General features: G+C 43.1%; 1 protein-coding gene, 3 long non-coding RNA genes and 1 pseudogene across 9 annotated transcripts; all 5 read left to right on the top strand.

The window, feature by feature from the left end:
* The first annotated feature begins 71,589 nt into the window (after positions 1-71,589).
* On the top strand, positions 71,590-72,279 carry LOC125401203 (dynein light chain 1, cytoplasmic pseudogene; annotated as a pseudogene).
* A 22,278-nt stretch (positions 72,280-94,557) lies between these two features.
* On the top strand, positions 94,558-235,188 carry Meis1 (Meis homeobox 1). Of its 5 annotated transcripts, none has more exons than XM_085692241.2 (13): positions 94,575-96,736; positions 98,629-98,855; positions 100,653-100,794; positions 101,345-101,395; positions 102,172-102,222; positions 103,534-103,680; positions 127,912-128,023; positions 175,444-175,589; positions 210,268-210,344; positions 229,940-230,079; positions 231,095-231,184; positions 231,500-231,594; positions 233,686-233,826. In XM_085692241.2, the coding sequence occupies exons 1-12, from the start codon at positions 96,725-96,727 to the stop codon at positions 231,556-231,558; spliced, it is 1,254 nt and encodes a 417-aa protein (XP_085548367.2). In that variant the 5' UTR covers positions 94,575-96,724; the 3' UTR covers positions 231,559-231,594; positions 233,686-233,826. The 5 variants fall into 5 exon arrangements, with proteins under 5 accessions (XP_085548368.2, XP_085548365.2, XP_085548367.2 ...); XM_048435482.3 differs by having other exon boundaries at positions 94,586-96,736; positions 229,940-229,998; XM_085692239.2 differs by lacking the exon at positions 231,500-231,594 and having other exon boundaries at positions 94,573-96,736; positions 233,686-235,188.
* On the top strand, positions 210,355-223,059 carry LOC146893936 (uncharacterized). Its single transcript, XR_015738610.1, has 3 exons — positions 210,355-214,662; positions 216,174-216,351; positions 216,733-223,059. It is a non-coding gene; the product is annotated as an uncharacterized LOC146893936 (long non-coding RNA).
* A 2,192-nt stretch (positions 235,189-237,380) lies between the features above and the next one.
* LOC146893935 (uncharacterized) lies at positions 237,381-273,494 on the top strand. 2 transcript variants are annotated; one of them, XR_015002813.2, is made up of 2 exons: positions 237,381-237,798; positions 271,555-273,494. It is a non-coding gene; the product is annotated as an uncharacterized LOC146893935 (long non-coding RNA). The 2 variants fall into 2 exon arrangements; XR_015002812.2 differs by lacking the exon at positions 237,381-237,798 and adding an exon at positions 243,171-243,241.
* Positions 273,495-274,733: 1,239 nt separating this feature from the next.
* On the top strand, positions 274,734-280,883 carry LOC146893934 (uncharacterized). Its single transcript, XR_015002815.2, has 2 exons — positions 274,734-275,668; positions 280,689-280,883. It is a non-coding gene; the product is annotated as an uncharacterized LOC146893934 (long non-coding RNA).
* Positions 280,884-288,358: the final 7,475 nt, after the last annotated feature.

Here is a 288,358-nt window from a genome sequence, read left to right as displayed (position 1 = left end):
TTCTCCACTGGAGGAAACCGCTGTCAGGGGAAGGGAAGGGCATGGCACAGTGAGTCACTCTCTGAATGGCTTCCCTTTGAAGCCAGCTCTGTCACCCCCAAGATGTACCAGCAAATCTGAAAGAAAAGCAACAGAACATTAAATGACAGCCTGCCTCTACGGAGCACATTTGGTTGCACTTGGGCACTCAGGCCTAATTGTTTCGGGGGGTACAATTTGTAAGAGAAAATAAAAAGGACAAGGCATGCCCGTCGCCATCTGTTTTAAGCAAGAAATTCTTTCAGCCTGATGCAATCAATTACGACAACTTGGGTTGTACTTCTTTTAAATTGTGGGTAACAGTAAGAACTCTGGCTGTCATTTCCAACCTCGTCTGACTTTCTGTTTACACACATACAAGGAGACCTTATCATGACTAACCTGAAGGACCCACGCCGGGTACCAGTCTGGGCTTACCGTCACTCTTCCTCGGCCAAGCCTGTCAGAGCCACAGCGACTCCATCGGCTCTTCCCCACTGGTCTCGCTCCTCCATGCAGACGCAGGCATACTCTGAAAACTGTGGTCTCAGTCCGTGCAACACTTGAACCAGTCCTTTCACGAGACCATCTTACTTAACAGGAACCAATGAGCCGACGTCATCCCCACAAGCTCAGACTTTAAGACTTATCTCAGCAAACTCAGCGTATCCCTGCCGAGTAGAACGTGTACGCCTTGAACTTGCGGTGAAATCCCCTCCACTTCACTGTGTACTAAAATCACCAGGAAGAACTCCCTAAGAATCCATTTCCCTTAGAAGTTCACTCTCAGGACTTCACCTCCTTCCTCTTTACTTTCTTCTTTAACCCCAAGTTAGTATGAGCATCTTGGCTTTTTTAATTAGAATTATTATCTCGTCATTTCATGGCGTTAAGTAAGGTGACCTACATCTAAATATTATGTAACCAGTATTTTCTAGCAGAATATTACTTTTGACTACTCAGTTAAAGTGCATGCCTTCTGATTCCTGCTTGTCTGAGTAAGGTCACAGTAAACACCTCCACACTAACTCAGTACACTGCGGATTGCGGAGCCATGCCTACTGAGGGCCCAAGAACCTGCGCTGCTCACCTGAAGGCGACTGCAACAAGGTTAGATGGTAATCTCTGCAGTTAATCAGCCTGAATAAAGATTCTGGCTGGTCCGTGGCAGCGCCTTTGATCCCTGCACTTGGGACCTAGGGGCAGGAGGATCTCTGCGAGTTCAAGGCCAATCTGATCTACAAGGACAGTCAGACCTGTCACACAGAGAAACCGTGGATTACGGGAAAATAATCTGGACCTGCCTCCTCCGACTTGTGACTTCAGGTCAATTATTTAACATGGCTAAGCCTCAGCTTTCTGATTTCTAAATGAAAATAACATGACTACTTCATGGGACATTAAAAAGATTTAAGGAAAAAGTAACTGTCAGCGTGGGAAATCTTTGAGGCGCAGATGAGCCAGCCTGTGTAACCACATGGACCCAAGACTAAGAGGGTTAAGTGAATGTGAGGTCCCACCTCAAACCAAGAAGCTATTTGCAATTGACACCAGCTGGAAAGGGGGAAATCCGTATTCTCCAGCGAAGTGCTATTGAGTATATCAACTCCAGAGAAGACCCACGCCAACACAAAACACACTCCATGGTATTTGCTTGGGGGCATTTTGTTTTGTTTGTTTGATTCGTTGGGGTTTTATTTTGATTTTCATTTTTGTGCATTTTTTTTAAAAAAAAAAGTGAGCATACAGTTGGATGGGTCGGGAAGTGGGGAGAATCTAGGAGGAATGGGGGTGGGGAGAAACACGGTCACAATGCATGAAAAAAAATTAAGAAAAGCAAAATCTTTACAAAATACTAATTAGCTGTGTGATCAGTAGAAGACATGGTACAACACGGTGGGCACTCAGGCGAAGTCCTGATTTCCACTGTCATCAGAGATGGACGTCATAGTGTCAGCTGCCCTCACGCCTCTTCTTGGTGTTTTCATTTCACCAGCCACGATGATTGCCCTGGCTGACCATGGCACTGCCAGCTCTGAGCAAACAGGTCATGCCTTCAGTTATGGGCATTGGAGACCGGAGGTGTCTGGTCCCACCACCAAGAAGAAGCCCTTACTGTCTGCTTTTTGTATCACTCAATGCATGTCCAAACACCTGGCCAGTGAGGAATGCCTGCTGGCAGCAGGAATACATACCACACCCTCCCCTGATTCCTGGAAACTCTCACGCTGTGGGGAACACCCTCAACTGTGGGAGCTTCAAAAACTGAACAGACCAGGGAGTGACAAGGGTTTCCACACTTCAAGTACACTTTTTAGACTTTCGTATGGTCTTTATAATGTGTATATATACATACATAAACACATATATGTTATTTTATGATCCATATCATAACAAATGTCTATTGTTTTCAATTGCAATCGCTACTTTAAGGCATTCTTTTTAAGTCTTCATAATCATCATTCAAAAATCGATGGAATCTTCAAGGAGTGAAAAAAAATAGGTTAAGGGGCCACTGGGACCAAGGAGCACGGGACATATGTATATTTGGATTTTAAGATGTAGCGAGAAAGAAATGATCAAGAGACAAATTGAAAAGCTATGTTTGACACCTTTTTTCCTTCCCTGGAGCTGAGAGCAGGGGGTATCTAATTGCTCCTGTTTCCTCCAATAGTAATCTCATAAATAACACAAAGGCCTAGTGTGACTCTCTTCCCTCAGTATCAGATAACCATCTCTGCTGTGTATGCAACCCATGCATTAATTTTAGTGCCGGGCTGGCTTTTTACATCTTTGAAAGGAGCCTTGGACAACTCCTCTTGGAGCTTTGCAGTGAGCTTGGCTTTGCAGCCAAAATAAATGAGCGAAGTCTAGAACTTTGTTTTCAGAGTTTGTCAAGTTCTTTCCAGCGAAAGATTTCCTCCTGTTCCAGATGTTGTGGTTTTCATGACTTCAGCCCCTCCTCGCCTACCATGTGGAAATGCCTCATTTGGGAGATTTCATGGGGCTACAGAGGGCCCGGGTACAGCTCATCTGCGCGGGGATGGCCTCGAGGGGTGATTTCGCTAGGGCTGCTTTGACTCCTTAAGATGAATCATTAAGTAGACACATTAACTTTTCTTTCTTATCCCCCCCCCCTTTTTGGTAATGGCACTTATGTAAATTCGATTTATTTTATGTTCTGCATGGACAGAGTGAGGTGAAAAGTGGAATAAACGAGAAATTATTGTCCCCATCAAAATATTCAGATTATTGGGCAAATGTTCATTTGAAACTGCAGCTCTTCGGGGAATTGTTTTAATTTTCTACTTCTCTGTGTTAGTCGAACAGTCAAAAGCATGAACACAGCCTTGAGACCGCAAGCCAGCCACCCAGGGCGATACAGCTTAGCCCTGGGAGATGGGTAGATAGCGAGGACACACGTTTAGAACAGCCAGGTGTGACCACTGTATTCGTATCTTGCAAGATGGTCAGAGTTGGCAAGGTTACTCGGGCTTCACTGAAGTCCCTTTAAAGTTCCAGAGGTCCTGGATTCCACACAAATTTAACACGAGAAGGAGAAATGCGCTGAAGAAGGATTTGTTGCATTGGTTCAAGGAGCACATTTTCTTTTCTGGAGCCTGGCTTTTCGTGGTTTAACATTTCATAGCTTTTCAATATAATTTACAGTGCATGTATTTTACAAACGCATATTTATGGCCTGGAAAAGCCCTGTTGAGTGAAGACTCTTGCGACTGAGCCTGAGGACCCGAGTTCAATCCTAGCGATGCACATGGTGCAAGAACTGACTCCAGGGGCTGGAGAGATGGCTCAGCGGTTAAGAGCATTGCCTCCTCTTCCAAAGGTCCTGAGTTCAATTCCCAGCAGCCACATGGTGGCTCACAACCATCTGTAATGAGGTCGGGTGCCCTCTTCTGGCCGGCAGACATACACACAGACAGAATATTGTATACATAATAAATAAATAAATATTTTAAAAAAAAACAACTGACTCCAGCAAGTGGCCCTCTGACACACACTCACAAACTAAGTAAAATGTTTCCAGTGTGCACCTGTGTACACGTCGGCTTTGGCTTCCTAGATCTCACAGTGAACGGTCTCTGTATATGGCCGTGGGTGAACTCAGCTCTGCCATCCTCGTCATCAGACTGAAAACGCAGCATTCTTCCAGGAGTCTCTGGAAGATCACCTGCAAGCCTTTTGGGAAGTGTCGCCTCTGCTCATGCTGACGTCTTAATACATATGGAAATAAGGGCTACCCACCAAAGCGTCTACTGCGAGCACTTAATGTGGTATAAAATGAGTCCATTTCTCTAGACTTTAAATGGCCTGCTCAGTACAGATGCTTTTCCCAGTACCAATGCCCCTGACTGCTCACCAGGCCTTAGTCTCAGGACTCTAGACCACTCAGCTCCCTGTCTGCTGTCTGAGGAGTGTGGGCAGGAACATTTGAGCTAACTCGTGGAGGGATTCTCAAATGCTGGGAGGATGGACGGGCCCTGATGGTAGTACTGAGCTTTCTAAATTAAATGGGAGAGGTTTGTGTCTTCAAGAAAGAACCAAACAGCCCGGGGAAGCAGGAGGAGCCAGGCTTCATTTACATCTGTCCTCTGCCCTCAACGCATTTCTGTAAACGCCAGTCAACACTCAATTATTGCACATGAGGATTACCCATGTCAGAATTGTCTCCTACTAATTTTTAATCCCCAAATGAATTTCTCCTGTTGCCCAGGGTGTCCTTTCCTGCCAGCCGTGAGTATCTGTTTAGAAAGCCAAGCTAATATTGACAATAATATGCATAGGATCTAATTAAAGGAATCTGTTGCCAAAGGAGGGGAAAGAAAGAAAAGAACGCACGATACCTCCTGAGGCCAAACAGCAGTGATTTGGGGATTATCTGTTGCTGGGGACTCTCTGCGCCGCCACGCCCTCCCCCTGGCATGGACAACTGAGAGCTGGCTGCCTAACGTGTTTTTCCTCCGTGACTGCTTCAGGAGTGACGCTGTCGATCAGCAGAGGACTGCTGTCCTAGCACATGTCCGACTCGGTAATTATAGTATTTTCTTACAACATGCTCTACAGCTGCCGGTCTAGGGTCCATTTGTCTCTAAAACTTAGGAAATAATTGCTTCCAGTGAAGAGTTTATAAGGAAAAAAAAAAAAAGCCAAGCTATTCCAGTCCAAGCTGTTAGACACTGTCTTGTTTCCAGACAAAAATCTGATCATGACCCAAAGGGGCATTTAGAGCTCCCGAAACTGTACCCAACTGCTTTTTTATGAACACATTACTTAACTGAGGAAACCAGAACCTTCAACGTCAAATTACCCCAACCATCCATACAGCGGCATTCCGGTGACAGCTCAGAGACTCCCAGCACCACGACAACTGGGAAGCCTCTGACTTGGGTCCTTGAGTTTTCTGGGTGCCAGAGCAATGAGCTCTGCAAGCTAACGGAGGGAATCGTGGGTGCCAACACGAGAAGCCCAGTAGTTCCACCAGCGAAGACAGCGCGCACCTTGCAGAAGTGCCAGGCCTTCCCAACTCATCAAGCGAGGCTTGGGGCCTCGTAAAAAGACCAAACAGCCACGGGCAACCAGAAGGTGCCAGGCTTCATTTATATCTCTTGTACAATCTTTAGAACCCATGCACGGTTCATGTTCCATTCTGTAGTGCTTCTGCTAACTTGAAATTGCTTTCCGCCTCTTAAAATCTTGAGTTAAATGGGTGCCCCGAGGTGATAAACAGCATCTATGCCACGGCTCCCCACACCACCTGGTGCTCGACTTCATCGACCACCTAAGGGTCTGAGGACAAGCAGTCATGAAGCAGAGCTCTTAAAACATCCTCCTGCAATGGTGCAGCTTCAGGTAGCAATTGGGGAGGCTAGGGAAACATCACCGGGCCTCAAGATGCACGCAGGCACAATGCCAGCATCACGATTTCCTGGCTTTAGCTGTTGCCCCTTTTGCTGGAGACGGCCCGGGGAACGTGGGAGTCCTGCGTGCAGCTGCACCTGGGCTAAGCCTATGCAGCATCCTTGAGCTCTTCCTGTCTGCTCCGAGCCCACAGTCTCCTTTCTCTTCGTCTAGCTGACAACCAGCTCAGCGATCATGAAGCTGAGCTGAGGTTTCAACACTCAGATTCTGGACAGGGACCTTCCATATCATAGTCATAGTATCCCTTCCATTTCTTTAAATCCTACCTACGGAAGTTGTTTTAAGACTTTAAAGACTTTAAGGTCATCTCATAAAGATTTTTTGAGGGTTTTTTTTTATACCCTTTCTTTGGCATATAAGAAAATCACGTCCTTAAAAATAAAATAAAATAAATAAAATAAAATAAAATGACTAGGCTGATGGTTCAGTCTGGCATCTCCAGACAGATGTCTCCTAACGATAGGTCCAGCTGCAGTTCCCAGTCCTCTGGCAGAATCACTGCTGCAATTGACAGCGGTGCCTCCTTCACAGCTATCCCAGAAGGCCTGGCTCTTCTGCCTAAAAAGCTCTATCTAGACTCTTTCCCTCTGCTACCAGGGGAAAGGACATGGGCTTTGGGGGCATAACCAGAAGCAGCACAATGCCTGATGCACAGTAAGTTCCCGGCAACTATTAACTGAATGAATGCATATATTTTTGTGCGTATATATGTATATGTGTGTGTGTGTGTCCTTATCAAGGTTAATGATAAGATATAAAGATGTAGGAGTAAAAGCTGCTTTAAAAGATTAAACTAGCCAGGTGATCGTGGCCCACACCTTAAATCCCAGCACTCAGGAAGCAGAGGCAGCTGGATCTCCGAGTTCGAGGTCAGCGGGGTCTACAGAGTGAGTTCGAGGATAGCCAGGGCCACACAAACAAACCCTGTCTAAATAAACACAAACAAAAAAACGTTTTACCTAACGACGAATCTGTGGACTTAGTTGACCACTTACTACTCTCAGGGGAGCACCTCCTGGGCTCCCAGGACCTACCGTGGCCCCAGAAAGCAGAAACCAGGTAAGACGTGATGTCCTACTGAGGACAGAAAACTATGCATTCGACGCACATATGGTCTGTATAACCCATGACACCACAAAGGGCTAAACCTAAGCACAGGTCAGGAGCTTCAGAAATGGATTCGGGAAGCACGATGCTTCATGGCTCTCATAAAAATCTGAAGAATGGCAATACGAGAAGCCCCAGAAGGAGCGGGAGAACATTACTCTCCAAGAGAAGCTGTGGAGGACAACAGAACTCAGCGTGCAGACAGGAGCATAGGCGTGGGCATGGTGTGTGGCGGGAGCTGGCACGACGGAAAGGACCAGCTTAACAAGTCCACGTCTTCACTGGATCGCGAGATCAACCTCCTTGGAAAAGACGACAGACCAGCCAGCTTGGAGGACAATCACAAAAATCTCCATAACAAGTAGATAGAACATAATCATTTAATTTTTTTTTAAAGACAAAAAGAAGACCCTAACTAAACTTTTATCACGGTCTCTCTTTATAAAATCTAAGATGTACCTGTAGAGAGGAAGCACTCATCGCGGACTTTCCAATTCCTTGACTGAGAGCGGGAATTATTTTGATTCTTTAAGGTGTACAATACATCTTACTTGAAAACCACAGTGCAGTGGTGCAGAAGTTAACTCAGTTCGGGAAATAACCAGGCTAGCTAAAAGATAAAACAATTATATTTCTATGTACAAGGGGGAAACTCACAAAACAGGAATGAGAAGTCCAAGCTCAGCTGTGCAGCGAGGGAACCACACAGAGAAAGCGCACCTGGGTCGCGTATTGTTTTTCTCTGGGTCCCAGAAAATCACACCTGAACTTGGTCTCACCTCTTAAAGATAATTGGTTAACAAGGCTTCCCCATCACAGTGAGTCAAAGGATTTCATGATTACCCAAATATCCAACATCAAAGAGAAATTTTTCCACTCAAAATTAAACCAATATAATTTTGAACACAAAAAAACATAAGGCAGAGAGAGTAGATACTGATTCTCCATCAAATCAAGGAGAATCACGCAGACTATGGTGTTCTTGGTTGGTGCACAGCTGGAGTCTACCTACCCTGGTTGGTGCACAGCTGGAGTCTACCTACCCTTGGAAGCACACAGCATGGAGACCAGCCGAATGAATGGCTTATTTCCGTGGGAAGGGCTATGATGCTGTATGCTCAGCTGCATGCCCCTTCTTGCGTGTATTTCTCCATATCGCATTTGCCTGACCTATAATTTGGTATTAGAAACTACTCTTCCCAAGTTTCTGTTTGTCCTTTTGAAATGTTTTCTGTCTTTTCCAGCCTCTTCCCCTTTCAGTCAGCTACCCTGACTTCCGCTCAGTTGTTTAAATTCAGAACAAAGCCCCCACCCAGCACCCCAGTGGACTGGCTCCCTGACACACAGGTAACAGCGGAACTAGCCCCAGTATTTGAGTTCTGAAGTAGACTTTAGTGACTTAGGCAATAGAGAAGTTTTGCTCACTCTCATGCTGCAGGACAAACAATCCAGGTAGGGTTGTCATTAGCACCCTGTAGAGCTCTAGGGTACCCTCTGATGGAGCATTGTCATCCATTCCTTCATTGGGTAACGTGATAGGATGGGGGAGTATGGGATGGTAGCGTATGTTTAAGTACCATTTAGAAGCATAAACCTTAGGCTATCTTCATCTCTCTACTCAACTTAAAGCCTATTGAGATAGATGTAGGGGAAGAAGCAAAGCCATGCGCCTTCTTCCTGATGATATGATATGATTGAGAAATGATTCATAGCAAATCTGTTCTTATCCAACTTGTCAGGGTCTTCCATCTAGCTGCAAGAGACTCTGGAAAATATAGGGCTTGAGAGAGGACTTCTGGGCCACATGGCTGAGGATACCAGCTGGCTGAGAAGAACTAGTGGAGAGCCAGCTCCTATGAAGGGCATGCCTAGTGGGTTTAGGGAATCTGAGATCTGGATGGCTTATTCCAATATTTAGATTAGTCATGAGTCTGGTATCCAAGTGGTTTATTTTTTCCCTGTTTTTTTTTAACCCCTTTGCATCATTTTCGACTTGTCATTCATACTAAAGAAATGAAGAGTTGGGAAGGATAATATTTATTGAGTGAAAAGGGCAAATAATTATTACTGGGACAAAAGAGCAAGGACAAGCCTAAGGTGTTGGCTCTGAAGAAGCGATCGCAGCAAAGGCCAGGAGAATGGGACACTCTTTGAAATTTTAGAAGAGACCTTATTTCAATTTATGGAGGATGGAAGACCAGGATTTTATTACTTATTCAAAAATGGACTTAGGGGCTTGAGAGGCGGCTCAGTGGCTAAGAGCACTATTGCTCTTGCAGAGGACCTGAGTTTAGTCCCAGCACCCCAGCTGGGTGGCTCATGGCTGCTTATAACTCCAACTCCAAGGGATCAAACGGACACCCTCTTTTGGCCTCTGAAAGAACCTACACTCGTGTGCTCATACCCACACACAAATACCCATACATATGCGTAATTTAAAAATTAGGACTGTTTTTAATTTGATGGAATATAGGGTAAGGAACTGTCATACTCCACAGAATAGAGGGAGAAAATGCATCTGTGTGCTTTCTAAAAATGTGCACACTCAGCATGCCTGGAAAACAGAGCTGGGTGCTTTTTTTTTCCCCCTCTTTTTCTCCACGTCCTATATTCTAATCATTTTGTGCTTTGTTGTGAGCGGCTGTGGCTGACCTAAAGTCTGGAAAGTAGTTTTCCTGAGGGTTCCATATATAGCAGGTGCCAGGAGGTTCCTGGTGGTCCTCCTCCAGAAGAGACATTATCTCCAGTTCACTGGGACAGAGTCCTCCCCTCAGCCAGGAATCATTGTATGGTTAGCACAGAGGTGCAAAAACATTAGGCCCGGTTGTAGAGTTGTTCGTGGGACCAGACTGAAGCAAGTCCCTAGCAGACCCTCTGCCCTTGCTGATCTCAGTTCCTCCAGCTGCCCGTCTTTTCTCTTATCCTCCAGATACTTGCCCCCTAGAATCACACACCCGAGAAACCTATCTCAAACTCTGCTGCTGAAAACCCATGTTAAGATACTATACAACCAGGGCGATTCTGGGTAGCTTCTGAAAGAGGAGGAGGGAGGGCAGGGTATGTGGGGAAGTCAGAAAGCGGATCGAGTTGGCTGTAGTTCGGGGTCAGGGCTCTTAGGCAGAAGACCCCCGCCCGGGATGTCAGCGGTAACTGAAGCAGCACCTCAGCAAAGCTGTGTCCCCCGTGACCCAGCCTCCACGGGGACACACCCTGCCTCTTGCCTGGCAGCGCTGAGCTCTTAGCTTCCAGCAGAACCAGAGCTTTTCTTTTGAGGACTCTTCCTGCTTCAACACGTCTGTCCTTTCACAGTGAGAAGAGGTCTCCCGGAGATCCATTTGTTAATCCCCCGGATTAGGCTCGCATAAAGAGCGAAAGCACCACTGGGGGAGAATTCCTACAGCTTCCTGCACTGCAAACAAGATTTGCCTGCAGCTAATGGGCATGCCTAGCTCTGACCTAGTGGAGTTAGGGAAACAAGAAGAGAAGAAGAGAAAGGGAGACTCGGAGAGGGAGTGGAGCGAGGTGAGAAGCAGGGGCAGGATGCGTCTCCTGGTCTCCTGGCCGCGTCAGGATCGCTTTCCTTGTGCTGCAGGCGGAGCGAGTTTCAGTCTTTGTCTTTTAGCGCCTCTGACGAGAAGATGATGCATTTAGCAAAAGGAGTTCGAGAAACAGCAGGGCGTCTTCTTGCCATTTGAGAAAGATGTAGGAGCATGGGTGTATGGAAACATAATGGAACTCTTTAGTTTACAGGCAGTGTTTTGATATTCAAACGAGACGGGGAGATAAAGCTTTAACCCAGGTTAACACTCTATGAAACTCGTTTTTGCTTTAAATTAATGCATGACTTCCTTTGAGAAGGGACTGAGTGTCTATACTGACACTCACACTCACTTCAGTGTGAGTGGAGTTTCTGCCTGAAGCTCCTTCACTTTCTGCAGGAAGGGGTTAGGCCTAGAATGTCACCGAATTTCAGAGACTGCTGGGGTTAAGTAAGTCTCTCTCTCTCTCTCTCTCTCTCTCTCTCTCTCTCTCTCTCTCTTCCTTTCTTTCTCTTTCTTTCTTCCTTCCATCCTTCCTTCCTTCCCTCCCTTCCTCTCCTTCCTCCTCCTCCTCCTCCTCCTCTTCCTCCTCCTCCTCCTTCTTCTTCTTCTTCCTCTCTCTCTCTCTCTCTCTAACAAATTCAGACCAGGTGAAATAATTTTTGCAGCTAATACAGGTTCAAGTACCTGACAGGCATCTATTAGGAGCATCCATAGGGGAGGGTGTCCAGTTCTCAGCTTCCAAGAACACAGGCAAGAGATTGCACGGGGCTCTTCTCAAGCCTCTGTAGTGCCGTCAAACCTGTCTACACGCTTGGAAGCACGGGAGAGGGCATAGTCGGCAAGTGTGTGAGAAAGAAGCACACCTGCGATGGCCCAAGGGGCTGTGACTCTAAGTTGCTCTGTGAGGACCTGACTCACCTCACCCTGAGTTTCTACTCCCCAGGGAAGTATTGCCACAGTAGGGTTTAACCAAAAGAGGCCACAGTCGGACTAGAGAACCCAGTTTGTCTGCCTCTTCCTTAAAGGCCTCAAATAGATTCCTAACTCCTTCTGTAGAAACCGATCTTCTCAGTCAGCTCCAGCCCTCCTGTGTTCTCTTTCTCTTGCCCTTCACCCCTTGATCGTGGGTCTGACTTTCTCTTTATGTGTCTGTGCATATGTCATTTCATGTTAAATGTTGTAAAAGATATTCTGTAGGGTATCTGAGATATACCATCTTCCTTTGTCGTGGAATGGGTTTGTCCGGTCAAATAATTAGTCACTGGTGGCTTGGGTTTTTTTTTTTAACTTTCTTATTTTGGGGCTTTATTTTGAACAGAGCAGACTGTTGTCTTGTTTTTTTATTCTGCTCTTAAGGTAAGGGTCTGAGTAGTTTTTTTCCTATTGCTGTGATAAACACCATAACTAAAAAACAACTTTGGAAGGAAACCCCCCCCCCCAATCTCACATCTTACAGTTCATCATGGAGGAAAGCATAAGCTGAAGCAAGGACCATGGCAGGACATGACTTACTCGAGGTGCCACTCAAAGCTTGCTCGGCTTGCCTTTTGAAACCACCCAGGACCACCTGTGCAGAGGTGGCACCACCCACGATGGGCCAGGCCCGCCCACATCAATCATTAATCAAGAAAATACTTTCACAGACTTATTTACAGACCGATCTGATGGAGGCGTTTTGCTCAGTTTTAGTTCCTTCTTCCCAGATAACCCTAGCTTTTGTTTAGCTCACAAGCCCTACCCAGTACAGTCGTACACATAGCCTAAACAGGTGGTTCTCAACCTTGCTAATGCTGTGACCCTTTAATACAGTTCATCGCGTTGTGATATCCTCCCAAACACAAGATTACTTTGTTACAACTTCATAGCTGTCGTTTTGCTGCTGTTATGAATGGAGCTGTAAATAACTGATATTTGACCCCCAAAGGGTCGTGATCCATAGGTTGAGGAACCACTGTTCTAGGGTTCTTCATAGATGCAAAAGTTTGGATGAAAATGGCCCAACTGGTCCATAGGGACTAGCGCTTTTGGGAATTGTGGCCTTGTTGGAGTACGTGTGTCCCTGGGGCAGGGCTTTGAGGTCTCAGAAGCTCAAGGTGTCTGAGTCTCTTCCTACTGCCTACAGATCTGGATGTAGAACGTTTGGCACCTTCATCAGTGCCATGTCCGCCTACGTGCTGCCATGCTACCTGCCGTGATGGTAATAGACTGAACTGCTGAACCGTAAGCCGTCCCAATTAACCGTCCTCCTTTCTAAGAGCTGCCATGGTCATGGTGTCTCTTCAAGCAATAGAACACTGACTAAGGTAAGAAAGATGCCCCTTTTTGGATTTTACCTGAATTCCCAGACTCTATCTTTCACCTCTGAGGCAGAGTCCCCACAGCCCTAGACTGTATAGCTTCTGTTAATAATGAACCCATGGGTGATGTTAGCCCAAAGGTGACTCAGAAAGACGCAGTACTCCTTGATTAAGTCCAGCTCTGGCACCACCGTCACTGTGACTTTGGGAAGTCATAGTTTATATGTAATAACCTCTTTGTTTAGAGAATTCCGATTTTGTTCTACACTTATGATTTCTTATTATGGAGCAAAGAGTCATGGGGCTATTTTAGAAAAAAAACATGCCATCATGATCTTTCTCGGCCATGTTTTTTGGAGGCTGAACCCTCATCTTTACAATCTATCCCCCAATCAAGAAGGTTTCCTAAGTTCACATTCAGACTCTGGGGCTCCCAAGTGCAACCCCTTCTTAACTAATGCCCTATTCAGGACATTCTAACTACTCTGGAGCCTGGAAGGCTCTTCTCTGCTTCCCCAAGTCAGCAATACTATTTCCTGTTTGGGCTCCACTTCTTTGTGCTGCAGCAAGAAAGTTCCATCAGGGGATTGGAACAGTGTCTCCATGGTTCACATCCTGCTCTTACAGAGGACCAGAGTTCAGTTCCCAGCACCCACATGGAGTGACTCACAGTGGCCATAGCTCCAACTCCGAGGGCATCCTTTTCTGGCTTTCAACAGTACTATATTCACACTTACAAAGTCATATACAGACTATCACATATGCATGTATTTTAAATAAATAAAATCTTTTTTCAAGTGTCTTGCTCTGGGGGAAAAAGCATAGCTTATTTATTGTGCTTCCCGTCTCTCGGGGAGCTGAGGGACCTTATGTCTCTTAACCAGTGCTTAAATGCCTTATGTGTCTGTTCAGGTTTTCACCTAATCTCAAAAAGAGGGCACATTGCAGTTATTTGTCTACATTGGTTAAAGTCAGAAATTCCCATTTGTGGCAGGCTGAGTGACTTATAAATGTGAATACTTGGTCCTTAGTTGGTAGAGCTGTTTGTGAAGGGTTATGTGTGGCTTTTTCAGAAGATGTCTGTCAGTGGGAGTTGCCTTGAGATTTCAAAAGATTTGCACTATTCCCAGTCTCCTCTCTCTCTCTCTCTCTCTCTCTCTCTCTCTCTCTCTCTCTCATTCTCACTCTGCTTTTCTCTCTGTGTGTGTCTCCTTATCTGTCTGTCTGCCCCCAGTTGATGGGTTAAGAAGTAAGTTCTCAGATGTTCTTGCCAATATACCTTGCTCTACCATAGTGGACTGTAACCCTCTGAAACTGTAACTCCCAAATAAACTCTTTTTGCTATAAGTTGCCTTGGTCATGGTTTCTTATCACAGTGATAGAAAATAATTAAGACATCATGCTTACCTTAAAATATCATTGATGTTATTTTCTGCAAACCTTGATAAGAACTATGTCAGCTCATTGTTGAGGAGGTAACAACAAGCTTATACCCCAACCAACCAAAACAAGTAAAAGGATTCAGCTCCGATGAACTGATCAACCCTATAACAATTCACCTCCCACCTTATTCTACATAAAATCGCTCCCATTGCTTTCAACTGGCTTCTTAGCTATTTGCAGCCATTGAAACCTGTGCTGATATGAGTGACCATGACAGAGTATTCCTTTCTCAATCCTGAACAACCACAGCATCGTTCCTCATCTTCTGTTGTGTGGATTCAAGTCCTCTTGGCTTTATCTCAGTGATGACAGTATGCTATAAGCTAAGGAATGGGAAGTATAATTAAACTAAACAATTGTGTGTGTGTGTGTGTGTGTGTGTGTGTGTGTGTGTGTGTGTATGTTCAGGGTTGTGGCGATTAAAGCAAATTGGCCCTGTCAGGAATCATCCCTAGTTTTATTTAGAGGCACTAATCTGGGAAATAACATAATTCTGAGTTCTCATTTTGCCATACAATTGACATCTCAGGATGAGCGTGGGATGAAATGGGATGAATCATGTGTGCGTGGATGTTTTAAGGAGATCTAAAGTTTTGAGGGATTTCCTTCTGGAACGCCTCCATGATTGTATCCAGAATAATGAGAAACAATAACTGTAGACCAAACTTTGAATTTTTCTCTACAGAAAATTTACCCACATAAACCAGAGCTTACCCAAAATCATAGTGCCAGAGGCAGAGCAGAAATGAATTAAGACAACTTGCCTCTTCTGAATTACATTCAGACTAATGCCACTTACGGGTTCAGCCTTCTCTGCATGTATGAAGGGTGGAAGATGAGCCTGGGCTTTCGAGCCAGCTGATTCCTTATGGTTTTTGTTTGACCTTGTGCAATGTATTTGTTTCTTTTATACTGACTTTTCAAATCTATAAAGCAAATGAAAGGTGATAGCTCCACTTGTAAGGGTTCTTTGTTTCAAGTAATGTAAACTAACTCTAGTTAGACAGTATAGTATTAGTAAGATATGAGGAAGCTTATATCCCGTTAAGGCTGAAGATCCTGTTTGGTCCAGCTTCAAAAACAGTGCATCCTATGGCTGGAATGGCAGAAGGAATGGGTCAACCCAACAGCCAAAGGCACTGTCAGAGCCACAGCTAAATGATAGCCAAAGCTGGGCCAGAAGATGCTCTGTCATTATGATGTTCTGAACAATGAGGTTTATTCACCAGTACTACTGGTCTTTGATATTTGATACCATGCCCAATATTTAATTCCCTTGGGACCCTTTCCAGAGTGGGAACTAAGGTTTGGAGGTAACCCGGCTTACCTGGTGAATAAATATTCTCTCTCTCTCTCTCTCTCTCTCTCTCTCTCTCTCATAGAGGGTTTCTCTCTGTTTCCCTGACTGTCCTGAAATTTACTCTGTAGCTCAGGATGTCCTCTAACTCTGAGATCTGCCTGCCTCTGCCTCCCAAATCCTGGGATTAAAGGTGGTAATAAATTCTTAACTTCCCTGTTATATCTCTTTCTTGTTAGCAACTAAAAGTTTAGGCAGATACCACTGTTTGGCTAACTATCAATCATGTATCTACATCTTAGTTGCAATGGAGTCTACAAGAAGCATTTAAATAATTTTGGGTCCTATTCTGGGAATTTTCACCAAAGCTCACATTATAATACATTCCTCAAATGTTGGAAACCAATTCAAAGGATGATCAACTCTCCAAAGAAAAGAGACGTAGTTCTGAGTCCACTCCATAGAGTTTGTGTCAGGCTCAAACAGTATATGCATGTGTCTAGAAAATAATAAGAATGAAGTTCTTGTTTACATTTTCGTGGTCATAGTACTATAAGAATCAAGTTATCTCTTCACAGAAAGCCCAGTCTTGACTGTATGACTAAGAAGAATAAAGTAATGACTGCAAGTGTTCTCAGTTCAAAGAATGAGAAAATATAGTTAATGTGTAGCTGGGTCACATCATGACTGCCAAGGATTTGTAAAGCCATGAATTTACTCCCCAGCACCAGAAAAGACAGAGGCAGAGGAAAGGCAGGAGGAGGAGGAAAATATAGGCAATTCAGGAAACGAAAGACAATGACAGAAAAGATGAAGGTGAAAAGAAAGGAGAAACACACATACACAGAACGGGGGAGAGTGAACAACAGAAATCAGTAGTACAAGTTTGAAGTTCTGGTGCTTGGGAGGCTGAGGCAGGAGGATAGCCAGTTCAAGGTCAAAGTGGGCTATAGGGGAGAGCTTGAAGAAACAAGTGGTCAAAAGCTGGTCTTGATTGCATAACTGCTGGGTCCCGTATGGAAAGGAATTATTTGCAAAAGGAAAAGGTGGTAATTAAACAGGTGAGCCATAGTCTGAAGGTGGCTCTCCTCACCTCTGGTGCCCAGGCCAAAGCTGCAATAATTAAAGACGGGGAAACTTAGCAATGTCCCCGAGCTTTGGGGAGTTAAGTTCTTGTAGCATGTGCCTGTTTGGTGATGGGCTTGCTGCGTACGGTTATGAGTTAGTTGATTCAGTTCTGTTTCAAGTGTGCAAAGAAAATGTAAAGTTTGTTTTTTAATTTTCCTCCCGGCAGATCTCTCTCTGACAGTCACTCTTCTTAATCGTGCACAGACATTAAAAACCACAATTATGGGTGGCTGCAGAGATAATGTCTCTGAGATATGCTCAATGATTTCGCTTGAGCTCACCTGACTTTGACTGGTAAGGGATCCCAATTAAAACACGAGAAATAAAAATACGGCTTTCAGAACAGTGTTCTCAAGACATCCAAATATGACATAAATATGAGGACACCCCCTCTTTCTGCGGAAAGGCACCCACTATTCATCCTTTTATTTGGGAGTTGTCTTGCTCTCCTTCTTGAAACTGTAATATTGTAACCAAGAGCTCCACTTATCTTCCTCTCCCAGGCTTTCCTGTGTAGCTTACACTGACCAGTCAGGCAGTGTTCTTTGACATGGGGTTTTGTGGTTAGTCCAGACTGTGAAATGGGGTGGACTTTGCATGACTCTGCTCTGTAGCTCCATGTAGGCATTTAAGTCTCTCTTGGGTCCACAGTCCTTCAGCAGCATATTGCAATGTAGCAAAGACCTTCTGGTCACCCATGGGTCAAACCTGCCTGCCAGCGAAGCCAAGCAAAACCACACAGCTCAGAGGAACTGCCAGGGTGAATCGTTTACCTTTAAAAAAAAAAACTAGTATAAATTGATTCCCTGATTTCAAAGTTCATAGAGTTCTACCCAAAGTCCTAACCCCCCTCCAGAGAAAAGTTACAGACCCCTGCTGATGAGAGCTGAACTTTTAACACAGCTTGAGAAAACCTACAATGACAAAAGAATTTTTGACTCTAGAAAGCAATACAAGTGATTAGTAGATATGGAGCAATGAAGCCTTCCGGCCCCTCCATGTAAGGCTGGGAATCAGTATTTTCAAGTTCACACAATACTGAGGAAAAAGAAAAAAAGTTTATGAGTATAGATATGTCTGTGTACCATGCGCCTGCCCGTGCCCTGAGAGAGTAGAAGAGGGCATTGGTTCTGCTGGAACTGGAGTTACAGAGGACTGTGAGGCAACATAGGTGCTGGGAATTGAGCCTGGGTCCTCTGGAAGAGCCGCCAGTGTTCTTAACTGCTGAACCATTCCTCAAGCCCCTCTTGATGTATTTTAAAGAACCACAAATCCATCATCTTCCACAGAAGAAGACACCATCAAATGAGTCTTCGGATTAATGTTCATATCCAAAGAAGTGGAGCCGCACAGTTTGGAACTTGCTAGAGAGCCGTGTCCTCAGACAGTCACTGGTAGCCATGAAAGTGGGCGATGCCTGCAGGTCACACATTCGAGACACAGATTCTTGCTCAGTTTTGACTGGGAAGCCAAAGTTGTTACTAATATAGTGACATTCTACCAGAAAATGCCACCACAGCTCCCCTTATCTCTAAGAGCAACTTAGGAATAGTGATGAAAATCCCCACAGTTAAAGTGACCTCTTCGGACTGGGGAGATGGCTCAGTGAGTGGAGTGCTTCTGTGCTAGCGACGGGACCTGAGCTTGGATCCCTAGAACCCACAGAAAAGCCAGGCTCCCACGGTTCACCCTCTCTTACTCCAACAGTGGAAGGAGAGAGACAAACAGATCCCCGAGGATGGCTGGCAAGGCAGTCTCGCCATAACTGTGAGCTCCAGGTTCAAGAGTAGCCCTTTCTTTAAAATGTAACCTGGAGAGGGACAGCCGATATCAATCTCATGGCTCCGCATAACCAGATGAACCCACTCACACAGACACACACACGCACACAAACACAAACACACATGTATGCATGCACACACATGGCCACACGCACACACACACATGCATGCATGCACACATTTGGAAACACGCACGCACACAATAATTTGTGAGGAAGACCGGCTGCGGTACCCCCAGGAAGCTGCCTGGATGATATAAAACTCACGAGCTATTCACATTCCCCTTTGATCTGTTTTTAAGGTTGGGACAATTTTCAGAGCTTTCATATGCCTGAGAAATGTCTATAAAAGTTTTTATACCTAAGGTACAGACTACTAGACCACATTGGAGTCAGGGGTACCCACGGAGGTGAAGAAGTCTTTCTTTGATTTCACCACAAGGCAGGGGGCCCTAAACACAGGTCCAAACCCTGAAGCTACCTGATCAAATGGGAGCTGAGCCTTGGGATCTGAGGGCTTTAACAGAGCTCAGATGGTTACAAATGGTTCCCTGTTCTCTCACTGAATTCTGGGCTCGGCTCCCTGTTAGTCTAGTTCCTGATGTCTCTGACTGGCTTGCAGCGCTCTACTCTTCCTGTTGTGGGATCAAATCCTAGGACTTTAAAAGCTGCAGTTTGATGTAGACGAACAACTGCCTATAAAACGCATTACATTCGTTCCCTGTCATGTATTTAATTTCACACTGACTGCTGGTGTTGCCTGAATGGATTACGGCAGGGGTCTGCCCCTTGTCCCACTAAACCACACCGGTTAACTAATACCTCGGTGTCGAGAACTGCACCAGGACCATTTCGTACAACTAATACATGAAATGAATACTCAGCTTTTCTGCAAGTAATTTAGTTTGGGTGAAAATAGGGACACGCTGAGCTGCCTTAAAGCGGGCTCATTTGCAGTGCCGTTTGTCCTGTGGGCTGCGCAGTAACTCGCACCTGCTCTTGGCTTGCGGCGGCGGCAGTGGAATCACGCTCGGCATTTGGTGCTCTGAGGCTATTGACTTAGCAACCCCCACGAAGACTACTCCACCCCGGGGTCAGCCACTTACATTTGGCTCGTGTTTAGATAATGATACTGTATTCTTGTCCAAGCAGGGGGAATGCTAGAGATAAACTCCCCGCTACTCCCAAGTTGACTTGACTCCTTTTCAAGAGCACTTTCAAACCTGAAGCACCTTCGTCTCCCAGCAGTCAGGATAATCGCCTCTTTAGTGAAGCACTCTTGGCTGGGATCTGTGAGCCCAGCCAGGTGGGGCCAGGCGGAGAGTTCGAGGAACCTCTCTGGCCCCGCCTGTTGCACCTGTGATCTAAACAGCCCGGAAGAGGAAAGCGCTTTTCCCACAGCCTTGGTAAACCACATCTGGGTGTGACTTCCTGATGCTGGGAAGCCGAGAGGCGTCTGCACAGGCTTGGAGCTCTGGACAAGCTCATGGTGGCTAAGGAGACAGCGAGAGACGCTTGAAGAGAGGGAGAGCTAGGGAAGAGAGTTCTTTTATTTCCTCTTTATTTTTGTTGGAAATAAGTTAGGAAAGTATTCCAGCTTTGCTCATCCCTCCCTCCCGGCCCCCCTTGGCTTTTGAGTGTGAAAAGAGAGCTGGAAGTCATCGGAGGCCTGGTTGGAACAGAGAGTGTTAATTCTTCCATATCTAAGCCTCTTTGTGGAAATTCCTTTGTCTCCTGCCCCAAGTCATTAAACACTAATCCCATCACTCTTCCTAATCCGCCCACTGGAGCTGGAGCTCAGTTTCCGAAACAGTCTTTGTGGCACTTCTAATAGACAGGTCCTCTAGATCTCCAACGGTTCAGGCACATTTAGAGTCTCCCATTTCAGCCCCTTAATGAAGTACCCTTAATGAATCTCTTCCTCCTTCACGCGGTGAACACAGACACCAATTGCTTCGGTGTTAAGTAGGGGAAGGTGCCCAGTCATCTCAGGGGCCTCTGCAAAATATGACTGTCAAAGGCAAAACCTAGGAAACAGACCATTGAAGGCTACAGTCACCGAAGTGCTCATTTAATTACTACGGATTTACAGAAGAAAATCTGGTCTTTGTAGCTAACAAAGGACAGGGGACTAAGAAGAGATAGTAAAAGGGCTTGCCGATAAATGTGAAAAGGGGACACAAGGCCCAGGAAAGGCAGGGTTCAGGGAGACCCCTTCCAGTCTGTGCGCTGCGTTTTTTCCTTCACATTAGGTGTGCACAGAGATATCCAGCGATGGTGGCTGAGAAACTCTTCCCCGGTGGGAAGTCACCACCAGGACGACGATTCATTCTGCTGAATTTAAAGGGGTGTACTGTACTGTCAGGGATGTGCTGGTACTCTGAGAATCCAGACAGGGAGAGGGCAAAATAATGGGGGAAAAATGTTTTCCGGGGAGATCCTGTTTCTTTTCCTCTCTTCTTGTGTTATTTACTCAAAATCCTTCCAACCTCAGCAGTTAACCTCAGCTTGGGTTTTAAGGCCTCTCTATTGGGCTGAATGTCCCTTCAACATACCAGACATAATGGATGGGAATGAAAATACTGGATGGGACTGGTTTATTTTGTTCTCAAAATAGGTGGGGTTAATTCATAGAGAGTTGACTGCTGGTTTTGTTTTGTTGCTGTCTTGGTTTTTGTTGTGGTTTGTTTTGGTTTTTGTTTATTTTATTTTGCTTAGTGAGGTTAATATCATATATTAAAATGTATAGTGTATGACATCATATATCTATGTATCATACAGTGGAACTATGTGATTAAAAACTAGAATCAATAGGTGGTTTTGACTTGCAGATATATTCATTGTCACACGGTACTGCCTTAAATTAAAGAAAGGGAAGAAAATAAGTTAATAGAGGAAATGCTACTGTCTTGATCATAATTTATTTGCTACCAAAGACTGAGAAAAATAATTGACCACGGTTAATACTACTGTGGCTGAAGTTTATCCTCCTGGTGTCTATGTACCATTTAAAGTCATAGTACCAGCCAACCACCAAAAGCACCTGCAGACAGCAGGCATTCACTTACCCCATCTCATCAAACGGACGGCATATCTGATGGACCAGCGATCTACCACTGAAGAACAGAAGTAGACAAACTTGGATTCGGTTAGTGGGTAAGTGTCCCCAGACCTTGGCACAAAATCACTCAAAACACTGGACAAAATGAAGAACACATAGCACAAAGGGCTTAATACTGCTGATTTGGCAACTCAGACCAGCCTTGTAGGATGCTTTTGACAAATCACTGCACGTCCTGGGCTTCTTAAATTCTAAGCTTCCCTCTTAATGCCTAGAGCCCAGTGCCTCTTTTTTGTAGATAATGTGTTGGCTTTATCTTCATCAAGTCTTTCAATAAAATTTCGTTTTGCATTTTGCCACATTCATACTAGACCTGATAGTTTTCTTCCCTAGAAAAATACTCCCCTACATCTTACACACACACACACACACACACACACACACACACACACACACACACTCACACACTTTCTCCTCCCTAATGAAAACAAATCAGATACATTTACTAGCGGAATAAATAGAAACAAAGTTACTCATCTCAGAAAGAAGCTACAGTGTTCTGTTCACAGATAAAAACAACTGCCGTTACCATCGGGCTGTGTTTCAAATTCCAGTGCAGCTCTACTGTTGGCAATAAAAGTTACACTTGGATATTGTTAAAATGCGCTCATGTGTTCCGGCTTCTACTTCCCTCGTAACTGCCTTGCCAAGTCTTTCTCTTTGGGGAATCAAACAACTCTTACACGCATTGAGGAAAAATTTCCTGTGCTATGAGTTAAAAGAGAGAGAGAGAGAGAGAGAGACCCGAAAAGCAGCAGTTGAGTTTATGAGAGACACTGAGGCAGTGTGCAGTTAGTAACAGAACCAGCTGAGTGCCAGCTGTGCCTGGGAGCTTCAGCCCTTGAAACCCTGCACGCCCAAGCTTGGCTGCCAACGGTGCATTAGATCAGGATGGTTACATCCTAGCAGAACGCTGTGGCTAATCCTTCTCTTCCTTTCCAGACGCTATTTTTTTTTTTAATTCTCATTTCACATGAGCAAGTTACATGAATGTCGTTACAAATGAAAAGAAAAAAACAAATAAAAAATGGAACAAGAACGGTAAACTGGCAAGATTTCAGAAGGTTCTAGGTTGAGGGTTTTTCACATACCCTTAAACTTCATTCTTTCAAGTACAAAACGGGAAAGGGGTGGATTTGATTATAGGGTTTTTTCATTTCCTTTTGAGAACATATAGTGTGGAAACCTTAGGAAAATTGAAGCTTTCTTTTCTTTTTCCCTTTCTTTCTTTTCTTTTTTATTTTTTAAATTCTTGCTGTTTTTTGAAACAGGGTTTCTCTGTGTAGCCCTGCAACTCACTCTGGAGACCAGTCTAACCTCGAACTCTCAGAGATCTGTCTGCCTCTGCCTCCTGAGTGCTGGGATTAAAAGCCTGTGCCACCATCACCACCAGGCAGAGTTTTCTTTTTAGGGAAAACTGCTTCTCTTGGGCTTTGACGTCATGAGCACCAGGAACAGTAAATGTGTCCTTTTTACTCAGGTTGTCATTAGCAGTTCGCAGCTCATACTTTCTAGGGACACTGCAAATTCAGCTAGGAAAAGGGAGAGTATTTAACAAGGAATGGGTTGTCTGTTGTTACATTGATGTTTGCTCTTCTAAAAAAAATGCCCCACACCCCCACAACATCTCCCAGAGGGCATGGAGCATGCCCATTAACATCCCTAGCAGCTGATAGGATGCCTGAAACAAAGTCCAGTCGTGGAGGATATGCTGGATCATAGAAAGCCTGTAACAGTTTCTAAAAAGAAGTTGAAGGTGAATGTTGTAAGAAGCTAAATTGTGCTTTTATGCTTCCTAAGGGAATTTCCATATGACCTATGAGGAAACTGAACCTAGTTTTTTGCCTTCGAAACATGTGTAGACAGTTTATGGAAGGGGCAACTCAAATGCCTACATCGTTACTTAAGAGATGGTTTCCATTATTAATTAGAAATACATGAAACACAGTGAATTTTATTCATCATCTTCCAGAGTGGGAAAAATTGAAAACGACGCCAAAGCTAGTTAGTGAGGAGACTGGGGTACCATGAGAGCCTCCTACCCTGAGTGTGCACAGGTGAACTTTGACCCCACTCTTCTCCCGGCATAATCCTCACACAGTCTCATAAACGGGCATGCACCATCCACCCGACACTGTTCGAGTAATGAACTGTAGGCAATCTGGAAGTCAATTGAAAGGAGGAGATAGGATGAGATTTGGTATAGTGGGTGTAGGTATAGCATTAACAAATTGGAGCAAAGAATGGTGTATAGACTAATACTGGGATTAGTTGCTGTTTTTTATTTGAAAACAGAAGTGGAATGAGATCTACAACAAAACTACAACATATCAGTAAATTGAGGATATATAAGCCAATAAATGCTATGCAAATAAATGTAAATCAAAGTGAATATGCTGGATATTTCAGAATGTGTATCTACTAGAAAGAAGGCAATAGGAGTATCAGATACACAAGAAAAATATAGCAAGAATAAAAGAAAGCTAAATTCACCTTCCCACCCTTGACATGCCAAATAAAAGAATACAATGAATGAATGAACAAAGAGGCAAACATTTTCCTTTTACTCTTGCACAAGAAAATGGCATTTTGCCCAGCAAGCATTGTACCTACAGTGCTGATTTAAATGCACATCAATAAAGGGCACCAGACTTGAATTATTTTCAAACTGTGTAAAGCAGAAGACTTCTTAGTGGTTAGGACAACGTCAGCTACTATAACAAGTAAGCCTCAAACCTAGCAGCGGGTAGGCACTACCTAGTCTTATTTCTCACGTATATCCTGGTGTAACTAACTCATATGTTCTCTGTTATTCACAAAGGGAAAAAAGTTGGAGAAGAGACAAGCCCTGTGGTTCGGGGAACACAGAGGAAGGCAGCAAGTGTGCTCTAGCACTTTAGAACAGTCCCTGTACACAAGACTGCAGCGTCTTCGGACTTTCAATGAAGACTCAGACCACGACACTTCGTCTCCAACTGGAGTTGCATCCTTGGTTCCCTTGTTCTGAGGCTTCCAGTTTCTTAAACTGCAAAGATTTCCTAGTTCTTGGCTCTCAGTGTATAGATGGCCGTTGTTGGAGCATGCCATTTCTGGCCATATAATCTAATCTAATGAAACAGCTTTTATAATTACATTTGCATCTTTCTGATGGCTCTACTCCTCTAGGGAGCACCAAAGAATACTGATTTGGGTGCTGTGGAATGGGTGCTTGCTGTGACAGTTCCTGACCCTGGGATTTAGAAGCCTCTAGAACTATTCTGTCTGAGGCATTTGTAAGAATTTGGAGGTGTAGGCTAGAGAAAGTCATGACTGCCATAAGCAAAGCTTAATGGGTGACACTGATACAGCTCAGAAGAACAAAATGCTGATAGGAACATGAACCATAACGATTGCTTATGATACTTCTGATGATAGAAGACATCTACTGGGAACTGACAATGCATGCTAATCTAATGGCCCAGTGAAGGGAAGGCAGTAAGAATTAAAAGCAAAAGACAGAAAAGAAAGCTTTGAAAGACTGGCTATTTGCTCAGAAAGTCCAAGCAAATTTGAGACTATAAAATCCTTGGTGTCCAAGAGATTAGAACCCCTAAGAAACAGCCAAGTCATAAAAACAGACAGGAGGATCAATGGAACTAAATCAAAGACTCGGATAGCAATCCACACACCTATGGACATCTGATTTTTGACAAAGAAGCAAAAAATATAAAATGGAAAAAAGAAAGCATATTCAACAAATGGTGCTGGCATAACTGGATACCAACATGTAGAAGAATGAAAACAGATCCATATCTATCACCATGCACAAAACTCAAGTTCAAATGGATCAAAGACCTCAACATAAAGCCAATCACACTGAACCTCATAGAAGAGAAAGTGGGAAGTACACTTGAACACATTGGCACAGGAGACCACTTCCTAAATATAACCACAGCAGCAAAGATACTGAGAGAAACAATTAATAAATAGAACCTCCTGAAACTAAATACCTTCTGTAAAGCAAGGGACACAGTCAACAAGACAGAACAACAACCTACAGAATGGGAAAGATCTTCACTAACTCCACATTGGACAGAGGGCTGATTTCCAAAATATACAAAGACCTTAAGAAATTGGTCATCAAAAGAACAACTAATCCAATTTTAAAAAATGGGGCACAGACCTAAACACAGAATTCTCAAAAGACGAATCTCAAATGGCTGAAAGACACCTATGAAAAAGTTCAATGTCCTTAGCCATCAGAGAAATGTAAATTAAAACAACTCTGAGATTTTATCTAACACCTGGCCAAGATCAAAAACACTGATGACAGCTTATGTTGGAGAGGATGTTGAGTAAGGGGAACACTCCTCCATTGCTAGTGGGAGCGCAAACTTGTCCAGCTACTTTGGAAATCAGTATGGAGGTTTCTTGGAAAATTAGGAATCAACCTACCTCAATGGTGTGGGAGAATTGTCCATATTCTGTCACTCATGTTTTAAATAAATGCTGATTGGCCAGGTAAGACATATACGTGGGACAACCAGACAGGAAGCAAAAGTGGGGCAATGAGAACAGGAGAATGCTGGGAAAGAGGAAGCCCATCCCTCCCGAGTCTTGCCCAGATCACAGAAGAAGCAGAATGTGATCTGCCCCACTGAAAAAGGTACTGAGCCATGTAGCTAACGTAGATAAGAATAATGGGATAATGTAAGTGATAAGAACTAATAAGAAGCCTGAGCTAATGGGCCAATCAGTTTGAACCTAATGTAGACTCTCTGTGTGATTTTCTTTGGGGGCTCACTGGCTGTGGGAACTGGGCAGGGCAGGAACCCCAACAAACAGGCCCTGCATGCTACAGAATGGCACTCAACGTGGGGTTCAAACTCATGACCCTGAGATTAAAAGTCTCATGCTCTACCGACTGAGCTATCCGGGCCCTCACGCTACACCTCAAGGTCCAGCAATACCACTTTTGTGTATATACCCAAAGGAAGCTCATCCATACCACAAGGACATATGTTCAACTATATTCATAACAGCATTATTTGTAATAACTATAACTTGGAAACAATCTATATGCCCTCATCTGAAGAGTGGTTAAAGAAAACGTGGTACATTTACACAATGGAGATGCTGAGTAGTACTCAGCAGTAAAAAATAATGACATCTTGAATTTTGCAGGCAAATGGATGAATCTAGAAAAAACAAATTGAGTGAGGTAACCCAGACCCATAAAGACAAATATAATATGTATTCACTCATAAATGGCTTTTAGATAGCAAAGAAAAACAACCTACAGTCCACAACTCCAGAGAACCTAAACAACAAAGAGGACCCTAAGAGTGGCATACATGGATCTAAATAGCAAAGAAACAAAAAGCAAAAAACAAGATCTCCTGCATAAACTGGGAGCAGGGGGATCCACAGGAGAGGATAAAAGGGGAGAGGGGAGGGAGGGAGGGTAGTGGAGAAAACTGTATAGCGCAATAAAAACAATTTTAAAAATATTGTTAAAAAAACAGCCAAGTATTTTGCACTTGAAATCTGGGCTATCTCTCATCATGTTGCCTTACAGATAGTTGGAGAACTTTTCTTCTTAAGCTTTTACAAATTGATTAATGAATAAATTGAGAGAAAGACACAGAAAAAGAGAGAGTCATAGCGTGCTTGTGGCGGTCAGAGGAAGAGCTTATTGAGGTCTGTCTTCTTATTCTAGCATCTGGATCCAAATCAGATCACCAGGCTTTCGCATAGTGACACAGTCTGATAACCTGGCTCTTCAGCAAAGATAAGCCTCGTAGGTTTCCCAGATTCCCAAGCTCTTCTCTTCTGCGTGCTTGCAAAATCAGTATCACATGGACAACAATGGGGCCTCTGCCAGTTGGAGCACTCGCCGGGCTCATTAGGACCAGGACTGTAGTGGCCACTGGTTGCTTGCATGACTGAGCATGGGACAATGAATCTCGAGAAAACTCTTTCCTAGGCAGCTCTGTGAGAGTGGGCGCCGGAGAGGCGCTTTTCCTAAAGGGGGGTATTTCAAATGAGTATAGACTTTGCAGTCTTGAGCTAGCCTGTGGTTTGCAGATTGAGGAAATGATCACCGATCCCAGTGTCTTCATTGTTTCAGCAGGGGAACTTGGTGTCTTCAGAATCTCAAACTGTGAATGGACCTTAAGACTTAAGTCTAGATGCTTGCTTCTCAGCCTTGTTTTCAGCTAGAAAAGCGCATGGTCCTCTTGGGCTAGGAGATAAAATAACATGTGAAAAGCCCTTCCTGGCTTCAAGGCCTCTCATGAAAAAAAAAAAAAAAAAAAAGAGTCTGTAAGCCTCTGAGGAAATAACAATATTAAGTCTCAAACAAAGAACAATTTTTGATGCTAATGGATCAAACCTAGCACAAATTTTGATGCTAGCAGATCTTCAATTAAATCTTTAACTCAAATTTTTAAGGCTCAAACTTAACAGGAAAAGAACTGGAAAAAAATCCTAATCTTATAAAAACCTATTCACTTATAAACTGCTACATAATTCATTTACAGAGAGAAGCTTAGCTTCCTGTGTGTGTTTTCAAGGTTAATCCTAAAACAAGTAACTAAAAAACAAGTACAGTTTATTTAACTCAGATATGTTTAACAGACATGGTCCTTAAACTCTCCAGAGGTATGCTGAGTATGGTATTTAGCACACTTAATGAAAAAAAGCTAGGCTGGAGAGATGACTCACTGGAGAGATGACTCACTGGTTAAGAGCACTGCCTGCTCTTTCAAAGAACTGGAGTGCAATTCCCAGCACCCACATGGCAGTTCACAACTGACTATAACTCCAGCTCCAGGGGATCTGACACCCTCATGCAGACATTCATGCAAGCAAAAAAAGATCATGAACATTAAATGAATAAATATATAAATACATGCATATGTATTTTAAATAAGGAAGAAAAGAAAGGAAAACGTTTCCCATGAGAAACAAGAATGCAAGCTCCTAGCAGCATCCCTAAGGTCTCCAAAGAAGACAGAGGGGCACTGACAACTCCACCTGCAATATGATAACACTGACATGGGCCAGAACTGTTCCATGCCTCACCAGCCGAAAGGGTTCTGGACACTTTTGTGTTGACTGCCCTACCCTGCCTGGCCAAAGTAGATAAATTTTCCCAAGTTCCTTCTCCATAAGAAAATCTCTCAGATCTTCTAGGTCTGGCAGTTGAAGGCTGATGCCGTCCTGTGCAGCAGTTGAAGATTTAATGCTGTCCTGTGTGACAGCAAAGACCAACCACTGCCCCCAACAAAGCCATGGAGACCATGGGAGCCTAGGGTAACTGCCCAGGTAGTGGCAAGTTTCTGTCATTTTAGTTGTTACATAGGCCATTTGGATTTTTCTTCCTGTTGTAATGCATCCTTCTCAGATCTCTGGTGGTACTGACGGCTAACTGTAGCTTTGTCAGACTAACAACAAACGTACCAGCTCCTTCCCCAAGACGATAGTTGCCTTCTCAGTTCATTTCATAAGTAAAATTAAGTCTTGCTTTTTCTAGATCTACTAGGTCTCCAGTTGAGAAAGACAGACGCAGTTTACATGACTGACAGACTTCATTCTGAAAGAGGAAAACTCACAAAACAGATTTAAAAGTGTTTCTGACTTCATTCCATCTTTATGCTATTATACTAAGGCTTCAAAAGTTAGAGTTTTAGCATTAGTCAACGGAGTTCTGACTAAAGCATTGGGTGCTATGAGCAGTCTCAAAGCTCAAGATTTTAAATTTCCTTTGGTCGCCTTCTAGGTACAGATTCAAAAGAGTTTCTCAATCATGCTAAAAATAACTATATCCAATCTATGTGCCCAGCCCTCTGGAAAGAAGATTAATGATTTTAATCTAGAATTATTTTGGGTTCCCAAGCTTTTACGATGACTCAAAGGCATGGATCTACTACTTTGCCTACACAGTGGATTTCAGTACAGATTGCAAAAAGTGGTAATGCTAATATATCTAAAACTTCAATCTCTTTTTATAAACTTTAAAAAAAATCTTGTAAACTTCAGGGAGTTGTGAGACTTGGGTTTATCTGGCATTGGGCGACAGGACTCCAGACCAGTACTCCGGTCAACCAGCAGCCTGTTTCCCCACCTGTCGATTCCTGAGGGTGGGATTTCTTCCCCTTTCCCTGGTCTTGGGACTCCCCTCCTCCAACTACCAGAACCATGGGCCTGGATATTTCAAGTGTGCACCCAAGATGAAGATTTTCCCCTAAGCTCTTCAGCCTTACCTTCTCTCCCCAGTCTACCTGTCAGCAGATGTGCATCACCTGTGGGCCTCTCTGAAACTGCCTGCAGAGCAGCAGGGGCTCCAAAGTGGCCTGTACCTCCCTAGTCCCATGTGATCCCATAGAACCTGGGCAACAAGCAAAACAGAGGCTCCCCAGTCTGCTGGCCTCTCCAGCAGCATCCTTTGACCACCATTCCAGCCTTTCTTACCCCTCCCGCCCAGTGATGCACCGATTTCGACAGGAAATAGTTAGAGAAGAGATTATTTGACCCCTATCATCAACAAAAGGTAGGGATGTTAGGTCTGAAAGCCAGGACACCTCTCACTCAGCACTACCCTAAACCTCTGCCTCCCAAGGGCTAGGTGGCTGCTTTCCTTACCCCAACCTGATCCCTATATAATAGCCATTTTGATTATGTCTTCTTTCTTGCTCTCACTCCTCTTTCCTCTCCTGGTCCAGTTTAGTCTGTCAGTCATGTTCAGCCTGGACCCTTCTCTCTGCCTGCTTTCTCCCTTCTATCTACAATAAAAATCTTCTCCATACTTACGGAGTAGTCATGTCCTCTTCCTCTTATTTCATTTTTTATTCAAGTAATACAGATGCATGTAGTTTATACCTGAAGACTCCTCCCAAGGGATTTGTCACTAATCAATACATGTTGGGGAAAATCTTCCAGGGTCCTAAACTGGAAGATTGGTTCAACAAATAATGACAAATCAATATTTATCTCTGAGAATTTATAAAAATACTGATAATAGAGCATACTATTTATTATATGTAAAGTTATAAAAAATGATCACAAAATGACCTGTACTGTGTGTTCAACATTTACAACTAAATCTTTGAATGTATATACAGGACACTGATTAAAAGAACAGATACCCAAAACATTGATTTTTCCCCCCCCTGGCAGGAAAGAAAGAACAGACTATTTGCTTTCTTTAAAAGCCCAGAGCCTGCCAGATTTTCATCAATGAATAAATATGTTTTAGTTTAGAAGGGAATTTTCAAAATTCAGAACGTGTTGCCACATTGATATGCTTCCTTTTTGTAAAAGGTCTCACTAGCTCCACTGGTAGAAAAAAAAAATTTACAAAACCATCTTTCCCCATGGACTATGCATAAAAGCTATTTGCATTTTGCCAATTTGTTCTCTCTTTTTCTGAAAGCTTTTATCAGTAAATTGTTTCTTTTAGCTGTGCGTGACTCTGCACACCTTGCACTCCTGAGAGTCCCAAGTGGGCATCTGTGCGCTCCTCTTTTACACAGGACCTCTTTCCTCTGAAGAAGGGACTTTCACTGAGCCTGAAAAATTGCTGCAGCCCACAAGCCCCAATCATCCTCCTGTCTCCACCCCCTCTCAGTGCTAGGATTACAGGAATGCACAGGCCCTTGCCTGGCATCTAAAAATCCGGTCCACATGCTTGAACAGCTAGCACTGAAACCGCAGAGGCATCTTTCCAGTCCCCAACAGTATTTGGATATACATTTTTATCAAAAAATTTCATGTATATAGATACTCACCAAAAGTCTAAAAGAAGATATTCTCTCATTTGAATATAGCAAATGATGCTTTTATTTTAAGATTTGTAGATATGACTGGATACATTTTTGATAAATACAACTTACCTTTATAAATAAATTCTACCATCCTATATTATGGCTGAGGCAGGAGACAGAAAGTCAACCTGAAGACTAGACTGTATGTTGATTTACCATTAAAGAAACTGAGGCCAGGTCATGGTGGCCCAAATCTTTAATCCCAGTATTTGGGAGGCATAGGCGGGTGGATCTCTGTGAGTTCGAGGGCAGCCTGGACAGCCAGGGTCACCCAGAGAAACCTGTTTCCAAAAACCATAAATATAAAAAGCAAATTAAGTACAGAAATTAGGTAAAATTACACTCATTTTTTTTAAAAAAAAAAATAGGTTTTCTTTGGGGACAAGAAACAAGTAGATTCTCAAAATTAAAGAAATTTTAGAATGAAAAAACCACCCATTGTGAACTATCTGAGTCACTGAAAATAAAGAAAAGCTGAAATCAGATCATTTAAGATGGAGATATTGAATGTTTTTTCTAATTTACCCAATAAATAAACATGCATATGACTTCTCGTTTTACTAAAGTAAACCGACCGGATTTGTTTATTTGGTTTAAAGTAAATCTTGTTCATTTCCCAGAGACAAATTTCTCCAAGTCCCCTTGACGGTTGCATCCTTGTGACCGCTTTTATCTTGTAGGCTCTAGGTAGACCACGGCAAGAAACTATTCAGAGACCCCTCTGACGGCACAAAAGGAGGGCCTCCACCTCCTCATCTACATAATAAAGCCCAGCATTCCACTGGCCTTTTTTTCCTTTGAGAGGCGCCTTGGGAAAAGTGGATTCATACCCCGCAAGGGAAGCAGCTTCCAGTCCCGGGCTCTGTGTACTAACTCCACGCTAACTCTGCTGGGCACAGGCGATGGTCGCTCATTGTTCAGGTTCCATTCTTATTGGAGTCCCTGTTTAGACACCGAAGTCTCTGCTCCAGCGTGACTCCCGATGGTGACAGACTCACAGAAGACGTTTTACCCCTCTGCTCACCCACCTGGACTCCCGACACCTCAGGAGAGAAACTGCTCCTAGATCCCAAGGAGAGAAGGACCACCGATTTTCACCGCTCTGCTAGGACCAGACTTCCTGCTGTGAGCATGCCTCCTAACGTGCCCGGAACTCCAGGGAGTGCCTCGTTTGCAAAATGGACTTGCAGGACCTGGTTGCCCCAGAGACGCCTTTGAAACAGTCCATTTAAGTTTTTTAAATGTATTGTTTTCCTTTTCTTGGGAAGATGATATTCCATGAGGCTTTTGAAGAGTCGGGTATTTTGTTGCTGTAGCTTTTTTGGTTTTGTTTGTTTTAAGGATAAACAGAGAGTGGCCATTCCCCAGCTGCCCTACACTACTTCCTTTAGGGATTCTTTGTATTTCCGAATATCACCTATCCAAAGTAAAGGCAAAGCAAATAAATAAAGCCCACGTGTTCAAGACCTCATGCCTGAATCTGTGATTGGACTTCGAAGAACTAATCCTGTTTCAGTGGCCTTGGAGGCCATTGAGTGTGGGGGTGGATATCAGGGCTCTGTTGAGGTTGGAACCTCCTCTGGCCCTGAATGGAAGCATGTCATTCTGATCGATTATAAAGATTAGAACATTGCCTTTATCATTGTCCATTTGCTTAGGAGTAACTCCAGCTGGGTCTGCTAACGCCTGGTTAAGAGACCATCCTTGGAAGGCTGATTCTCCTAAAGTGAGGCTAAGGGGGTGGGGGGAAATAATTATACCCTTAAGGACACCTTGTACTTCCCATCAGAAACCCCATCCCCACACACCCTGTGACACTGCAGCTTGCCCACTCTTCTGAGTTACTCAGAAAAACGTGACTTTCAGACACAGTCGCAAATCTAGCCCTGCTTTCCTTTCTCCTTCATTCCCTCTCTCTGTGTTTGAGGTAGGGTCTTCCTATGTATGTCTGGCTGACCTGAAACTCCCTATGTAGACCAGAATAGCCTCGAACTTACAGATATTCACAGAGGCATCTGTCTCCAAAGTGATGGGACTAAAAGACATGGGCCGTCACATCTGCCTTCCCTCTTAAACCATGACTTTCTCCCCTTCCTCCACCCCCTTACCCTGACATGCTTTAAAAGTCACTGCTTCCGTGCACTGTTACTTTTCCCTCTCAAATTCTAATAAAAATGTTCTCTTTTATAGTCTCACAAAGGAATCTAATTGGAGTTATCTTATACATGAAATTATGCTCCTTTTAGAGACCTTAAGTTGCCAAATAAGAAGCCCAGGAGTAGGATGCCACTCCTTGAGTTGGAAGTTTCCTGGAGACCCCCCTAAACATGACAGCCACTGTTATCACTCTTGGCCACCCACAAGAATTTAGTGGTAAGAGCCCGTTCCTGAATTCACTACATGCCTTGATCATAGAACATAGAGAAATCAGATTGGTAATGACCAGGACACATTCTCCCTGTTGGTTAGAGTTCATCGTCCTGGGAGGCATTGTGTGGGCTGCTGGGGTAGGAAAGACCATCAGCGGTCTTTACACTTGTGCGGCCCTTGTGACCTGCAGTAACGACTGGTGTGGCAAGGTGTGCCCATGAGTGACTTGAGTGTTAAGGGATGACTAACTGCTTCCTGAGTAGACAGAAGATCAACTTCACAGTAGGGACCACGTGCCTGGTACTGTCACTGTGACCAAGAGCTGTGACTGTGGAGTTCAGAAGTCCTGGAGCTAAACCAACTATCAGCTGTATGGGAACGGTGTCAAACTGCCCTCTACCTGTGTATTTCTCTACACAGACAGCTCACCACCTCATTGGCAGTTAACACAGAAACTCCCAATGGATCAGGATGCAGAGAATAGGCATCAGTGAAATGCTTGGTCATGAATGGGACATCTCTTACCCCCTCCAGACCTCAGGGACCATCACAGAAGAGGGGGCAGAAGGGTTGCAGAAAACAGAGGTTGTACCATGATGGGGCTTCTATCATCACCTCCAGCACTTGGGGACCATCAATGAAGAGGGGGCAGAAAGATTGCAAGAACCAGAGCTTGGGCAGGATTGGAGCAAACCTCTGGACAGGACAGGACTGCTGCAGCCAGAAACTAACAACACCTGTGGTTGTCTGAACAAGATCTGACCAAGATCAAACCAGTCAACATTCTAACACGAAGGGCAAAGGGCGAAGGGAGTAAGGAACTGTGGAGAGTAAATGAATCCTGGGGGAGTCAGTTCTCTTTAGTGACTACTGGCAGGTCCCTGATATCCAAAAGTTTGTGGGTAGCATAAACTGGACTTGGTAGGTTATAAAACACATGTGTGCACATGCATGCATATGTGTGAGCATATGCACATGTGCGCCCCCCCCCACACACACACTTGAGAAGTAGGGATATAGGGACAGATATGGAAGGAGTTAAGAGGAGAAGGTGGGCGAGTGTGAGCAAAATACACGGTATAGAATTCCCAAAGAATTTTTTAATTTAAAAAGATTAATTTAAAAAGGCTTGTTGCCCAGCCTGATGAGCTGAGTTTAATCCCCAGAACCCACAAGTTGTTCTCTGTCCTGCACACAAGCACACACAAATACAGAAATTTAATTTTTTTGAAGGAATGAGGTAGGTTTATGTGTTGGACCTGAACCACCTAGAAAGTTTTATGTCACAAACTCCAGGAAATCTGCTACAAACCAAGCTAAATAATAAAGATAGCTTCTGTGGTCACTAAGTAGAAAACCTTTAAGGTCTTGGTTTCTCGTCTCTCTAGACCAAATCCCTCATGGTCCTCAGAAACTCATAAGACCTTGTGTCTCTGCTCCATCATTCTAAACAGGGATTCCAGGTTCTCCTGGATGGTATGAGTTTAGATCACAGTCTGAAAGAAAAGTGTAACTTAGTTTTAACTAGGCAGCCCAGGATTGGGTGCATCTCAGAAGCTCTGTAGGAAAGCGAAAACATGCCAACAAAAGCCTGAGTATTTTACAGAGATGGGCAGAACGGCTCTAGGTAGCCAACCATTAAATGTCTACCGTATAGAAGTATGAAACTGCTTTGAAAATCCCATGATTAAGTGAAAAGGCAGGTAAGGATGCAGAAGTCACAGTATGCTGCTATTCACGTGAAAAGTGACTTCAATACGCATCGGGCACTGCTAACGATAATTTTAATCTCATACGCACTCATGTATGCATATGCATGAAAGTACCCATGAAAGGGAGGAGGCAAATTTCTTAGCTTCAGAGAGACACAAGTGTTTTCAAAGGTGTGTTGGGAATGGGAGTGGGGGCTGCCTAAGCAGCCTTAGTCTCTCTGCTGCTTTCTACTTCTGCTCTGAATGAGACTGTTCTTCAGGCTCTCGGGAAACGGAGAGCATTCAGCAGAAGAAAAATACCTCATCGTGCAAATGACAGGATAATAAATTACATATGTGTGAAAGTGTGTGTTTGCACAGATCATTCACAAACATCACTTATCCTGAAAGAGTTTCCAACCATGCCCGAGAGCTAATCTTTGGGAACGCTGCAGGTGATGCAAATCCAAGGATCTTTCTTTTCAGACCCAGTCATAGACATACCTAGGGCCACTCAGTCACTTGCTCCAAGCTGCAAGGCGTTTTGACAGTTTTTTGATGGTTTCCTGGATGCCTGCTTCTCGCTGGGTATTATATATTCATGAAGTTCGATCATTGGTATAAAACCGAGTCTTAGAAAACTGAGAAAGTGGAACAGCATCTGTGTTATAGGGATGCCCACCCCGAAGGACGACAGAAATTTACATAGCTACAGAGCTACTGAGCAGGAAGCCAGCAAGGATGAAAACGAATGTAAACCGCCAGCACTACGTTTGCAGAAATAAAATTAAAATGCGTGTGTGTGGCATAGAGCGCTGGATGAGAAGACGGACTTGTGCAACAGATTAAAGGGTTTCAAACATTTTATTAACTAGGAAGCATACCAGCGAGGGGAACAGAGTTTAGAAATATTAAGCAATCCGAACACAGGGTTCCTTGGGACATAAAGGAAAGAAGAAGGCTTTGTGTGGAACTAACCACTTCACCCTCCAACATCACAAAAAGTGATGACTGACCCTGTGCTCAACACTATGTTGAGAGCGCCAGGAATATGGTCTCAGTGACCACGGGGAGAACAGATTCTAAAAAGTACATGTGGAATGTGGGAAATTATGAAATTTAAAATTATGAAAATATGAATGAAGTGAGAGGGTCCACTGGTCAGTCGCATGAACTCAAGAGCCAGAGGCTTTGACGCAGTGTGCTAAGTATCAGTCATCAGGGCATTGGCTGGTAGGAACTTCCCTTCGAGTCCTCACTCTACGGAGGAGAGCGCAAGTCCTATTCGCCACATTACATTCGCGCTTTCTATAGGTCAAACATTGTTATTACCAATGTTAGAGTTTAGTTGAGCTTCCTTTTTCTCTGCTTTGCTTTTTATGTACTCTATAACAGGCTCACCAATATATTTTAAGAGAGAGAAAGTAGAAGAAAGATTACAGGTGAGCTACCTATTTACATTAACGCTGTGTTTAAATGGCTAGCGAGCCAGCAATTTTATCTCTCCAATATTGTCCTGGCCTGTTAACGGTGACTCTGTGGCATTTTAATGAGCTGTTTATTTGGCGAAATAGTCACTTATAATTTAGCTACTCATTTGGTTTGTTACTACTTTAATTTTGCTCCTCTGTGTTGGATGACTTTAATCTGCGTCTCCGATCTTTGCGTACAAACCTAATACCTTTTTAATGGCATTTGTTTTAAAGCAGAAAGGGCTTCTTCAGGTGGCCTTTTTGGTAGAAGCAAAAGAAAATGGGGGCAAAAGAAGCACTTTGAAAGCAACTACTCATAATTATCTGTAATAAAGTTTTGCTTTCTGGAAGGCTGAAAAATACTTTATTGTTAAACTTGTAAAAAGAAATCCCGTCGTATCTCTCAAAACAAAGTTTTACAATGGGGTGTAATTCTGTTCCAAAGCTCAAGGCTGCAAGATCATTTGGATGAGTTCTGTTCCCCGACAAAACGCTGATCTGCAGGAGAGATGCTATGAAAATCCAGGATCGGTCCTCAGTTCAACAATCAAAGGGCCAAGGAGAACAGAGCCTGAAACCAACCATTCGACACAGGGAATAAAGAGATTCATGACTTATCCTAGCGCCCTCCAAATGATGAAGTTAAAATTCTTTCAGTTAAAAAGACAACTTTTCTCTGTCAGCTTAAGACAACATGTTAAAAATAAATAAATAAAGCGATGAGGCACAGGACCATGTCTAACACTGATTTGGTATCCACACAAAGAAGGGTGTGGCGTTGTTACTTGCAGTGTGCACCGTTGAGGGGGAAGTTCTACATAACCAGGAGGGCCAGGATTGAATGGGAAGAAGGGACAAGCACAAATACGCATTGGCATTGTATCTCAGTACTGCTCATTGTTAAGGTATCTTTGCCTCATGGCTTCTCTGCGTGTGTTTGGCAGAGGGTTGGGGAGATCATCTGGATCAATTTAGGGCTGAATTTCCTAAGTGCCAGTGAGATAAACAGACCCAATAACATAGTTGTCACCTGAACAAACCAATGTTTGATCAATGGTCCATTTGCCTGGTGGAGTGTGAACCTTGCCCGAGAGCAGAAATGACAAATATTAGTAAATTATGATCACCAACTATCATCAGGCAGTTGGTTCATTGCCCTGTGTGCAGTGAATGACAAATTGGGAATCTATACTTCGCTATAAACGGTACCACAGCATGACCAGATCATTGGCTTATCGATTCAGCTGTTCCATGCCTTATGGACTGATCGAATCTCTCTTCTGGAACCCTGGAAGCCCCAGTGGCACCTCCCAGCTCCCAGCTCCCAAAGCTCTTAGCGCTGCAGCTGGCACCAGGGTTTCCAGTCAGTTTCAAATGGTCACGCACCGTTGGTAGATGTGTGTCTGTAAAGTAAGAATCACACTTTATAAAACAGAGTAAACATGACTATAAAAAAATGTTGTAAGCAACTTAAATTTTCTCTATTATACGTGGAACAAAAAGCCTTTCGCCCCCATTGAATATCATAAGTAGGGTTTGCTATTATATTATTAACATTGAAACTCTTGGTTTAATTTTGAAATTAAATAGTCTGTCAGGGGCAAAGAAGAAAGTTACTCAGCCAAGATGCACATCTATGACCAGGAGAGACACTTCCCACAGCATCAGATCTGTGTGCCCCTTCCTGTCATATTTTGCTGCTGTTACAGAGCTGGCTTTTTACATCCGATCCCAGCTCCCCATGCCTCCTCTCCTTCTGCTCCCCCTTCATCCCACCCCACCTCCCATCTGCTCCTCAGAGAGGTAAAGGCCTCCTCTGGGAAATCAACTATAACTGTCTCCTCCCCTCATTAAGGTAGGACCAAATTGCCCCACCACCACCACGGTGTCAAGGCTGAGCAAGGTATCCCTACATGAAGAATGGGCTCTACAAAGTCAGTTCATGCCTTAGAGTTAGATCCTGGTCTCAGTGCCAGAGGCCCCATAGACTGCTCAAGTCACACCGTTCACACCATTGTCCTGTATTCAGGGGGCCTAGTTCAGTCCCTATAAAGGTTCCCCAGTCTCCAGTCGGGAGTCAGTGATCTTCCACAAGTCAGCTGGTTATGTGGGTCTCCCCAACATGGTCTTGACCTCTTTGTTCATATTATCGCTCGTTCCTCTCTTCACCTGGAGCTCGGCCCAGTGGTTACTTGTGTATCTCTGCATCTGCTTCCATCTATTTCTGGAAGAGGGTCCTAGATTCTCTGGGACTATAGACTGGTTTATCCTTTGCTTGATGTGTGGTTTCCACTTATGAGTGAGTATATACTATATGTATCTTTTTGAGTCTGGGTGAACTCACTCAGGATGGTTTTTTCTAGTTCCGTCTATTTGCTTGCAAATTTAAAGATGTCATTCCTGCCCCCCCCCCACTGATTCAGTACTCCACTGTGTCACAGAGTTTGACTGACATTCTGCAAGTGTCTGTTTCCCCTGCTGACAAATGAATCCTAAGCTATGGGCATTTGGAATGTTTTCTGTTATTGAAGGTATTTTTTTAGAATGGATTCTAATTACTTCCCCCCACTCCCCACCGGTCTGGGTCCACACTTTCTCTGTCTCTCATTAGAGAAGAACGGGCAACTAAGGAACAATAATAAAAGACGAACTGGGATGGGACAAGACAACCAAACAAGTAAAAGAAGCCAAAGCGCAAGCAAGGCAAACGCGGATAGACGCAGAGACGCACATTCTCACATGCAGGAATGGCATAAAAGTCCCAGACTGGAAGCCATCCTGTGTAAGAAAAGAACTTGTAAGGTAGAGAAACAAATGTCCTGACTTACCATTATGAGACAGAGAACCTCTAAAGGGGCCATTGAGTTTGCTTTGTGTTCACGTCTACTCCCAGGCTTGCAGCCCACACTTAGAATGTCTTGTTACCCCAGTGAGACTCCATTGGAGGAAACTCATCGTTCATTTGAGAGCGGCTATCAAATGGGGATAGCTTCTAGGTTAGGGATGGGGCATTTGTCTTCTTCTCCTTTTGGCTCTAGGGCCTCATTTGGTGCAGACCTCTGCGGGCCCTGAGCCTGCTGCCTCAGGCTCTGTGAGTTCATGCGCATGCGCACCAACCCTGTTGCACTCAGAAGGCCTTGATTCCTTGGTGTGCTCCACTCAGGCTCACATAGTCTTCGACCTCCTCTTCCACAGTTCCCTGAGCCCTGAGGGGAGGGGGAGGGGTTTAATGGAGGCTGAGTGTTCCAAGATCTCTCGTTCTCCGCTAACTATCTGGCTGTGAGTTCCTATGTGTTGCCATCTGCTGTGGGAGAAAGCTTCTCTGACTGAGCAGACACTGATCTATGAGTACAGCAGAATGTCACTAGGAGTTAGTTTACTGCTACGCTCCTTTAGCAGAACAGTAATATTTGATGTTTTCCCCTAGGTCCATGGCCTGTCTTATCTTGGTTCTTGATCAGTCAAGTAGCATTGGGTCTATACTCACCCAATATTCCTCTTCATGGAGTGGGCCTTAAATCAAATATCGAAACAATTCCTTCTACAAGCTTTGTGCCACTATTGTACCAGCGAATCTTGCAGGCAGGTAGATGGAGGGGTTTATAGCTGCGCTGGTGTTTGCCCTTCTCCTTTGGTAGCGTGAAAATGTGTTCCAATACCACGGATACTACTAGTCCATTGGGGTGAAGGCTCTAGGTGGGCACCAGATTGACTTCCCCATGTTCAGTGAGTTGCATGGGTACTGTCTTCAACAATAGGGCTTTAACATAAGTTTGTGAAGATCGCCAATAGTCTTGGCCATAGCCCAGGTTCTCTGAAGGCAGGGGGGTCTCATGGGACCCCTTTGATCAACAATTCCATTAGATGTAACCCATTCCCTATAGTGGAAGCCTTATTAGGTGATAAGAGATATTCACTTGGCGTTGTCTCTCCCGTTGTTTGTTCATTTCCTTTAGATTGCCTTTGTGTGTGTGTGTGTGTGTGTGTGTGTGTGTATGTGTGTGTGTGTGTGTACTAATTATAGGAAGCTTATACTGTATTAGGTTTCCATGTGACCCTTCAACTGGTCACAGTTTTAGCTGTCCCTCCCTTATCTCCTCTTCCCTTTCCCTCCTTGTTTTATTCTCTTATTCTTGCCCCCCTACCTTGCCTGTTCAAAATTGTCTATTTTATTTCCCCTTCCTAGGGAGATCCATCACTCCCCCTGTTTCCTTACCATTTATTTATGGTCATACAGACTGTAGCTTGTTTACCAATGACATAAGAGTTAACACCCATATCTAAGCAAATATTTGTCTTTTTGGACCTGAGTTACCTCATTCAGGATGATATTTTTCTAGTTCCATCCATTTACCTGAGAATGTTGTGATTTTATCTTTTTAATGGAATAATATTCCATTGTGTAAGTGTACCATATTTTCCTTACCCATTCATCCGTTGACAGACAACCAGTTTGCCTCCAGTTCTGGCTATTATGAAGAGGACAGCAATGTATATTTCCGAACAAGTGTCTCTATGAAGTGTCCTCTGGGTAGATGCCCAAGACTTGGTAGAGCAGTGTAGTGAGGACTGCAGGCAGGCCTGCTTTTCGCCTCACCCGGCTCCCGCACGGCTAGCTTAGTCCCAGAAATAACAACACACAAATTGTATTCATTTAAGCACTGCCTGGCCCATTATCTCTAGAGAGTTAGTTACTGACTAACTCTCACATCTTGATATTAACCCATTTTTAATAATCTCGTGGTAGCACCACGAGGTGTGGCTTACCGGGAAAGATTCAGCATGTCTAACCTGGTGGCTGGCTCCATGGCGTCTGCCTCATTGCTCTCTTCCCAGCATTCTATTCTGTTTACTCCGCCTACCTAATTTTTTGTCCTATCAAGGGGCCAAGGCAGTCTCTTTACTGACCAATGAAAATAACACAATAGACAGATAACCCTCCTCCATCAGAGCAGGTCTTGAGGTAGATCAAGTTCCATCTCCCCGAGGAGCCACCACACTGATTTCTATGGTGGCTGTGTGAGTTTGCACTCCCACCAGCAGGGCAGGACTGTTTCCCTTACTCCATATCCTTCTTGGCTTGTTTTTTTAAGGTGTCAGTTCAAAGTCCACACAAACTTTCCATCTGGAGGTCATTAAATACATCATAATTTTTTTTTTTACTTTGCAAGTGAGGGTAGAAGTAAGTAAACTATAGGATAGAAGTAGGTAAATCAGAAAGAAAAAAATCATAATTTTAGTAAATAAAGATCACATGATACACACACACACATCTGAGCTGCTTTTCACAATGCTCCCTCCGGTGAGCCGCATCTATTTGTGAGGCAGAGTAGCAAAGGCTCATGGGGCTGAAGGGACGGTTCAGAGTGGATCACACACTTGTCTGATAGTCGTCCCATCCCTTTGCCTCTAGGTTTATCTAGGTCCAGGCTGCTGGTGTTCTGACCTTGTCAGGAAACTGGGAATCTGAAGGGGAGTCCTGTGCTGTCTTTGATCTGGAGTTTTCTGGAAGGACTGTTTTCAAGACTTTGTTCACTTAGTGAGAATGAGTATTCGCCAGCGTTGTGTTCCCCACAGAGAGGAACCTGCAATCTGAGTGAGCAAATAAAGAGCCATGGATGAGCCTTGGCTTCTTGCAGGACACTCACCCAACCAAAGAGACTGTGGTGAGAATAAATGCAGTTACCAGGGTTGAGTATTGGTCACGGTATTAGTTACATTTCCATTGCTGTGGTGAGGCACCCTGACCGAGGCAGTTTGGAGAAGGAAGTTTACTTGGTCCTTACAGTTTCAGAGGATGAGCCCATGGTGGTGAGCGAAAGTGGCAGGCAGCTGAACAGAGGCTAAGGGCTCACATCTCGAGGAGGCAGAGAGAACGGACTCAAAATGGCCTGAGTCTTTTGAAACCTCAAAGCCCACCGCTAGTGACATACTTCCTCCAGAAAGTTCACGCTTCTCAGTCCCCCTAAAACAGCCACCAAATGGGGACCATGATTTAAATCTGAATGGCAATAAGGTCCATTCTCATTCAGACCATCACAGACACTGAGGAAGTGATGAAGGCCTGTCTCTGTCTTTCTTTTTTTGATTATTGCTTTTGTTATGTTTGCTTACTTGTTTGTTTTTCTTTTTTCATTTGTTTTTGCTTTTTTCAAGATAGGGTGTCTCTGTGTAACAGCTTGAAGTGTCCTGGAACTCCCTTTGTAGATCAGGCTGGCCTCAAACTCACAGAGATCCCCCTGCCTCTGCCTCCCATGTGCTGGGATTAAAGCACTATCACATATTTGTTATGGAGATAGGGTCTTACTGTGTTTTCCTGACCGGCCGGAAACTTGCTATGCAGACCAGGCAATCTCACAGATCCACCTGCCTCTGCCTCTCGCAAGTACTGGGAACAACTCTCATGCCCAGCCTAATTCTTACTTTTATTAGAAATATTTTTATGGTTTTATTCTTACATCTGCCTCCTTGGATCATCTCACAAAGCCCACTTTGAAAACTACTATCCTACCTACTTTCGCTGATGTCAGAGCTTTTCTTGACCTACACTCCACACATGCGGGCGCATGCACACACACACACATGTGCGCGCGTGCACACACACACATACACACACACACTACTCAGTGATTTAATATTTGTCCAAATTATTTATCTGTCTGGTTTCGTCTGCAGTGTTGCTCCTTATGGAGTTCCCAGATTGCCCTACCGTCTTATATGAAGCCAGGTCTCTTTGAATAAGCCCTCAGAACCTTCTGGCTTGTCTCCAGAGTCCGTCCCAGGGCATAGCGACAGATACACTTGCCCCCTTGTGAACGGCCTGTCTGCTCTCTGTCAGCTTTGTGCAGGTTAGCATCCATGGGACTTATGTACAACAGATGGATGAGCGGCGCCCAGCCCCTAATCTGTGACTTATCTCTGACTCCCAGTGTTCACTTGGCTATGTTATTGATAAGAAGCCCTGATCAGCTGCACAGCCAGTTGAGAACGAGGTGGGGGTGCCAAAATATAGGAAAACTGATTTTTAAATAGCACAGTGAAGAACATGGGAGAATTTTTTTTAGCATCTATTTATTTTCATGTGTGTGAGTGTTTTGCCTGCACATATATATGTGCACCACATGTGTGCCTCGTGGCATTGAAGTGAGAAGAGAGTGTCAGATCTCCTGGAACTGGAGTTACGGATGATCGTGAGCCACCACGTGAGTTCTGGGAGCCAAAAGGAGGTTCTCAGTGCTGTAAATCCTGCACAGGGATGCAACAATAAGCACCACACAGACCCTAAGCAAGAGTTCCCATTTCGGAATAATGCCTGCTCAGAACTGACCACAAGTATAGCTGCTGTGGACTTTCTGTAGAGCTTGCCATGTTCTGTTCCCAATACTGTCTCAGGGAGGTCCCTGGATTTCTGGTGTTTTTCTGAACTCCAGTTCACTGAAATCCCAACAAGCCCTTCATGAAAACCTCCTTGATAGATCTACCACTGCCAGAGAAGCGCATACGTACAAGTCCACTGGCCCGGAAATCTTGGAACCAGTATCCACTGTGCAGCACGCGCACCGTGCCAGTGTCTACCGAGAAACGAACGCGGACCAGGCAATCCCCAGAAATAAACAAGCGGCTTATCCACGGGTGTCCATATGTGCCTTAAGCGCTAATTCAACAGCCCTGCTTGACCAGTTAGCACAGCCGCTGCAGTCTCAGGCAGTTGTGAGCCACCACACATGGATGCCGGGAACTGAACGTGGGTTCTTTTACAAGAGCAAGGAGTTCTTCCAACTGCCGAGCCTCCTCTCGAGCCTCTTGTCAGTGTATTTTACCATAGGAAAAGAAACCCTCAGAAAGCTTCTTTTAGAAACGGGAGGTGCTGCTAGGTGGCGGTGGCGCCTGTCTTTAATCCCAACACTCTGGAGGCAGAAGCAGGCGGATCTCTGTGAGTTTGAGGCCAGCCTCGTCTACAGAGTGAGTCCCAGGACAACCAAGGTTACTTGGAGAAACCCTGTCTCCGAAAACAAAACAAAAAGAAAGGAAGAAAGGAAGAAAGGAAGAAAGGAAGAAAGGAAGAAAGAAAAGAAAGAAAGAAAGAAAGAAAGAAAGAAAGAAAGAAAGAAAGAAAGAAGTGGAAGGTGTTAATAACTAGTCATGGATGCTAAGAATAAGTTGACCATTGCATGCTCATTCCCAAATGAGCCGTCTGTATTACCACCCACAATGCTCGGGGCAGGGACAGGAAGACTGTAAGAGCTGGGGGATGGGGAGGAACGCCGTGAAACTGGCGTGGTCATTGCACTCGTGATCTCAAGCAGCTGTGGTCACCTGCATCTGATGTGCACAAAATGCAGCTTGCGAACATTTCCTCATGGGTGGAGGAGGGGAAAACGAGGCCCCACCCCCAGCTGGGAAACTGTGGGCCATTAATGCCTACTACTAGGGGGAGTGGGAGTCGGTCTTCTTCAGGCTGTAACCCCTGGTGAGCTGCTCATGGTCTAGGAAATCAGCCCACAGCCTTGCACATTCAAGTACTCTCAGTGGAGTACAAAAGAAAAGAAGACGTCAAAGCAGAAGTACAAAGTCAGGAAGACAGGTTGTAGAAGGAATGGGAAAGGGGCAGGAGCAAGGGGTGGGGGCGGATATGATCAAAATGCATTATAGACCTGGGCAAAATTGTCAAAGAAGGCATTAAAAGCTATTTAAACACTCACAGTCACAGCTAAGAAGAGGAATATGAGTAAAGCCCGCGCTTCCACACAACTGCCCAACAACCCTCCACTCATGGCCAGTAACGATCATCAACTTGACAGTACCTAGACTGACCCCGAAAACACGCTTCCAGGCACACGCCTGAGGGGGACTACATAGATTAGGTTCACCACCAGGCCCATCTAGGAGAGCTTCTTTCGATTAGATTAAATGACGTAGGACGATCAATGTCAAGTGTGGGAGCCCGGTTCATGGACTGGATCTTGAACCGAAAAGAGGGGGAGGAGAGCTGAGCACCGGAGTTCATTTGTTTGCTTCCTGATTCCCAAATGCAGTGCCCCGTGGCCTCTAGCTACTGCCATCATGACCATGGAAATATGAGCCTAAATAAACCCTTCCTTAAATAGAAAAAAAAAACAAAAAACAAGACAAAAACACTTGATACACTGGGACATGCATACTTATGTTGGGCATTGCATGGGGAACTGGTTTCATCCCATCGAATACACCAAAACAGCCAACTACAGAGATTGTGCAAGCATTCCCATGTAACCAGATTCTACACACACACACACACACACACACACACACACACACACACCCCGATTAGGAGAGAAGCATCTGAGCGCCTAGACAAAGTTCACCTGCACTCTCACACACAGAAGATGGTGCACTTTTCCCATCAAAACGTGTGCAGAACCATGCTGACCCTCCCAAGCAACTTTCCAGTCACGCCCTCCTCCCAGCTAGTAGAATAGACCGAAGGGCGCTGTAGTTACAGGAAGCTTGTGCGAGCTTTGAGAGGCCCAGCGTGGTGGCAGATGAGGACAAGAAGATGAGCTGTATCTGTGCCTTCCAGGTTCAGCCCCTCTTCCTCTCCTCGTCCAGGAGACCCAGTGGCCACTCGGGTGCTCCTATATAGTTCAACTGCCTTTCAGACATCCCTGACAGCCTCAGCCTAGAGCATTCCCATCTCCACCGGGCCCCTTGTGCTTGTTCAGACACACAAAGAGGAAACCAGCCAGGACCATCCTTTTCCTCCTTTCTGCGTCTAAGTCATCACTTATGGCTTAATGTGAGCTGTGTCTTACTGTCCAGGTTGTGTGGAGACCTTGTGCAGCGTGGCTGCATCTGCAATTTTACAGGCGTCTAAAGAATACCGAAAATTTTGAAAAACTACAGACGAGAAAGGAAAAAAAAAAGGCTGCAAGTTCTATATTTTATTTGTGTGATTTATGTGTGCTGCTCTCATTCCTTCCAGGGTTCAATGTTTACTGCTCGTGAAAAAAAATCCAGCATTCAAAATTAATAATGAAATTCATAAATATTTCATGTTCACTTATAAGTCCAAGAAGAGTGAAAAATTCTAGGTAGCCAACAAGTCCAGGCTAACAAAAGAAGAAGAGGGAAGAAAGAGCTGGTTTTTGCTGTACGGTGATGCATCACATCTAATAAAACATCTTGAACAAATGAGGTGCAAACTCAGACAGATAATTAGACTGTCAAAGAGGAATAGGTGGGGTGTGTGCGTGGTTCAAATTAAAAAATGAAATTCAAGGCTCTTTTGCTTAATGAAGCCCAATTCTTTCATCTTTTAAAATGATTTAAACGAAAAACTGGAGTTTGAGGGGAAAGGAGATTTAAAACCTCCCTTCAGACATTAATAAACACTATCCCACATTCTAAAACTATTAGACATAATTTGGCATAATTGCCGATCTTTCCTGAGTGAAGGCATGCAACTCAGTTGTGTTAATGTCTGCATTCTTTGCACAAAGGGAAAGGCCGCCCCGGTTGGTGACTTGGGGCTCTTGCTTTCAGAGAGGCATCGTGACAAAATGCACGCTTGGCACCGTGTGTGAAGACAGAATTTTTATTTTTCTCAAATTCACCCTAAGAGTGGAAACATCTTTCTTGAGACTGGAAGATATTTTCTACAATGCCTTATTGAAGAAATTGATGTAGGGAAAATGAAGGCATTTGTTTTTATTTCCTCTCAGTCAAATTCCATCCTGTTTTTCAAATTCTAAAAACTGGATCGGCCTCAAAAATCTTTCTCTCTGCAGACATATGCCCTCTTGCAGAGACTTCCTGACCAGCGTGTCTCATTTGTCTAATTCAGATCCTAACCCCTCAAGGCAGATACCATGCACTTTACAGTGTTTTCTTTAGAGCAAACAGTGTGCCGACAAGCTCAGTAAATCTTAAGCAGAAATAGATTTTCCCATTGCCTTTATCTGCTAGCTCCTGTTTGTCTGTGCCGGCTCCTAATTTCAGGGCTTGTAGATTGCTGTCCTTTTGTGCACTTATTGGAATTTTCTAAGTCAAACTTTGTGTGTGTGTGTGTGTGTGTGTGTGTGTGTGTGTGTGTAGGAAACATTTCCCATCACACAATCAAAGGAAAGAAGAGACACAAAGGCAGAGAGGAAAGTCAGGGTTGCACTGAGTCCTGTTGACCATAGTTGCGATGACAGTTTGTCAAGATTCACCGATATTTGCAAGCAGCATGTGTAACACGTTATTCCTAACACCTCTCAAGACTATTCTTATCCCCTCGGCCGACTTGTCAAAATAACAATAATCAACTGAAAGGGCTCCAGTGTTAAATGACTCATTGAATTCACTCATGGAAATATCTGATCGCTTTCTGAAGCGGGTTCACCTGGACGCGTGTGGAGAAACACCAAAATTGTTAAGAAAAATTGCAGCGCAGTTTTTCCCGGTTAGTAGGAAGCTGTCCCTGGTCACACAAACCTGTTAGCAGATTTCTTCAGAATAACCTGACGCTACCACAGAAGACATCAGGCCACAGCTGACCCTAGGGCTCACAGTGGATCGTTGAATGAATGACTGGCATCCACCAACACAAACGCTGCCTCTGGGTAGCGACTTCCAACAGAGGAAGACCCTGGAATAATACTTGAGCTAGACCTCAGTAGACAACACGCTGGGGGTAAGTAGCTAAATCAGAATACTTTAAGTACTATCAGAGTTTTTATTTCCAATTATACATGCTTGTAAATTTCTGTCCAAAAAATCACATTGTGTAACGTCCCTTTTGAGAAAACTGAGATTTCATAACTTGGAAAAGGAATCACACAATACTTGAAATTTGCCACGAAAAAGACTGTGCGTTAGAATTTAGTATGTGTCCCTCAAAGCAAACGCAGAAAACTATGCCTAGCATTCCACTGGGTTTTCCCCTAGATTTGTTTGTGCTCTCACAAGAGACGTGGAACACCCTCTACGGTAACTAATTTGATTATATCTGTTTATTAACTAAGTCGATGATGTATTTCACGTGGGAAATTCAGTGCTCCACAGTTGAAATCAGGTGCTGTGGCCTCTCTGCCAATCTCTCCTTGTAGCTTCTAAAGATCTTTAGAAACTTAGCACAAGGCTGAAGGCAGCTGAGACCCCCATTCTCGCGGCCTGGGACTAAGACTCTAACCGAGTGTTTTGCAAGTTCATATTAAAAAAAAAATTATTATAACCACCTATCAGGCAACTTGAGTATCAGTTATCTCAATTGTTGTTTTACAACTATAGGAAAGAAAATCTAAGAAAGGGGGTTGAATATATTTATTTGCTCCAGACTTAAAAACAAACTGTAATTTTTTCTTTCTGGAGATATCTCCAAAAGAAACCTACATACAATTTAAGCAAGCGGTTCTTTCCCTTTCTCAGGCTTTCACAGAGTCCACAGGAAGGTGACCAGCTATGATTATGAAAGAAAAATGAATCTTCTAATCAGACCACTCCAGCACACAATCTGCGAGATGATTCGCATAAATCCTGGTTTATAAAAGAGGGTATCACAAAACATAAAGCAGAGGTAGCCCACAAAACACGCCACCAGAGTAACACTCCTCCCATAACAGCATCTCTCTCAAAGGCTAAAACACATATTTCAAAAATTAGAATCTTGCAACTTTTATTGGAGACAGGCATGTCTCCTACACCTGATGACTGAGCTTGGAATAAACAGGTAGGTTTCTTTTTCTTCTTCTTTTTTAATATCCTAGCCTTTCACTCTCCAAGACGCGTTTAAGATGAAGTGAACACAAGACATTACTACTGGCAAAGCATTAGCAAGGAAGGGGCCGCCATAAAATCACCAACGAGACACTGACTCATTTCTTCTGTTAGAGAGAGTCAGAGGCAAAAGTTCTAAAATTATACAATTGCAAAAATAAATCAAGTTAGCGTGTCATTTCTGCTTTTCTACATTAATAAATTAACCATGTAACATTGTTCAAAATTATGTCAGTTACGCATATAATAATCTTTTAAATTAATGAAGTGATGAAGCAGTTTGATGACACTCATGATTTACAGGGCTGCTTTTAGCTAATGTTAAAAGCCTCTCATTTAATAAATTACCCCCTTGAGAAATTACCAAAAATGAATATTTTCAATGCTAAATGTTTCAGGGTTTACACTTTTTCAATACATTAACAAATGGCAGGGGAGACATATTTTTCAAAATAGATCTTCTTTTACATATATTTAATTGAAATTAATTAGTATATTACTTTAGGAGAAAATGATCATACAAGATCATTTGTGGGGGATTTTTGTGAAGCAATAAAACTGATTTGAACAATGAAATCCATCATATCTTCACAAAATCTGTATGATGGATTAGGAATCATCTCGAGCTTGGTGATTAAATGGGAACAATTCCGCAGAATTCACATTCCTCAGATACAGCAAGAGTTAGTCACTTAAATTAATAAATGCCTTAATTCTTTGTTTGCATTATTAATCATGCTTAAAACTATATTGCTAATAAGCTCCATCATTTTTGTAATGATCTGTATATTGTTCAACTTTATCTTAAGCATTTCTCTGCGGATCTTCAGATATTATTTTAACTCCAGTGTAGTGCTCAGTACCACACTGAATAATAGCAATCATTCCCATTGTCTCCTGCCTTTACATAGTCACGGAGACACGTCTGAATATAAGAGAACTAATATCTTATAGAGACATGTTATGTAAGTTCACTAGGAAGGCAAAATAATCCCAGTCAAGTCAGAATGTGCTTATGTGTGAGAAGAAGAAAGGAAGGAGTTAAATGTAAGTAGCCAAGAAACACTGGCATGGATGTTCCCTGTACTTACAGATTTGCTTTCCTAATGTTGAGCCTGATTTCTGTCCCACCTCTGAGTCAGTAATGTGCCTAGGATGTTTGGCCAATTTTGCTGCTCCAGCCCTGAAAACAATAATAACTAATTGGTGCTTCTCGAGCCGATGGATATAATTTTCAGCAAGCAGACGGCAAGGAAACAAGTTTTGAAATTCTTGTAACTGATTGCTCTGCAGTGGTGGGTAGACCGTGGGCCTTTGAAATTATGTTAGGGAATTTTCAAGCTTCATCGATGAATTTTTAGTGCATACTAATAATGGACTGGTGGTTTGTAGACCATACACTGCGAGAGGGGACTTTTAGATATATTCTTGTCCTTTTAAAAATGACTTGAAGAAAGTACTGAGAACTGTGAGAAATTAAGACTTTCAGGAATTTGTTTATACAACGTGTAGCTACATCAAACTGGTAATGCCTACAGTTATTTGAGTTAACCACGTTTTCGAGAGCTAGTAATGAAAATTAGAGAGCGCGAGAGTATAAAATAACCACGTCCAACTGTGGAATGTTCGCAGAAGAGGATCCGCGTGCCTTTGTAGCTGCACTTTGATTTCTCGTTCTCCTGTCTCCAAACGTGGCTGTCCACAGGAGTACCCCTATGGTTTTGGAGAATTAGCACATGAGCTTTACTCTGGCAAACTTTGCAGAGCTACAAAGCTTAGAGCTTCAAATAACAGATATTGTTAGCAGTGTGATTATGTCCTGGAAGTAACTCCATTGAGTAAGAAATGATGTGGGCACTGAAGTTGATCAAACCCATGCTGGTTGGACTGCAATCACCAGAGTGGGGGGGGGGGGGTTAATAAGAGCTCTCAGAGGATCTGTGAAAGTCCACAGAAGAACAGCGGTCACCTCTTAGGGAGGGTCTTTCACGCTGCAATGGTAACTCCTGGCAGATCAACCCTCGTGATATAATCCGCGCTAACTCTGACTTTACATCTCTGGATCTCAGTTTTACGTATGTTTAAAATGGAATCGTAGATGGTACAGTTTGCAAGCCAATAAGTCTTTGACTTTTTACAACACAAAGAACAGCACTCGGCCACTGCTTTTCAAAATAGAGTACGGCATGCCTCGCAGACACGGAGCCAATAAAATGCTCTATTTATTGGCGAAGCATTAACAGCGTCTCTTATTTTACTCCTGTGACCCTCTTTGGCAGTTAGTCACACATTCCAATTGAGCAGATGCCACAAAAATATCCCTCATGTAAAAGGAAGGAGAAAAGGTCTAATTGGCCATCGACCTCTCCCTCCCAACTCCCCTGGAATCACAACCCAGCGGCTTCCAGTTCATCACCTAGGGGTTTGTCGGTCGACCTGGGCTCTGGAGGAAGTCTGGCTAGGGGAACTCTCAGGCTCGGGCCAACTCCCACTGCCCCCAGAACTGCCACTTCTATGAGCATTTGAGACCTAACAATGACCACCCCGTCACCCGAATCAATGCTCGTCAAAATGCGCTACCCTCAACACCTGGAACTATCAAGGCAGCATTTATTACTTTCTATTTATTTAATTTGCTTTTACTGCTTTCTATGTAGAAGAGCAATCCTGAAATTCCCACTTATGGTAACATAAGATGCCTTTTAAAGATAAATGTGTATCTTAAAGTTTTGTTGCTGATTTTTTTTTTAATCATTCAACCAAAACACTGAGAGGCAAACATGATGATAATACATGAAAATGATTGTGGCTAAACCAGAGAATTCTAAAGTTGTTGTCGGCTTTAAAATACTTCTAAAGAGTATCCATGATCCGTTCTCAGTGTCTTTTTTTTATGTGTTTTAAAAAACAAAATCAATGAACAAAAACATTAAAAAATGTAAGATTTAGGGTCAATTGCTTTATTTCCACTTGCTCTCCTCCTGGGAGTATGGCCATAGGTAAAGCGGGTTGTCACTGTTCTGCAGATGGAAACACTGAGAACCAGAAGGCTCAAGCATCTCACTAAAAGCCACACAAATGCCAGAGATGAAAGAGAGGTAGGAAGCTTCAAACTGCGGCTCTTTGTTCCCGGTTAGCAATCTGACTGTCCAATGGAAGAGGCCATACGGGGGTTGAGTATGCTTTTCTATGAAATTTGTATATTAAGTTTAAAAGTGGCACATTAGTGTATTTTCCAACTCTACAACAGCCACAATAGAAAAATTCCTCTTGAGTGACATGGCTATGAACTCAACTGAACTAATTAGTTCAGAATGGAACCAGGAAGTTAACTATCTGATAGTGATTAAAAAAAAAAAAAACATTTTAATGGTGAAAAATGCCATATTAATTGCAAAGATTACCATTACTGTATCATTGTTCAGCATTTATATTCAGTGAAATTGTAGGTTAAAAATGTGGACATCAAGCCATTACCACTCTTCTGACCCGCATTTGGACTTGCAGAGCTCAAGTTTAAACTGGTGTCATACTGGGGGCCATCCCAGCCTCCTCAGAAGCGACTGCCAGTTAAGAGTACCGAGATGTTCAGAGACAAGTATGCTCTGGACATGCTGCCAAGAATGAGATGTATAGAACAAACCTTGGCTTATCATGGGCTTGCTTAAGAAAGAAAGAGAGAGAGAGAGAGAGAGAGACAGAGACAGAGACAGAGACAGAGACAGAGACAGAAAGACAGAGACAGAGAAAAAGAGAGGGAAAAGAAAGGAAAGACGGAGGGAGGAAGGGAAGGAAGAATATTATACTTGCAATAAGCAGAATTTGTAGCTTCCATGTCATATTTAATCATTAGTCTGTCCAGCGAAACTACAAATTGTTCACACTCTTAAATGAAAATAATTCTTCAGAAACATAAATACAGTCAGCTCTGGACACCATGGATCAAAAGACCTGGGAAAAAGAATTGTGTCTCTATTGAATACACAGACATTTTTCTGTCCAGCCTTCCATAAGCAGTGTAGTTTAAGAAAATTTGGATGGTATTGCATCATATTTAGCGCTATAAATAAGCCAGGGGTTGTTTTGTGTAGATAATGTATATGGGATATATATGTACACATATATACATATATATTATATACTATACCATTTGATACAAGGCACGCATGCCCTGAGAACTTGGTATTCACCGGTATCCTAGAATCCATCCTTATTGATGTGGAGGAAACACCATATTTTCACACAGAATGGTCACATTTGACCCCAAGTCAAAGTCCCCAAAGTGTCCAGAATGCCAAAAGGACTCTGGTGTCATCAGCAGCCAGCATGTAGGGATCTCAGACCACATTCTAATCAGCAAAGGTACCTAGACAAAGAAGCCCTCTGTCCCCACAGCTTTCCAATCAAATAGCTGATTTGAAGGTTCTCTAATAGGAAGTGTAATTTTTTTTTAAAATAAGAATATTGTTTTTCCAAAGAATAAAAGCCCTGTAATAAATGTCTTTTACGTTTTTCTTTCGATACACAGGCAGTGACAACTTTGATCCGTGGCGAGCACGGATCTGAAATACAGCTCTCTGAACTGTAAAGACGCAGAACCCAAACTCAGTGTGAAGGGCCAGAGCCCATTTATGCGAGCGTAATTAGCTGAACCCCCGACCTTTCATTCTGAAATTAGCGAGCATTTTCATTTTCCATATGCAATCACTTACTGTCCTTTTTCTGCTATTAATGTTTCAAGAAGCAAGGACATTTAAATGAGAAAAGAATTCTTTTAAAGCCCTCTTTTCATTTGACGCTGAGCATCTGAGCCTGTGAAGCGGGCGCAGGAAAAGCCCTTGAAACTGCCACTTCCCGGCAGGAATCTTCTCAGAGCAAAGGCAGAGCAGGAAGGGGCCGTTCCTGGTGACGGTCCCAGCAGTAATCCTCTCAGAGTAAAGGCAAACCAGAGAAGGCCCTGGTCCCTGCAACTGTGACTCTGTCCTGAGTCTCCCTGTGACAGACAGGAATAGCTTTCACTGCCAAGATGTGGGTTTTGCTTTTTGTTTTTTCCTTTTTTTTTTTTTTGCTTCCTATCTTTTGAACGGGGCCCTCTCCTAGATAGCTATAATAAAAAAAAAAGATAGATTATAAATCTTTCTGTTGGAAGGCCGTCTACTGACTTCAGTACTAAGGTGGCAACTCGGGCATCGGAGAACTTGAGAAACTAGGACGGGAGTTGTTGGATGATGCACAGTTTGAAACCGCCTCGCTTTGAGAAACGTGGCAAGCGCTTGCCTGAGTTTGTGCCCTTGTTCTACATAATCAAGGAGCGATGTACAGGATTAAAAATTGGCTGCAAGGAGCCAGCAGGATGGCTCAGTGGGTAAAGACGCTTGCCAGGAAAACCTGAGAAACGGATTTTACCGAATTGCCATCTGACGTCATGCGTGCATGTCACACACAAGCATCAGGATAATAACTTTAAAATGGTTTTAATTGCCTACGCTTTATTTACTTAAGGTTTACCTTACTAAAGTGGGGGAACTCACCCCATTCATCAGCGCGGGCTTTTCATTCCCAAGTAGCCATAGCCCGTCTTTCCTGCCTTTCTCGGAGCGGTTGGCAAACACCTCAGAACGACTGCCGCTCCCAAAAGCCAGGCAAGCTGTTGTTAGCTGCTAAGCTGTCAAGTCCATCCGTCCACAGTGAAGGAAGTAACGATTGGCATAAAGCATGATTCTAGCCTCCACATCGCAGTGAAGCACCACGAAGTCAGCTCAGGTAGGGAGGTGCCCACAAGGCAGAGGCAAAGGGGACTCTCAACGCAAGGAAGGACAGAAATGGCCGAGCTCTGCCAAGCTTCATGTCTTGATACTCCAAGAGAGTCTTCTTGCATTGGCCTGGGCTTAGGCTGGGGGGACCTGCACACTTACGTGATTTAGACCGAAAACTCTTTCCAGACGACGCTGAGCATACATAATCTGTCCCCACGACCTTTCCTTTTTCTGTGCTGCCCGGTAGACCACACCAGCCCCTTTTCCTGTTCCGCTGTAGGTCCCCTAAGTTTCTTTTTGGAAGCTAGTAGCTAAAACGTGGGCAGACCTTTCCATTTCAGGCAGAATCTAAGCAATTCTAAGGCTTTGTGCCATTGTCTCCTCTTCTTCTTTCTGACAGTGTTCTCAACCTGCGGGTGGAGCGACCCTTTCACAGGGTGGCCTAAGACCATCTGCACATCAGATATTTACATTACAATTCTTACAGTATTAAAATTACAGTTATAAGGTGGCAATGATAATAATTTTACGGCTGGGGGGTTACCACAACATGAGGAACTGTATTAAAGGATCGCAGCATTAGGAAGGCTGAGAGTCGCTGCTCTAGCAGCCCGAATGCAAACCCATGGTCTTAAAAAGCAGACAGCAACATACAGAGAACGAGGAAAGGAAAAGCTTTAAGGTCCTTCAGCTCTGCCAGAGTGACTCGAAGCCGAAGAGGAGCCCCAGTCTCAGAAGTCGGTTTGCCGGCGCTCAATCCCAAAGGGAGAGGAAAACCAAACCTTCAGCTGGGAAGACAGGCATGTCCCCAACTCAAGCCCGTTCTCACTTTCTTTTCTCCCATAAGGGTGGAAACAAACCTCACACACACTTGGCGCAGGTCACAGCCCAGAGACAGGCAAATGCTGAGGTTATAGAGAGCTGTTTTCTCTCCCAAACGTGTGCCAAGAAGCAGCTATGCAAAGGGCTGTAAGACACACTTTTAAGGCAGAGTTCTTGGAGACATTCAAAGACAGCAATGGAGAAGAAAGCAAAAACAGCACCAGAAGGCAAAGCCTCTAGCGTCTGTGTCTCCAGGAAACGTTCAAATAGCCGGCTCCAAGCCGAACAAACCTGAGCGCTCACGTTTGAAATGGTGGCTGGTGAAGTTTGGGTGCCATCTTCTGTGTTGGTAGCTGACTCCTTTTTGCTGCATGGTTTCATGGTTTGGGCTTTGGCATTTTTTTGTTCTCCTCTCTTTCTACCCTCTTTGGTTAGTAAAATGGTTCAAGTCATTCCATTTTGTCACCTTGCCTAGGATAGCACATATCTAGCTCCTAAAATGTTTCCACCGTTCCCCTTGAAATATGCACTTTGTGGTGGCACAAATTGAAAGAAAGATCTAGTCAGACTAATTGTGGACAAAAAAAACTTTAGGGAATGAAAATGATTGGCCACGAGAAGAGTCGGCATCAGGCTAAGGGGTCAGTTTTCCAAGAAGCTTTAAGAATTGACTGTGTTTTACTAACAACAGAGTACATAAACCTAAACTTATGGAACTACAAGGAGGATTAGTTTGAGGTGGCAGCGCCCCTCATTTGCTGAGAGCAGGGCAGGCAGAAAACCAGGATGCCTATAGTTGCCTGGAACAGTCAATTTGCATAACTGACAACTATGGAATACTCCTCAGCAGCAGCGGGAACTCTTACACTGCCCGTACCAAAAAGACCACATTTGGGGTCTTAAACATACTTTAACAGTTTCAAAGTCTAAAAGTAATAAAAAGTATGTCCTCATGCCACACCGTGGTCAAACTAGAAATACTCGAAGACGCATGTTTGGAAAACCCTTAAATGCAGGGAGATGAAGCAACTTGTTTTCTAAGTGACAGAATTGTTCAAGAAAATGTCTCAGGGGAAATGCTAAGACGCTTTGAAATTCAGTCTGAATATACAGTTTCCCCAGACACCAAGAGCAATCCTGACCAAAAAGAGCCCCGCTGAAGGTTTCACCATACCCGATCCCGAGCTATTCTACAGAGCCATAGGAACCAGAACAGCCGGTTCCTGTCACAGAACTCGACAAGTAGTGAGGACACAGACGAGGGGACTAGAAATAAACAGCCAGCAACAGCCGCCTGGTCTTCTACAGAGGAGCCAAGCACGTCTATTGATGAAAAGTCCGCCTCTACCAAAAACAGCCCTGGCGAAACTGGATATTAGATGCCGAGTAAGCTAAGCCCTACTCGTTATCCTGGACAAAATCAACTCAAACTGCATGAAAGACCTTAATGGACTCGAAACGCTGAAATTTCTGGTGGGAAACAGAGAAAAGTCCTGTCAAGACCTAGGCAGAGTGTGGGTCTATCACGTTGCATGGAATTTGCTTCGGCTGTAAGGAACCAAGTTATGTCCTTCACAGAAAGGGATATGGCTCCAGCTGGATAATCATGTCAGGTGAATTAAATTGACTTCCAAAAGACAGCTAGCAGGATGTCTCCCGTTTGTATTGCAATATTCTGTCTGTGTGTATGTCTGCAGGCCAGAAGAGGGCACCAGACCTCATTACAGATGGTTGTGAGCCACCATGTGGTTGCTGGGAATTGAACTCAGGACCTTTGGAAGAACAGGCAATGCTCTTAACCACTGAGGCATCTCTCCAGCTCTGGTTTTACATAGATTGATAAAATCATATCTGTATATGTGATATGAGAGTCTAAACCGAACCCTAAAGGAAACAGACACAAAGGGGATTAGGGGGAGGGAGCAGTAACAAGGGGGAGAATGTTGAGGTATGGGGGAGAATATCCTCAAAGCACCTTCCACACTTACATGAAAACTTCCTTATGTAATCCAGTGCCATGTATGATGAAAAATTGAGAGCAGAATAATATAAAAGAGGAAAAATGAGTAATAAGCAAAGTGGTTCACCAAGATAATGTATACACATGCACACATAAGGCCTTTCTCAAAAAGACTAGCCACCCAGGAAGTCACATCAAGAGTTCAAAACTAGGATCGAATAAAATTAAAAAGTTCTCTACCAGCTGGGTGGAGGTGGCACATACCTTTAAGCCCAGCACTCTGAAGGCCGAGGCAGGCAGAACTTCAGGAGTTCAAGGCCAACCTGGTCTACAGAGTGAGTTCCAGGACAGCCAAGGGTACACAGAGAAGCCTTGTCTCAAAACAAATAAACAAATAAAGCTTCTCTATAACACATTAAACGATAAACTGAGTGAAGATACAGTCTATGGAACTAGAGAAAGTCTTTGCTAATTCTATGTCTGACAGAGGTTTATACCCAAAATATATAAATTCCAGAATATTCATACATACATAAATACATGTTACATTACTAACTCAGAGGTGGGACAGAAATCAGGCTCAACATTAGGAAAGCAAATCTGTAAGTACAGGGAACATCCATGCCAGTGATTCTTGGCTACTTACATTTAACTCCTTCCTTTCTTCTTCTCACACATAAGCACATTCTGACTTGACTGGGATTATTTTGCCTTCCTAGTGAACTTACATAACATGTCTCTATAAGATATTAGTTCTCTTATATTCAGACGTGTCTCCGTGACTATGTAAAGGCAGGAGACAATGGGAATGATTGCTATTATTCAGTATGGTACTGAGCACTACACTGGAGTTAAAATAATATCTGAAGATCCACAGAGAAATGCTTAAGATAAAGTTGAACAATATACAGATCATTACAAAAATGATGGAGCTTATTAGCAATATAGTTTTAAGCATGATTAGTAATGCAAAGAATTAAGGTATCTATTAATTTAAGTGAATAGTTCTTGCTGGGTCTTAGGAATGTGAATTCTGCAGAATTGTTCTTATTTAATCACATATATATGCATATAGCTATATAATTATATAAAATTTACATAAGTATATTTGTATACATATTTATATAAATATCTATACATTTATATAGTGAGGTTCCATCTCACTTCAGTCAGAATAATTAACACCAAGAAAAAAATCTTAGTGAGGATATGGGAAAAGGGAATATGGGGAAAGGGTCTAAGCTAAGTACAGCCACTGTGGAAATCAGTATGGAGATGAAAGAAAGAAAGAAAGAAAGAAAGAAAGAAGGAAGGGAGGGAGGGAGGGAGGGAGGGAGGGAGGGAGGGAGGGAGGGAGGGAGGGAGGGAGGGAGGGAGGGAGGGAAGAAGGAAGAGAAAGAAAGAAAAAGCTATGACATGACCCAATTAAGTCACTTCTATGGTGGGTACCAGAGGACTGTAAGTCAACATGCCCCAGAAACACTTGGACATCTATGCATCTGTGTTTACTGCTGCACTGCTCACAACAGACAAATTATGAACTTAGGTCTTCTCAACAGAAGAATGGACACAGAAAAAAATACTGTGGTAGGTCATGTGTGGTGACTAGTGTCTTTAATCCCAGCACCTGGGAGGAGAAGAGATAGTTCTGTGAGATCAAGGCCACCTTGAACTACATAACAAATTCCAGGCCATACAGTGCTTACCTATCTCAAAATGAGACAGAGAAAAGACAAGAAGAAAAGGAAGAAAGAGAAAAGGAGAGGAAGAAGTGAAACATTGTTGCTGTATGGTTTCACGTTGGAGCTTTAGTCAGTAAGAACGAACTTGACATTTGTCAGAAAACTGTTTCAACTAGAAGTCATTGTGTTAAGTGAAATAAACCAAACTCAAAAGCCCAATGTTAGATATTTTCTCTCGTTTATGGCTCAAAGACTGTTTTAAAGACCCATAAGACAGTTTTTTTTTGTATGACATGAAAGTAAAAGAAAAAGTGAGTAAGTGGAGAAAAAGGGTTAATGACAGCGAGAAAGGGAAGTCAAAGAAAGTAGGAGATGAATATAGTAAAATATATGATATGCTCAGAAGAGTCTTCGTGAAATCCCAAATGATGTACAATGAATATAACAATACAGGAATATTTAAAGGGTGCCTCCAAACCAGTGATTAAAGGGAAATTTATAGTATTAAATGAACATCTTTTTTTTAAAAAAAAAAAAGGAGCTAAAACTAATTATTTAAGATTTCACCCTAGGAAACTAGAGGGAGAATAAGTGTGATTTTAACCTAAAGATAGCAAGGGGAAAGAAATTATCAAAAAGAAAAAAAAGTCGATTCTTTTTAAGGTAAATAGAAGCGATAAACATCTAGGCAAGACAAAAAAGGAAGGACTCAAATATTTGGTGTCAGAAGCGTAAGCAGCTGTTACCACCGACTCAGGGACATTAAAATAAGGGAATGCCACACTCAAACCTGTGCCCCACATTTGGTAAAGCTCAGCGACCGGAATGCAAACTGTTAGTTCTTCTTCATATGATTTCCAAAGACACGCACAACCGTAAGTCACAGCACAGGAAATGCAATCTGAACATGCTTGTGTTCGTGATATATGTGCAATCAACAGTTGATGCCCCATGAAAAGAAAGCACCAAACCTAGATGATTTCTATTCACGTTTAAGGAGGAAAATTATATATTCTCCGTTCGCCAGTCTCATCTAGAACTAAAATCTGGAGGAAATTTTCAGAATTCAACTTGTAAGCCCAGAATTATATTGATATCAAATCATAAGAAATGGAAAAAGGTAGGCAGACATTTGTTAGGAGCCTAGCAACTTTACTGCAGGATGTGTGGTAAGAATTATGAACATGATCTTATAAGACTTAGGTCCGGGATGTAAGTCTGGTTGAACTCAATGGTCAAAAATAAATAATGCAATTCACTGTGTTAACAGAGTAAAGAAGAAGAGGCACCTGATCTTGTCAACCGGCTACAGTAACTCTCCATCTGCCAACCTGGGTTTATTATGAGACCTTGTCTCAAAAACAAAATGAAATAAAACAAAAGTTTAAACTATTTTTGAAATTAATTTATCTGGGGGCTAGAGAGACAGCTCAGCGGTTAAGAGCACTGGCTGCTCTTCCAAAGGACCCGGGTTCAATTCCCAGCACCCACATGGCAGCTCACACTGTCTGTAGCTCCAGTTCCAGGGGGTCAAAACCTTCACACCAATGCACATAAAAGAAAGCTAAATTTAAAAAAAAATCAGTGTTTTTAAAACACTTTAATTAATTAATTTTTGTGCTTCAGAATGAATAAATTTTTTGGATTCTTCCAAGAAAATGAAAAGACAACCACAGAACTCTTCATATTTCATGTACATCAAACCTTTGGATTTTATAGAAATTATGATTCTCAGGTTTTCGTTACCGTGAAAAGCAGACAAATTGGGATCTTGTTTGGGCTGTTGGCCTCGGAGGCTTCAGTCCTCATCACTTAGCTCTGTTGCTTTGGACACGTAAAGCAAGGAGGCAGGTGGGGAAGGCCACCTGCTCATGGCCAGGAAACAGAAGACAGGAAGAGGAAGGGACCGGGTGGGGCAAAATACATTCTGAATCCTGTGATTTTTGCATAGATTCTGGGATATATCTTAAAAACTTCATCAATAGAAGCCACATTCCTACATTTCCAGTTAATAGCAGCAATGACGGTAGAAACTAAAGTTTAATACGATTTGAATTGTCTTGAAATCCTAATTTTTCTGATTTTACTATTTCAAGTTTTCCTTAGACGTTTCCTATGGATGTGTGGAGCTCACGTTATCAAGGAGACAGATTTCAAAAGAGAAAATCAGCCCACATGCTCCCCCCCACCCCCCGCCTCGCCCCAGTTCAAAGTGATTTTATCTCATTTCTTTTTGGAAAATATAAGAAATTACATCTCACATCACACTTTTCTACTAAAATTTTATGTCAAGAACTATATTGTATAAACTTTAGATGTTTGTTGAGGCTCACAAAGGTATAGTAAGTACACTTAAGGGCCGGCCCTAGCAATAAATAGCTAACGCAAAATGAACTCAATGTTTTTGGAGACATTTCCCCATATTGCCTTGTCAGTCCTTTGCTTGTAATATTCTGGTTTTAAATTTTGTGTTTTTATGGGTTGTGTGTGTGTGTTTGTCTTCCATTCCTTTTTCCCATTCTATTTGTTTGTTTATTTAATTTGCTTGTTTGTTTTCTAAAAAGGAAGAAAGAAGACTTAGAGTTGGAAGGGTGGGGGGAGACTATCTGGGGGGAAATGAGGCAGAAGAAACCAGATCAGACTATATTGTAAAAAAAGTTAATTTTCAATTAAAATATTGGTTGAATAAATTGATAAACTATAAGGAAATTTCAAGATCACCTTTATACAAGAACGAATAAACAACAATTTAAGCATAGATATTTTTAATTTGAGGAATGTAGCTCTCTATTTTTTCTATGCAAAAAAAAAAAAAGGAGACTGACTCCTGTGGGAAATGATCCTTGAAGAAATGTAGTAGAAACTACTAAAGGAGGATAGAGTTAGATGGACTATATGCACAATGCAAATTAAAGTAGAAAATAAAATGTAAAAGTAAAATCAGAATTGATGTTATGCTTGTCAAAAATTAAGCAGAAAACTATCAGCATTATTTACAGCCCGAGAGTATAACGCTCTGTAGGTATTAATGGCAATCCGTTTAGAATATTTTCGGAAGGAAAAGTTGGTGCATGGTTTTCAAAGGAGGAATTGAAAACTCTGGAGCTGTGTGTAGAGCTTCCTAGATGCTTCTGGGAGTGCTCATGCGCAATTTGGTTTCTGTGAAATGACATGACGGTTGTGCAGCTTGGTGCTTTCATTTGAGACTGCAGAGTGGTTCTCTTTCACCTCATATGGATTTGCTGGATGCATTTCATGGTTGGCAACATGCTATCTGATGGGTGTACCACTATCGAGTGGAGGAAGTTCCAGCACAGCTGAGGCATTTAGCCTTGCTTTCCTTTATAGAACAATCCCTTCGTAGATACATCTCTGTCTTTTTGAAATGCTAAGCTCAAAGCTGTGGACCCTAAGAACTTCGTAGAGTGTTGTAGAAAACATTCTCCCGATCACTCGAAGGAAGTATGAAATCTGCTTCCTCCCCATAACGGATCTTAGTGTTTTCACCCTTAGTGTCCCCCCTCCCAGTATATGAAGTGACTCATTGTATTGTGTTTCTTGAATTTTGGATGAGCCTGTCGTTTCTCTTGCACTGTTTTATTTGGGACTTTTAAAGCACCTCTCCTCTGCTGTACCACCTTCACTGGATGGAAGATCTGTTTCTGTGTGATTTACAAACTGGGTTGTAGTTTGGAGAAATTAGTCTATGTAAAAGTGTGCTGCAATAAACCACGTTTGTCACCTTCCCATCAGCTATGGCTCTTTGTACAGTAAAGAATACTGATTCCTGTTCAAGTACCATTCACCCATTCATTTAACATGTATGTATCATGCATGACCTCTGTGCTTAAGATACAATGGTGATTAACACAAGATATGGGCCTCGTATAAACTTTAGGATATAATGGCTATAAATGAGTAGATTATTTCAAACGAAGGTGAAGTATTGGAGTAAACATGCTTGGCTTGCTGTATTCCTCTTGTACAATAATTATGTTTGGGGACCTTCATGGGTTATTGCTTATATATATAAAGAAATGTGAAACATACTTTGGGGTAGAAAAAGACATGAGAATTTTACTAATTTTTTTTCAAATATCAAGTGAATGGCATTTGCTACTGAATTTCATACTCCCTGGCAATAAAGCATAGTAGATCCTAATTTTGGCTTGGTTCTGCTTTTTCCTTCAGGGTATTGCTAGTTCACATCTATCCATTCTGGTGTCTGAACCTTACTGCTGTGCATACTTGTGTTGTACTTTCAGGTGCCTGGTGCGGGAGAATTGTCTGATTCTGTCAATCATGTTTTAAATAAACGCTGATTGGTCAGGCAGGAGGTGTAGGTGGGGAAACCAGACAGGAAGTGGAAATGATGAAAAGAGAGCAGGAGAATTCTGGGGAAGAGGAAGTTGATTCCTCCCACTCCTGCCCAGACCACCGAAGTAGCAGGATGTAAGCTGCCCCACTGAAAAAGGTACTGAGCCACATGGCTAAAATAGATCAGAAAAATGGGGTAATCAAGATGTGAGAGTTAGCTAGTAAGAAGTCTGACCTAATGGGCCAATCAGCTTTATAACTTACAGAGATCTGTGTGTGATTTTTCTCTGGGACTAAACAGCTAGGGGGCCGGGCAGGACAGAAAACCCCCCAACAAGCAGGCCCCCTCATGTTACAGGTGCTAGCTAGGCTGATTCCATTTTCATTTTCTCCTGGATTTCATTATGGGTTCTCAGGTTTATTCATTTATCTGTAGCTTGTTAATGGCCTGTTGGACATTTCATTGTTTATCAAGCAACTGGTAGTGATGAGATATTTTCCCGCTTTCTGTCTCCTTTTTATTTCTTCTTTAACTTTGCTTCAGGTTTCTCTTCTATGATATAAGCTAGCTGGTTTTCCTTTTTCTATTTTGCATGTAAGTCTATGAAGCTAAATGTTGAAGGCAACAAGAAATTTGAATAACACTGGTTTCAGTGCCTATGTGAGTTTTTATTTGTAGAAGCGGGAAACCCAAAGGAGAGCCTTCCATAAAAGTGGCAGCAGGAAGCTGGTTCCCAGGGAAGAAGCAAAGCTATTAACCACTATCTAGCTTTGGAAATCGTGATGCCTGACCTTTCTTGTATAGACCATTTTCAGCAAGAAAGAAGACATGACAGATACATTTGAATTCCACATTCCTCTCTTACCAGAAAACTAAACGTTAGTGTTCTGAAGGTGAAATCGTTGGGCTTTTTCCTTTTAGTGTGTTATGTTTATAACATACTAACTATGGTTTTTACATGACTTTGCTCTTTATATAAATGTCATGTATCCTTGCCAAGTCGTGGATTTTTTAAAACCCAACATTACTTCCTAATATGTATCTTTCTTGCCATCCGTCACTCCAGTTAACCGATAGTAGGAACTCTGGCTTCTTCTTGCTGCAGACAATTCCAGGTGTTTGCTATGGAAACAACATGATTTCTATACATATTACCTAATTATGATGACGCTATATTCTAAGAAAGGCGTTAGTGCCATGGTGGCTCCCATGAAGAAGTATACCTCAGAGCACATCACAGGCTGTGCTAAGGCTCTCTCCGAAGCTGCCCACTCACTTCAGGTGATCCAAGTGCTCAAGAGTTTGCTTTGGTTCCCATCTTCTCTACCACCTGCTACTCCCACTTCCCCCCACGTATCTCTTTATTTATCTATTATTGAAAATAGAGTCTTCTCTCACCCAGTATATTCTGACCACAGTTTCCACTCCCTCCAACCTTCCCACTTCCCCCCCCCCATCACCTTTTCACTCTCCCAGGATTCACTTCCTCTCTGTCTCTTTCCAGAAAACAGCAGGCCCATAAGACACAACAATCAAACACTACAAAAACAAAATGTAGTAAGACAAGGCAAAATTCTCACACCGATGCTGGGCAAGGCAACTTCACAGGAGAAAAGGAGTCCCCAGAGCAGACAAAAGAGCCAAAGACACACCTTCTCCTACTGTTAGGAGTCCCACAAAGACACCAAGTTAACAGCCAGAACATACAAGCAGAGGACCTGGTACAGACCCATGCAGCTTGCCGATTCGGTCTCTGTGAACCAAAATGTACCCTGCTTAGTTCATTCAGTGGACCTTGTCCTGGAGTCTTCCATCCCTCCTGACTCCTACAGTCTTTCCTCCCCTTCTTCTGCGGGATTCCCCAAGCTCCTAGGGAAGTCACCTGATGGAGACCTCTAATTTAGACTCTCTCCCTGCACAATGTTAGCTGTGGGTCTCTACTTCCGCTCTCTCCTGCTGCTGGAAGACGTCTCTCTGACGACAATTGGATAAGACACCAATCTATGAGTACAGCACACTACCATTAGAATGATGCCATTTATTTTTTTCCTTGTTTGTTTTGGTTTTGTGTTTAGACCAGTTGTGCTTGGTTTTATCCTAGGTTTCTGGGTTATCCAGTCTCTGGTCTGTGGCCAATTAACCAGTGTCCGGTACGGGCTCACTCTTGTGCAATGGTAATCAAATAAAGTCAAACATCGGTTGGCCACTCCTGAAAGTTCTGTATCACTTTTGCCCCAGCACATCTTGCAGGCAGGAAAGATTGTAGGTCAAATGTTTTGTGATTATGCTGGCGTCCAGGTTTCTCTTTTGGTAGCCTGCAGAGCACCTTCCAATATTAAAGTGATTGCGAAGCAGACGTGAAGACCCCATCTGGACACCAGCTCTTGGCCATGTTCAATGAGCTGTGTGGATGTTGTCTCCCACAGTGGGGCCCTACTCTTAGTTTGCAGAGAGAGTCCTCTGTCCTACCATCAACCTGCATTGTTTAGCATTTGCCACAGAACCCCATTTGGCTAGCAATTGGACTGAACACAACCCTGTCCCAACACTGGGAGTCTTGCCTGTCTACAAAAGACAGCCAGTTCAGACTCCGTATCCTCCATTATTAGGAGTTCTCATAAGTCACCCTCATAGACTTCAGGAAGTTTTTACTACACCAGGTTTCCACACAACCCCCCAGATGACCCCCAATCCAGCTGTCTTTCCCCGAACTCTCTTCTTTCACTTGATTCTCAATTCTCCTGTTCCCACCTGCTCCCAACCCATGCGCAGAATCCTTCTATTTTCCCTTCCCAGGGAGATCCATGTGTCCCTTCTACAGCACTATACTGAAGGGCTATGGAAAGAGTGGACAGGGGGCTGGAGAGATGGCTCAGAGGGTAAGGGCACTAGCTGCTCTTCCAGAGGTCCCGAGTTCAATTCCCAGCAACCACATGGTGGCTCACAACCTTCTGTAATGTAATGAGACCTGGTGCCTTCCTTGCCAGCAGTACATTGTATGCTTAATAAATAAATCTTTAAAAAAATAATAAAAAAAAAAGAAAGAAAGAGTGGACAATCTTATCTTGCTCCTGATTTTAGTGGAATTGCTTCGAGTTTCTCGTCATTTAGTTTGATGTTTGCTATAGCCTTGCTGTAAATTTCCTTTATTCTGTGGAGCAATGTTCTTTGTCTCCCTTATCTCTCCAGGATTTTTATCATGAATGGGTGTTGAATTTTGTCAAAAAGCCTTTTCTGCATCTATTGAGATGGTCATGTATTTTTTTTTTCAGTTTGTTTGTATGATGGATTACATTGACTGATTTTTGTATTTTGTACCATTCCTAAATCTCTGGGATGAAGTCTGTTTGATCATGGTAGATGATCATTTTGATGTGGTCTTGGGTTCAGTTTGCAAGTATTTTGTTGAGTATTTTTGCACCTAAAACCTTCTAGCCCTGGGATTTTTGTTTGTTTTGTTTTGTTGCTATTGAGAGACTTTTAATGACTTCTTCTATTTTGCTAGAGGGTTATAGATCTACTTAAACTGTTTATCTGGTCTTGATTTAGCTTTGGTAAGTAATATCTATGAAGAAAATTATCCGTTTCTTTTAGGTTTTCCAATTTGGTAGACTAGGTTTTTAAAGTATGTTCTTATGATTCTCTGAATTTCCACTGTGTCTGTTGCTATGTCCTCATTTTATTTCTGATTTTGTTACTTTGGATACCTTCTCTCCATCTTTTAGTTAGTTTGCACAAGGGTCTGTCTATTTTGTTGATTTTCTCAATGAATCAACTCTTTGTTTCGTTGATTATTTATATTGTTCTCTTGGTTGCTATTTTATTGAATTAAGCCCCCATTTGATTATTTCCTGCTATCTACCCCTCTTGGATATGCTTGTTCTTTTTGCTCTAGAGCTTTCAGGTGTGCTGTTAAGTTGCTAGGATGAGATCTCTCTGACTGTTTTATGTAGGCACTTAGTGCGATGAATTTTCCTCTTAGCACTGCTGTCATGGTGTCCCATAACTTCGAGTAGGTTGTGTATTCATTTTTATTGAATTCTGGAAAGTCTTTAATTTCTTCATTTCTCTCTTGACCATTTTTCATTCAGTGGAGAGTTGTTTGGGTTCCGCGAGTTTCTAACCTTTCTTTTGCTTCTACTGTTGTTGATATCCAGCTTTAAACCATGCTGGCCTGATAGGATACACGGAATTAGTTCAAGTTTCTTGTGTCTATTGAGATTGCTTTGTATTCCAGTATGCAGTCAATTTTGGAGGACTTTCCATGAGGTGCTGAGAGGAATCTTTTTTTTTCTTTTGTTTTTGGGTGAAATGTTCTGTAAATATCTGTTAGATTCATTTAGTTTACAACATCTCTTAACTCCAATATATCTCTCTTTAGTTTCTGTCTGGATGAGATTGGTGAGAATGAGATACTGAAGCCTCCCCCTATAGGTGTGTATGGGTCAATACGTGATTTAAGCTGAATAGTGTTTCTTTTATAAAAGTAGGTGCCCTTGTGTTTGGAGCATAAATGTAAAGACTTGAAATATCATGGCAAACTTTCCCTTTGATAAGTATGTAGTGTCCTTCCCACTCCTTTTATATTAGTTTTGGTTGGAAGTCTGTTTTGTTAGCTATTAAAATGGTTACTCCGGCTTGTTTTAGGTTCATTTGCTTGTAATTTTCTTTTCTCTTCTTTTTATCCTGAGGTAAGGGTGGCTGATGAGGGAGGTTGTCTTTGTTGGAGGCAGCAGAAGGATAGGTTCTATTTTCATATCCATCCTGTTAGTCTGCGTCTTTTTCTTAGGGAATCGAGACCAATGATATTGACAGATATCAGTGACCAATAATGGTTGATTACCACTATTTTGTTGTTGTTGTTGTTGGTGGTGGTGGTGGTGGTGGTGGTGGTGGTGTGTGTGTGTGTGTATCACATGTCGCATGGGCAAGCATGCAGGCATGCATGTACTTTCCAACTTTTGGTTTTACTTATGTAAAATTATTTTCTGTGTTTTCATGGGTATACGTAACCTCCTTAGGTTGGAGTTTTTCTTCTAGTTCTTCTAGGTCTGGACTTATAGATAGACATCAATTAAATTTGACTTTCTATGGAATATATTATTTTTTCCATCTACGGTGCTTGAAAGTTTTGCTGGGTATAGTAAGTAGTCTGGGCTTTCATCTGTGTTCTTTTAGCATCCATAGAATATCTGTCTAGGCCCTTCTAGCTTCTGGAATCTCCATTAAAAAGTCAGAGGTTATTATAATAGGTCTTTATACTTTTCTTAGTTTTTCCTTTGCAGCTTTTAATATTCTTTCTTTGTTCTGTATGTTTAGTGTTTTTTATTATTATGTGGCAAGAGGACCTTCTTTTCTGGTCTAATCTCTTTGGTGTTCTATAGCGTCTTGTACTTTTACAGGTATCTCCTTTTTTAGGTTAGAAAAATTTTCTTCTATGATTTTGTTGAAAATGTTTTCTGGACCTTTGAACTTGGTTTCTTCTTCCTCTCTTTTTATTGTTCTTAGGTTTGGTTTTTTTTTTCATAGTGTTACAGATTTCCTGCATGTTTTGTATCAGGAGTTTTTTAGATTTAACGTTTACTTTGACTAGTGTATCTATTTCTTGAAGATACTAATGTGTCTTCAATGTCTGAGATTCTCTCTTCCATCCCTTGTATTGGTGAAGCTTGTCTCTGTAGTTCCTGTTTGAATTCGTAAAATTTTCGTATTCAGAATTCCCTCAGTTTTTGGTTTTTTTTATTGCTTCTATTTCCACTTTTCTGTCTTGAACAGTTTTATTCATTTCCTTCAACTGTTTGTTTTTTCTTAACTTTCTTTAAGGGATTCATTCATTTTCTCCAATTGTTAGTTTGTTTTCCTAGATTTTCTTAAGGGATTCACTTCTTCTTTAAGGACATCTATGATCTTCACAACGTTGGTTTTAAAGTCTTTTTCATGTGCTTCAGCTATGTTGGAATAGTCAGAACCTTGTGTGATAGGATAGCTGTGTTCTAAAGAAAAAATATTGCCCCAAATGTTATTGATTATCTTCTTATGCTGGTGTCTAGGCATCTGGTGTAGACAGATTATTCTTTGGGTCGCCAGCTCACAAATAATGACATGGAGACTTATTATTAATTGTGAAAGCTAGGTCTTAGTTTAGGCTTGTTCCTAACTAGTTCTTCTAACTTAAATTAACTTATATTTTTTAATGTACATTCTTTTTTTTATTTCAAGAGTTTATTTATTTTTTTATTTATTTATTCTTTATATAGTGTTTTGCCTGCTTGTATGACTGCAAGCCAGAAGAGGGGCACCATATCTCATTATGGATGGTTGTGAGCCACCACTTTGTTGCTGGGAATTGAATTCAGGACCTCTGGAAGAGCAGTCAGTACTCTTGACCTCTGATCCATTTCTCTAGCCCCCTAATGTACATTCTTTTATGTGGCTTGGTTACCTATACTCTGTTACTGCCCATCTTTCTTCCTCCACAGCTAACTTGTGATTCTGCTTTACTTGTTTTCCAAGACCTCTCTGTCCTAAGAAGTCCTGCATAACCTCTTTCTGTCTAGCTATTGGCCATTCAGCTAATTAAACCAATTACATCAAACCAATCACAGCGACACATCTTCACACAGTGTAAAGAAATACTCTACAGCAATCCGGGTTTGAAGTGATTATAGGACTAGCCACTGACTTCTGGGTCTTTCTTTGTTTGGTGGGTATATTTGTTCCTTGGTTTCTCTTTCCCTTTCTGAAATTAGAGTGTGATGACTGTATGTTGTTTGTTTGGCTGGCCTGCTTGGCTACTGTGTTCACGGGGAAGCCTGCTGGTGTTGGGTCTGGGTCAGAGCAACAAGTGGGAGGAGGGAGAACAGAGGGGACAGGCTGCGGTATCCACAGGATGCACATGGAGGGTGGGTTTTCAGCTGGTGTTCTATTGCAGAGCTAGGGAAGAGGCTGAGGGACTGGGTCTGCTGTGGGAACGGAGCCTTGAGAAGGTCAGAGGGCAGGCTCCCTGGTCTTCTGTTATTGTCACTTTTTAAAACATTTTGCTAGTTTACAGGAAAGAAATAAAATACCCATTGTGTCTTACGTGTGTTTTATTGATTCCTGACAGGCTGGGCAATTCTTATTCCTACAGTTATCTTTATCAAGGTTTTCTTAATGTGAATGCCTTGTTTATTCAGTTTGGCCATCTTTTACTGACTTTCTTGTTTACATTTTAACGTGCTTTATACCCCCCAAATATCAATCCATTGTCAATGTCCTATTGCAGACAAGTCCAGCAGACACGACTTCCCCTGTCACATAGTTTATGATGCCTTTTGTTATATTTAAAAAAAAATCTTTCTTTTGCATCAAACATCAGTATGATTCCTTATAGTTTGTGCATTTAGTCTGTATAAGAGTGCTCATTTCAGATGCGCCACGGCTTCGGTAGCGACCAGCTCTCCTTGGCTGCCTGAGCGGTGCCAGCACCTTCCTCAGGAGCTCGCAGCAGCCGGCTGGCCCCAGCTCCGCGGCAACCATGTGCGACCAGAAGGCGGTGATCGAAAATGCAGACACGTCGGAAGAGATGCAACAGGACTTGGTGGAGGGCGCCACTCAGGCATTGGAGAAGTACAACATAGAAAAGGATATTGCGGCCCCTATCAAGAAGGAGTTTGACAAGAAGTGCAACCCCACCTGGCACTGCATTGTGGGGCGGAACTTCGGTAGTTATGGGACACATAAAACCAAACATTTCGTCTACTTCTACCTGGGTCGGGTGGCCATTCTTCTGTTCAAACCTGGTTAAAAGCATGGACTGTGCCAAACAACCAGTGATCCATCCAAAAACAAGGACTGCATCCTAAATTTCAAGCTAAAGACTGACTCTTTAGCTTTGCTAAGGGAACACCTCGTTTGAATCTGTTGTGTTTTGTGTGGAGCATCATCTTCTGTATGAGTTTGTGGTTATAAAATAATTAGTAAAATAGCTTACATTTGTATTTATTTTCTAGGCCATACTTCTATACCCCATTTTTTCCTCTCTTAGGCCTTTTCTTTAAAAATAGATCTGTTTGAGATGAAAAAAAAAGAATACCCATTTCTATCATATCAAAAATATATTCTCCTACCTTATCTGAAAATGTGATTTTGATTCTTTTTTTCTTTTTTGCTTTGAGTCATTTGAAATGGGGTCTCACTCTGTACCCTGGCTGACTTAGTACTTGCTATGCAGACTAGTCTTGACTGGTTGTGAACTCACAGAGATTCATTTACTTCTGTTGGGGTTAAAAACATACACTACCGTGTGCAGACCAAATATTTTAAAATTTTGTTTTAACCATGTTGTTTCTATGTCTTATATAAAGAAATATAGAGGTAGGTAGCCAAATGCTATTCTCTTTCTTGTCTATAACCAGCCATTCTCCTAATTCTATTTTTGTGAAGTGCATCCTTCGACCGGGTGGTGGTAATATATGCCTTTAATCCCAGCACTTGGGAGGTAAAGGCAAGTGGGTCTATGAGTTCAAGGCCAGCCTGGTCTACAGAGGAGTTCCAGGACAGGCTCCAGGGCTACATAGAGAAATGCTGTCTTAAACTCACTCCTCCCCACAAAGAAAAAGAATGAAAGAAAGGAAGGAAAAAAAGAAAAAAGAAAGGAGAAAAGAAAAAAGAAAGGAGAAAAGAAAAAAGCAAGGAGGAGAAATCCATCCTTCATAAGACATGTGTGATCTGCCTGGTGTGTCCCATCAACCTACCTATCATCCCATTACCATAGCACTAATTATAATAGATAAATCATGAATCATAACGTGAAAGCTCAAATCCCCTATCTTCTTCATTCTCTTGAAAACTGTCTTTTCTCCTTTTCTCTTCAGTGCAGACTGTCTCTTTTTTGTCTGAATCAAGTCTTTCAGTTGATGAGTATCTTCTAAATTCTCATTTAAAATTTATCTTTAGATTTAAAATTGTATCTTCTGTCGTAGTTTTACTCATATTTTGCATGTTTATGCCTAATTATATTATGGTTTTGTTGACACCACATGGCATATTCTTAATGTTCTCAGTTTATGGAACACAGCTGATTTTTAAATATTGACTATCTCAACCAATCTTGTTGAATTCTTATCGAGCTCCTCAGTCTTCTTAAACTGTCAACTAAAACAGACGGAGAGATTTAAATAGCAGCTTTTTCCTCAGAGTTCTCAATGCTTCAAGTCCCTGATCCGGTCTACCAGGGTTGACTTCAGAGGAGGGAACATTGACTTTCAGATGCTGGTCCTTATGCGGGGTCTGTGCACAGCCAGGAGGGAGAGAATGGCAATGGTGTGTCCCCATCTTACTGTTATTGACTGAGGCCACACCACACTCTCGTAATCTTGCTATAGCTGCCTCCCCACAACCAGGTGTGCTGGCTGATGCAGTCAGTCTGTGGGACAGGAAGAGTAATTCCGCTGTGGGATAGGATAACACAGCTCTTAGCCCATAGCAAGTCCCGGGATGCTGTTTATAGGATCTCTGTTTTTCTGTGGAAATAATTGTATAATCTTCTTTTTGCCGTGTTAAGACCGCAATACTTAGTAAGCCAACTGAAGCTCTGTTTTCCCAGCTGAGGAAGACTGTCTCATCATCAGATATAACATTTGCTTAGGTCTGGGTTTTTTGTTTGTTTGTCTTTAACTAGATAAGCTACATAAGTCTGATTTTCTTCCTCCATTGGCAGCATTTTCTTTCTTAATAAGGTGTGAGCATTTACTTATATCTACCATATTCTCTATGTTGAGACTTTAAATTTTACAAAGTGTCTCCTAGTGAACAGACACGTTTGTGAGTAAGGTTTTTGAAGTTAAACCACCCTTGAATTCCTTGGAACACAGAATTCCAATGGGAAAAACAGGAAACAAAATGGCTTTGAAAACGTGCCGTGATATCCCGCTGCAGTTGAAAGGCTAGAGAAAAACGGAACCAAGTAAGTGGTAGAGGATGGCAGGAGATGGAGCCACTGAGATAAAACATGAAGGGAACCAGGGGAGGGAGGGCCTGAAGCACGCATGTCTTTATTTACATTTTTAAAACACGTTCGACTTTCATATGGAGAAGTCATTACAGACAGACATGTGAAAACAAAGCCACCAGCATAAGCTTTCCCAAGTGGCCAAACAAACCAGAGTGAGCATGGCTTGAGATGGAGTGGCTTCAAGAGGGAAGAAGGGGGAGACATCTTGGAGGAAGAATCCATGGGTGCTGGTGGATGAGATGTTTGTCAAACAGAGACGAGAGGAATAAAGGTGACAAAGGGGATTCTCGCTGTGGCTTTGATCTCATTTCCAAATGTGCTTTTTCATGACTAGCTTTTAGCTGCTTTTCTAGATGTTTAATAATTTCAATTTTACTTAATGACATTCCAAAGAGCTGAGAGGAAAACTTGGAATTTCCCAGTCATTTTTGTTCTCCCCCTTTCCACTTCCGGTTTGTATGGACCTCTGATGCGGTTGCAGCTCTCACTGTCCAACACATAGCTGCTCTGTCCCCAACGACGTGTGAGGTGTTGTCCTACTGAGAGGCATGTGCTGATCATACAGGCAGGCTTCTTCAGCATCATAGTTACCTGGGGTTTGTAGATGATTTTATTACTCTTGGTGTTGCTCGTTGGTTCGGCTTCTTCTTATTCAGTTTTCCTTTTGTGCAGAGTAATGTATGTTTTCCTTTCTTGTTGATTTTTGTGGCTCAGAATCTGCAGTGTGACTCTAGTGATTATCTTTATAACTTGAAATAGCCTACGTATGTTTCAGCTTCGTGATTTCTTGACCCCAAATCCTGAGACACCCCGCCCGTCTGTCCCTCTTTGCCCCGGGTCTTCCCTTGGGAGCTCTCAGGAGCTGTGCCTTATTTTGTCGTCCTTAACTGATGGTTCCTGTGGCAACCTGGGTTTGGAGCACGTCATTTTGAGCTTGCCTACAGGTCTCCACATTTGTTTCTGTGTTTAAATAATTGTGATGCTGTCAATCTACCTTTCATGTCTAAATTCTTCATTTTGCTTGTCTGGTTTGTTTGTATTTCTTCACTGTAAGGTAATTTCTAAACATTTACTGTTACTGGATTCTCTGTACTCCAAAGACTTTCCCCGTGGCTTTTACTCAGCAACTAGAAGGCTCTGCAGGCCACACTTTGCTGCCCTCATAACTCGGTGGTACTGGGCCATCTTGGTACTGAAATGGTCTTAAATGAAGACACCTGAGGGGGCGATGACTTGCCACAAGCAACCTTCAATTGTATCGAATCTTCGGGTAACTTGGCATGAAAAGACTAGCTCTGGGGCTTATTGTTCAGAAACATTCCCTGCAGCATGGCCTGGCCCACTGAACGAAGAACAGCTTGTCCTCTGTTTCAAGACATTCTTCTTCTACTGTGGCCTTTCTCTAATATTTCATCAGCATCTAATTCCCTCAATCCACGACTTCGTTGGTCAGAAATCCTTTCCTGCCCCACTGGTTCTGCCCCTCTCTTTCTCCGGTCACGTGTTACGTGCAGAGAAGCCCTGGCTAGCCCTGGATCTAGCCCCTCCATGCACTTGGCCTATTGGTTCTATACTCTGATTCCTTATCTTAAAGTTTGTTTGTCTGAGCCACCACCTAGCACTTCCAAGCAAAAGGTCTCTTTCCATTGCCTGCCGTGTCTTCTTCCAGACTGAAATGTTCGTCTCCGGGCTACTGTGTTTCTCGCTCTCTTTCTTATATGGAGTGTGTTTACACCATTTTGCTTTGACGAAGACATATCTAAACATAGTTTCTGTTAGTCTGGAAACGGAGTGTTCAGGTCCTTGGTGTTCCCACGTCCTTGTCATTTAGGCACGATGTGTGGATCCGTTTGACTTGAAGGTCATGTGTTAAATGTGTCTTCCAGAAATCGTCTCTATTTCTGCCCTCTCATTGAGCTGCGGGGACTGAGCAGCCGTGACGCAGACCGGCCCTGCTGTCCTAGAATGCGCTTTTATGTATCGCCCTGCGAACTCACTGTCTTAAAATTTTACTTTGTTCTCAGGAGGCAAAGATCAGAACTGTGTTTTTTTTTTTTTTTTTTCTCACCTGATTCCGGAAACAGTAGACACCTGTGTTCATCTTTGGCCACCTTGTCTCAAGATAGTTTTTAGGTCCAGAGCTACAGGTCCAGAACTGAGCTGTAAAAGACTTACACCGCACATGCCAGCTCCCACCATACATGCACCCACATTCTCAGGGACAAAATTAAAATAAAGAGGACCAAGTGCCTACACCCTGAGAAATAATAAATTGAGGTTTTCTGTCGCGCTCTTTTGGCCTTTTCTGGTCTGCTCTGGGCACTTCAAGGGATTCTAAACTGTAATTCCTCCACAGCATTCGTGGAAATCCATCTTAACTGAGATGAAAGTTTGCCTTGCCAAGAGGTTGTTATGACTCTAATATTCCCTGACGTGAGTTTCAGCCCTGCCAGGCACGGTGTAGTATTAATGGGAGTGGGCGACATGGGCAACCAAACTCCTGTGGCCCGTCCTAGTCAGAGAGAAATTCACAATCATTTGGCCTTATTATTTCTTCTGCCAACAACGGATTTCTTGATAAGATGACAAAACATGGAAGTACTAAGGTTTCGTGTGTATAAAGGAGAAGTTTTAAATTAAGGACAGGCTTCTTAAAAATGCGTATCTAGCCATCTGCTGGTGTGTCCCCCTCGTCGGTGATGAGTTATCCATGGGAGCGTCAGGCAGAAGCGCTTGCTTACCAGATCTCAGCATGGAGGATAACCAGAGTAACTGAAAGGGTTGGTGAGTTCCATTCAGCCTCCAGATCCTGCCCAGAGACCCTTCGTCTCCTTAGAGCGAAGGCCAGCTGTCCTCTTTCCCAGGTCTCTTTTCTGTAATCTCCGGCTTCACAAAAGAACGAGCCCAGAGAAGATAACGTCTCACTGCCTCCCCCACCTCCAAACTTGAATCTCCCTGCATGTTTTAACAGAACTCCAGGCCTTGGAAGGTACAAGTGAAAATCTTGACTTAAGAAAAAATTCTGAAACTGTTTTTTGCAATTAAAAAAAAAAAGTCGGAAAAAAAGAAAACATAGTTTCATTTTAGAAATCTTCAAAATGCACAAAGGTAGAAAATGCAGACGTTGCACGTCATTTCATAAGCACAGTTCCAGTGTGTATATACTTTCATTTTCCCAGATATACTCAGATATACGCTTGATTATCAAAACTCTGATTTTCCACTTTTCTTCTCATTTTATGATCACTTTAAACTCTATTATTGCTTCTTCCAAAGCAACATAAAGCGCCAAAGGTACAGGATTCCTAATAAAGAAATTCACAAAGAAAACGGACAGCTCAAAAGAGGATGAAAAATAACTACCAATTAAGTATATGCTAGAGCTGGAATGTAATAAAATGCAATTTTGAATTTAAAGATTTGTTTTCCCCCTATAAACTTGGAGTAAGATGATCGTCAGACCTTTGGGCTCAGTGCTGACAGGTAATTCACCATAATATCCTTTAAAATTTTAATGTCTTGCAGAGGCTTCTAGCATGGCACAGTGTGGCGCCCAGGTGGAAGACAGCTTGCGAGAATAAGTTCTCCGCTGCCACTGTGTAATCCCAGCGATGGAGCTCAGGCTGCGAAGCCTTGAAGGAGGTGCCTGTCCCTTCTGAGGCATTTTGGTGGCCTGGAGTTGTTTTTTGTTTGTTGGTTTTATTTTTCAGCACAACCACGTAACTCTCTGGAAGTTTTCGGAGCACACACTGAACGGGGCAGAAAACTCACGTTCTCCTGGAAGTCTTCTTTATTCCTCATCTCAGCAAATGGACAGCAAATGAATCATTTTTGATAAGTGTTTTAGTTAATGAACTATCTAAATATGCATGCTAATTAATTAAAATCAAAGTCTATACTGTTGTGTTTCGATCGTAATAAGCACTTTCTAGTGCTAGCCAGGATAATTGAGCATCAATTCCAGGTTTGGGCTTTTGTTTGGAAAGGTCTGCTTCCTTTAAAGACTCTGTTTCTATCGACCAACTACAAGAGTCCAGTCTGTCGAAACTAGGGTAAATCTCATAGACCAACTTGACCTAAAAACTTAAAGGCTGCAGTGATCTCATTCAAATTAGTGGCACGCCACATCCAGTTTTTAATTATACAGCTGCTGTTCGAATGGCTAATGGCTTTGCCCAGGATGCATTGTCGGAGGGAGCTAGGTTCTTCCACCCCGCCCTTCGCCTTCTCACTAGAGCGGGTTGCCCTTTGCCGTAATGTCCCATCAAAGCCAATGTTGTGAACATTGTGATCCTTCTGATGAGCCTTCAGCTTCCGGTGAGGGAACCCGAGGAAGGCTAAGCACAGTACAAAGTCATTGGCAAAGTAATAACCGTGTTTCCTGCTCAGGTGATAGCTCAGGGGAGATTTAATTGGACAAAATTACCCCATTCCAAGAATAATACTTTACACTTTATGTCACAATAATCTCTGAAGGGTCTTGAAGAGATTTATGAACATTGATTAAACATCAGCACCGCACTTTGAAGGAGGTGATATTAATACTGCTTTACTGAGCCCGGAGAAGGGTGGCTGCCTATCCCAGAACAAAAGAGTCAAGAAACAATCCCAATCTGCCTGACTCCATCAGGACTATAATTCCACAAGACTATGAAGCTTTGAGGGGTCTCACTTCCATGATATATTATAATTAAAATGGCAAAAGAAGGGAAAACGTTTATTTCCCAGTATATCTTACAATGGCCACAAAAGAATGCTTGTTGGATTTCTGGAGTCAGAAAATATTTGAATTCTTTCTCTTGATCCCCTGAGATTTTAGCTGGACAAGTTCTGTTTATAATTAGTCTGCCCTCCATTTTCCAGCCATAAACATCGGCAGAATCAAATATGAAATCCAAAAGTCTCTGGAGCTGGGAGGAATATCAAGAAAGCAGAGTCAAGTCCTTCTGATTTCCAGATGAGAAACCTTTTTCTCAAGAGAGAATGAAAGATGAAAGACGTCTCATTCTAAACAGTGAAGAGGCTCTGCCACTGTTATAACGTCGCTGGTTATACAGCAAGCTGCCACATGGGGCTCTAAGGCCTGGATTCCTCAGTGTGTGAGACTGTGGAATAACTTAAGCTGAGGTGGTGTGAATTATTCTGTGAAAAGTGAAAGTGAAAAGAAATGGATAAAGTTTTCAGCTTACTCCAACATACACACACACACACTCACACACACACATAGACACACACGCACACAGACACACGCACACAGACACACGCACACAGACACTCACACACATATACACACTTAGACACACAGAGACACACACACGCACACACACATGCTCACACATATACACACACACTCACACACACGTAGACACACACGCACACAGACACATGCACACAGACACTCACACAATATACACACATAGACACACACACAGACACACATGAATGCACACATGCTCACACATATACACACACACACTCACACACACACGTAGACATACACACACACAGACACTCACACACATACACACACATAGACACACACACGCACACATGCTCACACATATACACACACACACTCACACACACATGTAGACATACACGCACACAGACACACACATAGACACACATAGACACACATAGACACACACACGCACACATGTTCACACATACACACACACACACACACACACACACACAACTCTAAAGTTCTAATCTGGTTACTGCAACCACCCTCAATAGACTCAGGTGCCGTAAAGCACAAAGTGTGTGGGAAAGCTTCCTCCCTAGAGTCAGCCCTTCGCAACTGCTTCTTTACCTCCAATCACTCCTAGTGAGATGAAGTTCAAACTATGCCCGTTTCTGGAAGCAAAAGGAGCTCTCTGCCGTTCTCCACAGAGCACCTGACAAGTGACAATCAGGACACATCTCAGGGTGTTTTAGCAGGTGGAGGGGAAGTTGACAGGCGTGTGTGTTTCAGGTGCACAGTCACTGTCTGAGTGATTGCAGCCCTCTGCCCAGCTCAGAGACTGAGATCTGAAATTACCTGACCCAGGTGCCTCTGTGTGCCGTAAGTACTACAAAGCAGATTCTGACTGTGTCTGCAGCAGCTTCACATAGCCTATCCGATACTTCTTTTTACAGCTAATAAACTCTTCTTCAGACTTAAACAAACAAACGCTAGTGTCAATACATGTGCTTTGAAGATTATGATCAATTAAGTACGCGTGAAGTTAGAGAAAGTTATATATGCACACATGAGTCATCTCAACCGCTTCCCGGTGCGCCTGTGTTTGGCAAAGAAGCTGGACGAACTCCGAAAGGTGCAGATCCTGGAGGACCTGTGCTCCCTGGCAGGCCGGCATCCCTGCTTTGGGAAAGTGAGCAAGACTTGTTCTCTTAATCAAAACGCAAGATCTGTTTGTTGTTGTTTGTTGCTGTGGCTTTTGTTATTATTTTACTGGGTGCTATGATTCCGGAGACAAAGCTGTTTCACAGTCGAGTTCTGATGCCCGGTGGCTGTTCTTGCAGCCTCCACAGTAACCGCCCCAGCACTTGCAGCTTCAGAGAGTAAGTAAAACAACAAAAAGAAGGAGATGCAGAAGAGTAGGCAGGGTGGCTTTGCTCGCCTAACTACATTTTTTAAAATAGAGACAAGAACAATACGGATTAATTTTGCTGTTCTCTTTGGAACACACCAGCTGCCTAATATTTAAGTCTTGGTTCCTCCTCCACTCTCTCCACCTCAGGCTGTTCTCAACACTTTGGATTCCTTCCTCAACCCACAATCAAAAATTTCAGTACATTGTAGAAGAAAAATATTTTGGAAATGAAAGTATATCTTTAACATTTCCAAGCAAATGAATTTATATTTCATAGACGCCCTAGTCATGGGTATGTCACAGGCAAACATGATACTATAGAATTAGAAGTGGATTTGGACGGAAAGACAGAGAGAGGCGCTGTAGAAGCTGATAATTAGTACACTGTTATAATTGGCAAATACTTCTCAATCCCATGGTAACTGAGTTCAGAAAAGGACTTCTGCCGGTTGACTAATTTTTCCTGAAGGCAGTCTTGTCCCTCTCTTTAAATGGAAAGTTTGAATAGCTGTCTTCTTGAAAATTGCATTATTATATTCATAAACCGCCTTATGTTTTAAAGTATTGCTGCATTTTAAAGTTTGAAAAGACATATCAACTCTAAGAACCAAATAAACACTAGGTTTATGAAAGAACTCCATTACACGTCATAACCATATTTCATATGTAAATTTGAGTGTGTTTTTTTTAGAAATAAACATTATTTGCTGAATGAAATCAACTTTAAAACAAAGGGAAGTAGACGGCTCTCAGTGAACGTGGATAATCAGTTCAAAATGCCTGGGCTGTGGAGGGAAGGCTTCGGCAACGCAGTCCAGAGGTCCGAATATTTCTAATTGCAAAGTAGACAGCAGGGAGAGAAGGAGAAAAGAATTTAAAATTTAAGCAAGAGGAATGTTTTTCCATGTTCCCTCCTCAAATATTTAGCAGAATGCAGTCATACACAGGGATTTTTTTTCCAGATTAATGCCAGAACTTAGTATATTGAGTTCCCAGACACAGCCTTGAGTCCTAGACTGTGTATGTCCTTAAATCTTCTCTTCTGTAATATAGAGGAGAATGTGTTGTCCCAGGGCTTGGGGATGTAAATGGCCGATCAGGGGTATGCTTTGAACATAATAATATTTTACTAAATTAATCATACAAAGAACATTTTCAGCTTTATTCCTGACTATTGTTTTTTTGGGATTGATAAGTCACTTCAACCAAAGATAATGTTCTGAATGGGGCAACATAAATCAGAGAACTGTACGAGATGCCGATTAGAAGGAACAAGATCCAAAAGTTGGTAAAACAGCAGCAAACTGAAATTGGATTGGACAGACGTCGTAAGGACGGCCTGACAGTGGGACAGATTTATGCAATCTACACCAGGTGTTGGGCAATAGGTTTGTCTTTTTGTCATGTTCAAAACCTGTCAGCAGCAATGAAAACAGCAAATATCCTCTGAGACAGTTCTTTGGGGCCCTTGTCCTCTTAAACAACTTCCTGGGTTCCAAGAAAACAGGGAGAGGGCTGGGAAGGTATGTGGCTCAACTGGAGTGTGTAAAGTGTATAAGTGGCCCTGAGCACTTCCTTGTGCCAATCTCTGATGACTGTGAAGAGTCTCTGATGGACAAGATAGTGATTGTGCAACCGATGGGTCTCCTAAGTGCAGGGAGGACACACCTGGCTCACAGGCTTCCAATGACCCCTCCTTTGTTTCTGGGTCATGGTTTGATGGAATTCTTTAAGAGTCTGAACTTGCTCTAACATCATAGATATGCTGGAGACTATGTTCTTCCATAGGAAGTAAGTTAGAGACAATGTGTCATGTTTAAAAACAAATAAACAAACAAAAAAAACTGGACAAGCTGCTATAACAATGCCCACTTAGAATGACCGTTATGGAAATGTTTTGATAAAACCCAAAGAAAACTGATGGGGAAAAAATGTTTATACCAGCAACAGAAATAGGCATTTTTCAAAAGTGTTTTTAATCATCTCCCAGGATGGGGTTAACCAACTGTGTCAGCAGAATGGAGTTACAGACTCATAGGAAATGAGAAATCAAAAAGAGCAAAGTTTTGAAACACATTCAAAATCTTGTCTTCCGGTATAAAAATCAGGCTTGTGGAGGAGGAGCATTGTTCGGCACCTTTAAGAAACATGCTCAAGGAAGCAGCAAGTGAAATCACCCCAAATCCAGAAGTCCCTAGTCTAAAAGACAGAAGTTTTAGAGGGCCCACCTGTCATAACAAAAGCACAAAACGAAAGAAATAAGAGTATTCAAGGGGAAAATAGAGAGGTGCATATCCATGAGACAGGGAGCGGTTTCGTGGTGGGCATTCGGTTCTCACCAGCTTGGGGCTGGAAGAGAGTAGTTTGTCCCATGGAACCAGTAACAATCGCTTTAGTACAGGCAATTTTAAAGCAGCATATTGGCCTTTGAATCAGTTGTTCTCAGAGCATGTAAGCTAAGTCACACTCTGAAATGTGTTTGGGTACCAACTGAGATCCACCATACAGTCCTGGGTATTAAAAGAGCCACAGTGTTCCCTGTTCTGCTTGTGAGTTCCCATTCCTCAACCACTCAGGTTGTCCCAAAGAATTCCTTTGGGTTTTAACTTCCTTAGTCTTTATTTATTTATTTGCTTGTTTTTTTTTTAAACATGGTCAAGTGTTTATATTGCTTCAATAAATTGTTATTTAATCTCAGTGCTATGTTTGAAAATAAACAAACGAATAAAACCTTCAAACAATTGGTCTTTGGCTTGCTGAGAATCGTGACCATTATTAGCCATAAATAAATGCAGTACAGGGTCAGTGCAATGGCTCAGCAGCTAAAGGTGCTTGCTACCAAGCTTGACAACCCAAGTTCAAGTCTGGGGATCTACATGGTGGAGGGAGACTCACATTGTCTGTCCTCTGACTCTCATACACATACACACATACACACACACACACACACACACACACAGAGAGAGAGAGAGAGAGAGAGAGAGAGAGAGAGAGAGAGAGAGAGAGAAGGAAGAATGAACAGGACAGGTTCCAAAGCTATAGAGAAACCCTGTCTGGAAAAAAATTTAAGAAATAGACTCTGTGTATAGATTTCTTATTTCACACACTGAGTTTGTGAAGCTGGAAAGACAGGTATGAAGTCAGGGGTGATAGATGTACCTCCAGCACTTGTCTGGCCAGTGGAGGAAGGTTTGGGTGTTTTAACTTCTGAAATACTAAGAGGTGCCCAGACAAATCTAATGGCAAACTACAGAGGATTGCTCTTATGACAGCTTTCAGGCTGCCTTTCAGCAAAGGCCTCAGCTGTCATCTTCAAATGTGCAGACCAATATATGGAGGTTACTGTGCCTGGAGGTATTGAGAAAGACTTCTGACACTTGCTTCTCCTGCCAGAAAAATTCCAGAAAAGGAGGTAACGGAGAGTGAACTAATTGAAAAAACAAAACAAAGGCAAAGTAGAAACATTTAAACTTTCTTCTTCTGGAATACAAAACACGTGGATTTCAGATTGCAATATGTTAAATGTTTTTAATGAGAAATTCTCATTTCTGTAGAACTATGTACATTTTCTAAAAAATAGACACTCATTGTTATCATAATCTAGTATTTAACAAATGTCTCAAATTGTAGTGGTTATATTTCAAAATAATGCCTTGTAAAATAGAAACTTCATAGAATTTACTCACATTAATAATTTTTGCAGATAGTGTTATGAGACACAGTTTCACTTTACATACCAAACATTTTCTTCCTCACACTGGAATTCATTTTTTCCTGATACTAACTGTTCATTTTTTTCTCTATGGAATGTTTTTTCAATGATCATTGTGTAATATTTGTTGAACAATACTTGGTGATGCTGATGTAGAAATAGAACCTGCTTAGAACCTGGATACTGCACAGAATAAGGGCTCTTTGAATGATCACTTCTCAGAGCAAGAACAAACAGACTTAGGGTGTCTATCTCAGAACAAACTGTTTAAGATGTGTTAGTTTAATCATTACTCTACCTAAGGAAAAATGTGGAAAAAAGACACGTTTTTATTATATGATATGATATGAAGTTTCACCTTCAAATAAATTTGTATATTTTGTTCTAGTTGAGATAATTTTATAAAGAATAAACAGAATGATGTATACAATTTTATATGTATATGTAAAATATATATAAATGGTTATATGTATATATATGACATATGATGGTGCAGACTTTTAATCCTAGCACTCAGGAAGCAGAAGCAGGAGAATCTTCATGAGTTAGAGACCAGCTTGATCTACAGAGTGAGTTGAGTTCCAGGACAGCCAGAGCTACACAGAGTGACCCTGTCTCAAAAACAAAACAAAAGCAAATAGATAGACAGATTTGATAGTAATTCAGACCTCAGATGTCTTTCAGGCAGGGCAAAAACAGTAAAGCTGATGTAAATGACCAAAGTCAAATCAGAGCAATACCCCTTTAGAATAGTATTTCTTCTAACCAAATTCTAAAGCATCATCCTTCTTAAAATTTCCTCCCAAGTAGATATCATTGTCATTTCGAGTAAGAAGCATTTTTGAATTTTGAAATGATATACTATCTGTGTAATTTTATAATAAATAATCCTTAAATGAAAAAATCAAAAACACACTTAGAAATCAAAATAACCCAGGCATGGTGGGGTGTAGCTTTAACCCTCGTAGTGGAGAGGCAGAGACGGGTGGATGGATCTTTATAAGTTGGTGCAAGCCTGGTTTGCATAGCGGAACTCTGTCTCAACAAAAATAATAATAAATCAAAATAATGTAATCAATGCATATCACACGTGGTTAACTCCTTCCAGTTCAGCCAGCCCACTTTGACCTCTGCCATGGTCAAACTTGAGCCAAACAGTCTCTCTCTGTCACACTTAGTGACTCTTGCCTGGAAATATCTGCCCAAGGCAGGAGCTTTTTCTAATTTCTGCAATTATTCTCCAGTTTCAGACTACAAAAATCACTAACTGATGGCAAATAAAACAGCTTACAGTACAGTGAGTGCCTCGAAAAGTTCTGGGTTCCTCAGGGGACTTTCAAGAAATTCGAATCAACTAATATCTAAGAAGGCAATAAACTCTCTTCAGGGCCGTTGGAGGACGCACAATAGTGTTGAAATTTATTCCCCAGAGTCTTCGACTATTTTTCGTTACTATTCCACAAGTAGAGAAGAAACAAAACAGTAAACTGTATAGGGTTTTAAGAAATGGCAAAATGCATGAGATATTCATACCTGCAAGTTTTCTCTACCAAACATCCAAGACAAAATCCTAGGCAACCAGAAACTTAGACCAAAATGCTAAAGGCAAGCAAGATGTCGAAAGAAAAAATGGAAATAAATAACTATTTTAGGAAGAAATTTCTAAGTTGAAATAAAGATTTTAGCAATAGCAATGCTAAACTCACTACGCATACAGGCTTCTCTTGCACAAGGTTAGGGTAACCCGGATGGTCAATGGGGTTCAGGGATGTAGAATTTAGACCTTAACATTGCAATGAAATGCTATGTCTGTTTGGAATTTATGATGTCCATTTTTGAGTTCTTAAAGACAAGCTGCTAGTGGGGGCAGGGCTGGCAGGCTTGTGGTTACCAGAGTAAATAATGTTTTGAGTTTTCCTGCTCTGGGACCCCAGACAGGGGACCCTAGAGTCGGTCTTCATGGGGAACTCACCCAAAACCTCCAGATCCTTTTTTTTTCCATCTCAAGGGAATTGATTAAGTGGGATCCCAGGAAGCCAGTGAAGAAGACTGAGGGTGGTTGTGTTTCCTATTGGTTGTTGTTGCTTAGGTGGTGGTTGTTGCCCTGGGAGAGTCCCATGTCACCGTCAAATGCAAGCTCTCCTTCATCTCTTCCTGTAATGACCTCTTTGCCCCAGGGTCCTCTGCAGTTTGGTTGGTTCCTGGCTCACAGAAACTAGCTCAGTGATGGAGTCACCAGCCGGCTACACAGGCTAGTACACCCACTCTGCACACACCCCGAACTCTGCTAGCAGACAAAGATACGCCCATCTCTAGCCTTCTTAGAAAGAATAGTAAAGATTTCTGGTGTAGTTGTTAATTTTTTTTCCCAGAAGAGTTAGGAGGAAAAGGTTTTGTTTTCTGTTTTTTTTTAAGAATATTGAGCACACAGAAAATTAAATAACTTCTCTGGGTCTCAGTTTGTGCGTCTGTGAAATGGGCAAGTAAGTGCCCTGAGTCTTGAGACTTGAAGGGCTCAGCATGGGGGAACAGGCTAGGAAGCGGGGGGGGGGGGGGGGGGGGGGGGGTGGGACGCTCAGGCATGTCTCCTCATCCAATTCACTAGGGCAGTGATTTTTTTTTCATTGCCTTGAGGAGGGCAATGCTTTCTCCCAGACGTGTTTACCTAGCCATCAGTATTAGTCGCCCCCTGCCCTTCCGACATACTTTGTTTTGTTTCCTCACCCCAAGGGAATGTCTGTCTGTAAATATGAACGTGGAAACGCAGGCAGCTTTGCCCAGCTATTTCCGAAGGTGGACCGTGCAAGTCTGACCCGGATCTTGCACTAAAGGAGACAAACTCATTTCCCGCCTTTGGCAGCGTCCAGGGACTAGCCCGGCCACGAACTGAACTCCAGCTTCCGTGAGGCTCCGAGTCCGAGTCCCTCTGGGTCTTCAGGTCCCGGGTCCTACGGTGCCTGTCCCCGCCCTTGCTCTCCTGGCTCCGCAGCTCCCTGCAATCCTTCCTCCCGCCCGCTCTGCTGCGCTCGGAGCTCGGTGGCTCGGGACTCCCGGGTACCGGCGGAGTCTCCGCGTTCATTTGCAGGAAGCCGGGACAAGGACACGCGCGTATCTCCACGACGCTCATCTGAGCACCTGAAACCCTAACTTCGGCCCATGCAGTTCCTCCCTGCGAGGGGGCCGAGCAAAAGGCACCGGGTCCCCACATCTACTGCGCTTCTGATCACCGAGCACCTGACCTAAGGGACCGACTACCCGCCCGAGTGATGCCTCGAAGGACGGACTGTCCAGGAACAGAGGCGAGAAGCTTCTAGAATCAGCCCTGGGCGGAGCGCTCAGGAGTCCTCCAGACCTGTTGGGAAGAAAGGCGCCCTTGGACATTCAGCCTGGAGCAGCGGATGACCGAGGCCGGAGTCGTGCACCCTGTCCCCGGGTCACTTGCACAGGGCGGGGCGGCTCTCAGCCTCTAGGCTTGATCCTCTCCCTTCGGCTGAGGCCTGGGGTAACCCCTCCCGGAGGGCAGGCAGCTACCTGCAAAGGGACTTTTGCACCTCTTCGGGCCATTCATCCTCTCTTTAAAGGACGCTTTATCTCAGAACTCCCTGCGCCCAGCCCAGTGTGAGCAGACTCCCAACCCTGTGGTTGCAAGCTCAAGGCCTGCGGCACCCCACTAGACCCAGGGAGCGCGCATCCCGGGGGTGAAAGCAGAGGACGACCACAAGCACCCGCACAGGCGGAGGGATACGCGATGACCGCCCTCACCCCACATACCCGGAAGTGGCCGAGGAAGTAGCAGCGAGTGAAACTATCCTTTGGGACCTGGAAGAAGGGGTGCCTGCAAGGTTGAAGACTTTGCCTCCTGTTTTCAAACTGACTCTACGTGGCAGAAGTTTCTTGGAAAAGTGCGATTTTCGGCAAGCATAACCGTAGTCTGAAGCTATTTTTTTTAAGACAAGGAAAGATGGTATTTATTTTCCTTTTTTAAATAAAGGCACAGGAAAAGTACGTTTCCAGATAGTTACAAATGAGTAACTGCTCAGCAGGCGCCCTTCAGTTTCTTATTCTTTTCTCTTAGTGTTGTTCTCACTGTTAGAATCCTCTCTGATCTGCAGGAAGCCTTCCATGTTTTTCTTATTCATTAGACAACTCAATGAAATGTTAAAATATTTATTTTTGAATAATCAGCAGGATTTTTTTTTTTGCCCGAAGGTTCGCACAAAATGTGTCCTTTTATTCTGTGTAACATGGATGCTAAGCATGAGTGGTCAGCCTTATCCAGTCGCTTCAAAGGTAAATGTTTGCAATTGCTGGTTGCTTAGCGGGCCTGCCAGACATCTCCCAGCACTCAGTAATTCCATTATTAGTGTAGAATACATCAGGCTTGAGCTCACTTGTGATTACTTCTAGGGGGAAAAAAAATTTGCTAGCTTTCCCAGCTATTGCAAGTAGGATTTTGTTAATTTTTAAAACACGAGTTAAATAGTTCATAAAATAATAACCATTTATGGTTGGCGGTTTTAAAAACCCCACCACCAACATCAAACTAAAACCGCCTCAGTTTTCAGATAACCATGCACACAGTCTCCATGCTTAAGGTGGTCCTCGTCAGTCCTGATAACCTTGATACTTAAAGTCACTCGGACACAGCGCCACATCAAAGCATACATTTGGAATGCATCGTTGAAATGCATTTATGCATCAATAAAAATGTCTTGCATTTCCTTTTCACTATTATGTTTTCCTTAAAAGTAAGTTTTTAGAGCCAGGCATGATGGTAAACACCTTTAATCGCCACACTCAGGAGGCAGAGGCAGCCGGATCTCTGGTGAGTTTGAGGCCAACCTGGTCTACAGAGCCAGTTCCAAGATAGCCAAGCCTACAAAGAGAATATCCCCCTCACCCCCAAAAGAGGTTTTTTGTTTGTTTGTTTGTTTGTAAGTTGTGTCTGCTTACTGATCTCATGCTCCTGGCTTGATTTCAGAGAGGCAGCTGAACAATTTGAAGAACCCTTGTACCAAAGGTTTGTGGCTCTTTGATTACAACCCACTTGACTTCTCTATTGACAGGAAGGGTACTGAGCTTTTTAAATCGTAAAAAGTGTGCTCATTGTGATTGCTTCAGAAACTAAGTCAGTGTTGGAAGTCAACGTTGGCTGCATATATGTTTCCCTACCTGCAAAGTGTCCACAATGCTAGGGTTCCCTGTCTACTTTTAAATCAAATAAAACATGTACAATGCGTTTAAGGTTTAAGAGCACAGAGACAGCTTCGGTTGCTTCATCCGCTGACCTTTCCCCCTGATCATACTAAACATTTGCTTCAGGAATCGCCAAAGGAACATGCACGAAAATGATCTCCTTACTGGTTTCGTCCTTACTCTTCTAAAAGTGACTTTTTTTTTTGATTCCCGAGTAACATTATATTCTGGATGCCAGCATTAATATGTCCATCCTGCCTTTTTCAGGTATCAGCTACCTTTTAACTCAACTGTCAAGGGAATCCACACTTGCTGCCAGGCGAACATCCACACTTCCTTCTCAGAGAGATGGAGTCCATCACATCTTTTATGGCTTTTCCCACACTGGCTGAGAAAGGGAGGTGGGATGGGGATGGGAATTAGATTCTGGCATTAATCAAGTCGTTTGGATGCATCTGCACTTGATGTCCTTTGGTCTGAAAAAGCTAATTCGACTATAACACCTTCCCAGGCAGTCCCAGGCCCTGTGATTCTCTCTGGTCAGTTCCTAGCATTAAATCTCACCCTACCTGCCCCCATAACCCTCTCCCCGCCCCCACCTTCACCAAATACTGGACAGTGAAAAGTTTAAAGTAAACAAGGCTGCAGTTTTTCTATTGTCCAGTAGACGGCACAAAAGATCAAGCCTTTAAACACTGAACAATCCAAGGTGCTTTGGTTACATTTGGAGTGGATGCCAGTGGCCTGTTCTTTGAGATAGCCACTCAGCCGGGACTGGATCTGCAAGGCAGAGAACCAGCTCAAAACTCAAATTAACTTTGCACAACACAGCAAGTGTATTTTCCTTTAGAAAATACGTTAATGTCAGAACAAAGAGAAAAAGATGGTACTGCAGATTTTGTTACCTAAAATCTAACCTTGAGAAAATTAAATTGAGAGATCAAAATTAAAAAAAAAAAACAAACGAGACACCTCAATCTTGCTTAACTTTTAATGGGTAATTATTTGCCCCGGGCATTCAGAAGTTATTATTAGAATATGTGTTATGTTCTTTATTATGCTCAAAACAAATCAGCCCCAAACATTGGGCATTGCATTTAAATGAGTTTGTATGAACATGCATATATAGCATGCTGCAAAGCAGGGACATTCTCTTGAAGTTCTGTGTGCAGTTCTGGGGAGGTGGGGCCTTAGAAACTAGGCCCATTAGAAATAATAGTTAAGGCCTGCTCTCTGGAGCAATGTATAGCTTTGGCTAACATTTATATTTTAAAAGACCTCTATTTCTTTCCATTCTGCAGAGCCTGTTGAAGTTTGGGGGAAGGCAAAGTGTAGGCTAATAACTCATTTCCCAGTTAATTTTATTAAGAATTTATGGCACTGTTTAGAAAGTTTTAAGACAACCATAAATTTTATTAGGAATATTTTATTAAGCCCTCTATTTAATTAATAAAAGACCTCTATAAGTTCTGAAAATGTCAGAGCTGGTAATTATGTTAACCAGTGTAGTTTCCCCCTCTCTAGAGACCAAAGCATTTTAATGACTTGAAATAGAGAGTAAGGCAAGCAACCAGACTCCCAACATTTATTTTTCCTGGACTTTTGTTAGGCAGTCCGAAGATAGTGAGTCAGGCATTTTCCCTGTGATGGTCAGAGTGCCGAGGCTGACCTCTCATTGACTTCTGAACTGGACCCAGACAGCCTTTGTTTTGTGAAGCAAAATGTAGTAAACAATTCTTCCAGCCCCTGTGGCCTGGATTGCTTTGGGACTCTTGATTAACGTCCTTCCTGATCCTCCCCTTTAAGCCCTCTTTCCTATCACTTAACCTGGTTTCTCCCTCTAAGAGCCATCTAAATAGTTTATTTCAGTTTCTCACAGTCAGCCATGAGCTTTAAATTCTTGGTCCTGTTCTCATCTCACATCCAGACTCTTATCTCCAGCATTCCTCTATTATCTCCTCTAGATTTCAAATCCATTTTCTTTAAACTATCCCCCACTTCTGTTTTCTTTTTGTTGTTGTTGTTGTTGAAAATGCAAATGCTAATGTAGGGGTGCTGTTTGGAGGGCAGAAAACTGATAGTGTTTTTTCTTGAAGTACAAATCCCAAGCTCCCACAGGCCAGGAGAACCTCAAGAGCAACCACACCATTTTAACAGGCATCTTCAAGCGAGGTGCCAGAAGATAAAGCCTTATCATTCTGTGAACACAGCTGCCAAACTCCATTGATTAACAGGACTTTATTTGTGTTGGGCTGGCAAATACACACACGTTTTTACCTTCAGAGGTGCCTCTTTAATTTGGAAGAGTTTGGGATCTGACTGCTCGGTGTGAACTTTTGAAACAAAAGCCCCAGTTGAGGAGATGAAGCTTGCAGAGTTCCTCGCAGGAGAACAGAAACTTGCAGGAAATGCTCCGAGACTACCAGCAGCCCAGGCGAACCCTGCCTGCTTTAGAGGTCCCCCCTCACAGGGTAGGGGATAAACAATAGGGACAGGGGCTCAGCTGGCCTCCTTCTCAGTCCCTGCACTCTAACTTTGGGAAGGCACTGGGAGCCGTGCAGGGAAAATAGAAGGTCTGCATCTTCAAAAGTAGGGCCCACAGTGAGAGCTGAACACCACACCACGAGCTGTTTGCCAAAATCAGAATGCTATTGTCTTTAAAAAAGGAAACTCATCTGAATTAAGCTTAGGGATATAGGTGCATCCCAGAACAGAACACATCTCGCAGTAATTTATGTCACGGTCACTTTCTGAGATATCTCGAACTGGCCTCTTCACCTTTCTTTTTAATAGATGATTAATTGCTGCCTCGCTAGAAGAGGTTTTTTTTTTTTTATGGCTACTATATTGCAACTCTATACGTATGCAGTTTCTCTCAGCAAGCCCCAACTGTAATAACTGTTTGCTAATTGTAAAATCCTTATCCAGAATGAGGTTTGGGCAAACAATTCATACTACTGTAATTACATTGTAAAAGCGTTTTAGCTGCTCAGTTGTTCAGAAGTCATCTACGGAGGCTTGGAAGTAGTACGAGGTTCAGGTTCACATTCATAAATGGGAAGTTTTCAAAACTAACAGGGCTTTATTTTAAGCTCAGAGGTCCAAACTCTCCTACTCTTTAAGGGAAAACCTGTGGGTAGGTCATTAAAGTATATTTTAAAGGTAACCTGACACATCACTGCTAAAACCCCATAGTCTTGTCCTTGCTTTGAAGATTGTGACTGCTTGAAAAGTTACCTGTTGGTTCCTTTGCACTTGGACTGGTTAAGTCAAAGAATTTACTGAAAAGCAAGAACCTCAAGTAACTCCTATTCTCAAAAATATGTAGTTTATTAAAAACTGACCTTGTCTCACTTGAAACCCTTCACGCTGGGTTAAGGAAGCTCTAAACCCATTACCTAAGTCGGTCTGAGACTCCTTTGGGCTCTCAAAGACTAGGTCATCTATGTGTATTTCACAGTATGATCACCCTTGCGATTCATTTAAGGATTGTAACTTAGACGTGCTCAAGGTGGTGTCTGGCTTGAACGTCCTTCCCAATTCCCTCCTGCCCCGCCCCCAGTTGTGTCGGCGCCCCTCAGGCCTCCTAGGGTGATGACACTCACACCCCACAGGACCCAGCAGCGGTGGACAGCCACTCAGGTGCCGGTCGCACCGGTCTGGGGTTGGGGAAGGGTTCTCAGGCTGTCTGCTCAACTCAGTCGGTTCTGTAATTCGCAGAGAAGTGTAGGGCCCAGCCAGCTCAGCTTTCCAAAACTTGGGGAAATCTGTTTCCCTAGACCGGGAGACAATTCACCTGACTTCTCCGTGTCTGGTTTTTGACGCACAAGCCTGCATTAACCTTCCAAATCGGGGCGTTTGGGCAAGGAACCAGTGCACAAGAATGTAATGAGAAAAGTAAAAGATCTTCAAACTTAAGCGCCAAACAGAAAAGGAGAGAATGGAAGCACAAAGAGGCACACGATAGGGTATCGTGGGGACCTTTTATTGTTTTAAACCGTTGGATCTCTTTCAAGGCAAAACCCATAGAAGGTTTGGGGTGAACATATGTCAGCCCTTCAGGTGTTCGTTGTTGGGGGCGGGGTGCTGTGCTGGAGGCCCGCAAGCCTGGTCTACTGTGCTTACCCCACACTCACGGCTGCTGGAGCGAAGCAGCCTGGCGCTGACTTGTGCAGAGTGTGAAAAGAACTGTGAATGTTGCCTAGGAAGCTCCTGCGCTCGGTGGAACCTGATTCCAGCTCGAGATTCTAGTGATCACCCTGTGTCTCCAGTTCCAGAGAAGCCCACTCAATAGAAACTTGAGTCCCGCCTGGAGAATGGAAACAAGTCTTTGACTTGGAGCCTAGGAGCTACGTTTCAGAGATGCTAACGTTTTCCAAACAATCTCCGCGTGAAGGGAGCCCCCTAATCTTTCTCAGAACTCTCCGCATAACCTTCCCCCGCCCCTGGAGTGAGGGTTCGGTACGCAGCTGGCGATGGGATGGGGGTGGGGGCGGTGGGAGCGCAGGCCGGCTGCTTTGAGGGAGTGAGCCTTTTGGCCACCTTCAGGGCGGGAATCCGGAATGGCAGTTTGCGTTCCCAGCAGATCGAAGCTCCCTGCTGATCGATTATTTGATAATTGATTTTCCCCGCAGCCAATGCGCGGCCGCCTGGGCGGGGACGCCTTCCGATTGGCGGAGCCCTCTCCACGGCTGCCTACCGAGATTTGGGTGAGCTCATTTTCCAGTCGACCGCAGGGGGAGTTTTCTGCGAGGTTTCATCTTGGGGGGGGGGGGGGATCCTCTCCGAGCCCAGCGAGCTGAGAGCCCTGCCTGGGATATGAGGTTTCCAGCTACTATCTAAGCCGATGAGAGCCGGGCGCAGAACCACAAAGAGTAAAATAACCCCACTAAATAGAATAACTGAGGACAAGCGCGGAGTCAGAATAAAAAGACTCAAAAAAAAAAAAAACACCCCAATTTTAAGTCCGGGGTGTGGTACTTCAAGGGAGAAAGTTAAAAACCAGTGGCTGGCTGGAGACTTCAAGTTGTGGGCAGGGTCAGCTTTTGTCTGAAATCTCAGCTACCGAAGTGGATTTCTTTTTCTCTGGACCTGGGAGTTTTCGCGGGGCCGGGTCGGAGGTAGAAAAGCAGAGGGATGGAGGTCTGGGAGTCCCGTGCCGTGTGTCGCCGCTGAAGGAGCTGGGGTGCGCAGCCTCTCCAGGCCAAGGCAAGGCCGAGGCTGGAGCCCCATCGGCATCGCCCAGACAAAGGCAGCCCCGGCCGCAGCTCAGCCGAGCTCTGCAGCCGCGCCGCGCCTCGGGCGCACAACTGCCTCGCCGACAGCGCGACCGAGGAGGAGCCTCGAGTCCCGCGGCTCCCAGGCCTCGGTCGTCCGCGAGGTTCGGCTGCTCGGTGCCCGGGTTGAGTTTCGCTCTCCGGCGGTCATAAATAGCTCGGTGTTTGTAAACAAGCGCTGGGGGCACAGTCCCCGCGTTCAGCTCATTGTTCCCTCCCTTCCTCCCTCACTTCGCGCTGGGGCTGAGGGCTGCCAGGCAGAGGAGGTGGGGGCGTCCGGACTCTGAGTGACAAAATGCAAGCATTTCCTTTCCTCCGGCCGAGAGTCCACTTCTGACAGCTGGGGGATAAATTCTCAAAACAAAACAAAAAAAAAAACCTCTAAGCTGGGTCTGCAGAACGCCCAGGCGACCGCCACCCCACGTTCTCGGGACTCCTAAACTGAACCTTTCCTAAGCCAGCTCCAGCTCCTCTTCTTGCTCTGGCTTGGGCTTTTCTCCTTGGGGAGTCTAGCAGAGAATCCAGTACTTTGGGCATCACCCCCACCCCGAAAAATACTGGCAGACCCCAATAATTTCGAGGAAAGTCTTGAAGTCTTTCATGAGCGGAGCTCTGAAAGAAATAAATCCGGCATCTGCCTGCCCTGCGCTTATTCCCAATTTATTTCAAGAGTCCGCTTTGGGAAGAGAGGCTGGAAGGCGAAGGAGTGAAAAGAAAACGGGACGTAAAGCCTGCGGTCCGGAGCTGCATCCTGCATCTGTGTGCATGTGCCCTGGGTGTGTGGTGTTAGTGCCTGGGCGTGCGAATTCATGGAGCGCCTTTCTGCCTCTCCAGTGCGGCCAGAGCTCGCTTCGCGCACCCACCCCTGCCGAGGAGCCTACTTGCTGCAGCCCAATGCATTGTGTAAGACGCGACCTGTTATGGCCACCACTACTTCCGGGTTCTAGCATTCTGGTCGGAATCCACCTCTCCGCCTGTGCAACACACACTTTACACACGCACGGCGACTGCAAGCGGGCAGCATCGATCGTGGCTCCTTTAAGACAAACTCAGACAGACATTTTTTTAACCCTCCTCTCTAATCTCCCTTCAGTGCAGCAGTTGCAAAGAGGGAGAGAGAAAGAGAAAGAGAGCGAGAGAAGAGAGAAACTGATTAGGAATTAGGACTGATTCAAGGGAAGCAGGCGCTAGGGCTTTGTGCATTTGAATATTAACATTTGAGGTGTTCTGACCAGAAGAAGACAGAGCGGATGATCATTCATTCACCACGTTGACAACCTCGCCTGTGATTGACAGCTGGAGTGGCAGAAAGCCATGAGATTTGGTAGTTGGGTCTGAGGGGCGCTCTTTTTTTTTTTTAACTGATTTTTTTTGGGGGGTAGAGAGAAGATCTGCTTTTTTTTTTCCTTTTCTTTTTTTTTTTTTTCCTCCCGCTGCTGTCTTGGAACCGGAGCGCTTTTATGCTCAGCGACGCGGGCGCCTCGCTTCAGGTCCGGTAGACCGAAGATCTGGGACCAGTAACTCAGAGTGCTGGAGACGCAAAGGGATTTTTTTTTCCGTGCTTCATTTTTTTTTTCCGAGGGAGTTTGCATATTTGTTTCTTTTCACACTGGCCTTAAAGAGGATATATTAGAAGCTGAAGTAGGAAGGGAGCCAGAGAGGCCGATGGCGCAAAGGGTACGTATTAAAAACAATTGTGGAACTCAAATGCGAGAGTAAATTGAAACGTGGCTGAAAGACACTGCTGCTAAGTTTCCTTTTTTCTTTCTTTCTTTTCTCTCATTCTGAATGAGGCTCCTAAAGCCGCGGCCTAAATCGACAGGTTTACTCAATGCATTTGTAGCTTCATGCATGGTACTTGTGGTTGCTAATTCAAGTGCTCGAGCTGTCGATAGATTCCTAACCAACAGCTATATAAATAAAAATACAAGCTCAAGGAATCACCTGTTTTAAAAGAAAAGAAGAAAGAGGAAGGAAAGGGGGCTACATATCCAGTGCTACAATTTGAGTATTGAGGGACCAAAAGTTTAAAGCTATGTTTAATTAAAATAAACATTCGGGAACTTCTGCTGTATTATCGATCATGCCCATCTTTAATATCAGTAAAAGGAGGTAGCATTTTTAATTAAGTAACTTGTAGTGCAGCAGGTTTTTTTTTGGTTGGAAAAATCATTCATCTTTTAAAAGTAATTTTAATTTGCATGGATTTTTATGCAAGATAGTAGATTTGCAGATTTTTTTCCCCTTAGGTAAGCCCTGTACTAATTGAATACTAAACACACAGCTACTCACTTTTAAAATGCAATACTAATGTCCCCAATATTCCTATTTGAATGGAAATGCCTTTAAAGTAAACTGAGACAATGACGACCCAGCTGAGGTGGCTTCTTAAAAGAAAGGGGTCTACAAAAAGGCTTCCTTGCATAGTTTGTGTCCTGGCCCTCAGAGCCCTTTCTGGAAAAGAAAGTTACTAGCTGACACATTTTTCTTTATTCTCTCGGTTCAGGCAAATGTCAGCCTTCTTCCAAACTCCCTTCACGCCTCTGGCTTTAAGAGGATGAAAGTGGCAATTCCCCTTGCTTTGAAAAGCATTTCACTCTCACCCTTTCCGAATCTTAGAAAAAAGAACTTGCCTGGAATAAAACAATTAGAAAAAAAAATTCAAATGGCTGAGTTTATCACAGACAGTAATGACAATCACTCTGAAAGCACCCCTGCGCCCCCCAAGGTGGGTTTAGATATGTATTTACTTTTGAATTTGCTTAGAAACTACTGAGTAACAATTGCCTCCCTTGACTTCTACTCTAGGGAGAAAGTTTGAGGGCAGAAAAATAAAACAGAGCATTAACTGCTGTCTGTGCAGCTTTTTCTTTAAACTCGGAGGGAACGTTGCCCGGTTCCATGTTAAATTGTAAAGGACAGCACAAGTTGCCATAGGTGCACTTCAGGGTCACATATATATATAAGGGGGCCAGTTCGTTTTGTATAATTTAACAGAGTTTGTTTTGGAAAGTCAAGCAAACGCAGTGTCTTGCAGGACTGCCCAATCCCATGCTGGCAGGGAAATAAAATGAGAAGCCTTTCTGAATTCACGTGCTTGGCACAACTATTCCCATCATAACTTAAAAAAAAAAAATCCCCCTGAAGTGAAGGGGCTATGGAGCTAGGCGGGTCTGCTTCACTGTCCCGGCACGTTTTATTGTTATGATTTTCGGTTTCCTCCTCCAGAAACATGCGTGTTTTACCTTCCGCCTCCGGGAGAATGCCTCTCTGCCGTTCCTTCTTCCTTCCTCCCTTTCTTGCCAAAAGATTTTGGATATTTGAATTAGTCTATATGGACACAAGTTAGGACAGGAACCTTCATCTCAGATGACTCTCACTGAGAGTAATAAATTTTTTACTGTTAAAATTAATTTTTACAATAGAAAACTCAACTTTAGAGATCTAAGGCCACGGAATTCGGGTTGAAGGATCCAGCTGGACTGACCTTTGATAAGCTCGGTGCCCTACCGTTCCCCGTTTACCCGCATGGCCTCTGACCCTTTTCTTCTCTCCTGTTTGTCATGCAGTACGACGACCTACCCCATTATGGGGGCATGGATGGAGTAGGCATCCCCTCCACGATGTATGGGGACCCGCATGCAGCCAGGTCCATGCAGCCGGTCCACCACCTGAACCACGGGCCTCCTCTGCACTCCCATCAGTACCCGCACACAGCTCACACCAACGCCATGGCCCCCAGCATGGGCTCCTCAGTCAATGACGCTTTAAAGAGAGATAAAGATGCCATTTATGGGTAGGTATAATGGGCAGAAGTTAAGTAGTTGAGACGCGATGCTTCCTTCCTCCCTTGCCCGGAGCCCTTGCAACCGGGAAGTCAGAGAGCCCTCTAGATTAGAAAAGGTACAGAACTGGTGACTTTTCATTCATATTGCGTGGAAATTGGGGGGAAAGTCTCCTCCGCATTTCCATTTGCACTCGGAGCAGGCTCAGCGCCCAGTTTGGCCGCCACGTTGGCCGCAAAGGAGTCCCAGTGCAGGAGTGGCTGCCTAAAGGTTCGGCGTCCCCTCTCGCCTGAAGTCAGCGGATCTCAGACCTTGCTCGCTGGAGTTAGCTCGAGAGCGTTGGGGGCTTTCAAAGTGTAGGCGCCTTTGTGTTGGAAAGAAACTTTTAGTTTAAGGGAAATCTTTTAAGCCATTGATTGTTCTGACTTGTGGAGTTTACTCAGCCACCGTACGCTGGTTCTGCTGGTGCACAACAAAGTCAGAAGGACAGCTGCAGGTCAGACAAGGGGGGCATGTCTTGCTTTAAGGAGTTTGTTCAACTGAAGTCAAGGAGAGGGGCCGCTCTGAATTGACACAGACGTTTAGAAACTTCTAGGCGTTTTGGCACTTTGTGTTCAAAGGCGAAACCTTTAGGATTTATCAAGAAGCGCTTGCAGGATGCTCTTCTTCGGGAGACTTTCTGGCCAGGGCTTGCTGTGCTCCGTCGGCCATTCGATTAGACCCTGAAATAGGAAACCCTTTTGAAAGTTACTTGTACTTTACTGTGTGCTGATATTTTGGGGGCACTGTCCCTACTTTTAATTTTAAACTTCGTAAGAACTTTTATTTCACTTTTTCTCTTTTTTTAAAAAAATATGTAGTAGTGACCCTCGACTAGGGGGGAAATCTTTTTGCTTTGGTTTCTGGTCCCTTGTGCGGTGGACTTGCTTAAATCCCAGCCTCCTCTCTGCAAATGGTTTAGGCTCCAGGACAGAACATTTGAGGAAGCTTTGAAAAGGACCCCAAACTGTTAAATTCCCAGCTGGGCTGTGAGAGCTAATAAAAGCTCCTTGGGCATTAAGTCTTTTTCTTTTTTTTTTTTTTAATGGGCTGAGACGACATCTAGGCCTTAGATGCTAGTCGCTTTATCACTCTAGACGAAGAGAAGGCTTGACTGTAAAAGCATTTGAAGGAACTTTTTTTTGTGGGACTGTGAGGAGCATCTACGAAGGGAGGGCAGTGCTGGGGAGCCATGGAGTACCCCCTGCTACTCACAGGGCTGTGTATGGCAAGGGTTGGTAGGTGCTGCCCTGTGACAGTCGGTCCTGCAGCCATAGAGGCCCTTTCCTCAAGTTCGCTGCACGCCTGCCACCGAGATCCCTTGAGCCTGGGATTCTGTGCCGTGCCTCGGAGGAAGACAGAGGCTGGCCCTCTCCCACCCCACGGCCCGCACGCCTTTCCCGGGCACCCGGTCCTGCTTGTGCGGCGGAGGGACGAGGGTTTGTCGCGGTGCGAAACTTAATTCAAAATGGCTGCTGGAACCGCTTGGGTTTTATTCGTAGCAAATGTTGCCAATTTCTCCGGCCAGATATGCTGAACTGATCCACAGACACGGTCCGGGGCTTAGGGCCTCCGACTTCAGAGCCCTAGGAGAAGGGGGAGGAGGTGAGCCGTCACCTGGGCGGGGGTGAGCTAAAGGGCAAAAGCGGATGATCAGATCACCCAAGGGTCTCTGCCTGGAGCTACTCGGGTTGTTTCTCTTGGGCGCCTTTTTTCGGTGACTCCGGACTAATCATTGTGTTGTTTGTGACTGTTGTATTTTCTTGCAGACACCCCCTCTTCCCTCTCTTAGCACTGATTTTTGAGAAATGTGAATTAGCTACTTGTACCCCCCGCGAGCCGGGGGTGGCGGGCGGGGACGTCTGCTCGTCAGAGTCATTCAATGAAGATATAGCCGTGTTCGCCAAACAGGTCAGCAAAATAAATGTTAAAAAAAAAAAAGTAAAAGGAAACAAGAAAGAATTCTGTCCTCCCCTCGTCCCCCGCGCACACACATACAAACACACACATAGAGATGGAGCGCTTCATCTAGAAAGAGTCATTTCTCAAAAGTGGCCCCAAAATAGTCTTCCTTCAGCCACGCGTGTTGCTGTCTCCCAAAGATTTTCGTCCGGTGAATGTGTTTGCAGATCATCACCCATCTTCACACGCACTCACCATCCACAAGCACACTAGCAAATGAAATCACGAACACCACGCTATGTGGCTGCTTCGGAGTGGCGGGCGAGCAGCATTCCGCATAAGCCGAGCTCTGGCTGAAATCAGGGCGCGCTCTGGGTTGGTCTCGGGCCTACTGGGTTCACACTGAAAGTGTTTCCGCGAGGGACGAACTTGAGTCACGAGACCCTCTTGGAGGTTACATCTTATCCCTAACAGTGTAAATAAGGCAAGAAAGTAGGGAGGCGACCAGATTTCATTTAATTTTTATTTTCTTTCCCCTCTCCTTCTCACTTGTATTTAGATTCGCGCAGAAAAACCTCTATTCTCTTCTAATCCAGAACTGGATAACTTGGTAAGAGCCTCTCCTCCCCTACCCTGTCTGACCCAGTTCTGAGCCTTGTGGACTGATCTGTTCATAGTTGCAAGTCGACTACAAACGTTTTTCTATCTATGGACAAGTGTTTGGGGATTGGATCCCAGGGTATAAACTCATCTGAGAGGGCCCAGGAGCAGCGACTGGGGAACGGCCGGCTTTTGTGTTTTATGATGGCCAGGCCGAACAGCTCTAATCAGCCTGGGGATTTATCTCCCCGCCTGTCAGCGTGTGTGCTTAAACGTTGTGGACTTCCAGGCTTATGAGTCTCCTTCATTAGGGCCACGACGAGGGCAGAGGCACACCCACCACCCCTCACCATTCCCAAACAACCAATTGGCGTCAAAGGTGCGTGGACAGAAGGCAGGAAGAATTTTGCAAAGTGCAAAGCCACTGTTTGGGGACAATTAGGGGAAACTTTCCTATAACTTCTTCATAGGAAAAGTGTAGCTTGGACAGTGGCCCTTTGGGTTGGGTTGGGGGCAGTCAGACCCGGGAGAGGGAAGCCATGGGGGAGGAGAGTGTTTATGATCCCCACTTAGATGTTTTGTTGTTGGTTTAGCTATTTTTTTTCTCCTTAAGAAATATAAGCCCTAGATGGTACCCAGTCGCTGCTATTAAGTTTTAGTGTTATTGCCATAAATCAAAATAACTCTATGTATGGGGGGAAGGGGTGAGTTGGAGCTGCTGTAGCTTTGACAGCCAATTCTCTTCCAACCAGGGATGGAGTATTCACTCTTTTTGTATCTTTGCAGATGATCCAAGCCATACAAGTATTAAGGTTTCATCTGTTGGAATTAGAGAAGGTAAATTTTTTTATTCCTCTTTTCCTTCTCTTCCCTTTCATTCCAACCACACAGGAGGGAGGGTTCAGAAGGACTGAAGTTCAGGCTTCCAAGATATTTGCATAAATGTCCCCCCCACCCCCGGTAATTAGTGTCAAGGCCAATCTTAGCGTCCATTTCTCTTTGCAGTTTAATTACAATTTCAGCCACTAAAACCAGGATCACAGACACTGCAGCCTCGTGTACCTTGCTGGCTCTGTGCGTCAGCTGCTCTGCTAGGCACCCCAGTGCATGCTTAGAATGCCGGAGTGAATTTGTTTTACAAGTTAATGCCTCCGTGTGTGTGGGTTTTTCCCCCCTCTTACTCCTCCTCATTGCTACCTGGGGCTGGGGTGGGAGTGTTTTAGTGAGTCTCTTGAAGATGATTTGAGATCAGTGGTAGGTCAAACTCAGAAGGGACTGGGGAAAGGGCAAGTGGGCAAAATGTCCTGGGGAGGAGGGCTTGGTAGAGCTGCCTCGAGACAAAGCAGGGTTGGTTGTTGTGTCAAGTTCTTGAATGTGTGATCCAGCACTCACCTCACCTTCACACTCAAGAGAGGGTGTCGGGGTAGCGTGATTTTTCTAGCTTGCTCTCTAAACCTCAGCAATAAAAACTTAATGCATTGTAATTCAAACTAACATTAAATTGCATGCACACGGGGTTTCTTCTTAGTCTTTCCTTGTAAGGGATGCCTGGGGCCTGTAAGAGTTGGTTTGACCTAGACTTAAAGATTGTGAGTAATTCTTTTGTTTCTTCTTTAAAAATCAATATGATCAGTTTTTGCGATAGTATTTTTTTCTCTTTTCATATATTGGGCAAAGGCAGACTTGATTTGGGTAGTCAGGCATGTATCCTATGTCATCACAATGCAGGTGTGTGTGTGTGTGTGTGTGTGTGTGTGTGTGTGTATCACACATTTACCTGAGAAACTTTGGGGAACGCTTTATGGTAAACTAACTGGATGAAATGAGATAGTTTACCTGAAGTATCACCCGTGCAGGTCACCTCTGTACTGGCCACAGCCCCGCGAGCAGCTGAATTTAACATGGGTGTTGAATATGTTGTAGCCTGTGATTCATCTTGTCACTGTCAATTTTCTGGGATATCTCTATTTTGCAAGAAAAGAAAGTTATTCCTAATTCTGAATGCGTCTGGGGGTCTCTAGAGGACAATTGCCCTGTGTTTCCCCTATTTGGAAGTTTGGATCTCACAAGGGGGGTGGACTGCAGTTGTCAATGTCGTTAATGCACGCCTGATTATATTTCCATTTTTTTATTTCTGTCATAATGTAGGTACACGAATTATGTGACAATTTCTGCCACCGGTATATTAGCTGTTTGAAAGGGAAAATGCCTATCGATTTGGTGATAGATGATCGAGAAGGAGGAGCAAAATCAGACAGTGAAGATGTAACAAGATCAGCAAATCTAACTGACCAGGTATGAGGCTTTCAATTTCAACCTCCCTAAGAAAAAAAATATCTGTATGCGTATTGCTTGCTGGCTCACTACCACCTCCTTTATTATTTGCATATGATTAAGTCCCTTTTAGATACATTTCCATCAAAATGAAAATTTTTGAATAATGTGGCTATTATTGCTTCATTAAGACTGGCTCTGGGATGCGACCTGGAGAGATGAGCTTGTAAGAGCTTCGCCTGCAAACCTGACCTGTTTCTTGTCGCTTTTAATTTTTGTCTTTATTTTATTTACCCTCTGTAATAATGGGAATGTTAACTGCCAGTGGCCACCTCCGATTGTAGGGCTTTGTTCATGGGCCTCCCCCCCCTTCTATCTTGACGAAAAGAAAAGTGTAGGGTCTGCTTATTTCTTATTTTATTAGGAATAAATCCAAGATAGGTGGTCTAAGAGAGACAGTGAGGGTTTGAAATCTAGCAAACGCTGGCTATTTTCTCCCTGTCTACACGCTTCATTAGCCTGTCTTGTCAGTTTTCCCCGGCCGACCGCTTCTAGACCTGACTGAACATTGCTTTGTGTGGTATTCCCTGCAAGCGCGCCCATTTTATTGTACTTAATAGAAAAAAAATAAAAGCAGGCCGAGGTTAGAAAAACAGATAAATATGGACTTTTCTCCTCCTCCTTTCCACTCGTCCCCCAGCTGGTATGAGCTCTGGGCTTTCCACATTGGCAGCTTTCGGCAGGGTAAGCGTCAAGGACGCCCTGGCGACTCCCTGGGTGTGGAGGGCAGGGGCCCATTGCTCTCCACTGTGGCTCTTTGCTGTGCCCCCTCCTCTCCAGTCTTCCCTCCAGGCCCCCTTTTCGCTCTGATGCTAAGTGGGGACGATTTTTTATTTGAAGTGGGGGTGGGTGGGTATTTCTATCACTGGGGCACCACCATTTGCTCCCAGTTTCTCCTTCCTGTTGCTGTGTCTCTGGATTGGTTCAAATGAGTTGTGGGGGGAAAAAGCAATGAAAGTGAAAACCTGAGGAGTGAGATGAAACAGGGTCCTGGATAGCTCTGTGAAGGATTGCTGCGAAATATCTAGAGATTCAAGCAGTGGTCTCCTTTGCCTTCAGCCCCATCAGGAAAACCCTAGAGCCCTTTCTTATTTGAGCTTGACATATGTGTGACTTCTTGGGGGGAAAAACCTCAGCCTGCCTTTGTTAAGTCAAAGCTCAGGGACTCCACTGTTTCTCTCTGCAAGTTTTATCATGGTCACTGCCGCCCAGTACTGTCTTGTCCCAACTTCATTCTTAGTGGCCTCTGAAGGTATTCTCTCAATATCCGTGAGTAAGCCTGGACGATTCCACAGCTTGTGCTGAATTTCGTCTTGGTCCAGGAGTAATATGACAAAGTAGAACTCTAAGAGTGCCAGCAGGATAGGTCCTCACTGCTGTTCGGTTTGGTGAGTCGGAAACTGGCCAGGGTGGGCTGGTGCACAGAACCCGCAGTCTGTGCAGACCAAGGTGGGAAAGCTGCAGCCCCCCCCCCCCCCCAGTGCCTCAGGCTTCCAAGCCGCTTTAGGGCACAGTCGCCAGCCCCGTTAAATGCAGATTCCACTAGTAGCTGCTGTTGAGTAAAAATTGTAATCCAGCAAGCCCAACTAGAAAATGGGATTCTAAAAGCTCCGGAGTGCTGGGTACATAAAGCTATTTGAGCAAATTACAAGAACTGCTTAGGGGCATGAATGAAATCAACACTTTAATTGCCTCAAAAATGAAGATTTATACCCCATTTTCTCAACGAAGCATTATTTTATTAAAGTCAAAGATAAAGGACCAAAGTTATGGAGTTTGGGGAGCGTAGAGGACATAGAATTAATACAACGTCATTGACTTCTCCTTATTCCTTCACAAACTTCTCTTACCCCGGTTCATTAGTCTGGGATGTGCGTCGGATAAACACGTGCCTTTTATTCTCCCTTCCTACCTACAAAAGGAGAATCATGTTGGCGGTCCATGCTGTTAAGATAGGGACTGCGTGGGTTTGTCTGGGTTCGTGGCGTTTCTGGTTTGTGGTGTGTGAACTTGCCTGTGTGACCCCTTGGGTGCACCCAGCTCTGTTGAATTGAGGATGGCAATGATTGTATGTTCTTCATATTATCCTGTTGCAAAAAAGCCAGGAACCAGTGCGCCTTGAAAGGGTCCAAGGAGTGAGCGCAGTGAGCTGTTTGGAAGCCTGGTGGGCTGGGCTTCGCACCCCTGGCTAGGTAAGGAGTGAAGGTCAAGGCACCAGAGCCAACCCGTGGTCTTCAAGAGTTTGTTCAGAGGACTAGGGCGGTTCCCCGGGGGGGGGGCTGAATCCCCCGTTGAGGAGCCTCAGGGGCCAGCCCTGGAAGAGTGGCCTCTCCCCCTGTCCAGGAAGGCGGCCCAGCTTGTTCAGGACCCGACACTGGGCTGGTTCCCTCCGGGACTTGACGCTTCAGAAAGGCCTAGTTAGCTCATTAACCGCTCTGCCTCTAGGGTCTGCTGGTAGGACGATTTATTTTATTTTATTTCCCCCACCCCCTTGGAGGGCGCGAAGGCTGCCATCTTCACCAGGGTCTGGGATCAATGATTTTGATGTCAGTTAATTTCCTGGACGTCTATTTAAGTCGGCAGGAATTCACTTGGCCATGTAATGCTGTAGATTCTACCACAATGTAGGGTTTTTGTTTTTTGTTTTTTGTTTTTTTTTTTTTTATCAGATTAAGACACCAGTAGAGGCTATAATCCTATTCTCCCCCACTTCTTGGTGTTTCCCGGGCTTCTCCACTCCTGGAGGCCATCTGGAGGTCCCCTGGCCATGCCTAGTGGTCGCCAGCCTCCTGGGCGCCCTCTCCCGACCGTCACGCTCGAGCTGGGCGCAGACGCTCGCGACCCCCAGGGTTTGCAGGCAGCAGAATCAGGAGGAGGAGATAAAGGGACGGCCAGATACCCAGGAGAGGACTGAGGGGGAGACGTGCTTGCAGGGGTTTGGCTGGGAAGTCACCGGCCAGGAAAGACGCTGGGACGAGGCGGAGCTGGAGACTAGGGGTCTTGGGTAGAATCGGGGCGCCGGGCGGGGCCACCCAGATGATGGATTTGAGGCCGTACTCCCGGAAGGAGCCGTCGTCTTCCTTCCCGGGGATATCAGTTCCTCTTTATCCCCGAATCTAAGCATTTTTTGACTCCAAGGACTAAGGCAGAGGAGCGGGGAGCCTCCGGGGTGGCCAAGTGTCGGGAAAGAGCAGAGATTAGCCAGGCCTGTGCTCCGCCATCAGCAGCGGCCCAGCTTCTTCCCACCGGGAAAGCTGGTCGCTGAGAAACGGTGCCTTCGGATTACAGTTTTATTCAACAGCAGATCTCCGGGGGTCCTCTTCTGAATCTGCATTTAACAGCTCCTGGGCCAAAGCTGGCGGCCTGAGCAGGGCGCCCTGTTGCGTTTTAATCCTGACTGCCTAGTGATGTCTAGGGAGAAGTTCTGTGGCTTGCTGAGATGAGGCACGAAAACCCCGCTGGCCCCGCAGGTTAAAAGCCAAGTGCTAGCAGGCTCCCTGGAGTGGGAATAGCCTGGGGGCGAGGGCAGACTTCGCAGCCCCGGCCTGGGTAGCGCCAGGCCACCAGGCCTAGAGGCGATCAGCCTAGAGGATCTAGGGCTGATCTGTGCTAGTGCGAAGGGTTCCCAAGTGGGCCTGCGAACTTTGGTGACGATTGTTTTATCTATTTCCGAAGTTCAGAAAGCCCTTACTGAAACATAGTTTGAGTTAAACGTTTTAAAACTGAAGTCAGACTTGACTGAAAGTTCTTTCTCACTCCAAAATGGCATGGAGAGTGAGTGATATAGGAGATTTCAGCTTTCCGGTGGTAGAGGTTCTTGTGAGGGAGATAACCTAATGTTCTTCAACGCCTGAATCGGCTGCTGAGAGAGAGAGAGAGAGAGAGAGAGAGAGAGAGAGAGAGAGAGAGGGCACAGATGTTTACCAATACTAGAAAGGTCTGCAGTGCATTTTCATCCGCTGAAAAATTGGGCACAGCCAGCAGTAGGTAGGCAAATGGGCCCCTTATCAGGTAGCTTGTTTCTGAATGCTTATGGTTAATACAGTGTTCAAGAAATTGCAGATGCTTCGTAGGATCCCACTTAAGAACTTGCTCCTGAACCTCTCAGTGCACAATCCTTGTAAGACACAGGGTCTTAGCATTGTCTTAACGTCATTGCGGATTGTTGGGGGTCATGTGATGTGCCCTTAATTCATTTTTTTTGAAATATGTCAAAGGGAAATTATGCCAAGATTCTCTTTAATGATTAAGTAATAAGGTGTTGACTGCTTGTCACTACATGGGCTAATTGGGATGCTCATTCCCGAGCCTTTGTTGCTTTGAATTAAAAGTTACTTGTTTAGCATGTATGTTTTTATTGTTATTTTCTGCTTGGCTTTTGTATTTATGTATGGTTTCTGAGTGGAGATAGATTGATTCTTAATAGGGGTGTTTAAAACATTTAAGAAAAACAGTAAGAGAAAAAGTATAGGCTCTATTAGACTATGCAAATAGCCGAGATCAATTATATTGTTAAATGTCAGCCAGGTTTAAATGCTAATAGTACATATTACTACATTTTCCTTTCCTAGCCCCTCTCCATCTCCTCCTTCCCCCATCCTTCCCTTCCAGTAGAAGTGCCCAGTGCAAGTCCCATGATTAATAGAAAGCGATGAGACTCACGCTACTTTGTACAAAGCAAAAGCTTAACTGTAACTGCTGCTCCTGGTTTAACTAGCTCTGAGGCAATAGGTCACCCCAACAGCAGTTCTCCCACTGGAATGACTCCATTGCTCGCCCTTCAGAAGTAAAGAGAGTGCCTACTGTAACTGTTGGGCTAACCTACAGACTCATCTTAGGCAATGGAGAAGCTTAAAGAGCAAAGAGAAAAAGGAGCAAGACATAAAGCGTGGGAATGTGGGTACTTCTTTCCAAAAAGCAACCGATATGCTGCAATTGCCCAACTCTGACAGTAAATTTCGAATCACTTTGTTTTCAGACCCTCATCTGTTCATATCTTAAACTGTTTGGCACAATCCAAAAGATGTAAACCCCAGCTGTTGCTGGGCGATGGAAGGAAAAGCACTCATGGAAACTTCAGACTCGAAAACTAGACTGTTTGTGGGTCTGTAGCTGGGACATGGTTATGAAGGCCAGGCAAACAGGCTGCAGTCTTAGCATAGGGCCTGCTATTGTTATATGGGCAGCCTAGCCTTCCTTCAAAGTACATGTGGAGAAACTGCAAAGAACGGCAACAACTTTTATTAAGATTCTCACCATAAATGAAAGTAATCTTCAACATGGATTCAGATGAAACATTTTCATAGTGGCAACTTACGGTCTCCATTGCCAAAGCAGTGTTTTCTTATGAAAAGTGAGCATGTTGAAAATGTAAAATTGTAAAGTGTATGGATGTGCTTGTGTGTGTGTGTGTGTGTGTGTGTGTGTGTGTGTTACTGGAGATTGAATCCTAACTACATAAGTGCTCTACCATTGAGCTACACCCGAAACCTAGAGTTTTTTTTTTTAATAAATAATCATTTAATCATCAAACACAACCCAAGGATGTATACAGAAACTTCTAAAGGAAAGTGGGCATGCGGCCAAATTCCTATAGGGCCTACCAGGGAAAATCAAAAAATGAACATGAAGTAAGACTTCCTGTAAGGAGGTCTATAATTCAACATTATTTGACTCCACTGTCAAGGAAATAGTTGGAGGACAGTAAACTGATACGATTCTCAGTCATTTTTGTTACACAGTCTTAAATGTTTGCAACTGTCACATTTTACATGGCCTTTTTTGGATTATGACATCTGTCATATTTGTGTTGAAGTAGTACTTAAACTTATGCAATAATTGAAACAAAATCTCTTGCCATTTCTCCCAAGGATAAAAAAAATTGATATTTCAGATTAAATACAGTTATGGGAAATATTCCTTTACAAATAAAGAGATGAAAGTAGATGTATATGACACAGTTTATCTGTCGGTTGTACAGATGGTAAAGATTCTCAAAAATCCTGAATGAAAGAGAACTGTAAATCACAGGAGGCTTGCTCTTCTTGCTCAGCAGGAAGTATCCAGCTGTGACACTTGTTTAAAGTTAGGATCTACAGCACTGGAGAGATGGCTCAGTGGTTAAAGCCATTGTTGTTCTTCTAAAAGACCCAGGTTTGGTTCATAAAATTTGCATGGTGGATCACAACCATCCATAACGCCAGGTCTCGAGGCTTCAATACCCTCTCTGACCTTTGCAGGGACCAGACATGCACAAACACTCATACGCATAAACATAAATAAATAAGTCTTAAAAATAAAAGAAAGTTCTGGTCCAGGAGATGGGGTGTGGTTCAACAGTACAGCGCTTGTCTAAGCAAGTGTGAGGCCTCAGGTTCAATTCCCAGAACTGCAAAAACAAATTTTTTATGTAAAATAAAAATTAAAAAAAACTCAAAACATGCTGGGTGTTGGTGGCTCACCCTTTTAATCCCATTGCTCTGGAGGCAGAGGCAGGTGGATCCCTGCGAGTTCAAGGCCAGCCTGGTTTAGAGAGCTAGTTCTAGGACAGCCAGGCCTACACAGAGAAACACTGTCTCAAAATAAATAAATAAATAAATAAATAAAAATGATAAAATAAATCTGCAGAAATGAAGGACAATTGAACCTTTATGTAGTATACAAGATAAAAGACTATCTACCCCCTTTCCTCAGTTTACTATGCTGCGGTTTCAGGGCAATGGGGCTGGGGGAAGCTTTGTCATTTCTTAAACAGCCTCTCTAGGAAATACACCAATATTGATCAGTTGTTACGTTCTTCACACATTACAAATGTGACATTTTAAATAAATGGTATAAAGTATACTTTGTAGACTAACTGAGAATGCATCTTTAAATATCTGTAGGAGAATCCAATTTCAATCAGTTTAATACAGTCAAGAGAACAGAACTGGAGCAGTTGCAGTATTTCACCGGGCTGCCTAGGATACATTCCCAGACAGCTTCTCTTAATCCAGAGACTATGCTCTCATTAAACAAATATAAATGTACAAATCTTGTGAAATTGCATGTTTTTCACTTGTTTCAGAATTCCCAAAGTCCACTAATACACAAGATAAAGTATTTATTCTCTAGCAAAAGGCTTATCTCTAGATTTATGCAATTATATCATTTATTGTTAGTATAAATAGACATGGTCAAATAAAAATTATGGCCAGAATCAAGTCATGAACTTTTCTGAAGTTATTAAAGGATGCTGTTGTGGTTATTCCGTGACACGTGCACCAACGTGTGTGGATAAACTAATGGAGAATAAATAACTTATAAAAATGAACATTACATTATTTATAGTTCTCAGAAATACGTTTCTGTAGTTGATTGTTTTGGCACTTCAGGACTCACAGCCCACAGAGTTATGTTCACAAGCAAAGGACTTGCCTATGCCGTGTGACACCTCTGAAAATCTTAAATGGAAGGATGCACTCCCACCGGCAAGCACTATTGCAATCTGCACAGGCATGAAGTATGTTCTTCTGCAGATGGCAAACGCCATTGCAATCTGCATGTGTGAAGTATGCCTTTAGAAACATCCACAATCTTCCATTACTTTAATAAGATTAATCAAATCTTATGATTGTGCTGTTTTCTTTTGCGTTAAGCATACACTCTTAAACTGTAGAGTGGGCTTAAGCAGAGGGTATTTTGAGTCATTTAGAACTTGTGACAGTGAATGACATTTTGAGTGATCTTGGGATTACCGTAAAATCAATATATAGCGACTCTTGCATCAGAGCTGGACAGCACCAGGTAACCAGGAGGGATTGTGGGTGGAAGTCTGTGGCCTCTCCTCCAGGGCTGCCTGTAGACGCCTGGCTGTAGGTTCCTGTAGCAACGTGGAGCTGCAGTTCTTGCTTGTCTGAATCACTTTGGTTTTTCCTCCCCGTTTTGCAAACCTTTTCTGCCTGAGATTTGATCTTGAGTTGCCTTGTGAGCTGTTAGCCTAGCGTTGGTCGGTTTCCAGGGAAGATGTTCACTGTTCCTTCAGAACAGGAATACATAGTGACCAAACCTGTCACATTGCCATCATTTGCTTTATAGTTAGGAGAAAAAGTGAAAGGTGTCAGTCCTGTTTAGGTTCTGGGGCTGCCGACCCTGGGTGTGCAGATTCTATACCTCTGCACTTTTGCTTTTGTGACTTTAATGGCGTGTTTTGGTGATGGCATTCTTAACCAATGGTCCAGGCTTGGTCCTGCATCTTCATGATTTGCATTTTGTTCTGAATTTACATTTCCATCATGTCCTACAGAACCACTTGAAGGTGAAGTGTGTTTTAGAACTCTGGAAAATGAAATTTATACAGAAATTGATACAGCTGTCGAAGGACAGGGACAGAGCAGTTTGAAGTAAACTCGGAGCTTTCTCGTATCGTCTCGACTTACAAAAAAAAAACTTCTCTTAAAAATTGTAAAAATGAAAGAATAAGGATTTCTTTAACAGTAAAACACCTCTTAAAAACTCTGCAGCTGTTTGGACGTTTTCCTTAACATTAACTTAATTTGATAGGTAAGCTATAATTAGCCAAGGCCCGTAGTGTTTTCTGTTATTCAAAAGTTATTCCTCAGTGGTTTCAAAAGTTAATTTCAAACTGAATGGTGTACAGTATCTGATATTCCAAGGCATGCTTGCACTGTTTACATGAAATGGCCTGTTTGTCTACAGGGCCTCAAAGGAGAGATCCCTCTGGGAGGTGGGCTAATGATTTCTACAATGTAAAGTCAAAGCAAACTCCCTGGAGCCCATGCGCTCCGCTCTTTGGATTGGTTTTACATGTAGCCTTCCTTTCTATTTATTGGAACATGGATGCTACTCCCTCTGAAGTTAAAACAGAAACTGTGTCCTTCATGGGATACAACTCATACGTGGTATCTTAAATCTATATTCATCATAAATACCAGCGATATAGAGATGAAACTAAACATGACATCAAGCAGGGAAGATTTTTGCAGCTATGCCAGTATAATCAGAAGAGAGGTCAACAGCAGAATGCAGTTGGGCATCTGGGGTTTAGGTGGAGCATTTAGTTGGTGGTTGCTATCAGACATGGAGTTGTCTTTAATCCCTCACTAAAGAGAATTTTAGGGTACAGATTCGTTGTAACTAGCCACTGAATATAACTTTTATTTGAAGTTGTCATTTGGGAGTCTTCCGAGTTACCACCTTGTCTTTCACTCTTGAACATGTCAATCGGTGTGGTATTTCTTTATATTCCATCACTTGCATAGTTTGGGCAAATGACTCTACAATTCTACCAAATATGTGAAGTTTTTCTTCACAAGACAGGCATGGCATTTCTGCTCAAGGTGACATCTACTCACATAGATAATGAGGGTTACCCTAGTGAATGCATACTGCCCTCTATCACAGGGCCATTTCTGTCTGCCCATGCTTCATAATTCCAGATTTAAACACATGGAGCCAGCATCATCTTTTCGTTATTATTGTTTGGTTAGTTTTGAGATAGGGTCTCCTATACAGCCCTGGTTGGCCTGTAACTTACTATGTAGACCAGGGGTTCTCAACCTTCCTAATGCTGTGACCCTTTAATACTTTTCTTCATATCCTTGTGACCTCCAACCATTTAATTGTTTGGTTATTACTTTATAACTGCAATTTTACTACCATCATGAACCATAATGTAAATATCTGATATATGTAGGATATTTGCTATGTGACCAACAGGGTCACAGCCCATGGGTTAAAAACTTCTCACTGATGTATACCCATCTGGCCTCAAACTCACAGTGGCCCATTTGCCTCTGCTTCCTGGGTGCTGGGATTAAAAGTGTGCACCTCCACACAAGGTGACCATATTTGTTTTAGTTACTGTGATTTTCTTGACCATAGTTTGTAAGACAGAAAATCAGGACCTTCACATTTTGAACTGAACTTACTGATAAATGATTTTTTTTAAAGGAAACCAATTGAGTAACAGACACACCTAGCTTCCTTTCTTTCCGTGTTTGCTTTGTCCCTATCATGTGCTAAAAATTTCTGAGGCATATTGTTCATCAAGTTTTCACACCAGCTGTTTTGATGTCATGGCCTATGAATTTGCCACGTTTAAGAATTTTACAAGCTGTGTTCAGTAACAAAGTGATCAAAAAGCTGGTAGACTCATTGTGCCGTGTACGCAATTACACAAAGCGAGAGTGGCCTACCAATGATTCACGCCCTATGCTCGTCAGGTGTTTTGTTGATGATCAAATATTTTTATTCTAATAATTATTCAAATCCAGCCACAATCTGAATCTGAGTGAGTTTATTATAAACATTTCTATGTTGCAATTGGGAAGTTGCAGCAACTCAATTTTCTTTTCCCAGTTACCCTGCTCATCTCATTAAGAGTATTGTCTTTACCCCACTGTTGGGACATTCTGAAGGTTCACTTGCCACCCTAACAGTGAGGTACATGAGTGTTTAATATTTATTAAGGGCATGTAAAGAACATGCCAGTATTTAAGAAAGGATAATAAAACATTGGAAAGTCAATTATGAAGGTTTCCCTCATATCTAGTATTCCTGACACTTAAAACAGTGAGATTAAGCCCAGGACATTGTTAATTTGGGATGTGGTTTAAGGGTGGCCTTCTGGTGACTGGGTGTTTTTAACAAGGGGGCTTTAATACTGGGCACTCTGGCCTGAAACCCACACTATTTTCAGTGACCCTCAAGCTAAGGGCTTGACTAGAGAGAAGCTGGACATTCTGGGAAACAAAAACTCTAATTCAATTTTGGGAAGATCTGAGAAGATCCTCTGAAAACTGTATCCTACATAAATTACGGGAAAGGGTGACTCGTCTCCTCCCCATGTCAAAATTTAAACTGCCAGGGAGTTGAAAGATTCAGAAATCCTTGAAATAACAGAATCAAACTTGGTTGGAACTGTAAGCATCTAGAAATACTTCTTCAGATGTGTGAGGAGATTCGACGAGGTTTTATCGTAACGACCACCAGCATCGGTGTTAAGAGAAAGTTTCCACGGTGGGTGGAGGAAATAGGAGCGTACAGTAACTGTTTCTTTTTTCTTCCTCGGGCAAAACCGAGGGCTTTTTTGGTGTGAGAGTAGAAGTAGAAAAGGTAAAATTTTGGAAACACTTGGGAAGTAAAGCAACCGGTTTGCTGACTTCTTTTTCAGGCAGTTGGTACCCCAGAAAAATATAGTCTAGGGACTGAACACTCAAATTTGAATGCGGACTTTGCTTGTGAGGGTAAATTACTTCCCCTTGGGGAGCCTCGGTTATGGAATTTCTGAAACTGGGAATAGTTAATCTCCACTCACCCAGTCACCATGAGAACTAAGGAGAACCATGCAAACTGTGTCAAAGAGTGCCCCCAAGCACTGTATTAAACAACACGCTTGCTTTCTTTTTAATTACACTCTGCCTATCCTTCTAAAACATCAATTGACTTGGCAAAAAGAGACTGGGTACTGGTTTGATGGGGGTATTGTTTTATAGAACATTTTATAATTATAGTACCTCAAGAACAATATAATTGTTACTTTGAGTAGGTCACTATTATTCTGATATCAATCATGGACTAAAAAGAGACTGAACTGGGCATACACCTGTAATCCCAGAACTCCGGAGCCCATGAGGTATGAGGATGGAAAGTGTGAGGCCTGGTTGCCTAGTAAGAAGCTGTCTCAAAACAAAACAAAACAAAACAAAACACCCCCCACCAACCCAACCTCTCCACCAACTAAACAAACAAAACAAAACAAAACAAAAACACGCAAATCAAAGCAGCTAGGTGTGGTGGTGGTGCACACCTATAACCCCGTCATAGGGGAGGTGAGCTAGGCAGGTCTCTGTGAGTTCAAGACCAGTCTGACTTGCAGAGCCTTAGGCCAGTGGAGCTACTTAGTGAGAGGAGAGAGAGAAAGAGAGATAGAGAGAGAGAGAGGGAGAGAGAGAGAGATTGAGATTGGCTGAATCTGCAGACAGCTTTCTGAGATATTGTAGCAAACCACTGAAAACTCACTCCTTTGACACAACCCAGATGTCAGTACTGGATGAATCCTTTGCTAATTACTTTCCCGAGATGATTCCTAGAAGTGAATGTACTGCGTTCATCACAGTTGTTTAGAAGGCCTTGTCTCCTCGCGCTAAAGATGTGTGACGCATCCTTGGATGTTCTTGCTGGTACAATGCTTGCTTAGAAAGTTTGTGGTTTGTAGCTGTTTCATCTAAGAAACCTTTGGGTTTATCTTAATGTCTCCAAAGGACAAGTATCAAGTTTCAAACAGATAATAAAACAGTAACACACAAACAGTCTTATAAAAGGGACTTTATAAGGCTGGGCATACTAACATTTAGTTATAGAAGTGCTGGAACTATGATACAAGTTTCATTAGGAAGTTATTAGATGAATGGATAGTATGGCTTGAAATAACAGGAAATAAATAATTGCAAATACGGTGGTACTACTTGAATTAGAGCTCTGTTTGTTTCAAAGGTTAAACTCTGTGAACTACTGTTCCAAGGTATTATTTCCAGAGCAACAGAGAAAAGGCAAGGTGATTGTTCATTCATTTATTTTTGAGATAGAGTATATGTCTATTGCCCAGGCTGTTCTTGAACTTCTGTAGTCAGCTTCCCCTGTTGCCGGGACTGCAGACTTTCCATTGTCCCTGCCACAGATCCTTTCCCTCTGAGACTCTCTGGAATCAGACTTTCTTTTTTCTTCTATTCATGGCACTTGATTCCCCTCCAACAGCCTCCTGAGTAGAGTTTGAACACTTAGTGCACTTGAATCTTCTCTGAATCACTCAGCTAGTCTTTTGCCAGTTTTGAAACTCGCGTTGTCAATACTTGTCCGTTGCCCTTTAGCCGTGGCTATTATTTTGCCTTCTAACCTGTGGAATGTATTCGTGGCAAAACCTCTTGTCTTCTGAGACCACCGTGAGGTTTTCAAGGCATGGTGTTAATACTGATTCTCCAAACAGAAAAGTGGCCGCGTGGATCGGTCGGGCATGTGCATTGAAACCTTCTCAGTGCCCCTTTACATTTATAGATCTTTGTTTTGCGGCGTTCACTTTTAAATTCTTCGATGAATTAACTCAACTACGTACACTAGTCGTCCTGAGAGTTTCAAAATAGAGACCTAAAAGATGCCAGCTGTGGAAAGCCAGGATTTTAAGAAGCCTTGGGAAAGATCCTCGATCTGCACTTCCCACTTACTGCTCCTCCTGCGGGTCATGCAGCCAGGCCCAAGGTGCTGAGGATGAAGCATGGGCATTTGTGATGTATCTAAGAGCTAGCAGAGTTAAAATATCTTATCTCATGGGCGAGTTGCTTTTAAATTCCATCATGATGTAATTTAAGGCTTTGGAAACCATTCCCCGCGTGTTTCTGCCTTATGCTCACACGCACTGTGGATACCTACTGCTGTTTGCAGTGCTATGTGCACACGTGCGTGCAACTGGGCTTCAGTGACTCCTGGAACTCACTATGTGCACACGTGCGTGCAACTGGGCTTCAGTGACTCCTGGAACTCACACAGTCTTACCTGATAGAAGGCTTCTCATTTGTAGATGAAATAACTCCTTGGAGAATTATTACCAACGGCAAAAAAAAAAAGCACAAAAATTCTTCCTTCCCCTTCTATATGCCTCATTACACAGAGATAGGGAATTCATTGTTGGGGAAAATTATCATTTGTAGGACTAACTTGTGGTCTCTATGAACTGGGAAATTTAGAAGTCAATTCAACAGATGCTGTCTTTGTTTCCATAAATTGACCACCCCTACTATATATCATTACGCATACAGTAACAAATCACACACACAGTGTAAAGTGTGTGTGTGTCTGTGCGCGTGCAATGCACCAAAGTTGCTTAGTCATCAAGGTTTCACGCTTGTACTCAGCGTGAAGTTACCAGCTAGCACCGAAGTAGCGAGTGCTATGCCGTAGGAATGGCTAGCTAGCCAACAGTATCTGTCTAGAGGAAGAGTTCACAGTGGTGAATACAGTAGGGCTTAGGCTGTGAGCAGAGGAAGTGTGATGGTGTGGTGATAGCCGCAGACCCTGAGAGAGGATGCTGGGCTTCCATTGTCTTACCACAGACTTATCAACTGCTCTAGTTGCCAACATTAACCCTTGGGCTTCTAGTAATGTAGTAAACGCCCATTTTATTGCTCTAGTAAATAGGGGCATAGTAAGATCCTAGCCATGTGTGGTGGCTAACGCCTTTGCTCTCAGCACTTGGGAGGCGGAGGCAGGTGGATCTCGATAAGTTCAAGACTAGCTTGGTGTGCATAGTAAGTTCCAGGTCAAAAGAACTTTGTTTGCCATGCAGATGGGGGAAGGTAAGGTAGTGAGGTAGAGGAAGAGAAGGAAGCGAGAAGAGCAAAGGCAGTTGGTGAAGACAGTAGGATTGTGTGCCCAGGGGACAGCAGGTGGTGGTGGGGAAGAGCATTTCCTGCCTTTACAGGTGACCTGGGTTTGGTTCCCAGCACCCATGGCTTACAACTGCCAATAACTCCAACTTCAGGTTGACCAACGTCCTCTCCTGACATCTGGGGGCATTGCAGTTGTGCCTTAAACAAATAGATAAGCAGACATAGGTATGTATGTGAATGCGTGCGCACACACACGCACATGCACAAATAAAATAAAATGGGATATAACAAGATAAAGTAAAACTGATGTTTGGTGGAAGGAGAGTGTGGGCCACCATTAGCGATTGTCTTCTTACAGCACGAGCAATTGCTTTCCACACTTTGCTACCCTTCAACAAGGGATGCCCTAGAGATGCTTAGTCTCAAATGTCCAGCTTGATGGTTAAGCCGCTTCTGAAAACAGTTGAACTAGTTTAACCTTTAGCATGATTTCTTCATGTGAATGAGTATTTTGCAAGTATGTTTGTTTGTGCACACGTGCATGCAGGTCTTCAGAGGTTAGAAGAGGATGTTGGATCCACTGCAACTAGAGCTCCACATGGTTGTGAGCTTCTTGGGTGGAGCTCTGTGTGGGTGCTGGGAATCAAACGCAGGTCCTCCGGAAGAGCAGTCAGTGCTCCTAACTGCAGGGCCATCTCTTCATCTCCCCACACGTTTTAATATGGCCCTTCACCCCACAGCATCTGTGTATATTAAAGCATTACTTTTTGAATGCTTCTGACATTTAAAAACTAGTAAAAGCTTAAAAGGGGAAGAGGCAGATTTACTCCATTAAAACAAACAAACGAAACAAAACAAAGCATACCGCTTGCCTGAACTTCCTTTGGTTAAACGAATTTTCTTTAATGGGTTCCAGGAATCTCTTCAAATCCTGTAAAGAAGTTCACACTTTTTCTGAATTACTTACATTAAAAGTTGAGAAGATGTAGACTCAAAGGAACATGTTTTGAGAAAAACAAGTTCTCCCAAATCCCTATGAAGTGCAGGTGTCTAAGAAAGAGTGGTTTAATGGATTTAGTGATTGCATGGTGAATCTTGGCTATGAAGCCGATGCAAACGGGGCATGTAAAGATAGCTTTAGGGTTGTATGTTTATCAAATCCTGAATCCTCACTCCTATGAGCATCTTGGCATCCCTCATTCCCCAGTCTTAAGTCTGCACTGGAAAATTAGACCCCATTTTTCACTGAAGTGCTAGTTCGCTTGGCATCTCTGATGTTCCTCTGTATTTGCATCTTTCTGGCCCTTTTCTTTGAATGATCTTTGTTTAAGGGTTTTGTCAGGAATCATCCTGGCTGATACTAAATGTTTCTGAAGACCCATGGTGGAAACCTCAGAAGCGGAAAGTGGAGAGATGGAGTTAATTAACTTTGGCTCTCCTAGTGTGATGAGACGGTGGGACGATGGGATTATGGCATTCAGCAACTCCATTTGCTACAATAATGACTAAGTGTGGAGTGGTGTGCGTGTGTGTGTGTAGGTTTGTGTATGCCCGCACATGCGTGTGCAGGTATGCACTGCATGTGTTAACATGGGGATATTTGACTGAGTGTTTGCATGACCAACAAGCGCACCAGTGCATGAGTCACGTGGATTGGCGATTCTCCTGATCTGGAAGGACTCGGTCTATGTCTTTTGAGAGGCGCCAGCTCTTCTAGGGCACTAGAGGTTCTTAACTTGAGAACCCTGGCGGTTTGAGCGTACATGTCTGTATATAGACAGTCTTCAGACTGTGAACCCTGCTTGTTTCACTGACTTCTTCTGAGCACCCAGAGGACCTCTTCTCCATCAAGATCACCAGACTCAGATCTCCACCGTATCTGAGTGAGGCCAGAAGGGGAGAAGTGTTTCTGTTGTCTTCCAATAAAAGAGATTTAACTTTAGTTTAGAAAAGAGAATTTTCACATTGCTCTGATATGAGTGATGAGTTGGGAGGAAACATCAAATTATTTTGAGTACTATAAAGCTGTCTATAACATTAGTTGCCAAATTAAACTTGATGGGTTGGAAAGAAGCAGACCATTGTGAAATTATGTTGCTCTGGGGGTGAAAAGGAGATCGGTTTGCATTCATAGTACACACCAGCTAGGAGGTAGCCTACCTTAGCCTGCGTCTCTGCTGCCGTGACAAAGATCACGACCAGAAGCAGTGTGGAGGAGGACAGGATGTGGAGAGCTTACAGTTCCACTGCACAGGACATCACCAAGGGAAACCGTGCCAGGAACTCAAGGCAAAACCAAGAAGTAGGAATCTGGAGGCAGGAACTGAAGCAGAGACCGTGGCAGGGTCCTGCTGGCTGGCTGACTCGCTTTATGGCTGGCTCAGCCTGCTTTCTTCTCTGATCCAGGGCCACCTGCTTAGGTGCCACACCAGCCACGATGGTCTGGGCTCTTTCACATCAATCATTAATTAAGAAAATGGCCCATAAACTTGCCTAAAGACCAGTCTGATGGAAGAGGTTCCCACTTCCCAGAGGACTTTGTGTCAGGTTGACAAGAACTGGTCAGTTTACAGCCCAAGACACTGTTAACCATCCTATCTGCGTTCTATCCTATGGCCTGGATACAGCTGTATATAGATGCTTCAGGATTGGCTGGGTCAGTGTAAATTTTCCCTTTAGACCTATAGTCATTGTCACTTGGTTGAATACTGTTGCAGCTTGCAATGTACGTGCGCAGTATGTGCAGGGAAGCAGATTTAGAGGGTTTTTTTTAAGTGTTTTTTCTTAGTACAAAAATAATGGGTTGCATCATGACAGTTGGACACACGTGTGTCATTGTGCTGCGCTCATATTAATTCTCCAGCACCATTCCTTGTCCTTCTGTACCCCTTCTACATGCACTTTCCTCCCTTCAGTACTCCAAGGGGACAGTTTTTATTTTTAATTCCTTGTTTTTTTACAGATAAGGCCATTAACGTTAGAGAAATTGTGACTTGTCTAAAACCGTGTAAGTGGTACAGCAAGATTTTAGGATCTGCCTAAGTCTGTATTCTTTCTTCTTTCTTCCCTTCCTGCCCTATGTTGCAACTAGATATTAATATATTTTACAGTAGCGTATGTTTGTGGGGATATAAATACTTGAGATGTATTTAAATTCTTCAAGTAATCGTGGTTGTTTTGCAATGTTTAATATAAGCAATCACAATATTAAGTATAATTTAACACAGAGCATCCTTCTCTATTGATTAATTGATTAATTTGCTCAAAAAATGTATTGGTGGGGGCTGGAGAGATGACTCAGAAGTTACGATCATAGAGTGCTTTTGCAGAACACTGGAGTTTCCTTCCCAGAACCTATGTCGTATAACTCACAATTGCCTGTAACTCCAGTTCAGGGGGGTTTTAACACCTCTATGGAACCTTTTCAATACCCACACAGAGCACACACACACACACACACACACACACACACACACACACACACACACTAAAAATATTTTAAAATGCATTTTTATGTGTTATTTCCTAGATCAGTAGATATAAAGATGAATAAGACATATTCTGAAGTATCCATTGCAAAGAATTATAGTTGGGTACAACAGGTTACCACAAAGTGACGAGGCTGCAAATGATGGAGGTACAGTTGAGGTGGTTTGAATGTTCCAGAGAGAAAAGCCTCATCCAGGGTCAGCGTGATGTATCAGGACAGGCTGGGTCTTCAGGGCAGAGCAAGCAAGGCAGGTGGAGTGGGGGGGGGGCTTAAGCTTGGAGTGATAAACTGCAGGGGAACTTACAGAGATTCCACGTGGCTGGGTTTGCTGGAATCCAAGGAACAAGGAGAAGAATGGCCCCCAGGGAGGCTCTGCAGGCTTCACGAGTCAGGCTAATGAACTCGGATGGTACTCCATAGGCAGTAGGGAGCAGTTCATTCTGCATCATTTGCTGAGCACCAGCATGGGACTATGCTATGCTTGATACTCAGGACCTCACAGTGAGGAAGCATGGCCATCCCTGCCTTCATGGGACCCGAGCTTTAGTAAAACTTGGCTCTTTCAAGGCTGGGGAGATTTGTGAGACGATCATGCAGTGGGTAGAGCATGTGACTCTCATAGTCATGGGGGGTGGGAGGCACAGATGGTTATGGCTTTTGTTGTTGTTGTTGTTGTTATCATTTTGTTGTGATTTTTGCTTTTGGGGACAAGGTTTCTCTGGGTAACAACTCTGACTGTCTTAGAACTCAGTTTGTAGACCAGGCTGGCCCCCAACTGACAGACACCTGCCTGTCTCTGCCTGCTGAGTGCGGGGATTAAAGGCCTGCACCACCGTGCTCTGCAGCTATTGGGTTTTTACCTTTGAGGGATGGTATGATACATATTAGGATGGAGAATAAAACAGAACAAATAAAGCCAAGTTCCTGCACATCTGAAATGCTAGCACTCAGAAGGTGGAGGCAGGAGAATTGCTGCGAGCTTGTGGCCACCCTGGTCTACACAATGAGCTTCAGGCTAATCAGGGAGACCCCCATCCTTAAACAAATAAGCAAAAGAATGAATAGGAGACCCTTGGGGAAGAGTTTAGCCTTGGACTTGTTGAGTGAAGTAGACATCTTTACATAGTTGGTTATGTAAATCTAAAAAGCAAAGGAGAAATCCATAGATCTGTGGTTCTCAACCTGTGGGTCTCAACCCCTTCACCAAACGTCTACTTCCAAAAATACTTACATAACAGTTTGTAACAGTGGCAGAATGGAAGTTATGAAGTAGCAACAAAATAATTTTATGGTTGGGGCCACCCAACATGAGGAACTGTACTAATGGGGTGACAGCATTAGGAAGGTTGTCAACCACTCCCCTAGATGGAAGTTTAGTTCATGTATGTGCTAGTTCATATTACACTAGAGAGAGGAATTGCTGGAGGAACATGTGAAAGGTAAGAAGAGGCCTCAGAATCCCCCAGCGTCTCTTCTGTAGATGGAGGGATCAGAGTTTATTTTAAAAGTGCAGTTTGTTGAGATAGGACTGGGAAAGTAAGAAACAGTAATTCTAGATAATTCCCTTAGCATTTCTTTCAGTCAAGCTTCAGCCATGGGTTGTCCTGAGCTCTTAAAAGGGCAGTGTTACCAGAGTGAGCTCCTGTCCTTGTCCTGAAATGACCTACAATGAGGAGAGGCCAAGGCTGCCTGCTACCAGCTGACAGCAAAATCCTCTCTCAATAGAAAATACCAGCACCCAAACACTGAAAAGAGAAAAAAAAATCCCAATGAGATTATTATTATTATTAGTAGTAGTAGTATTTTGTGATACGGTTTCTCTGTGTAACAATCCTAACTGTCCTGAAACTCATTGTGTAGAACAGGCTGGCCTCGAACCCTGTCTCTGTTCCTAAGTGCTGGGATTAAAGGCATGCGCCACCACTACTGCCTGATTGCTGACTGCTTTATTCTTAAGAAGTGAAGCAAACAAACCCAAAAAACAAATAATGGAAGTGTTTGAGCTACCAAGCAAGAAAAGATGGAAAAAAAACTGTTGTTTGGTTCAAATATTTTAAATTGTTGTCTTTTGAGACACTAGAATTAGAAAAAAAAACCCACAAATGGAGCTAGGTAATTTTAGATGCAGCATGTATTATTTTCACATCAGCCATGAGGAGCTTTCTGCTGAAGCACTGCCTTCTGCTGGAGCACTGCCTTCTGCTGGAGCACTGCCTTCTGATGGAGCGCTGCTTTCTGATGGAGCACTGATTTCTTATGGAGCGCTGCTTTCTGAAGGAGCACTGCCTTCTAATGGAGGGCTGCCTTCTGATGGAGCACTGCTTTCTGATGGAGCATACTGCTTTCTGATGGAGCGCTGCCTTCTGATGGAGCACACTGCTTCCTGATGGAGCACTGCTTCCTGATGGAGCACTGCTTTCTGATGGAGTGCTGCCTTCTGATGGAGCACACTGCTTTCTGATGGAGCACTGCTTCCTGATGGAGCACTGCTTCCTGATGGAGCACTGCTTCCTGATGGAGCACTGCTTCCTGATGGAGCGCTGCTATCTGATGGAGTGCTGCTATCTGATGGAGCGCTGCCTTCTGATGGAGGGCTGCCTTCTGATGGAGCGCTGCCTTCTGATGGAGGGCTGCCTTCTGATGGAGCACTGCTTCCTGATGGAGCACTGCTTCCTGATAGAGCGCTGCTATCTGATGGAGCGCTGCTATCTGATGGAGCGCTGCCTTCTGATGGAGGGCTGCCTTCTGATGGAGCACTGCTTTCTGATGGAGCACTGCTTTCAGCTTCCTCATTCCACTCGGGACAGTCGAGCTGTGTTTGGAGTGCACTTCACTGTCCTGCAGGTATAGTGTGGGTTCAGAAGTCTTCTCCTCCCTGGCTTGTGTGTAGGCCTGTAACTACTTTCTAGATGAGTGATTCTTTCACTTTTTGAGTCACATACTCCCCTGAGAATTTGGTGGGGAGTTACAGACATTATCACCCAGGAAAAAATATGCAGACAAATATGTACATAAACATAAGAATTGTACAAACGTCTAGCGGTGATGGCACAGGCCTTTAACCCCAGTACTCGGGAGGCAGAGGCAGGCAGATCTCTGTGAGTCTGAGGCCAACTTGGTCTACAGAGTGAGTTCCAGGACAGGCAAGGCTGAGAAGTCCTGTCTCAAAAAACAAACAAACAAACAAACAAAGAATTAGACAAACAAGCATGTACCTAAACACAAGAATTAATAAAATAGAACCGCAGCCCTGAAATATTCCATAGATGGCAACAGGGATTCAGGGTAGGGCCTTTGTTTCAATGGTTTTCTCACAGAGGAGAGCATAGCCTCCACTTATTCTGAAATTATAGACACTGGAGCCAAGAAGCTTCTTGGAGACTTAATTTAGGGCCATGCCTAAGATTTGCCGTTCGTCTAACTCAATACACTGTTGATTCTATTCTGTCATCCTCCCTTGTCAAGTGGCCCCAAGCAACTCACAACTTCACAGATTTATGTACTTAATCATATGCACATATTTTAATTTTAAAATAATGATGCTGTTTGGCGAGACCACATATAGTCAGAGACATGTGTTATTCTAACTGAAACTCCCCAGTAGATGGCTTTTGGGGGAGTTCTTTCTGATTAGGGCTGTCTTACATATTTATACTGGAGGAGCTCACGAGCTGTTTCTGATACTTGCACTTTAATCTTGCTTAATGAACTGAAGTAAGCAGAATTCTTGTTCTGTTTTGGTAACCCCGTGGATTTCTTCTGATGCTCAGCTTCATGTGACTACACCATTCTTGAAATGCTAATACACAATGCTAATTCAAGGAAGAACCACAAAAGTTAGATTTCATTTAAGGGAGCCATGTTCAGTATTCTCAGGCATTCTGAGAGAGGACGTCTATGAGAAGGATATTAGATGGGAAATATGGGTGCCTACTTTTGGGGAGTACACAAATTTAAATGTGTAGGTTGCACACAATTTGGATAAACTGAGGTGGAATCCAACACTGCTTGCATGAATGCCTGTATAATGTGGCCATAGCTGTGAGAAAGGAGGAGCCCCGCATCTAAGACCCAACACAATGGAAATGCAATGAATCGGAATGCCTCACAGATCATAGCGGAATCAGAATTTCCAGCAAGGAAAATCTTTTCATGGTGAATTAAGTGGTGGATGAAGAAAAATGGTGATGAAAAAGGTAGGCACAGATCACAAACACTGAGCTCAGAGCTCACCGCTGAAGATTTAAGAACCTTAGCTAAAGCTATGCAGAATAGAATGTGGAAAATTGAATTTACTAAACAATTAAGCATTGAATTAATCTACATCCTGCACAGTAGAAAAGTGGGGGAGGGAGCGGAGCAGAACTGAATAAATCAGTGGAGCTCATTAAAAGATAGTGAATATATCAGGTCTGGTGTGGCAGAAAGGAGGGCAGTTTCCTGTCTGGCATGGAATGATTCTCTGGTTCGAAGTCACCTTTTTGGAGTCCTGCTCTTAATCAGATTAACAAACGTGTTTCTGATGCGGTTAGCCTGCTGCTCTGTATTTTAGCTTGTTATTGCTATCTTTTCTATTAATTACAAGTCAGATCGCCAGTCAACAATAGTAGTGAGGGACAACATAAAGAAAATGAGAATGCCCAGGAGACATCACTCACAGGATCTCATGCATCCTGAGACTCCCACGGGCTCCTGCAGCCTCCCACATGCCTTGCTGGTCTTTTGTTCAATTACAGTTAATGCAATAGTTTGCCATTTTCTCCTTCTAATTATATTTTCAAGTGGGATTTGTAGCACACAGAAAAACATCCTTTTACATGTCGAGGCACCGGGGTTTTGTGCCTGGCATTGTCTGTCCCCTGGGTGCTGTACCATTCTCTCTGCAGAGCTCTGAATAAACAAGTCCCCCTTTTAGAGCTGCAGTTGTACAAACTGAAAATTTATGCATTAACTGTTTGCATTCTGAGCATGTGTTCCAGATTACATCTTCACAGCATTCTTCTGGTGTGCTTCGAAATATGCGTCTACAGAAAATGCTTCTTCCACAGTTCATGTGTCTCTCCATCACAGAATCCACAGATCAATTAGCACTGTTTTTGAGAATATGCATACCGAGTGACTTAAACATACAAGTGACATGTTCTGTGACTTGATTCCATTTTGGGGGTGGCAGCAGTCTTCGGGCTAAGGGTGGGGTGAAGTATCTAGTAGGGGAGCGCTGGGTCTCCCTTCGGGTTCCAGGGCAGCAAGTCTTGTGGGCAGGGTCTTCCTTTCCTTGGCTCTGGATGTCTGAATTGTTTGATCTCCTCAACCCTTTTTATTGTCTCTGGGATGGGTAAATGGTTTTCAAGAAATAAACAAAGAGCAGTGATTCCGATAAGCATATTCCACTTGTGGAAGGGTTGATAAACTTCACTACAGCAGACTCACGAACTGTGACTGTCTATGACCGAAATGATGTATACATATTTTGCCCATAAGATCATCCTGCTTTCCCACTAATAATCTTAAAGACAAACATCACTTCCCAGCCAAGATCCAGCTTTCTATTCTGCATCCCTCCTACTGCAGGGGATGACCAGTGACTCATGAGGCTGGGTTTGAAAGCAAGCACTAAAAGCTCCTTCAAGTCTTGTCTGGTGATAAAGAGATTTGGGAGAAGTATCACTGTGATTGTTTTCCCTAGGAATTGAATTTGCAGTCAATCTGAATGTTACTTTCCAATGCACCAGTGATGAGAAGCAGCATCTGCTTTCTGTTCAATAGTACAAGAAGGCTCGGCGTGGAGCTGAGTGTACACAGTCCACGTAAATCTATTGTTAGTATTTCCTTTTTGTCTCTGTGCCTGGTCCATTTGCTGTGTACCATCAGGCAAGCAGCTGACACACACTAGCTATTATGGACCTAGGTCAGATTGCTAGGTCTTGAAAGCTCCATCAGGTTTGTCTCCTGGAATGAAGCCGAGGCCTCTGGGAACCCAGTGTTAGAGACTATTCCTCCCGTTTTGCATGTCTAGAGTAGCAGAGTACTCTACCAGAGGGTTGAAAGGATAGCTGAACTCAAGTGGCAGCAAAGCCCCCTTGCCTTGAAATGTTTTAGTTTCCTCGTTAATAAAGCATGCAATGACTTACAGACTGACGCTTATCATCCGGAAGCTGAAACCAGCAGCTATGGAGCCCTGAACTAGGGCCAGTTTTGAAGCAGAGTGGGAAAGCTGGCAATGGTGTTCCCTGCTGCCCTCCCCAATGTGTCCTTGTCTGATGGGATCGCACCCTGTTCGCAGATGGCTCTTACTCAGATTTCTGATTTGTGCCCCCACAGCCCTCTTGGAGTAGAGATCACGATGACACGGCATCCACCCGTTCAGGAGGAACCCCGGGCCCTTCCAGCGGTGGCCACACTTCACACAGTGGGGACAACAGCAGTGAGCAAGGTAGGGACAGGTGTTCTCATTCTCCCTCGCTTCCTGCTCCGTGCTCAGAGGTTGGAAAATCAGCTCAGGAAGTCAGTTCCTATCCCGAGAGCTTCTCCCAGGACAGAAATCCCAGGCAATGTGAGAATCTGTTCATCCTGTTCATGGCCCAATTCTTCAGTGCCATCCCAGCTGCCTGTCACCTGGTCACCATCACGAATGAACTGAGGCGAGATCAGAGAACTAGATGAGGGACATTCCAGGGTGCACAGAGATCACAGCACTGGTGCCCTGGTGCGATGTTCTTAGGACTTTTCAAAGGATCGTGAAGAAGCCTCCATTGATAGTCCAATTAAACAGCATCTAAAGATTCTCAGGAAGAGCTGGCAATCTAGTTCAGTGGTAGAGGGCTCGCCTCAAGGGCTCATGGCCCTCTCAGTTCAATCCCAGCACTATCAAAAGTAGTACATGTGTGTTAAGGCGTAGTTCTTAGAAGGCAAATTGGCGACCTCTGGTAGGTTTCCCTCTGCATTGGGTCTGAGACCATTTCTTGTGGTTTTATTTATTTTCCTTGAGGTTTAGCTTCACTGCAAAGCTAGACTAGACCTAGGAGGAATCTGCTTACTCTGTGTGGCACTTTGGCTAAACACTTTAATCAGCAGGGAGTGTTCATGGACATACATGTTTTATCAACAGGGAGTGTTCATGGACATACGTGTCTTATCAACAGGGAGTGTTCATGGACATACATGTTTTATAATAACTAGTATGAAAGCTTAGCCATCATAGTCGTCTTCAGCAACAAGGAGCCTCGACATCCAATCTTACTTCTGTGGATTTGAATTTTGTGTGTAGTTAAGGAAATTAAAGTTAAAAAATTAAAGTTTGCATCGGACTATGAAAAATTGCTTTACTGAAGTTGCCTCTGAGTCCACAGTAGGTACTGTTTTAGAATTTGATTTTGTAATCACTTTTTTTTTCTGGAGTTTTATTTAGCAAGCAAGGAGTTTGGTTGTCTAACTTAATTGGGGTTCATCAATTAGAACTACAAAGTCTACAATGGATTTAGTATGATTGATTGGAAAACAGGAGCAGGGAAGTTCTTTTTTTTTTAGGCATTTGTGTGGTATTTTTCCCCAGAAATAACTTCTGCAGATGTAATTTTAAGCATTGGAAAGATTTTATTGTTCCAAAAAAAAAAAAAGTTGCTGAGTTCATCAGAAGTAGAAGCCTAGTAAAAATGAAGCCTGGAATAGTAAACCAGTCCAGAGCTGAGGTAGAAGCAGGTAACCTCTGACCTCTGACTTTTACTGGAAAATGATATGCAGCATAAATCCACGAGGCCTTTTCTCCTCTCAAGTGTGTGTGTATGTGTTATGGCATTGCCGTTCAGAGCGTGAGGCTGGTGTCAGCACTTTCCATCTGAGACCTGGCTTGAAGAATTCTCCTTACACTGTGCGTTTTCCAAGAGGTGTAAATGCAATCTAAATTCTCTTTCCTATAACCCAGAACTGCTGCACGGGGTCACAGCCTCGTGTTTTGTTTGTTTCATTTTTGCTTTCGTTTCTTGCTTTAAAGAACATATTTCATCTGAGAATCAGTGGGTCGTTTAGCTGAGGCATTCCGACTTGCCGGCTGAGGAAATGTAGCAGGACTTAGAGCAGGCAAAGCACACGTTTCCTACAGACGATCAGATAAGAGGGTTTTGGGAGGGCAAAATCCAGTCCAGTATCCTCTCCCTGTTGCTGTGACCAGAAATTAGGACTTCCTATGTTTCTTTCATTTGACCAATGGTCTCCCAAAGCTCAGTTCATGACGACTGTGGTTATCCCTGGGAACTGCACACTCTGCATGGGACCAGCTCTCCACCCCTGTTGTTTCTATGCATACTTCTTACATTTAAAGGCCACCACCTATGTGTTTGAAAAATCGTTTTCATAGAAATCATCTCATTTGAATTATCATGACTGGATCATTTTAAAACCATCTTGACTTTGGAGAAATGGCTCAAGCGGTTAAGAATGCTGATGCTCTTGCAGAGACCCTGGCTTCCATTCCCAGTATCCACGTTAGACAGCTGACAGCCTCTGTATTTCTGGTTCCTGGGAACCTGACACCCTCTTCTGGCCTCCTTGAGTACTGTACACATGCGGAGCATATACAGGGAGAGCTGGCACACACACAGAAGTATATGTAAAGATAAATTCAACAATTTCCAAAACCAGTAGAAACAACCCTGGTGCCAGACAAGGCAGAAGAAGCCAATAAAAGCTAGGTAAGGTTTGGGATGTGCTGAGGTCCCCGTACAATGCAGATGCATCTGTTACAAGTTTACTACACGTGAAAATTTTCCCATCCCACCCTCTTCCTCACCTGCCCACCGAAGAACCTAGCCAGTTACCCCAGAGCAGATGTTGTGTGTTCAGTCTCTCCCACACTAACTTGCAACAGCAGGAAGAGGAGGTATACCTCTAGGCTTCTTTGCTTTCCTCGTGGATTTCCTTTGGCCATACAATGTTATTTCTGCCAGATGCAGAACGATACCTGAAAGTGTCGCTCAGACAACTTGTGGACAATTCCATGCTAACCCAGACCCTTCTAAACCTGTTTCCTCATCCCTGAGACCTGTGACGCTGAGCTTTTGTGAAGCTTCCGGGTCAACCGTGCAAAGTGGCATTGGATACGTCCCCTGTCTGCCTTTTCTGGAAGGTGTGGGAGTGGAAGCTGTGCCAGCCTTTGGCTCACAGTACATATCCTAAGCAGTTATTTCCACAGTTTGAGTCCATTTTAGTCAACTGGATAAATAACAGCTCTCTTAAAAAGATTTATAGATCCTTCAATATGTCTTCATACATTCCCAATAGACATGAATAACTCAGTCTGTCAAGAACATACCCAAAGAGGTGTTGCCCCCACAGACAAGTGCAAATTTCACATTTCAAAACTTTCTTCACTACGCTATTTGAATTGAATTTATTTTTAGTTTTCGCCACTTCATTAGGATATCTGTGGAACAAAGTAAGTAAGTGGGTAAATGGATGAATAGATAGACAGACTGACAGACAGGCAAGATGAACAAGTCCCTTTGGCTTTGCCCTCTGTTAAACAGCCTGGCTTCTGCACAGGGGAAGGCGCTAAGCAGCAATGAAGCCTGTGCTTTTGAAACTTCAAAGACAGTAAGTCATCCAGAAAAATCTCAACTTCCTGGGAAGCTCCGAAGGTGCCGTAGTCCTTCCTCAGAGCTCCAACAATTTTGGGGGTACTTGAATTCCTGATCTATTTTTATATTAATAGCTATTATAATTAATAAAATAATTTTAGGATGAATTTTGCATAAGGATGAACAAACAAATAAATCCAAGTATAGGCATTCAAAAGAGAATATGGATAGGTCTATAATTATGAAGCTACCGAGCCTATTATGGTTCAGAGACTTAATGTTAATTCGTTGTATCTGAATCGGTTTTCCTTTCATTGCTGTGACGAAATGTCTTGAAACAACTTAAGGGAGGATTTGTTTTTACTTTGCCTCACATTTTCGAGGGCTGAAATCTTGGACATGTCTTGCCCTCTTGTACTGCCATTGCTTGTGAGCCCGTGTGTGATAAAGCCAGACATGCTGTGCAGCATGTTGGGGAGCAGGGTGTCACTCTGTGGTAGACAGCAAAAGACAGAGTAAGACATACTTCAGGGACGTGGCGCTGTGACCGACTGCCTCCAGCCAAGCCCCACCTCCAAATCACCCATCCAACTATGAATTTGTCAATGAACTCATCCATTGATGAGGTCTTAAGCCCTCATGTCTACTTACCTTTCAAACAGCTATCACCTAGAGGCCACACCTTGAACACAGGAACTTTCGAGAAGACACGCCATATTTCAGTCAGAATACTTTCTCTTCCTCAGCTGAAGTCACTTCCCATAGCACCGCTTCCTGTGTCGACCTCCTTCATTTCACATGAACACTTATGACTCCTTTCTAGAAATTGCTTCTTTAACAGAGAAATCCTTTAAATCGGCACCAAGAAGGGAGGGCTTCATGTCTGTGGGTTGCGAGAGAGTTTTATGGCTGTTCCTATAACACTGATGTTGTCTGCTCTCTAACTTCGTTCAACGGATTTCCAAAGACGTTAGAGAAGAGACATTTTTTCTTGGCTCTCTGCTAGCTTCTCATTGCTGGAGAGAAACGAAGTCGAGGAGGAGGGCTGGAAGGAGGGCTGCTGTCAGATTCAGCCCTGAGATCCCAGATGCTGGGCTGCGCAGGCGCTGCAGAAAAGGGAGGAAAGGGCGTGCTGCTTGACAGCGCTCCTGTGCGGTGTGGCAGGAAGTGGTGCACGTTGGCACGTGTGCCTTTCAATAGGACTCTGCTAGCCTTCGGTTCGTGGCCGTCCTGCCGAATGGAGCGCAGTTCTTTTGCAGGAATTAATTTGGAGTGGAATATCTAGCTAGTTTAGGGCCTCTTCCCACTGGCTCCAAACCCTTGCTCAGGGAGGATGCAGCCCTTCTGCCTCACAAGCAGTTTTAGCAATGATTGGCAGAATTATGAGTTTGGGCATGTCTTTCTTCTTTCTTTCTTTCTTTCTTTCTTTCTTTCTTTCTTTCTTTCTTTCTTTCTTCCTTCCTTCCTTCCTTCCTTCCTTCCTTCCTTCCTTCCTTCCTTCCTTCCTTTCTTTCTTGTCCAAAATCAAGAGATCTGACTAGCTGATGCTAATAAAAATAATAGTAGCACAGAAGACAAGGATTGTTGCTTGGGTAGGTATTTCCATCCCCTCCTCACATGCACCAGCTCATGGGGGAACAGAGAAGACAAGAGATTGGCTAAAGGCCACATATTGGCTGGGGGTTGAATTGAGGCTTGACACTGGTGGTCTAACCTCGGAACCCAAGTTCCTGACTGCCGCATACTATTCCGCCCTGTGTTTTCATGTGCCTTATGAACATGAAATGAGGGTATTTGTCAGTCTTCTTTCTGTTGCGAGTACACTCACTCTTCTCCTGTGTCTGTGCTAGGCCAGTGCCCAGTTCTATCATGGCGACAGCCACGCAATGAGTGGGGTCAGTGAGAGGCAGGGGTACTGCTTTGCTGGAGAATGAGGACCTAGCTTTGTGCTCTAAGAGGAACGATGACTGTGCCAGTCACAAAGGAAGCACAATGATTGATATGATTAATTTGTATTCTGTATTAAGAGCCTGTATTATTTCCCACCTTCAAAGACTTATTGAATTGAGAATAAGAGCTTAGAAAACAAGGCAGAATATTTCTCTTGCAGAACATTTCCCACTTAAGGCTCATCTGAGTTTCCTCTTTTGTGAGACTGGAGAGAAAGTATTATTTTGACACTGAAATTTGATGAGAAACATTTCAACCTGAAAGGACTTTAATGATTACAGGAAGCTCTAAAAAAAAAAAAAAAAACCACTTGTGAACTTCTACTGGGGGCAGGATCCAATCAACAGAGCCGCGGGAAAACAAGGGACGCTAAAGTAGTATGTTTCTTTAAAGGGGATGTAATTGAAAAGCACAGCCGTTTCTATATCATTTGGTACCAAGAGTCGTGATGCCTGCCCCCGCCCCCTCCGTGCCAGCTTTTGTATGAGTTCAGGCAACAGAGAGGCAGAAGGCAGTTCCCTGTGCTATTGAAGGGAATTTCAAGGCAGTTGTTCAGGCCTGGGAGGCCAGCAGGCAGAGCTGCTGGAGAGGGGGGTGGGAGACCAGGGGAGGGAGGTGGGGAGGACCACATTGTGTTCCAGATGACTGAGCAAGGATTTATATACCAGCTCGCCTTTTTTACATGAAGAAGAAAAGTAATAACAGCCCAAACCCAAGCATTTGAAACAGTCAGCTGTCCCTGTCCGGTGAATAATGGGATAGGTGAGAAGGAGCTCTCTGATTGGATGTCTTAATGAGCACATTTCGCACAGAGTTGGGGCTGCAGTTCCCCTTGACCTTTGCCCTTTATTGACCAAACTGACAGTTCATTTTTCACGTACTTCCAATTATGGCTTGGCTTAAGTGTTCCCCTCCCTCCTTTATTTCTTTTCCTAAGGACAACTTGAGAGTGGTTGAGGCCACAGAAGATATTTTAATTTGAAAAAGTTCCACAGCTCCTCAGGTTTAGGTTGTAATCTGAAGCTGCTCTCTGTTTGCCGTTTTTCAGGTGAAAACATCAAGTTAATACTGCTTGTTTAGAAACAGTTACCGTAAAAAAAAAAATCCAACTAGTTTAAAAATATTTGTAACTTTGGAAATGAAGTAGTTTTAAACATGCTTCCTTCCTTTCTCCTTTTTCCTTCCTTCCTCCATCCCTTACTTACTTCCTCCCTCCCTCTTTCTCCTTTCTCTCTCTCTCTCTTTCTCCCTTTCTTTCTTTCTTTCTTTCTTTCTTTCCTTTCTTTCTTCCTTTCTTCCCTCTCTCCCTCCCTCCCTTCTTTTTTTCCTTTCTTAGTCTGTTGGGGGAGTGACTGGCTGGTCATATTTGTTTGTACTTGCTCCTGAAGCATTTCCTCTCTCCCGAGACTACTGGTATTCACCGGCTTCTCTGATGCCCTTTGATTAAACACTTTGGGGGAACGGAGGGCCTGAAACATAATCCCGACCACAGGACCACAGACCCCGGCCCTCAGCTTGTGACCACTCTGCTGCTTTGGCTATGCTTGCTCCTCGGGTGTAGATTAAGGCGAGGCCTTCCCAAGTAGTAACGACAGGCTGACTGGGAGACCAGTTTCCTGGTGGGAAAAGTCAGGTAGAAGAAGAAAAGAGGAAGTCATTCTCTTCCACAAATGCCTGTTATCAGAGGGTGCGTGTAATTAACTTATCAGACATGCTAGATTAGATGTGTAGAGAGTTGTTTTCCCAAGAATCCCTGTGGTCCACTTCCCTTTCCTTTTGATGGCCTGCCTACGTGAGTGGTCCTTCTCTTTTCCCTGTTTGCTTGATGCCCAACATCGCAAAGGCAGGCCATCTTAAAGAAGCATTGCTTCCCCATCCCAAGTAGTAATGTATATTTTAGGGTATGAACTTGACTGTACTTGTCACTGACCGTGCATCTCCTGTCTTCTAGGAAATGTCATGGGTAAACTGGAGGCCATTACTTTTCATCTCAAACAACCAAATAATGCACTTGAAATTATGGGCGGCCAAATAGAGTTCCCTATAACAGAACTCTGTCTCGAAAGTGGATGGAATGGTACCTACTTTATTATGTAGCCCTCTGGCACATCCATGGCATACTTTTACTATAATATGGTAATAAAAGAATATGTAAAAGACAGACAAAGGTTCTGTCTTTCTCTGTAAGGTGACCTCTGTTACCAAGTAACTGCTTTACTTATGAGCTTATTAAAAACTCAAAAAAAAATGAGCTTTTCATACTTCACAGGCATTGATGTGAAAATGAGCCGTCCTGTGAGTAGTTTTCTTGATCATTTTTAGAACAATTGATTAGCCAGAGAGCTCCTGTCATTAGTTGACATTGACTGATAGCGATTTGTCCCAAGCTCTGAAGGTCAGTTAGATAGCTGAAGTTTCAGCTTGCCTTTGATTGACCTCTGCTGATGCCATTCGTGTGTGATTGGGCTTGAATAGGTCTGACCCTCGGTTGGCAAAGACGGGGCATTAGTCAACAGGGTCACTTCTTAGCTTCTTGTTGATTGTTCTTTTCTTCTTATTTTAATGTGTGGTGAATTCTGTGTTTCTGATCAGGTTTTATATCTTAATTTTTGCCATTTAAAAGGTACTCTCTCTATTAAGTGTGACTTTAAACCCACGGTTCTGTTTTACTTTTGGTTTGGATTGACTAGGATGCTTAGTGTGTGATGTCACAGAATTTGCTGCTGGCACTGGCCTGTGTCATCTGAGTAGACAGTTATTGCTGTAAGTCATGCACTGGCATTGTGTTGTTGCTGCTGCTGCTTCTAAGGGCCAGAGTGTAACCTGACTTACAAACTGTGCAGCATCGTACACAAACTCTGTGGATTCTCTGGCATTGATCCCTTTGTCTTCTAAGAATTATGCACTGTTTCTAATAAGGGAGAATGGACTGTAAAGAATTACAAATATAGTGTTATATCGGTGCATCCTCTAGTTTTGCAGCCAGAAACGGTTGCCTTTTAAAAGAGAGTATTTACTGCTGAGTTTTGCTCTTCCGTAAATTAAAGGATGCTTCTTGCTCTGAAGAACATTGGTGGACCAGCCAGTGTGGAGCATGTTTTCTACTGTGATGAACACGTGATTGATGTTTATGATATTCTGGTCTTTCTTTCCCAAATTATAAAGTATTTTCCAAAAGTGCCTTGCACAGAGAGAATATTTTTTGACACTCATATTAATGAAATGAATTTTATTGTTTTATACAAAGAACAAAAATGCTCTTCTTAGCTTTAAAATTCAAGGTCTGATGTTTTAATTATTTAGTTCATTCCCTGAGTAAGGCCTTTCTTTTCTTTGTTCTTTCTCACTGTTCCTTCCATGGCCCTTCTGTGCTGGGTCTTAAACTGAAAAAAAAAATAACTTGCTCTTCAGGTTGGCTTTCCTAGGCATTCCAAGGCCACCACACAGCCTGGCACATTTTAAGCCCATGTTTTAGTTTCTAATTCAAAAAAATAAATGAGGAGAGAATCCATTGTCCCAGGTGTGGATTCTTCACACTGTGTCATTCTTGGCAAGGCAAACACAAGGAAGTGAATTTAAGAGAAGGATTCATTTAGCATAGCCCAAGGAGAAAAAGAGAATTTAGAATTATAATCTGTCCTGTGGACATGCCAAAACATTATCAGGAGCTGCATGTAGGGGTGGGGGTGTAAATTTATATATTCTAGTCAGGTCATCAAGGAAGATTAAGTGCATACTGAGTGTCAGGTGTGAGCTACAAGAATGAGCGGGTCATTGTATTAGTCCATAGGATGCCTGTGTGTGGTGCCTAGAAAGCCAAAAACATGAAAGTGAAATGATCATTAAATACTCTTTATTCTTGGGAGCTATGATTGTTCTTAGTCCTCAGTACACTGATGACCCAGCTCTGGTGAACCAATCTAAAACCAGGACTCAACGTTGCTTTGCTGCCATTAGTTACCTAGCTGCCTGTTTAGTATGCATCTTCTTCAGGGGATTTTGACATCTTGGGTGAGACCCTGTGGCCATCTGATGAAGCCAGTAGATACTTTGCAAAAGTAATATTTTTTAACTAATATTTAAAACTGCAGGATTTATGGGGCACTAACTTATACATGTAAGTGTTTTCTTTTATATACCTTTACTAATAAGGTCTACCAGTAATTCCTTTGTCTAATGCATTTTGAAGTAGTGATGACTATAAAGTCTATGCTCTGTGTTATGATGTTTGTAGCAGGCATGTATGTGAGTATGATTTCCACTGGGAACAAGTCATAGGTGTTACTAAAAGTTCTGGAGTGTGTTACTTACCTTTGTCCACCCATGAAGGAAATACAAATTCATTTTAGAGACTAGTGAGGATAAGAGTCGATGATGAACTTTCTAGAAGTTTAGTTCTAACTATAGATGCTCCTGGTCAGAGAGGGACACACCACCAAGGTCAGGACTTACATGAAACCTGATCTCCAGGAAGTTTCCCACCAACCCCTGGTTTGCAGCATCCTTCTGCTTTGCACCAGGTCCTTTGCCATATGGTGAGGTGAGCAGTTGCTGGGTCATCCTGCCAGGACTTCCTGGGAAGGGGCTACGTTTCTTCATCTTTAACTGTCTTGGGCCCAGGACAGTGGCAGGGATCTAGCCATGAACGAATGCTTATTTATTGACGAGTAGTTGCTTTCGAACTTGGAACACACTACGACACTTTCCAGACTGGGTGCCAGAGAGCTACTTTCACACAGAACTCTGTCAAAGTGTAAGTAAATGCCAGAGTGCCCGTTGTCTCAGAGATGCAGCTTGGGACCCCGATTGGGGAAAGAGTTCCCAGGAAGCTGTTTCAGAGATTGATGATAGTTGGGGATGCTCTGTAAACCACTCTATCTGTGTGAGTCTTCATTCTGCATACTCTCACCACTGTCCACTGTCCTGTGCCACTTCATGGGCATCTAACAAAAGGATGGGTGGAGACAGTCACAGCGTGACAGGGTGAATTTTGAGGCAGGAAGAAGGGTAATAGTGCTACCCTGGGAGGCATATATGTCCTCCCTAGTGGCACATATGGCTTCCTCTGCCCCAAGTTTATCTCTCTCCCCTATGAATGCTGGCATTAATTAAGGATGGTAGTAGAGATTTTTGGCTGTTGGCCTAGCGAAAAAAAAATTAATAACCCAAACAATACATTTATGCCAAGCAATTTCCTTAAAAAGATGTGGGTGTTGTCTGCCTCTTGTATTGATTGGTCCCTGCAGTGTGTGGATGGTGAAGTTGGGTTTTGCTCAAGTGTCTGACTCTGTGGATTAGTTCGGTCTTGCAGGTAATTTTCCATAATTACTTAACCCGAAAGCATTCTCTCTGATGAGCACAGTTAGCTTTGGCTTTCTCCCATTTACCGATATTAACCTATACACATTCCCTCCTAGACATCGCTCACAGCAAACAATAGTGTGCGACTCCTTTTAATTGATTTCCATATCAGAAAAAGAAGACAACAGGTTGTTATCCAGCCGATCTTCAAAGTTAGTCACTATCTTCGGGTTTCTATCGCTGTGATGAGACACCGTGACCGAAAGTAACTTGGGGAAGAGAGGGGAATTTTCAGCTAATAATTCCTGGGTCACACTCCCTCTTTGACAGACAAGTGTCAGGGCAGGAACCCAGGGACAGGAACCTGGAGGCAGGCACTGAAGCAGAGTCCTAGAGAACGCTGCTTACTGGCGTTCTCCCCATGGCTTGCTCAGATAGATGGCTTTCTTATAGTACCAGGACCTCCAGTCCAGGGCGGCACTGCCCACAGTGAGCTGGGCCTTCCCACATCGATAATTAATGAGGAAAATGAACTACAGACTTGCTTACAGACCAGTCTCATACAGTTATTTTCTCAACTGAGAGACCCTCTTTGCAAATGACTTTGTGTCAAGTTGGCATAAAAATAATTAGGGTAGTCAGCATAATATATCTTCAAGGAAAGGGAATTGAAAAGTAAATGCAGAAAATACCTAATTCCTTTATAGATTGGTTACTGAATAGACAACTTTTGATCAATGCAGTCTCTATGGGACTTCATTGGTTTTAGCTGACTCCTGAGTGCCCCTGTTTAAATGTGCTTATGATACCTTTGTTGCAAGGAGGGCCTGCTTGTTCCGTCCTGGCTGCCTGGCTAGCTTACACCCGAAATAACCACACAGAAACTGTATTCATTAAAACACTGCTTGGTACATTAGCTTTAGTTTTTTATTGGCTAATTGTTACATTATAATTTAACCCATTTCTATTAATCTGTGTATCGCCGCGTGACTGTGGCTTACTGGCAAGATTCTAACCAGCGTCCTTCTCAGGTAGAAGATCCATGGTGTCTCTCTCTCTGCCCTTCTTCCCAGCATTCAGTTCTGTCTTCTCCACCTCCCTAAGTTCTACCCTATCAGGCCCAAAGCAGTTTCTTCATTCATTAGCCAATGAAAGCAACGCATGAACAAAGAACCTCCTACACCATACCTTGACATTCTTTTTATAGGTTGGTACTTTGGAGTAAAAGAATGTGCAGATATTCTTGATGTACAATGGGATATGACCTGATTAACTCACTTTAAACAGAAACATCAAAAGTAGACAATGTGTCTGGTACAGTCACCCTTCTGGGCTTCATAGCCCCACAATATAACACATTCTAGTAACATATTCTATATATTGGTTGCCCACTCCCATGTTCTTGTGGCTAACTGGGCGATACGACTCACTACTACTGACCCAGCATTGTGAGATAGTGTACCACGTCATACTAGTAGCCCATGAAAAGATCTAAATAACAGAATATGGTAACTATTGATCATGTATCATTTTTCTGCCATTGAAAAGATGAGAGGTCATTTGTTGGGACTATTAACAAAAGTATGTAAGTATGAAATAGAATATAATTAAGTGGATTAAGAAACTAGAATGATGCTGGGCATGGTGGCACATGTCTTTAATCTCAGGATTTGGGAGGCAGAGGCAGTCGTGGTCTACAAAGTGAGTTTCAGGACAACCAGGGCTCTGTTAAAAGAGGAAGAAAGGAAGGAAGGAAGGAAGGAAGGAAGGAAGGAAGGAAGGAAGGAAGGAAGGAAAGAACCAAAAAGTTTTTTGGTCCTGGGAAGGTAGCTCAGTTGGTAAGTTCTTGCCTAGTGTTGGCAATGCCCTGGGTTTGATCTCTGGTGCATGAAACTGAATGTTGCATTGTAGTGCAAGGTCATAACCCCAGCAATGGGGCAGGGAAGAGAGGAGGAGTGGAAAATCAACGTCATCTTTAGCTACATAGTGAGGTCGAGCGAAGTCTGGTTGGGCCCATTCTTAAAAGGGAGGGTGGAGGAGAAGTTGTTTGTCCTGGAACAGGGTGGAAGAATGTGCAATATATGATCACATATCATAGCTAGACGTAGGCAGTTAATTCGCCATTGGTCTAACACCCCGACACAAGCAAAAATACAGGAGGCTACAAGACTTATAGTATTGTGGAAGTTGCTCAGAATAACAGGAATTGTAATCAAAAAGAAATTGTCCTCATGTCCTCACGCACGGAGCCCTGTGTGATGGCCGCTGTCACCCTCAGCATCTGCATGGCTCTTCCTCGTCCCCCTCAGCTCCCATCTCAGGGCTACACATGTCAAAATGTCCCATAAATAGTTGATTTCTTGGTGTGACTAGGTGTGCAGCTCACTCTCAGTCACTTCCTACTCCTCACACCTTTGTATTTGTTAAGTTCAGTTGTCATTGTGGCTTCGTATGAGTCAAGGCGCTCAACGTCCTGTGATACCAGGAAGGCTTTCCCACTTGGCCATCTCCTTCTGACCATTTCATGGAGAGCCAGCTTCATGCTCCAGACATCCCTCCCTCTACCTGGGGCCAGGCCAGTGGGCAGGAAGGTTTTCGCCACTCTGTTTCCTGGAGACAGGTTAATGGAGATAGAGAGATTGAGAAACTGAGGGTACCAAGTCTCAGGTACCAAGGCCTTTAGAAGGGAAATTTCTGTGTGAACACTTCCCCCAATAAAATCAGGATTATGAGCATTTGCATTGCAACATTTTAGCACCAAGAACATCCCCTTTTGTAAAAAGACTAATTTTAGCACAAATAGGTGGAGTTGCTGATACTTGAGGCTATGTTCCCAAATGTAGGAGAGGTGAAAACAATCTCGTTCACTACCTTTCTTTTGGGAGTGGGGATTGTCATTGCTTTGTTTCATTTGTTTTGTTTTCCAAGACAAAGTTTCTCTGTATAGCCCTGGCTTTCCTGGAACTCTCTCTGTAGACCAGGCTGGCCTCGAACTCACAGAGATCCACCTGCCTCTGCCTCCTGAGGGCTGGGATCAAAGGAGTGCTCCACCACCACCTGCTTAGTTCACTAATTTAATGAGCGTAAAGTAAACATGCATTGCACATGCTAACTGTGTGGTAAGATGTGAGCATTCTGAAGGCTCAGCGAAAGAACTGAGAGCTCTTTGCGAGCAGAGGAATGGGTACGAATGAATGAGCTCAGTGCGATGCAGGGAAATAGCGAAGATACCACCCCACTGGCATGGGTACAGCCTGGCCCCATTGCCATGGGTATAGCCTGACTGTTGTCCTTCTACAGCAGGCATTCTTGTTAAGCTTGAGTGGAACTCGCACATTGGTCCTGCACTGGTGCCATCATTTTTGGCAACAATTCATTTCCGAGAATTGGCCCTAAGGGCGAAAACATTTAAAATTACTGATGGCCCACCTAGCTCCTCTAAGAGAGTGAGTCTCTGATCTAAAGATGGAGCAGATGGAGAAAGAGAGTATGAAAGCAAATATGCATGTGTATAAAGGAAGCTACACAGCATAACCCTGGAACTGTCAGCCTGAGCAGAGGTCAGGAGAGAAGGAAGGATACATTTGACACAAGGCCCAAGAGTTGGTAAAGCCCAGACAAAAAGCCCCGTATGGGATCCTAATACATCTAGTACTTGTTCAAGAAGCAAGAGGGTGTCCCTGAATACAACCGAGTTGTGGTGTGATTCAGGCCCGAGAAGAAGGAGGGATCAAGGCAGAGGAAGGCTGGCAGTAGTCTGCCAGTTCAAATGTAGAAAGTTTGAACCGAAGCAGAGGAAGAGTTTGGGAGTGGGGAGGAACTAGGCTGGACGGAGAGACCATGCAGACACAGTCACAGAAAGATCTGGAAAGGCATCGGGATCTCTGAATGTGGGGTGCATGGATTCCAAGAGTCAGCCAGCGTATTCACTAAGTGCTGCCTCCTCCTCTTGTTTCTCCCCCTGTCTTCCCTCTTCTGCCTCCTCCAGCCCGTCTTAATGTTTTTACTCTAACATATTTGGTCAGGGTGCTGGTGGGGTGTTCACCTTGGTGTGTGTGGAGGTCCAAGAACAACTCGTGTGAGTCAATGCTCTCCTCCCACCACGTGGGTTTTTGAGTCTGAACTCAGGTTGGCAGCCTTTGTGGCGAGTGCCCTTTCCTGTTGACCCATCTCTCCAGCTCCCCTGATGTCATTGTCTTCTCCTCCTGTTTTTGTTTGTATGTTGTTTTGTTTGGTTTGAGACAGGGTCTCACTATATAAGTGGGTATCCTGGAACTCACTCTGTAGCCCAGGCTGGCCTTGAATTTCCACAGATTGGCCTGTCTCTGCAACCCATGCACCACTGGCTGCTGTCTTCCTAAGTGCAGCCTCAGGCCTCTAGAAAAGGACTGTTCAGAGAACCAGCTGCTTTTCCTCTGCCCTAAGGGCAAAACTGACACTTTTCAGCCCTTCCTCAGGTGACTTTTCAGCTCCCTTTGCTGCCCCTCTGGGCTGCTGTCTCATGGAGACTTCTCCAGCTTTGCTGTGGGTCCAGGGCCTGGGCAGAAAGCAAGAGACTGGTCAAGCTATCATGGGAATTCGGTGACTCATTTCATCAATTTACTGCTCTGAGAATCAGGTGACTTCCCCTTGCTTGATAACAGGTTGATGAGTGTTTCCTGCACATCCCAGAGTCAAGGCTTGATTTCATGGTCTCCCAGCAGATGCCCATTCCAGTGCCACACAGCCTCACCCACCTTCTGCCTGTACCGTTGGCTTTTACGCAGAATCTTCAGATTACCTACCTAAGACTAATAGAATCCCGGACAGAGATGGTCTAGGCCTTTGATCGCTGATTAAACTGATTACATTTTTTTTTGCAAGAATGTTAAAAAAAAAGAAGCATACCTTTAAAATACTGAAACAGTATTTGACTTTAACCTTATCATAACCTGGGGTTTGCTATGTCTATATGGGCAATTCTGATTAAACGTAAGATATGTTGTATGTTTGAAATCTTTGACTTTTAGTTCCGTGGTAGAGCTTGGCAAGAGTACCCTTTCTTTGCTGCTAGAAGTCTCGCTGTTGTTGGAAGGAGCGAGTGAGCCTGGGAAAATATGAACAAACTGACCAAATGACAGAAATGTTAAAAGTTATGCCCCAAAAGAGGGAGCATTGCTTTTGTATGCCAAGAATATTTTCTATACTCTTTAATTTTTTTTTTTTTTTTGGTTTGCTTCTTCACAGTTGAAGTGCAGATAACAATTTGCTCTCTGGATCTGGTCCATTGTCTTAGTTTCAGTCGCAGCCCTTAGGGTCACGTTCCTTCTTCAGGCGGAAGCAGCGGGTGTAACGTGTCTTACTTTGCAACTAGAACAGGCTCTAGGCTCTAGTTTTAATCTTCAAGTCGGATATGGCACGGAGTCCCATGCTGCCTTGGTCCAAACGCACGACTCCTGTTGTCTGTGAGCTTTGGGATGGATTTGAAAGAACTCTGTAGCCTTCGTTCTTAAGTATCAGCTGTTCTAGAATTGAAGATGCTGAGCAAGTTCTAGCACCTCTCAAGGGAAAAGGAATCATTGTTTAAAAAGGTGATGGCTTTGCTGGCTTGAAGAAGTAATGCCACACAGTTCAGGTAGACATGCACAGAACTATAGAGTTGCTGTCCCAGTCAAGAGAAAGGCCGAGGCTCTGGAACCTGGCTGGCACAGTAAAAGCCATGCTGTGCTGACTTACATAAACTTGTCCTTAAAATAGAAAAAAAAAAAAGAAAGGGAGAAAATTCATTGCATTATATGACTCCGTGCTCTTCAGGGCTCATGCCATTTCTGGTGGGAAATTCTAGCAAGTTCCTCTCATACTTCCCCATTCTTATTGCCCTTATGGTGGGAGTGGCACGGCAATTCTCATTCAGAATCCACCAGTGTTTGCATCTATAAATAAGTGTACTCAGATCATAATTGCTGTAACAGGACTGTTTGATTACCTGGCAGTGGCCTTGTGCTGGGATAGCTTTTGGATCACCTGATCTTTGGGAGCATTGGGCAGACTTTGAGTTTATTGCCCAAATGAGTGTCAGTAGCAATTGCCACCACAGAGAAACAGAGTGGAGGCCTTGTTGACCTTGAATCCTTTCCAGAAGGGACCTAACTTGCTGGCCCTGTTGCTGTGGGGCTGATAAGGGTTACAAACAGTAGTTTGAGGGAAAATGCTGAGTGACAGGAGGTAAATACCCCATTTGCTATGGTAAGTGATCATAGACACGTATACCTTATGTTAGATTTACTTTATTTGCCTCTGTTTGGGATGTGAGGAAGGGATTTGGGTAAAAAAAATTTCTTATGGCTTTTTAATGTATGTTTGCACCAGTTGTTCCAATCTGTGAGTGGCGTAGGTAGGAGAATGAGCATAGTCTTAGGAGAAGCCAGTGCTGTTTCTATGATTTACGATACTCAGCAATACGAGTCCTTTTGGAACTCTCATGTTATTATAATATTGTGTTTCACAGATGAGGATCTTGTAAAAAAAACATGCAACAGAATTATGGTGTTCTTTCTGGTTCTAATTAAAACATAAAAGTGTGGTTGCTTAGTGTGGTCTCACTAGGAGCAAAGAGATAAAACTGATCTTGTGAATATTTACAGGAGGCATTCCAGCAGTGCCTGGTGAGTGAGTGTGTGTGTGTGTGTGTGTGTATGTGTGTATGCGAGTGTGTATGTGTGCGTGTGTATGTGAGTGTGTGTGTATGTGAGTGTGTGTATTTGAGTGTGTGTGTGTATGTGAGTGTGTGTGTATATGTGAGTGTGTGTGTGTATGTGAGTGTGTGTATATGTGAGTGTATGTGTGTGTATGTGTGTGTGTGTGTGGTAACTGGCACTTTTCTCTGGACATAGTGTGTTCATTCCAGGTTTGAATTCAGAAACTTGGAGCCATTAGGGATTCCCACTTGAGGGAATCTTTGAGCCCCCCCCACACACACTCATTTCGTGGAGGAGTACTTGGCTCAATGCCAGCAGCTTCGACTTTTGCTCTTAAAATGTTGTTTTGATGCAGAGTGTAGTGATGGCTGAATTGATTTCTGTGCATAAACAGTGGCCTAGATTCTTGCCCTGTGGAAATCCACGGAACTGAGAACTCTAGGTTCCCAGAGTGATAAGAGGTAAGCAAATGATTAGCTATGCATGCAGGGAAAAAATTAAGATGCTCATAGAATGAAAATAAGGGTATGTATAATTTGCAAGTTTAATGTAAATGAAAGTCACTAATGCAGCTAATAATTCAATGCTAATATGGGAGGGCAAGTCAATGTAATATGAATAGTTTCCTATTTGGTGTTTTTTCCAAAGAATTCTGAACAAAAGTGTGCTGGGTTGAAATAGTTCCCTTGAAAATATGGCCTGCTAACAACTGTGACCCCCTAGGAAGTCTGTGAGATACTGGTGCTTTGAATTTCTCTTTACGTAAAAGGTTAGGGCAGCTTGTAATAGCAGAATCCCAATCAGAGCTTGGAGCCTGAAGCATTTTGGGATGTATTCCTTGGGCTCTAACAAGCTGAGAACTAGACCAACGCGTTCTATTACATAGTCTACTAACTAGTATTATTAGTTAAAAAAGCAAAATATACTTTTTGTAAACGTATTTGGCCTTGTAGTCTATCTCAACATGCATTTTTTATGATTGTCTTAGACACATACCAGATTTTAGTAAGAACAGGTGATGTGAGGGAAAATTTCAAATATCAGGAAAGTCACACTGCGTAATCAAAGGGGATTTCTTCCTTTCCTCCTGTCTTAAACAATGATCCGAAGAGTCCGTCGTTTGCTGTCTTTATAAACTTCTTCGGAAAACAGCTGCTTGCCCCTTCTACCTCTCCATAGAATGTTCATGCAGAGCAATGGAAACATTCGCTATGGCAGAAGCCATCGGGGGTCATTGCGATATCCATCGCTTGGCAGGTGGCATCCACAAGTTTGTTTATGACTGTGATAGATACCCTTCCCTGCTACAGAACTATTGCAACCTGGAGCACTGTGGAATCAGCATCCCAAGGACTCTGGTGGCATGTAGTTGACACTTCAGGAGAGTGCCCAGTGAGTCTGCTGCTTCAGGCATCCTGGTGCCACCACAGAAGGGCACCCGAACCTCTTAGTGGCACGAGGGAGAAATGCATACGAGCTGGGGAGAAGGTTGTTCTCCTCCTCGCTACTAGCTGCTAAAGACTGAGGCAAGGATGTGAACTGTTTGTGACCGCTTCCCTCTCTTGACTACATTTCTGCAGTTTTTCCTGAGTAGCCATCACCACATATCAGCTCCCAGCCCTCTTTGTGGGAAACTTTCTTTAGGGTGAATGACTAGCTTTTCTTGTCACTTCCTCAAATTCCTTCCTGCTGCCTATCACCACTGCCCTGGGCTTATCAGGGCTGAGCTTTAGCGGGCTAGAACGCATCCAGCAATGACGCTGCCATTCTCAGCTTGTCTTCTGGGAGCCTGGGAGGAAGAGCGGAGAGAGAAGGGAACAAGAACCGAGGGCCATCGGCTTGATGTCCAAACCTGGAACTCTCGGGTCCTCTTCTCTTTCATCAGTTCGGCTTCTTCATTGACTGACAACCTTCTTTATTTTGCTGTACAGCAGATATAACCATCACAGTGTTAACCCAAAGAGTGAATGGCATTTACCGGAGATTGGTGTTCTTCTATCCACTGGGTTTGGCTGTGATAATTTTGAGTCTTTCAGAAAAAAGTCTTATGAACTGGTATTTAGAGACCCAGAGATACAGCACTCTTTTGTTCCCACCCTCTGTTGCTAAATACGTTTTTACACATCACCTATTATGTGCCAGACACAAGGCTGCATGATGGGAAATCTTTTTAAAAAAAAAATCTACTTTTCAGTTTCAATGTGTGAACTCTGCACCACCGTGACACCACCATGGTATTGAATGACAGCTGTTCCTGTCTGTTTTATGGGTGGGAATTGCCTATGTGTAAGGGAAAGAAGGGATGATCTGGAATTGCGCAAGCTGGTCAGCCCCTCTGCCCATTCTTGTACTAGGTTAGAAAATAACCTAGTAACTAGCACACATTTATCCTGGTTATTTCTTTCACTTGGAAGAAAGAGGAGGCTGAATGGAGGAAGCTCTTTAGAGGGAAGGGAGCAGTTTCTGCTTGGTGTGTTGTGTTTGATCCTTTCGCCTATCCATTGACTTGCTCAAGCACAGAGGTCTTCCTACACAACAGCCACTGGGCTAATCCTCGGATAGTAAAGGTGAACAAGACCAATCCCCACTGTCAAGGAATTTGTCACCCAGCATTTGCTTCTCCCCTCATCCCTAAATTATGAAATGTCAGGAGCAAATATCTTTTCTGATGCTGTTCTTTCCCAAGTCCCTTCCCATCTCTTTTAACAGTGGGCTCTCTCCAGGAACATTGAGACATGGGGGAAGGGGCCTTTAGCATCTAATCAGAGCTAAAGCAATCTTCCATTGATTTCTCCTCATGGTAAACAGGCTTGTAACAAGTGGAACTCTAACACAAAGTAGTTTAACTTATTTGGCCAGACAGCAGCCTAAACTTCCCCATAAAATGAAGGTACTCTTTGTACTTACTTACCAGAGTGCCAAGATGAATATCTAAATGGCAGTGTCTGGCAGGAGATAAGCATCGCAGGCAAGATCACCAGGAGTCACGGGCTTATTTTTCTCCGTGGCAAGAGGGATGCTCTCATTAGCGTCCGTGTTCATCTGAGTGTGAGTGAAGGCGTAAGAAGAAACTGAGAAGCCCCTGCTTTTCTAGTGTGTCTTCCTTTGATGAAGGATTTATCAAAGATTTGTGTGTGTGTGTGTGTGTGTCAGGATGGAGACCACTCTAGCCTTGGGCTGCTGAGATTTCCACTCATGCAGGACTTCTTTTGCCCTCAAGTGACTTTCTAGCCCATGGCTTTGACCTGAGGAGGCAGTGAGAATATGGTTAATAGAGAAGAGATCTAGATCCCATGGATCCCTTTAAAAATTAAACTGCTTCCTTCCTTCCTTCCTTCTTTCCTTCCTTCCTTCCTTTCTTTCTTTCTTTCTTTCTTTCTTTCTTTTTTTGGTTTTTTGAGACAGGGTTTCTCTGTAGCTTTGGAGCCTGTCCTGGAACTAGCTCTTGTAGACCAGGCTGGTCTCGAACTCACAGAGATCCGCTTGCCTCTGTCTCCCAAGTGCTGGGATTAAAGGCATGCGCCACTACCGCCCGGCTGCTTGTGTTTTTTTCTACACTATGCATTAAAGTGTCGGTGAGAAAGTGACTTTCCCAGTGTCAGACAGGGTGGTACATCTGATGAGATGCCCCTTTGGTGGTCAGATTGAATTAGGGCTGGGCAACCTCGGTGTCCTATGGGGTGGAGGAGACAGTTTAAGAGGGGACATGCATTTGCTCAAGAACAAAGTTCTTTTTACAGTTCTGGTCTCATCTTGTCACAGGACTCTTTTGTCCTCAAGAAGGCTACTGAGAAGTAGCAGGACTTTGAATTTCAGAATACTAATGGTTACTTGGTAAATTTTTAGAATACAGCAAGGCAATGCTTAGTATAACAGATACACTTTAACAAATACTATTTATAAACACACACACACACAAATGTGTGTCTTGAAGACTAGGTTTTATAGCAATTATTGTTAGTGAATAAAATTCAAAATAATTTTTGGTCTATTGCGAGTAAATAGCTTGATTCTGGGAAGAGGTGGGGAGACAAAACTAGATTTATAGGGAGGTTTTCATTTGTTCAGTCAATCAACTTTCTCACTTCTTCCCACTTCAGGATTACTGGTGGTGCTCTCTGCCGGCTCTCGTTCTCCCAGCCCTGCCATTGCTGTCTTCCCTTACCTTTCCGTATATGTACAGTGTCACAACCCAATTAGGATGCAGGCACAGTCCACTTCTTATTCTGACGATTTAAATTGCCTTTCCTAACCATTTTGTCATGATACAGTTGCGCCTACATTTTTAGTCTTAGCTGCACACTGTCCCATTTCAAGGGAGTATAGGTGTTTCTTAATAATTCAGACTGTTTTAAAGAGAATTTCTTACACTGGTGTGTGATCTTCATGCCACCGAGGCACCATGCAGTAAGAGGGTCCAGGGATCCTTACACAAAAGCTGAGACTGTCAGATTGAAAATGGGAGGTAGAGGATGAGACTCATAGACCATGGTGCTGAGACCTTCACGGGTGCTATTGGCTAGCGCTCTTCTGATTTCTCAGTCTAAGTATCTTCATGCATGCGGAAGAATAGGGTGCACAGTGCAACAAGGCGCCCATAATGTGCTGCAAGCCCTTTACTTTGCCTTCTTGGCATCTGCAAATGATATTATATATTCCTTTTAAGTTAGAAATTGGAAAAGAACTCAATTTTTGAGAAGAAAGATATTTCAGCTAGACCTTGTCCTATTTACTAATAGGACACTACTTTAACATTAATCTTTCAGTCAAATACTAAAAAAAAAAATTAAATAAAAAGAAGAATGCAGTTGTTCTTAACTCACCATTATTTCAGATCTTTATGGTTCATTTCTATATTTAAGTTAGTAATAAATTGATTAAGATTTCTGAATCATTATTTCTCTTTATTGTTTCAGTATTTCTTTTATTGAAGATGGATATTTTTCTTTCATATAGCACATCCTGACTTAGGTTTACCCACTCTCTGCTCCTAATTCCTCCTCACAACCCCCCACCCCCCGGATCTACTGTCCCTCTTTAGAAAACAAACAGGTTTCTAAAGGATAATGATAAAATGAGATAAAACAAAAACAAGCACATCAGAATAGAACAAGACAAATAAACAGAAAGAAAAGACATGAGAAATGGATGTAGACACAGAGACAGGAACCCCATAAAAACAGAAGTGACCATATATACACAATGGACCTGTAGGGTTAAAAAAAAAAAAAAAAGGAAAAATGAAGTAAAAATAAAAAAGAGATAAAATAAAAAAAGAGAGGGAACAAAAAAAATCCCTGCCATGACATTATGAGGCAAGGGACCGGCAAAGATTGTGTTGAGTTCCTTTCTATTGCCCATCTACTGCTTGGTATGCAGCTGCTTAAGAGTATTTCTCCAGTGAGACTCCCTTGGAGAAAACACAGTTTTCATTTGCAAGTGGTTAGCAATTGGATGAGGGATAAGGACACGTCCACTTCTTCCTTTAGCCCTAGGACCATCTGGCGCAGCCCCCTGCAGGTCCTATGCATGCTGCCTCGGTCTTTGTGAATCCCTATGGGTTTGTCCTGTTGTATTTAAAAGGCCTGTTTCCTTGGTGCTCTCCAGCCCCTTTGGCTCTTGCACCCTTTCTGCCTCCTCTTCAGCGGGCCTCCTTGAGCCTTGAGGGGAGGGATTTGAGCAAGGCACTGATCTACGAGTGTAGCAGAATAATGTTTTGAGTCGTTTTATTGCTACATTCTTTTAGTAGAACAGTAGCGTTTGGTTTTTCCCTAGCTTCTTAGGCTATCTCATTTCAAGTTCGAGGTCACTCAAGCAGTGTTGTGAATATGTTGCATCCCATGGAGTGGGCCTTCAGTCAAATCGGGTATTAGTGGCTTACTCCCATGAGCTTTGTGCCACCATTGCACCAGCGTATCTTGCAGGCGGGACATTCTTGTATATCAGGTTTTGTGCTTGCTTGATATTTACATGAAACATTATGTAATGTTTTTCTTTCTTAAATGGCCCAGACTGACCTCAATCGCTTGCCTCAGCTATCAGAGTCCTTCCTGGGACTATAGCTATGTACCATATACCTTGCCTGGCTCTTCAATTTCTATCTTAAATAGCTATTTATGCACCTTTCGTGTTGGAAATTTTTGAGTCTGTTTCTGAAGGTTGCATGGTAGATTCTGAAGTTTAGTGTCCTTGAACTTCGAGTTCCACAGGCTCTAGGTCAGACAATTTATGTAAGTTTACCAGGATATAATTTATTCTGTAAATAAAGGCTGACGGGCAAGTCATTCCGGGCTGAAGGACCGAACACTAAGAGGCAAGCTGTGTCCTTACCTGCAACCTCGGCAAAGCGAGACCCTTGAGAACAAGTTTTACACAGAAGACAAAGCTTACAAGAAAGCCAAGGCATTCTACAGAATTTCATAATCAAGGAGAAGTTCTAAATCTAAGTTTTGGCACTGATAACATCAGTCATCCAAGCACTGAGTATTCCCAAGACTTTTCTCGACATCTGGGATCAAGGTAGTATCGGAGATTTTATTTCCCTCCATTCAGATATGGATGAGGAAGCCCTAGTGTGTCTCAGCCTGTTGCTTAGCTAGAAAATATAGAAGAGCTTTGTGGTTACGACTGAATGCTCTAGGAATTTGCCCATTTGAGTTTTTTTATTCTGTGATCCCCACCACGAGGCAGTATGCTTTATATAGGAGGGGGACATGGGTTCGGAATGACCGGGACAGATGAATGCCTTAGTTCACGTGCAAGATGATCTCAGATCATATAGCGAGTTGCTTTGCAGTCTGCGGTATCTACATGTTTTCTTCTTTTGCAAAATGCACACCTGAGAACCATGTGGGTGTCAGTGTGAGATGAACCTTTGAGAAATTAGCCGTTCCTGTCGATCCTTTCAAGAAGTTACAATGGGCAAGGCATGGTGGTGCCCAGCTTTAGCCCTTAGTGCTAGGGAGGCAAAGGCAGGTGGATTTCTGTGAGTTCAAGTTCAGCCTAGTCTATGTAGTGAGTTCCCGACCAACCAGGGCTACACATTGAGACCCTGTCTTAAAAAATAATAATAAAATAAATGGCCTAGAACTCCTGGAATATGATAAATATTATATAATATGTAGTATATTTATATATTAATATAATTATAATAAATGTATAGCATTCATTAAGGCTCTGAGTTTATTACCCAGTTCTAGAAAAAATAAAGACAATTTTTTAAATCTAAAATCTAATTGATAATTTGCCTATTGATTAAATTCAGTTGGCAATGCCAGAATTGTTTGTAGTTTTGGATTTAATCTGTGGTGGCAACTCAATAAATCTGAGCACACAGGAGTGAGAGACAGTTCAGTTTGGTTTTGGTTAGCAATTACTGCTGCAAAATCATGTTGGTGTGACATCTGCCTTAATAACTAGAAGAGTGGGAGAGAAGATAAAAGACACATAGGTCATCCTTTTTCCTAATGTAAGTACACCCCTGTGACTTACCTGCCAACTTTGTGTATTTTCAAAGTTAATTCTTCCTGAAATTTTTTTATTTGTTTGATGAGAAAATCTCACTGCTGTTGACCGACTGCTGCAGACAGAGAGACTGCTGCAGACTGACTACAAGGGGTGTATTTTTGGAACCACTTTCATTGCTTTTAAAATCATTGTGGTGTAATCCTTCCAAAGAGTTGGGTAGTAGTTATGGTCCTGTGTAGAGAGCAGACCATACTATGGGCAGATCTCTTTCACTTAATCCTTAGAAAACACATACCTAAATCTTACAACAGAGGGATGTGTGTGTGTGTGTGTGTGTGTGTGTGTGTGTGTGTGTGTTTTGAGACAGCATTTAACAACCTGTGTAACAGGTTCTAGCTGTCTTGGAACTAGCTCTTGTAGACCAGGCTGGCCTCAAACTCAGAGAGATCTGCCTACCTCTGCATCCCGAGTGCTGGGATTAAAGGTGTGTGCCACCACCGCTTGGAACAACAGAGAGATTTTAGCAAGTTAACTCTGGTGCTCCCATAGCAAAACAAGCTCTAGTTGTCTAAGAAGGCAACAGTGTCTTGCTTTGTGAAGCTTATGAATATCACTCTTGGTCCAGTGACCTGTGCAAAGACTTGGACTGTTTTAAAGTGGAAACACTAGGGAGTTTAGTAGACACACAAAGAAAGAATTTTCACACTGATTCCTCATATTGGCATTTCTTAGGGGTTCTATTGCACTAAGATGTAGCTGTAATTGTTAATCTAAACTCTCAGCAAATTTCTTAAATATTGGAAGCTGGCAGGATGTGGAACACGCAATGGCATTGTAGAGAATTTCACTGCGGTACCAGTCAAGTGTAGAGTGCTGCTAGGGCATTGTGCTAATTTTAGCCTACAAAGAGGATGAAGATAAGGTGCCATATGCTGTCCTGGTGATAATATTCAAGTGCAAAATATTCCATAGAGAGTCTTATTGTCTCAGTTAGGGAAGCTTGGGTAAGAGTTAAGCAAATTTCTGCTCGGTAGGTTTATAAGAAATAATGAAGTAAAACAATTCTCAAATGTAGGTAGATGAAATCTGCTAAATTTATTTTGGTTTATTGACTTTCATGGGAGTTGACAGAATTAGTTTTGGTTTATATTTGATCCAATTTTATCTATTTTTCACATGTAAATCTTACAAATCAATCTGAATAAATATTGATCTCTTTTTGAGAGGCAAAAATGTAGTTTAGACTGCACAAAACTGCTTAAAAGACCGCATCTCTTGAAGTCCAATAAAGGAATAAAGTGATCTGTTCAACCGGTTTAAAATAACACTTTAAAAAGCCCCTTTAAAAATGAAAAAGTCACAATCTATTACCTTTCCGTGTTTGGTAGATTCCAGGCCCACCGTCTCACTGAAGAGTGTGTGACCTATTTATCTGTGGCTGAGACCGCTTCACAGGCACGGGATTGCTAGCTGCCGAAAACTGAGAAAAATCCGATGTGCATAGCACATTTGCAGCTGAGAAGAGACGGTGTAGACGGATTTTGAGGGTGGCAGCTTTGTGTTAACAACTGGGGAAAAGCTTGACCTCCAGGTGACCTAGGTCAAACCAACCCCCACCTCAGTCGCTCTCCTTTAACACTCGGAGGACCAGAAGAGGGTATGGCGGTTAAATGATGGGAAAGACGTGCACGCCGACTTTTTAAAAGTTTTAGTCCACATGTTTGTAGGGAGAGACCTGGTGGCTGAGGAACCCCGCCCCCCCCCCCTGCTCCTCTATCTGTGTCTGTTTCCATCGTGGCTGTGCACGGGCACCCCACCCCCCACCCCCAGCAATATGATCTGGGGTAGGTTTGGGAGCTGAATGAATGGGCTGAAGGCCACTGATGGAAACATTTGATAGTGTGGAAATTAAAGCCCTGGCAAGGGGACACTGGGAAGGCTCCCATTGTTTGTCCCCACACTTTGTTTTCATAGAGGTTCTCACAGGAACAAATAAATTGGAGTAAATAAAAGCAAAACAGCACTGTTAGTCATATCGTGGCCTCACACATGCTCGCAAGTCAACTTGGGCAGGAAACCAGCAGAGGTCTGGTCCCCACCACTTACGTGGCATCTTTATCTCTCGGGTCATTGTTCGCCCGCTGAGTGCTTAGACCTCAACTTCCCAAGTAAAAGCTTCCTGTTGCTTTTAAATATAGCTTTGTTACCAGCAAGAGCAAACTGCATCAAGGAAGCCAAGCTATGGGGGGTGGGGTGAGAGAGAAGCAGAAAATAGGTTCTAGTCCGGTTGAACATTGCTCGGCAGTGAGCAATGGACTCACTAAACAGCCTTCTGTGGGCACACAGCTGCGGGAACCTTCTCGTGCCTTCTCTTGAGGTCAAAGGTGAAGCAGGGCAAGGACATGCCCAGTGCGCCTCGCCTCACATCTTCCGGATGCCGGGATCATTCCATCTGGTTTGGGGCCTTGTTTGCCGCTGGACTTCCCTGTCCTTTTCAATTCCAAGTCGGAAGAGAACCCGTCCTTCATTCCTTTGGCTCGCTGAGAGAGCCTCTCATCACTCCGCTTGGAAATCCTACCGTGGAAGGTCCCTCTTAGGCCACCTCAATAGGTGGGGCTTGCGCTGAGGCTTCTTGAAGTTTGGGAGGAAAGTGGGGCGGTTTTCTCAGGCTTGGATATAAACAACATTGTTTATGCCATTTCCACTCCTCTGGCCCTGTCTCCATTTGTGCAGGCCTCAAAACAAGTGCATCTGTTTTGAATTTTAAGAATTAAGTGTGTGTTTTCCAAACCAATCTATCAAGTTAGGCCAAGAAATGCCATCAGAATGAATGGCTGCGAGTTACCAAATTCTGGCTTTCAGAACTTACTTGACAGCCATTTAAAAGGCTGGCTCAACAGTCGTAGAATGTTTGGGGCTTAGCATATCTCCTCTAATCCTGTGATGGAAGCAGTTGGATCCCCTTCTCCTGTGCATTATCTGATACAGCAAAAGCCACACATAAAAGATTATGAGCAACACCCAAGTCATCCTTCTCGAAGGAATTTCCACACGCTAGGACGTGGACAGCATAGGGAAAGTGGAATTTATTGTAGGTATCTCTTCACAAATCTGTCATAAATTTCTAGTTGTGCAGTGAATTTAGTTTGAAAGAAAAAAAAGATCATTAAAATGCAAAAGAAACAACAATTCTTGTGTATGTGTGTGTGTGTGTGTGTGTGTGTGTGTGTGTGTGTGTGTGTGTGTGAAGGAGGTAGGACAAGAGGAGATTGGCTTCAGGGACACTCTAGTGTGCCCCTGTGAGTAAGTCTCCCTTTGAGCAGACCATGCTGTTCTGTTTGGATGTCAAGGTGTTGCATGTAGGTGCCAGTGAAGGGTGACTGGAAGTTTGCCTCGCTCCTTGAATTAGAATCACGCCTTAGTTATATTCCTGAATACACTGGGAGTCTGCTACTGTGACTTCATCCATGTCCTTACATATGGAAGTCCCCCCAATCCCCTACCCCAGACGCGTCTTCGTAAAGAATGGTCAGAGGAAGCGAATGCTCCACCCCGCAGGCTTTAAACTTCAGGGTCATTTGAGGACCATGCTGGCAAAGGCTCATGTAGCAAATCCCACATCCCTATGTGACCCACGACGCCATCCGGACTCCAAACTCCATAGCCCCTGTGTTCCTGCGAGATCACCTGCCACCCTTAAACACTCCAAAGTGGCAGCGATTGGTGGAAAGCCTGCTTCCGACTTTTCCATCATCTGATCTTGAAAGCCTAAACTGGAGCAGCATCCAGGACTCAAGCCTCTGCTCTCCTATGGCCGGGCTCTCCCAGCGGTGGAATTAACATCTGAACAGGAACAGGTAGTGCAATTCTGTTCCACCGCCTCACCTTCCAGCTTCTTGTGGGTCTGCTATCTTCTGAGTGTGCTGTTTACAGTCTTGTGTGCCAGCTGTGGGTTAGGCCTCGAGTCACCTTGACTGGGCAATGCCCATCTCGCTAGTCTTCTGGTAGTAGTTTCCTTGGAAATAATTCCTCTTTCAACTCAATCTTCAAAAAATGGTGTTGATTTTTCTCTCACCACCATCTCAGTGTCCGTAATCAAATCAGGCACGAGGTTATCGCTACTTTTCACGGATCCTTTGTGAAGTCGTTTAGAAGACTACCCTCTGGTCATGTCCATCTCTGCCCATTGCAAATAGACAGGAATGAAATACTTCTGACTGACTCTACCTCTGCATCACACGACGCCCCTCCTCACTGTAAGCCACATAGCCTGTTATCCTTCTCCCTCAGATAGTCCCTAATACACGGATCAGCTGAAAATACCAATGTTCTTTATCAAGTGTAAAATGATCATTTTGATTTAGTAGTTAGCCCGTACAGTACTAAGTCAGACCCACTTAAGAACAAAGAGAGAGGAGAGAGAGATTAAACTATCTGTATTCGTTTGGAGACAAATGAACAGAAGTTTAGAAGTTCCTGGAAAGCAGGCTATTTTCAGTGTCTGTAGGTGTGATATGATAGATAGGCCACGTGGAAATACAGGTTAAACCAGGTGAGTAGTGCTACATTTCAGTCGCATGTTTGTAGTGAAGAGACATGGCAGACTGAAGACAGGCTCTCAGTCAGCCAGCTTGACCCACCCATCCATTGTTCCCAGGTGGAAAAGAGGATTTAGCAGACTGATAGGAAGATACGACCTGATTCTTCCTATCTTTTCCTCCAATGACTTCCGTCTGTTCCATGTATGTGTGTGTATGACAAATGGAACAAACTGGGGAACTCTTAACGCTTTTCTGTAGAGAGAAATCAAAAGCCTAGGACCCTTTTCTGTGGCTCCCATCTTCTGTAAACCGCTGTAAAAAAAAATCTTAGGAAGCTGTAAGTAAATTTGATCTTGGTTCACCGTTCTTTCAAGCAGCACCGGCTGCTTCCTGGCGTCAGGCCTTGAGAAATACAGTGAGCAGAGCTGCATGTGGACGGACTATGGGTGGAGTGGGATCCCGGCGCGTGGGGAAATGGAGCTGTCTTTGTCTTGGGAATGCTAGAAGTTTGCACAGAGAAAGGGACATCTTTCTGGCATGTCACAGATTGCTGAGCGTTCACATCTTCATTGCCACCAGTTCTCACACCGCTATTCTGAATTAGCTAGGCCCTTACCTCCAGCAGTTTTCTAAGGACCAAGGAAGAGAATCTCATCCAGAAAGTAATGACTGGCACGTGACCTCAGTCCCAGTTGCCACCTGGAGTTTAGACAAGAATTCTTGTATCTGGGGAGGTGGGGGTATTGCGAAGATGAGCAACAGGGGTCCAGTGTTGTAAAGTCACTGTTTGACCACTTGGGAACTTGCCCTTGATTCATTCATTGCCAACTTCTAGAAGGCCTTGCCTGGAACCACCACCTCACATCCCTGCAGCCTGCTACTCCAGAACACCCACAGCCTTTTCCTAAAAATTATATATTATTATTTTTAATAAGAATGACAAGCAAGTGAAGAAGAGAAGTTATGGGCATGATACTTTAAAACAGCTCCATAATTTCATTTGAAAGTCTCATTTTAGGCTGGCCAGAGGGGTCAGTGGGTAAGGGTACTCGCTGCACAGGTTTGGCGACCTGAATTGGATCCCCGGGACTCACACAAAGGTGTACAGAAAGAACGCACTCCGCAAACTTGTCCTCTGACCTCCGCCTGCAAGTTGCGGCCTGTGTACCTTCCCACTCCCGTCATCATATACACCCACAATAATTTAAATATTAAAATGGAAACAGTCTTATTTCATAACTAGAAAGTGTCTTAGCTTCTCTGACTTTATTTCCCTACAGCATGAGTCTTAAAAATTGGATATTTTTAACCAGTACTTACTTGGGTCTCTCACCTTTCGAAGAGACACACCCAGCTCTGAGCCAGCCAAGACCCACTATCCACCTTTCCTGCAATTGGCTCAGATCGGGCAGAGCTCTTCCTGCATTGCCCGGATCACACAGGAGGAGCCATGCAAGCAGATGAATGCAGAGATGCTGAACTTAACCGAGTGTGTCTACTCCCTTGCCTCTGAAAGAAAGAGTCCATTGGAAAAGGGTGAGACACCAGGAGGGTGGCTGCCTTTCCCACACCCACTTTTGGTATCCAATATGGAAACAATTCTCTCACAGACTACCTGGGTTTGAACAGATTTGGCACAATTAACACATTTTGGATTCCAGGTGAGAAGGAGGTAGGAGATGGTGAGGATCCGCAGGGCCTTTCTAGAAGCCCAGCCCCACAGAGCTACTGGGCCCGGAGAGAAGGATGGGACAGGGCAGAAACACCCCCATACGAAAAGGAATGCAACTTTGGAGTGCTTAACCTGGATATAGAAGTTGGCCTCTGTACAGACAGCTGGGTGGTCCAAGACAAAGTGTCCAAAGGGTTTAGCAAGTTCGGGCCTGGCATTTTGGCATACCCCATCTGTTAGGTGGGGCCAGCAGCAAGGAATTCTAGGCTACAGGCCAACTCAGAAGTCAGACAGGCCTGGGATTGGCATTCTGACGTCTGGTTTGTGAGGACATGGCCATTGCTCGTTCTGTCCTGGTTAAGAAGGGGCTGAGGGAGGGGAACAGGACAGACTTTTTCCCAGTTGAGGTAGTGTGAGGGTCACAGTGAGGTCCCCAGCAAAGCGGAAGTTTCTGTACCTTGTTTCGGGTAGATTTCAGGTGGCTGTCCTTTGACATCATGGCTAAAAGCCCTCTGACAGCTTCACATCTTTAAGCTGTGGGGAACATAGTTTCCATGGGAACCACCGCCGCCTCTTGGTATGGGGCACACATAGGTTTCGGCTCTAGACTAATGTTCCAAGAGGTAGCCAGCTTGTTTGTGTTACTGTTGGGGGGAGGGGAGACGGTTCCTCTTGTGACTCAAAATTACTGAGAAAATCTAAAACAAACTAACAACAACAACAAAAAAACCCAAATTCTCTTTGAACTTCCAATCCGACCCCATTTTTTTCTTCTCAGGCTGAACAGTCTGCCATGTCTGCCCAGTGTGAACCTCCAATGTCACAGGATCAGAGGGGAGCTGGCTGCTGGCTTTCTGATCAGCAGGTGCTCAGATTTCTGATGTGGAGAGATCCATGAAGATGCCAGAATGAGGCTGGAAAGGCCATGGATACATTTTTTGTTACTGGCTTCCTTCAGGCCTCTAGAATAGGAAGGGTGGGAGCTCTTGTCGGAGCTTCCCTTCTCGGCTTCCACCTTGCCCGTGGAGTTTGGCTTTTGTTTCCTTTTGTTGTTAAATAGGATTTTTTTTTTTTTTTTGTCCTTGCTGGTTGGAGGTAAGTTTAGGCAAATTCTTGCAAGGCAGCCCCAGGAAGAACTAAAGGTGGTGACTTCCCATTCTTTCTGGAACCAGGAATGGCATTTAGCATTTGTCTTCTTTGTCCTTTTTAAAGTTTTTTGCAGGGAGCCTTCTTTGCTCCCTCTGACTCAGGTACACTTACCAGCCACCCTGGGTCTTCCTTCCTTGCCTAGAAAATCAGATAAGATTCAGGGGAAGTTTGCTAAGTTGTAACAGCCTGTAGCAATGAATAGGGTGGGGGTGGGGAGTGGGGAAGGGCTGCTGATACCCCCTGAGAGCTGTTAGAGGTCAGGGAAAGGCCAGGTTGGACCTTATCTCCTCTCAGGAGGTTAAAAGGGCGGGGTGGTTCTGGTTCTGGTGTGATTAGGGGGTTAGGCTGGTGTCAGACCTGAGTTCAAATCTTCAAAGATCTGTGTTCCCTTATCTGCAGCAGCCTGTTCCCAGGAGACAGCTCAGAAAAGCACACCTTAAGGTGTCTGGTCTCTCAGCAGATAGAGTCTACAGTAAATGGGCTACTTCTGGCAGCTACTAAGACATGTTGAAAAAGCCATAATAAATCAAATTTGATTTTGTGTTTGTCTTTGGTATTGGTTTGGGGGAGATAGGGTTTTCCTACATTGCTCATGCTGGCTTTAAACTCAAGGGCTTCTCTTGCCTTAGGGATCTATATACCACATGCCCAGCTTGAGGAATTTTTTTAAAGATAGGCAAAAAATGAATGTTTTCTTTGCTTCACTTCTTGAAAAAGTGAATTTTAACTTTAAAGTTTTCACAAGTTTGATTTTATCTAAGATCCTTGCCACGTCTACTCAGTGTTCTGTGACCATTTGCTTTTAGCTTGTCTGGCGTTCTGACTACACTTTCTCTACAGGATACACCTTTCCGCTGGTGAATTTTTTACATGACCCCAAGTGTATAAAGTAGATCTACTAACTAAACATTTACCAGTAATAAATCATATAAGAAATTTGTTCTAAAGCGGTTCTTTGGTATAACATATAATTTTTCCATTTTATTAAAGATGAAAGTGAATTTGCGTAGTCGTAAGATGGAGGGTTTGGGGGTGGGGCTCAGTGGAAGCATGATTACCCATAATGCTCTGATTCTAGGTTCAACCTTCAGTTCCACAGATGTGCACACATGACCTGGATGTGCTCAGTAACTTTTACATACAGAATTCAGGTGTGGCTGAGTATCTGATACTTCAGGGAGCAGGATCTTCAGCAACTTTCAGAGCTGATTGATATTTTATGCTTCATAATCACCAATGCCGAGAAGGCTGTTTTACATAAATATATAGCATAAAATGGCAGAAGTACGTTTAGGGCCATTGGGCCATTTCAAAAATGCCCCTATTGTTGGAAATTCTGTCGTAACCCTACAGCACAGTTTAGACATCTTTAGCTTTATATTTATGTTTTATTTTGGTGTGTGTATGTGTGTGTGTGAGTAGGTCAAAGGACAACTTTCCAGAGTTGGTCCTCCCTTTCCACCACCTGGCTTTCGGAGAAGGTGCTCAGGTTATCAGACTTGGCATTAAGTGCCCTTACCCACTGAGCCATCTGGCAGGTCTTTTTTTTTTTTTTTTTTTTTAGTGAAAATCAAGTTATCAACCCCAGCAACAATTTTTAAAATGAAATATAATGCAATCCAGAGATTTACTAACCTGATGCATGCGGAGGGGTGATGGTACAGAAAACAGTGCCATCTTGATTCCCATAACTGAACTGAGGTTTCTTTTTTTTAAAATATTTATTTATTTATTATGTATACAATATTCTGTCTGTGTGTATGCCTGAAGGTCAGAGAGGGCACCAGACCTCATTACAGATGGTTGTGAGCCACCATGTGGTTGCTGGGAATTGAACTCAGGACCTTTGGAAGAGCAGGCAATGCTCTTAACCACTGAGCCATCTCTCCAGCCCCCTGAACTGAGGTTTCTACAGGAGCAGAACCCTTCGTGTGCCGTTTTCACCAGTGATATCGAGTCTGAACGGAGTGCTTGAGGCCTCACTCTTTGGGAGTTTTCATTCTATGAAGCGTGCTTGTCAGGAGTTCAGAGCAAGGTTGCAGCGAAGTCAGACGGTGCAGCACAGCTGAGCGCCCCCAGAAACACCTGAGATTCATTTCAACTTGAGCTTGAATACATTTTTGATGATTTTGTGTTCTGAAATTTTTTACTGTTAACCATTTTTTAAGTTTGTGTTTTACAAACCCGACATTCGGTCACATGATCTCGTAGGGTCATGACCCGCATTTGAGAAGCTATGATCCAGAGGAAGATGAAAAGTTATTTCCCTAAAGTGTATCTCATTTTTCTGTCTCAAAGATAGAGCTTTGTCCATGTTAGTAAAGCAACAACAACAACAACAACAACAACAACAACATTAAGAACCCTCTGTCATTAACAACAGGATAATGTACGGGTTCACCCGATTTGTGAGGGAACTAAGGCGTGTGTCATGATTCTTTTCATATGTGGTTTCACATTCAATAGTTTCAGTTATCCATACTCAAAAAAAAAATAAATGGAAGGTTCCAGAAACAAACAGCTCATAATTCTTAAGTGAACTTTATTGCAGTCTACTCTTTATAGCTGTTTAACTTCATGATTACCCATTGCTATTCTCTATGGTGTCTGCTTTATAAGTAGAGCTTTGTTATAAGGATGTGTGCATAGAAGCACGGCGTACAGAGGGTTCGGTAGCTCTGGGCTCCTGGAAGCTACTGGGATGCCAAAGGAGCCTGCGTGGGTTAGGGAATCCTAACCCTAGGAGAAACTTAGCATCATCACCGGCCCCAGCAGCTGCCTGCTTTTCTGATGGGCTGTTCTAGGCAGCATGGCTACTCAGTTTTCTCTGAAGCACTTACCTTACCAAGCTTGCTTCAAGGTTCCTTAAGAAAAGGGCAGAGGGGTGGGGGAGTGGGGAAAGGAAAAAGGAAGAAAAGGAAGCATTGAATGAGAAGAGAGCAGTGTAGATATCGGGGAGAGACTTGGGCCCTAGGAATGTAAGTGGCTAGGAGGAGACAACAAAAGTACCTCTAAAGTTCTAGAAGGAGGGTTTAGATTGGTTTCCTCTGCTCCAGGAAAGTCCCCAGCAGGAAAATGGAGACACTCTGGCTCAATGAGCTAGGTCACCACTACCAGGTGATGTGGTGAACATTTTTTTGAGAATGTTTTTTTTTCCCCATGTGTCCAACAAAGTCTAAGATGCAAATACAACTGCCTGAGTTCACTGTTTGCCTAGGGGTAGAAGACAGGCTTGGGGCTTGGAGAGGTCCAATAACTCAGGGCAGGTGCTAAGTGAGGAAGATGGGGCCTATCTGATCCTTCCTCCTCCGACTTTGATACCTGCAAAGTAGGAGTGAGATAAGGTACAAGGGAGGAGACCCTGAGGGCCCTGTTGTCTAGAGGTGAGATCCAATCTGCTTTTCTGTCACAAGCCCTCAGTCAGCCTCAGCGATCACTGACCCAGGTGAGGCTCAGCAGGCGCAGGGGTGTGCTTCCTTAAGGGGGAAGCAGCCAGATCCAGTTCTCACCGTTTCTCTTGAGGGAGGTAGGCCTGTCACCCAACACATTTCTGGCTGTGTTTGTCCAGAGGGAACGATCTGGGAGACTCACACCCATAGACAGGCAGGGCCGCTACCGGCCCCTTGGTGATATAAGGACCGCACTGAATCCGAGTCAGTAGCTAGCAAGATCACAGGCACCTATGTGCCCAAGAAAGAGGAAGTGGCTGCATTATCTAGAAGGCTTATTTTATCCTTACGGTGTCCTGTCCACCAACGTAAAGTTGCCAGTGTGCACAGCGTGCTTATTTTGAAAGGCAAGCACTTGTCCCTAATTATCTGAGTCACTCGTATGAGTGGCTCTACAAGTCCACAAAAGAGCTAGCGCCTCCTTAATCAAAAGGAAACACGCTTAGGTACAATAATAGATGCACTCTGGGAACTCTCTGCTTCTAAAAACTGTTGACCCTTTTAGGTTGTGGCTTCACAATAAGAGAGTCTTAAGGTTTTTGTCTTCTCACTTAACCTTCTTCTCAGTCATTTCTTCTTCAATTATATTTAACACACTAATATCTCCTAGTTTTTCTTCACACACCCACTACTTCCTATGTCAGAGCTTTGATCCAGTTCGTTTTGTAAAACAGTCTGTCTGGACAGGGTGGCATCTCTCTTCTCCCTGTCTATTCTGGGCATTTCCTCTTCCCCAGCTTCTTGCACTGGAGTTGGGTGCTCTCATTTTCTGGGCTCCGTCTTCAGATGTCTGCGGCCCTACTCCACACCACATGCGACATCTTCCCTCAGACCTCCTGACTCCTAAGAAGAGAACGAAGAGGTGTCAGGGAGGAAGGGGAACACACCCAGGAGTACTGTGAGGACCGAAGGCCAGGAAGCTAGGGAGTCAGAGAGTGGAGCCGCCACACATTAGGCGGCATGCTCCACGGGTTAGAGAGGGCAGACATGTGAAAAAGTTCTGCAAAAACCATGTCATCCTGGCTTCTCTGTCTCTCTCAGGAGTGACGGGGTCCGCACGAGCAGAAATCTTCTGTTGAAAATGTTGCAGCTTCTAGAGATGTTTTTGGTGAAAATATTTTAAGACTGTAATGCATTCTGTCATATGTGACTCTAGCAAATATTTTAATATGATTTGAAGTCAGTAGACACATGAGTTATGGTTCCGTGGTGTGTGTTTCTTTCTATGAAGCCCCTGAAGCCTGTAGAGGGCTATTTTTCACTATACTGACGTTCCCTGGTGTAACTGCTTCTTGAGTTCTTATTTATTTTTTTAGTCTCTTTTTCTTGCTGTAGTTGTACAAAGCTTTCAGCCTCCAAACTGTGAAGCAGGAACCCCGAGGAGAAGGCTTTGAAGAGCCCCCTCTCCAGTGAGCTTAGCTCCTCGGGTCCGGAACGTTGCCACAATGTATGGTTCTAACCTAGTGCTACTCAGACTTAGTTATGTAGAAATCATTACTATTGAGTTCTTGCTCGATCCTCCAGTGTTGGTCTGGGTGTTCCAGTGCTGTGTAAGGAATGGGTTTTGTAAAATTGCTGTCTTGTCATTCTGTAGGCAGTCAAGGTAGAAAAGCTTTGCTTCCAGCTTAGACTTTGGAAACTGGCTTTTAGTCGACTTTTCAAGTGTATACTCTGTACTGTAGGTAAACAAGTTCTATCTAGAGAAGGTATGTATACACACATGCGCTCACAAACCACATACACACACAAATGCACACATTATTGATAACCACTAAATATGTGTGTGTGTACCCATTGCTTGTCTGTCTATAAGATTCCACATTTGATAACAGTTCCCCTTTGGAAAACTTAGTCATGTCTACATAGAGCCTTCTAGACCTTAACACATGCCTTACACACTTCTTGGGGAAACAGTTCCAAGAAGTGGTGTGCATTCCTACGCTCTCTTTACACAAGCAACAAGGCCTTGGTTCTCAGTGTGCTCGCTCCCTGAGCGGATGACTCAGAATGCATTTTGCATGACTTTTCTTTCATATATGCAAGTGTGTTCAATTGGGGTCTTCCCCTTTTGTTCTAGGGTTGGAGTCAATATATAAATTTCAGTAATACCTTGTAGCAAGCTCTCATCTGCAACTGTCCAAAGTTCTATTAAGGAGTTTTGACACCTTTTGCAAGAATTTTCCATGGTGTTTAGTTGTTTTAGAAAGGCTGAACAGATAAAAATATGAGTAAAGTCTATTTTTTCTGTTCATCATTGCTGCTTGTCCTGTGGATAGGCAACTAATTTGCTGTTGTCCCCCTAAGGGAGAGTAAAATCAAAATGGCATATTAGATTGTTAAAAAAATTATAACATTATTGTCTCAAAAGAATCAATTACAATGATTCAAGTGGGTGGGGAAGAATTGAAAACGCACTTGCTTTCTTAGTTTAAGAAGCATCTGTCCATAGTACTTTATTTTAGTGAACATCAACTCATATAAGTGGAGTATATTGTGACCCAGTCTTGAGTATCTGCTAAGTACAGATTTGAGCAACTTCAGTGGCCAGTTCTCTGCTATGACTGCAGAGACTCTGCCGTCCTCATTGTATCCCACCAGATGCACTTTGAGGTTTTGGAATGTTTGTGTGCTTGTGTGCTTCACAAAAATTCCTAAATGTTACCATTCAGTATCTTAGCTATGCGGTTGGTTTCCTTCCACATTTCTCACCCCATTACATTTTATATATTATTTGTGTTGACAGTGGAGACGCATGAAGTGGTAGATGCTTAATTGAATGTGTTATTTATGCCAAAGAAGTAACTCCAAATTTATTTCAGCGTGCTGGCAATCCCCAACATACAAACGCCCAGATTACAGCTGACCTACATATACACACGGATGTTCTCTGACTCAGATTTTCACTGTATTGCATCCACAGGATCACTCACAGTGACAGCATGTCTAAAAAAAAAAAAAAAAACCTTGGCAGGTTCAGAAAAACAGTTCCCTAAATATGGTCAGGAATTAAGGGGTGAAGGCAATAAATTGGGAGCATGTGTATGGGGTGGGGCGATGATGAAATCTGATGGTCAGTTTTGAAACACACTGGGCTCTGTTTTGAAAATTATATAGACTGACTTTGCGAAGCCATATTTTCCAACGCAAACAATGGGATTTAAAACCCTTCCTTACTTTAGCTGAAACTCTACCATTTAAGGAGTTAGAGTGACTTGCGCAGACACAACTTATTTTATTTATTTTTGGCCCTTGAGAGGAGAGCTCCCACGGCCCAGGCCACCCTAGATGTAGTTGAGGACGTCTTTGAACCTCTGGCCCGTTGCCTCCACCTTCCAAGTGCAGGGATCACTGGTCTGTGCCCCCATCCCAGCATCAGCCCTTACTTTAAAGTCTAGGATACTTGTGGGAACTTGAGAATGGCATCAGAGATTCCCTTCCCATCGGACTTGAACTCCCCCAGGCTTTCTACTGACCATCTGGCTTGGCTCCACAAGGATGGCAGGCTGAGCATTTGGGCTGATGGGAGAAGATGAAGGCAAATTCAGAGCCGGACAGGAGTAAGTAGAAGGAGAAGAGCCCTCCTCAAGTGCTGGAGCTTTTAGGAGTTCCAGGGAGGGTCGCCGGACAGTGAGAGAGACACGGGAAAGGAGAGGCTAAGGACAATTGTCATGCTCAGCTCTTGCCAGTTTATAGAAACGTGAAAGGAAGCGGACTTCCTCCTCAGGCCGGCACTTGCCTTCCTGTGCCCAGGACTCCCAGGTCACTGGGCGTTTACCTGACTTAATGCATTGCTTTGTCTTTACTGAGCTGACCTTGGATCTTAGCAATGGTCCCACCTCCCATCTCTGTGGATGTGTGTTCCAAATATCCCAGAGGCCTAGTTATCAATTCCTGTTAGCATGTCAGGTGTCTAAGTCAGGTTCTGTCTGAATGGGCGTATTGCATCCCCGTCCCTTAGTCCTCCTCTTAATGTGTAAGGCGTTGCTGCTTCATTTCCTTAGTGTTTGCGTATATACATTCACACATGCCACAGCATGCATGCGGAGGTCAGAGGGCAACCTGGAAGAATCTGTGCTGTCGACAGTGGGATTTCTAGGCTTGGCAGCTGGTGCATTTACTCATTGAACCATCTCCCAAACCCCGCCCTGTAGTCTTCAACCTTGGTTTGGATGAGGAGACTATGTGAGGTTAACTAGAAAGGGACCTGGAATGAAGCTTTATTTGATGACAGTTGTGTGATATTCTGGAACACAACAGAGAAGGCTCTAACAACCCCACGGACATACCCTGGCAGGTCAGGATTCCCAGAGCCCTAGGGACCCACAAAACTGTAACTCCCATTCCTCCAATTGTCCAGTGTCATTGGTTCCACTGTCCCAGTGAGTTTTATGGCTGGATTGTGCTTGCATGAGGCCTCTGGGCCTGCTCTTTCTCTCCTATGGCCTGGAATGCTGTCTTCTGCCCTTCCCCCTTGCTTGTTTCTACTGTAGTTGCTCTCCCTAGTCTGGGTCAGTTCTTACTTCACGCCCTCTCGGATTTTTCTTGCTTTCTGACTAAGTCCATGAGTTTGCAACTACATATTTATCACTGTGACTATGTTGTTTAGCTTCTGGGTCTCACAGTTGGAATGCATAACGGAAAGCAAAACTCTGATGCTGTTCACGGTTTGTGCCCCATTTCAGGTTCTAACCATGCCTGCTTCTTCTTAGCTCCTGGGATAGGGTGAGCTGGGGCTTCTTGAGAGTGGACTGCACTCTGCAGAAATGTTGTCTGCCATTTGTGATCTGCACAGATGTGGCGCTTGGGCCAAAGTGCAAACGCGGTGTCCTTTTGTTAAGTGTGGTGACAGTAGTAAGAGCTGCAGTGAATGATGGGTCCATACAGTTTGAAGGGAGAAAGTAAGGCAGTATATCATAGAAGACCATGCTAGAATTTGGCTCAGGGTTACCTGGTGTCCATAACCAACTCCTTATCATGGCTTTCACCAGAATCATCTCAGGCTTTTCAGGAAAGTTGTGGTTTGGCAGAACCTGCTTTGTTTCGCTGTTTCCTCTTGATCTACTGGGAATTACTTTAAACTAAGAACAAGGAAACATTAATCATTTGAGTCTGAGCAGAATTATAGAAGGAAAGACAAGAAATTAACAGAATCCTAATTAATATTAAACACACAAGTTAATCATTGATTTTGATCATTATCTGTAATATTTTGATTAGAAGATACTTGAACTATACCTCGTTTCTATTTAAAACATAAACTGGGCATGTTAATAGAAAATTTTAATGCCAGCTCTTGGAAGGCAGAGGCAGGAAGATCTCTGTAAGTTTGAGGTCAGCATGATCTAAATAGCAAGTTACAGGACGGTCAGGACTGCATAGAAAGACTTTATTTCAAAATAAGACCAAACAAAACATAACAACAAAAATACTAAGACTTAGGCCTAGGGATATGCTTTTATATATCTGCTGAAAATTCTTCCCACTGTCACCTAAGATGGCACCTTCGAGATGCTATCTCTCCCAGAGATCCTGAGTTTTCAGACAACCCATGCTGAGGCAGGGGTATGAAATGCTAGGGGAACAACGAGGCAATTTCTTGGCAAAGCTATGAAAATTCGAAGTCACGAGGATTTTAGATTTATAACGGATGTTTAAAATCTGAGTCTGGAGTCTAGGGCCAGGACCAAATTGTATGTCGAAGGCAATTGAATTTCTTTGCTATGGAAAAAGTAGGAAATGAATAAAGTAGAGACTATCCATATTTCATTAGGCAAATAAAGAGGAAACAAACAGCCTTTGCTTTATCTTTTAATGTTGCACTCAGGAAAAACTGTCCCAACCACAGAATCCTTTAGTTAGGTAAGACATTGTAAGTAACAATTACAGGAAGCACTGAGCTGTTTCTGAAGGGCCACGGCAAGCATTCTCGAGCATTCCGACTCCGTCTCTGGGAGGCTGTTCTTGGCCCACGATGAACCTTAGTGTATGAAACACTTTGTAATCCTGGAGAATGCATATCTCTTGTGCTTTCTACATTATCAGATTTCATGAGTAAGGATTTCCCAAGACTTTTACACACCTGTCGTGAAAAGAAATGTAACAGGTGGAAATCAGAGTCTTACTTTCTCTGCACAGTGGGAACAGTATGCTCCCTGTTCAGTAAGGCACTTTGTTCCCTTTACACTATGATGACACCGGGTTAGAAACAGACATGAGTACGCCTTGGCCCCTGCTGTAGTGACGTCAAGAACACATGTCTAAACGTTGGTTGTCTTAGGGCAGTATGAGGTATTGGGTGATTGTGGGGGAGGGCCGTCCATGTGTGACGGAGAATAGAAACACCCAGTGTTGGGGGAAAGGGACAATGGGTCAGTAAGTCAGTCAGAATCCAGGAAATGTTCCTTGTAGGAGATAGCAGTAGGACATGGCCTTAAAGGTCACCGAGATGCTTGGCACGGTGCTGGAGGAAGGAAGAGAAGCCTACTTCAGGGAAACATCTAGTCCAAGAAACCATAGAGAGGTGAGCACTTCAGGATGCAGAGAGCTTCCCACAGGCTCAGGAGCAGCTTGGGGGTGCCTGAGCACAGTGAGTCTTGGCAAAATCCTTGCTGAGAACCCACTTGGGAAAGAGGCTGTGGGAGTTCTTCCATGCCACGCGAAAAGTGATGCCTTCCATCCTAAGGGCAAAAGGTACCGTGGAAGGTGGGGCAGTGCCAGGGTGCCATGCTTAGGTATGTGCTTCCGAAATGTGATTCTGGCAGCTCTTGTGCTTTGGAAAGGAAGACAACTCTGGAAGATCTGTGAAGTATTCTAACTAATTTCTGAGGAAGAAATGTTTGTAAATCTTGCCATTTATTCTCTTAATATAACATAGAGGCCTGATTCTGCCTGACTTTTGGGAAACTGGACACCCCAGGACCTAGAGAAGTGGGTTTGGGGTGAGATTTTACATTTTCTAACATTTTCATGCACACTTGACCATTGCGAAGAAACCCAACCTTTCCATATTGACAAGGCACTGGCTCCAGTGACAAGGGAGGCTGGAGTCACCCTGCTGAGGGGAACCTTATTTTTTCCTTTGCAGAGTTACTGTGGAAGATTCAAGAGAAGGGAGCCCTAATGTCCTGCTCTTTCTGTCCACAGTGACAGCATATGACAAAGATCCTTTCTGCAGGAAGCTTTAGCCATCTTCAGCTGGCTTTGAAAAGACCATTTAGACCACTTTCTGGCCCAAATAGGATTTTGCCAAGGTTGAAAGTGACAATTACCAGTGACATTGGTTACTGAATCTAGGTACGTCTGAGGACGAGACACTGCTATCCCTAAAAACTGCAGGAGAAGAAAAGTAAAGAAATAGGATCTGACCCTCAACTACTGGCTCTCCACACAAGATTGCACGTGAAAATATTCTGGCATCTAGGGTTGTCTGCGCACTTCCACAAAACAAGGGGTCCTAACCTCACACTTCCGTGTGCCCTGGCAGTTGAAAAGTTCACTTCCTTAGTTAGGAGTTGTGCCTCTATCACACATGACCTACAGAACACAACCACTTTATATTTACCTGATGGCCCCCGACAGCCTGATTCCTATCAGTTATGATGAAAACCTTAGGTTCTTTTTAGGGTTCTGTTTTTGCCCCTCTCTCAGTACTTTTTGTGGAATGGTAGCCCTGGGAGAAAAGGGGGAGATAGCTTTAAAAAAAAATGGGAGCGGAGCTTGGACCTGTCTGTGGAGGAATTCCCCGCTGACCTGGCCACTCTGACCTATTGAATGGTCCGAATACAATAAATGCCTCTTTATCCTGCTTTGAAAGGCAGGAGATAGAAGAGTCTAAATGCCTAGGCATGCTTAAATAGGCGACTTGGGATGTTTGAGTTGAGTGTGTTTGAAATTTGAGCTTCCTGGCAGCCTGGGAATTGCCACAGGTCACCTGCCTTGCTCCACAGGGATAGGCCCAGGTCTCCCCAGAGATTGTCCACAGCAGAATTGTAGTACAAATTCCTTTCTTTGTCGGTTGGCCTCTTCCACTAGACCATGGCCTATAAAATTTTTGTAAAAACAATCCTTAAATATTATTTGAAAGGGCAAATGGCCCACGCTGAAAGCTTTGACAGTTTGACATATAGTGCGTGGTTTTGATAGCTCAGAAACTGCAAAGTGTGGCCAAGAGTCTCCCTCTGCTTGTTAGAAGCCTGATGTTGGTGGACTAGTATCTCTTTGCTGGGCAGAGTTCTTTTGCTTCCTGCAATCCGACAGGCAATGAATCTGCTTCAGTGATCTTCAATCCTTTTAGACTAATTTGTGAGGGAGCAAAAAAAAGCTAGCACCTTACAATGCAGCGTCCAGAAGCACAGAGCCAGGTACAGCCAATTAATCATAGCACGACAGAATCCTCTAGAGTCTTCTGCTAGCAGCAGAGCCTCTGCCCAGAGAGTCACATAGGTGAGGGAAGGAAAGGAATGTGAGTTCTCCTCGGAACTGGGAAGTTGCAGGGAGTGAATTTCTGCATTAGAATATTGCATACGTGCAGCAGTGTGCACACAGGCAGCCATTGCTGCCTCTGCATAGCCAAAGGCCATTTTCAGGAGCCTCTGGCCCCTCAGTCACTGGCCTACTAGTTAATTGCCACACGGACTTCATGACACATGGGCAGATAATATGACATTTTCGGTTTCTGTCACTAGCAAACGCCACAACGTTGCTTGCACTAGTTACTAAGAAGCTGTCAGAAACCATTAGCAGTTGGCTAAAGTCGCCCCGTGGCATTTCCTCCTAGCTTCAGCAAAACGAGCATAAATCACCCACTGGAACCCACTGCTACCCTAATGAGGCCGTAAGCTTGTTTATGGAGTCGCATCATTTTTATGATTATTTCCACCTTTTCAGTTTGCCTTCATTTGGCGGCAGGAGAAGTCAGCAGCGGGGATGAAGTCACCGCTGACATTTTACAAATGGCTTCAGAGCCGCTGCCTGCTGCCGTGTGGTCGGCCGTGGTCCTCCAAGTTTGCGTAGTGATCTTAAAAATAAAAAAAGGAAATAAATCCTCCCGAGACCACGTCGAGGTGACTGTATCAAATTGCGGAGTGAATTGAAATGCTAAAGGTACAATTGACCATTTAGACTCTCCTCCGAGGTCGAGACGCTGTGAGATCAATTTTCAATTTTAGAAAGTGGAAGAGGTTAAACAATTTATTAAAATCTACGAAAGTGTTTGCTTTTAGAATACTCTGTTTTATTATGCTCGTCTCAGCCCCCATCTTCTCCATTTCCCTAACCGTGTTGGGAAGGAGCAAGGTTTATTGTTTTAGGCTTTCGGAACATGCACCAGTATTTACACTGGATTGAAAGCATTTGCTTCCAATGAAAATCTTGTCTTAGATTACAACGCAGCAGTGTAATTTCCCTCCCAGATGGGAGTAAAGTAGCTGTATTTGCCTAAAAACAGTAGGAAGAACAAACTGTGCATTAAGCCGGGGCTGTTTTTGGCTTGAGCTAATGATGTAACAGAAACCTTTTTATTCAGGAGAGGTCACTGCCAGGGACTGAAGGGGTGATCTGGCTCCTGCCTGAAAGGCTCCTCCATTGTATCTACATAAGTCTTCACTTAAAAAATTCTGTTCCTAATGCTTCTGCTTTCATACAGCAGAAATAAACAGGAAGGTTCTGGGGAGTGTTACACGTGGAATGCAGAAAGCCGCCCTCTCCTAATGGAGTATATAATTCAGGTGCCCTCAAGGCACACTTTCAGGAATTCTTTTGCCCGAGGTAATGGGAAGCTAAGGCTGCTTTAAGGCCTTGATTATCTATTAATGCACAAAGCTGGAAAAAAGTCATCTCCACTGGATTATGGTAGATATTTCCATAAATTATCAATGAATTCTCTCCTAGGCAGGCACTAGACATTGCTTGCTAAATTAATCTGAAGGGGTTTGAGATGGATAAAAAGGCTATTTTTGTGAAGGTGGAAACCTATCATGGAGAGGTGGGGAGAGCAGTATTGTTAGGTTAGAAGCTTTTCATTTTTAATCACCGATCGGGTCATGTGTTTCTTTTCCTCAGCCACCCTCTGCATATCGAAAGTGGATTAGCTATTGCAAATTTAAATGCTGTGGAGTTGTTTTCTTTTCTCATGTTTCTTTAATGAATTGTTATTTTATGTGGTGAATTGCTTCTCTGTAGAAGAGCTTCTTTAAATACTGGACTTTCAAAGAATCCATTGGACAAACCCAAGGGGATTTCTCATAAAACACTTAGCTATGCAAATAAAGAGAGGACAGCATTGACTTAGGTGTGTGGGTGTCTGGGTTCACCAGGGACCCTGGCATCAGCACGTCCAGCCATGTGACCTTGAAGCACAGGACTTTGGTCATTAGTTGGGTGGACTGGTGGCTTTGGAGTTGAGCATCTTGTGACCTTTTCTAGGGAGAACCCATTCTATGAGTCTGGGCAACTTTCACAGCTTTATACAGATGTTAAATGCACTAAGATGATGAATTTTTATAAGCGTTTACGTTACAAGGAGCTCTCCCACAGCTCGTAGTGTGGCGTAGCTCTACGGAAAGTCAGAATGTTAGAATCCATCTGCTCCTCACTGAATGGAGTTTATCTCAGGACACATCACGGCACCTGAAAAACTCTGGGGGTGGGTCACTTTTCAGATGCGACTAGGGTGAGGAGTGGGTTTTCCTGAAAGAACAGTTAAGAAAAGTTGAAGATATTTGCAACGTAACTACTATAGGTGACAAGAATAAGCGAAACCGAGCTAGAGATTTCTTGCTGCACTGAGGATCTAGAGTAGAAACAAGAAATGGAGGAGGTGAAGCCGTGGAAGAGAATCTGATGTGAGTTCCAATAGGCAGCCACCAAGCAGCCTGTATTACCAAAGTGTCAAGTTGTTTGGGCCACAGGTTCCCAATGACTTATTTGACGGGATGAGTGTGCCCTGGGGTTTAGTCGTTATTGCCTGACCACTATAGTTCTTCATTCTGGGCCCAGATCAATCTGTCCATTTCCAAAAGTCCATTTCTAAGACTCACAGAGAGGCCTAAGGGCCTCCGGTGAGAAGATGGCGTGTCACCGCATGGCTGATGATCAGGTACTGGGTTTAGTCCTTTCTTGTTTGTCCTTTGACTTTGGATGCAAAGATCAAAAACAGGTATTTCTAATTTAGATTTGGTGACTTACTTTAGTTCCTGTGATTCCATGGGTAACACTTTTTTCCCCTCATGTTGTCAAATATGGCATTATTAAAGGAAGGCTGTGTTATCGTTTTATTGAGTACAGAGCTGAAATAGTTCTTAAAATAAACAATTCAAGTGTTCATAATAAAACAAGTAGGAAAACAGGATCCATTAATGATATGTTACCAGGTGACGTCTCAGTGTGCAATACTTCAGGAAGAGATTTTAGAAACTGCCCAGATTATTAATACAATACAATTCTAGCATTCCTTTATGTTATTCCAATTGTAATTACTTTGTAATTAAAAAAATATGTCAGGGGTTTCCCCTTACTAAGCTTGATGCTCTTGCTACAACTAAGAAAGATTATGTCACCTTAGAAGCATTCCATGGCAAATTGCTGATGTGATGGATTGCCTGCCTTTCCCCATCCTTCCCCAACCAATCTCAAGATAGATCACCTGTGGCCATAGTTGCTGGATTAGCTGCGTCTTCTAATCCAGTTGACATCAGTGACTTTATATGGAATTCAAATACCCAGGCAGAGATCCCCAGTAACAGTGCCACCACATGGAACTCCCCAGTAGAGGGCTTACTTATATTGGAATAATTGCCATGGCAACAAGCCACTCAAGAGACGGCTATTTCCCTCCATTCCTTTTGCGTTTAGCACTCTGATCTTTGGAAGACATTTTGCTTTTTTTTTTTTTAAGGCATGATGATTTTTGAGCTGAGACCTTGTTCTTTCTCTTTGTCTTGGAATGAAATTAAAGTACCGAAGAAAGTGCTAATCATTTTAACTGCTCTTTTGGTTTTGTTTGTATCCAAAGGCATTCTATTTGAATAAAGTATGTTAAGGTAGCATCAGTCAAAATTTGATTCACTATGTTTGCAGGTGATGGCTTGGACAACAGTGTAGCTTCCCCCAGCACAGGTGACGATGATGACCCTGATAAGGACAAAAAGCGTCACAAAAAGCGTGGCATCTTTCCCAAAGTAGCCACCAATATCATGAGGGCGTGGCTGTTCCAGCATCTAACAGTAAGTGGACTCCAAATGACGTATGTAAACTAAGTATGGACAATGAACCAGTTTTGATAGAGAAAAATGAGCCCCCGGACTTCACACATCACTGTGGTCCCAGTTTTTAACGAAGGGCTGGCACTTCTGTCCTAGACTTATACCCTGAATCAGGAGCTTCATTTGAAGCTCACGATTATAATTTTGCTAATTACCTTAAGTTATAAGGCTTGGGAATCCATGGGTCCTTGTGATTTTTAAGTGTGCATTGTAATGACTTTGCTTTTCAAAGTGACTGGGAAGTACTTAGAGCTAGTAACTAAGCTTTCGAAGAAGAAAGTAGAACCCACCCCATAGATGATAGCTGTCGTGAGTGCTTTAATGGACCTTTGTAATGAATGGTCTGAAAAGAATTGTCTACTATATTTTGATGGCAAGATGATCATGTAATTTGCTGTACAGCGGCTTGAATGGACCCTTCCATTATGACAGTGCTGTGAGTCAGAGCCCCCAGTGAAAGTTGTTCCTGCCTTTAGAACAGTAAAGGAAAACAGCAATATACAGCCAACTCTTCCTGTGCAATCCCCCGGGACTGTTCAAGCAGAGTAGCAGTTTATATTGTCTGTGTGAGTACTGCTGTTTTCACTGCGGGAATTCTGGAGATGTGAGAACCTGGAGACTCGGGGCTTTATGCCAACAGGGGATTTGTTTGGTTTGATTATTGTTCTGAATGAATTTCATGCTCAAAATATTTATAATCACAATATTTTGGTGGATATTTTGTAAGTGTATGTGAGTTTAATGTCATTTAAGAGAGAAGCCAAAACTGAAAATTTATGGATGAAATGATATTCTGAAGATCAGTAAAATTGCTGACCAGGGCATTTTCAATATTATGAATGAATACGGACAGGTTAAAATAGAGCTGCATACATGAATAGAGGTTAAAACTTTGTGATTTTGGCTTCAATAGTCCCACTGTTTTAGACTTAGGTTACTTTCTCTAAATGTGAAAGTCCAGGGCCCGGCGAGCCTCACTACCTGGCCCATTTTTCGAGCCGGGTTCCTCCTGAGTTGTTCTGGTCTAACGGGACATACTCAGTGGTTTCTGCAGGCAACATTAATTCTGCTGTTCTCCATAGGGGTTGTGCCTCCAGTTCACTTAAGGATATAAGTTAATCCATATTTTTCAGCACTGGTGAACGGAATCAGAGTTGAGATCAGTAGCAACAACTTAAAACAATAATTTTCTCTTCTTTCATCTGAATCTCCCATGGTTCCAAACACAGTCTAGATAGTGCTGAGCATTCTGAGTAAAGTTCATGAGATGTTTGTTTAGCACTGGAGTCTACTGGTTTTAGACTCCATGATTTGGACAACCTATTGGATTTCCTTGAAATCTGACCCTGGTTTCATTGCTCACCTAACGATTCATTGCACGTAGGTAAATGTTGTGGGATCTGCCTCGTGTAACTTACCAACCGATGATTATCAACCACTGTTGAGTCAGAGAAGGGAGGATTGTGGTGTCCAGGGCCTATGACAGAAGCTCCATTTTGAGAAGAGGTGACAATCGGTCAAGGTGCTCATGCAGGGATGCTGGGAGTTCATCCCGAGGGCCATCCTGCTGATCTGCTCTAGAGTGCAATCAGGATGGCCCTGAACTGACTGTCAAACTACTGCTACCTCCTATCTTAACAGGGAAAAGAATAGATGTCCTCAGCTCTCGCCTCAGCCTGAGCAGAGGCTTAGGGGAGACTTGGCATGGAGATGTCCCTGAATAAAATATAATCAAATATTGGTTCAGACAGAATCAGGAGAGACAGGGACGAGCTGTGTGACTCACTTCCTAGTTTTCCCGGGTTGTACCCTTGTGAAGAACCTTGCAGAGAGCTAGCTATACTGTCTAAAAGAAATAAAAATCAAACAGACACCAAATCCTTCCCAATGGCATGATTTTACCTAAATCACAATGCTTATGTGAGCCGTGTGATAATGTGACAGTTGTGATGGACATTACTCACGAACTGTGCGGTTTCTGGAGGCCTGGCTGGTTGCCCTCCGTCAGTGACCTGTGTCACTGCCCTGGAAGGGAAGTCCTTCCTCCAGGCTCCGTGGGCTTTCTATGAATGTCTGTGGAAGTTACACTGGGGACTTCCACACCCTGTTCCTCTCAGAGCCATTTGCTCATACAGAAATACCGATAATCCTAACGATTTCCCAAAAGCCAGTTGCTCTGTTGACATTGTCTGAAAGCAAAGGTAAAGAACCCAGGATTTTCCATCCTTTCCTTCTCCAGTGAGTGACCTCCCACAGCCCCTGTAATGGAAAGAACAAATGGGTTTCCATTTTCAAGAGATGTTCCCCTCCCCTTTGTTTTGTTACTCTTATTGAAGGAACGGCTAGGAAACTTGAGCCAAGTCAGTCAAGAGCTGATACCAGTAAATTCTATGGGGGAAAAAAGTCCTCAGTATATGTTAATACTGAGCCTATGGTAACTTTCCTTCCAGAGAAGTAGGACTTTGGGGGGACATTTTCTTAGCAAGAATGTCACAAATTGTAAACCATCATATTATTTCTATGTGATTAATGTAATCTTTCTGAAAACTCCATTTGGAAGTCTTGCTCTACATAAAACAGCGATTGAAACGCTAATTTAAAAATGGTAATGATTATTTACTAGCAAATTATAAGTGAATTTTTCTTAAATACCAAAAGTCACGTTCGAAAACCTGGAACACCTTGTAGACTGTAAGTGGCTAGGCTTCCCCCCACCCCCCACACACTCTTTTACAATGAATGGACTGATCCTTCTATTGAGCTTACTCAGTTTAAAAGGCTTTCAAGCATTTGTGTGTCAAAGGCATCGAAAAGGTGTTGCACCCGCTGCAGAGGAAGGAAACCGGCTTGGTATTTAGTTAGCCACAGGTAGATTTAATCAGCAGCCCACGTTATTAGTCCAGAGGAGCTAATGGCTGATGCTTGGACTCATGGACTTTGGTTACCCAAGCTGCACATTCTTGTGTAGAGTAGAAAGAAGAGAGAAGGAGACAAGTCTAAAGTGTGGATGAACACAGAGTGAGCAGATAACCCCCCAGTTGAGACTTCCTGAACATTGGTCAGTGTTGCGAAATAGGGAAAGTCTCCCAAGAGAAACGATTTTCTGCCAGAGAGAAGGATGAGTGACCTAATGTAGATAGTTAACAGGAGAGAAGAGGAAAGGAAATAGAAGCATTTATTCATGGAGATGCTTGTGTTTGCCTGAAACCATTGAACACAATTGCAATCTACTTAATATCATCACGGATCAGAATCAGTTTGGGACTTAAGTCACCTCAAGGTATTCCCCCCCCCCTCTCCTGGGCGTTACCCCCACAGTGAACAGTCTACTGTGTCTTAAGATTTCTGCTGGATGTGTTTTGCATTCCACAATTCCCCCCCCCCCACTACACTGGGTTATAGAGATATGTTCAGGGGATTCCTGGGATAGAGAAAAGTACTAAATACAATGTTTTTGATTAAGACCAAGAGTCTTTTTTCTTCTTTGTTTCCCTACCTGATCATATTGCATTTTAAAAAATGTAATCTAGATAGAAAAGTAGTTAGTGAGGGTCCTATTTAGAATGTGAAATGACTGTATTTTCCTGCTTAGAGCCTCCATGTGTCCCAGGCATTCTGAACTTTGGGGGAACTAGAGATCTTTGAGATACAGACTCAGGTGGAGAAAACATTCAAAGGCCAATATTTGGCTTTAACTGGGAGCCACTCTTTCCAACTCGCAGTCCTTGAACTGATACAAGGATCCCCCCAGGTGAAGCCTTACAGATACTGTTTCAGAGTAAAAAAAAAAAAAACCCATATTTTCTATGTGTGTTTGCTTCTCTCATTTCCTTATTTCTTTGTGTGAACATCTAGCCTAGAAAATGTTTTCATATGTGTGTGACCAAATTCACGCCTTGATTTCTGGTATGAGACTGTCCTCTCATGTGGATCCAGCCAGTGTGAGGGCTTGTAGAATCTTCCAGGTGGAGAATGGTGTTTCCATAGAAACACTATTAGATGAAAAGTGCCCTGCGGGTCCGCCACTCTACGCGCAGAGCAAATGGAATCGGACTGGGAATTGATTACTCTAGAAGAGACAGCTGTTGTCCATTGGTTCTGATCTTGGTAACAAGATCCATTGGAGGATCTCGGTGTCATAGGCTTGCTAACAGTCCTGGAAGAATCGCTCTCTAAAACCGCAATTAATTCGTGCAGTGGGAAAGTTCTAATTGCTGTCCCTGTGGCTCATTCGGTTGACCAAGGTAAGAGAGGGGGTCAGTAGGCAGGCCGGTCTCCACACCGAGAGCGATGGGTGGCCTTTTCCTTTCTCCTCACATTTTTTTTTTTTTTTTTGATCATAGCCGTGACTATTCTGAGCTTCCCTTACCAGATCTGAAAGAACTTGGGCAGTTTTTAGAAGACAGAGAGGCAGGTCATCTAGATTTGTGGAAGCTTGCTTGAGATATCAGTCAGAGTAATAAACACAAAGTCCTGCAGCAAGGTGGTCGAAACCAACCTCAGATCAATTTCATTCTTACGTGCCTGGCCCAAGAAAGTGGTTTGTAGTTATAGCAGGTAGTTAGAATGTATGCATGCATATGTATGTGTTCATGTTCTTTTCTCTCTCTCTCTCTCTCTCTCTCTCTCTCTCCCTCCCCCCCCCCCCCGTGTCTGTCTGTGGTGCTGGGGGTGTACCCAAGATTTTGCCTTGGGCTAAGGTAGCCGCCTACTATTGAGTCATATCTGTAGGCCAGAATTTTGATTTTCTTTTTACAACTTGCAGCAACCCTCCTGCCTTAGCCTCTCACGTGCTAGGATTACAGATATGAACCATCACATATTATTGGTAGATATTTACTTGTTATACTTGTTAACTTATTAACTTGTTAACACTAGCAGGGAGGAATGAGAGCTTTTCCTTTAATATATCCATAGACCACATTGTAAACAAAGTCTTTTCAACACAGAAGATCATCTTGGTGGTCATTCCTTTCCCCCGGGTCTTGCCCTTCCTCTGACCAGAGCTCGGTTCTGTTGGCACTAACTCTGGCTCATCCAGAAACGCTCCTTCTGAAGCTCAAGAGGTGGCTGCTGCCTTAAGGACTTCATATTCCACCTCTGATTACATATGAACCCTGCCTGCTTCTCCTCCAAGTGGGAATCATCAGTCTCGGGAGGAAAATGGAATGGATTATTTAATTATTGGAGGAGTGGGAATGCCCTAATTATTCTGCAGTAGGCATCATAGAAGCTCTGTTCAGTCGTGAAGCTAGAATGAGGAGCTAACAGATTCTTTTTTCTTAGGTAGTTATTGAAATCCTCATGGATGGGTGATGGATTTTCTTAGGTCAGGTAAACTGAAAAGGCTACAGCTGGACTTCGTCACCCAGAAGAATTGGAGTTAATACTAATGATCACTGCGAATTAGAAGATCAAAGGGAAAGCAAAGTCCCGTCTTCAAATTCTTGCCCCAGAGCCCATTAGTGACCTGGCAGAGCCCTCTCCCAGCCTCGCCCCACCTCTCCCATTGCCTGTTCTTTCTTGCCCACTCCTCGCCGCGCCCCTTTGACCTGGGGTAATTACGGTCCGTTGATGAGGAGACAGAACAGGGAAAACAATCAAAAGCGAAAACAAAAGTACAGCTTCACCACAGGTACGCAGGACTCGAATAGGAGGGTGTCCCTCGCTCACTTCCTGCTGCGATTGGGACATTCGCTGTCAGGAGGTTCGCTGATTTCCCCGATGTTGGGTCCTTTCTCTGTGCGACTTTTTGTAGGGTCGAGCTGGCAACATTTCTAAAATTCCCTTTTATTTCCAAAGCTAGGAAAGAAATACATCATCTTTGGTTTCTTGGCAAACATGTTTTCTTCCTAGTGTCCAGGAATTAGACCTAGGGCCCGCGTGTGCCAGGAAAGCGCTCCTACCACTGAGCCACGCCCCCAGCCCCTCTGATGGACTCTTAATTGGGGCTAATTAGATAAAGATTTAGTTTAAATCAAATGTGCACGTGAGCTCACGTTGTTAGGCTGCTGGTGGCTAGGCACATGATTGAACTCCTCAGACTTCAAAGCCCATGTCAGCAGCCTGGCTGCCTCTTATTCCAGTTACTAACGATACGTTTTCTAAAATATCAAATCTGATCCATGAATATTCGTGGACTGCTCCTTCCCAATTTACCTTTTAGAGAAAGTAAATTAAAATTGGGATACCACATGTCCATGTATGAATCTCTTTTTTGTTTTTTTCCTAAACTAACTCAGTCTAGTCTTTAGGAATTCTGTTTTATAGAACCTGAACTCATTACTTTCTCAGGGTCTGAGAGTCCTAACAGCCAGCAATGGCTGCAGAACCCATAATCCCAGGACTTCAGTGTTCCAGAGACAGGCCTGGATTACTATAGAGTGTGGGCTGTCCTGTGCTACATAGACTCTATTAAAGAAAAAAATGACCAACCAACCAACAAACCAGACAAAAAGATGATACTCCTGGGAGGTCCTTTGCCCAAATGAATGGAGGTTCAGCTTAAGGAAATATTGGCTGGTTTTGTTTCAGAAAGGAAACTTTTTCTCTGCTTTGCTTTAGATTGGTTCAGGTAGTTTGGAGAAAAGCAGAACTTTATGTCCCTGAATTGTACATTTGACATAAGTGGAAACTCGTTCCTCATCACTCAGTCTTTCTAACTAAAGTGTGACCGTGACTCTATGTACATGTTTATTTTTATAATACAGTCATACATGGATTTTTCTGCAGGACACAATTTCAAACCCATGCCATACTACCAGTTGTGAGGAAAGGGGACCCATTTTGCTTCTCTGAGTCTCCCAAATAATCATCTTCAGTTGCTTAATTTTTCCATCTCTGTTTAAGTCAACCCGTTCACATCTATTGCCATGAGTAAATGCCACAACCCCAGAGCAGCTTAGGGAGGAGAAGGTTTAATCCAACAACAGCAGGTTTTTCACAGAGGGCAGTCAGGGCAGGAACCCAAGACAGGAACCTGGAAGCAGGAACTGAAGCAGGGGCCATGGAGGAGTGCTGCTTACTGGCTTGTTTCCGGGCTTACGTTTAGTTACTTGTCTAACTCAGCTCAGGCCTACCTGTATAAGCATGGTACCACCTACCGTGGGCTGGCCCATGCTCCGTGAATTAGCAACCGAGGAAACATCTGCAGACCTGTCCACAGGTCAACCTGGTGGAGGCTGTCCTGCAGCTGAAACTCCCTCCTTGCAGACGTATAAAGTTGGCATCCATTGATAGCCATCACACGGCCTGTGCCAGCATTCAGCCAAATTGTGGAAACCACACTGTAAAGTCTTATTTCCTGGGTCACAAGCCCTCTTGCTCGTGACCCAAGCTTACTTGAGTTATACCGAAAGACTTGAGGTTGCAAACTTTAATTTACTGATGCTCCGATTCAGTAATGTCATGGTTGTTTCGCTTTCGACCGAAACTATTGCTTCTGATCCAGGAATCTCAGAGTGCTGAGTCTCGGGCCTGGTCTCACGTGTCAAGTGCACAGTAGAACCAGAGATGGTGGCTCATGCCTGCAGTCCCAGTAGTTGGAGGCTGAGGCAGGTGGATAGAGGATTTGAGGCTATCCAGAATGAGCTGCACAGCCGGACCAGCTCTCCGAAAAGTTACCTCCTTGGGACGGAGTTCAGTGGAATGGAATTTGCTGAGTGTAGATAAGGATTCAGGTTCAATCCACAGTTCTAAAATACGAAGCCAAAAATCCAAACAATAGCAGCAATGCTCCCCTTCTCCCTAACTCCTACCAGAACCTCAAATCAACACCCACTTAAACAAGGAAAGAATTCTGAAGAACTCAAAGGGGGTACTCAGACTCCTTTTTTAAAGTGTTTTTTTGAAGATTTTATTTATTTATTATGTATACAATATTCTGCTTGTATGTACTCCTGCAGGCCAGAAGAGAGCATCAGATCTCATTATAGATGGTTGTGAGACATCACGTAGTTGCTGGGAATTGAACTCAGGACCTCTGGAAGAGTAGCCAGTGATCTTAAGCATTGGGCCATCTCTCCAGTCCCTCAGACTGCTTTCTTGTAGACCAGTGGAGAACCTCTGGGGGCTGAAGGATTTATGCCATGAAACCTTCTGACATTTTTAAAGCCTCTTCAGCCCTTGCTTTCTGGAGGTTTAGCTACATGCCTTCATTCAGTAATTGCTGCCCAGTGGCCATGACTTCCAATATGAAATGTATTATCTAAAGAAAGGTCTTCCAGTAACTTGGTGTGCACAAACATTAACATCCTAGGTTAGTTAACAGTTAAATGAGATACAAATGATCTGTTTTTATATTAACTGAAGTATTGTTAATAGAGATTTTTGCTAACTACTTGGATGTGAATGTCTCGGCATTACCTCTTCAGAAAAAAAGGGAGTGAGGCGATATATCCCCACTTAACCCTTGTTGGAATCTGCTGTTAGGTCTTTGTATCTTAGTGGTCAGCGGTTATTTTATTGTTCCTGGAGCCCCTGAACCACCCAAGAGCTTTCATTGTCCTAGGATAAAAATGGCCCTGAGAACTTGGTGTCTTAGGAAGTTCTGGAGAAGCCCTGAGGTTGGAAAGGTCATCAGTTCATGTAAACACTCATTCTAAAAAAAAAAAAAAAAAAAAAAAAAAAAAAATCACAAAAACCATCCGGGCGCCAGCTTGCAAAAGTTCAGGAATTAAATTCCAAATGTGAGAGGGGAGGAACGTCACAAAAATGATTTCACAAAAAAAGAAGGAAGAAAGATAGAAAGAAAGAGAAGATTGTCGCTTGCTTCCCTTCATGGTGTTGCTTTATTGATTATTTTGGCATTGGGTCGCTGTGTCTTTTAAGCAGCTGAAGAAAATGATTGATCCTGGTCTGCATACATTCTAACACCTGTCTCTGTGGGGCTGTGTAAGGGAACGTTTGTCCATGCGCACTGGACTCTGGGGCCCGTGCTGTGAGGTGGCAGGGTGACTTTTCTCAGGTCAGGAGCAGAGCTCTCACTAAACTCGGTCAGGATCTCCTGCCTTGAGTTTCCATGGATTTCCACGGAGTTACCTCTCAAACATGAGCCAAATCAAATCGCACTGTTGCCCTGTGGGAGTTCAAAGGTATAAGTATAACCTCATCTCATACCTAGCTAATTAGTATATCTTTATATAAAAATATAAGTCAGGGATTTTGGCATAAGACTTCCTGAGTCCTGTAATGGTTCCCAAGACTGTGGGCGGTCCTTCCTTCCCGTCCTGGATTGTCTCCCACACGTATTTACTCCTATGAGGAGACAAGGCTACAGCTACTGATAGTTTATAGCAAGCTTCATAATTTATGGATTGTTATAATTTCAGATTTTAAACACAGTTTAACTGCTCATCTTTCCTTCTACCCATGTCTGAGGGTGATTTGGGGGGCAAAGGATCCACTTTCCCTCATGCAAATCCTAACTAACCCTTTACCAGAGAATTCAGCTCCTTGAAGACTTTTTCTTTTCCTTTTGCCTGACACGTGGTCAGGACGCCAAAGAGCTATGCCTTTAATTTGCTTTATGGAGAGCGAAGGAACTGCTTATGCAGCCCTGATTACTCTTGAACCTACAATCCAACTGTCGTTTCTCAGCAAAGAAGGCTGCTAAACCCTGGAGAATTAAGCCGCTGCTCTGGGGTATGACACCGAGGGCTGATCATTTTAAAGCTAGTAGTAACCAGAATCCTAAAATTCTTATGAATAAAATGTAATTTTAGTAATGTTTCCATAAACAGTGGTAATGGTGGCATTTTAGTCGGCAGTGACATTAGTCACATTGAAATTGCACCGCATTGGCTTTTAAATTACTCCACCTGTCTGTATGAATAGAATGCTCAGTGTAAAAGCGGAGAGACAGCTGCTGCTAATGTCTCCTTCTCCCTGTGCAGATAATGCTGGCAAATCTACATGCATAAAGGACTGGTTTGTGATGGAAAACGGTACCTGACCTCGCTGGCTCTCGAGTCACAAAGCACTACCTTTAATTACCAGTGGCTGTGTTTAGTTGTTGATATAAAAATGTCAGCTTCCAGGAGCGTAACCTCAGGTTCACTCCCTCTAGTAATGTCGCTGGCTGTACACTCTTCCCTTCCACCCACATCTGTCTTGTGATGAAGGAGCGTTTATCTTGATGCGTTTCAGAAACATGTGCGGCACTCTCACTTAAAAGAGCACCACCTAAGACTGCGCGGCCAACTTGATGGATGAACTTTGTTTTTGAGGATTTTTGAAGATTAGGGGAATCTGGGTCTGTCTTCCTAGCCAGAAAAGAAATGCGGCGGGCTGTTTATACCTTCAAAGGACTAGAGCCATTCTTCTACCATCAGTGCACTCTCTCCTGATGATCAGGGCCAGGCATTTCACTATCAGAAAGGACAATGAACAGAAGGGCTGGAGAATATCACGATTTTCCTAGGTGCCCATGTTTCTGCTGGTAGGTGATGGAGTTTCCTTTCTGGACCAGTCTGTTTGTCCTCAGCTTTTTGGTGCATAGGAATAGGTCCACCGAGAGGAGACTGGGGTAGGCATGTGTTGCCAGCCACGGATTTGGTGAGATGGTAATGGGAGCTATATGTGTCTGGCTCATTTGCAAGCCTTCTTTTCGACTTCTTTCATACAACTGGTGTTTCCGCGTTTAATTTAACAAGGAATGAGTAGTAAATGGGAGCTGCTGCCTGAGATCCCACTGTGAGCGTGTTTTGCACTTGGCTCCCTAGTGACAAGGCAATTTGTGAAATTATGTGATGGAGTAATTAGATGAAGCCAGGGCTCCTGATTGTTGCCATGCGTGTGTGGAGAGGGTTTGTTAAGGCGAGGGGGGGGGGGGGAGCAAAAAAATAGATTATTACCCTGGCAAGTTGGCTCAAAGCTTCTTCATTTATTTGTAAACAGAATATTTAGTGACCGCATAGGAAGTAGCTGTAATCACCAGCTCATAAAGAAACCACAGCAGAGCCTTTGCAGCTTCGCAGAGTGCTCATGTAAAATTTAAGCTGGGAGGCAGAATCCCTGTTAATGTAATTAGGATCTAATTTACCACCCTTTGCACACAGATGTAATAATGTCTAGATATTTATTCTATCTTTAAGCACGTTACATATACCTCAGTGCAGCCGTTACAGAGCAGAAACAGGTGTGCGCACTTTCCTAATTCATTTTTACACTGTAAACACATAGCAATCGAAGGGAAATATTTACCAAAAATGAGGGGAAGGAATGTCTGCAAATGAGGCAGTAATGGACAGTTGCCCTTTATGTACTGATGGATTTCTCAATGGTTAAGTAAATTAAAGCAAATGCTAGAAAAATCAATAGGCCAGCGTAGTCTTGGTTTTGCCTCATAGACTTCAGGACAGAATGACAGATGTGGTATCTATGACCCATTTAAGTATTAATGCTTGAAAAATTGCTTCTGCATGCAAGGCTGTAAGCTTAGAAACGTTCTGTTCTATTAAATTACAGACAATAATATTTTTAAGTGTATGTGGAATTTATATGTTTCAGTTAGGCTGGTCTGTGTTATGGTTATACCGGAAGACTGGTTGCTCAGCGGTTGCCGGAGCTTCATAAATCAGATGTGAACACTCCTGCATGGGAGCATCTTCAGGGGCTGGAGTCGGAAGGTGTAAATGATGCCTTCTGAGCTGATGTGTACACTGAAGAGCACATGCTAACACTCTCCATGAAGACCAAATTCAATCCGATTAAGTGTTAGATACTCAGAGGCTTTGGGGAAATGGCATTCAAATATGGCATTGTTCAGCTCATGACATTTAAACATGTATTTCCTGGGATCCAACTGCTGTCTCTCCTATTTGAATTAGCATAGGTATTGTGTTAGGTAGGTTGAGTGTCACAGGGTGTGGCAGATTAGAGTTAGTCTAAAGACAGAAATAGGCTACTGGAGACAAACAGACAGGCCCATTGCTTACAACATGGAACTGTTCAGTATCCTCGCCTTTGTTCATGTTTAGAGAAATTAATGATGTCAAGAGCAGTGGCACATACCCTGAATCCCAGCACTCAGGAGGAGGCTGAGGCAGGCAGGTCTCTGTTAGCTCAGGCCCAGCCTGGTTTACATGCAAGTCCCAGGACAGTCAAAACTATAGAGCGTCAGACCCTGTCTCAGGAAAAAAAAATAACACCTTCAAGATACAATATTTATGCTGTGTCATAATTAACGAGATATTGGGGATAGAAAGGCAAGATTAGGGGCAGACTCACATGAACTTGATTATCAAGGCAAAAGTTCATGTTTGCAATCAAAATCAGATAAAGTGTCCCCCTTACCTTCTCGCACTGTCCCTACATAGGCTGTTGATGCCTCCCTTTCTTCTCTGCTCAGGGCAGGCAGACATATCCAGTCTGTCTCTGGATGTTGAGTATCATGTATGAAGGTGATCCTGTGTTACATAAAATCACTGACGTGGCGTGATGGGGAAAAAACAACAACAGAATGATTGTCTAGACTCTCAACAGAAGATGCTGTCTTGATTTGTCCTTCCTTATAGCCTGGCATTTAGGATAGCATCCCCTTGTACTTCCTAACAGCCTGGCATTTAGGCTAGCATCTCCTTGTACTTGCATCATGAGACTTATATCAAGTATACTCAGAAACTCATGGAGGTGTAGGAATATCCCTCAGACATTAAAGGCTGCTTCTAAAACACCAGCAAATAGAAATTGTGACCCAATCAAAGAACTTTGGCTTGTTTTATAGACATGCTGTTTAAAATTTTAATAAACAGTCAAATTATCTGGGGGTCATTTTTTTAAAATGTTGATTCTGATTCAAGAAAGGGACCAGCAATTTTGGATTTCTAGCAAGCTACCAGTGATGCCCGTTTTAGATAGGAAGATTATTTTTTCTTCATTTTTATACCCCCAACACCAAGTTTAAAACACATTCAGTTATGTTCATTGTACTAGTTAGACCAACGTATTTTGTATTTCCTTTGTTATCCTCAATTATTTTTTCAGAGTGTAACAACTTCCCTTTAAAGTATCAAATAGTTTTCAATGAGTGTGTCAAATACAACAAAAGTTTCCACTTGGCCAAGGTCACAGGAAAAATGAGAATCAATTTCTTCTAGCGTGTTTAACAGTGTACCCCAGCATTTGAGGAAGGTGGAAAGGTTGCAGTGAAGGTCTAGCTACAGATTAGGATGTCTGTGCCTCTGTCTTTCCTCAGTGCTCTGGCAATGGTGTCCTGGGCTGGCTGTTAACTGTGCTGTGATGGCAGAGCGTGCACCGGTTGAGGACATCCCCAGAGTCCTGCTCTGGCCCTGGCGACTGATGACTTTTTTCAGTTAGTAATTATAGCATTAGTAAGTACTTAAACAGGACCATAGTTTGGGGAAGCTTGAGAGTGTATTTTTTGCCTGCTCCAGGATGGCCTTCATCTGACTTACCCACGGCCACTCTCAAATTTGCCCAATGCTGGAAAGTGGGTTGTTTTCAACAGTGACCATCTGGAAAGCAAATTCACTCTCCTTTGGCTAAGATCTAAGGAATTATGATAAGTAGCAAGTACCTATTAATCACTGGAGAGCAGGTAAATTTTCACTCATTAGGGCTCACATACTGGATGTAGTTTCTTGGAATTAGGTCATTTATTTCGGTCTAAGGCACTGAGGATCAAAGGTCACATGGAATCCAAAAGCCATTAGTCAGGGTTCTTTTCTGGACCCCTTAGATGTCATTGTATGAGTCACCCATGGCAGCCTGGGTCTGGCCTGCTGTCATGGACCTGGCAGGGTGCCTACTTTATTTCCAGTTTGCATAGATGAAAAGCAGAGCAGCTACTCTCGGCATCACTATAAAAATCAGCTTACGCAAAATCTCCATTTGAAATACAGTATGCTTGTGCCCAGGCATGCTTTCTTTCAGGGCAATGTGGGATCCAGGCTTTGACATTGGGGAGAGAGGCGTGCATTTGATAGCATTGCAGATTAGCCTTTGTGTTGGTGTGAGCACTTATAACTCATCGTAGACTTGGTGAAGACCCAATTTTCGTGTGGAATTGTAAGGATAAGCCAAACATTTTAGTTTATTAAAAGAAAAGAAAAATCAAGGCATCAACTTATCCGTCGTGTATGCGTGCATGTGTGCCTGCACATGTGTGCGTGTGTGCGTGTGTGTCTGTATGTTTAGCTATTCCCTCCTGATAAGACTGGGGCCACTTGGCAGTAATGAGTTATGAGTATCAGAAGTACTGGGCAAGAGATTTTTGTTCAGTCAATTCATTTGCTTTCCCCATTGAGCCCTATGAGTATCAGGCCCACACCCTGAAGTGAAAACACCATCAATTACCAGGATGACAGGTACCCAGTACTTACTCCCTGAAAGTTATTCGTATTTGAGTAGAACTCTAAGCACTCAGCGACATTCATCACTTGAGTGTTCAAAAGAGATTGAGTAAACGTTGGGTTGAATTTCTAAGGAAAATAAAGGTCAACCACACGCGGCACGAAATGGCATGTATTTGAATTGCTTTTTAAAACTCAGGCTATGGGCAAATGTCCCACTCGATCTAAGAAAAAGGTTATTAAATAATTAATTTGCATCTGACCCTACGATGAGTAATTGTGTCCCCATTTTACAGATGGACGAAAGGGGCAGAAGAGGTTAGGGATCTAATAGAGATCTCTATGTACAATGAATCAGGACCCGGAACTTCTGACCTCCTGGAGCTCTCTACCTCCATGCCCTGACATTTAAAGTTATGACTTGGTTTTGTTCTTGAAATTGCCTCGTATACACACTGGATGAGTGAAAATGGAGACAGGCCTCCACATGACCTCACTGGGGCCCTGGCTTAGCCATAGTCACTCAAGCATGAACACCATGGCTAGATGGTCAACTAGACCTGTGCCCTCTAGGTAGGACTTGTACTGGCCCTAGAGGTTTCTAGTTTTGATACACTAATTTTAGATAAGGTGTGTGTATGTGATGGTAGGATAGTGAATTCTAGGCCCTTCTCCAGGAATGCCACATTCTTGTTTGGTCTGATGATCATTTTCCCCATCAGCTTAACCCTACCATACAGCAGTTAAAACACCTGAAGTCACTGTACCATAAACTATGGTTCAAGTTAACCATGGAATTATACTATGAATAGGGCTATTAATGTTCCTCTAGGCAAGTTCAAATGCCTGGTGAGAGCCTATGGGAAGCCGGATGCATCAGGGGCTTCCTCGGGTCTTTGAGAAGTGAACGGATCTAATTGTGTGGCTTGTAGAAAGAACCAGAGGGTGGAGAATTTGGGATGAAAGCTTTGATTCTGAGAGTTGAGAGGAATGGGGGGGATGGGAATGGGTCAGTGGTAAAGCTGGCATGCCTTGGCAGAAGCTTTCCTTTATTTATTTATTTATTTATTTATTTTACCTCCGCTGAAGCTGGAGATGAGTATGGAGCCGTGGACCTAGAGCATGCTGACGGGGAAAAGGAGATAGAAAATGGAACTGGGGCGGGGGGGGGGGGTGCATACCTGCTTTTAATTTAAAGGCTCGGTGGAGTGAAAAACTTATAGAAAGAGGCAAAGCAGCTGTAATGGGGGTGGGACTGTCAAAGGTGGAGATGTAGGGTCTTTTCCAAGCAAAGAAGAAAGACACAAAGGCAAGAGTCAAAGACTCCACTCCTCACATTAATCTGCTCTGGCTCAATCCTAGCTCTCCTTCTCGCTCTCAGCTGATGGAGTCTCCATGGGATGTAGGGATTAACCTGGCGTTCCCCGTTCTTCCTCCCTCATGTGGCTGCTAACTCTTCTAGACGCGTTTTCCTTCTCTCACTGCCATTACGGCTATGGCAAGCTTCTGAGTTTTCGCTGTCTTTTCACAGACGAGAAAGAAAGAGTCAGGGAAAGCCTTCGCTTTACAATTAAAGAGATTTGTGAAGCAAAACTTGACCAAGTCTTCTTCCGCTTAAAATCCTTAGTCTTTCCCTGTAGCGCTTCAGGTACAAACTGAAGATGCTAGATAGGCCGTTTGAGAGCCCATGCCCCTCTCTTGCCCTTTCCATACGTGGTCCCCACAGCTTGTCCCAAGTCCTGCACTTTCCCACAGGTGGCCCCTACAGTGTGCCCGGCAGGTGACTGCTTCCTTGCCTGACCTGTGTCACCTCTGTGATCCCGTCTCCACTTGTCACTTTCTTCCACATCCTTTTCATCTGATCTCAGCTGTCCTTCCTTGTCCTGCAGAGGAAAAGAAATACCTCTAGGGCCTTGCCACGACCTTTGCTTGGGAGCTGCCTCCCTAGCCACAAGTCAAGATCTAATCTCTCCTCCTTGTCTTTTCAGAGCGAAGCACAGGTGCTTAACATTTTTTCACCCCATAAATGAGTGATGTTTCAAGACAGTAGTGACCAAACTCTCAGAGTTTTAGAAAGCTGCAGGGTTGGAAATGGTCTTAAGATAAGGGTTAGAATACCCTAGGTGACCACTGTAGGAAGAAACTGTTTTGGACAGCCGGAGGATGATACTGTGTTGTGATGTGCCAGAGTGTTGCCGCCTGGAGGAAGTAGAAGCAATTGAATTTTGGATACAATTTGCCAAGGAACTTCAAAGCAATGGTAATAAACCAGAAGGTTTCGTTTTTTTCTGACTTTTCTTTATTTTGAGACACAGTCTAGCTATAGCCCAAATGGCTAGCCTTGCCCAGACTAGACCATGATTGTCCTGCCTCGGCCTACTAAGTGCTAGGATTATAAGCATGTGCCACTAAATCCTGCCCTGGTTTTCCATTTGTCATATTCGAGAGAAAGAGATAATTATGCATAGAATTAAATCCGGCTGTTTTCATGACATTGTTACTATTTGCATGTAGTGTGTTGCTGTAGAGGCAAATCTGGCAATAGAGGAGGACTCTTTAGAGATAAAAGTCAAGAGGTGCAGGCTAACAGGGTGAAGATCACTGGGAAACTGGGGTGAGGGGTGCAAAGTGAACAATCAATGGGATGGCATTGCTGAAGGACAATCTAGCAAAAGGTAGGAACCAAGGGGTGGGAGGGGGGCTTCTGAGAAACAGAAGGGCTGTGTTTCCCTCCCCGTCTTTTAGCAAATCCCAGGAAAGAGGACCCATGAGAGCCTGGGAAATAGGAGTGGAGCTGCAGAGAAGGAAGTGACAGGAGAAGCTCACTGGGAATGTTGTAGGCAGAACAAGGGAAAGGGAAAATGGAGTAAAAGACAAGAGGACTTTCCCCGTGCAGTGGAAAACAGTGGAGAAATAGGAAGGGATGCCAGCAGGACCCGGGGCTCCTAGCAAATGCGACCCAAAGGAAGGTGAGATGATAAACTCTCACTGGATACCTTTCCCACAGGAAAATGATTGCATTTCCTCCCCCTCCCTATTCCTTCAAAAATTACCACCATGGAGAAAATCCACTGAGCCCCAGTCTGAGCAACTTAAGCTTGTACGAGCACATGTAGGCTGATGAACTCGAGACTGCATTAAAGGTTTTATCTCACCTTTGTAGGAAGTTAGCGTGTAATTGCTGTATGTTATCTCTCCGTGCTGGTCCTATGAGAAGTTTGCCAACTTGTTATTGATAACCTCTGCGCGTAAGTTCAATGGAAACCACACAGATGCAGCTGTCTGTTCAGAAGATATTTTTCTTCTCTTCAGATAATTTTTCCCTCACTGTAATATCTGAGAGAAACCCACACACTTAGCATACATCTAAGCTACTACTCACAGTAATATGGATGTAATCCCAGGCATGTTTCTGAAACTGGGCCTCTGCCAGAGGCTCAGTTTGAGCACTGAGAAAGGAAGGTGTTGGCCTTGGACAGATCTTGTTAACTTAACCAGTTGACACTGACTTGGTCTTGACATTGCTCCAGAGGCATCTACCATTGTCATTTTGGTCTGATAGTCGATGACATACCCCTGACTTCACGAACTAAAAAGACACCTTACATGTAATGATCTGTTCATTGTTACATACAAAGGATAGTTGACTCGGTGTGATGGCGGCATCATGGGATGGTGCATTTGAAGGCTCTCTAAATAGATAAGACTCGTGCCATGCAAGCCCACCAAAGCAAAATGAATGAATGAGTGTGTGGATGAATGAATGGCTTGGCTGTCCTTCAAACATCTCTTAGAAAAGAGCAACTCCGCAGCGATGCCATGGCCATGCTAGGAAGCCGAATGCCGATAACTCACTTCCTGGGTATTTCTGCCCTTGTGTTTGAGCTTACCCCAATGCCATGCCCAGAGTCACACACACAGCATAAAAATGACGGTCATTTCTAGGGCACATAATTGAACATTAATACTCAGTGACACTGTCGAAGGAATGATATGTCAACCTGACAGGGCCTGTGTGCTTACATCTGCTGATTGGCGGAGGACACAGGCCCCTGTGCCAGGATCAGACCCCAGGCCCAGCTGCAGAAGGGCCAGGATGACACAGCCATTGATCAGGAGCAGCCATCTTAAGTAAAGATGGTATCTGCAAAATTCGCTGTGCCCGGCCACACAGGTCGGCTGACGGTAAAAACAAGAGTAGTGTCTCAGACTTTCGCTCTTTTCTCACCAGAGTTTTCAGTGGCTAGCATGTCCTTCCCGTATGTTTCTCCTTTTTCTTCTGCTAGCTCTATATTCTGAATAAATGGGGGCGTCATGGATGAAAGAGAGGTTCTGAGGTGGTGTGTCTTTTGTTCCTATGGAAATTCATTTTGTTGAGTTTCTGGTTTCCTGATTCACCACAGAGAGGTGGCGTAGTAAAGAAATCGAGCAAGAATTAAACTGAAGTTACTAACTGTGATTTATTTTTTCAATTCTCAACAAAAATATTAAACGCTGTAGGCAGAATTCTGAACAAAGGGAAAAGAAATCTATGCAATTATTTCCTTATCCTTGAGATCTTATCTTGAGTGAGCTGAGCCTGCTGCTCCAGCATCTCCACAGTGAACACATCACTGCCCGTCCACTCTGAGGAGGGACACCTGGAGCCATGACTGGGGCCTTTGGATGCTCACCCCTAGCTGGGTCTTCTTAAAACAGGGTGAACGTTTCTGATGGTAGTCACTCAGTGTGGGCTTCTGCTGCGTAAAATGTCTAAACTAGGGCCCCTGAGAGTGTCCATTATCACATACTGGTTAACATCACAGACTCTTAAAAATCCCAGTTGCACTGGAGCCATGGAAAAGAGAAAAAAAGCTTTCATCTGTAAAATCTAGTTTCTCTTTGTTATTAAAATAAATGAAGCCATTAAACAAAATATATGCACGTGGTCATTGAGCTCCTCGTTGGCATCATCAGGATGATGGACTCCCCATATTTTAGAATATGGACTATTTGAGAGGATTTGATATGAGATTCAGAATCAAAATGTGGTTTGTGAAAATGGAGGTTTTGTGAAATTTTGACACAATATTCATTTTTCTCTTTAGTTTTATGCATATGTATAATTTTTCAAATTACATTTATTATTTGTGTGTGTGTGTGTGTGTGTGTGTGTGTGTGTGAGTGTGTGTGCAACTTTCTGGATTCTCTTTTCTTCTTTCACCATGTGTATGGGGGATCCAATTCAGGTCATCAGACTTGGCAACAGGCTCCTTTACCCACCGAGCCATCTCACTGGCTCATCTACTGTTTTCTTCTTTATAGATTAATCTGAACTCCTTTAAAACAACGACATCATCATCAACAAAAAGATTTTGCCTAAAAGGGGTAAATAAAAAAAAAACACAAAAGCAGAAACAAATGATAGTATTTCCTCACCAACTAGGCATCCAAATATGTTAATTACAACTATTGATGAGCTCATGTTGTAAATGGAGTGGGATTAAGATAACTGCAAATCCTTCATTTCCAAAGGTGTGTTTTTAATCGTGATGGAGTTTGCTTGGCATTCAAAGATGAGTTCTCGTTGGAGCCCAGGCCAAGGGATTTTCTGCTCCTCTTTCTTGAAAGCATATTTTTTTCTGCCAAATGTGGCATTCATCCTTTGCCAAGGAAGGTAACTGAGTGGCCACTTCTGCCTTCCAGCCACCAAAAGGGCCAAGGCTAACAGTCTCCAAGTCTAGGGAGCCAGAACCTGTTTCCCGCCTTGGATGGCCCTGAGTAATGACTCAGTATCTCCCCAGAGACCTGATGGCTTGGAAGATTTTCTTGGTACCTCTGTCAGCCCCAGATGGCGATGGAGGCCCTCAGAGGAAGGTGTGTGCGACTCCTGCAGGCCACTGGAGTGTCCTGGCTCATCTGTCTGAAGCCTGACCTCGTCTGTTTCACTGCCTCCCCTCTGACACACCCTGCCTTTCAGTGTTTTCTCTTTCCCACTCTTTTTTGTTAAGAATACATTAATTATTAATTTACCTCTGTGAGGCTCACATGAATTCAGGAGGAGACAGAGCTGAGTCTAAAGCACAGAATAAAGAGGTAATGCACTTTCCTTCCGGCAAAACCAGGGGTCATCTGTGGAAAATGTAAATGCTTTACCTAGGTTTGGTTTGAGACAGGGTCTCACTATGTAGTTCTGTCCGTCCTCTGCCTCCCAAGCACTGGCAGGTGCCACTGTGCCTGGCTGAGGGTCTTCTTTTGTTTTGTCTTTTGAGACAGGGTTTCTCTGTGTAGCCTTGGTTGTTCTGGAACTCCCTTTGTAGATCAGATTGACTTCAAACCCGGAGATCTGCTGCCTCTGCCTTCCCGGCAGAGGCATTAAAGGTGTGTGCTACCATTCCCAGCTCTGCTAAGATCTTGTACAAATCATGGCATGCTGGTAGTGGCCAATCCTGAAGACAGCCCGACCTGTGTATAGCCCTGCGTTAGCACACTAACAGGTTGACCTCAGAGCCTGCTCTGGCTACAGTCTGGAGACGAGTTTGTCCAGGAGGAGAGATTAGTGACATGAGTTGCTAATTACATGTTCAGAAGGACTAATTTCCCCTTTTCCTCAGACGCTTTTTGAGAGGATTCCGGCCTTGGTATTTGTCTCCTCAAGTAAATAGTGATATTTCCTCACCAAGAAAATATTAAAACCCAACTTAATACAGGTGAAAAGCCTTTACCACAATTAACTAGTCAGACCCTTACCCAGCAAGCCATACTGGTTTGTGTTACACTTTAAGTATGTTTCGTGGATTAGCCTCATTTGATTGCTACCAGGTTCCTTTGCTTTGTTTTGTAGATGAGGCAGTGAGGCTAGGAGAACTCAGAGGCTTTCATAAGTCCCTGTAGCCAGGGACTGGAAAGATGGCTCAGCGGTTAAGAGCTCTCGTTGCTCTACAGAGGACTCAGGTTTGATTCCTAGCACCCACATGGTTCACAGCCATCTGTAACTTCAGCTCCTTGGGATTCATTGCCCTTTTCTGAACTCTGCAGGCACCGAGCATGCATGTGGTACATCCCCATACATGCAGACAAAATGCTCACACATAAAAGAAATATGAACAAATCCTTGCAAAGCTTTTTAAAAGACCATACAGCCAGCACGAGCCCTAAACTTCAGTTATCCAATGCAATACACTTAACTGAAGGTCTTGAAATCGTTCTGAAGCATTGTCCTTTTGACTTACCATTTACAAGTGTGTAACCACAGCATTGACACATCATGGATTTAATGGCCATTCTCCTGTCTCTACACCCAGGCCTGCATCCTCTCAGAATGGGACTGAGGAAGAGGGGAAATTAGCCCCTTTGGCTACGTAATTAGCAACTCATGTCACTAATGAGATAGCAGAGAACGATGCCTTAAACAGATCAAGGCCGTGTCTAGTTGCTTCATCACGTAAAGGTACTGATTTCCCCGGTCCTGTTTTAGAAAGGGCAAATGCTGCCTTGTCCAGCCTTGCAGCATTGCCCCTGAGCTCAGTTGTGCAGCTTGCTCGGAACGATGGCAGCCCTTTTAGAAGCTGTTCTGCTCTCTTCAGGCCCAGTTGACTTCACTCTAAGCATAGAGCAATCCATGTCTGCCTCACAGTTGCCTCCGACAGACAGGGCTACGGTGTTTTTACTTTATCATTAACAAGGTAAACTTTGAGCTTCAGTGGAGGGTAAAGGAAGAGGCCTGGAGCCCAGGAGGCACACAGCCGCTCGCTGTGGGGTTTGTTCTCACTCTTGAACTGTGGGTGTCACGCGGTGTGACGTTCTGTACTCACTAGGTAACTGTGAGATTCAGATTGATAAATATATGAAAAATTCACAGGTATAAAGTATTATATAAATGTAGGAACCACATAAGCTGAAAGCCAAAGTGTTCTAATTTTATAAAGAAACCAGGGTTTAAATTAGCTTTCACATCATCACTTTTGCCAATTTTCTGTGATTATCTCGTTGATGACCAGTCCTATACTGTCTTCCACCCATCGAAGACATCCCACAAACGATAAACTTGCAGAAATCAGCCCACCTCTGCTCCAGCCCTTCCCAGTCCAGTTAGACTGAGTAACTAAAAATCCAGAATTTGATAAATAAATACTAGGGACTTGTCATTTCTTCTGTAACCTGTGGAGACAGATGGAGAATGGCCATCAGGAAGGGCTTGTCAAAGAGAATTCAGAAGGAGAAAGGTGATCTTGGTGCCAAAACAAAGTTTCAAGACAGTTTTTCTTAAGGGAAAACTCTCTTTGGTTTAATTTCAAGGCAAGGGTTTTGCTGTTAAACGAAGTCTGGTGGAAAATAGCCTCTGAAATGAAAAACTGAAATGTCTATTTCAGAGAATAAAACTAATTGAATAGCTCAGGCCAAACTGGGTAAAGAAGGAAGCATTTCCGTGAGACTTGGCTTAGTAATAGTAACCTGCATTCGAATCCGGACTTAGGTCTGGATGCTATGCTGCCCGGCATATGTTGAATTGATAATGCCCGTGTGTTAAAGAATTCTGGTGGTTTCTTTTGCCTCCCTCACAGCTTATAAAAATGCAAGCAGACCCATCTAATGAATATTAATGGCAGCCCTGTCTAGATAACTATGAAGGCCCCTGGATCTTTGGAGTTGAGATGTAGCAGCCGGGGAGGAATTTCTGTGGCTTTATTTAATACAAATTTACAGACTTGTAAAGAATAAACATCATTTAATATTTTAGTATCTGTATTTCCAAAGTAGAGATTTCGGTAAAATAAAAAGCTTAATCTCCCCCATCCTCCCAACACTTTGCTCACCAAGGTCTTCATTTTAAGAGACAGGAAACTGTTAGCTAAAAAAGAAATTAACTTAATCCCCCCTCATTAAGTTCCAGTCTTTTTTTGTTACTTAGAGACAAGTTATAATTATACCACAGCAGTGCAAAGCATGTTGTACACTTTGGTACACAAAAGAACTCCAGTTGTCAAGGGGGCAGCGAAAGAAAACGAGAACATTGATAAACACTGATTTTTTTTTGTTTTTTTTTCCTGTAAATCTTTCCTAGCCCTTGAAACTACCCTTCATTCGGGCCCTTGAATTCGTTAACTGCAAAAATTCTACACATGTGATTTTAGGAAAAGTCAGTTCCCTGACCAGATAACAACTTCCCACTGAAGGTGATAAGCACAGCCCAGTAGGCGGACAAGGCCTGAACCTCCATGCATCCAGTTTTACAGTGGAGGAGGGGGAGGGAGGGCACTTTGCCTTCAAGTTGGTATCTTTTCCATGTAACTTTTAATAAGCACACAGTAAATCTCAGCTGTGTTCTCTCTCTCTCTCTCTCTTTCTCTCTCTCTCTCTCTCTCTCTCTCTCTCTCCCCTTCCCTCCCACTCTCTCTTTTTCTCTTCCTCTTCCTCTCAGTCTCTCTCTCCTTCCCTCCCCCCTTCCCCCGACTCCGCCCCCTCCCCCAAGACTCTCATTGTGAAAAGATTGTTTTAGATCTTAGCTTTCCGGAGCGGGGCGGTCATTAGAATGTCGCCTGCTATCCTCTCCCGTTATTCGTCATCTTTATGGGTGTTCTCCACTTTTTCATTGCACCTTTAATGGTGAGCTTGGTCAGGAGAGGTGAAGAGGAAATGTGCGGGCACTTTGGCGCTGAGGGCTGCCTCGCAGCGTCTGCGAGCTGGGCTTCGGTCCACGTCCCTGTAGATTTTAATGTCCCCACAGACTGCTGGCAGCCTGCTTCCAGCTGGGGCAGGCATGATGCAGTGAATTGCTTTTGAATGTTCTTTACTCAAATAGGCAGTAATTACAAGCTTAAAGAGGTTTAGTGGTCCAGTAAACTACATAATCACCCCTGAATTAGCCTGGGCTCATCAGTTGCAGTCCAGCAGGCTCAAGTCTGCTGTTTGTATGCAGCCTTGATCACATAGCAACCTGATCAGCAGGTGTGGAACAGCCAGAGTCCCCCATAAACACAACTGTCTACTGGGGACAATGATCTCTAATGAGATGAGGCTACACCATCACTGTAATTTAAGTGGGAAAATTAGCACTAGAGAATGAGCGCCAGTTCCAGGGGTCTTGAGTCATATTGGGAACAGCACGCAGTCTCCATTGCCTTCTCCTCCTCTCTGCCTTTCTCCAGAAACCCGCTCGCCAAATGTACTGTCTTGCCCCTGCACTCTATTCTTTACACAAGGAGGTGTGTTTTCTTCCCTCCTGAATATTTAATGCTGGATAGGGGCATCTCTACAGGCGACAATGAGAACTCATTCCAGAATGGTCTGGTAGTATTTCGTCCTCCTTGGCTTTTCCCTTGCAGCTTCAGAACCCTTTTGCTTTGGTTTTTAATGTTCTTCGAGCCAGTGATTGGGCCGTTTTCAGTGGGCATACTCTCTGAAACGGCAGAGATCAGCGAAGACAGTGGCAGAAGGGTTCTTAGTTTATTAGCGTTTATCGAATAACTCAGCCATGAACTTTTTTTTTGGAAGGATGGCTCAGTGCACTATGCTGCTGTTTTCTGAGTTTGTTGAAGGGCAACCCTCGGAAGAGGCTTAGTGGGGAGCGCTTCCTTTTGTCTTCTCTTCTGTCCTCTGCTGCTCTGAGCACTGCTTGGATTGAGAACTTGGATTTCATCACTTCCCAGGTTTGCAATAAACAAACCCTCTGACGACCTAGGGTGGATCTGAGACACTAGAGGGGGAAATGATCTAACTATGTGGCTGACTCCTGGGGTCAAATCCAAACTTCACTTTTTTTTTTTTAACAAACAAATTAGATTCTATGCCTGTAAATCTTATCCACAGAGTAAGGATTAGGGAAATAAGAAGTTAAAATGGTCAAAACTTAGTTTTGGAAGTGATAGAGCTGTGCAAGAAAGATGAGTGCTTGTTGAAGGGGGACAGCTGAGTTTCCTGACATTTATCTGCAGGAATCTCCTAATAAAAGCCAGGGATGCACCCGGCATAGCGGTGCATGTCTTTAATCCCAAAATTTAGGAGGCAGAGACAGTTGGATCTCTGTGAGTTCAGCCTGATCTACATAGTGAGTTCCAGGACAACCAGAGCTACATAATAAAACCTGTCCAAAGCAAACAAACAAACAAACCCACAAAACAAATAAACTTACAGTAAGAAATCTACAACCAGAGGCCAGTTAAGGGATTTAGGGTGTTTCTAACTCAATAACTCTCATTCATTCATATGTGAAATACTTATTGGGCATAGAACTTGGCTAGTTGCATTATAAAAAGGATAACATTCATGTGTTTTTATCAGTGGTCAATTCATCTAAAGGGGATTTGAATGTAATTTAACTTACATTTGATTAAGAGTCATGTAAGATACAAAATAATTGGAAACACACACACCAATTAATTTCAAAGTTGAGAGTTTAAGGCACATTGGGATGTGGTTAGGTAGATAGCAGCCACTTGAGTCTAGGATCTTAAGAGAGTCCTTGCATATAACCCATCATCATTCCTGCATGTGTAAGCCATGCTACACGCACCAACAAAATGATGGATATAGTGATCTCCATTGAGTTTTTTTTTTTAAAAAAAAATCTTATGATAAGATTGACTTTTGGTTCCACTAGCAGAATTAACTAATAGAAACAAAAGATACGTATGCATGTTGCAAATTAGAATAATGGGTTTTTTTATATGAGTGGTCACCAGCATATATACATCTGTGGTTAACTCATTAGGGGTGAGCAGGATTGCCCCATCCATCACATCAAAGGAAAACAGGGTGGAAACGAATCTTCCTGACTTGATGCTATCACCAAGTTTCAAATCCAGCCATTTACCAGCTGTGTCAATGTGAGAGTGATTTACCCTTTCTGCACTTGTTTTCTTATCTATAAAATGAGTGAAATCATTGTATCTCCCTGTGTAAATACATATAGGAAGTGTTTTCAACAATACCTGGGACAACCTCACCTTCCAATACATGTATTTATTAATTCTGCAATGCTATAGGTAATAAAGTCTCTAAAGCTGGATGCTCAAGACAGAGTGTAGGCAAAGTCCTGGCGAGAACTGTGATTTCATCTTCCAACCTCACCCAAAGTCTTGTTTCCTGAGAGGACTGGGATGGGGCGGATATCGGAGAGGAAGTGGGATGGGGAGAAACAGTGGCTGTCTCCTCACTGGACCTCACAATGTGGGGATGACTTTCTTCACATTCCCTCGTCATTTATATTTTGGTTATAGAAGGGAATGAGGAGATGGGAAGAAATGTCACCGGGAATGTAACCAAGTGGGAGAAACTCAGGACAGACCTGTGTGTGCACCAGCACTGGATGGGTGGGAGCTCTCGGGCAAGTTCTGTGTCCTGGCCAACCTGCAACATTCCTACCTGAAGAGCAGCTAATCACAGCTCCTGCTCACGGGGCCATGGGGACTGCATAAGAGAATGAAGTACCAGTTGGAATAGTTCAGTGTGAAGTGATACACACTTCTTCTTCTTGGTTGGAATGGTTCAGTCTAAAGAGATACATGCTTCCTCTTCCTAGTTGGAATGGTTCAGTCTAAAGAAATACATGCTTTCTCTTCCTGGTTGGAATGGTTCAGTCTAAAGAGATACATGCTTCCTCTTCCTAGTTGGAATGGTTCAATCTAACGTGATACATACTTTCTCTTCCTAGTCCACCCTATCCCCGAGCTCCTCCTATGATCTGTTTGCTTTCCTTCTGTTTCCATGGTTGCCTACTGAGATAATCAACATTCAGGGGTGATAATTAATCATAACCATTCAAAATAATGTTAGCACTTTTCATTAACGTTAAGACTTTTAGGAAGGTATAGAAGTAATTGCTAATTTAGAGTCCTTCATTTTATCTTTTCACCACGCACCTCCAAGTGCTTTCTGCAACATAGCTACTGAAGAATGGATTGAAAGCATTATTAGCCAGGACTGTAGTGACTATAGGAAAAAATAACAGGATAAGAGCTGATGCTATTCCCATCCCATAATGTATGTCTTCTTCCAGTATTTTATTTTACATTTAATTTATATTTAAAAGAAATTAAAAGATCAGTTAAACAAGGTAGGCAGAGCATTTAATATTGGCCTCATAACTGTATTAAAAATACAGTCACAGTGATGCAAGAAATAAAAATTATGGTGAAATATTATCCAGCATCCCCCTCCCCCGCCCCACCACTTCTATCATTCTCAAGTGCTAAGATCAAGGCTACAGATCCTTTTACCTGAATTTCCTACTCACGCACCTTCACTACCCACTTGTTATAACCCTGCTCAAAGGGCAAGAAGTGGAGAGAGGCTGTCTACTGGGCGACTCAACTAACTTTTAGAAAAGACCGGCACCGGACAACAGACAGCACATTTAGTCGGGACAAGCGGGCACACTTGAGATGTTGACAGAGCATTAAGAAAACAGATCAAAATTTACGATGTCACTGACGATGCTCCGGATATTTTTTTTGGCTTCTTAGCCAGCCCCCTTCCTGCTCCCTTTGCTTTGGAGTCCAGTCTGTGTGAGGATGCTGGACTCAACTGCTATGCATTCAGCCGAGGCTCCTCAGGCTGCAGGGGCGCTGCTTTTGTAATGTAAATGCCAGGCACAAAGTGTCTCTTTGATAATGTGCAGTCAGAAGACAAAAAAAGCATTCACTGAAACAGTAAAACTAATTCATAAAGCCGAAAGACAATAGGGAAGCATTATGGATTTTTTTAAGGGAAAAAAGTATCCTAGATCAATGTAATTGTCACAGTGTAAGCTATTCATAGTCAATGCATAAGGGGAAAATGGCTGCAATTTTATTTAAAGTGAGAGAAATTCTTATAGGCAAAAAAATTAGGTTAACCAGATATAGTTTTACTTGGCTACAAAATTTATGCTTACCTTCTTCGATCTCAAACACATAGCTGGTTATTTTAATTTAGACCCTTTAGTTCCTTGGCAGCAAAAAGGGAAAACTCAGAAGTTTGAACAGAATGCAGAGACCTAATGGTTAAAAGCCATATGGTAGTTTTCCCCCTGTTCTTAAAAGGGAGTATCTCTCTATCACATACCAGAGTTTAGCTCAAGGTCAACTTATATTAATGCATTAAACTTAGCTGTGGAGGAGGCACAAGGCTGGAGGAAAAAAGGATAAAAGAAGTTCTGAAATTGTTCTTGCAACATATTCAGCCCAGCCACAGAACATTGCCTTGATAAGGCTGATATTGGACAGTTGCCATAATTCCTCGGGTTAGATCGGCCCCTCTAGTGCCCATTCCCATACCTTTTAAAGCACAGCGTGTAACATTTGGCTTGAAAATTGCTTCTACCTCTATTGCTTTGTTAGAGCTGTTTGGCAGTTTCCGTATAGAGGCAACTTCTGTGTCACGAGAAATTACTAATCTACGGCTTGAGAAGGGGCAGTGGAGCCTTCTATTATCTCAGCGGAGAGCTCTCTGCACAGGATTATTTTCACATCTTCTGCCGCCATTACAATGTGCTGTTTGATTGGGCAAGGAGGCGAGGGAGGAGACGTTATTGAAACTTGGTCACCAGGGCAAATAAGATAAAGTTCATCACTGTCTTGGCATCCATGTTTGCAGCCAGGGGTGGACGTTTGGATGAAAGGAGCCCATTTGGTCCAGGATGTCGTTACGATATAAGGCTGGACGTTTTCCATCTGTGTGGACTGTGGAATTTCTGTCTCTTCCCATTGATGCTCCACTGAAAAGGCTGCTTGATTGTTTAAATAAATAAATTCTCTTCCAAGGTATTGTAAACTCGCAAATACCAGATAACCACCATCACTATGGGAGGTTCTCCCATGCCAACCTCAATAAATAAAAATAGAATTGTGCTGAGATAAATTTTCTTTAGAGAGTTGCCATTTTCTTTCTGTCATCTTCTATTCCTTGTGGCTAGTAAAAATGACAGCCCAGACTAAACTTTAATACAAGCTATTTTTAGGCTTTTTTTTTCCAGTCATATATGCTTTATTACAGTTATACAGGACACGTTCGCTGGGGGTCATTTTGTGCTTTGATAAAGCTGTAAGACGGTCGCTCTGTATTAGGTCATTATTTGAACTCATTCTGTGTATCTAGAAACACATGAAGAGTGGCAAATGGCTTGGAAGTCGGGCTGCTGATTATGGAAGTGACGACAGTCATTTTGTGAGTTTTGCCCCATTGCTGGGCTTCCATTCTTAGCAAGTGACCGATTTCCCCTTTGAGTCCAGCATCTCTGCTTTCCCCAGTGAAAATAGACTGGTGTGTGTGTGTGTGTGTGTGTGTGTGTGTGTGTGCAGGTTGAATGCAGGAAGGGAGGGTCAGGTTCGCCCATACATAATCACTGTTTTATGGCTTTCACTCAGTCCTGAGGTGTTAATGCAGATCAAATGGGAAGCACTCCAGACAGAACCCTTGCAGCTACCACACCGCCTCGCTCTCCCTTCGCAATCGTTAATTCTTAGTGTAGGATCTAGAGGTAATTTCATTTGCTCTCTTAATGCCTTGCAGGTCTCCCAGTGGCCCTTGCATATCCTTTCTCAAATTCCCATCTTGATCAATTGTTTGCAAATAATTAAGCTTTTAAGAGATAATGGCACAAGGCTAATGTACACAGCGAAAGCAAGGTGTCCCTCACTGTCTGTTGGACGGTGGTCAAATTTACTTTGATATCCCAGAGTGATTAAGTCGATTGGTATATCAGGCCAGTGCAATAAGTCTTTCCTTCACAAGAACTCACTGATCTTTCGTCAACCAGTGTCCTTGTCATTTAGATGCAATAAAGGATAGGCGCTCAGCGAAATGCCAAATAGAAACATGAGCCTGTAGTTGTGGTGGTTTGGAATGGATTTCCCCCCTTTCTCCCTAAACTGGCACCTTTCAGGGATCCTTGATCTCTTGCAGAATGGCATCTGCCTTTGCCTATTGAATGTCACCTCTCAGGTGTGAACTCAGCCAGTCTGTGGTGCTTTCACAGAAGTCTCACCTGTGGCAGAGAGGGTTTTTTGTTTGTTTGTTTGTTTGTTTGTTGTTTTGGTCAGGCCCTTTTTCTATGTCTACGAAGACATAACTCCTACTATCTACAAACAGCCCAAGTAATCAGGATTCAGAGGATTTGAGATATTTAAACTACTGAGGTTTATATTTAGAAGCCTACTTTTCTGTGAGTTTTTGGCTGAGTGGGTATGAGCTACATGAAGTCAAAGTTTTCATGTGGTTTTGGCAATTACAGATTATTGTAAAAAAAAAAATCAAGAGTTTGTGGGACACCAAAGCCAAGAACCATGAAGAGAAAGAAAAACATATGGCTTCTCTACCATAGACAAGGAATTTTCTAGTATGCCAAGTGTATACAGTGTCCTGGGTGCCATTCCTTGGAGTATTCAACTTAGTCAATATACATACATATATACATATACTATGCCTACTGCTTGGCATACACATCTCTTATTAATAATGTCCAAATTATTGTGACAGTTAACTTTATCCAGGCTCATTCATATCTACATAAAAAATACATCCCAAAGAGCTGAAAATTGCTTAATGGAGACAGAGTGCTGGGTCTCTATAGCTTGGGGCTGCCTAGCAATTATGCTGCATGAAATTAGACACAGTTTGTTCCAATTACTTAAAGTCAGATCACATGAAAAGTGACAGAGTATAAGAAGAAAAAAAAAACCCAGACCTTTCTCATTTTGTGATATTTAAATTATGCAATCAGAAACTATGTGATGTGAAGAAACAACTAATATTGACAGTGGAATTTGGAGGGCTGCATTGCGGCTCTTCGGAGGTGCCATGATTCAGGTAATTTTAATGATCCAAGGAGAATTTTCCTGACACCATTTGCATAAATAAAATGTGGATTCCATTTGTCTTATAAGAACGTATGTAAATCTTGCTCACAAACAAGCATGCAGAAATACTCTTGAAAAACACAGGACAAGGAAATTGCTGTGACAAGTCTCAATTTTCAAAGTGGCTAAAGATGAATGGCGCAAATACTAGTGTTTCCATCTAGTTCTGGTCCCGGCATTGAGACAGCCAACAAGACAAGGCAAATGATGTTGTAGCTCGGTTCTACTGAAGAGCGAGGGTAGACATATTTATTAACTCTACTGAAAAATAATTGAAAGACGCTTTCCTAGGACCTTGAAAACTATAAGTAAATAGTATTGCAAAAAATGTTACAAACCAGAATGCCCATTCGTACACACTCATAACTTTATATCCAAATAGTGTAAACAACTGGGTATTAAAAATTGAGTATTTGAGGCTGATTAGATGGTAAGGGCTCCTGATAACATGAGTTCAATCTCTGGGTCACACTGGGTATAAAGAGAGAACCAATTCTGCAAGTTGTTCTCTGACCTCTACGTGTATGTAGTGGCATGCATACACACACACACACACACACACACACACACACATACACATGTGCATGCATACACACACACAAATGAAGGCAATAATTCTTTTAAAAAGAAAACTGCTCATTTCAAAATCTAGTTTGTAATTCTTATTGGGCACTACCATTTAGAGCTGCTAGCAGGAGAAACCTTTAACTTCAATGAATCCTAGGACTCAAAGTAACAAAATTGAGGGTTATAAAAGTTGTTCATGTTCAAAGTCTTATAATTAGTAAGTGCAGCATAATTTATATGCTCTAATAGAGTCATTTATATTATATACAATTTTTCAACTAGTATAGACACAGAATTACTATATATAAAATTCTAATCCCGTGTTCTGTTTGTAAGAAAAGAGATTCATTTGATGAGAATTGTGTGGAATTCTTTTATACAATAGGAATTATGCCTTAAACGTAGGGTATTGCGTGGTGTTTAGGTCTGTACTGGTCCTGATACCTGGCTTTATGTTGTGTGTGGTCTTAGCTCATTATGACTTGAATGCATGAGTCAACACCACTTTTAGGATTGAAGCACAGACAATACTGGTGTGAACGCCTCCACTTTCTGTGGGCTCTGAAAGATACTTTATTGTCTATTTTGGTGTTGCTTCTGAATAGGTAGTATCTGGGTAAGGTACCTCCGTTAGACTTCCTCTTTTTGCTCACACCACAGTTGCTAATTTCCCATTACATACTTACCTGGACTTTAAGGATGATGAATGACGAAGCAATGAATTTCAAACTGGTCCTTGGGCGAGAAGATTCCCCCAATAAGGAAACACAGACTTAGAAAAGGGGTTTCAGAGAAGGATGCTTGCTATCGGGGAGTGAGGGAAAGGTTGATGTGTGAGGAGCTGCGTACGGGTGGTGTAGTGGTGTGTGATTGTGTCTGTGTGTGCATGTCATCTGTCTGTGTGTGTGTCTGTGTGCATGTGAGTACCTGACCTTGGTCTGAACCCTGACAGTGACACCAAGAAGTGTAGTGGGGGAAACCTCGGAATGTTGAAAGAGCAGAAATGCAGAAATGAGAACAGTGTGACTGAGGTGAGAAGTCAATGGCTCTGAAAGGGCGGGGCTGATGGCTGGCTCTGCAAGTTATGTAAGCAGCGCGGAGGTTTTTGAAGACAAGTCTCTGGAAGAGAAAGAGAAACTGTCGCTATTGGCTGTCCTTTCTCCCGACTGACTCTCTCACCTGCAAAACAAGAGGAAGGTGGTTCCATTCATGTTATTCGGAGGGATTAATTACCATCCTATCTGAAATATACCTGAAGCTCTTTGGAGAAAGGCACTATATTCCGTGAAAGCCAAGCCTCATTCTAATTGTGTATTTATTGATTAAGTGGCAATCAAAGACAATGCTTATGGGAAAAATCACTATATCCCCACTCTCCACAAGCATACCCCACGTGTATAGACCCAGGACATATTTAAAGTTACATGTAAAAGCATTGATGTGGTCATTAACGATTTCTTAAGCATCTGACCAGACATTATTAATGAGATTAAAAGCTATGTTAATCGTCATCCAATAGACCAGAATTTAGTTTCCATGGCACACATAGTTAAATTGAGTCTTGAGGGTGTCTTCTCTCATGCCTAATGGGACTAAGCATAGAGGACTGGCTGTCAGGCCAACTTCATCTGGGGGAGGATTTATAGGGCAGCAACCTTTCAAGCCAGCCAATGTCTTCACAGGTGGAAACCACACCCTCAGCTGTTCTGCACTTTAGAAACGTGTTTCAGCTTAGATGCACTTGACCACTGAGCAGAAAATGTTTCCACAAACAAATTTCAGTAGACTTCCCAATTCATCTCATTATTTAGTTATGCGATCGATACATTTTGTATTCTCTTCCTCATGGCGAACAGACCTGGGCTTGTTCTCAGGAGGTGGCATAGGGCCTTTGATTTTTTATTGGCCTTTACACAGAATCCTAGCTTAAGTTGACCTTTAGATGTGGAAACAAACTGTGTTATCTGCTTTTCTTACCACTGTGAGCAAAAACCAACAACAACAACAACATTAGCAAAGCATGGCAAAAACAAATCATGGAAAGAGATTGTTTTGGCTCAGGTTTTGAGGGACTGTAGTCCATCATGGAGAGAGAGGAAGGTGCCTAGGGGAAAGGCACAGCAGGGGGGAATCCCAGGACTGGTACTCCACACGCTTTCACAACTCCAGAGGCAAGGAGCAGAGATAGTCAAATGCTGACACTTGGCGACTTTCTCCTTCCCTTTTTTTGTTCGGTATAGGACCATCGCCTACAGGACAGTGAGGTCCACATTCAAGACTGGGTTTTCCCTCAGCTAATCCTCTCTGGAAACACCCTCATCCATGCAGAGGTGTGTTGCATAAGTGATCCTGAAGTTTGTCAGACTGACAATGAAGATGACACCAGTTTTGGTTGAGTGTTGCTTGCTGGTGCTTTGCTCAAAAGTTGAAACAAGAGTAGCCTAAATAAAGTATAGCTAGTTTAGTTTAAATATTTTAATCCAGCACTATGCAGGAGGGAGAGCATTATACTTAAATACTGGGCACCTCAGCCAAGAGTATATTAAGTCAGATGGGTATTTTTTAAGATACACACACACACACACACACACACACACACACGGAGAAAGAGAAAGAAAGAGAGAACTCACCAATAAAAACCCAATGAAACAAACCCAAGATCACCCTAAACTTTCTAGCCTTGCAACAAATAAACTTGTTAAAGGGTAAGCTTAGTATCAAGGTTCTGCAAGTATCCTAAATAGATATTTCTACACTTCACTAATCTTTGTAATTGGCTTGTCTCTTACTGCCATTAATTAGATGATGTAGTAGTCCATTAATAAGAGTGACACACCTCAGCATTTTTAGCTTTAATTATAGACTTCACTAGACACTCAGGTTATTGACAAAATGGGATAAACATTGCCTGCTGTCCACATACCCTTTTTTTTTGGTCTCTTTCAGCACCCTTACCCTTCTGAAGAACAGAAAAAGCAGTTGGCACAAGACACAGGACTCACCATCCTTCAAGTGAACAATTGGTGAGTAATTTGGCTGGCGTTTCCTCACAGCCTGTTCCCCCCTCTGGCAACCTGCAGTCAATGGATTCCATGAAGAAGCCACACCCAGTAGCTGCTGCTCTCCCTGGTGGCTTGCTGATCCAAAGGTGGAAACCAACCAGACTGTTGTGGGAAGGCTTCCTAACGAGGGCCATAGAGCGTGTTGCCTTCCACCTCCTCTATGAGTCAACAGGTTTCATGCACAGGATGAGTGTGTTTTGGGGGTCACTCACTTTGACTCTGAAATCATATCACGCTCTTTGGCTTTTTCTCTTTAGGATAACTGATAGAGTTGGTATCCTATTACTTTCTATGAAAGAAGAAAAATCTACCATTGCCCCATAGCTGTTTTAAATTCTCTGAGGAACTAATTGAATAAATAAGTTTTGTTAAGGTTATCCATTAGAAGACGTCCTCTGGGTTCTCTGTGCACTCAGATGCTGGAGGGGGAGAAAAGTTGTTTTCTTCTAAGAAGGTCTTTACAACCTGATGTAGCGGAGGGCTATTCGATGCTTTTTCTAAGTAAAATGTCGATTCTTGATCCTGCAGAAAGCTGAGGTTCTGTGCTGAGTACTGACCAATAATATTCTGACTAAGTGTCCAGCAACATGGCACCGGGGGTCTGAGAAAGCATGATTTATGCCCTTTGTAACTGTGCAAAAGCCATGTTCAGATCATCACCCAGGCCTACTGTCGCATTTGAAGGGTACTGGAATCCGATCGCCTCTAAAATGAAGAATATCTAATTAATCATCTTAATATTTTCAGATCAGTGTTTATAGTGGAGAAATCTTATCTTCTTTGAAGTGAAATCCAGAAAAGTCTCAAAGTCGGGTTGGAGAGAAGAGCAATCTGAGAATGACAGTTTGTAGGCATAAGTATTTCTTTCTGTTCAATAGGTGTCAAAGATTAATATTACAGACTCTCTGATTACATAGCCTAATCCATTTTGGTGAATAAATTTGTTCTTGATGTCCATTGTACTTACATTAACAGACCCTTCACTGTTAGAGAGTGAGCCTTGAGCCTCTGGGAGATGTCTCTGATATATTAAACCCCATTACAGAAAATGTAATTTCTGTTAATATAATCCCATGTATTCTCCAACTTAGTGTTTTAGAGATAGCAAGCTACTTATGTTATATTTGCCTTTGGAGGATTAATTTACAAAGTGCACTATCTGCAGGACACAGACAGACTCGCATGAGCTTCGCTTGTCAGGGTTATCAATTTCTATGACCTTACCACAGCCTTTGGAGATCAATTTTTTGCAGCCCTCTTAGTGGATAGGGAACCCACAGAAGTCATATTGTATTCTCAATGTGTTAAGTTCCGCGGCTCTGGAGGCTTTGCTGTTTGCCTATTTTCACCTGCTATTGTCTTGAAATCTTCAAAACTATCAACACTGCCTATTTGAAGCTGGTGCTTCAGAGGTACTGAATGATCCCATAAGGGAGACAGTGAGATTTTTGTGTGCACCCACAATCATGTATTTAGGCTTAAAGCGACGGTGAGACAGTCACAGTGCACTGGAAGTTGCTGAAATGTGCCATCTCCTTAGGAAATAGTCTTTGCTGAATGTAAAGGAGTGGCAGGCTGAGCTCAAATGAAGGAGCGCTATGGAGCGGGCTGGCTATCGTATCTGCCATCTCTCCTCATCCTCAATGTTGCTAGCAAACTCTTCGTAAACATAGTTACCAGGATGAATTCACGCTCTCCTGTGTAAAGCCCATGATGGGACATTTCCTGGGAATGCTGGGGCACCAGGTCTCTCCTGTGGAGCCAGGAGATGTCCCTGGATTCTCCGCACAAGGTCTTCATCAGGCAATGATCACAGCTTTATGCCTTCACCTTGGTAATTAGAGGAGCAAAAAACAAGACGAGGGATTAGAGGGCCGTGAAGCAATTCTCAAATTCCATGCAGACTTAAGGCTGAAGCTCAGGTTTGCAGATGGGTAACTTCAAAATCACTTTTACTCTGTTAGATGGGACAGAGTGTGTGGCTCTCTCCTTTCGCCTTGTCCTTCCTGGGTGTAGAGATGACTCTTCCCTGCACCTCCATTGCTTCTCATTTGTCAATTGCTCTGGCTTCACTAACAGTTTCCTGGAGAGATGGTCTCTAAAGTACTCTAAAATATCCGAGATGGGTAGTTTTCTTGAAGTGCGGTGAGAAACGGCATTTCTGTGTCTTATTCAAGTTTCAAAATGGTTTCCAAACCTTCTCTTTTTAAGAAGCTGGGCATAGACAGGTGTAGTGGTGCACTCCTTTAATCCCAGCACTCAGGAGGCAGAGGAAGGCAGATCTCTGAGTCTGAGGCCAGCTGGGCTACAGAGTGAGTTCTGGGACAGCCAGGGCTACACAGAGAAACCTTGTCTCGAAAAACCAAACCAAACCAAAGAAAGAAACAAAACAAACATACCAAAAAAGGTTGGGAACATATACATATACACATACACAGACACATGTGTATATATGTATCTTTAGATTTTAGGTAGGAAATAGCATGCAAATAATGATGGTACCTTTTAAAACCTAAAGGTGCCGAAGACTCTTAAACCATGGCCTGTTTGACGACTGCAAGGCAGAGAAAGTAGAGCGTGTTTTCCTTTTACTTTTCTGTAATAAAAACTCATGGAGCTTTTTGAACGCCTGAATGTAAATGTTTTCATTATATAAAACAACAGCCCATGAAGTTACTTTCTTCTAGAACTCCTAATTTAAAAAAAGAAAAAGAAAAAGATCATTAATGTCTTAAGACTTCCTCTTCACTTCATTTAGTTACAACTTAGAAAAAAAAATTCCGTCCTTCTTCTTGGATTTCTTAAAACTTGTTAACACACATGTAAATTTTTGTATATGCTATGAGTCACGGCTGAAGATGTTTCATAGAACGCTGAAGGGCAGGTTGGGTGTAGATCAGTCATAATTATTGGCAGCAACATAATGTATCGAAATGCACAATATGTTAAGTAAAAGCTGTAAACTCATCTTTGGTTGCTAGCTTGTCAGAGGAACCTTAGCTGGTGCGGCTATAGTGAGGCGCCACCTAAAAAATGAGACAGGGACTTTGGGGCACTATTCCTTCACAGCACCAGGAAACCCATTTTCAATTTTTTTGTTGACATTAAGGATGTATTACACATTAGGTGGCAACGGGGAAGTGGAAGAACCTCACTGTTAAACAATGAGGCAGATTGGATGAAGAGAAAACAGAGATAAAAATGTGATTGCAAACACTCATTTATTCTCCTGGTCAGAATAAATAAGAGAGTAGGAATCTTAATACGGCTGGTGCTAGAGCCCTCGGATGGAGTGGGATATCCACCACGCGAGAGACTGTAGACTAAATCTATGCCAACGTGTGTTGTTGAGATCTGAGCCAATTAGTCAAATTATCCAGAATATTAAAAATCTTTTCCATACATGATTTGATGGAAGGAGGCGTTGCCTGACTTTTCCAGGCCAACTGCTGTGACTGACTGCCTCGATCCTTCCACGCTGTGAGAAGTTTTGACTCGAAGTGTGGTCAGTTGTGAGATTCAGCCTGCACTCTATGCCTGTGCTTCCTTCCTCTTCCCTCCTCCATTGTTTAATCTCATTGAGAAATGGTAAAATTAACATTTGGAAACTTTCCATCTCTGTTTTTTGTTTTTTGTTTTCAGTGTTGTGATAAATACTTCTGAGAACAGTATACAGATGTTGAGCACTTTCGTTTTTATTTGAAGCAGGCAGAACTATTGTGAATTTTGGCAGTAGAAGGCTTTTTAGGTGGAGCTTTAAAATGGCATTTCAAAGTCAGGTGGTGGTGGTGGTGCACGTCTTTAATGAGTCAGAGGCAGATGGATCTCTGAGGTTTCTAGGCCAGCCTGGTTTACAGAGTGAGTTCCAGGATAGTCAGGATTCCCCTCCACTCCTCCAAAAAATTAGTTCAGTATTCAAGTCTTTTATCAAATATTTTTAACTTATTATTGTTTGAGAATTTCATAAGTGTACACGATGTGTTTTTATTTACCCCCGACTCCCTCCCATTTAGGCAGATGTTTAGAGAAAACATACACATATGTTATCAAACACATACATGAATAGGCACATATATCCGCAAACTCAAAACCAATATTTGCTTCTTTTTTATCTTTAGCAGACCAGCTTTTATACATTGAAAGTGTGAGTGGAGATGGTGAAATAAAAACTCATCGATACGTTTTCAGGCCATGCATGGCAAAACTGATGCTGATGTTGTGCTTGCTGGAAATCCCAGACGTTCTCTGGCCCAGCAGAGTGCTAGCCCAGATGCATGGAGTAAGTGCTCTAGTTTCGTGGCTTACTGCCTTTCACGTACAACCTCTCCTAGAAAGGCTCAATGTTCAATGACTATCTCCCTGTGTTCGGTGAAAAAATACAGAGCATATATGAAATCTGGCATGTGCATAGGGAGAAAACCCCTCTCTGTCAACTGGGTGTATAGAGTTCTAGGCAGCACCCTAGAATCGTATAAGATATTAGAACTAGTGTCCTTGATAGGTTTTAGATTTGGAATCCATACTGGGTCTTCCCAAGCCCTTCACCTATCACCCCTAAAACTGCCGAGCCTCCAGGTATCTTTTCCCATCTGTGACCCATAAGGGGGAGCTTGATCCTTACGCTGCAGGCAGGTAAAAATGGAAGCTCATTTTTACAAAATCCGATCTTTACTATAATAGATTCAACAGTTAAAGGTCAAGTCTATTTCTGAATTATAGTAGTAGTGGAGCAAATACTTTTATAAGTAATCAAAGATTCTATAAATACAGAGACATGTTTAGATGTAAATGTTAAAGCATTCACAGTTATCCTTTCAGTGTCTGTGATCTCAAAATCAATAGGGGTCAGTGGGCCCCACAGAACGGTTCTGCTTCTCTTCAGATGTAATTTAATAATACATTTTACAGATGTTGTTTAAACATTAGGCACAGATTGTTTTGTCAATAAAGCTAAGCAGAGGCATGACACAAAGACAAGGGGGAAAAAACAGATGCCAAAAGAAAAGAAAAAGGAAAACAGAACCCAAACCCATGGCACTGGTCAGTGCGAGAGGCTCTGGGGTCATTTGTTTGCTACTTAAGTGTAAAACTAAAGTGCAGCTGGACGTCACCTAGGGGTGCAGCAACGTCACGTGCACACAGTCATTTCAGAGCAGGGCTGCTTCCGCTTTCCCTTTGGGAATTGCAGAGGAACCTCCATTTAAAGTAGACTTCGTAATCGATCAATGGAGTAACAGGTGCAGTGCTAAAAAGAAAACAAGAAGGAGAACAAGAAACAGACTAACTCCCGAGAACATTTCAGAGAGTTGTTCTCTAAGCCTCAGTTAATTGCTGGGCTTTTCACGTCGAGTGCCAATTCTAACAATGTTGCCTTTGCAGACACTTAGTCTCAGGTTAGATTAGAGCAATCAGTAATACTCACCTGATAAAATACTGTCTAGTTGCTCATAAGAAAATATTGAAATCAGTCAAAAAAATGTTTAGCTTGCATATTGCCAGAGACAGGGTTGGAGAGATGCCAGACAGCTAAGCTATTATTAGGAAGGAGAGCTGAGCAAATATCTCTGAGGGCAAAGGCCTGTGAGTTTAGAAACCTCCAGGTATTGTCATGTCAGAGAGTTTTAGGACTTCAACAGAGGTCCTGCTTTTGTCTGCAGATTTAAAAAATCTTCCTGAAAACAATTTTCTTTGAAAATGACTTCTGCCCAGACTATTTGATATAGTTTGCTGAAGTTTCATATCATTGGATTTCCCCTGCTGTGAAAGTCATATCCTTAACACTCCTCCCAGGCAGCAGGCAGCATCAAGATTATTAGGACAAGATTACACAGCACACCTGAAGCTCAGGCTTCGAGCTGAGGAAGAGTTTTCAACCGTACAAGGTCGTCAAGTGAGGCTCAGAGTTGGGCGACCCATTCATTCCCTGTGAACGACTTTCAGATTGACTTGGGACCTTGTGCATGCATGGGTAAGCTGTACTTGTTGCAAGACCTCACTAAGAGCCAGGTTGGTTGTTTTCCTTCTGGGTTAGTGCATGCATCCAGTCAGTCAGAGGAATGGGTGGTGAAGGCCCCCAGAGTGAGCGCCCAGCATTGACTCTATTGTGTTGGAGTAGAGCAGCAAGAACTCACCATGGGAAGGGGTCCTATGAAGCATGGTTGCTAAGGTAGAAGAGCTAGTCTCCACAGGGGCCAAAAGAGCCCTGTGAGAATACAGTGCTTGCACAGGGCAAGTCACGGAGTAAGCGGAGGAATGTCAAAGATCTGATACTGAGCCAAATGTTTAATCATCCCCCTCGTTCCTGACCAGTGAGATGTGTGTCCTTACTTAGGCCGTTATATTGCCGCAGATACCAGCTTCCTGTACTTTCGGAGACCCGTAGGGCTGGTTAACGAGAACTCCCGCGTCTGTATTCTAGACTGCGTGGAGTGCACCAAGAAGCCAGGTGAGCACCGCCAAGTCGATCTAATCATGGTTCTACTGCAGGAACGGAGCAGGAGAGCGCTGTGATAAAGAGACACCCCCACACCCAAGAAAATTAATTAAAAAGTTGCTCCTTCCTCTCATCTCAAATAAGCAAACCAAACACTGTAAAATAAAGACTCGACGAAATTAAACATTATTGCAAGACATGAAAAACATGTGTGCTGTCATTCAAGGGTTCGTAATAAAGATAAATCAGTTGTTTTCGGCAGGGCGCTGTGAGACTGTGAAGGGCATGCCAGATAATAGCCTTGAAATTTCTGAAGTTATTGTACAGCAAAATTTGTTTTTTTCTCCTCAGGCATTCAATCTTTTTCTCTAGCAATTTTGTACATGACAAACTTTTTAGTGGGCGCATTAATAATCTATAAGTAATGGGTTGTCAGGTGTCAGTTAGAGATTAAAAGATTGTTTAAGCATCACCCATTTGCTTTTGCGAATGAGTTTTGTAGGTCAGGAGAAATAACTTTTTGAATTGTGGTTGTGTGCGCACGCTGCTTCCCTCCCCCCCTCCTTCATTTGGCTCCCCTCCAGGTGTTGTGTGGAAGCACCGTATCACATTACATAAATCCTGCACGTCGGAGCAGATTTGGAACTCACCCTGTGTGAATCAAGGGGACGACTGTCTCCGCTGTCTTCTGTAAATGTATTCAAACTGGTAAATGTTGTTCTTGATCATCTCAAAGGGACTTTGCAAGGGGAAGCAGCTTTAGCTGTGGGGAGAGCGCCGCTTTGCAGGGTAGAAGTTCCCCCAGCAAGTCCGGCTTAGGTCTATTCTTGTCAAATCTGTCTTGAGTGTGTTTACATAGAGTTTGCCTTCCTGGTATTTTCTGCTTGCACGGGCCTGATCTCCACCTATTTTGTGTCAACAGTTGCTGAGCCTGGTGTTGGGTGATTAAGCATTAAGCACCAAGCCCTGAGCTGGCTGAGACCCTCGCTCCCTCACTGACATCACTGCCTTGCTTCAGGGCTGGGCCTGCAGAAAACAAATAGTGTATTTGAGTGGTTGAGGAGTCAGCCTGGAATATTGAAAACCAGGGGCAAATGTTGCCTGTTTGTTAAACAAAAGTTTTCTCAAAAGGAAGGGGAGCCAGAGGCTCAGTGGAAGGAGGAATTTGAAGGACAAAGGGACAAAGGTCTAGGGTCTGGTCAGTGCTTACACCTATGCTTGGACGTCACAGCCTTTTGTGTAGATATTTAGGGCTATCTTCAATTAAACTTAATTTTTTTTTAAGAAGGAAAGCCCAACATTCAAAAATAAAACCACGTAGAATGAATGTCTGCAATTTTTGGCAAATATGGGGTTCTCCATTCAATGCCACCGCTATCATTGAAAATGTTTCTCTTCACTTTTTTTTTTTGCATTTTTACAAAGTTTTCAGGTTGGCCTACTGGTTTGCAGAGTAACTGAGTCTTTTACACTTGCCACACCTCAACACTAACAAATAAATAGCAAGAACAGTTTGTTTCATAGCCCTCAAGTCACCCTTTGCTTTTTACCCACCAGTAGCCAGTGCCTCTCAAGATTAGACCCCAGCATCGAAGACAGGAAAAACCATTTCCTTCCTCAAAGATAGTAGGTCTTGCAGGCTCACGGTGATTATCCATCTTGGGTCCTAAATGTAACTTAGCTCCAAAAAAAAAAAAAAAAATGAATTTCCTGTCATTGGTGAGATCTGGCTTAATACTGATAAAGTAATTTTTTTGTAAAAAAAAGAGACAATATTTTGCCTATAGATGGAAGCTAAATACATCCTGGTTAAATAACATATATTGATGTTTTTAGTAGTTTTAGTCTGGGGTATTGAGGTTTTTTTTTTTTAAGAAAGCAGTGCTTTTGCAGGTTGCTGTCTGCCTGAAGAGTTGTGTTGGTCTGTATTCAGGAACATCTGCTGTGGTTGACTGACCCCTCGTTCGGGTCAGAGTTCATATATAGTTGGAAACGGTTGGGAGTGTGTGGTTGAAAAGCTAATAGAAAGAACTGTATGTGTACAAAACTGTGAGACCTCAGTAGCCTCGGCTGGTCACCTGGAGGGACTGTTCATGGAAAGAGAAGTGGACTTGGTTGTGCCTAGATTCCCAGCCTTAGGTCTTGGAGAACTGGGGAACCAAAAGGACATGGGAGACTCATTCTGAGTGAATGTAGTGTTTAAGGGGGAAAAGGGCGTAGTGAGAATTAAATTTTGTTCTCAGCCATGCTATTTCTTTTGAAAAACACACGTGACTTTTGAAGTCTTACACAAGGCATTAGGGATTAGAATTTCAGAAACCCCATGTTTCTGAGCCATAAGGTACAGCTTCTGGGTGGAAATTTCTGCATCGTTCGACAAGTGACTTGCAGCTAGCTGCCAGTTATGAGGCAGGGACAAGAAGCCTCCTCGTCCGGTGCCTCTTCAGGCCTCCCGTTGTGGACGTGTTCTTAGCAGTTTTATTAGGTATGCTGCAGAGACCACAGCATTTGCTCATTTAACCTGCCCATTTCAGCGCTGCATCCACAGCATCAGCTGTAAGGTAGTTTTGCCACTTGAAAAGAACCTGGGTCCCATTAGTTAATACCACTCCTCTTATTTCCTGGTCTCTGCTCAGCAGGTCCCAGCCGTCACTCTACTTTCTATTTCTACATTTGCCTATTCTGGGCACTTCACACACACACACACACACACACACACACACACACACACACACACACAAGCACATACAAGCGGTGGTCTTATAATAAACGATTTTACGGGATTGTTTCTTTCACTTAATGTTTTCAGGGTCCAACTACGTTGCAGCATGTATTATTAGCACCTCATGCCTGGCTGAGCAGTGATGCACTGCGTGGCCAGAAACACATTCAGCTTATTCCTGTGTCAGTTGATGAGCATTTGGGTTGTTTCCAGCTTACGCTGCTAGGAGCTTTGTACTAGTATGTATTTTTGAGACTCTTATAATGGCAATATCCTCAGCAACTCCTGTGTTAAGTTTTACAGCTAGCAAAGCATGTGTCTTCGCAGTAAGCCACCAGATCGCTGTGGTTCTACACCTCCATTCTGCTCTCCTCTCAGAGCCGGTCAGCGGCATGGTCCCACTCAGCTCCCGGGCTCTTCCTTCTAGGCACTGTTTTTGACTCTTTCCGCCAGTGGCCCAGTGTTTTGACTGAGACAACGGATAACATTTTGTTTTTAAGGGATAGGCGTTAGGGATGTATCTAGGTTCGTTGAGTGTTTACCTAGCATGCAGGAAGTCGTGGGTTCAATCCCAAGTACCACACAATACCAAGTCTGGTAGGGATCACATGCCATCCCAGCAGCACTTGAGAGGTGGAAGTGAGGTGAACCTCGGCTACATAGTCAGTTTGAAGCCTGCCAGCCTAGGATTCATGGAACTCTGAGGATAAAAGGAAACGGGAGAGGGTGTACGGAGCATGGGAGGAAGGGAAAGAGGGAGTGAAGCGGGTGAGGGAGGGAAGATCAACGTTGTGATACTTATATTTAATTCCAGCCCTCACTAGACAGAGGCAGACAGATCTCTGCGAGTTCAAGACTGGTCTACATAGACTTGGGCCAGTTAAGGCTGCATAGTGGGACCCTGTCTCAAAAATAAGCAAACAAACACAAAAGAAAAGTAAAAGTACACTGGCAGCCAGCGAGCAAACAGTAAACGCACGTCTTCCTAAACTTGACCAACAGGGCAAGCATGTGTCAAAGTCTTAGAGGAGGCCTTTGTGTCCCCTCATTTTGTTATCTATGTCATGGAGGGGTAGGGGACATTGCCTTTCAGTGTTCAAGGCTCCGCATCCATCTCCAGGGTTTACAGAGCACATATTGGGGCATGACATTGAGTTTAGCTCTTCCTGGTTGAAACACCATGCTCCAGGACACGAACTCCCATGCCCAGATCATGGCAACTATGCTGTTCTGTAGCTAAATTCTGTGACCAGGCAAGACCGAGTGGCAAGGTAAATTTTGAGAAGCCTTCCCTGGGTATGAGTGAAGATTCCAAGACTGCAAATTTATGGTTACTGAAGGTGTGGAAAGCTGGGACAACTGAAGGAAGTGTTCTGGAGAGAGCCAAGTGTTCAGAGGCTCGCCAAGAGGAGACTAAGTTTTACTGGTGCCTATGTTGATGAACGAAGTCATACTTCGAGTACAATAGCATTTCAACATGATCATTTAAGGCAACATTCTTTGGAAAAACAATGCATACCTAATCATTAAAGTGGTTATCTATCTGAGTTGCCTAGGTGACTCCATGGTTATGCCTATTGCTCACTGTTTATTTACTCTCAAAGATGTCTGACTTTATGTGATAAGCTACCTGCCCTTCTTCATAATGGAGATTGGCAAAAAACACCCCCCCCAAAAAAAAAACCAAAACAGAAGAAAACAGGATTTGTTTTAAATATATGTATTTATTTAATTATGTGTTAGGGATGCTCAGTTATATGCAATCTTACTGGCCTTTTGTGAATGAATTGTATGCAATCTTATTGGCTTATTATGAATGAGAAAATTTGGATTTAAAAGGGGAAAAAGGTTCAGTTACAAAATAAAAAGCAACATCCATTTTGGTAATATTTTTATAGCTTCCAAAGCTTTTTCCATAGCAGAGAAGGTTTAACTACTTTTAGCAATCGCTTATACATTGTGCTGATGATCATTTTAAACAAATATAACTCAAGTAGGCTACTATTTTTCCTTACATTGATGGCTATACAAACTCAAATCTTCACATTTAGGTAGATATTTCATATGTATAATTTGTTACCTATATTCAAAATCAATGGATACTTAAATTTGTGAGTGTGTGTGTGTACGTGCGTGTACGCGTGTTTGCGTATGTGCTTGTGTGGAAATGGGTGTCTTTTCCTTTTGCTTTCTACTTTTTATTTCTGCAACACGCTCTCTCACTGAACCTGGAGCTGCCTGATTCACGCTATACTGACTTGCCAGTGAGTCCCATTGACCCATCAGACTCTTCCTTCCCAGCCATAGGGAAGATGCAAACTACTAGACCTGACTTTTTAACATGTGTTTTGGGGATCAAACCCATGTCATCATGCTTGTGTAGCCAGCATTGTACCACTGAACCAGCTCTCCACCCCTTTACGTTATTCCCAATCAGTCTTCCTGCACGAAGCCCGTGGAGACACACTCACCATTTATTCTACCAAATATCGCTCCCAGGAGCCCGTGATCTAGAAGGCAGCAAGTAGAAACCAAGGATAAGAGTTCAAGCTAGAGTAAAACATCTAGGGACCCCATGGCTTTTAGAACCCAAATGCTGTTTACAAGGGGAATTTTCTGTGGTATGTACCCATGCAGTGATGAGTTGTCTTAAAATTTCAGTTAGAAGTCCAAAAACAGGGCACAGGTTTTGTTATTGCTTTGCGCTATCATCGTCTATTAAACGCTGACCTCCCCACCCCCACCGGCTGCTTTGAAGCAAACCTACGTACAGTTGACTTCTTAGCTCAAGGTAGACGTCAACTCTTCCTGTGCTCCCTGCCTCTGGCTTCTCATCCTCTGATGGAATTCCTGGGATTTGAGCAATCTGACATTATGATTCTGGACTGGGTATGGAGGAGAGCTTGCCTCCCCCTTTCCCTGTCTCCCCAGCCCTTCTCCACCCCCATCCCCAGACACGAGTGATGTATTGTAGCCCGGGAGCTGCCGGATCTTGGAGGAGGTTAGGAAACCAGAAACGGTGCCAAGAATATGATTTCATATGGTTTGACGTGAGATTGCGTCAACTTTCTTGAGCATCTTAACATGTTTTATAAAATTTTATTTCACAAAGAAATGATTTGTAGAAAGGAACCCGGGAACCTATCAGCTTTGGATCATTAAGTCCAATAAGTAAATGTAAATCTGCAATCATGGTTTTCAGTAGATTTTTTTTTTCAGCTAAATTTTTTGCTTGAAAGAACAAAGAGTTACTTAGGAGATAGATGAGTACACCTCCTTCCTGTAGTCTTTGTCTATAAAATGTGCCTTAAAATTATAAGGAGATGGTGAATATTTAAAAAGTATGTGTGGTTTTATTTGATTAATCCTCATAGGGTTGGTTGAAAGAATATTGTGTTAAGAAAGCTCATGTTATGGAAAATAACAAAATCCTGAAATTCTGTAATTATCTTCCAAAGACAGATTATTTTTATTTAAAGTTTTCATCAGTCCTCTTGAAATTAAACGAAGAAAGTCTTTAGAAAATTTCCCAAATAGATTCTATGTCAATTAAGTATTATATGTTCATATTGTTTTTTAAATAAAATACTATGTAAAAATAATAAATACTATATATTTATATACTATATATAATACTATCTCTACATAAAGAATACTATATACAAAAATTGCCAGTATTTAAATTGTTTTTAGGAATACATGATATTTATTTTGATTTAAATAGGTATGGAACTACGTATAAATATAACTAGTATTAATCAATGCATTTTTACTAATTTGCCTTCCTGGTTGGTGTGATCATGTCTAGTTGTGTGTATTTGTGTGTTTGTATGTGTATGTGCCTGTGCACATGTGTATGTAGGCTCACATTCATGTGTGTGCAAAAGTTCACATAGGTCAGAGGTCAGCATCAAGTCATCCACATAAACACTTAACTGGCCAAGCCATCTGCCCCTGTGAAATAATTTTCTAATTATGGATTATTTTATCTTCTTGGGCATTTGAGGGTGTTGGAGAATAACATTTCTTCATACTTAGAAAGTTGCGCGCTACAATAAACCTAGGTCTACCCCCATTCTATTTACTTATTCCTAGCTGGCAAACAAGACTGTAGGACTGCCAGAGAAATGGGTCATTGTTTGGAAGTAAAACACTTTGATTTTATGTGGATTCCAAGCGGTAACTAAATGTGGGCTCTCTTTGATTATGTTAGTTGTAAGTAGACACTAAATACCATGGAATGGAGCAGAATGGAGCTGATACGGGGAAGGTAGCAAGGTGAACGGGTGAGTTTTTCCCTTAGTTTTTATCGCTACCCCAGTGACTTACAGAAGGGAGATCAAACTGTAGGACCTGCTGGCTTTGGAAGTGGGCGACTGCCTTGCCTTTTGCTCCTCCCAGGAGCCCGCTAAGCTCTCCTCATCCTCCTACTCTGTAAGAATTCAGTTTAGCAACAAAGTTTGGGGCAGGGCAAAGAGCAGCTGATAAACAAAGGATAAAGGTCCACTGGAGAGGGCAGTTCCACTAGCTCTTGCTTAGAAAACCGTCCTGGATTCCAAAACCGGGAATGAGAGGAGGCGAGCACAGTGGTAGAAAAGGGAAAACAACACACATACAAATACACACACATACCACATATATATATACACACTAACCACACAGACATCTACACACACCCACACACATACACACCACACTTACAAATACACACATACCAACAACACTTACACATAATATATGCTATACTTACGCATATATCCATGCACCACACTTGTACAAACCCACACACACCACACATACACAAACCCACACACACCACAAAAACACAAGCACACATACCACACATACACAAACCCACACACACCACACATACACAAACTCACACACACCACACATACACAAACCCACACACACCACAAATACACAAACCCACACACACCACAAAAACACAAGCGCACACACACCACACATACACATGCACACACATACCACAATACACAAACACACACACCACACACACATACCACATAAACACACACACACACACACACACACATTAAAATACTAAACCTGTAACAACTGGGGAGTGAAATAAAGAAACGAAGCCAGAAACTTCCCTGTTGGAAACAAAATTCAGATGTAGCTCAAAATCTCCTTGTCTGATTCTTATAAAATGCAAAAAGTAAAATTCAGTTTATAGATGATCTCAAGTGTTGGATGCTGGGAGATTTTCTTTCCTGTTTTAGCTCCCACTCTTCCTCTGAGTCCTAAATAAACAACCAGGTCAGAAAGAAATACATTTCTGTTTATTTGGACATGGAGGCAGCTATAAGGTCAACTCACTGTCTCACTTTCCTTTGTAAAACTTGGCCTGAGAAAGAAGATAATTGGGTCTCAAGCAGAAATTCTACTCCATTGCAGTGCATCCAGAGGGAGATGTAGGTTTCTTTCCTTCATTCAGTTGTTTGTCACCTACAGAAAGGGAGTCTAGTTCTTAAAAGCAGCTTATAATTAAGGTGTGTGTGTGTGAGAGAGAGAGAGTGTGTGTGTGTGTGTGTGTGTGTACAGCAGTATACAAAGGCAAATAAAACATTTCTAACCTTTGAAACTTACTTCACTCAATTTAAAATTGAGTAAAATTCACAGTTTACTTTAAAACCCTAAATTGTAGCATATTTTATTATGTTCTTATAATTCTATTTAAAAAAGGTGTACAACTTCCCATCTCAGCAAGTGAGTTAAGCCGATAGAGTCACATTCCTGAGTACTGCGTCCCGATTATATTTGAAGAGCAACTGTTAAAAAAAAAAAAAAACTGTTCTGTAACGATGGGAAAATTGTCTTTTATATTATACAATCTAATTTTTATTTTATTCTTCTCTTTCTTACTTCTCTTCAGAAACACTATTTTCTTTAACTACATGGTATAATTTCAGTATGTGTATGTATGGATATGTAGTGTATATATATTATATATATTGTGTATATGTTATATATACACACATATGTATAAACTATTTTATTGATTTCTCCTAAAATAAATGTTTTAAGAAGGAAAATAAGTCTATTTATGTTCACATCCAATCTAAAGGTATTTTGTTGGTTTCCTGGTTTGGAAATTTCCTGATAGTTTTGCTTCTTTCACAATGAAAAGTAAAGCATTCTGTCACCAAAGCAGGGAGGATGAGACACGGGTCAAAGGGCACTTGAGAAACAAACAGCCAGGCCAGTTTATTTAAACAGATAGAGGGACAAGGGAGCTGACCTCAGTTTGACTTATAGTGGGAGGAGCAAGAATGCCATTTTATTGCTTTGCCCAGAAGGAAAATGTTTTTATATCTGAATTCACCCCCAAGCCTTCTAAATACATGTTCTACTATATACAGCTAGTTCCAAAGAGAGAGGCTTTGGGGGGGGGGGGCGAGGTCGTCTGAGATGGGGATAAAATACAGCACAGGGAGCAAAGTTGTGAAATGATGCCACATACAAATGAAGCATTATTTTAGAAAATGAAATGCTCTCCTGTTTACCTAATTCCTTTCAGGTAAACATGTTCACCACGACCTCAAGCCATGATACAAGTTGTTCAAAGTAGTCAGTTTAGGCATTATAATTTAGTAATGTTCCCAGAGCTTACTGTGTCCTAAATATAGTGACAATGCTTTATTATATTGAAATGTTTTTAAACGATGGCTTGGGAAGAGGAAGCAAGGTCAGTTGGCAGAGTGCGTGCCCAGCACACACCAGGCCCTAGGTTCGGTCTATAAGTACCCCATAAACCAGGCATATAAGAAAGCCTGTGATCCCAGCATTCAGAAGTTCAGGGACATCCTCCTGAGCTATACAGCAAGTTTGAAGCGAGCATAAGTTCCTCACAACCCTGCCTCAAAACAAGAAAGAAATATGGTTCTATGTAGATCTCGTAAGCTGTCTGGACAATCCAAAGTGGTGGGGTTTTCTTTGATTTCCGACATTTCTGTCTGTTATTGTTTTTAGTGACAAGATTCTCAACCTGGTATCTATAGAAACTATGAGTCTCTTAAACCTACATACCAATAAAAAAAATTATCACCTCCACACACACAAAAAAAGGGAATGACATCTAGTACCTGTGGATGGTGAGCTATGTGGTAATGAGTTTGTCCTTTATGTAGAGACCAGGACAGGCCCCAAAGACACACAATCAGTGTGTCTCTGTAGACCTCCGTAGAGATACAAATAATTTCATCAGACCGAGTGCAGTGGCTTGTGTGATAGTAGTCTCAAAATATGAGAACTACTTACTTCTAGGGGGCAAAATATTTTAAGAACCGTGGATGTTTAACCCAGGGAAAAGAGAAAGCCTAGAGGAGACAAGATTCAAGCGTTGAACGAAATCATTTAAATGGTCCCAGAGATCTGAACTGCGAAAGGATTTTAGATGAAGAATAGAACCTTCTGGCAACTCACTTCATTCAAAGACTCCCAGGAAAACCAATTTGTGCTGTGCTGGTTTCAGTCCGGTAGAGCCTAGGCATTGATTTGATGGGATGCTATAGAGGAGATCCATGCCAATGGCCAAGCTAGGTGACAAAGCACTTCCTGAACTTGATTTAGCTTCTCTCTGGTGCCATGGGATGAACGGTCATGAGCTGGTAACCCGAGTTGGTTGCTACTCACTGGTTTTTGGGAGTCTACATGTTTGAGTGTAGAGGAGGTAAACGTTGGAATATGGAAAACCCGAGACACTGAATCTTTTTGGAGTGGCCTCATCTTTATCTACGAACACAAGTTGGGCAGCCGTGGGGGTTCTCCAGCTATGAGAAGTCCATTGTTGGGTTTATTCCTTGTCTCAGCATAAGTGTTGCTGCCAGTGGGAACTGGCTCCCAAGTAGCTGCTTTTCAGAGACACATGTTGGGGTTCAAGCTGAAGATCAGAAACGCAAAGCAGCCAAACCACTAGAAAGTTCTTACCTCTACCAGGACTCAGATAAACAAAGGGATGATCCTCTCCTCAGTGTGACTGCAGACTGCAATGCTCTCCACCAAACCTCAGACTGCAATGAACTCTTGTCTCCTCCTGCCTTATAGTCCTCTCTCTGCCCAGCCATATCATGCCTGTCTCCACCTCCCCCGGTGCTGGGCCTGTGACTCCCAGGGCCGGGATCACCTTTGTGTGAGTTCTATTTCCCTCTGTAGACAAATTCAATCTCATGTAGCTCAGGGTGGCTTTGAGTCTTGGGATTAAAGGTGTGAGCCACCACTCCCCGGCCTCTAGTGGCTTAGCGCTCGCTGATCTTCAGGCAAGTTTTATTAAAATACAAATAAAACGTCACTATACCTGTGCCATCAGCAAATTCTTAACATGTGTTTGGTAGCACGTGACCCTGAATTCGTCATTCAATTTCTCTGAGCCTTGTTAAAAAATTGTCCTCATCTGTTAAAGATTGCTTTCCTAGCCATGTATGCGTGGTAGCACAGGCCTTTAACTCCAGCCCTTGGAAGGCAGAGGCAGGCAGATCTCTGTGAGTTTAAGGCCAGCCTGGTCTACACACATAGTGAGTTCCAGGACAGCCAGAGTTACCTAGCAAGACCCTGCCTCAAAGAAATGAAACAAAAAAACCAAAACAACAAGAAAATTTGCTCTCCCTACCCATAAAATGTCTTTAAAAAGATTTGAAAGAGGAAGTTAACAGACTCAGTTTTCTCATTGTCAGCAGAGACAATGACCAGCAGCAGAAGGAGCGGGCAACGCTTCGCCCTCTTACCTATATTAGTCACTATGAAAATTACTGTTGGTATATGCAGAATATTAATATTAAATAATTTTCTAATTGGTCATGCAGCGCCGGCAGCTAATGAAAAGGCAGACTTTTTTCCCCCATTTTAATTGGTTCTTTCACATGGTGTTCAGGCTACACCTGCGCTTATAATGAGAATGGAGAATTAATCTAACCTTCTGCTCGCAGGATTCCAATTGTCATGGCTTAGATAAGATAATGGTAACCTGGCTTGGAACGCAGTTTGTTGTAGATCGGTGTTTTTAATATTTTTATTAGCGGCTCAGGAACTTCACGTGTGAAAGCCGATACAGTAGGCGGCCTCTTAAAGTCTGTGCCTTCCGTCAGCATCCAGTCCCACTGTTCACCCTAAGTCCTTCTCAGAAAGAACACAAGCATATCCAGGATGCCGAGAATCCTAAATGCTATGAAGCATGGCTTTTTATTTTTAAAGACGTGTCCTTGACTGTTGAATGGTTTGGATTTTCAGGCTTGCTTTCTTTGCTCAGATAGAGAAATGTAGAAACTAAAATTTATATGAGACCGTGGACCCTCCAGTCACTAGTAGGGTGTTATTGAACTTTTTAATCATATTTTTGATGTCCTTATCAAGGTGGAGGTGGGAACTAAAGGCAACTTTCTGTTTCAAAACATACTACCTACTCCTTACTTTCTGAATTCGGTGTACAATTCTTATAACCCAGGATAAATACATCTTAAAAGTTAGGATCTTGTGAAGATGGCTTTGGAATAACCTGTAACCCCGTGACCTCCAAGTCCAAGGCTTAGGTTTCTGAGGTGATTTATGTTCTCCTGTTTTACAACAGTTGGACATATAGATGCATTTTTTTTAATATTTCAGTGACTTGACATTTGAAGGAGCTATAAAAAGACTTGTACCGAACAATTTTTAAAATAAACAGAGTGACTTAAATATCTTAATAAGATGTTTATAAAATTGCAGTACTAGCTGAAGAAAGCAAAATTACAAAGTCAGTGGCCCTACAGACGTGACCTTGTTTTGACTTTGTATTTTGCATAAAGAGGGGGAAAAAAAAGTCACGTCAAGAAATCTCTCCATGGAATGCATTTCTCCAAAGTCCCCAGAAGTGTGAGTTACTAGTGATAATCTCCAGACATTCTTTCAACGGATGCTGCACGGCCGGCTCAGTCTGTTATCTTAGCAGTGGACAGAAAGATGAAACTACATTTGCCAAAGGGAGGGGAGCTTTGGAGCCAACAAACTGAAAAAAAAGAAGCCAGAGAGTCTAGGATTGAAATGTCAGTAATTGGGAGGTAGCAGATGTCCTCCTGGCTTCTCTGTCCCCACCAGCTCTGGCCCTGCCCACTGCAAAGAGTGGTGACTAGCATTGTTTCCTGAAAACCCCGCTAATTCCCCCATGAAAAGATGAAATGGAAGTGTCCAACTGTGGTAAAACAGGCTAACATAAATCAACTCAGAAACCTAAGCCTTGGACTCGGAGGTCACGGGGTTACAGGTTTTGCAGCGTTCGAAGCCGTCCAGGAGGGAGAGAAAGGAGGCAGGCTGAGCTTGCCAAAGCTTCCACCAGGGCTCATCTCTTCCTCTGCCTTTGTTTATGTTTTTGTGTGATAATGAAATGCTTTGCTTTCTTGGTTACAGGTTTATTAATGCCCGGAGAAGAATAGTGCAGCCCATGATAGACCAGTCCAACCGAGCAGGCAAGTCCCCTCTAGTGACTATAGTCAAGTCAGGCAAACGACAACCACCTTCAAGCCATTCGCCAGGAGGGCTGCTGCCTGGTAAATGAACTGGGAGTGCGTACTAGGAGTGCCTGGCCGTGAAAATTAAACCAGTTCTGTTTGGTAACAACACTAATCAATTTAACGTCGTTAGAAAACATTTGAAGAAAGGGGGAAATAAAAAGCCAGCGGAGAAAAGTAACCCTTAAATCACGTGTGCAGCAGTTACAATCTTTGTAACCATTCGATATAGTAATGTGATTCCCCCTCCACCCCCCCCCCCCCGAGTTTGCCTACCCAGCTTCTGCTACCATGACCACTCCCTGGTGCACGGCTTGGTGTGGAATTGCTGTAAACTTTATTACCTGTCAAAGGGTCAAAGGGGTCAGGATCACTTGTGGGACTCAGCAAAGTTCAAAGACGTTCAGTGAGGTAGAGCTTTTGTGTGCTTTAATAACCCAAGGCAGCTTACCTTCTAAAACAGCTTTTCATGTACAGTTAAAACCTGGGACTCTGTCAGTGGCGTAAATACACCGTCCTCCTTCTTATGACCTCGCTCATCAGTATCTGGCTTCTGCTGTTCACGGTTTTAAAAAAATAACACCTTTCCTGTTTCTCAGTCATGAGCCCAAGGATTTGTTTTGTATTAAAATATGGTAGCAAAGGCAGCAAGCAAATTTCCCAGGGCTGATGCAGGCGTGGACGGTCACTCTGAAATATCTCTCAGCTCTATCGAAAGCTCTGCTAGTGTCAGACTGAGTCACGTCCCAGTTCGCCACATTCCAGGAACTTTTTTTTTCCTTTCAATGCCCATTCTGAAACTACCAGACAGAATCCCAAGCATACATCTGTGCGTCTAAGCTGTTCCTTGGACACAGATAGCACCTGAAACTCAAGGCTCCAAGATGCGCACAGAACTGGTCTGAAAGACATGATGAATTATGGTTTAAAAATGGTGTCTGTTTAGTATGTTCTCCGTGTCCTCTGGTCTTCTCCCCTCCCCTCCTGCCCCCACTCCTCCCCTCTTTCCCTCCCCCCTCCTGTTACTAAGAAGCTGTGCTGTGTACTTTTGTAGTCAGCCAAGGAACACCTTATAACCCCGACGGACAGCCAATGGGAGGCTTTGTCATGGATGGCCAGCAGCACATGGGCATCAGGGCTCCAGGTAAGACATGTCTCTGTGGTGGTTTTCCAGGTTTCACTCCAGCAGGGTTGCCCTTTCCAGCCCAGCCCCCTGCCCCGCCGGCACAGGTAACCCCACCCACCCACCCTCTGCTTTCTCAAGCTGCCTGCCTCGCCACGCCTTGCTTTGCCATCTGTGTGTCTCAGATGCTGTGAAGGGGAAGCCAGGACCTGTGTGTGCTCAAGATCTCACCACCTCTCGGCCATCTAGAACCTGTTTGGTTGAAGGGTCTTTTGGCACTCTCTGTTGACTTTGCTCATTTTCTGGCCTCTTCTTGGATTTTTCTCTCCCTTCCAGGACCTATGAGTGGAATGGGCATGAACATGGGCATGGAGGGGCAGTGGCACTACATGTAACCTCCATCTAGCTAACCAATCGAGAGCCAGGGGGAAGTAAGTACAAACGGGCTCTTTGTTTTCACTTTGTCCTCGGAATATTTCTCTTTTCCCTCCTGCATTTTTCTCATGGTCTCCTTGCCCATAGCTTCATGCTTGTTCATCATTTCCCTTAGATCCTCGTTTCTCGCTTCTCTCGTTTTCTTGTTGGTCTTGATCAAGGTTCGAAGCTTATGAATTCTGTGTATGATATCCATTTATCCTGTGTGTTGCTATTGTACAGTACTGACCACATGACAAAACAAGAAACAGTCAGGAGGTGGGGGAGTGGGTTGTCATAGCAACAGACTGATTTGCAAAATGTAAGCAGTCTGCAGCAGTGCAAGGAGAGGAAAGAGCATGTCCCCAAAGTGCCATAAATCTGTCTAACCGCAGTTGATGCATGAGTTACATTTCTACACTAACCTGCAAGACACCAAAAAGCCAAACAGAGAACTTCTTTTACGTAAAATAAACACAGCTTTACTTAGGGTAAGTAAAGGCATATTTTGAGCTTCAGTCAACTAAACTTTGATTTTTTTTTCTTAGTTTGTTCCTTTGTCTGTCCATCATAATGGGATTACGTGTGGCAATGGAAAGGGGGAGAATACAAAATAGAGGTGTGCACAGCAGGCTTCAGGGCTTAGCCCAGGCTAATTGACTATATCCAAATTAAGTATGCCATCACTTGCAGTGTGACAAATGGATTTGACTTATTCAGTATACAAAAATAGAGATCATTAATGCAATCTTCAGTGGCAGGCCTAGTGAAGTGAGCCTCGGAAAACTGCCCCAGATTCTCACCCGGACATTTTCTCTCCTAAAAAGACACCCCAGAAATTTGAGTTCAAACAGCTAAAACTGTTTTGAACTCCAAAGCCCTAGTTCATTTCCTAAACCACCCTAACAGCCTTGCTCTAGCTTTCTTTTTGGAAATGAAAAAACCATGGTTTCAGAGTCTTGGATGTGCCTCTGATTATATTAACACACTATTTAAAATTCTTGCTGAGGCCAAGGGTAATGCATGCTGGTCTTCTTCTCCGGGTGGGAGTCCAATATGAGTTTAACAATTCACCCTGAAAGCATTCCATTGAGCTTGGAAATCAACAGTCTTATTACCTCATCACGGAATTCTCCAGCTTAGTTAATTTAAATATTGTTTCTTAGTTTCTGGGTCAATTAAATTTAAATGATGTATTTTATGCTTCGTGACCAATTAAATTAATAGGTTATTACAAAAAATATTATCATCTTTTTTGATTAAAGAGCTGTGGGTACAGTATATTTTATAAGCAATTTTCATTAGTTCAAAAATGTTCCTTTAGGCTAGATTAAGCAGCCATTCATTGCCAGAGCCTGGAGACCTGATTCGAAGGTGTTCCTCGTATTCACAGTGCGCTATTACTTAGAAGTAAAGCCAATTGAACATACTTAGCAATGGCGTTCTGCCTTTCACCCTTGATGATGATGGAGCTTATGGCTCTCAGAAACAATACACCCGTCAGTTTCCATCAACCAGAGCAATCCATGCAGAAGACAAGAGGCCCCCTCAAAGCCAGAGGAGCATTGTCTTAGGTCCAATTTTTCTTATTGTTCGCACAATCATTGTAAGGTAGACAGGGCTCTGTTCAGCTTTTCTTTTCCCCCTAGCTCTAAGAGGCCATGTGGAAGGAATTTATTGATAACTGTTTTGATTTTTTTCCCCAAAGGTGCAGGATTTTGTTAAGTGGTCAGCATTCATGAGCTTGCCTAGCTCCGCTTCCTGTGAATATTGAGTGACCAAAGCAGTGTACACACTCTTGATAGAGCGTATTTCAGTGAAACAGAAAAATGCTTTCCTAGATCAGAACCCAAAGAGGTTTTTTTATGTTGTTATTTGTTTGTTTTTAACTTGGTCTTGGTAGGGGGACTGATAATGATGGCAATGCAAGGGAGGTAGTAGGGAGTTCAGACAACTGGCGTTGATTATTTTCTTCTATATGAATCGAAAGAATGTTTCCCAAGGCTCTTGGTCACAATGTTGCTGGTTTTCATAGCAAAGTCAGAACCACACTGTTGCTTTTCCATAATATTTTCTTTTTTGTTTTCTTTTCTTTTGAATTTCTACAGGGCTGCAAAGTATGCCAGGGGATTATGTAGCCCGGGGTGGTCCAATGGGTGTGAGTATGGGACAGCCAAGTTATACCCAACCCCAGATGCCCCCCCATCCTGCTCAGCTGCGTCATGGGCCCCCCATGCATACGTACATTCCTGGACACCCTCACCACCCAACAGTGATGATGCATGGAGGACCGCCCCACCCTGGAATGCCAATGTCAGCATCAAGCCCCTCGGTTCTTAATACAGGAGACCCGACAATGAGTGGACAAGTCATGGACATTCATGCTCAGTAGCTTAAGGGAATATGCATTGTCTGCAATGGTGACTGATTTCAAATCATGTTTTTTTCTGCAATGACTGTGGAGTTCCATTCTTGACATCTTCTTTGGACCAAGGAGCATCCCTAATTCTTCATAGGGACTCTTAAAATGCAGGAAAATCAACTGAAGTCAATTTGGGGGACATGCAAAATAACTATATAAGACATTAAAAAAACAAAGAGTGAAATATTGTAAATGCTATTATACTGTTATCCATATTACGTTGTTTCTTATAGATTTTTTAAAAAAAATGTGAAATTTTTCCACACTATGTGTGTTGTTTCCATAGCTCTTCACTTCCTCCAGAAGCCTCCTACATTAAAAAGCCTTACAGTTATCCTGCAAGGGACGGGAAGGTCTGATTTGCAGGATTTTTAGAGCATTAAAATAACTATCAGGCAGAAGAACCTTTCTTCTTGCCTAGGATTTCAGCCATGTGCGCTCTCTCTTTCTCTCTCTTTTCCTCTCTCTCCCTCTCTCTAGCCTGGGGCTTGAATTTGCATGTCTAATTCATTTACTCACCATATTTGAATTGGCCTGAACAGATGTAAATCGGGAAGGATGGGAAAAACGGCAGTCATCAACAATGATTAATCAGCTGTTGCAGGCAGTGTCTTAAGGAGACTGGTAGGAGGAGGCATGGAAACCAAAGGCCGTGTGTTAGGAGCCTAATTGTCACACCAAGCGTCATTGTCCCCATGCGACAACCACCACCACCTTATACATCACTTCCTGTTTTGTGCAGCTCAAAAACATAGACTGAAGATTTATTTTTTAATATGTTGACTTTGTTTCTCGGCAAAGCATTGGTCATGTGTGTATTTTTCCATAGTCCCACCTTGGAGCATTTATGTAGACATTGTAAATAAATTTTGTGCAAAAAGGACTGGAAAAATGAACTGTATTATTGCAATTTTTTTTTGTAAAAGTAGCAGTTTGGTTTGAGTTGGCATGCATACAAGGTTTACTAAGTGGGATAAGCTAATTATACTTTTTGTTGTGGATAAACAAATGCTTGTCAATAGCCTTTTTCTATCAAGAAAACAAGGAGCTAATTATTAATAACAATCACGGCACAATGAGTCTTAGCCTTTTGACGGAATTTGGGTTGTATGAGGACTCCAAGTTCAGCTGTAGTCATTGAGCGCAGTAATGAAACCAGAATCCAGAATAAAAACAAGACTATTTTTGACATTCTGACTTTACTGCTGAAAAGTGTGTTCCCTCCATTTTAAATGATTCCTACAGTAACTATGACAATTAGCTCCCCGAGTCATATGTATTTGAAAATTGTAACCACTGAGTAAATTATTTAACAATAACCACTGGTTTAAGATGAGTTAATGAACTGGCAATATCAACAAAATCAAGGGTTAAAGCCACTAAACTAGCTGTAGTCTCAGATTATAGTCGGCAGTATTATCTACCTACACTCTCGGGGAAATTATGATTGCATGCAGTGGCAGGGCAGAAGCCCACACTCAGCCTTTCACCAAGGATGTAATCTAGGACAAGCATTACATGTTTATTAAGAAATTAACTATATAAAATTGAAGAGACCAGACTTCAAAATCTAATTTTTTATAAATATGCTCTGTGTTCTCATTGGATAAAACTGGTTATTAACCAATTTCCCAGAACAGCTGTACAGAATTTCTGCATGGCAGCCAGCTAAATGGTTCAAAATAACATGTTTAAGCTGCAATAGCTTATAATTTCACTTAAATAAAATCGCTGCTCTAAGAAAGGGCTTCGCCAAGCTAAGGGAAATATACAAATATTTTAATTAAGGCAAATTCATTTTTTAAAAAATAAGCCTTTGGGTTGCTTTGGGAACAAAGGATGGGTCAGAGGCCTTAAACTCCAGTCTGACATTCAGGCCCTGGTCACTTTATAAACCCGCCCACAGCAATCCAGTTTTCTGTTTGGAAAGAGAAAGCAGCTGTGGGCCGGCATCCCTAGGTGACTGTGGCTCACTGCCTCACCTGCTGGAGCAGCGGTGCGCTCTCACCTTTTGTTTATGGGGCCTTGTTTAGGAACGCGCAGACGTGCAGGAGAGAGAGGCCTAACCTACTGCAGGCCGCCCGGTCCCAGCGCTGCCACCCACCTCGCCCCCACCCCAATGAGGGGGACCGTTGAACTTTCCTCTTTTGGCCCTGAGACAGTTCTACGACTGCATTTAAGTAGTCCATATTAGTGAAATCATTTTCTGTGACGGGTGGTTAGTGGCAGTTAACAATCATTTATTTACTTTTAAAATTAATAATAAACTTCATAAACTAACCACCCTTTTTACTCCTGCCTCCCCAGTGCTTGCCCGGTGAGTCAGCCTTTATTCTTCTGCAGGCTCTTGCCTAATGGGGGCGGGGGGGAGGAGCCACGGAGGGGAGGCAGAGGAGAGGAAAGGGGGAAGGTTTTAAGGAGGGAGAAGAGTCAGTGTAAGCAAAGCAGGGGTGGTGGGGGGGATACGGAGATTAAAAAGAATCATGATCATTAATGTCCAGGAATTAGAAAAAAAATAAAACAAGCTTTTGTGTCGTGGGCTCCCCCCTCGGTGTGAGGATTGTGTGAGCCTCACTCCTCAGGTCTCGCTCTCTCTGCCCCCAACACCCTCCCGCTTAAAGCTGTTTTAGCTTTTCCTCTTGTAAATTTCAGAGCCAGCTTTGAGGTTATTGAGGACACTTATCGGAAGGAGGGAAATAATAGAGGTGTGGAGAGTGTTTTTGATGTTTCTTAAAGGACAAAAACAAAACGCCCTCCCCTAAACAGGGCACACAATTGTACAGGCTTTTTATTGGGGGGGGGCAGAGGTGGGGGGGAGGTCCGCTGAATGAATGAGACTGTAGAGGATTTAAGTATTTTTTTTCCAAAAAATTTTAAAAAATGTTACCCGATCATATTTAATCAAATGTAATTATAACACATTCAAAATGAATAATACGCCTTGGCAGTATTTTTATTGTTATTGTTCATTGCACGATGTTCGACTGCTTTAAAGCACAGGAAAGAAGCAAACGCGCTACAAATGGGGAATTACCCTCGTTTAGCATTAAAATTCATTTAGATAAAATTGCCACAAACATTTAAATGGGAAGATTAGTTCCCCCTCACGCCTTATTGCACTCGCTCAATGGTTCCGTTAAGAACATTTTACACGTTGGAAATTCCGTCTTCTCAGACGGCTTGCTGTTTCCTAGTTACACACATTCAAAGCAAAGGCTGCCGCACCGGCAGCCGCAGCAGCGGCAGCAGGGGGAAAAAAGTTTGGCAACTGCTCTGCAATTCATCCGCTGCGCCCCCAGTCTCCCCTCCGCCCTCCCTCCTCAGTCTGCCCTCCCTCTACTACCCCCTCCCCCCCCCCCATTATGCAGTTCGCAGAACAGGGCCTCGAATAACCAAGTTTGGTTGTATAGTATAGACAATATTAAATTAAAAAAAAAAAGGAAGAAGACGGTGGGTTTCTCCTGGCTTCTCCCTCTGCTGTCCAAGGCTGAGGGTTGAGTGCGAGTGTGCGGAGCCGCCCGCCCCCGACCCATAGGGCCGCCAGGCACGCTGCTTTGGCCCGAGACGTTTCCAGGAAATTCGCCACTGCTCTTGCTAGTGCGGTGGTGGAAACGTGTTAAAGGCTCAGTTTGCAAAGTCCGGGCACGGTCCAGTCCCTCCCGGCTCTCTCCCCGCCCCACCCCTTCCCCGCCACTCACCCCCTCCCTCCACACACTCCCGGGTTCTTTCTTTAGAGACGCTGAAAAAGAGGAAAGTCGGCTTCGACTGCCACCTTTTGGGGATTTGGAAAAACGACGCGGTAGGATGCCGGAGGGAGGCGGAGCACGGGGATGGGGGGTAGGGGTGGGTGGGGAGAAAGCCCCTTATGATCCTGCGTCGGAACCGGCGCCCTTAATCTGATGCTTAAATATTTGATGTGGAAAAATTACCCATAAAATTAGTTACTAACAATTTCAAATTGAAATCACTTATCGAATTATAAGCGCATTAAAGCTGTATGGATGGTATTAGGAGTTCCTTGTGAGGCTGTCTCCTCGCAGGCAGCCGGGCCTGCGAGTTTTGCCACGGGGAGAGGTGTCGTCGGTGGAGCCCAGGGGCAGCCCCGGTGGCCGGGGTGCGAGGGTCCTGGCCTGACTGGGAGAGGAAGGAACAGGGTGCCGGAATCTCCCTCCGGGTAGAAGCGCGTCCTAGGCGTCTCCCGGGACAAAGTCCAAACGCTGGGAAAAGGGAAAGCTGCTCCCCTACGCTGGGATTCTGTGTCCTCGGTGACGCTTCCAGCCCCACCTTTGCAGGCAGGGAACCCGAGAAGAGCTGCGAGTGTCCGGGCAGGGCCAGGCTCCCAGCCCGCGATGAAGCCTCCGCGGCCAGCTCACACAGCTCCACCCGCGACTCAGTCGCTCTTGAGTTTCCCCACGCGCGACGTCCAGTCTGGGTCGGGTATGTGGGCGAGTGGGTCTCAGTCGCCATCCCACACTATTGTGGGCCACTCTGGGACTGCAGAAGAGTTCTATGCCCTCCCCACCCCCCACCTGAAAGTCAAAGTCAAGAAGTGATTGACTGTCTCTGGAGACTGGGTGTCCAGGGGTCTGCGCAAAAGCATGTGCAGAGAATGCCTTCTGAGTCACTCGGGGCCCTTCCCTGGGAACCTCTCAGAGCGGTTTGTGTTTGCTTGAATGCATTCTTAGGACTTTGCCAGAGGAAGCTTCGGCTTCGGAATCCCTCGGTGCTACTGGGAGCACGAGAATGAGAGCCTGGGGACTGGAGGACACAAGGGACAGACAGGCAGGGCAGGAGGGTGGCGGTCCAGAGGGTAGTATAGCACCCCTGCGGGCTAGGCAGGAGCTCCTTGGGATTACTTTAAAAGCCCTGCAAACTTCCCCCCTTTTGGATCCCGAAGGCCTTCGGCCCTTGGGAAGGCAGTTAAAACAGGAATTGGTGACGCAAGCTCCCAGTGGGCGGTTTTTTGGTTTTTTTTTTTTTTTGACACTGAGTGGAGAGACGTGGGCTTGGGCTGTGGGGTGCCCATTCTGGTTAGGCATCTTTTCTTCATCTTTTCTGGGCTACCCGGAACCCATTGGCCCTTTGGCGACCCGTAACACCAAGAGGGGGCATGATAGGAGTCCTCTGGTGGGGCCGTCGGGGTGGGGGTGGGGGATGGGAAGAAGAGTTGGGGAGGCTAGGCCCAAGCCCCAACTAATAGGAAGGCGAGGGCTCTCTTTTACACTGAAACAGCCTTCAGGTTCTCTTCCAAGGCAGAGCTGAAAGAAAAACACAATATATTGGGTAAGCCGGTTAGAGGATTTGCCCTAAAAAAAATAAAATAAAATAAAAAATAAAAAAAGGCACCTTCGGGGTTTCTATAGGGAGATGGGAGGTCCTTTTAGGGTCTTGGTTTTAGCTGCCCGTGCAGTTCCTCCGGCGTTGCCCACTCTCTCAGTCCATCTTGAGGAAATCGGACAGTGAAGCCCTGGATTTAGTTTTAAGCTAATTTTCCTTCGATCGGATGTCTAAATCTTACCCCTCACCACCCACAATCACACTCACCTCTACCCTAAAGCATTGTGTTCTTTACGACCAGTGATTTTAATCTCCAGGCAGAAAACTAGTCTCAGGACCTCGCCCACGAGGAGAGCAGAGAATAAAGTCACCTGCTTCATACATCCACGGGTCCTGATCCTCTCCCCGGCATTTTTTTGTGGCTTGTCATTCTGCATGACTCCCTAGTTTCACCTAGAGTGTACCAGGAAGAGGTCAGGAACAAAGTGCATGGTTTTTCTGGGTTAGAGACCTGGCGGAAATGAAGGGATGGCCGACTCTCACGCTCTCAGCCTTTCTGCCTAGGCCTCCCTCACACCTCCACATGTTTCTCGCCCTCCACCCTATAAGTGGAAGGTTCCTCTAATTCACCTGTAGACCCAAGTCTCCAACCCCTTCCAGTGCCCGCAGGTGCGCGCGCGGGTGGTGTGTGGGGCGCTCTGCATTCGCGGCAACCACCTCTAGTTCACGCCTGTCAACCTCACCCACTTTTCTTGACTTGAGTGAGTTTTGATCGCGTAGAGAGATTTCCCCCTTGAAGATTCTCTGGGCATCTCCTGGGGTTTCAAAGAGCCGGATTCCTTCATTTAGGGAGACCTACACTCAGTGATAATTTCATCTCTCTGAAACCTAGTGCTGCAGCAAACACCCTAAGTAGCCTCCTGCTCCCACCGCCGCCGCCGCCCCCTGGCACAGAGCAGTGTCTGGCACCACGGGGAGATGGAGGCCAGCCACTAGCACCGTCCTTTTCCTGGCCGACCCGCGAGGCGCCACTTTGCCCTGAAGACTTAGTTTCCCTTGGACAAAAATGGGGGGTGCGGGGGCGGTAAACAACGTGATGGCTGTGCAAACTCAGATCCTTAGCCTCTCAGCCCACCCAAATACGATTTTGAGACGTGCATTTTCAGGTGTTCTAACGTGTCAACAGCGAGGTTTGTGTGTGTAGTGCCGGTGGTAGAAGGGGAGGAGTCTCCCACTGCTTGCCCCGGTCTTTAATGTCTGAAATAACGAAATGTCTGTGTGGCAGCTGCTGCTAGAGCCAAAACTAACTCTTCGGAAGACGGAAAAGAGTGAAAGGCAAAGAAAGACTGTTCATTTTATTTTTTCCTTTGGTGCCGTTTGGGATGTCATCTGTTTCCTTGGCGACTGTGTTCAGCCCCCGGAGCCCCTGGGCTCCAGGATTGTTAGGGGGGGAAGCATGCTATTTCTGCACCGTCATTTATCACTGTCACCGCATAATGATTCCCCTTGCAGCCCCTTATTGATGTTTGTAATTGCATTATCTCATAAAGGAAGATGATCAATGAAACCAAGCCGTGCATTCTGGGGTCAGAGGAAGCCAAAGTACTGTTTGTCCCCTTTAATACAACAAGTACTCATTATCTTTAGGTCTGCATTCAAAAAATGATCTGCTCTGGGGCTGACCCTGTCGGACACCCCAACACTTTCTAAAACGCGGTTTGTGTAACCTTTTGCTTAAATGCTAAATCAAGTACCTGTCTTGCATCTCAAGGAAACAAATGCTGAAAGAGAATGCGAAAAGCGTCTCTTGTCTCTTGTTTTTCTTCTTCTCCCGTGTTTTGTTTTGTTTTGTTTTTTTCCCCCGGGGGGGAGGGAGAAGCCCTCGATATTCCGAAGACACGTGAGATTTTCCACTGTAACTAGTAAGAAGTGTAATGTAGGAAGGCAACACCATCAAACAGGGACCTAATGAATGAAAAGGATTGGGAGTGAAGGGAAGCGAGGCAGCCCGGAGCTTCTACTACCAAGGTCGGTATTAAAAGTGCAGAATAAAACCACATCCGGTTTAATTAATAAGAGCAATAAACTGAAATATTTCCCCACAATTCTGACCTTGCCTCTGCCTTTAACAGAGTCACCTCTCTTCCCTTTAGGTGAATGACTCGTGTGCCTGTTCGATTCTCAACAATAACCAAATCAGCTGCATCCTCTACTTCTAAAACCACCTATAAACTCTAGCAAATAAAAAGTTCATTTGTCTATGAAGGCAGTAGTTAGTAGAGTAGCAATGCCCCAGCAATACTGAAAGGAGTTCATGTAATCCCATGAAAATCAAGTCATCGCGTTGCACCGGAGTAAATGAAAAAAATACAAAGGAGGAAAGGTCTGAGTGTAATTTCAAACTAAATGCATTATTGGGCTGTCAGAGTGAAAACAGGATTGTTTGGCTGGGGTGGGGAGGGTGGACATCAACTCAGCTCACATTTAACTTAAAGGTTTTAAGAAGGAAATGTGTGCCCTGGATTTGGTTATCCTTGTAATTTGTGGGCAGAAGAAGCACTGAGACAACTCTAACTCATTTAAGGACAGAATTAAACAAAAAGTTTATTTTAAGCATTCCAAGGCTGTATGACCAAAAGGAAAAGCTTCTGTGCTGAAAAGGAGTGTCCTCTATTATGTTAATAAGATCATCAAGAGAGAGAGAGAGAGAGAGAGAGAGAGAGAGAGAGAGAGAGAGAGAGAGAAACAGAAAGAATAAATCTCGGTGTTTTCTTTTTTCACGTGGTAAAATTCTAAATTAAGAAGTTAATGTTCCTTCGAACATGAAAAGCCCAAATGGAAAACTTTCAGCATAGTTAACAGAGAGAATACTTAGATAAAAGTTTGCTTGAATAATCTGACACCTTGACATACAAGCTTCAATTGAATGACCATAAAATAAAGAGATAAGATAGTCCCACATGAAAAGACAACATTAATGATAAAGCTAAAAAAAGTTTTAACTGTGTTGCCCATCAATTATTTCTTCACTTAGAAGGCAGAATCTTTCATAAAATATTATTACTCAGAAATTATCAAAGCACTCTGAATTGGTGTTTTGTGTTATTTAAATATTCTGGCATTTGTCCTCCCTTGAAATGCCCAAGATGAAATGGATATGGAACCACACATTTCTTTAGAATAAATTGTTCAGTGTTAACATAAAATATTAAAAGGGAAATAAACTTTGGACTTTGTCAGTTGAGGGAGATTTTTTTTAGCATAATGCTTTTATTTTCAAAACACACAAGTGAAAGCTCTTGATTTTAAAACAATTGTTCCACGTCTCTTACTGGGTTGAGGATACGGTATTATGTACATTTTCTATTTTTAATATTTAGTGTTATAGCCCACGGTTAAAATAATGAAAAATTAGTCTCGTTTCAGAAATTATTTATTTATGGAGCGAACATGATTAAAACATAAACACGCAAACTGCAGCTGCAACAGAAAAAAACTTGATTTACGGTTATTAAATCTTTGGTGGCCGTGTTAATGTTTCTTTTTCTACCTTCTATTTGCATTTTAATCTATCGAATCTTTACAATTTTGCTGCTTCCTATTTCAGTGATTGATTACACATCTGATAGAAGGGAGAAGACACAAAAAACAAGCCAAGGTTTTTTTTTTCCTTTCTGCGCTTTCTTTTCTTTCCTTCCCCACCCCCTTCCCCGGGTGGATATCGGAAACTTTCTCTCAATGCTAATGTAGACAGAACAAATTAATTCTGCTCTTTTAAATGTCAAGGATATAAATAAAAAAATGTTTTCTGTCCCAAACGTGAATATTTTCCCAGCCGATTTTAGAGTCCTAAAAGATCACCGCAGCAAAACGCAATTAACAAGGACACACACACACACACACACACACACACACACACACACACACACACACGGCAGGGTGGACAGAACCTGAATTAAAGAAAGGTGAGAAGTTCACCATCCTACCATCCTCTCTCTCTCTCTCTCTCTCTCTCTCTCTCTCTCTCTCTCTCTCTCTCTCTCTCTCTCCTCCCTTTGGTTTATTTGTGATCTAAGTCACACAAACAGAAACCTTGCTGTGGGAGGGGGGCTGTGTGAACCTGCTGTCGAGGGACCTACAATGTCGAGACAAAAGGGAAAGCCGCGCAGGTCCGTCGGCTTTCAACCCTCACCCGGCAGGAACTGCCCGGTTGCCCCTATTCTCCAGCACCCTCCTCACAGGCCACCCCAGCTCTGAGGGGCTCTCGCAGTCCTCTTGGCGGGGTGCACGTCAGTTTTGGCGCTGCAGCGTGGGCAAGTGTGGCGGTGTTTTGGGAAGGCGCCCGCGGGTCGTTGGCTGAGCTCCTTGTCCCCGCGGGGTGGCGGGCCCCTGGGGTTCTTCGCAGCTCTGGCTGGGACTGGACAGCGCCTCGCGTCGGGCTGCGGGTGGCGGCTGGGACTGGAGCCGGGAAACCCGCAGGGGTGCCGGGTGAGCTCAGGTGTGAATGCCCCTCCTCCTTCCCGAGTCCCCTCCCGGCCCAAGCCGGGGTACTGGGGTAGGGGTGCCGCGGGTGCCAGGGAAGCGCGGTGAGGCGAGGTCTGACTTCCAAGGACTGTCCGGGCTGTCCATGCGTGGCGCACTGTGCCCGCGTGGAGCGCCAGCAGCGGAAAGTGGGAAGGATGGGATCCCCAATAACGGCCACACAATCACACGCGAGAGCTGCTCTGGGCAGTCTCCCCTCTGCCAGGCTCTGGATGGGCGCCTGCCTGAGAATGTGACGGAGTGGGGGCTCAGACCTGCTCGCTGGGACCTCACTCCGAACTTGAGTGCCATCCTTCCTCCCAGAGCCCCTACGGGTGTGTGGGGGCGCCTTCTTAATGGGACGCACAATGCAGTAAAAATAAGAGAGGGGAAGGAAAAGACATTTGATCTGGACCGGCCGACCCTTTGTCTTGAAGCAGATTAGGCAGCCAGGAATAGGAAAAATAGTAAGTCTTGGACAGGAAAAATTATTGTGTTCACGAAATATAAAAATGATCCGAGAGAGCTTGTACCTCAAGGAGTGAAGATGGATTCTTGTAAAAGGGTGAAAAGACAAGACGGGAAGATTTAAAGGGAAAGAAGCGGCAGATTATTAAGAAAGTAATAGTAAGGTGTCCCACACACTACAGTTTTATTGTTGGGTAGTAACTACCCGACTTATTTATTGCTGGGGCCATATAATAGAGGTAATGACCGCAAACTCAAGATAAATTCTTAGGCGCCCCGCCGGTCAATTCTTTTTTTATTTAGGGTAGAGAGCCTGAAAGGTGAACGTTGTCGCCTCCCCTCCTGGAAGATCCGTCTTGCTTTCTAGCGCATTATAAGCATGACATGCAAATAAATAAACGCCGCCGGCTTTGCGTGGGGAGGCCTGCAGGATTTATTCTAGACGAAAGAGGAACATACACGGAATATGAATTTCCGCAGGAGCTTCGGAGTCATTCCTCCTCGCTTGCTTTCCGCCGCCCTCTGCTCTCGGGTTCCCTCCCTTCCCGTGGGAGCAGAGAGTCCCCAGATAAAAACATTAATATGTCATGTCTCAACTCCTTATTCCTTGACATATATGTCTGGGGAGGAATAGGGGCATTGCAGAATGCAAAATGGGTCCCCAAAGCAGGATGCTTAGACGGATTGAGTTTGACAAAGGGAAGGTGGCTAGTAATTACTATGTACAGCGGAGGGAGGCAATATCAGAAGTATGCGGATATCATTTTGAAATATTTGAAATGGTCCGGAAGTTTGCAGACCCAAATCTGGTGTAGGCCCTCATCAGCTGGATAGCTCTGAGGGAGCCTTCAGACTCCTTGGGACTTGCTCGCCCTCCTTGCTTTCTTTGAAATTGGGGGTCAAACACTCCTGCAGTGAGGTTAGGGAATCAAGGACCACCAAGGTCAGACGGTCGCCGCAGAGCTCAGGTACAGGGGCCGCCTGACTGAAGACTTAGCGGCTGTCCCTTCAGGAGGCATATTTCCAGATGGATTTTTCTCCCACCTGTGCCTGCCACGCATGCATCAGGAGAATCATCATCTTGCCTAGATGAATTTGTAATCCTCCGCTCATATTCTCCCTTTTCCTCATTTTTGGGGACACTAATCAGACCTATAATGTTTCAACCTCACAACAACCACTTACATTCAGAGCCGTCTTTGATCTATGTTCGGCAAGAGGGTGGGGGGGACTACACCTGACAATGAGGTGAGTGGCAGAAAGACTTTAGAGAAAATGGGTGGGGAGGACTCAAGGAGTCCCCAGGAAGGTGTGTTTGCAGCAGGCTCTGCTCCCCTGGGCAAGCTCAGCCTTAGCTGGAGGAGGGAGGGAGAGAGGAAGTTGAGGCCAGCTGCCCTGCTGCTGCAGAGAGGCAAGCAGGCTGCTATCCTAACTTTGTAGGGTGTGTGAGGGATGAATGAAGAGGCAGAAAGCTAGGAGAATCCTCTTTGATAATATTGTTTACAATATTGCTGTCACTCAGACGCAGCTTTATGTTTGAGTCCCCATGATTTCCAAAAGCTCATAAGTCATTGATCTTCAGAGCCTTCGATATTTCTCAGAGTACTTTCTGAGTGAACTGAGAGGCCCTTTATGAAGCAAAATGACACATCTTTTAATCTTTCCAACATTAAAGTATATCCCCCCCAAGTTTCCTTCTCAAAATAACGAAAAATAACAAAAAAGAAATTAAGCTCATTACATGAAAAAGTAACAAGTGTTTTGCTCTCAGCCTGGCCACTTGCCTGCACACTTCAAAGGATGATAAACTAATGGTTTCCAGAGTGTCTAAGTAATTAAGCTATTATTGAGGGAATTGCTGCACTGGCTCTAGTCACACAACTTTCTACCGAGACTGGGCTGAGAACAATATTTGGAGACCCAGATTTAATAATTTAAAAGAAAATAAAAATTATTTTCATTTGCAAAGCCCTGGAAGAAGTAAGCTGATGCAGCTTTTCTGTGTGATACATGGACGCCACTGGGGGAAAGGAGGGGAAAATAGAGATGCAATGGACTCCGAGACTAAAACATCAGAAAGAGAGCGAACCTTCTTAAAAGCGGATTTTTAAAGAATCAGTCAACTTCATTTGTCTAAACGTCAGTGAGGCAAGATATAGATCTATACTTACAGAATTCCAGAAAGGGAAATTAAAACCCTAAAGAATTTTATTCTTTATAGGACAACTTTTGGTATCTGGGTAACAAGAAAATGAATGCCAAAAAATGTTAAGAGCTTGGGTTTTGCAATGTAAAATGGATTATTTGATCATAGATTATGATAAAGAGAATGTTTAAAAACTTTTTGAAACGTGTTTTTGTAGATATGTGTGTGTGTGTGTGTCTCACCTCATGCTTGTCATTTTAAAAGTAATTAGATTTTTCTCTAACTAGGAATGAAACAAATTTTATTTAAAAATTAGGACTTTAAAAAAAAGCAGTGAATTACTTTATAAAGTTGAGCAAAATGTACAACACTTTAGCAGACATTTATAATACATGTAATAATTTCCTGTTTTACTTTTGGTTTTGTGTTTTTGTCTTGCTGTATGGCTCTGCCTGGTCTGGAACTTTCAGTGTAGGCCAGGATGGCTTGGAACTTAAGGTAATCCTCCTGCCTCTGCCTCCCGAATGCAGAGATTCATTACCACACCTAGCACTATTTAGTATTTTACTATTCTCATGTAATTTTCTGTAATGCTGCACTAGGTCCACTTTTGACATAGAAAAAAACATTCATTTTCACGTGAATAATTTCTAAAATAATGAAATTTTCATGTTGGTAGGGAAATTACATCAAAGAATAATAAGATGTAAATGTGAGAACTCTAAGTAAGTACCCATAAGATATTATTTGCAGTAAAAAAAAATCCAGAAAAAATAAAATGTGTGTTGGTTCAATATTCACACTGCTTGAGTAGACTCTAACAAACATAAAGGATTTCCAATCCTCTTATCATAGCAACAAGCAAACAAAAATGAAGAAAACAAACAAATAACAAAGAAAAGAAAAGAAAACAAAACAACTTTTCAGATAAGTTTTCTCTGAAGTTGCCGTCTGGAATTTGGTGGAATATACATATAAAATGCTCTGTATGACCCCAAGTCTCCACTGTTTCGTGGACTTTACATAAATCCTCACAATTTAGATCTCTCATATTTCAGAATATCTGATTCAAGGTTTGCTCTAATAATTCCATGTGTTCTAATAGACTAACAGTACATTATTGGGAAGAAATGTAAAAGCATGACAGTCGGTGGTAATGCCATCCCAATTGACTACCACCTTGCAGTAACTGACCTTCTCAACACTAGACACCCTGGGATTCACTTGTGGACACTTGGCTATTTCTACTGGCTTCATTAAAGAAGGACAATGGTGACTTTGTCGCAATTGGCACCTGCCGTATTTCACAGGCCACAAGGGCCATACCTTGCCAAGTCAGCAGCGACAGTGATTCACACCAGCCCAGGAAGTCAACTCCAGGCAAACTTGTAATACGAATGTGCTTTTATGATTAAGAAAAATGAATTACTCTTGCACATCCTGCCATAATCTTCAGAGGACAATTAGCATTATGTTTTCTGATTTCCTTGTGGTCAAAATATTGCTGTATTAAAGGGCGCAATGGTTGTTTGATGTTGTAATAGGATGGTTGAGGGTTTCACAATATGCTAATTTGAAATGGTCGCACTACCACAGTACACTTGGGAAAGTGGTTGTCTTGCCACACCTGTGGATTAGTTAAAAAGGGGCCCCTTTCAGAAGGTTAGCTTAGTGACGGGATCTTCAGGCACTCCGGCCAGTAATTCTGACTCAACAGATAGTCCGAAACTCATCTTCTATGGCTCTGTTTCCCAATCTTTAAAATAAATTTGTGTGTTTTTAGTTTGGGAATTATTTTGCCCTGAAAATGGTAAATTGTTTTATATTGTACTGAGTTATATTGTTCCGGTTCACAGTGTGGTTTAAGATGTTTTTTCCAGAGGAATCTGGACTCGGAAGGGACTGTTACATTGCTAGCCAAGGTCTAAGGGACTCTGAGAATTTGAAAACATTCTTTTGATTTTACCTGCTTAGTTAACAGAGGCAAGAGACAATGTCTTAATGTTCCAAGGACTTTGCTCAGAATACTTAATGCAATTATTGCCTGTCATGCTGTAGTGAAATAGCCGGAGACTTTACCAATGGCTGGGTGGTGTGGTTCAGGAGACTGAAGAAGCGACATGCGGAACCATAAAGAGAAAGAAACATACACTTCTGGCCTTGTTAACACCTCTGGAACTTGAAAGGCTAATGCTTAATGCTCTTTTCAATTTTGGGTTATTCTACTTGGGCTCCTGTCCTAAATCCTTACAAGTTTTTAGCACACAGCATGAAATTTCCTAAATGACTGAAAAATTCTATGTTTTAAAACCCTGAGAATCCAGTGTGTACACTAAGCAACGGGTAGGACATTGGAGATGTTGAGATTACCGGGGTATTGTTCCCGTCCTGAGAGCTCTCATTGGCTGGAGCTGATAAGGAACCACAGCACCAATGTATAACAGTATAGGTCATGGACACACAGAGGTTAACTCAACAATAAGGAGGAAGGGAGCCACTAAATGCCTTTGCGGGGGCCGAGATGATAGTTTTAGATTAGAGTTCAACTGCTGAGCAGAAACCCTCCTGCATTTATTCAAGGTTAGGAATTTAGCGCATGGAACTAGACACACAGAGGCCAACCAGATGTTAGCATGCCAGCTCAAAAGTGAACAATAGCAGGAAGCCCTTGTCACACCTAGACTGGACAGACAGTGCAGGGTTAGCAGATTCCAGCAGCTAGATTCACTGGAGAGATGGAAGGAAAAGAGAAATGAGTCCTCTTCTGGAGTGTTTGCAATGCGGAGCAGAATGCAGAGGATTAAGGCAGAATGTTGGAGGCAAATAGTTCCAGAATCAGCATGGCTTGCTGGTCGACATCACCAGCAGCCTCTAGATCCCGTGTTTCTAATTGCAAAGCTTCCCCGTTAATTTCTGAATGTGGTGATCTGCAAATGTTGAAGGAGACGTGTGTGTCAAGCTTACAATTATGAGTTTTCAAAGAAGTCAAAAGCCAAGCAGTAGGTACAGGACATTGTAGGACATAAACTGAAAATTGTTACACTAAGGGCATGAAATAGCTTAGTGGTTTTTCTAAAATCTCGACCAGTTAGCACTGTTAACTCTCATAGCCCAGATTTTAGGTGTTAATACCATATGTCTACATATATATATTTATATATGTATGCATCTATACATACACATATATATATACACACACACACATATATACACACAAATATATATATATATATATATACACACACAAATATATGCAATGCTGACCACAAACAAATGGCATTTCTACAAAAATGTGTAGTCAGTATACTGAACTGCTTTCAGGTAATTTATTTATATATACTGGAATTTTATTCATCCATAAAACAAGTGAGGACAGCCATCTAGTCATTTTCACGAACAAACTAGAATTGCTCAGTAACCCTAAGGAGACTTTGTGGATACTTTGGTGTTCAGAAGCCTAGAGCAGCTCTTTTGTTTATACCTAGGTAATAGGGATTGCTCAGCGTCACTGGGAATAGGTCTGTCCATGACCTCAGAGGCCTCGGGTTTGTAAGTGATACCTTGAAGGGAGGGGAAATAAAAGTGGGGGAGTTCAGAGAGCAGTAAAAAAAAGTGCTGCTGTGATAACGGTGGAGAGGGGTGATAGAAATGATGTCTAGAAAGCTATTTAAAAGATGGGTACAAGTATAGGCAGGAAACATAAAGATTAGAGTCACAATATCATTTCTTACTTGGGATATTGGGGGGACTGTGATCTTATTTTCTGGGACAGTAACTTCAGAAGGTCAGAGAGAGGATCAACTAGTTTTGGGTTGTTATTTGAACGTTGGATTATCAAATTGTAGATGGTATTCGGATGCTGAAAATCTGGTTCTGTATTTAGTGAAAAGGTTTTGGCTAGGGATAACAATTTAGAAGCAACCATTTTAATAGCTAAGATCATTTGTGGTCCTTTTCAAGACGGAAGGAAAAGTGAACAGTAGGCTTTCCAAAAAAGCCATCAAGGACATATGGATACGGTTATGGACGTGGATGTGTCGTCATGTTGGGTGACAATTTTTAGGAAATGGGAACAGATGAATAATTACTGAGGCTTATGGAATAGATGACGAATCAAAGAAACTACCCTAGTCTAGCTTGGTGACCCAGTGAGCTGATAGGGGTCACTTACAGGAACGTGGATGAGGGAGCACTTACAGGAACGTGGATGAGGGAGTACTTACGGGAATGTGGATGAGGGAGCACTTACAGGAACGTGGATAAGGGAGCACTTACAGGAATGTGATGAGTCAAAGACTGCTTATCATCAAAAAGCCTCTCCCAACTCACCCTTTGGGGAAGCTGAGTCACTGGCACTCTCCCCAGTCCTTGCAGGCAGCTTCTCCTGAGAGCCTCCTTCACCAATCTTGTTCACTGCTTGTATGTATTTGGGATAGGTCTCAGAAGTCTTATGAGTCTTGTGCCTTTCTGAGTTTCCTGAGTCTTTTACGTCTTCTTAGCTTCTACGTGTTGTGAAGCTTCCTTTTTCTTTTCGGAGGGAATGTTCCTATTCAGAGAAAATAGATTTATAACAGACCAACATTTCCTCCCGCTCTTACCACCTTTTTTTCCTCTACTGTGATATTTCCTAAGCCTTGGAAGGTGGATAATATTAAATGTCTGATTATTTTATTCCATTGATTCCTGAACATTAAGACACTACGCCACAACAACAATGGCTTCTTCTCAGCAGCTTGATCAATTATGAGTCTTCACATTAACCAATACCTACTGTGAAAATATTTCCATTCACGACTGATGTTAATAGTAGTAAACTATGTGTGCAAACACAGATGTTTAGAGAGTAGTTTGAAAGGTAAATCATATCAGTTTGGCAAAAAAAAAATAGCAGTTGCTTTCTCACTGGGCTCTGTGACCTTCTCTCCTGTAGGCTCTTGCCCTTGCTTCAGTACCAAACATAAGTTCTCATAAGTGAATCAGGTCTTAAAAGTAATTAGAAAGAACTGGTTGCATCCATATCAGTTATGCCACTATAGCACTCGCAGGCAATTTTGCCTGACATGCTGGTAACATAATGTGCAGGGTTCATATCCATGCAGGCCTCCCCCCACCAACAGTCTCTCCCAGCAGTCTAGAATACCTGCTTGTTTCACAAATGCAAGCAGCATAGGAGGAGCTTGCAACTTATTTCTGGTATGATTTCTTTATGTTCGGCAGCCAACATGTGTGTAGTTCTGACATGCAATCATTAGTAGTAGCAATAGCATGTACTGTGAATGGAGCCTCAGAGATCCCTCTGGGCAACAACTCAGCTGGGTATCAGATCACTGGTACTAAGGTCTTACCCAATAACCCGGAGGTGCATTTTATTATTCATGTAAGGTGTTTTTACGCAAACTCTTTAATTGCTGTTTTGTTGTTGCCATTTTAATACTTTCCTATTTTTTTCACACTGTATTAGATTTTGCTTTTAAGTAACTCCTGTGCTTTGCTCTTCTTCCTGTTTGATTCTACAGTACTTTAACCTAATGAGCTTCACTGACATGTCCAAGATCTCCCTATTCTGTTGCATAAATAACGCATTTCACCAAAAAAACTCAGCAAAGTCTCCCGAAGTCCCGGGGATTCGAGGCCCTCACTGTATTGACTTCTTAACTCCTCTGGGAACACAGCCCTACCTAGCCTGGTAAACTGAGCATCAAGCACCACCTGTCACATGCACAATTCTCTCAGTAATGCCTGACCTTTCTCTGTAGTCTTCCAGTCCCTAATATTTAATAGGGACTCAGTTTGTGATAACCAAACGTTCCCAATGGGTCCTCTGAGCTTGTTCATCAAGTATTTATTTCCCTGTTTTATTAGATATTCAGCCTTTGTGTCAGGGGGGATGAGTAGTCAAACTACTCAGGTTCTCTGTTTCCACAGTGCTCAGACCGACTCCATCCACTGCACCATCCCGCAGCCTCACGAGCGGGATGGCGAAGGACTCTTTTCACTGGTTATTGAAAAGTTTAAATGTATTCTCTAACTAGAGCAGTTCAGATGCTGAATTTTCCCAGAAAATCATAACTTTAAAAACGAGCCACGATTAAGGTCCCTGTCTACATTCTTACCTTTCCACAGCTTTCTCCTTTGCATGTATGGGTCAGATGCACGGGTGTCTCATGTCACCTCTGTCTTGCTCTTCTACCCGTCACTGGCTAGTTCTTCCCATAGATCCACACTTTTGGATTCTAGTTAGGGGTTGTAAACACGGATCTATTCTGAACTTTCTCCCCCTTATGTCTTGCCATCTGTAAGAACTAGCAAGTAATATTCCCCCTCATCACTGTCTTTTTCCGTTTCTGCTAAATGCATAGGATAGTATCCACACATTGGTTTGTTTGTTTCTCCCTACTGCAATTACTCCTTTACTGGGGACGTCTTTTCAAAGTCGACACCTGAGCACAAGTTTATATCCCATCACCCACAGCCAAGGCCACACGGCCTGCTTAGGAGCTCATTCCATAAGTGCCACTTTCAGGCATTGCAATATATAAATTTATCAGTCAACTGGTGGGTGTCTTTATACTCATGTGACAGATCTCAATCATCACAGAGACATGGCATTGTATAGCATGTAGAGGAAGGGGGCATCCAGCAATTCTTCTAAAGGATCCTCCACATTCATAAGCCTTGGCTGCATACCTTATCCCTTCATAGAATACATGCAATGGTCACTACCACCCCACACAACATGGAGGAAGGCAGCCTTATAAGGATTGTCTCACAGATGTTCCACCCATACATATAGAACCTCAATCTCACGTCTTATCATCCATTCTAGGAGCCATGCAACTGATTCTACTCAACTCCAATTCAAAAAGTTTCTATCTGAACACAAATTTTAGTGCTTAGCTATTCCTAAGGAGGTGTGAACAAATGTCTGTTCATCCCAGCTAATATGCCAACAACAGACCCCCAAAATAATTCTCTCTAAATCTAGCTTCATGAATGAAGTTTATTATATCACTTACATTACGTGAAAAAATTAAAAACTCTATCACCAGAGAGCCCGTTCCAGCATGGGCAATGACGTAGGTACTAGCTAGATGATTCACTACTTAAAGCGGCTTGCTGACAACCTGAGAAAAAGACAAATATGTTCCAACTTGAGGAAGGACAGATCCAGTAATGAGAAGATCCCTTCAGGTGGGTGAAGGATCGGTCTGTCAACAGTGGGAGAACTTAGCCTCCAGAAGTGAAGGTGTTTGATGTCCAGATGGGTGGTTAGTGATGGGCTATGAGGATAGTCCACCATGAAGCTGTCATCTTATTTCTTTTTTGTTGAGAATTTCAGGCCATGCATTTGTGTAACAGAAGGAATATAGGATCACACTCACCCTTCTCCCAGTTCCTCCCAGATCCAGTTCCCTCTTCCCTACCTACTCAACTCATTGTCTTCTGTGGTTTTTTTTTTAACCCATAAAGTTCAATCTGTGCTGCTCCCACTGGAGCATGGTTACCTACCAAGTACCACGGCTCTAAAGAAGACTGATTTTCTTGCTCTCAGCAGGAACTAATCGGCAGTAAAGGAAAATAATAAAATAGGAAGGATTGAATGGGACAGTGAACTAAAGAGCAGGGTAGCGGAAGGACTACAGGGAGGGATAATGTACACATACCCAAAGAGAGTTTAATGTACGTATACACAAAGATAGAGTTTAAATGGAGCTATCCTAGACACCACAAGTTAATAAATAAAAATCTCGATGCCAGGAATGGGTTATCTCTTTTGGAGTTTGTAACATGAGGGCCGGCTTGTTGGGGTATCAGTTCCGCCCGGTACCCCACAACTGGCAAATCCCAAAGAGAAATCACACACAGGACTCCATAAGATTATAAACTGATTGGCCCATTAGCTCAGGTTTCTTGTTAACTCTTATAACTTATATTAACCCATTATTCTCATCTATGTTAGCCATATGGCTTGGTACCTTTTTCAGCTGGGCAAGTTACATGCTGCCTCTTCGGTGGTCTGCGCAGGAGTGGCTGAGGGAGCTTCTGCTTCCAGAAGACTCCCAGTCTCTTTGCTCCATCCCTACTTCCTGTCTGGCTTTCCCACCTATACTGCCTGCCTGGCCAATCAGCGTTTTATTAAAATATGATTGACAGAATACAGATAATTCTCCCGCACCAGGAGTTGTTGGTTAGGGAGATCACAGAGACCCCCCCCATACATTTTAGGTTATTGATAGGAAACCTACCTTTGCCATTCTGTACCAAGTGACTGTAATAATGAACCCAATGATTCATCCTTGCATTCATAGATAAGCACATGTCTAGCCTCTCACCAGAAAAGCTTCTTTTTGCAATGGATGGTGATTAACACCAAAACTCACAAGTGGGCAAGGCGCAGAGATGAGAAATTGTGGAGTGCTCATCCCTAAATGGCACATCACTATCACATCCGCTCCTCTTGAAGTTCAGGGATCATTGCAGGTGAGCGGGGCGGGGGCAGGAAGAGAGGTTGTAATTCATATTGCATGACTCTAAGAATACAGTGTCATGCAGACACTACAGGGCGCTACAGTATGAACTCACAGTTGTGAAAGCATGCAAAATCCTGCACAAGTTTAAGTCAGATAAAGTCCTAGCATAAGGAGATGGAGCATGAAGTCCCAACCCTAGCTATTGGCATCTTTTTTTGGACACAGAGTGGGAATGTCGTGTGACGATTAGCTGAGGGACCAGAAGCGCGGTGACTACAATGCAAAGCTGTTATCTGACACGGAAACTCGGCCACAGCTGGAGAGTCACCCCCAGCTTTTTGTGCATGTTGTATGACTTTGGTCAAGAGTTGCTTAAGCGTTTTGAGGGTTTCCTCCCAGAAAAATGTGTGTTGACTTATACAGATGTATGTCTGGAGTTTGTTTCCCAGCTTCACGTGTGCAGTCTCAGTTCCTGTTACAGGGATAGAAAAGGAAGGGAAAATTCAGCATCAATGATGCGGGACAAAGACCTTGTCATTCGCCGGAGCACAGTGACACTGCTTCTTGGTGTTTGCACAGCTTTGCTAACAGACGGCAGAGTTACAAGACTGTAGCGTATTTTAAGGCGCCTTGAAACTTAAACAAACCCATAGTACCCCTTCTTTCTGATGGAGTAGTAAAGAGAACAGCAGTGTCTCCGGACATGATGCAGGGTGCACTTGAGCATCCTCTGGACCTGCATGTTCATAACCATAGGAGTGATTTGCTTATGTCATTAATTAAATGATATACTTTTCTGCCCAGTAGCAGTTTCACTTGTTGTTGGTTGAATAAACAAATGAAAAAGTAAATATGTGGCTCTTTTGCTAGTTAGAGGGCAAATAGGTAGTGAACTCTGAAAAGCACATTGAACTAAGTGCTGGAGTTATGTCTTTTTCCTTCCTTCTCAACAAATACAGTCAAATAGCTTCCATGTATGTTAAGTTCTCTTCTCTCATTTCTTTCTCTGTAACTAGGGCAGCAGAGCGTCACCTCTAAGTTTATAAAGCGGAACAGAAAATAGCAGCAAAAGGGAACTCAAACCAAGGAGTTTGCTGAAGCTCTTACATTTATCTTTGGTTGAGGAGAGCAATGCAATTGATGGGTTTAGCTCAGAGCTTGCAATGCACTGGCTAAGGCTTCAGGCAATGAGAATGCTATGGACTGAGTTGTGTCCCCTCAGAGTTAAATTCCTGCCCCAACACCTCACAGTGTAACTGTAGTAACTCTACAGAGGTAGTGACAGTTAAATGGGTATGGTTGGGTAGTGATAATGACTTATCTTTAGAAGAAGAGGAAATCCGGGTGAGGACACTGGGAAGGTAGACATCTACAAGCCAAAGAGAGGGTCCCAGCAAACAACAACAACAACCAATAACATCAAAAACCTGGAAATACTTTGATTTTAGGAGTTCAGCATCCAAAATTTGTGAGAACAAATTCCTGTTGCTTAAGCCACCCAGTTACAGGACTCCTGGTAATGGAACACAGGGAGATTTAGAGTTTGGATTCTTTGTTAAGTGGAGAAACAATGAAGGCGTGAAGGCATTCATTTTCCGAAACATGGACAGATTAGCACAGGGAAGTATTCCTAAGAAGATCTTGCATTTGTTCTGTCTTTGTACACTAATCAAATACCTCTGCACTGTTACCATGGCCGCCTCCCTCTTTTCTGCACCCAGGCTTTTCTGACCCTGCTTAGTCCCAACACGCACCTGCTTTCTACAGGAACTCTGCTAGGCCATTCTGTGGATTATGCTGCAAATGATAAGTTGTGTTTGGTATTAGGATTGACTGTGAAGTCTAGAGCCAGTGTTCCTGTTGTTTCTAGCGAGAATTAGACATTGAACAGACAGTATAATTGCATTCATGGCTTTACCCATCTAGGTCTGTGAAATTTGGTTCAGCCATCCTCCAAGGCTAATTCTTTTCAGTATTTTATGAATATCGGGCCAATTCTAACATTTAAAAATATTCCTAGGTACAGGATAGTGCTGACAGAGGAACGCCAGCGCTGTTCAACTGTGCCCTTGTGAGAGTGGAGTCATGAGGGCAGATTCTGCTGCTGAAGATGGTGCTGGTGACCAAAACTAGACCTGGCACCTGAGAGCCTGTCTGGAGCTGTTGGCTTAGAATTACCTGTGTCTATTGCAAAGTCTGCTTTAGAAACAGTAGTAGGTGGAGCATGGAATCTACTTTGAGTAGAGGGCCATTTAACTAAATGTGTTCATCTCCCATGCATTTTTGGAGTTATTATTTCCTGGGAATAACTGAAGTGTAAGGAGGAAGGCAGAGGGCAAATTTGAGAATGGGCATTGATGTAGGGAAGACCTAACTTTTAAACCCTTCTCTACTACAGAAAGTTTTCAGATATGTACAAACCTTGAGAGACTGTCTGATAAAATACTGGAGTTGGGAATGACAATGACACATACCCTGCAAAGTTTGCTTCCTTACATTCCTTTCATCTCTCATCTCCTCTCTCCTTTTTCTTCCTTTCCCCCGTCTCCTCCTTCTCCTCAACTTCCTCCTTCTCCTCCTCAACTTCTTCTTCTTCCTCCTCCTCCTCCTCCTCCTCCTCCTCCTCCTCCTCCTCCTCCTCCTCCTCCTCCTCCTCCTTTTCCGACCCTGGGTTTCCCTGTGCAACCCTGGCTGTCTAGTAACTCCCTCTGTAGACCAGGCTGGCTTCCAATTCTGAGATCTGCCTGCCTCTGCCTCCAGAGTGTTGGAATTAAAAGCGTGTGCTAACATGTCCTCTCTCTCTGACTTCTTTACCCTCTTTCCTCTCTCTTATTTTTTTCTCTACTGTCCTCTCTCTCTTGGGTATTTTCAATCAAACAGCAGACACAGCTCTTCTGGTTGTACACAATCTTATTCGTGTCAAGATGTGAGGTAATAATGATTTTGTTTTGATGCAGTTTTAAATGTTATAATTTCTAAAATAACTTTAACAACAATTTAAACAACTTTATGATGTAAATTTGAAATTATACAGAAGTAGCAGCAACAGTGAAAACATTCCTTTTATCCTTTACCTAAATGTCATTCGCTATATATAATTAAACTTTTAAAAGGTCCTTTTTATATATAATTCACATAATCTTTTAATGAATTACTTGAGAATAAGTTAGTGAAGTTATACTCCATTCTTACTAAATATTTCAGTGTATATATTGCAAAAAAGGGACAATTTTTAAAACATAATTACAGAATGATCATCCAACTCAGGGAATTTAACATGGATACAATGTGATTACCTAACGCACAGCCCGTATTCAGAGGTCATCAGTCGCCACAGTGTCCTTTCTGTCATCTTTTCCCGACCTAGAACTCCAGTCTAAGGTCCTATGTTACGCCTTGCTTGTCATGTCTTTCCAGTATCCCTAGTTCAGAGACAGGTTCCATTGCCTCCTTTTATGATCTCCAGTTATTTTGTGGATGCTCCTGTAGCTGATCTCTTTGGCTTTATGGTAGGACTCCGGTTATGTATTGCTGACAGCAGTGCCCACAAGTGGTGCTGTGGTCTTAGCTTGTGTATCATTGAGCACATCATGTCCGTGTGTCCTCACATGGGTGACAATGACAGATCACTGTGATAATACCGCGCTGTTGGCTGAATGGTAGGTACTCTAAAACATTCAGCTCCTCATCAAGCCTTTACCTCCTGGTACTAATATCCCCATTGATCTTGTAGTATTCAGGAACATTTATATTTTTATTCTATAACTTAATAGTCTATAGTATTTATAGCTAATACTTTGCAATTCTAATATTACTTATAACTTAGTGTTTTACAGTAAAGAGGTGTTTTTGCCTTTTCCTGACCATATTTCTTTAAAATATATTTCTATTAAAATAGACACAAGGATTCACTGTTTAGGGGTTATGATTTATGATACCATTATTCATTTTTGATGTTTAAATTTCTTTGATTTTCTTAGTTGAAACACCTTCAGATCTGTCTTTTGTGCTTTCAGATGTGTCGTAAGGAAGTTTAACTTTGTATATTCCATGCTGAAATAGACTGATGTTTGCTCATCTGTTCACGGGCAATGAAGTAAACACAGAAACAAAGGAGTTTCCATCAGAACCCTTTGAGCTTTTAGCCCATCCCCAGAGCAAGGCAGTGCGGTCAGTGGGCCAGCGAAAGGACAATTAGCTGCCCTGCTAGGGACAGTGCCATCCAGAGCCTCTCTCTCAGGTCCCCTGATGGTGGCTATTACAAAAAGAGTTTCCCATCGAAAAGTCAGGCAATGGCCTTCTTAATTTCTGGCTTCTGTCTGAAACAGGTTTCTTGAGCCAGTTAATTGAACATAAATTACAATTGACCTTGGAGGGATTAACTTGCATTTTGAGGTCATTTTAACTGCAGAGCTATTTGGGTGCTTTCAGGCTGCCTTAGCTTTTATATACTTTTCAGCTAAGTTAGACATGAAAATGCGTCACTTGGAGACATTACAGGAATTTTGACCTTCTCCGGTCACTTTGAGGTCAAGCAATTAATGCAGAGAATTACCAGAAGATCCATAAATACACATGTTTCTTACATGAAAGCCATCATTAAAAATGATGCTCACTTTACTTAACTCTTTCGGAACTGTGTATAATATCAGAATGACAGTTGTGTAAGAAAACGCTAATTTGGTGACCCACAATATAAAGAAAATTGAGATTTAATAAAACTACACCGGCAGTAGGTTTTCTCAAATTCCACTGCAACCGGGACATTTTGACACTAAAATATGTTGAATTATAAACGCATTAGTAAAAGAAGAATTACTCTTCACTTCAAAGGCAGAAAACATTCTTTTGAGGTCAATGCAGTTCTGAAAATCATTGTAACCTATGTCCTAAACTTTGCTCGGCCTCTCTGGTGTATCAAAAGATCGAATGAGAGGCTGGCATGCTGGGGACTGAGTGGGTTCAATATGACCTTCTGAAACACCAGTTTAATGCCAAATAAAGCCATTGTGATGAATTAGTTCTTCTTTGGCAAGTTCTTTTATTGTTCATAGAATCTCTTTTCTCATCCCTATAGAGATTGCTTAGACTTTTCATGTTGCTTTAGCATAATACGTAAGAAAAGAGTTTTTATTTCTTGTCATTCTGGAGGCCGGGACGTCCAGGAGCAAGTGAGTGCTGGTTCTGGTTATCTGTAGAGGAGGATCTCTGCACACATGTGGCAGGAGAGAGGGTGGACACATCAGTCCCCAGCTATTTACTCTAGTCCCTTTATACGGCAGTTAGTTTCATTCATGAGTGCCTTCTCCTCATAACTTAATCCCCCTCTAAAGTCCCTACTTCATGGTAAATTGCATTGAAGATTTAAATTTGAGCTTGAATTGTAGGAAGGATTGTGGGATTAGTGCAAGGAATAAAGGCTATATAAATCTCTTATATAAATTATAGCTCTGGTGTAGACCATGGCAGAGGCTCTCCACACACGAGAGCCTTTTCTTTTCCCGTTTCTTCTGACAGTGTAGCAATCATTACCATTTATGAAACTGCTTACAGAATGGCTGATTTCCCCTTCCTCTTGAAGAAGGGGACCCTTGCAAGGCTGAATTAGAAAATGTTTCCACCTTCTGTACTCGTCTTGCAGCAAAGTAGAATTATGGGACTGAACTCTGTCCAAAGAGACAGCAGCAGCAGACATGTGATTCTAGGAAGGCTGAATAGGAGGAGATGCTTAAGCTAGATGCACACCGTTCTCCCATCTGTCTGTTACATCTACTTTGTTAGAGTAGCCACTGCGGTGTGATCGCCAAGGCAGAAGTGAAAGCCCAGAACCGTGGGTGGTTTTGATGACTGCACCACTGGGCAGGACGTTAGTGAAAGCCAGAAGCCAGGATTCTGACCTGTTTACCTGTATTCTTTCATTCGTTCATTTGTCTATCTGTCTGTCTCTGTATCCTACAGATATCAACAAAACATGGCATATCAAGTTGCGACAGGACTAAGCATCTCCCCTTTTATTAAGGCTCCTCAAGGCAACCAAGTAACAGGAATAGGTTGCCAACAGCCAGCCAAAGCATTACGGACAATGCCTGCTTCCACTGTTAAGAGTCCCACAAGCAGGTGAAGCTGCACAGCTGTCGCATATAGGTAGGAGGCCTACTTCAGTCCCATGTAGGCTCCCTGGTTGTTGAGTCAGACTCTGTGAGCGCCTGCGAGCTCAGGAACTTGATTCTGCGGGTCTACCTCTATTCTTATACAAGGAGGTCACTAACTTCCTTCAATTCCCTCTCCTCTTCCCCCTCCTTCCTTCCCTCACCCCTTTCCATCTCTCCTCTCCTCCTTTTTATGCCTCCCTTTATCTTTTTCTGTTCTTTCCTTATGCTCCCTCCCCCACTACAAGCAACCAATGAATTCAAGTTATTATTCCTAAAAACCTACTCACCACCTTATTGATGTATTTGCTACCCCAAAAAGTTTTCCACTTACTGACTGAGGATTTAGTTCAACACGTCTAGCTTACAAACTTTGGGGTATAGAAATAAACATTGTTGAATATCTTCAGCCTTTATGCCCTTTGGTATTTAGAGAAGGTAGTTTGTTCAGTAGTTAAAGCACACTAGTAGTATTTTCTAGTGGGTTTTTTTTTTTTACCTTGTTAATGTTTAATTTAATGGCTACAGTGGCAGAGAATCCTCTAAAGCCATTTGTACCAGGTCAGCCAGCCAGGGATTATACAACTATGTTGCAAACATATTTGAAACAGGCACGATGTGATTTTTTTCTGAAGCAAATGATGTTATGGAACACAACTTAAAATTTGTTTGAAGTGGAATTTCTTTCTCCAATTCTCCTGTCATCATCAAGCCCAAAGTGAAAGCTATGACTTTCTGGCATACCCAGTGATGGGCACAAATGAAAGGCTCCTGAGTTTTTTTGCATTTGAATGCAGGAAGCGGGGAGGTGGAAAAAACAAAGAGTTTAATTTGTTGCTCAAAACAGCAACAAATTAAATTCCAGATATCATGGTATTCTGCTTACCTGTATTTATAATTGTTTTTACTTTAGTAAAAGTCACTATTGGAGTGAAAATATTTTATGTATGTCATTTCCCACCCCCTTCCTTCCTTGCTTGATTCCTTTCTTTTTCCTCTTTGATTTTTTCATCCTTTCTTCTCTCCAAACTGGGGGACTGAATATAGGCTCTCAAGCATGCCAGGCAAGCACACTGTCCTTGAGTTCTGTCCCTAGCTCTCTTTTCATTTTCTCCTTTGAGATAAGGTCTCCCCAAATTGTCCATATTGACCTTGAACTCGCTCTATAGGCGGGGAAGACTTTGGACGTTTTATCTTTCTACCTTTGCTTCCTGAGCTGCTGTGATTATAAAGCCTGAATCACTAAGCCCGGGGGTGCCATTTCAGTTATTTTATCAGAGTTAAGTAGATTCCAGTCTGATCTTATGATTTTTTTGTAGGCTTTACTGCTGGATAGGATTAGTGATGGTGAAATACGCCTGGTGGTACAATATTGGTACTTTCATCTTGAGAGTAGCCAACCACTGCCTAATTGGACCCATTCAATAGGAGAGAATTAGGCTTGGTACTGCACACCTAGCCATGGTATGAGAGGCCACAGATCTGGAAGGAGAACCTACTACTTCCGAAATCTACATAATTTCTAGCTGTATTCTAAATATTTATATTTTTACCCACAGATGCATGTAGCTCTTATCCCTCATCAAAGAAGTGTCTTGGCAACAAATGGAGATTGTTGTTGAAATCTACAATTGGTCAAAAGGCAGGGAACGAGGAGCTGTGGAATATCCAACCCAGCTAATACATCTTCAGTGCAGCCCCTAAACCTAAGGCTTAGGGAAAATTGCAGAAGAAAGGGTGGAAAACTGTAAGAGCCAGAGGGCCAAAACTCCTGTAGCTAGTGTCCCCGACGCATGACAAGGAAGCTGCTCCCCGACACCTCAATAACATGGTCGCTTGAACAAGCTCAGTAGAGAGACAACAGCAGTTGACATGCCAGCACGGACAGGGGACATTCTGCATAGTCCCTACCTCTAGAGAGAGAGTTACAGGTGGCTGCTGAGAAGGAAAGAATCAGCTTCGCCTGCATAGGATGTCCAGGGCTAAGTGGCCTTGGACGCATGCGCATTTGAGCAGCCAGCGCTAAAAGGATTCAGTCAGTTGTACATATCGGGGAGAGAGCTGCTAGTGAGATGGATACGATACTCCTGTAAGGAATTCTCAAGTACGATTTTAAAAAGTTAGGTAGATTCCCTTTGTGTTGATATTGCAGTGACTAAAACCCAGGCAAACCAACCTGAAGGGGGAGAGGGCTGTTTGGGCAGAGGGATTTCAGGTGTGGTCAGCTGTATCTGTTACCTCTCATCCGTGAAGGGGAAGGACTGTGTGATGGCGTACACCGCTCCCTCATGGTTGCCAGGAAACAGAGAGAGGGGAAGAGAGGAGTCAAGGAAGTGCATGCCTTACCATTCCATGAACCCCCTTCTAGGACCTGCTTCTCCATCCAGACCCCACCTTTCACCACCTCCCATAGCCTGTTCTATTTCATATCCAGCAAGGGATTAAATGATCCTCACGGACTCCACCAACACAGCCAAGAAAAGTGTCTCATAACCCAACCGAGTTGGTAATGGGAATTAACTACTGCCCATCCTCAAGGTGAAGCCCCCAACTCCACATCAAGCTCTTATAAAAATGACTATGGAGAGTGTATTTAACAAAAGAAAGGGAATTTATCAATTATCAGGATAGTTAAGCCCCCAAATGGTTGAGGATATTTATTCTGTTTCTTATTTTATTTATTTATTTCTGCTGTGCTTGGGATTGAACCTAGGGTCTCGAATTTGCTAAGGAGTTCTCTATACCTGAGGTATATCCTTAGCCTTTATTACTATTTTTCTTTTTTCTTTAATTTTAACATTTCCTTGTTTTTTGAAAATTTTAAACATCGTGGTTCGAAAGAAAATGGCCCCTGAAGGGAGTGACACGATTAGGAGGGGTAGCCTTGTTGGAGTAGGTGTGGCCTTGTTGGAGTAGGTGTGGCCTTGTTGGAGTAGGTGTGGCCTTGTTGGAGTAGGTGTGGTCTTGTTGGAGTAGGTGTGGCCTTGTTAGAGTGGGTGTGGCCTTGTTGGAGTAGGTGTGACCTTGTTGGAGTGGGTTTGGTCTTGTTGGAGTAGGTGTGGCCTTGTTAGGGTGGGTGTGGCCTTGTTGGAGTAGGTGTGGCCTCGTTGGAGGAAATGTGTCACCATGGAGACAGGCTTTGAATTCTCATGTATGCCCAGTATCTCAGACCATTTCCTGTTGCCTGTGCACGATGTGGATTTCTCAGCTACTTCTCCAGCACCGTGTCTGCCTGAATAACACTCTATCTCACCGTGATGACAATGAACTGAGCCTCTGAAACTGTAAGTGAGCCATCCCAGGGAAATGTTTTCCTTTACAAGAGTTGCTGTGGTCATGATGTCTTTCCCTAGCAATAGAAACCCTAACTAAAACCATCATGGATAGAATGAAATATGATCAGATCTACCACCTATTTCTAAAATAGGCCTTTTTGCAGCACCGGCCCCCAGATCATGACACAGAGACTTATTAATAATTATAAAAGCACAGCTTGAGCCAGAGAGCCGGCTCAGGGGGCAGAGCGCCCGACTGCTCCACCAGAGGACCCGAGTTGAATTTCGGCCCGGCACAGAATGTAGTTCCGTGAGCGCCGCCCAGCGGCCTGCAGAATGACCCCCCCCCCCCCCCACAGTCTCCCACCGTCCACCATAGATCCGCGTAGAGTAGTAGGCAAAACACAAACAAACAAACAAAAACAAACAAAAAGCTCAGCTTGAGCTTGAGCTTCTTTCTAACTAGCTCTTATAACTTAAATTAACCCATTCTTATTCATCTATGCACTGCCATGTGGCTTCTGGCTTTTACTTCTCCCTTTGCATATCCTGCTTCCTCTGTGTCTGGTTAGTGGCTCTGCCTTTCTTCTTCCTTGAGACCCCTCTATCCCCAGAAGTTCTACCAACCTCTTCCTGCCTAGCTATTGGCCATTTAGCTGTCCATGAAACCAGTAACAGTGACACTTCTTCACACAGTGGAAAGGAATATTCCACAACATATTTCCCTTCTCCAACTCTTCCCATGTCCATCCCTTCATTATGCCCCTGCTGGCATCAACCAGCTAAGTCTAGTTAAGGTTGCTCATCTGCGCATGTGAAATGTCCACTGAAGCATGGGAAATCTATCTGATGTTTATACTCATACTGATTGACCTGAATTTTCCAAAGTTTTATGCTCCTATTACCATGGTGGGAGGATGTCCATAACTACTTAGTAATCAATACCGATATTAAACAAATACACCTTTTTTGAGGCATTGGATCAACCTTGGAGTTACAAATACACTCTTCTGTGAGTTACATGAGGATTCAGGGGAGCACATGTTTTAAGCACGTGCAGGGGATTTGGTTATAATCTATATAACCATTTACTTTTCTCCCCAAGTGCCATTTTAAAGACAGGGAAGCGGAGACCCAGAGATCCCTAAAACACTCGCACCTTGTACACGCAGTCTACCTTTAAAGGACCGCCATTTTGTACTTTCCTTTCAATTTTTGAAAATGTTTTTATGAATGATAGAGAAACTGTGACTGACCCACCACTTTGAATTTGACTTTAATTGTGTTTCCTTCATGATTTTTTTTTTCTGTCAAGATTTACTAAGTAAGACTGCAATATCAGGGCAGGTAAAATGGCTTAGCAGACAAAAATATTTGCTACCTTAGTCTGAGAGCTGCATGTTTGTCATAGAATACATGTGGGTTCTTACACACACACACACACACACACACACACACACACACACACACAAGTACATAAGTACATAAATGTAAAACATTTTAACAGGATTGCGGCATCAAGACCTTCTAATAAGTCCTCCTGACCTTGCTGAAAATTACTGATGTTATATGCCTTTGAGAGTCAGGGGCTATGTGAAGGCTCCTATGATTTTGAGTGACAGCACAGCAATCCTTGCAGAAAAATGGAAATAAGAAACTACTACATAATGATACTAAGGCTAATTAACTTAAGTATCTTCGAGGGACAGATAAATAACACAAGTCAAGCCAAATGTGAGCTGTTTTCACCTGACCTAGGAGATCTCTGTAGGATTTGCATGCAGTGTGGGAACAGGGTTCCAAACACAAAAACTTGCTTCCAGAAGCATTTATTCAAAAGCCCCACACCTTCGACAGTAATAAACTAGGTAATGTAGGCTGACAATTCTTTTTCCTTCCTTCCTTCCTTCCTTCCTTCCTTCCTTCCTTCCTTCCTTCCTTCCTTCCTTCCTTCTTTCCTTCCTTTCCTTCCTTCCTCCCTCCCTCCTTCCCTTCCCTTCTTCCCTTCCCTTCCTTTCCCTCCTCCTCTTCCTCCTCCTCCTCCTTCTTCTTCTATACTGATTAACTTGGAGCCGTTCTCCATCAAGCTGACTTTGTTTAACGATGGTCACTAAGTAATTCTGCAATGAGCATGGGGCGGTTTACCAGGTTCAACCAGCGTCTAAAATGTAGGAAAGTGGAGATGCTGAATTTCTCAAAAACCACTTCACAACTCACTTAACTTTTAATTAAAGAGAACCATCCCATCTGTAGTACGCAGTGGGTCCTTGTATATGAAGCGATCAGTTCGGGTAACCATTTAGTGTGTTCTAACCAAACACAGCTAATGTTGCTCTCGAGGTTAATGATTCCTTTTCAAGACCGAGTTGCTTGCTACCCTGATCCAAACCAAGAGGCTAATGAAAGTGAGAAACTGTGCTTTCTGATCAGCCCACCCAGCCTGTAAACAGCAAAGATGGCTGTGACTGGACAGAGAAAAAGCTGCTTATGGTTAATATTTTTCTTCAGTTGGATCAAATTTTCATGGAAAGGCCTGCATAAGCCATTGGCTCTTCTGTTTATTGCATTAATTGTCAACAGTAAAATTATAAAAAAGTGGCTTTAGCCCAATAAATGATTCCCAGTTATTTTTCTATAAAATTTAATTTTTTTTAAAAGAACTTAAGTTTTAAACATCTGTCTGGACAGGCTTCAGGATGCAGAGTGTCCCACTTCCCGTGTGTAAGCATCTTAAACATAGTTACCTATGACTCCTTGGTGAAGTGTTCCCAGTGAGGTTTTACGAACAGTTAAATGAAAACTTGCATAAGAGAATGAATCATCTTACATGACACCTAGCACTTTGAGTGAACAATTAGATACCTGAGTGAAGAGTGAACTTTTTATATTCACTTTCCATCTTCCTCGGGCCCTGGGGATTTTGGAGCAAGGGCTTCAGCAACACATGATGGATAATGAACCGTGCCTTAATTAGTGATAAACCAAAAAGAAATTGCAGAGACACTGGTGTGTCAGTTTCCATTCCGCATTTACAAACTTTGGTATTCTCTCAAACATCAGTTATGTCTAGGAGATGATTATCAACCCCACGGCACAGGCAGACACAGGTGATGTTGTCTTCTACTGTCCGATTCCTCAGATGTTGGTCATGTAGGCTGAAGCTAAGATGTGCTTCCTTGAGTCTCCTTCCGCCACTGTTATAAACGGTTTAGCTGGTATTTCAGAATAGGACTTCTGCTGGAGCGATATCGCAGCAATTAAGAGCACTGGTTACTCTCCAGGAGAACCAGAGTTAAATTCCCAGCGTCCACATGGCAGGTCACAACCATCTGTAACTCCAGTCCCCAGGTATCTGACACCCTTCTGGCCTTCATGGGCACTAGGCACGCAGACATGCATACAGACAAAATGCTCATGCACATAAAAGAAGAATAAAGGTGAAAGGATAATGTCCTCCCTCTCTTCCTCCCTCCCTCTCCCCCTTCCTCCCATTTTCTCTCCCTTCTTTTTTCTTTCCTTCTTTCCATTTTCTAAGCTACACTGTCTAGATTAATTATAAAACTGTTTGAGCTTCTTCTTTCTCTACTCTTCTATGTAGCACACACAAGGGGGAAAAATGCTGAAGCTGCTTTGAATTAGCCAGAGCAAACTCTTGTTCCAGCCTTGTACATATTCCATAATTCTCACCGAGTAAAAGGGAAGGGGAGGACAGAGGGGGAACCTGCAGGTGGCACTTCTTCACAGTCTCGTTTTCAGCCAGGTAAGACAGAGTCGAAAGGGCCAGGTTCTCAGCAGATTTGCAGAGCACAGTAATAGCCTTTATGTTTGAAAATTTATGGGCCATGGACAGTTTATAAGAAACGATGGAGTTCATCAGAGAGCTAGACTGATGGGGCATGTGGGAGCATTCTGCACAGGAAGTTGGGTTTTGGAATAATACTTACTTTGATAGAGTTGTTTTGTTAGCTAAGTAAAACAGTAGGGAAGCCAACGGCCACTTAGGCATCAGACATAAATATATATTTATACGTCACCCAGCTGCCTAATTGAGAGCCATAGAGTTTTAACTGAACACATCTTCACAGAGAGCAGTAAAACAACACCATCAACAAAACCCCAGCATCACCATAGATTCATTTAATCAGTCTCTGAGAGTTCGGAGGTAATTAAATGCTGTCTAAATGCCTCTCTCTCAGTCAGATGACGAGCGGACACTTACAAAAGTATAGAGAGGCTTTTTTATGTCACTGGAAGGTCGGCTCTTTGTAGGCTATCTGATGTACAAAGTTGTAAAGTTGAGCTTTATGGAACACACAGGGCAGAAAACTGCTGTTATCAGAGATACAAAATCCTTCTGCCCTGGGTTCCTGGTGGGGAGGCTGGAGAAGTTGGAGGCGCTAGGGTGACCAGACAGCAGCCTGCTGTTTTCAGCTTTCACGGGAAAAGGTTAAACAGGAGGTGGCTTGTTAAATTTGAGCAGAGAACTGGAAAATAAGATTTCACACTCCTGAGGTAGAGAAGGGGAAAGGCTGGGGAATTTCAGAGTTTTGTCTGGGAGATTCCGAAAAAGGCTGGATGTGCTATAGACATTCTCAAATGATAGTTTAGTGCTTTTGAACAGAAAAAAAATGTGTGTTTTGAAAAGAAGCCAAAGGTTGGTATACAGGTGTGGTCAAGTAAGCATCCTATGTAAGTAGGCTCTTTGAGTCCCGTTCCTCGGTGTGTGGCAACCAAAGGGGCAGTTTCTTATGTGTAGCTAGTCCCCTGAAATTCAGCCCTCAGTCGGGATGGTTTGGAGCCATTTCCTCTACTCATTTTTATCCCAAGATAAATTTTCTTTATGACTTCAGCTTCCTTTCTCTCATTTTCTGGGAGACCCTGAGCTGGAAGTGAGATGTCAGTGACCACTTGGAATTCCACATTCTCGGGACTACTCTAAGGTCTGTCTTGGTGGGACCTCAAGGCTGGGTACTCTCTTCTAGGTCCCGTCTTCCTAGTGAGGGGATGTGGGATCAGGTGTTTGAGACCTCCCCTAGTTCTAAACCTTTGTTGTCTTAATTTGGTCTTCTTACTTTGTTTTTTCCCTCCCTATAGGATTTATCAGTGATTTTCTTTTTATAAAAACTATTACCACTGTTGCTATTTGAATGATTTTACATTGAATACTTTTAATATTCCCTTAAATTATACACATGTATATAATTAAATATATATATATATATATATTCTTCTTGTATTCTTTTTGCTTATTGGGCCCTTCTTTTGAGATTCATTTTTATCTTTTTATTATCTAAAATATGATTTTGTGTTTCTTTAAACATTTATTTTCCCCTTCCTCTCCATCTCTGATCTTTCATAGCATAAAATACTCTAAGTACACTGTAGACTCTATATAAAGATTCATTAATTGATCAAATCGCAAAGAGTCATCTTGTTGCAGACCTTTCATGTTCTCAGTTTAACTTTGGACTCTGGACTGTTCCCTGAGGTTTTGTTATTGGAATTATAGATATTCTTCATCTACCACAACATTAGCACTGGCCCACGAGATATAGCATCTACCATAGCATGAGCACTGGACCAGCAGATATAGTATCTACCGTAACATGAGCACTGGGCTCACACCTGCACAACCCCTGGTCCTATATCTTCTAGTCCCAAGCGATTCTCTTCCAGGGTGGCTTAGCTTTGTATGCAATATGACTATTAAACACAAAAAGAGCTATAGTAAATGAATAGCTGTCAAATTTCTAATAGTTTTATTGTTCTAGGGCAATTATAATGTCAGAAACACCCAAACATATTTTCTCGTCCTAACTTGCAGGAACATAAAATGAGAGAGTTCTCTAATAATAGTCACAGAAGTGTAGAAATAACAACCCACTGGAGAGATACAGATAAGAATTCTTAAAAGTGTAATCTCAAATTAGATCCATATTTCCCTCTCTTAAAGAACATTACAGTAATTTAATAGCTTGAGAAAATGTTACTTATTGCCCATTACGTTGCTACCGATCTGTGTATTTCTATGAAAATGTGATAAGGATTTGTATTTTATCAAGCACATTTTAACATAAATTTTAATAGACTATTTTTTAAATACAGAAAGGCAAATGATTAGTTTTCATTAATTAATGATGATTACTATATGGAAACCATAACAGTAAAATTGGAAGAAAATTTCTCTTTACTAATGTTATTTGGCCAACTTTGCTAAGAGTCTCTGAAAGGCTTCATGTATCTTATAGTCTTTGCATAATATGGGTTTAGTTCTTCCATTTGTAATTGCCTTTAAGGAGGACACAGACCTTTCTCATAAAGTAGCAGCCTACAATTTCCTTTACTAAAGACTCACAAGAATTCAGTACTCTTGATGGCTAACTTCTCCAAAGAACCAGGAAGGTTATAAACGGAAATCTTAGAGATAATGCAAAACTTGTGAATGACAGAAATTGTTGAATAGAATTGCCTCTAAAAATCCAAGTATAAGCTTAATTCTTTTAGATATGTAAAATTAAACAAAAAGAATGGATCAGAAATGTCCTTGGACAGTGTAGTAGATGTCAACGCTATATATAAGATAAGACTTATCTCACCAATTCTGTGATCTGTTGTCTAGGTTCAAATAGCCTGATGTTAGTGACATTGTATCTGCTCATCAAGAGTAATCAGTCAGAACAGTGGCTGATCAGCAGTGTGAAATCCTTGTCCAGCCAGAAGACAAAATGATAGGCACTTTATCTCCAAGTAAAGGGAGATGACATCATTCTGCATCCCATTGTTTTAGGAAGATCTATAATATGGTACTTTTCCTTCTCATCAGATTGGACAGTACAATGGTATTATGACTTATTATGTATTACCATACAGAAATATAGTGCCCTAATGCAGTATTCTTTCACCTATAGTGTGTGCAAACATTTATTTTGCTGTTGTGTGTTCAATTCAACTTTACAATCTATGTTATTTGTGCTTAAAATAACTAGTACCAGAAGTCTTCTTCATAAAAGCCTTGTCTACACAAAGGGATAAAAAAGGGTCCAGGGAAATGGGAAAGCTGTTGGCATATGCTTGGGACACATGTGAAGGTCGGAAATCTTTGTCTAATGGAACTCAAAACGTCATAACTAGATAAGGGCTCTGATGGGGGTTTGTTGGCATGGTGTAGAAACTTCAGATAAACAGATTACTGTAAAAAAAAACTTACCAAATGAAAAGTCTTTGTTAATGGTATTCTCCTATTTCTAGGCTCTTGCAGAACACAATTTCCATAGAGGATGATACCACAAGATGAAGAGAGGACCCTTACAAGCAGGAGTCAGCAGAGAGACCAAACAGACCAACGGCTCCCAAACTGGACACTGCAAATAACTGGAGTGAGGTGGAGTATTAGCATGGCAAAAGAGACCTATAAAATCATTTTATAAAATAAATTATAAAAAAGAAGACCCATATTTGAAGAAGAGCCAAGAAGAAGCTTCACAAATGAAAATTCAGTGGCTTTTTTTAAAAATAAAAACATGGTAATTTAAATGTTAGACACAATAGTAGGATGAAGTAGAGAATCCAGAAGCATATACAAGCCTGTGTGGAGATTAATTATTGAAGAGAGAGCATAGGGGCTTAGAATGGATAGAAAGTTTGGCAAACTCCACTGTGTAAAATGTTAGTCAAATGGAGGAAAGAAAAAAAATTGGCTCCCACTTTATACCAACACAAAATCCAAGACATATCAAAGTCATAAAAGTGAAAAGCAAAATTTCAATGTTTTAGGAGGAATTTCAACCTTTTAGGGAAAATGGTAGGAAAATTATGCCAGGATGCCAAGGAACTTCTCATGGAAACATAGAGGACCACTAAGGAAAGGACAGCTATTTCACCTCATGCAGGACAATGGAGCTGGACCTGTGTCTTTCAACAAGTAGAAGCTTCAGTACAGCATGGCTCATGCATGAGCTGGAAGTACCTTTATTTTTAGGTAGGTTTTAGGCTAGCATGCGAAATCATGGGTTTCATCATAATATCTTCAAAAATGGGCCATAACATTGCTGTTAGTCCCCCCACATACAATATAGCTTCTAGAAGAAAAAAGTGTAAGTATGTAAATATATCATCTTGAATTAAACAATGGTTCTTTAAATATAGCATCAAATGTGTTGTGGGATAATTTTTTGTACGCTGTAGAGATGTGTCTTTGCTAAGGTGCCTTCTGATTGATTTAATAAAGAGATGAGCTGAATATTCAATAGCTAGGCAGGAGAGACTAGGGTGAATCAAGGTGTGCAAGAGAGACACCAGAGAGACGTGGAAGGAGTTGGACACACAGAATGGAGGAGAGGTCAAAAGCCATTTAGATTAACAGAAAACAGGTTGGCTAAGTTATAAGAGCTAGTTGGGAACAAGCCTAAGTTAAATGCTAAGCTTTCATAATTAATAATAAGTCTCTGTGTTATTATTTTGGGGCTGGCAGGACAAGAAAGTTCAACTACACAAAAGCACAAGCATAAAGGAAAAAGGAAACCATAAATTAAACTCAGTGAAAATTGGTTCATCAAAGCACAGTAACATAAAAAGACAAAGACAATGTGGAAGTGTATCTAAAAATGTAGTAGTATCTGTAATGGATACCTAAACAAGAACAACGATTAAAAGAAAGCAAAGGATCACAATAACCATTTTTCCTCGGAAGACACACAAATAGTCACAAAGGTAGTGACGATATGGTGTGCATTGCTAGAGACGTGAAAGTTACAGCCACTCTAAGGCATCATATCATTTCCCATCCACTAGAATGGCTTCACTTAAAAAAGAAGGGCAGTTGGAATGCTGAAGAGTATGTGTCAAAATTAGAATCTTCACTCATAGCTGGTGAGGACGCCAAATGGTTCAGCTGCTGTTCTGGTGTACCGTCCTCCAGCATGACAAGACTGTGGCCGTCTTGAACACTCAGCAGCTGTGAATGCCTAATTGAGATCCTCCAAAGATTGGACTCGATGACATCCCGTCATGGGGGGAGGGGCCCCTACAACCCCACCCCTTCATCATGATGTAGAAGCAATTCACCATGGCTGGCTGGGGGAGAGAGACGTCTTTTGGGTTGCGTAGGTGCTTTTAGCTTTCCCATGTGTCTGTAGGTTCCCCCTCACCCAGGCTCATGCAAGTAATCCCAATTAAACCCATTAATTCAAGAGGACTTGGGTGGAATCCTTTCTTTGCTCTGTTGTTGGAGTCAGATCTGGGGTGAGTCAGCCTGAGCTCTCATCTTCCCAGGAGAAGTTAATGCAACAGCTGTTTGGAAATAGTCTGGCACTCCCTCAGAACATTAAACATAGAGTTTCCATATGACCGAGCCGTTCCACTTTTAGGCACAGAGCCAAGAGAATTGAAAACACATGTTCCTCCCCAAACAAGTAGGTGCACGCCTAGAGCAGCATTACTCAGAGTAGTCCAAATGGGGAAGGGACCACAGTTTCTATGAATAGATAAACAAGAACTAGCACACCCACAGGAGGAAATACTATGTAATCATAAAAAGGAATGCAGCACTGCCCCATGCGACAACATGGACGAATCTTTGGAAGCATTATGCTCAGTGACAAAGAGTCCATATTGTGAAGAACCTGTATCAGACATCCCCAAAGGGTAGATTTGTAGATACAGAAGTAAATTAATGCCTGTCACTTAGTGAGGGCAGCTAAAAATTGAGTGGCTATTAATGGGAATGGGATTTCTTTGGGGGGGGATACAAATATTCTAAAATTAAATAGTAATGATGGCTGCGTAACTCTGAATGTGTTAATAAAACACTGAGTTGCCTCCCTTAAAAGGATAGGTTTTATGCGCATTGGAAGCTCAGCTAAGTGAAGGGAAAGTTTAAATAGTCTGATAATCAAATGTAAGACAACTTTATGAAAATATATATATAATTAGCTAAGTATTTTTATTCTTCGAGTTCACCCCTGTAAACAAAGGCAACATTTCTACCAAATAATATGCATCAGGCAAACAGGAAATAACAACAATAACAAACCCAAAGAAGGGATAAGCACAAGAAAGTGATACAGAAGTTAAAGCAGCAAGAGACATTGCCAAGAATATTTAAATACCAATGAATAAAAATTACATAAATATAATATGTATCTTACATATATCCAACAAGAAGAGCATCGACAAGCCAGCCTGATCATAGAAAAGTACTAAGATATTGTCATGAATCAATTAATTATCTATGTACTTATGTGGATCAACACCAAACTTAGAGTATTGAGGGAAGTGACAATTTGTCGAGCGGTATGGCTCATACACAGGAAGGCTAAAATAGTCTTCAGTGTAACCTGTCATACAGTATATGTTGCTTTGTGCACATATGATAAAAGTATGAAAGTCTGGATAGGTGATTCACATCATCTCTGGAATATTGGCAAAATCTGTGAGGGGCAGAACGTGAACAAGGAAGATGGCGGAAACTTCATTTATTGGTGCATTTAACCATTTTTAAAGCAGGAAAATACAACATAGTAGTACTAATCGCTACATTTGGTAATTGTGAAGTAAGCTATTTGGATTAGCATTCTCTACGGTTAAATAAGCATGCTGTTTTGTGTACTATTTAACTTGAACTTACCAAGACATGTATTTTTATTCTCTGTTATGCTGTCTGTTGAACCCTTTGCTTTCATTTCTTTTAGCGTGTGTCGGCGCATTGGTTGGGAGTTTGGTTCAGCTGTGATTGACACCAGGAAACGGTGGTTTAAATAAGTGAGAATGTTGCCCCTACAGAGTAAAACGTCTACCTGTCAGTGTTCCTCCGCGCCAGCAGAAAACAATCCAGATTTTCCTGTTCAGGGACTTTTGGTGGGATGTTCCGTTCAGGAAACAATACAAAACATAACAACAACAAAAAATCCCTTAGAAGAAATCATAGAAGGTCCAAGGACAAATGTCCGCAGATATTATCTCCTCTCTCTTGCTTCTCAGACAGTCTTGCATTTAAAGGAGCCTGCCTGGAAGCTCCAAGCAAAATTGGGCCTTTTCTTCCCCCGCTCAGTAACCAATGGAAAATTGTTCAGGAATTCATCACCTTTTTCTTTGAAACTTATTTCGCCAACCAAGATTCCGCAGATAGAAATACATGCACCGATATTAAAGAGGAGCGAGCGGAAAGGGCTTTCACCGCTGCTAGGTGATGGGTAGGAGGTTGTGATGGCTGACGTTCACCGAGTCTGGATGCAGTGGCCAGTTCGTGGGCACCGCGTCTTTCGTTTGTTCAATATGGACTGCATACTGGGAATTAAGGCGCGAAGCAGAAGCAAGCAAGGCCCTTCATGGTGGAGGAGCCTGTTGACGGTCTCAAAGAGGCGTTGTGAGAATTTGAATCCAGGTTGGCCTGACTCTGAGGGTTGAATTTTCAGAATAATGGTTTCACATTTTAGGACACGTCGGTAGCCCTGGAACCAGGGTCACCCGAGAAAGCTCAAGCAGAATTAGGGCAGAATCTTAATTAAAACTCATTCAGCGGCTAGTACCGTTAATGCAATTTCTCATTTTCCATAACTGTTAAAATCTTGTGAAGCATTAAGAATATAGTGCTTTATATTATATTACATGTTTTTCTTTACTTTTCCTTTTGCCTTTTTTTTTTTTTTTTTGGTTTTTTGATATACTGGTATTTTAGAGTTTTCTGTATCAAATCGATCTGTTTTCCTTTATGGCGTCTTCCTTTGCTTTTATGTTTAAAAATCGTTCCCCACACTATCAACCAAAAGTTATGTGTCTATTCTTCTGGTGCTTTTATAGTTTACTTTGTAATTCAAAGTAAAGTGGGGAGACACAGGGACGCTCAAGGCTTTTGAGCACATGTCCCCGCTCCCAGGTTTGGGGGAGTGTTTCAAAACGGAGCGCTTCTATGTTTGAAATGTTTATCTCAGGAACTGATTTAAAACCCATAAGTTAGGGGAATTAAAACTTTCCACTGCGTTCTCAATGTGCACGGCACATGGAACTGATCCGCAGTCGGCAATCATGTCGAAACGTGTCAGCTCATTTCATATTCTTTTAAGCCGTCCTTTGATTAAGGGAGCGCTGTATTAATGCAAGGAAGCCTGCAGTCAAATCTACCTTCGAATTATTAGCACCTGGTGAGAAACGTCCTTCCCGTTCTAAACATCAGTTTGTCATGTCTTATTTGTAGCTCATTTGATGATTTTTTTTTTTTTGCTAGAGCGTCGGCTAAAAATGTGACTAAGTCTTTTCGCCAAAGCTTTGTTCTCCTAAGATGGCAGAAAGTATAAATTGTATAGCGTGTCCTTAACACAGATGTGTGGGACTCAACGGAGATGATAGGTCAGCCGTGGCACATGGCTTTCTTTATGGTGGGAAACATGACGTCAATAACGTTCATCTTGTACCAACGAGCCTGCCTCAGTTTTCTAACCTACAGAATGGGAAATGTCTATGTACTTTGTTACTGATCATTAGAAGATAAAATAAACACCACAGCCTAGGTGTCCTCAAACTTTTCATTAGTGACTAGATGGTAAATATTTGGGGTTTGTCCGCTCTAAGATCTTTACTGCAGACACTCAACTCTGTGTTTGTCGTTGCAGTACACAAAACATAAACAAGCGTGCCTGGCTGAGTTCCACTCAGACTTCAGGTTGTCTATATGATTTGGATTTTGGATTGCAGTCTGCCAAACTTCTGAGTGTATGATCTCGAAACATTCATTCCTCCCCAGTGACTTATCCAACAGGAGGGAGTCAGCCACATCTCGGGAAATATGAAACAAATGCCCTTTTCATTGGTCCACAAAGACTTTGATTTGAGCATCTTAAGGGTATTGTTAGGGACGGTTTGTGTCAATTAGTCTCTGAAAGCTTCTACTGCCTGATGGCATGGTGTTTCGTCCCCGATAAGACTTTCTATTTTCTGTCTGAGAACGGCAGAGAGGTCTTAGTTCCTGCATGTGCCGGGCACACAGGCAGGAAAGCATATGGACACCATACATTTTGCAGAGTTCTAAACTGTAAATGTGGACGGTCTGCTTTATTGCAGGTTTACATCGTGAAGGGGGCAAATGCAAGACTTGTCTTCTAGCGTATTACTTCACAATGCACTAAATCAAAACGGGCGACAGAAATATTGTCTCCCTTTTGGGGGATGGATTCTCCCAGGATACAGAGCAACCTGTGTGTCAGTCTCTGATCAGATGGCAGCAATCGCACTAAAAAACCCAACTGAATCTTATATTTTACATAGACATATTTCAAAATATCTGCATTTGGATGGATAAGTAACATGTATCTCTTTGTGTGTGTTTGTGTGTGTTTGTGTGTGTTTGTGTGTGTTTGTGTGTGTCTGTGTGTGTTTGTGCATGCAATGTTGTCTTTTAAAACCAGTCTCTTGCAGAAATCAACACCCCACATATTTGTTCCTGCAAAATCTCAGACCTGAGAGGAGGCTAGATTTCATACGTTGAGATACTTGAGTCTGTAATAGGTTTGTGTTGTTAGTCTTATATTTTGTTAGGTTTTACATTTGTGGGAGTTTTTATTATTTGGTAATTGACTTACTTTTTGAAGCATATCCAAAGCAATTGTTGTTAATACACAATGAATTAGGATGCTATCTTTATTCAGCAGTGATTCAGAATGTTGAAGTAATGGACTAAGGGTGTTTTATATATATATATATATATATATATATATATATATATATATATAAATATAAAATCCTGGAAAGAATTTTCATTGTTTAAAAGCAAAGGGATCATTGAAATATGTATGGTCCATAAGGCCAATTGGGACACAAAGTCAGATTTGTTTTAAAGACTCATTGCATATAATCATACCTTGTCAAAATCACCTCATAGTATCTGAAAAATGGTGCTAGAAAGATGGCTCAGCAGTTAAGAGCTCAAACAGCACTTTCTGAGATCTGAGGTCAGTTCCAAGCACCCATGCCTGGCAGTGAAACCCCAATACAACCACCATACCTCCAATACAGGAACCTACCACCCTCTTCTGGCCTCCATGAGCACCTGAACACATGCACACACACACAGACACACACACAAAATCTTAAAAGAGATAATGTAGACAAATATCAGAACATTCCTAATGAGTTGATCACATTTCCTTGCGGACACACCCTGGATTGGACTAAGAAGCTGAAAATGCGCAGCAGAAAAGAAAACAGTTCTGCTCTCAGTGGGACTGAATAAGCTCTTGGAAGAAGTCTGGGAGTGTGTGGGTGCTGCTGGATCCCCCAGGCCAACCAATAGGATCCAATAATGTGAGCTTCCTCCCACTTGAGCACCCAGAACTTGTGCTTTTCTGGCTGCTCTGTGCCTCTCTGAATAGAGCCCAGTGCAAGAATGGGCACGTGGGGCTCCGGCAGCTAGAGATGCTGCTGTATAGTGAGGAAGGAGAAAGGCGGCATTCAAAGCAACAACATATGGACTTACTGCATTTCTAGTAAGTCAAGGGAGGTAACATCTTACAGCCCAAAGAAACAGGACTATAAGACATATATATTTTTACATGCGTCTCTCTTAAAATAATAAAAATAAGTGTAGCCCTTTTATGCAAAAAATATTGTTAATTTTCTGATTGCAAAGCAAATATGGACTTCACGAAAAACATTGTCAAAATGAAAGAAGCAAAACAACCAGGATAGCTTCATACCTAGAAATGATCTATGTTCTCCTTTTTATTGCTTTTTCGTTGCTTCTTCTTTTTCCCCTAAATTTATTTATGCTTCTTTGGTTTTTGTCAAAACCAGAATTTATATCAAACATGATATTTTGTAGATTGTCATTTCACATAAAAATGGACGTAATTATTTCTAAATATATCTTTTTGTCAGTGTAAAAACAATTAGCAAAGCACCCTGAGAGCTGGGGAGACAGCTCAGAAAAGGGCTGGGTATGCAAACATGAGGACCTGAGTTGGATCACCAGTTCCCATGTACAGGTGGGCACAGAGAACTGACTCCAGAAAGCTGTCCTCTGACACACACACACACACATACACTCACAGAAACACACTCACAGACACACACTCACACACACAGACACATACACTCACACACAGACACACATACTCACACACAGACACACACAGACACACACACACAGACACACACACAGACACACACACACTCACACACACAGACACACACATATATATTTTTAGTACTGCCTCACCCTCTGTATTTGTGTTAGAAGGTTAGAGGATGACATGCAGAAGTTGACTTTTTCTCATGGAACTTACTTTGTAGACCAGGCTGGCCTTGAACTTACTGAGATTTGCTTGCCTCTACCTTCCAAGTGCTGGGATTAAAGTCACCGCCCAGTGAAGCTGGCTCTTTCTATTAGGTCATCAGGCCTAGTTAGCTGCAAATCCCTTGACCCATGGATGCATCCCATCAGCCCAAATAGCTTGCTTGGTGCTTTATTATTTTTTTTAATTTATGTTTTTTGATAAAGGATTTCTCTGTGTAGCCTTGGAGCCTGTCGTGAAACATGGGTGCTGGGAACTGAACTTGGGTCTTCTGTAAGAAGAGCAAGTGAACTTAACCACTGAGCCATCTCCCCAGCCCTTGTTTGCCTCTTCTTGTTTTGTGTGTTTAAATTCTACCTGATCAACACTTTTGTAAAATTCTAATTAGTCCTTCAGGACAAAGTCTTTTTAAAGTGACAGGATTAGCCTTTATTTGTATAAATATTCAGGAGAGGAATCTTTGCCAAAGGCTACAATAGATTTTTCAAAAATGTAGTCAGGACTTAGTTCCTGAGTCTGTTCCTGGGGATGAGTGGGCAAAGACCAGATGTGTGCACAAAAGAGCTGTTTTCAAGGTGGCTTTCATTAGGGAAGCTCGCTCACTCGTGATGGGCTCATGTAGTGAGAGCCTAGCCAGTCTCTGGTGAGAGGTGACTGACTTCTCTGAGTCAGGAGCCTCTGACCTATTCATGGGGAAATCCACTAATGGACTCATAATTTGATGACATTATTGAGGTTTGATAAAAACTTTCAGAGGGTTTTCTAGCAGAAGGAAGTGGGCCACTGGGTTTTCTTGGGTGCTACTATTTGCCCTAGGCACCTCTCTGTGTGTCTTCCTTTAAAAACCATCATGGAACAAGCAGCTCAGCCGACAGCACCATCTAGCTTGCATATCTTGCCTCATGCATCCTAGAAGCAACCAATGGAGACAGCTGTGAACTGAAACCTTTGAATCCATGAGCAAAATAAATCATCACTCCGTTAAAACCATTTCTCTCAAGCATTTTGTTAGTGATGAAAATCTAAGGAAAATCCCCTCACTAGGAAATAAGTTAAGAAAAAAATGACCCAACAATATTATCCTTTCCCTTCCTCTTACAGAGAATAAAAACATCAGAGAGGAGCAGCAACTCCTGAGCTTCCAGTGAAAATGGAGACGCAGACCCCATCTGTTCTTAGATGTGCTTTATGTCTGAGATACCGTATTATTGTTTGATTAAGTTACTTCATTGGAGTCGGCGTGGTTGGTATTAATCTACATAGGAATAAAGCTCGCCGGCCTGGTTGTTCTGAGAATTTATTTGCATTGGAACCTTTGAGTGATTGAGTGCAGGATCAAGAAGAAGCCTGTTTGTTGATGTGCGGACTGACACGGTGATGTTAATGTTATCCCCAAGCCTTCTTTTTAATACATATCAAAATTGTATACACGGGGTCACCAGGGCTAAATGGGAAGTCAATGACCTATGAAGATCTAAAAGTAAACAAAAGATCTTAAAATAAGCATGTAGCTCAAACACCTTGAGTGCCGCTGGACTCTAAAAGGCAACTGTTTACATCCAAAAAGGAGAAATTGCTTTAGTGCTAACTCTGCTCATGGTGGACGCCTGCCATGCAATCTGTCAGCAGGATGACAATGGACGAGGATTTTGCTTTGGCTGTTGGAAAGGTTGTGGGGCTGACTTTTACATCGCAGGTATTCAGACGCTCACCCAGTCCCTTTATTGGGCCAGTCCCTTCTGGTTAAGTTCTTTCTTTAGAATTGGTCTTGCCAAGGTACAGAGAAAGGAAGGGAAGTGGAGTAAGGCCAAATATGTAAGATGTCATTGACAGAAAGAGTTAGGGTGGACTCACTCAAGGGGTCCCTGGAAGCTCCAACTTACATATGCAAAGGGATTTTAGGCAGTTGGAGAATAAAGGGGAACTTTTTGTGAGGGGTGGGTAATCCATATTTTGGGATCAAGGGAGTTAGGATGGGTGAGCCGCCTCAGAAAATGCCATGCGAAAAAGATGACAATGAATTTAAGGAAAAGAAAGATAATTTGGGACAGGATAAAGTATCCGCTTTACAAGCATGGAGTCTCAACTTTGGGACCCCAGTACCTATGTAAAACTAGACAGACGTAGAGGCCAGCTGTAATTTCAGCACTAGGGAGTCAGATGTTGATTCCTGGGGCAAGCTGGGTAGCTGAACTAGGAGGGATCAGGAAGCTCTGGGCCCAGTGAGAGATTTTGCCTCAACAAATAACAATGGAGTTTGATCCACACCCAAATATGTGTACCCGCACACATGCTTACATGCCACATACATACGGAATGCGAACAAAGCCGACTTTAGTGATGAGTTATTAGACATCAATAATAACGGATCTTAAACCCAGGCCAATTAAGAGGTCATTGGCACGTGTAGCTTTCCCATGAGAAACAAGATGAGGTAGTGACCCTCCTCTCTAGTAAAGGATGACATCATCGATGGATGATGTCACCCAGCCGTCACATCTGTGACTCTGCCGTCACACCACCTGGAATTGAGTCCAGACTTTTCTAGTTGAATTGTGTGCCTCAGGAGGAAGTACGTGAACATTTTCAGACTTGACTTTCCCATCGTTAAAGTGGGAGTGATAATAGGGTCGATGCATAGGGTTAATTGCAGAGATTAAAGCCTAGCACACAGGATGGTAAGCTGCTGGCAAACGTAAGCAGTCTGTTTTAATCTTTAAAGAAACACTGAGCTGGGTACTCAATACAGGGAAGAAGGGGAGCAGGGGGAGCTATTTTGCTGTGGGAACTATTTTTTTTTCATTAGAAAAGCTTAAGTTACTTGCTACTTAATGACTTCTTTTGTACCTTTTAGCTCAGAGAGCAGAAGAGGTGGTTTATTGTACTCATGCTGGAAACACCAGCCACGGATCAGCTACCACTCAGAAAGGGACAGTCCAGAACGCCACAGGTCCGGGGCACAGGATCCCCAGAGCTTGTGTTGCTAAGAACGAAGTGGGTCTCTCAGGTGGTCTTAGTGACCAGAAGACAGCAGAAGTTCTAGATCTATGGCTGACAGAGATAGGCAGGGCGCTGCCTCTCAGCCATTAATTGAATGCCTTGTTCCTGCTCCTTGGACTTCCATGGCTGCACAGTTCTCTGGGGCCTTGCAGTTCTCTTTCTGACTTTCATTCTGAGCATTCTTTTGGCTGCACAAAGGTCTCAAGATTACTGGAGAGGTCTTAATAACTTCAGATATTAAGTTAAAAAAATCAGCACACCAAGGAATGGCGTTTTGAACGTGCACGCATGTGTGTGTGTGTGTGTGTGTGTGTGTGTGAGATTTTCACACTGGCTTCGGTTTTACTGATTTTCTTTTTCCACTCCCCCCCTCTTCCCACCACCGCAGCACCCCTCTTCAGTTGTCATACCACATGCATTTTCTCACCCCCTTTTCTCCTCCTCGCCAATCTTCTCTTCAGATCTCTTTAGTCTCTCGCGGGTCTCCTTCTAGTTTCATGACCTATACCCACACAAATGTGGGTTTCTGTACATATTTCACACCGAAATCTCACATCTGCATGACGAGAGCCAGCATGCAGGGTTTGCCTTTGTGTCCGGGTCACGTCACTTAATATATTTTCCAGTCCTATCCTTTTTCCTGCAAGCGTCTGGTGCGGGAGAATTATCTGTATTCTGTCAATCATATTTTAATAAAACGCTGATTGGCCAGGCAGGCAGTATAGGCAGGAAAGCCAGACAGGAAGTAGGGGTGGAGCAAAGAGACTGGGAGTATTCTGGAAGCAGAAGCTCTCTCTCAGCCACTCCTGCACAGACCACCGAAGAGGCAACATGTAAGCTGTCACACTGAGAAAGGTACTGAGCCCATGTGGCTAAAATAGATAAGGATAATGGGGTAATATATGTTATAAGAGCTAATAAGTAGCCTGACCAAATGGGCCAATCAGTTTATAACCTTATGGAGTCCTGTGTGTGATTTTCTTTGTTGCTTGCCGGCTGTTGGGGTACTGGGCTGGACAGAAACCCCAACAAGTCAGCCCTCTTACTACTTATGGCGCCAACGTGGGGACAACTGTATCCACATAAAGCCTGAGACAGCTTGGGAAGTAATTCTAGAACAAAATAACAGCATTATGCATGGTTTCTTGGTAGCAGCAATTTCTCGGGTCTGCTCTGCTTGCTAGAGGCAAGCAAATGCTCTCATCTAAGAGAGACTTCCTGACTCAGCTTTAGCTGCAAAACCTTGCAGCTCTTTAAAGAGGTCCTGCCACAAAACACTTAAATGTTGTTGATGACAAGCTGAACGCATTCTTTTCAGTTTTCAGCTGTAGCAGGAGAAAAGCTGCGCTGTTTTAAAATGCCGGCTATCTGGGCTGTCCTGCCAGAGCAAACTCTGACTCTTTCAGGCAGGCAGTCCGACTGAGTGTGGTCTGTGAGCAGAATGCTGCAGCTTGCTTGCTGGCAAGGACCTTGAAACGCCATAGAGTTATGGCAGTGAACACAGCTCTGGCTGGTACCTCAGCCTTGAGGCTGAAATGCTAAGGAATGAGCTGGATCTAGCTGTCAAAGCCACGGCTCTCCATATTGCTTAGTAAATTAATGGCTCATGTGGTCAGAAAAAGAAAAATATACAGTAAAGAGAGATTCAAAGAGGAAGAAAACCTCTAAATGGTTTACAGTGTGTATATGCAGGCTAAAAGTTAAAGTTCTTAAAGTTAAAGGAAAGAAAGAGAGTAGTTGGGTGTGGTGGTACACACCTTTAATCCCAATGCCTGGGAGGCAGAGGCATATTGACCTCTGTGACTTCAAGGGGTAGAGGTAGATTGACCTCTGTGACCTCAAGGTGTGGTAGTACACGCCTTTAATCCCAGCACTGGGGAGGCAGAGACAGGAGGATCTCTGTGAGTTCAAAGACAGCCTAGTCTACAGTGTTATTCCAGGACAAAGATATACAAAGATCCTGTCTCAAAAAGTAAAAGTAAAAATAAAAGAAATAGAAGTTAAAATAAAGATGGAAAATACACAGAGAATCTTGATACCGTATGTTATTATGCTCTCTTTGAATTGTTTGAATGCTGAGGAAGGAGCAACAACTGCTAAAACACTTTTGTTTATAAATGCTGCTGAACTAACCCAAGATAGGAATTTTGAAAATACCTTGGCTTCAAAACTGAAGTCAAAAGGTATGTTACTTTGGAGAAGAGATTTTGCTTTTGTTTCCACAGAAAACGAGAGACTCTGGATTTATTCAGAGTTAAGAATAATCACCTTTGACCAAGGGAGGCCACCTGAAAAATCTCCGATAGGAACAGATGGCCCAGATGACAGAGGTCTACATCCAGAACTGATCCAAGACTGCTGCCTGAGATGATCGAGACTCACAGGATACTCCAGTCATGACTTGATTATAACTCTAAATTTTCTTTAGGTCCCCTTAAGACTATCAGCGCCCCCAACCAGCAGGAAGTAGCCTGAAATACTACGCCCACATTCCCAACAAATGGATTATGGGTATTTTCCTTTGTTTAAAAAAAAAAAAGAGGGAAATGGTGCGGGAGAATTATCTGTATTCTGTCAATCATATTTTAATAAAACGCTGATTGGCCAGGCAGGCAGTATAGGCAGGAAAGCCAGACAGGAAGTAGGGGTGGAGCAAAGAGACTGGGAGTATTCTGGAAGCAGAAGCTCTCTCTCAGCCACTCCTGCACAGACCACCGAAGAGGCAACATGTAAGCTGTCACACTGAGAAAGGTACTGAGCCCATGTGGCTAAAATAGATAAGGATAATGGGGTAATATATGTTATAAGAGCTAATAAGTAGCCTGACCAAATGGGCCAATCAGTTTATAATCTTATGGAGTCTTGTGTGTAATTTCTCTTTGGGATTTGCCGGCTGTTGGGGTACCGGGCGGGACGGAAACCCCAACAAGCCGGCCCTCATGTTACAAACGTCATAATTTTATGTTTTTCCTTATGGCAAAATAAAGTGCCTTTGTGTATATGGATAATATTTTCATGATCCATTCACTGATTAGTATACATCTAGATTGGTTCCATTTTCTTGTTATTGTTAATGCATAGGCCATAAACATGGAGTGTACGACCCTCTGCGGTTGGATATGGAGTCTTTGGGTATATGTTGAAGGGTAGCATAGCCAGAACTCTGTGGTAGTTCCATTTCTGGAGACTCCTTGGCTTCAGTTTTCACACTGACGATACCAGTTTACACTCCCACTGTTTCCTCACGTCCTTGCCAGTCTTAGTGGTCACAATTTCCTGGATCTTAGTCATTCTGATTGGGTGAGGCAGAATCTCAAAGGAGCTTCAGTGTGCATTTTTCCAATGGCTAGGTCTACCGAACACTTTCCAAAGCGTCTGTTGACTGTGAGGGGTGGAGGAAGCCCGGGTGACTGGGCAAGGAGTGGATTTAGCTCTGAGTGAATGTGTTTGCGCCACAGGGGAATGCGTAGGAAGCAAATGAAGTCCTAAGCAAATGTGTGTTGTTGGACATGGGCACAGCCATGTTAAGAACCCCAGTGACTCAGACCCGTAGGAGTGAGAAAGCCTGTGCCTGGTGAGGCTTAGGAGGGATGGTAAAACCTTTTCTCTGTCCAAACACAAAGTCTGACAGTGTCTGTAGTAACTGTCACCTACAGCTTTCTCCTCTAGGATGACTGTGGCCCTACAGAGACAGATGTCCTCTGGAGATTAGGTAAACCTGCCTCATTGTTCACTGCAAAGTAGCTTTGCCTCCTTGTCTATCTCAAGATCTTTGTTCAGCTGTGTGCATTAACCCCATCTTTCTGTTCGACTGTATGTAGTAAACACCCTGAGCTTCTCCATCAGAGAGTCCAGCCCACCCAGTCCCAGCCTTCTCTTTCCCTGTGTCTGTCTTTTCTTCTTGCCCTTCTTGCCCCTAGTCAGGGTTCTGGAAACCAAGCTATTCAGTCACATAGTGGCTGACCATCTGGAGTTCTTTTGAGAACTCAGTACTCAGTTCCTTAACCGTTTTTAATTGGTTTGTTTATTTTATTGTTTTGTTCTCTTTAGTTCTTTGTATATTCCTAATATTAGTGTATATCAAATGGATAGCTGGCAGAGACTTTTCTTTCTCCTTCTGTCAGCTGTCTCTTCGCTCAACTGTCTTTGTTGCTGTGTAGAGGGTTTTTGACTTTTTAAAGTCCTACTTTTCTGGGGCTGGAGAGATGGCTCAGTAGTTAAGAGCATTGCCTGTTCTTCCAAAGGTCCTGAGTTCAATTCCCAGCAACCACATGGTGGCTCACAACCATCTGTAATGAGGTCTGGTGCCCTCTTCTGGCCTGCAGGCATACACGCAGACAGAATATTATATACATAATAAATTTTAAAAACTTCTACTATTCTTAGTCTTATTTTCTGAGGGATTGGTGTCCTGTTCAGGAAGTCTTTGGCCAGGGTGTTGGAGAGACGGCTCAGTAGTTAAGTGCACTGGCTGCTCTTCTGGAGGAAAATGAATGAATAAGATTTATGCCCTGGCAATGCTGAAGCATGCATGGGCAGCCTTGATGGGGAATCTCAGCCAATCACATTCTGCTTAAGGTGTGTCCCCCTGATGCCATACAAAACAAATAAAAGATCGAAGTGCCTTGTCACTTCCTCTCTTTGGTTCCCGTCTCGTCTGGTGTTCATTGGATCTCTGGTCTTGTAAGTTTTTCCCCTTTTATTAAAAGCTGAATCCTTTGTATTGAGTTGGGCTGGTCAATTATCGATCGACCACACCCCTTCACAGCCTGTCAAACTTGTCCATATTGGGTTTCAAGGTCTAAGTTGATGAGGACGACTGACCATGTCTCTGCCTCAAGAGGGCACCAGATCTCATTACAGATGGTTGTAGGTCACCATATAGTTGCTGGGAATTGAACTCAGGACCTTTGGAAGAGCAGGCAGTGCTTCTAACCACTGAGTCAGAACCTAGGCTCAAGTCCCTGAATCCATAACACAGCTCACAACTGTCTGTAACCCCAGTTCCAGGGGATCTGAAACCCTCACACATACATGCATGCAGGCAAAACACCAATCACCAATACATATAAAATAAAAATTAAGTAAAAAAAAATTAAGAAATAGATTTTTTTTTTATGGTCTACACCTATATCTTGGCGTGTTCTTACTTTTTTTCTCCAGCAGGCTCAGACTTTCAGGACTTACAGTAAGGTCTTTATTACATTTCAGTTTGATGGTTATGCAAACCAAGACAGGAAGACCTAGGTGCATTCTTCAGGTCTAGTTCTAGTGTTTTTTCCTTTTGTTACAGAAGGTGTCTTCTCGTTACTGAATATTTTTGACATTTTTGTCAAAGCCCAACTGCATGAGTTTCTGTCTGGGTCTTTCTGTTCCAGTGACTCTGTTTTGGTGCTAGTACCATGCATTTTGTTCTGATGACTTTGTAGTATAGACTGAAATTAGGTATGCTGGGACTTCTAACCTTATATATTTTTCAGCATCCTTTGGCTGTCTGAGATCTTTTGCACATCCTAGTTATTTTTAAGACTCTTTTTATTTCTGTGTAGAATATTATTGGGAATTTTTAAAAATGGGAATTGCATCACATTTATAGATTAGTTTGGTAAAATATCCATTTCATCTTCATTTGTCCAGTCCATGATCATGGGATATCTTTTCAGCTTCTAATGTCTTTTTCAATTCATTTTATGAGTGTTTTTAACATTTCCCTTAGAGATCTCTCATTTCCTTGGTGTTCTGGTCTGATTTTGGTGGCTGTGATAAACACC

This window comes from Myodes glareolus, chromosome 8, assembly GCF_982192425.1.
Source record: "Myodes glareolus chromosome 8, mMyoGla1.1, whole genome shotgun sequence".
Taxonomy (NCBI): domain Eukaryota; kingdom Metazoa; phylum Chordata; class Mammalia; order Rodentia; family Cricetidae; genus Myodes; species Myodes glareolus.
The sequence above is the reverse complement of the archived record's forward strand: the minus strand, read 5'-3'. Positions and strand labels throughout refer to the sequence as shown.

Bases quoted from the DNA above. Each gene is read 5' to 3' on its own strand.
- Meis1 (XM_085692239.2), top strand. The intron at 128,024-175,443 runs GTAGGGACAGGT...CTATGTTTGCAG, and splicing joins GGACAACAGCAGTGAGCAAG to GTGATGGCTTGGACAACAGT. The intron at 210,345-229,939 runs GTGAGTAATTTG...TCTTGGTTACAG, and splicing joins ATCCTTCAAGTGAACAATTG to GTTTATTAATGCCCGGAGAA.